General features: G+C 37.6%; 4 protein-coding genes across 11 annotated transcripts; 2 read left to right on the forward strand and 2 right to left on the reverse strand.

The window, feature by feature from the left end:
• Nucleotides 1–20663: 20663 nt before the first annotated feature.
• On the reverse strand, nt 20664–21846 carry LOC131737388 (protein ripply2-like). The gene is made up of 4 exons (XM_059025941.1): nt 21734–21846; nt 21539–21611; nt 21167–21246; nt 20664–20802 (listed from the first exon to the last, which is right to left on the reverse strand). Exons 1-4 carry the CDS (start codon nt 21808–21810, stop codon nt 20670–20672), a joined length of 363 nt encoding a protein of 120 aa, XP_058881924.1. The 5' UTR covers nt 21811–21846; the 3' UTR covers nt 20664–20669.
• Nucleotides 21847–71150: 49304 nt separating this feature from the next.
• Nucleotides 71151–84965, forward strand: LOC117411401 (melanocortin-2 receptor accessory protein 2). Of its 2 annotated transcripts, XM_034018867.3 has the most exons (5): nt 71151–71394; nt 71548–71646; nt 71890–72047; nt 78014–78113; nt 83135–84965. In XM_034018867.3, exons 3-5 carry the CDS (start codon nt 71921–71923, stop codon nt 83553–83555), a joined length of 648 nt encoding a protein of 215 aa, XP_033874758.2. In that variant the 5' UTR covers nt 71151–71394; nt 71548–71646; nt 71890–71920; the 3' UTR covers nt 83556–84965. The 2 variants fall into 2 exon arrangements, with proteins under 2 accessions (XP_033874758.2, XP_033874757.2); XM_034018866.3 differs by lacking the exon at nt 71548–71646 and having other exon boundaries at nt 71155–71394.
• Nucleotides 84966–85142: 177 nt separating this feature from the next.
• Nucleotides 85143–142478, reverse strand: cep162 (centrosomal protein 162). 6 transcript variants are annotated; one of them, XM_059025662.1, is made up of 29 exons: nt 142329–142474; nt 140989–141091; nt 140293–140446; nt 134596–134709; nt 133783–133926; nt 130895–131047; nt 127044–127227; nt 126572–126648; nt 123872–123984; nt 120380–120410; nt 116799–116867; nt 115266–115457; nt 112858–112930; nt 112330–112609; nt 111368–111638; nt 105756–105913; nt 104626–104895; nt 103062–103199; nt 100905–101017; nt 100625–100730; nt 98015–98141; nt 97076–97239; nt 95028–95132; nt 93414–93641; nt 88368–89044; nt 88076–88217; nt 87493–87591; nt 86499–86633; nt 85143–86115 (listed from the first exon to the last, which is right to left on the reverse strand). In XM_059025662.1, the coding sequence occupies exons 2-29, from the start codon at nt 141046–141048 to the stop codon at nt 85930–85932; spliced, it is 4563 nt and encodes a 1520-aa protein (XP_058881645.1). In that variant the 5' UTR covers nt 141049–141091; nt 142329–142474; the 3' UTR covers nt 85143–85929. The 6 variants fall into 6 exon arrangements, with proteins under 6 accessions (XP_058881645.1, XP_058881644.1, XP_058881646.1 ...); XM_059025661.1 differs by having other exon boundaries at nt 85143–86118; nt 142329–142472; XM_059025663.1 differs by lacking the exon at nt 103062–103199 and having other exon boundaries at nt 85143–86118; nt 142329–142478.
• An 8346-nt stretch (nt 142479–150824) lies between these two features.
• On the forward strand, nt 150825–239020 carry LOC117410402 (beta/gamma crystallin domain-containing protein 1-like). 2 transcript variants are annotated; one of them, XM_034016909.3, is made up of 22 exons: nt 150825–151425; nt 180419–180533; nt 194456–196194; nt 212764–217345; nt 218691–218735; nt 218827–218945; nt 219491–219665; nt 220200–220339; nt 223005–223131; nt 223692–223727; nt 224083–224237; nt 224515–224641; nt 225271–225416; nt 229700–229826; nt 230198–230230; nt 231344–231456; nt 231576–231708; nt 232106–232245; nt 233651–233774; nt 234530–234688; nt 237342–237504; nt 238554–239020. In XM_034016909.3, exons 1-22 carry the CDS (start codon nt 151166–151168, stop codon nt 238640–238642), a joined length of 8847 nt encoding a protein of 2948 aa, XP_033872800.3. In that variant the 5' UTR covers nt 150825–151165; the 3' UTR covers nt 238643–239020. The 2 variants fall into 2 exon arrangements, with proteins under 2 accessions (XP_033872800.3, XP_058881649.1); XM_059025666.1 differs by lacking the exons at nt 150825–151425; nt 180419–180533 and adding an exon at nt 191691–191805.
• The last annotated feature ends 13273 nt before the right edge of the window (nt 239021–252293 follow it).

Genomic DNA, 252293 nt, shown 5'->3' on the forward strand with positions numbered 1-252293 from the left:
GGTATTTTTGCAGTTTTCCCATGCTTTTCCCATGGTTATATTACACATTTACCATAGTTTATATTGGTTTGCCATGTGTATTATTATACAGTACCATACCTTGCTGTTCTTTACAATGTTTTACCATGCTTTAACTGTCTTTCACTTTGCTATACTTTTACTATGGTAAACTTTTATAAGGGATGGGTTTCAGAGCTTAGTGCACACTCCATGACCAATCCTATCCATTCCATGTGAAGTAGTCTCCAAGTCAATGAAAAAATAGGGTCTTAATATAGGTATGCCATTTTCTTTAACTTGTCGAGAGAGAGAGAGAGAGAGAGAGAGAGAGAGAGAGAGAGAGAGAGAGAGAGAGAGAGAGAGAGAGAGAGAGAGTATTTCATCACCAGTAAAGCACAACTAAACTGCCCTATCCATTTAGCTGTAAGCATGTTACAGTTGGAGGTTATCCCCTGCTTTAATATATTTTGCACTATTTGCAGAAATTGCCAAGTGTGGGAGGGTGAAAGCCCTGCTGGTGCATGGGTGCATGTGTGTGGGGGGGATTATTGGGTGGCAGGGGGAGGTTAAATTCCTCCCTGCAAAAACATGTGGGAATGTGGCTGGAGCCATACATTGAATAAATGATTATTAGGCTCCAGCCACAGGTTTATAAAAAGGGTGATCACGGGTGTTAGTTTAGAATGTTGATGGTGAAGGTACGGTGTGGTGCTGGATTGTTTGTTTTGTTCTTATCATTGTAAATAAATGCGCGTGAGCGCTTGAACTGCAGCATTCTGGTCTCTGAGTCTCCTTGCCGACGCTACCCGGTCACACCAAGCCATTAACATTTTTTTACTTGATAGTTCAAAACCTGTGAGTTGTAAAAACCAAACCAATTGTTTGTCACCTAACTTTACAAGGCCATGCCTTTTACAGCTTGTCAATAGGGGCTTTTATGATGAACTCAACACAAAACAATTATAAAACCATGTCTCCCCTTTCTGTCTCTAATATCTAACCTTCCATATTCCTTGTTCTGTCTTCATGCATTTCTCAATGGCATGTACTGTTGCTCCTGCATCAACCTGCATTCACCATCACAGCCAATATATAGTCATGAATATGTTCCAGGTTAATACACACAAAAAAAATAAAATAACATGGCGCACATTGGCGCACATTAGTCCCTTGCCTATGGAAGACATTGTAAGAAACTGAGGGGTTTTGCTTCTGTTAGTTTTGTCTGACAGGGCAGCTCTCAGGAGGTCTTCCCCTGACCTGCCCTCTGAAGACTGACACAGGACATTCCTCAAAGGCCCCCAATCTAACAAGACTGATGATAGCCTCCATGCTGATTACTACCCTGTGACACTGTCTGACTTCTAAAATATAACAGCACATTCTTTACTTTGTACTTCTCATGATCTATTAAGCGATACTATTTCAGGTTACCTCTATAAAGAATGCAAGTAATATTTAAAAAGCAGAGAATGGATGCTGATTGACTGGTGGTCTGCAGTTGAACAGTCAGAAAGCTGATCTTTTACTTCACTATTCTGTTTCTTTCTTGCAACCCTCCAATATTATTGTATTATTGTATCATGATTGTGATTATCCTTATTATTGCCCTTATTTAGGTTCAAGCTCTGGCCAGCATAATCTGCTCAGCGCATGGTGTTTAAAAAGAATGTATTGCAGGTTATTTAAAGATACAAATTATATTTAAAATACAGTAAATGTCTTTGTATTTTAACAGATCTTGTTGCTGTAAGGTAAAATATATAAATAAACTAAAAGTCATATGGAAAAACGTTTCAACTAGTTTCTTCCATCAGTGTATGGTTGCTTTAAGCCTGTGTGCAATTTGTTTTAGGTGTGTATCAGAAATGATTATGATATCACGTTATATGATTTTTAATATAATATATACACCTGGAACATTTGAATGTTATCAACAGATGTTAAACTATTAATATTTACCAAGGCTTTTAGTCAATGGATGTTACATAACATTAAATAACCACAAAATATTCAGATAGAAAAAAATAATAATTAAATGATTCAGTGTTTAAAATCCTGATAAATTAACTGCTTAATCACAATATCGGGAATTACCTTGGTAGCACAACATATCTCTAAATTTGCAGCAATCCATTTCAAAACCTCGCAGAGCAATGTAATATATAATATGTAACAGGCCTCTTCAAGTTGTGTATTTGTTTCTTAATACTCCCAGAATCGATAGGCCTACATGTTTGTGCTATTGATAAACAGAATCAGCTTTTATATACTGGTACCTGTAATATCAAGCCCTGACTTTCAACATCGAACATGGACAAACACAGACACTTACAACATTTAAGTATCTTACAAAATTTAAGTATCAGGAAAAGGATAATTAGTAGACATGCCCTCCATGTATGTATGAAAACATATCATTATTATTAAGGTAACATATCCCAATGAATCATCCGAGCGAATTTTATAAAATGTAATGGGATCCGTTACTTACCTAAAAAGCTTTGATATATGCTTGTTGCAAAAATCCAATTAGAACAATAACAATGTTTTCTGATGATTCCTTGTCTGTCTTGATTTAGCTGGTATAATTGATCTCACTATAATACTAATTGTCTTTTGTCATGAAAAGAAACAGGCATAATTCACAAACTCACAGACCTTGCCAAACCTTTTTAGAAACAGACAAGAAAGCTTTATTCACTCGACAATTCACTCTTGTATTTAAATAACATACAAGATGAGTTTAAATTGTGTGAACTGGATCCAGCCTTTTGAACAATAATCAAAGAGACACAAGATAACACAGGTTTTGCTAAAAACACATTATTGGTTTAAGCTCTAAAGTGCCCTCCATGAACAGAAATTCTTGTTTGTGTCAATACAGCGGTGTTATTTTGGATTACGGTTAACAAACAAACAATTAATGACAGAAATCTACAAGGACATCACCAAGGCACATGCACTGTTGATGGTCAAAAAAAAAGTTATTTATCTATTATTGTTGGGAGGCTATGATGGGATTAATGGGATCCAATTGGTATAGCATCGTCCTGTTAGTTCTGAGGGAGACACATTTCTATTTCATATTTTGTTTCAGTTGATGTTTGATTATAACTATAGCTAGAAATAATGTGTCATTCTCAAAGGGGAGGTACATTTCAGCTCATGTTTCTTCCATTGCATTTCCATGGGAACTGCTTCCATTATCAAAGTGGTCCCAAACTTGAACAACAATATCTTAAAGTTTGACCTTAATAGACTTCTGAATTTAAAATAAAAAAGTAACCTGAGTTACAATATTTTGAGCTTGCTATAGTAATCTAACCAGTCTAATCTCCAATTATTCAAAACAGTCATTGTTGTCATAGAGACGCTGTGAGTCACATTTGAATTCTATAGATAAACAGATAAGCAATGCCTACAAAATTTCATCATATTATTATTATTTGCTTATTTAACAGACGCCTTTACCAAGGCAACTTACAGAGACTAAGGTGTGTGAACTATGCATCAGCTGCAACAACATCTCACCCGAAAGATAGAGCACAAGGAGGTTAAGTGACTTGCTAGGGGTCACACATCCTCCTGAGACAATCACTTTATTTTATCTTGTAATACTAATTCACTGCATATACATACTATACAACATATAACCACCATGGTGATGATGAAGATGGATCCCCTATTAGACATTGAGGAAGATAGCGCCTGTGGGTGATGGAGACAATGTACACAAACTGGAATTCCAACCAGTTTGTGTACCAAAGAAAAGTGTGGTTTAAGCAGGTTTATTTTATTCCCGGTCTGTGACCGTTTAAACAAGGGGTATTTACAGGGGAGGGCCAAACAAAAGTTGTAAATAACAAAAAGTCAGCTTGTTCTTTATATCCTCCTAGGATCTTGCTAGCCGTGCTGTGCTAGTGAAGGAACCCAGGCACAGATAACCACGGATCGCAAATCTCCCCAAGCTCTCTCGGCAAGTTCCAGAACAGTCCCGTAGCTCCCTTTTCCCCAGCTATCTGTTGTACACTGTCGCTAAATCAAAGAGTTAGACTATTCACATATACAGTTCACTGTTCCTGTAGATGCCCGGCTCCTCTCCTCTAACCTGACCTCCCCAGCAAGACCAACTCCTTCCACCACACACTCCCCTCATATACAACAAACCCCCGACCCGATGAATCAGTCCTGCACCTATCCCAAGGGAACAGGTGTAGTTAATAAGACAATGACTCATTAACATGGTGTTTGAAGCACATGTGCAGTTTTACCTCTCCCAAGATGGCCACCCCAACCTGACTTAAGATCCACGCCATCTTGGAGAGGGTGGGAGTTAGCGCACACCGCGCTGCCCCTGGCCGAGAGGCCACACTTCACCCCTAAACAAGGGAGAATACTTTACCCTGCCACAGACATAAACTCAGATGTTGAGCATTCAAAACAGCATTTATCTGTATAGCACAGTGTGCAGGACCACTATGTTGGCTTGGCTAATCATGAGAACTGCACTACATAGTAGCGAAACCACAATCTCTTTTTCTCCTTTACAAATCATGAATATGCCAGCACCTAGCAAGTACAACAAATCAAAACAATCTGTTAGACATGGAGATGATTTGGATAAATGTATTGAAAAGTTGATCTATAAAACTGTAAACCGGTTTGCAGCTCAGCTAACAATATCCTTCTTTAAAAAAATGTAATATATTATAGTCCTTCATTATTGGCATGCCGGCTTAACCTTTAGTCAAAGGTATTTTTATTCCCCAAAGCACATACACAAATCTTCCTTTTTTCCTATCAGTGGAAAATGCTACTGAGAGGAATCAAGATATTGACTTTATTGATTTGACATGACAAATTAACACCAAAGCAACCATGGAAAATATGATCTCTTTGCACGTTTGAAATTCAAAGCAAGGGAATTTCCCTTCACAAGATTAATTCACTACTGTAGTAATACAAATACCAATACTACTACCACTACTACTACGACTACTGAGACTACTACGACTACTACTACTACTAATACTAATAATAATAATAATAATAATAATAATAATAATAATAATAATAATAATAATAATAATTTAAACTGCTACCTTATTTCATCCATAGCTATAAAACACTCAATAGAAATAATAGATAATTTCATAACAGGGTATGAGGTGATATAAACTGGAGGTGTCATGTCTGTAATGTTACCCATACAAACAGTTCCTTAGGTGATTTAATCAGAACATGTTTCCTGTTTAGAGATTATGCCTGATATACTGTACAAATCTTTGCTCCAGCACAAGCTTTGCAAAGTCTGTTATTTGTTTATTTATTTTTCAAAAATAAATATGAATGTGCCCTTATAAAGGTGTCATTTTGCAGTTTTCCTATGCTTTTCCCATGGTTATAACATGCAATTCCATAGTTATCCATGTTTTTAATATGCTTTACAATACTTTTCTGGGCTTTACCATGCTTTCACAAATGAATTAACATTTTATTACAAATAAAAGCACAACGCTTATTTAATGTGAGTATAATTAATATTGTAAACGCAGCCCGTTTCTGTTTTCTAACATCTGTTTTCAGTTTCAAGACTTCTTCCGATTGCAATAAATGCAATAAATATAGTCTTTAACTGAGTAATTAAAAGACTGCCTTTTTAAAGTCTGTTTTAATTAGTAAAATACAGTTTGATAATTGTGAAACAGTTATATTCTAGATTGTTATTCCAACAGCAGTTTAGTGCAGGTTCATAAAATACATCAAACAATATGTTCTTCATACAAATAGGACAATCATGTACAAGGCACTGCTTATTTGGTTTATGCAAGACTTCCATAAATATATATATATAGTCTACCAATAAACCATTTGCAATAATGTTAAAGTTAATCGCTGTATGGTTCTAGAAAAGGCAGTTTTTGCTAAGATCAGAAACTGAGGATTAAATGTTAAATGCATTCTTATTGCATAACATGGAACATATTCCATGGTTTTACAATGCTTGAGGAACTCCAGGGTTCTCCTCAGCCCTTTAAATATTTTGTTGGCAACTCTTTGTCAGTGTATTTTGTGTTCCTATAACAAGAAAGTCACGGGAGCACAGGTTCGCGTCATGGCAAGGCACAGTTTTACGGTATTCTCTAGGGATTCCACAAGGTCTGTCTCATTGGCGTTTTACACTCAGATGGGCTATGGGAATCGGCAGGGATTTTTTCACCTCATTGTGCTGTTTATGGACAGCTGTATAGCACTGCATGTTTAATTATGGTAATAGCCAGGGATATTCCATAACATTGACACTATCATAATACTTGATTTCTTGCCTGTTTAATAATATATTATTTGTGTTCTCTGGTTTGAAAAATGACCAACTGAAGTGTGCAGATGTAATTACGGTCCTCTGTGAAACTTTGATTTTGTGCAGAGATTTACCATTACTAATTCTTAGTTGCCACAGCTAGGGTGCATGAATAACAGTTGCACATACCTAGTGTGTCATTTCTCAAAAGGAGTCTTTTCAGAAGGAATCCCTGTGGTTGAAAAATGAAAGCACTCGGTAAGCCTGGTTAGAAATGACAAAGCAACAGTTCAAACAAAACACACAAAAGAATATTAAACATAAGAAATGTAACAGTGTTCTATCAATAGACTATTAAAAATAGTAATAATAAAATAGTCAAAAGGGAGAAAATACAGTTTTTTTTCTGCCAAGAATGGTTCATTTGACACAGGTTACATCAAAATTAAACGGCTGATATTTATACACACTAGACTCAAAATGTAAAGTAGAATTAGCATTTAAAAGAATATCTTTGTACCTTAAATACCACTTTAAATCAATGCGTGACTGATAAGCACTCACAAAGGATTTGACTAATGATTCTGAATCTGTTATTAACCACACACATTTCATTGTTTCTGCAACACTACAAAAAGCATCAAACAAATCAAACAATGTGCAAATGTGCTTGCAGTTTGCACACTATAAGAATATAATGACAGATAATCCTTTTGTCTAAGACACATCTTGCAAAGCTGGTCTTATATAGTAATACCGTGAAACAAGTTTAATGCAATACGTCATACATAGGTGGCAGTCTTTATTTAAATTAGATTGTTTGTGCTTGTGTGAAGGTGCAATAATAGCACTGTACATTTTTTGCACTTTGTCCATTTCCTTTTTGTAACAGTAACACTGTGAACTAGTGACCACTCACACCGCAAGTGTAAAAGAGCCAGGCTGGTTTGCATTCGTCCCTATAGAGGTTTTAACCTCAGCTCATCTCACCGACAGGGACAGTCTAGGTTCAGAACACCAAACTCCTTTCATTTCCACTTCACTGTGAAGACACATTTGTTCTCGGCAGCTTTTTTTTTTTTTTTTTTTTACAGTGATCTTGTGGACTTGTGGTAATTATTGTTTTTATGATCTTAGGAATTTTTTTATTTGCTCTGTTTTGAATGTATTTTTGAATTGACTGTTTATTGTTTGTTTTGTTTTATTATTATTGTTATTATTATGTTCCTGATTTGTTTTTTTATATCGTGCAGCACCCTGAGACATCCTGGTGTGAAGGGTGCTATATCAAATTCAAGTTCTTCTTCTTCTTCTTCTTCTTCTTCTTCTTCTTCTTATTATTATTATTATTATTATTATTATTATTTGTGACCTGAGCCGCTTCCAAATGTAACAGGAATGCACCTCAGATTATTTGTTTTCTTAATGTCACTAAGGCCTTTCATATATATGAGTATAAATGCCTGTTATTTTCATGAAGGCTTTATATTTGTTTATTTGTTTATAAGTACATTGACTGGTTTCACAGACCGGAATTAGTACTAATCTTTCACAATCTTACTTAAAGTTAAAAGTATACAATTTAAAAAAAAATGATTTCAATACAATTGTTTAAGATTAAGTTGATATAATTGCATCCAATGCCCTCACAGTGTAGAGGGAGATCTTCAAATTCCCAACACACACAGTGTGGAGAAGATAAATAAAACCCTTTTGTGATCTTTGTTCTAAATTACACCTGACAGACTAATAAACTTTTAAACATATGCTATTCCATTTTTTTCTTTTTTAACATTAATTACGTACAATAATTTAAATGCAGCCTATTTTTTAAATGCGTAAGATGTACACTTAAATCCTGGTATATGCGGACCCCTGCTGAACAGATGAAAGAGAATCCAGTTATTTTTGTTCATCCACTTGTTGATCAATACTGCCACCCTCTGGACATAAGCACTGTTTTCAGAAAGGCTGTATCCCTATCATTATGAAACCACACAAAACCAATAGAAAATACTATTGAAAAACAAACAGTACTCCAAAACTAAAAACAATGAAAACATATACATGTGTTAGAGGGTAGGTTTTGATTTATATAGGATGTTTTTTTGTCTTTCTTTTATAGATGCATAACAATTCTGCCTGTTTTGTTTCCATTATAAAGCCATGTACATAGTGATTTTGATAACAGTGAAGATACATTTTTTCTGGAAAACAATATGTGGTAACATTTTCTCAATTCCTTGTAATTCAAAAATTCAGTTAATTCAATATAAAATATTACATAGAGTAAACTAAACTGGACATAACATTTTGATAATTATATTCATGCTTTCTGGCACTGCCCCCAGGTTCGGTTCAGTTTTGGAGATTGGTTAATGAGAGCCTGGGTCTCCTCCTGGGCCTCAGCATCCTAATTGGAGACCTTTCAGTCCTAGGCACCTCTGTCGAATATACTAAACTTATACTTCTTTCACTAGTTATGAAAAAGATAATACTATTAAACTGGAAAGACAGGAATAAATTATCATTGACTCAGTGGCTTAATGCCATGACAGATCATGCTACATTATACTTACCGCTTCACTTCAAAATCATACTGAAATTTTTGATGAAATATGGAGCTCCTTTCTTATAGTGCACTTGAGGGATAGGTGAGCGGATGCCATTTCAATTCCCTTTGTCATTCTGGTTTGAATATCAATATCTCTCTAATTAAACATATTTCTTAGTTATTATAATCAAGCTTATATGACCTCATTATCAAACTCAATATATACCTAATATGATATCTCTGCAATGTTGAATGTTTGGACAATACATACTATCCTTATTGTGATTCATCTTGTTTTTGTTTGTTTTTTGTTACCTTTCCTTCCCTCTTCTTATAACAATGTACAGTAGTGTTTCTTGTTTAATTGTAAGTCTGTAAACTGTCTTTTTGTTTGTTAATATATATATATATATATATATATATATATATATATATATATATATATATATATATTAATAATAAATAAATAAATAAATAAATAAATCCATGTACACATTTTCATATAAAATCATACCACATTTACAAAAAGGAGTTTAGAACTTCACACATTTCCACAGAAACAAACACACACCCAAGCAAGGAAGCATATAAAAGCAACGATACAACTCACTAACTTATGTGTCAATATTATGGGCTACATGTTTTACACTAGTATATGTCAGGTTCACTGTTCACAGCACTAGCAATGTTATTGTTATGAGGTGAAAAAACAGACAATGAAAAGTACCAGATTTTAATTGTATTTGAACTGCCGAACATGATTAGGTTTGTTAGAACTTTTGCTAAATAAAATATAAAGAATAAAATACATGTTAAACATTGTGAAGCTGAGTCAATATTTCCTCAATGGATAATTTGGATAGAATGACTGCTGGTGCACTGCTGTATATTTTTGGTCAAGACCTTCAGTCAGCACACTGCTAATCTGGAAGAACCTACATCTGATCCACAGAGTATTATAAAAGGTAATCATGGTAAATTTGTAGTGTGATTTTTTCTTTACTGTGAATATATTGTGCTTTACCATGGCTAGCCATGTTAATAGAGAGCTTTACAATATCTACAGTATCTATGATTTTAGAATTGATTTTACTTTATAAAGGTATATAAATCTATTTCACACACTCAGTCTGTCTGTGCTGTCGAATTAACGTCCTCTTCCCCAACCACCACCACCTCACTGTTTGGATTTTAGCAGGCGGCACTAGGATGCTCCAAGGGCTGGGGCTGTGCTCCAACTATTTATTCTACTTATTTCTCTTCACCCATTGTTGGGTTCAATGTTTTTGGAAATCTATGAGATTTTGTATTATAATAAAGGTGGTTATTTAACACAAGATTGTCCTGACTGAAATATAATTATTTACCCTGCTTACAGCAGAAATGTCTTGCTCGTCCTTTTGTTCAGTATACTGATAATTTTATATTTGAAATTGCCCATGCTTCCGTCAGCCAGAGAGGCCTCGGGTACGGACAATCAGAATGCTGAAAATGTATATGTTTATACTTCGTTTGTTTTTGTGTTCTCATGTAAAGCAAATATTGCATTTCACAGCAAAATTTTCATTTTCTCTTAATAAACCTGGTCTCAGGACCAAGGAGGTTATCAAACTCTGGATCTGCTTCTAAAAACTGAATTTGTTAATTGTATAATAAAGTGTGTGTAGCAATAATTTCTGTCCCCTCTGAAATGTGAACATTTTTAAAATGTTCAGCTTTTAGGAGAGTAAAATTGGTAAGTCTGTTAAATAATCATATAAACAGAAACAGCAATAATAATTTAGAGTAAACATACATAATAGGATATTAAACATGTAAAAAATATTCAAAAAATCTAGATAGTACTGTATTATTTGAATATTGTTACACAGTACTTTACCATGCTTTGCTATGCTTCCAACATACCACAGTACATTTTTATAAGGCATCTGCTTATACAGGTGTTCATAACTGGAACTTTCCCCACTCCCCACAAACCTTTGGGCCAGTATTTCATCTTGGTGGCAGGTATGGATCAGAGTCAAATAACTGCTGCTTGGAGTGGAGGGTGTCCCAGGGACCCACAGGGATTGGACTCCTCCAGAGTTCATTAGTTTGGTATGTTGTTTAGGTTCGTTGAGTGAAAAGATGTTATCAGCTTGGCAGTTGGAATGGGGTTCTCCCATTCATAGGAAAGTGGGCTGTGGCATTGAGGTGGCATTTGAAATGGCCATTTCAAATGAAGTAGAACAATTGGGGTACAATTGATTAAAAGAATGTATGCATCGGTAATGGGTGAACCAAGTGAATTGTCCACACACTGTAGCATTTTTCATATGTATCATGCTGTAATGCTCATCTCATCTAGTTATTTTATTGGATTAATGCTAGAAAAAGCTGTGCTGTTTAAACTTGTGCTGTAAGAAAATCTATCTCAGTTTAATATAAACTCTCAAAACCTCATTAATCAAAACATTATGTGTTCTTTTCTCTTATTTTAGATAATACCTTTATTTTCCTAGAAAACTTTTTAAAACCTGTGTATGTTTTAACACCCTGTAATTGCAGTAGGCACCAGTAGAACAAATGTTTTAAAATAAATTGTTCATGCTCACCACCCTCACAGTGTCGGTTCATCACATATTGTAAAACACATGGGATGATCGTTTCATCACATATTGTAAAACACGTGCGATGATAACAGAGAGAAAACAGATTATGCTTGACTTATGCAGCTCTTGAAAACATGGATAACAATTAATAATATGTTTGAATTAAACATGTCAAAGCACCACAATAAATGAACTGACTGACAAATGGAAAGTATGCCAGCTGAATAATTATTGCACTAGTTTGTAAAAGTCTTCTAATTGTAATATATGGAAAACAGACATCACCTAATGGTTATAAATGAGTAGCTAGAGAAATATATAAATATATAGTGATAAAAAAATGTATCATATATTTTCTTTTTAAAAATGTTCCATGGAGTGGTAAGCAGTGTGCAGGAGCAGGTGATCAATAACCAGACAGACAATAATAATCCAGGTGCAATGGAGGTTTATTTTTATAGTTTCCAAGCGGTTTGGTGACACAAAGACAGTAGCAGTAAACAATAATGATGAAAAGCAATACAGGCGTGCATTGGTTTATTGTAATCCGCGGGTTGGCCCTGTAATTATATTTATTGTCCAGAAATAATACACAGTCCCCTTTCCTTTAAACCCCCACATGAAACACTAAACACAAACACAGACATCAGTCCTCAGTGAGTGCTCCAGTGCTCGTGGTGCAAAGACAGTTTATGGTGCAAACAGTGACGTGTTGTCCGGGTTTAGTGCTGGCCGTTCGGATCGTGTTAGCTGTCTCAGTAACACACAAGTACAATTTAAGACAAAACAAACAAATAAAACACTCACTTTTTCACCGTCCCTTTTTCCTTTTAGGTTGTTCCCTAACCATTTACAAAGGAACAGATCACATCACTACATTCCCTTTTTATTCTGTCACCCATGACCCCTTGGTCAACGAGCGCATCCGCGCCTCCAATCCACGGATGTCACGCCGTTTCCCATCCGGGTCATTGGTTTTGTGTACTATAGCTCCGCCCCCTTTCAAGATGGCTGACTTATGCCTAACCCTGGGATTGAACTGTCGTGCCATCCAGTCCAGGGTACAGGGTCCCTTTACACAGCGCCCTCACAGGTTGGGAGGGAGATCTAACACCAAGAATCATTCGATCTCTGTCACAGACTGGCATTAACATTCTACATATTTAATTATACAAAGCTGTCATCATACAATGCCAGACTGTTATTGTAGGGAGGGGGTAGTGAATATATATTTTAAGTTGACGAAGAACATAAAACTGCAGCATTTACAATGATTCCAACTGTAATTCACTCACATTTAAACTGTGCAGCAGTTTAGTGCCCATGATAAGCTTGACACAAGCGTGATAAATTGAAATGGCAAAGACCATCATTTTACAAAGTAACAATATCAATTCTAAGGTTTTAAAGCTAACTGGACACTCAGAAACTGTTGTTATTTATTTATTTGTTTTGCATTTTAAATGTAGCACCTTCGGTTCCACTAGATATATTGTTCAGAAATATGCTTGTTAACTCCCATTGGATAAAAGACAAACCAACAACAACAATATATGCAGCATATATTACTTTGCCCACAAATAACATTATTTTCTTGAGAATAGAATACTTTAAAATAGGATTATTCTATCCCAGCTTATGCCATGTACTCTTGATATAAATTTAAAACAAACACAGCATAATTCTCACTGTCAGTCAATACGCTTGTATAAGTTCAGACAACATCGTTTTCACAAATATATTCACACGATGCGAATACCCAGGAGGAATTGCTCAAATCAGCAAAACAGTGTTTTTGTTTCTAAGAAACAAGCTCACAAACATGAACTGCTTACAAGTTTCCTGTTTATGCAACTTTTTGCTCACAGGACAAATGTTTTTAGAAAAAAGAAGCAGACGGAACATGTATATCAGGATATTAAAAAGGTAAATCCTAATCAATCAGGTTAGTCTGTTCACACCTTATCATTTTGTATGGAGGGTTTCTTGTGTGTTGCACAGTATTGAAGTCAACCCACAAGGAGCCCTGCATTGGCCTTTGCACTCCTGTGGGTTGGGAAAGAAAAATCAGCTTCACATCCTACTGGTAAGATTTACTAGGATGGGCCTATTCCACCAGGGTTCATTAGCTAGAGCATTTCTAGAAATGCATGTATTAATGTATTAAATAATGTATTTAATTTTGTTTTATAACGGCTCTTGCAATTAAGAGCAGTTAAGTTTTGAATTTAAGTTTGGTAGGAAGTACTGCCCCTAATTCACATTATCTAATTTGAATCAATCACAAATCATAAATAAGTGAGTCCCTTTCCCCCTCTTGTATATCATTCATTCACATCCCTTCACCTCTTCCATCTCTGCCCTAACAGCTACCTTTTAGTCAGACCTACTATGGGGTCTACTGCCTTGTCCAGTGGGTTTCAGGCAAACATTGTCTGCTTTTATGTTACATAATCATCAATAAATAGTTATTCTAGTTAAATGTTGTGATTATTTGTCCTTTTGCCATGCTGTACAAAGTGAAGAAAATGATTAAATTGAGATGATGAAGCTGGTATTTTTGGCACTTTTATTGGGCTTGCTATAGGACTAACCATAATGCAAAGTGCAGCATGTAACTACCAAGGCACAGAATATCTGTAGATGATATTCTGAAAAACAATTCCAGCATGTTAGTTTAGCATGTCTTCTCCTTCCTGGACCCCTGCTGACTGTCTTCAATCTAGCTACATTTTTCCAGGTGTTCAATACCTTCAAATTGTTTCCAAGAATTTCCTCACAATTAATGTCAAACTGACCATTCTATACTTTTCCCATATGTCCCTGGGACTTTTTAAAGAAATGGCATCCTTCCTGAAATGAGCAAACTGTCTGGATGCAAAAAGGAAGTTATTCCATGTGGTGTTCTTGGGGTTACTTTGAGATTGTCAGTCAATCAATCAATCAATCAAACTCCTACACAGCCAGATATTTTTAGTTGTCTAAGTGTTTAAAAAGGTTTCCTTGCCTTGTCAATGCAGTGTATTTTAATAGTGAATTATGTATTACTGTCAATTTCTAGAACATCCCTGTTTGACCTACATTTTCTTTAGTGCATGTGAGTCTTCTGGAAATTTCCACTATACAGATTAATAAGGAGCACAGTCAATGGTGTTGATACCAAATGGCCAGCCAATACTAATGATATTGAAAGTCTGGATTCAGAGTGTAAGTGATTACTGGGCAGCAGGATCCATATAGGAATAGGAATGGCCAGTTCTCTCGCACACGCCTTTTATTGAAAAACATGTTTTTTTAGTTATTAGCTATAGTGCAAATAAAAAGAGATGAGTCTCAGAGATATTGCATATTTTACACTTTTTGGTTCATGAAAAAATATTGAAGTATTTTGTACTGGCATTTAAAAGAGTGCTGCACTTAGCTGGGGTGTGGCAGTAGAGGACACTATTCAAGCAATAGAGTGACTATAGACGGATAATAGCACAAACTATTGCTGGTCATGTAACCCAGTGTTTGCAATGTCCCTACCAAGCCCAGGGCAAGATTATTTAGTACAAAAAAAGGAAATGACCTCTATCTCTTTTTTATTTAAGAATTCTTTGATTTACTAAATATGTGTCATAATTTACTCTGTTTGTCATCTCCTTACATGAAAAAATCTAAATTACAATGTTCTTGATATTAAAACCAATATGATTTTTCACCACAAAAAAGTCAGGTATTTAATAAAAAGCATTTATTTCAAAATACTCATTGATCTTTCAATTAGTTTTCTTGCCAATTTGAACTTTCTAGTTGATCTAAATCATAGTAAGTAACAAACAGCTTCATATTTTCTTTCCTCCAATAAATGCTCATTCATCCAGCTTTTCTTGTAATCTTTTTTCTATATATTTAAATAAAGAGTAGTGCTGGGTGGGACTTTAGAATTCAGTAGTTTTATTCAACACTAGCCAGCTTTCCATGCCAATTGTTCAATCTAGTTGTACAATGAATGTAATTAATATTACAAAGGTATTTATGTTTGCTTAGTGTCTGGCTGATATCCAAACTCGAAGGTGAATGAAGTGTAGTGTAGGAATTCTCTTTAAAGAGTGCAACAGTGACACCTAGTGAAAAGATTCTCTACAAGTGGTCAAACCTGGATGACTAATGATTAGGACTGCTCCAGTGAAAAAGTGTGTAAAACATAACAAGAAACCACAACCACCTTTCAGGGTCAGATGCAATTACCTTTATTTGTGATTACAAATACTTCAGTACAGGTACAAGATCAAATATGTTTATACAAAAACAGTATCATTATGTGATACAGTAATACAGAAATATTCATACCAATCTAAATCTAGGTCATATAAGATGTTTTATCAGCTGACGTTTCTTCTACAAATAGTATTACTGTTTTTTGATGGTACATTTGTTTAATGTATCCATGTATGTTTCATCAAATCTTGGTTAACTGTTATTTTCTTCTCCTTTTATGTGGGAACAGTACAAATAAAAACTTTAGCATACCGGTATTACTTTATATCATCCCATTTTTTTAAGGTTATTTTAATAGTTTTTTAACTGCATACTTTTTTTAATAAATAAAAAGGTTATTTTTTTAATACAGGTAGGTCCACTGAGATGGAACCTTTTTTATATACATAGCAAACTAGTAGCGTTTATTTAATTAATATCACATGTATGTGAATCACTGTCACAAAGACGGCCGGAGTGGGTGGCGTCAGACCAGAAGCAGGAAATAAACAGACAGAGAGGTGTGGTTTGGTGAAGCTGAGCGAATGCTTTCGCTCAGCATTTAATAAACAGAACAGAAAATAAAAGGTTTGAACAGACAAAACACAGGGCACGGCACTTGAGGCCAAAATAAATAGACGAACAAAACGGACTAGACAGACAAACAAACACGGTGAGCAGATACTTTAACTATTCACTTTTATAATTCACAATTACCTCCGTCTCCAATCCCGTTCTCCACTCACCGAACACCCAACCTCGAGTGAATGCTACGTGTCTCTATATATACTGTTGTGCTGGGATTCAATTACTAATTAATTATTCACTTGAATCCCAGCACGTGAATTAATTCTGTGCAACCCCGTACTTACATATTACATTTAACCGGCACGTGAAGTGATTTGTGCCCTCCTCGTGCCTAAATACAAATCTACACTTTTTAAATCACACGTGAAACACAGACCCGTTTATATCCCGTGTACCAATCTATACACCAACATTAACACACGCACGCAACATACAACACATAATATGCACACAGGGGCGGGGCACATTGCCACAATCACCTAACAGCATGCTGTATGAATGAATACAGGTTTTTAGCCAGTTCTGTGACAGAGAGCAAATTAATCCTAGTCAACATTCTCCCGACCTGTGAGGGCACTGTATAACCGGAGCAGAGTGCCCCGTAATGGATGGTTTGGCAGTTCATTCCAGGGTCAGTCGGAAGCCAGCCATCCAGGAAGGGGGCAGTCACGGATTGGAGGAGAGGTGATTGGCCACACCACCAAAAGAGGGCGTGACAGACGGTATTTAGGGGAAGGCTTGAACTGCACATTCCCATCTCCTCCAATCCACGGCTGCCACATCATTTCCCTTCTGGGTCAATGAGTTAGTGCACGAAGCTCTGGCCCCTTTCTAAATGATCGACTTCCTTTCAACCCTGGGAATTAACTGTCAGGCCAAATAGTCCAGGGTACTCTGTTCCCGTTACTTAGCGTCCTCACAGGTCGGGAGGGAGATTTGATATGAACCAAAAAATAAAGTATAAGGTGACATTCTATGTGTGGTTACTTGGGATTTTGAAAACAGTTGTTAAAATGGATGCAAAACTTCAGTTTTTCTTACATTGTGACAAGGATGTGTCATTTGTTGTGAAGTATTGGCTCACGAAAGCCTTAAACACGGCATCCAGATTGCATTGGGAAACGACACAAGTTTTTCCAGAAGAAAGCTGATCAATTAGCTAAGAAGCAAGACATTCTTAAAAAATCAGTCAGTGTCTCAGAAGGAGAGGAATGTACCTGGTTACAATGCATATTGCAAAAAACAAAACACTGCACAACTGACTGTTGTCAGTATGTTTACAATGCTTGATGTTGAATTGAAAATTAAAACTGGCATTCAGTATGCTGCAATGCAATTTTAAATTTATATTGTAACGTGGAGGTAAAGGAAGCAATCCAGGCAAGTATTCTGGTGTCAAATGTAAGGTTTATTTTAAAAGAACGAGCAGTTCAATAAAATAAATGCAACAGTGGCGTGTCGTCAGCCAAAGCAAGTGGGGCATGGCCTCACCAATAATTACCAAAGGCTAAAAAAACTTTTAGCATATTATTTAATTTAGTATTATTTAATTTAGAAATATAAACACATTTAAGCATATTAAATAAATGTAAGTCCACAGAAGCGCTTGTGAAATTATTTAAAAGTCTCAACTCGCTTTATCTATGCCCATATACTTCCATGCTGGAAAACATTACAGAACGTAAATCTAAATCTCTTTCCTTTCCCCGATTCATCAATGCAAGTGGGTCTGTTGTCTCAAGGCTTTGGTTTTCTTCTCAACTCTCCACTTTGAGTAAGGCAAAGCCACACGAGTGAAGGCTGAAAGAGACAACAACACTCACTCTTCTAAATCAATACTGTACAGGCAGTCGACTCACATACCACAGATAGAAAGCGACAGCCTACAAGCAAGCGCGTGCAGGTTGCTGAGGAAAGATAGAAAGAAAAAAAGGCTGAATCAGAAGTCACTGATTCCGTGAAAGCAGCAAGCCAGCTTTCAGCCTGAAAGGCAAGGGAACTGCAGTAGACTCAAGCTCTTTTTTCAAAAAACGCTCAGATACCAACACAGAAGGTCTTACCTTACCGTCTTGAGAAGCAAAAAGAGAAATGGCTTCCGTGGAATGATGGTTTTAATCCCTCTGTAGGCGGGACCGAGGGCATCATCCCAGGAAGGGGCCTATCGGCAGCTCTGGTATAAAGAGCTCAGAAAATACCTACCAATAGGCAGGCATATCCCATACGTAATGTTTTGGTGGTCGTCTTCGAATTGAAAGGGAAGAAACGATTATATCCATTCACAAATATACAGCCAATGCACCATTTTCTTATTTGTTCACAACATATTTTATTGTGTTTTTAAAAATAAAGTTTTATACAGAAAGTAAATTCATTAGTTCATTATGTAATACACAAATCATTACTATTATGTATTTTTACCATTTGCATTTGTGTGTATATAACGTAGCTGCCTTCTTACAGTAGTGTAAGGTTGTATCTCATTGAACCCTTTGGCCATTACCTTATTCCTGTTCATATAAGTTAAAACAATATGTATCTACCCCTGGAAATAAATACTTTTGGATAGCTAAATCATAGCTAAATCATCCATCTATTGGGTGATCTTTGGTATTTATATACGGCATTGCCTTTTCAAAAATGACAGCATAGAGAAAGGCATAACAGTCACAATGCATCTTCTATAAATTTGTTGCAGGGCTGAGGTACCCCTTTAAGAAACAGGTATGTGTGTGCGTGATCAGAGTCTGATGACGTCACTAGGACTTGTCTTCATTAGTATTAGGACAATGGCTTTCTGCAGAGCTACTGAGAACAGAAACAGGACTGGGGGAACATAGTCCCATAGGACAGAAGATGGCTACAAGGACATGTTAAAATGTTTAAAATGTTTAAAATGGGGGATGAACAACACTCCTTTTGAAGTTTTTCTTATATTTAGATTTCCATTGGTTTATGTTTTCGAAGATGGTTTTGCACTTGTTTTTAGACTAGGCCTACATTTATTTGACTATAGGTATTATTTATTTATTTTTGTATTGCAACCATTTTATTTATTCGAATATCTAAAATGTAATGCTGCTACTTGGACCAACGTGCCCTTACCTGCCTATTTGTACATTGACATGCTTGCATATTGTATATTTGCGCAGCACTTGGTTGCTTTTCAACTTGTGGTTGGCTCAAGAGTATGAATTGCAGAGCTGTCAATGTCTGAGACAGGAGTTACCCATCACTGCAGACCAGTCAAGGTTATTTATTTATGCTCAATGATCACACTCAATACTTCTCTGAAAAAGGAGCAGGTAGGGTGATGTAGCGCTTTACTTCAGAGTATAGATTTTTCTTTTTGGCTTGCATTTTGTATATTACTTTCTAACCCGCACATTAAACTACATATGTATCATGGGCACATGAGAATCAACTTCTACAAATAACATCTCCTTTTTTTATCACACCATCATCTATGGCTTACAGTGTTCACGCAAGAAAAAAGCACCTTTTCAATATAATTAAACATAACTAATGGTAATCTATATTTTTAAAAAAATGCTACCATGGGCCCTATTTTCAAAGAGTTTATTCCAGTCTTTAACTAACTCATGTTTTTATAAAGGAAAAAAAACACCTATTAACTATACAAAACTTGTATTAAACATTTAAGTCATGTGATTGAGGTCTCTTAAGCACAACATGTTAATTAAAGACTGGAGTAAAAAATTCGAAAATATGGCAAGAATTTCTAAAGTCTAAAAATGAACACATATTTAGAAAAATCTGTTTGTCAGAATGTGAAAACGTACGTGGTGTGTAGGCCTATTATATTGGAATATGAGAAATCAGTTGAAGTAACCCCTTCTTGCACCAGCACTTGGTGAAGTGTTAAATATTTCTAAAGATGTAAGATCATCTTTTTTCCCCAATTAAAATAACATCATACTGTACCAAATAGTGCCCCACGTGTGTGTAGTTGTTTGGTCAATATTATATATTACAGATGTACATAAATAGTAGATTAGTAAATTGTTTTACATTATTTTTTAATATATATATACATTCTTTACAAAAATATATTTTCAAAAATATGACATGGCATACAAAATATGAATGTACCCATAACACATATTTCCCCTCCAAAATAAATACATCAAATGTACAAAAAAGTATTTTATTTTTAATATATCATTTCTTCAACATGTAAAATGTATATTTATAAAAATTGTAAAATGTATTATCTTATCCATAATATATGTAATTACATCTCTAAATAAATAAATAAATAAATACATAAATAAATGTTTATATGTACAGAGAAATCTTTAATATATATATTATTTTCCTCCAGATATTGTCAGTAATAGTACAGAATCTTGTAATTCAGCTCCTCTTACTCCTATGAATCGCTCTCCTCCTCACTGTCTGAATCCTCGCAAAACGAGATTGTTGCCTGAACTGGGTAGTTTCTCAGCAGCGCCTCCGCTTCCTGATACAGATAGTCATAGCACTTTGATTTGGGCCAAAATAACCTAAAACAGAAAGCATTCATGATATTAGCATTTTGTTACATAAATGGCTGGTTCCACAGACTTATCTAATGTAACATAGGTAGTCCAAAATTAGTGTTAAACAGTGTCTGTGAAACCAGCCGAAAAAGGACAAGAAATGTTAAATAGTCTACTTAAATGATGACCTAAATTATGCCAACAGCAGACAATAATGTTTCTCAAAAAAAAGTATACTTGTATTTCGTTTCATTGCTGACATCTTATGGGCAGTTAAAACTGGACATAGCAAGCGACATCGTATGTTATAAGACTTCTTAATAATTGGTACTTGTTAGCAACTTACTTTTTAAAAAATATTGTATATGAAAAGGTTGTCCACACTTACTTCACTGGATGTGTATATGTGACAGTCTTCATGTGTTTGACTGCAGATAGCTCTACACTTTCCTTTGGCTTGACATAAGGCTGAAAAATAATATATTCATTTATGGTAAAAAAAAAAAAATTGCAACATCTTTTAAAATATGACGTTAAAAGAATGTTTTAAAATAAATGATTATATATTACTACTGATTCAGGTACATAGATTTAAATTCCAAAAGCAATACCCAATAATAATTTCATATAGGCCATGTTTTGTGTTATATATGTTCACATGTTTAACAAATCCTGATTTTAAGGACAACAGCAACAATAACTTAACCTTAATAACTTTAGTACATTTTTCAACATCAAATACACATGGACCTTAACTTACCAAGCTATGCAATCTCCTGTGGTTCCTCTGTGAGTCTTTCTGGACAGCCCAGGGCCTCCACAGCCCATTCGACCTGATGAATAACAAAAATAATACAAATAAGATTAGTCTATGTATTTGTACAATGATCTCTTCAGACTGGTGCAATATCTTTAGACAAAAAAAGAAAAAGTAAAATGTAAGCCTCTGTCTTACCTGTCAGCTGACTGCTGGACTAAAGGGAATCCATTGTTTGTTAATCCAGTCTTGGTCTTGATATAGTTATGTTGCATCCTGTCTATTACAGAAACTCTTCGCTGAGCAGTGAATTCTTCAGGATCTATTTGGCTTATGGCTGGCCTTCAGACTTCTCCTGCATTCTTATATATGCCTTGAATGTTTCAGCGTCTGTTGTAAATCCCTGACACGTCCCCGTGTCAAAAACTGGTAAGGTGTCAAGATCACACTTTCCCAATCTGGCACAAGCTTATAAGAGCCATTCCTCTAAACTAATATTTATGAAGTGTGCTGATAATTAATTAAAGAAACGTTGTGCTTGTTTTAAATGTACATTTTAAATGCTCAGAATAATAGTATTTGTTCATGTGTGAATTTCAAATTAAATTGACAGATGCATCTGTTTTTATTTAATGTATTCTCTAGCTCTAGAAAATGGTGTAGCCTACCTGACTCTAAGACATAATGAAAAAAAGGGTTTGCCCCCCCATGTGCATTTCTACAAATATTGTATTCATTGGTTTATTTCATTCTTATATGCACACTGATGAATACAGCAAATATATAGTTAAACACCTTTGTTGAGAACCTATAGCTGACCCCTTCTAGTTCCAGCAATTCCCAGGGTGAAGTGTTATTTCCAAAGGTGTAACACAGAGTAGCAACGATGGTTTACTTTTGTGTCACATGTTTTTGTCTGTATGGGACTTTGATCATCTAAGGGGTCTAAAGGTGATAGCTATAGCACGGTCCTCTGAAAAATGTGCTTTTGCAGTCTGTACCATTGAGGACTTTTAATTCTGAAAACCGTTTCCATTGAGTTTCAGTTTCAAATACCTCATTAGACCCCCTATGAACAGGTAAAGGTTAACCCAATTTTTTTGGTATAGCCTTTGTATTGCACAACAAAATTTCAGTATCAAGTTTGTCAGTCGCCTATGGTTCAATTTTGTCCAAGTGATCCCATGAGTTATTTCTTGTTGAGATGGATTTAAGTTTTGTAACACCAATGCAACTGTTCTAGAAGGTTGTGATGGTGGACCTTATTGTTTAGGTCTAAGAAAAATATTATTGCATAGGGAGCACCTGAGATTTGTGAACAAAACCAATTAAACTTCGATTCCTTATCCCAACGCTTTGTATAATTACCCACTAATTACCTGCAAATTTGCAGTGCAATCTTTTCATATGATATTGACATGATGAATGGCAATAATGTAAGAGCCTTTAACCACTGGTGTTGGCACAACAGTCTGAACAGCAGTGCAAACCGGTTTTCACTTTTCAAGGTTATTGATTTAGTAAAAACCTGCAATTATATCACCGTTCAATTGCACAATGGACACGCTCCATATATTTCTATGAAAAAGAGCCTGTATATCCCTTCACAACCCGCACATTAACCTACATATGTAATAACCCACATGGTATCACCTCCTAGTAATGAGAGACTTCATACTCTACAGGCTCCAAAAAAACTGATGGGCACATACACATCTACACACTTCTTCAAATTAACACCTCCATTTTTTCTTAACAAATCATCTTCTGTTATTTACAGTGTTCACGCATGAAAGAATGTGACATCGACCAACTAAAAAGCACCCTTTCAATATAATTAAGTGATCACCGGAAAACACAAATAATGATAATCTAGATACAAGTCTACTATCAATTAAATGCTACTTTAAACTGTAAGACTGCTGTGTAGCTCTGTAAAGTCTGACTTAAACACAACATACTGTAGTTAGAAAAGAATCTGTCTGCAAGAATGTCAAAAAATAATGAGTCAGAATGTGTATGATATTGGAATATGATGAAATGAGAGGTACTTGTTGATCATCTATGTCTGTCACCTTTTTGCACCTGTAGTTCCCATGGTTAAGTGTCAAATATTTCTAAAGGTGTAATAAGATAATAATATGAATGTGACAGGGTGACCACACTTCTGCATATTAATTTATGTATGTATTTTATTTGTATTGTATTATTAGTCATAGTAGTCATAGTAGTATTGTATGTATTTGTGTGCGGGCAGACGAAACTGTCCGTCATTGTTGTTTAGGACCGGCGAAAAGGGCTGGGGGTGAATCCTCTTTATGCAAAATTATCTCTGGAGACTGGGGCAATGTCTTTTTAAACATGAAAAAGTTACAATTCAGCCTGTGCCTTACCTTTTGGCTGGCTGTTGGACTGAAAGTATCGAAGATCCATAGTTTGCTAATCCAATCATGGTCTTGATGTGCTTATTCTGCATTGTGTTTGTTGAAGAGCCTCTTAATAGAGCAGTGGATTTTTCAGGATCTAGTTGGCTTATGGCTGGCTGTCAGAATTCTCCTGGGTTCTTATATACGCCTTGTCCTTGAATGTTTCAGCGTTGTTGTGAATCCCTGACACGTCCCCGTGTCACAAACTGGTCAGGTGTCAAGATCACACTTTCCTAATAGTGTGTTAACACCAGCTACATATGGCACATGCCATTCTTCAAGACAAATATTTATGAAGTGTGCTGATGAATAAATAAAAAAAAAACTGCTGTACCTTGTGCTTAACTTAAATGTGCATTTTATAATGCACATTTAAGTTAATATAAGAATAATTTAATGTGTGCATGCGTGAATTAAAATGTAAAGCGACAGTTGCATTTTTTTCAGCACAGTGTCTGTTTTATTTTATATTTTTAATGTATTCTGCTGCTCTAGAAAATCATCTAGAGTGTAGCCTGTCTGACCCTGAGATGAACTGCAAAAAGAAGGATAAGCCCTTCTGTGCATTTCTGCAAATTGGTAAAAGCATTGTATTTGTTGGTTTATTTCATTGGTATATTTTGATATATTGTGGTCTTAGGTGTATTAATGACTCCAGAAAAAAAAGATCTTGTTAAATCCTTTGTTGAGCACCAATAGCTGACCTCTTCTTGCCCCAGCAATTCCCAGGGTGAAGTGTTAGTGTCAAGGTGTAACCATGAGTAGTAGAGATGGTTTACTTTTGTGTCTGTATGGGACTTCTGATAATCTAAGCAGTCTAAAGGTGATAGCAATAGCACACGTCTCTGAAAAATGCACTTTCACAGTCGGTAACATTGAGGGCTTTTAATTCTGAAACCTGCTGGTAATATTTATTCAGTTTTATTATACATCCTTCATATCGTATACCACAATTTCAGTATCTACTTTGATTTGATTCATTGTTATCCTGTGAGTTATTAGGTATGTTGTGTCACTGCAAACCCGTTTTCACGTTTCTGTGTTATTTATTTAATTAACAATAATATCAATTGCATAACGTTCACACATCATGCAAAGAGTAGGCCTGTAGCTGGTAGAGAGCTCTTAGCTTTTTCACTTGCAATTTGTATATTTTAACTAAAAACGTGAACCGATAAACCAGATAAACCTTTGAATTCACTGTCCTCATGCTGTCACCTCTAACTAATAAGACTGTTCATCTTTCACCGGCAACTAAGACAGATGGTCATGTGCGAATAAAAACCCTTCTAACCTCATATTGTTTGTTTTTTTTTTGTTTGTTTTTTTACAGTGTTCACGCAAGAAAGAATATACCAATTTATTAACTAGAAACACCTTTCATTAAAACACAAAAGTAGGTTAAAAAAGAAAAAAGCTATCAGCATGAAACATGAATAATGATAATTTATGTACTGTAATAGGCTACTATCATACCACTTTATCGGCCTGCAGCGTATCTACAGTGTCTCAAGTATACTACTAAAATGAACAAATACTTAGAAACATGGCCCTGAATATCAAAATGAAATCAACATTCTAAGTTAATATGAGTGTTATATCAGTATTATATTGGATAATGATGACTCGGTGGTAGTAACCTACATGGGTATTTTGGTGACCATCTCTGCCAGACTACTTCTTGCTCCACTACATGGCCAATTGTTAAACATTTCTAAAGTTGCAATAAAGATAAAAAGTAAGGTTGTTTTGTCTACCAATGGTTTCCTCTTGTAGATTATGATAATAAACAGAAAAGACAACAGTACATTTAAAATAAATTCGATTCAAACACTGAAGTAGACAATACAAGTCTGTTGTGATGAATTTAATAAAGTTTGGAATAGGCTATGCATTACACTTTTTTTTTCTAGATTCTTGGTGCTCCTTGACCTTTATTGTTTAGGTTCTATAAAGGGTATTACTGAATTTATTTGCAAAACTATTGCTTCATCCCTAACCAGGCTCTTTACATAATTACCCGCTAAAGGTGCGAAATTCAGCGAACACCTTTAGAGAACCTCTTGACCACTTATTGCACAGACTCTGAACAGAACACTTAAACCTGGGAAATGCTGGATCAAGAAAGAATATCGTTTCTCAACAAAAGTGTTTCTCGTGATTTGACGTATCGGATTATTTTCTACATTGTGTTTTGTTGCTGTGTGACAGAACAATAAAGTTACCTCCTACTTCTGAGGCTATCATGTTGAAACATTTGAAACTTATCACGTATGTGGGGAGGTAGTTAACCTGTGCGTTTTTTTTTTTTTTTTCTCCTGTGGAGTGTGAGTCAGCAATCAGAGACTTAAAAAATTGTTGGGGTGAAAATGGCAAGAAAGCACCTTAGTGCACAGTCTATTGCTAACCTCCTAATGGAGTCTGGCTCACAGAGTGATTTTGTGGCAGATGAATCTGGCACTGAATAGGAGCCAAGTGACACTTCCTCCAGTGAGGAGATCAACAGTGGTCAGTATGAAGAGCCTATGGAAACTGAGTCTGAACCCAGTACAGTAGGTGGGCCTGGACCGAGTTGTGATAGAATTCAGCCATTCAACCACTGGACCCCCCTAACATCATCCAGCCTTAATTACCCCCTTTTTCTGGTACACCTGGCAGCACTGTGAACCGAACTGGGTTTACCCCAATTATTTTTTTCCAGTTGTTTATCACTGATTTTTTTTAACATTTGGTAACCCAAACCAAATTGTATGCTCAGCAAAATCTGGCACAGCATGGGATGCCAGCATTGGTAGCCAACAAATAGAGGCGTGGCGGGACCAGCACTCAACGCTGTGAGGAACAGCTGGCAGTTAAATACACAGACAAAAAAGATGTGTATCTCCTCACCACCATCTACGATGAGGCTACTGAAGCAGTTCCTGTGCGAGGTCAGGACACACACACAAACAAGCCAAAGTGTCTCCTGGACTACAATAAATACATGGGAGGCATGGATAGGTCATACCAGATGCTGGAGCTATTCAATGCTGCAAGGAAGACCATGGCATGGTAGAAGAAGCTTGCGAGATTTCTTTGCACAATGCCTACGTAGTGTACATCACCAGAGAATCATCTCACATTTCTGGAATTTCAGACCTCTGTGATCTCCAGCCTTTTGTTCGGTAAACAAGGAGTATCAGAGACTAAAAGATCAGAAACTGTGGCAAGGCTTAATGTACAGCATTTTATTAGAACGCTGCCACAGTCCGGGAGAAAAGCTTATCCTCAAAAAAGGTGCGGTGTATGTTCCCGCAAGGATACAGAGGGATACTCAGCACTACTGTCCACGCTGTCCCTCTCAGTCAGGCCTCTGTTTGGAGGAGTGCTTTAAAAGGTACCACACAGTAAATGAGTACTGGAATAACTAAATAAATCCCAGAACAAACCACCATGACACATGCTGTACAGGTGGTAACGTAACAAAAGGTAGTAAAAACCACTTGTTTTTATGTCACATGACAACATTACCTGGTGCTCCAGAAGGATTATAGGTAACAAACCATTGAAGGGAGATGTTATGTCACCTATTCCTAAAAACCTTATTTTGTGCAGCTTCCAAAAATGTATACGAATGCCGGGGTATCTCATTCTTTGATGGCATACTGGGCGCATGAAATTGGGGTGGTTGCAATATAGACCATCGGCTTCATAATACGAAGTGGAAGTCAAAGTGCCCTGGTGTCAGTCATGGGGATGTTAACATCTGAAAAGTTATATAAAGGTGCACATAAATTATAAATTCTAGTTGTATACAGCAGTACTGTTGAAACACAAACACTGGAGAAAAGGGACGGGGCTGCTAAATACTAGCTTTGACAAGCGAAACAAAGATTTGTGTGCAGCAATTTAGCGTAGTGTTTTGACACCACATACACTTCAATCATCCAGATTCAATAACAGTTCAAAGTACTGTGGAGATGCTGTCATTATTTACCTGGATTGATTTGTGTATTTTGCCAGAAAATGCCCAGAAAATTCAGAAAGGTAAAAAAAAAAAACTTTAAATGCCTTGGCATCCCATTATAGGATGCTATTTTCTAAGTTACCACTTTTCCCACATGATGAAAAATAAAATCGAGGCTCATCCAGGTCATTCTGTGGCCATAGTACAGAATTCTAGATTCTAGATTCTATACATAGGTGGGATGTTTTGCAAAGAAAAAAAAATCATAAGAAATTATTACAGTAAGTATTAATATAACGAAAAATCCCTTGAGGGAGCTTATATGTTTTAGTATATCTTCTCCACCACTATAGTATTTTAACAGCTCATATCAGGTAAACCATTTGTTGTTGAAGCTGACACCCTGGGATCCTTCAAGAAGCTGCTTGATGAGATTCTGGGATCAATCAGATACTAAGCTTTACTTGCTCTTATCTGCTCCCTATTTTACTGCATTTAAGCCTGTACTTTAGAGTACTGTAATCTGTCACAAGTGTTATTTAATCTGTAGTATTTTGTATTTAATTATATCCTGATGTAACTATCACTGACACTGTTATCTGCTCTGTTATTGAATCGTATTTTGTCATATACTTGTACTTACTAGAACTGAAGTGAATGTATTTTATCTTGCTCTTAATTGTATTAATACTTGTACTGTGATTCTTGAAATGTATTTTTGTTTACGACTGTAAGTCGCCCTGGATAAGGGTGTCTGCTAAGAAATAAATAATAATAATAATAACAACCAAACGAGCAAGATGGACCGAATGGCCTCCTCTCGTTTGTAAACTTTCTTATGTTCTTATTTCAGATGGGGCAGCTTTGTAAGCCAAGTTACATAATGTGTGTTGGTGTCCAGTAAAAATGAATTGTTTCTCTACACATTGTTTTAACCTCTGGCTATATCAATGATGCAAATCTTTTTCATTTTAATGTAGTACAATACAACTTGCTATTATATAGAGCTCTTCATGCAAAGCATCCCAGGGCATTTTACAATAAAACCAAAAAATAAAAAGGAAGCTAACGGCCAAGCAGTCCAGCTCAAAAATAAGCAACTCAAACAGATATGTTTTTAAGTTTGATTTAAAAGTTCCTGATGTGATTTGGAATATACAGTAATTCCAAAGGCAGAGAGCAGAACTACTAAAGGCCCTCGCCCCCTCCTGATTTCAGCCGACTTCTCGGTACAACCAGGAGGCCAGCATTTGCTGATCTCAGGGTACAACTAAGGGTATCAACAGTTCCTGCAAATATGAAGGCCCTAGTATGAGTAGTGGATCACATTATAAAGTAATTATTCAATGAACAAAATCCCCCCAAAAAATCCAAAGTAGTAATATGCATTGCAGCGTGATCTTTTGTCAGATCAGTTTCCTTTATCAATAAATGAGATGTTCAAAAACAGCATAGGATTATGCATTATTGCCACATGAAGATTTCCTGCCTGTAATTTCCAGTCGTAACACCAGATGGCACAATGGCACTTTAGTTAGTACATTGGTTTAACAGTAATCTCACGTTTTGTATGTTTGAGTTATTATTATTATTATTATTATTATTATTATTATTATTATTATTATTGAATAGATTTAAGTAGTTCACAGTGTTTATAGTTCTCTATGTCACAAAACAATTCATGTTGTAGTCTATTTAATTGATCTTAACTGCACATATCTATATTCTCGCACTTGTGAAACACTCCAGGAGTACTATTATACACACCTTTGTCATTTAAAGTATGAAAAATGGCAGCAAGGACATTCTAATGGCTATTTCTTTTAAACAGTTTACAGTAAATGATGGATATATTTAGATCTGTTTAAATCAATTCAATAGACTTGATTGTGTCTATTCAATCAATACATTAGAATAAACTATAAAATAATATGATCTTTTCAAGGTCGTTACCTCGGTGCAATTGGCTCAATGTTTTTTTTTCTAAATTTTGATAAATGAAAAACAATGATAATGTAACAGAACCATTTGTAACAAGAAATGCGAGCTTTTTGAACCCTCAGACTAAACATAAACACCTTGACAAATCTAATAGGCTACACATTAAAATGAACTAAAAAATAATAATGCAGTACCAGTTAACTACATCTTTCTGTATATAAAATAATAATAACTTCTCAAGTTATTAATGTAAATGTAAATTGAACCTGAAGTTCCATGACCCACTGAGCAGCATTTATAGTACCTTGTCAGAGTTAAAAACTGTTACCCTGTCAATCAATATTTGAATCACAGCTTATCAAACACATGTTTTTAGTTCAGTGGATAATACAGAACAGACAATCACTGACCTATTGTTTGTCTATTTCAATAAGAGCAAATGGTGCAAACACATACTAACAAAAACCCAGAAGAATAAGCAGTGTATTTGTTTTATGTACCATGAACACCTATTATTTGCTGTCTTTAGAATAGCCTTATTTTTTTCTGTTATCAAAGGCTGCATCGATTGTGAAGCTTTCTTGCAAACTGTTGTTTGTGTAGCTAAATGATAGGGGTGTTCATAGTGTACTGTATGCTTTTAAACATAAGTAATGTATTACTTTACATGCATCGAGGTCTGTTTTAAAATGTAGACACTGCTAGTCAAAATTACAAAACAGTAAAGCTTGCATAAAATAGCTAGACATGCTTACAGGATCCTAAATGTGCATATGATAAACATGCTATGCTTTCCTTTTCATTTTGCTTGTAATGTAATCAAATGTATGTCACATATTAATTTTGGGTCTCTGCTATGTTTCCATCTGCACCATGAATCTAGTCATCTTGTTTCATCCCATTTTGGCTGCCATCAACTTCCTTGCAGTCTACAGTCTGCAACTGGACTTATCGCAAAGGTAAAAAAATCACTAAATATGGACTTTGGCCGCTTGATATTTGCTGTAGATTGCATATAGTACTTCAGTGTTCTATGTACCACAGCCTGTGAAAATATGCGCATATGATACTCTGTGTCGATAAAAAGAGTGTTAAGTACGATATGTCTATTAGGCAGGAAGGGTGAATTGTAAAAGGGAAAAAATATAACAAAATTATTGTTTTCAAGAAATAAAAGTAATCATGCATCTGTTTAATGCAACAACTCAGAACTAACTAAAAATGTCTCAAAATTTCCGGTCTGGTTCATAATGTGACCTCATACATGGAATATCACCCTGAGGGAGATGAGGGGCTCATGAAAGCAGCAGGAGCTGATGGCAGAGATCTCTTTGATCAGGTGGCAATAATGGTTATACCTTTGTGGTGCTACATGCAGCACATGACGTTTAGGGGCAATGTTCTTCATTTGAGTCATCTCTCACCAGAACTGGGCAAAAACATGATAAATGAAATTCAGTGTCAACAAATATAAAGTGTTAAATGTCACTCACAAAAATGGGGATAAAACTAGAACAGGCACACCATGAAAGACTTCATCGCTGTCAGCAATCAAAAAGGAAAACAAATGCTTGGGTATATAGTCAAAAGTGTTAAGTACAAATCGAAGGAGGTTATGATGAGGTTGTATAATGCGCTGGTGAGACCGCACTTGGAATACTGTGTCCAGTTCAGGTGACTACAGCACCAAAGGGACATAGATGCCAAAGAAGAGCAAGCAGACTAATCCCAAGACGTAAAGGACTGAGCTACAAAGAAAAGTTGAAAGAACTGAACGCATTTGGCCTGAAACAAAGGACAATCAGCGAGGATATGATGGAAGTCTTTAAAATTCTAAAAGGAGTTGACATAGTTAACACAAACCAATACTAAGCTCAGTACGGAAACTAGGACTAGAGGATACAGTTGGAAATTAAGTTGAGATAGACTTAGGACAGAGGGAACGACACTTCTTCACACAGAGTGTGGCGAGGGTATGGAATGGGTTACCCTAGTCATGTTATTCATGCAGAATAACTGTCAAGGGCAGCTCACGCTTTTTGTTAGAAAAAATGATGTCAATGTTATATAGCTTGAAACATTCACATTCCTTCCTGCAAAAGTACTGTAGTCACCATAGATGTCACATTTCATGATATTTTACTTTTGGCTGAGAAAAACTGTCCTCTTATGTTAACACACGCATGCCTGAGAGCATTTAAAATGTTTTTTATTTGTTACTGTATTCCTCTAGTATGCAAATACATGCACAATTCTTTCAAATATACACAATAATAATAGTCTAAAATCTGTTTAAGAATAAACACAGCTAGATTGGACAATTCTGCATGTTATGCAATACTAGTCAGTTTCATTGTGAAATCAGATTAGAAAACTCAGCATATTTTTTTGCAATATATTTGTAGTTGTAAATTATAACCACAAAATAATTTATTTTTCAATATAATAAGAAGTAGGTGTTGGAGGACTTGCCTCTATGAAAGTAATACAATAAAATGTACCTTAAAATGGCTTGAGCTGTCTCTCTCGGTAGATGGAATTGTATGAAAAAATATGTAAAGCCAAGTAGTTCCTGCTTTCCACTCTGATCAATGTAATATTATTTGTTTAGGCCTTTGAAATCCACAAGACAATTAAGTTACACAGTATGATCCTTTTGCAAGCCATAGAGAGAAAAAAAAATATTATCAGATTTTGGATCAGTGCATAAATTCTGCCATGCCTGCAATATGTGTTTGTGTACAATAGGATTCAGTTAACCAGTCAAAAGTGTCTATGTTCACTTTCATTATGGTGAGTAAATATAATTACATTTTGAACATTAGGGCCTTCAGGTGATGCCATTTTTATGTATGTATTTGGAGGGGGGGGGGGGCTTGAAAAATAGTTTGCTGTATTTGATGATCATTTTGGATGACCCCTAACCCTATGCCATGTGATATTTCTTACCGATGTGTTTCCACTAGGCAGTGTTGAGGGGTGTACCAAGTTTCTCTTTGAAAGTGTAGCTAAACATGCAGTCATTTGACTAGACTTTTTAATTTAGGCATTTCTTATTTCCCGTTCAAGACAACGTGAAAGGAGTGAATGCTACAATATTTGTTGTTCTTGTTGTTTTTGTCCTGAATTATATTTTATTTTCACGTATTCTTCCTTTTTTATTTTATATTTATGTTACTTCTTTTCAGAAACAATTATATGTACTATAATAATCCAAAGGTAATTGTTACTGTTCCCAAAAGCGATTGTCAACATTGTCTTTTTTCAACATTGTCAACATTTTTATACCATATGAAAGAGCATTGTGAAAATATTAAGCAAGCTGTGATTTCACGTTAGTATTTCAAGAAACTACTGTCGGAAATATTTCCTCAGGGCAAGGAAAGAAAAAACAAAACTTTTAATTGGTGCAAAAGATTGCTGTGTATATAATATTGATGTTATATAACTGACATTTACAGCTATTGCCTTCAGTACAGTGTGCAATAGATGAGTTAGCTGAAGTTAATGTTGGTCTTTTTTTTCCAGGTTAACTGTTGGATTATTATTATTATTATTATTATTATTATTATTATTATTATTATTATTTATTTATTTATTTATTTATTTATTTATTTATTTATTTATGTATTTATTAGCAAACGCCCTTATCCTGGGCAACTTACAATTGTTACAAGATATCACATTATTTTTACATACAATTACATTATTTTTTACACATTATTTTTACATACAATTACCCATTTATACAGTTGGGTTTTTACTGGAGCAATCTAGGTAAAGTACCTTGCTCAAGGGTACAGCAGCAGGGATTGAACCCACGACCCTCCGGTCAAGAGTCCAGAGCCCTAACCACTACTTATTTATGAATCCATGCTTAAAGAGAATTGCAGTGAAGCCTGTGTCTGTTGCTAAAAGTAAACTATTCCTATAGGTCATTTCATACTTAGCCCAGAAAATTAACAAATGATAAGCCTTTTTGATACAGTCTGTTTTCACGTTTGTTTGATTTTTTTTAATTAGAAGAAAAAAATAAGACAGAGATCTTTATGTATATTCAGTTTTTTATATTAAGCCTATTACTGTTTTTAACCCATTAACAGAGTGACATTAGCATTAGCCCTGCACCCATGTTACATAATCAGTGTATGAGAAATATTTAGTCTCAAGCCTCGGGCAGTGATTTATTTCTGCCACTGTTCAGATCAATTGAATAGGCTCATGTATCTTCAGTTTTGACCACCTTTACTTCATGCATTAAAAACTATTCTATCTGAGGTTCCATTTCCCATACACTATGCCACTGGTTTCACAAAAATGTGTCTTGTTTTTATTCTAATGGAGTTGTAAGTTTTCCCACGGGGGAGTATTTTTCATTAGAATTTGTATAAAATAAATGCATTAGTAGAGGTTTAGATAGAACACCAGAAGTCCTCCAATATAAGTACTGTGTTACTATGCATTACTGTAGCGTGTGTGTGCACATGCTGAATCAAATTAACCTTAAACTGTACACTTACAACTTGTAAACTTAAGGTTGAACATTCCTAGTATACATGTATATTTTTTACAACTGTAAACTGACAGCACCCCCTACTGGTCATCTGGACACAGTGTTATCAAGCACTTACTCTCCCACTGGAAACAACACTGTGGGTGATCTGGTTTGCACTAATTTAGAGCAAGCAGAACACTGCCAGCTGAGAAAGTTACATCTATAACCAATAATTACATTTGTGAAATGACAGAATGAAACACAGAACTATATGATGGGTGGTACATTTTTAGGTTTAATATTAAACAACTTGAGTTCTGCAAATTACTTACCTGACATGTATAATAAATAAGTAGTTTATCATTTAGGCACACATGGTTGAATTTTAATTCTGATCCAAATTCTGTTTTGATTCCTACCCCCTCCTAGGAATATATTTAAACTGTTAATTGTCATCACGGTAGACAAGCACATGGGGAAACCGTACGTGGATAAGAATAATTTTGGAAAGTTAGCGCTGTAAAACAGTGGATAATTTAATTTGTGAAATTTGTTGGCAAACTTAATGCAATTGAGATGTCTGTGACTGTGAAGTAGCAGTTTATCACTTAAATGACTGGATATAAATTCTGTTTGTGTACCCCTGCCAAGAATGTATTTATATGGTAATTGACTTAATGATAGACTTCCACTGTTGAGTGTGGCTAATAAAGTTTGTTGCAGTGTCAGAATACATGGTTGTGATTGTGTGATGTAATAAAGGAATGATCATTTATCTACCAGTACTGGGTAGATGGTTCAAAAGTTGCTATTTGGTGTTTTGGAAATTTCAGGTAGAGGAGCTGAGAGACTACAGTAACTAGGCCGATTAACCATAGACCAAATGTTGTCTGCCATATTGCGGTCATGTGACTTATTGGTTTACAGATTATAAAGTCAAAACGCTTTAAGATTTTGGCATCATATTCATTACACAGCTTTATTCTGTTGTGTTTTTGTTGTGATTTCAGTCAAGCACAAAGGGACCAAAGACCCCCTTTATTACTCAAAACTTTATAACTGTAAAAATATATATTTATATAATAATATTGCAGCAGGCTCTCGTATCAATTCTAGGAAAATGGAAAGTTTGTGTAATGCATCAGGATACCATCAATGCTACAGTAATACCAGGACAACTTGACATAGGATGTACCACTAATGCTTAATAGCTGATATTTGATTAAATCTTACAGTCATGGTCACAGCGCTATGCTCATCTGTGGTATAAGCGGTTTTTCTTTTCAATATTCCTCTTCTCTCTATGTCTTTTTTTAATGGAAGATTTTTTTTATGTAATTGTTTTTTGGGCTGGCAGGATTCTCTTTTGAAATCCATTAAATGGAGAGTGACTTGGGGACTGAAGTCTTGATAGAAATGACTATTTCCTCTTCTAATGACTTCATTCTTTATTGAGTTGATTATTTGTGCTGCATCTCTGACTTTGGTAACTGGCCAAGGAGGTTCCTGTGTCACGGATTATTAGGAATAATTTACTGTGAAGAATTCAACATTTTGATGTAACTCCTTACATGCTGGCAGTGGCTGTCATTACTTTCTGTAGTGCTGCACAGACAGTATTATTTACATATTAATCTGCTTAACCTCTTAACCTCTCTTAGAAGAATATGTAAATAGTGCCTTTTGCTATTAACAGCTACGACACAAAATCCACATATTTGTAAATGTTCATATTGGTTTTGAATGTATTCTTGTATTAATATCATTCATACCCAACTCCTAGCAAAAAGCATTATTTGCATATTCTTCTCTTCAGTATTAGGTGCGTTGTTCTGTTGGTGTCTACACAACGTTATGGATAGCTGCTGGTAAATAACAAATTGGATCTGGCTTGCCCCAATTGGTCAATGTTGCCCCAATTGTTTCTTCTAACTTGTATCAAAAACAAAAGGGGGAGAGGCAATCCACACACAGGCGGAGGGCGGGCGTGAACCCGGGGCTTCTCGCACTAAAGCATAGCCCAATACCGCTGTACAAAAGAGCCAGCTCCCTTGTGTGTGATTACGTCACCTACCAGCCCTACTGCTGCCTTCCCCCATGCACGCTATAGTATCATCACAATTAGCAAGTACTGTACTTTGGAATCGATATTGCAAAACACTTAATTTTCTGCTTACTCGCAAGAAATATATGATGGTCATACAGATAATCCCCCATGACAGCCCCCTCGCGGTAATATTAAAATTAAGTTCTCTCACTCAGCCCTTGATACACCTGTCACTGTCATACGTGAACAATTTCCACAGGTTCACAGATCCCATAGAGACAGTCAATTTGTGCAATTCCTCTTGAGTAAGTGTCACAAAATGTGGCTTCTCTATGCACAAGTGAAAGCTGCAGCAAATTCCACAGAAGTAAGATGTTGGTTTTTCCAAACCAGCCATTGTCTTTGTTGGCAGTGTGGAAAATCTCACATAGGAGAATGGATGTGTAACAAGGTGACGTTGGCTAAGGGCATCTGCTAAGCAAATAAATAAAGAAGAAGAAGAAGAAGAAGAAGAAGAAGAAGAAGAAGAAGAAGAAGAAGAAGAAGAAGAAGAAGAAGAATATATAATTGAAAAACCTTTAGGAGCTTTGGTTTGTTTCAATAGAATAATAATTACTCATTTACCACAATGAGCATTACACTGCCAGGAAAGCAAAGTTTTTTCAGAGATCAAGATCAGAATCTCAGAATGATGAGATGATTGGGAAAAAAAAATTACAAAAAGACTGAGATGAGATGATTGCTGGCTGACTTCATCTTTCAAAATACTGCTTGTCTCAACTAATCGTGTAGCACTGACAGTAACACAACATGCTTGCAAACTGAAGGTTATAGTTTCATCAATCCCACGTATGCTAGACCTTTTTTATATTTATATTATGTTCAATTTTAATGAAATGTTCTTTTAACACTGTAAGTATTCAGTGGCTACTTCTGTTGAGTTTATCGTGGAGGCGAGCAAAGAGTGCCGGAGAAAATGCATTCAACATGATTAGAGGAATTCACTGAACAATTATAAACAAATTGTGTATTGGGTTAGGGAGTTTTATTGTAATTTTAAATGCTTAATAAATATATAATGAAGTGTTACATACATGATATACATGTATAATAACTAACAACTATAAACACAAATAACACTTCAAATGTATTTAGCCATACTTGGCCCCCTACATTACTGAAGGTTATAGTTTCATCAATCCCACTTACTGCTATATTTATTATTATTATTTATTTCTTAGCTGATGCCCTTATCCAGGGTGACTTACAATTGTTACAAGATATCAAATTATTTACAATTACATAATTTTTACATATTATTTTTACATACAATTACCAAGTTATACAGTATCTTGCTCAAGGGTACAGCAGCAGTGTCCCCACCTGGGATTGAACCCACAACCCTCTGGTCAAGAGTCCAGAGCCCTAACCACTACTCCACACTGCTGCCCTAATTTATTGGTGGCCTACTATCGTACATACTAAAATACATACAAAAGTACATATCAACAAGAAAATACATTCCAACCAAGCCTACATAGATGGCTTACCCCCCGCCCCATCCAAAAAATAAATAAATGTCAGATTAAAAATACTATTTTTTTCCCCACTCTATGTGCCTGTTGGCCAGTGCGACGCAGAGGGACACACAGCCTGGGAATGGGAGGTATCTGTTTTTCCTGTACACTTCCAGCATGTGATTGCAGCTGAGAACTAACAATTTGCAGAATAGGAACCAAGCTAGCTATAAACTCCCCAAGACAAATGCCTATCTCTGCCACCAGCTGCACTAGAGCCTGGTGATTTTGAACTATACTCTGGTGGTCAGTTAGGCTTTGCACATCTACCAACTAATGCCCTTGTTGGTCATTCATGGCATCCATTATCTTGATGATGTAACCTTGCCCACTATTTACCTCCCTGTGGGCATTTAGCAACTGAAACAAAACATCTCTGACGTTGGTTGCGGTATTTGTTCGTCTGGCAGGGTAAGTAGACCAGCTTGCCGGTGAAATTGGAGTGGAGCTCTTGCCCTTATTCTAGGTGGTGTGCTGGGAGATGGCAAAGGTGCCATTTTGGAGTGCGCATGATTTTGGGTTTGAGCAGCAGCACAAATTAGGAACACAGCTCTGTACCTTGTATTGTAATATTTTATATATACAGGCAGCACTTTTACCCACTAGGCGAAGCAGAGCCGGCAGCGACCCCAGGCGAAGCAGAGCCGGCAGCGACCCCAGGCGAAGCAGAGCCGGCAGCGACCCCAGGCGGACCCTCGGGACTCGACGACGGCAGCGGACACTCGGTAGGCGATGGCGGGAGTGGACCCTCGGGAGGTGACAGAGCGAAGGCAGCCTCTGACCATTAAGGCGGCAGCAGGAGTTCCACTTCTCCCAGTGGTGGTGGTGGAGGCGGAGGTAGCTTCTGCTTCTCTCCTTGTGATGGTGTTGGAGGCAGAGGCAGAGGCAGCCAGAACACATTTAAATGAAAAACAATATCAAACTATCAGGAGGACACTTGTTTCTTTAATAATGCATACTTTGTGTTTTCCAAACACAGGCATAATTGACAATTTTTTTTATACAATATAGACTTTGTTTTTTTAAAGGGGATTGTTATTTGTCTCCATTTTAAAGCTTGGTTTGACTGTAATCCCTCCTCGCTCCAGTGCTGCTTTCTGCTGTGAAACACAATAAATAAACAGATTACTTCAGAAGTGGTTACGGTGGAAACTCAAGTCAAATCACAACAGCATAAAAAGAGGAATGAGAAAGATAAGACCATCTTTAGTAATAGAAAACATTTACAGCTGCACATTTCTTTCAGAAGCAATTGGATGTGTTGGCTCCTTTAGAGAGAGGCCTGAGATAGTAAATGTATAAGTCACATGCTTTAAAAAAATAAAACATTTTATATACTGTATATATATACCCTGCTTCACACTGTGTGTATATATATATATATATATATATATATATATATATATATATATATATATATATATATATATATATATATATAGACACACACAGTGTGAAGCAGGGTTTTTCAATCTTCAACTATACAACAACCTCAGACTCATCTTATTACTTTCCATACCACTGATGGTGTGACATTCATTAATCATACTGGGAGGGAGGCGTCGCATTACACATAGAAATCTAGCCCTACTATTCATTTCAAAGGGGAATTTATTTTAAACTAAATATTTTTCAAACATATGTTGTTGAACGAAATCTAAAAATCCCCAATGTGCCCTATAGCAGTTAGTAGCCTACTGTATACTGCTTGTTGATATGTGTGTGGAATGCATGGTTTGATACATTATGCAGACATTATATATATATATATATATATATATATATATATATATATATATATATATATATATATATATATATATATATATATATTATGTCTGCATAATGTGTCAAACCTGTTTTTTTTATTTTCAAGCTGTGGCCCAGGAACTCCCTAAGTAAGCTGCTAAACTTAATAGACAAATATAAATTGAACTCTGCAACTGTTTAAGAGCTGAAAACAATTAAAAATGTCTAATTAAGCAAATTATCAGTTCAATTAAGGGTCTAGTTAAGTAATTGAGAGCTCAGTTGGAATGAAAACCAGAAGACACAGTGTGTCCCCAGAACCAGGGTTGGGAACCGCTGATTTAGAAGACAGATCTCAAACCCCAGTGTACTAGATTGGGCATTTTGAAAACAGCTTTGAAACAGACTTTAAAGTTATAAGTGTAAAAAGTTGTCAGGATGCTAACAATGAAAAAAGAAATGACAGGTACATTATTTAAACAGTTGTAGCAACACGTGGGAACGTGTTAAGCTATATTTTTCAGAACCCCACTACTTACTATTTAAACTACCGGTAGGTAGTTAATTATGGCAAAAGGATGCATCAGCCAAGAGATAGGGCTGTGCAGTATATTGATAATGTATTTTATGACTTAACATGGCTTCTCAGGTCTTCAGCACATTGTTATTAAGAATTTAATTATGCTTTATCAGGGCTCTAAATTGACAACAAAAAGGGCAAGGCCAAAATTACCATCAGTTCAATACATATGTAGAGGGTGCCAAGGCCACTAAACTTAAGTCAAGGCCAAATTGTAGGATGTTGTGTCATTTTGCTTAGGGTTACAGTAAATAATTTGTATTGGCAAGGACAAGGACCTTGATGACTGAGTACATAATAATTTCCCCTATGCAGGTTCTTTTTATCCCCAGAAATAAAGAAGATATTAATAAAAAAGCTGCAGCATGGAGGTCTGTGGGTGTACAAATGGGATTACCGAGTGAATATTAAATATACATAATTACGTAAATGAAATAATATTATTTTTTGTGCTAAACTCCAAAATAATTATGCACCTGCTACTATAACGTAGACATTTTCTTTTGGATACATTAACTGCAGACAAACTTTTAAAAGATAAAGCAAAACGTTTTATTTGGTGTGCATATATTATATTTTAACAGTTTTTAACAACATTAATAAAAAAGGAGGGGGGGTGATTGTGGTGGCGTGGGGGTTACAATTAGGTTTAATAAAACAATATTTATAATGTTTGTCTTTTGTCAGTGTCTTCAGTTCTGTCAAAAGAGTTTTATTTTTCCGCTGGCATTTACTGTTCATTTCTCGGCAACCAAAAGCCACTGTACCTGCAGCTGTGACGTAACAACGGACCGCCCACTGACTTTACCCTGCCGCGTTTGGTGTGAACAGTACTGCAGCACATCGTGCAAGCAGACGGCATGCGCGTCGCGTCCAGTGTGAACGCCCCCTTTAGACTGCTCCCAATAGTGTTCTCTGTGCTGCTGTTCCTTTCCAATACTTCTGTCTTCTTCCAGATGCATTGTGTGCTTCTTCCAAAAACACTCCCCTCCTGGTCCCTGTTCCTCCCTTTTTATAGTCAGCCCATGACTATCATTGGCTGGACTGGCAGGTAAGGCGGGACTTCCTATCGACTGTGGGGAAAGTGCTTAACTCAAGCATCAGTCACAGTGCACAGGAGAATTAGCAGCAGTTTCAAAACAATATATTCACTAATAGAACACACAACAAAAATACAAGCAGTTAAAAACCGTCACTTGTGACACTAGTATTGTAAACATTTCTAAACTACTGACCTGAACTCTGGACTGTCGTTTGAGATGGCATTATTACACATGGTAGAAATGTGCTTGAAAGGGTGCTGTTTGTTTGTTTATTTTTTTTGTTGTTGTTTTTTTCCTCGCGAATGCGACTCAACCACACAAATTATTATTTATTTATTTCTTAGCAGACGCCCTTATCCAGGGCGACTTACAATCGTAAGCAAATACATTTCAAGTGTTACAATACAAGTAATACAATAAGAGCAAGAAATACAATAACTTTTGTTCAAGCAAAGTACAAGTGTGACAAACCACAATTCAATAATACAGCAGATAATAGTGACAGTTACATCAGGATATGATTAAATACAAAGTACTACAGGTTAAACACTTGGCAGATTACAGTATTCTGAAGTACAGGATTAAATGCAGTAAAATAGGGGGCAGATAAGAGCAAAATAAAGCACATTTAAATGAAGGGTGATAGTGTCCCAGGATACAAACAGAGGAGTTCTACAGGTGCTGTTTGAAGAGGTGAGTCTTAAGGAGGCGCCGGATTAGAAGGCCTTTTTTGCTGTTTTCCAAGTCAAAATCATATAATCATGTTATTGTTTGGATCTAATGCAGGCGTCTTTAGTTGCTGTAGCTGAAAGAGCACTGCGGCCATAATGGTCATGAATAGACATACATTTATGCCAGTACACTGTAGTGGGTTTTGTGCATTAGTAGAGATAGCTATGGTAACAGTGTTGAACCAGTAGAATTATCATCACACACATATATGTTCATTCCGAGCAGAGTTTTATGTTAAATGGGAATTCTAATTAAAAAGAAAATCCAGATGTCTAAAGTGTAATTTCGGCAGTGTCACCCTTTCTGTGTCTTTGAAAATAAGTATGTTCTCTGTGTTCATAATATTTTGAGATAATGTATTAGACTGATTCCGAAAGAGAACTGCAATGCCTCATCAGCAAGATTCATAAGAAAACATAAATGAGATGTAGTATCACCCTTATAAATATATAGAGCACGTTTTAGAAATCATCTTACAGTTGCATGTAAGTCATGGGCAATTTTTTGATACACACATACATAAACTTCTTGGCTGCGTCACAGCAGAAGGTCTCAAAAATATAACTACTGTATTTAAAAGTGCAGACTGCTATTGTCGTACACAAAAGACAAAAAGCAGACCTGTAAACAAACTTCAGATTTGACTTGAGGAAATGATAAATACAGCACATCACAGGCAGGAGACGGCAGCAGTTGTTCCAGAGATGAGTTTGAAACCTAAACCACAAGTAAACCACTTAACAAACACCATGTTTCAATGAACCATATAACCTGGGTATGTGCTCGAGTTGCCCCCCCAACACCTGCATTTCCATGTTTTTAAATTACTCGAGTTGGCTCCCAATTCGGACGGCAGCCAGAATTCTCTGGTCCAATTTCAATCCTCGGGCTGGCCTGAATTCTAAAGTCTGCATTCAGGCTGGGAGGAAATGACAACACTAAATGTCAATCAAAAATGTTGTAGGGGGCGGGAACATACCGTATAACGTGACATTTTGGCTGATATTAAAATCTGCGGTTTTCCTACCTTGGGGGACGTTAACGGTTTTTAAATTGCCGTTTTTCACTTCACAGTGTCACAAAGAAAAATACAACGTAGTTTTGAATTTATATTTGAATTCCAAAAATATTCAAATAAATGTTCACTGAATGAAATCTGTCTGCTAAAACAGTATCTCATTTACAGTAACCCGTTATATTAGCATCTACAGTGGCACTGCAGCAACTTGGAAAACAGCAAAAAAGGCCTTCTAATCAGTTAGACTAGCAAGCACTGGTAAAAGCAGCTCAGTTTTATACAGTGCAGAACTAATTTATTTTAATCTTTTGTTTGGCTTACAGACTTTGCGATACCTGCACGGTGGCTGTCTTTAGTAATATCTACAATGTATCGGCAATAACAATCAACCATTTTGTTATAGACTTTCTAACAAGTCTGGCATAAACAATTTTGGCTGTTACTTAATTAAACCCTTGTAAAAAAAAAAAACCACGAAAAATGCTTAACATAAATAAAGAACATTCCTAACAGTAGCAGGCATAGTTTACACTACCTCTGGGATTCAAATCAATTCTAGATTTTTTAATCCTTTGATGGAAATGTCTGATCTACTTTTAATGTTTTCAAGCAAATTGGCTCCATCACTGCCATTCTCATCTCCACCTTGACATCTGACACAATATTTCCCTTGTCCAGCGCTTCTTTCCATTCTGCATACCAGCCTGCCAGAGGTAGATGTACTGCGTGAAACAAATGCGAAAGAATATCTAGATGGATTTATCTTTTAAATCATTGTCAATTTTACTATAGTACCGTCTGCAGTGAATGCACGTCTGACCTTGATGAGATTCTGGGATCAATAAGCTACTAAAAACCAAACGAGCAAGATGGGCCCAATGGCCTCCTCTCGTTTGTAAACTTTCTTATGTTTAAGTATTTACTGCCCAACTCACGTGATAACTCAGGTAACTTGGAAAAGCATGGAAATGTCTCCTTTTTCACCAGCTTGAGTTGTCCATCAACTCGAGTTCTGGGAGAATTAAGACCAATTTGAGTATACTCGAATTGACTCGATTTGGCTGTTCATAGAAAAAGAGAAAAAAAGACTAATGCGTGAATGTTGTCTCTGGCATAGAGTTCTAGTCACATGACCTAGCACACCGAGCAAAAAAAAAACAAAAAAAAAAAACAGTGAAACAGAACCTAGCTACTACAGTTGTTAGAATGTCCAGGCAATGCAAGAAATACAGAAATAATGAAAAAGCTTTTAAAGAACAATACAGACATCTTAATAGAGTTAAAAGTTAAAGTTCTGTTCTGTTGTTTCCAATCTATTAGCATTCTAAAGCTTGGCACTGTAATATATTCCTGTTTTGCTGGCAACAGTATACAACATGTCAGGGTTATTATTTTTTTTTTTCACAAACTGGGATTTCATAAAAGCAAGGTTGTTTTTTTTTTTTTTTTTTTTTTTTTTTACCAATTTAAAGGGTTTCAGTGGGAAATGAAATGTGGTTTAGAATTTCAATTTGTTTTGCTATGTTGATAATAAGCCACTCCATTCAAAATCACGATGCTTACTTTCATTGGAAGTCACCAAAATACACAGATCTCCAAGCTTACTGAGCTAAAACAAGTGCTAAAGATAGGCTGCATGAATGTTAATATAAAAAAATGTAAAAGAAATGTAATAGACTAGACTTCATTATGAATAGGGCTTGCACTTTTCAGTTTTAACCTATAACCCCCCGATGACATGTTTAGAGAAAACGTTTTTTTTGTGCCTATAAAACACGGAGATTTATAATGAGGCATAACTGGACTGCATACATCATCATCATTTTACCTTAAATCTGAACTTGAGCTGGAGAGACTACGAACAGATAAGTATCAAGTTACTTATATCTGTAATTACACTAATAAATGCAATTTATTTTTGTGGTTTTCATTTGTCCCGCAGCGGCCTTGTGACAGTGGTGTGGTGAAATCAGTGACACAACATCCATGGGAGATGTGTGGAGGAGAATACAGTATATGAATGGGTTAAAAAGTGGTATTAAAGAGATTCCAATACTAAAAGGGGATAAAGAGTGTGTAGAAGATGAGGAGAAGACACAGGTGTTGGCTGAGGCTTTCGCTAAAGTTAATAGTAGAGAAAATTGGAGTGAGGAATTTAAGGAAAAGACGATAGAATTTATAAGGGAAAACAAGGATGGTCTGGAGAATGGAAAATGGAAAGGACTATGAATATGAAGTTTGGGATATTATTATTATTATTATTATTATTTTGTTTATTGAGCAGACACCTTTATCCAAGGAAACTTACAGAGACTAGGGTGTGTGAACTATGCATCAGCTGCAGAGTCACTTACAATTACGTCTCACCCGAAAGACGGAACACAAGGAGGTTAAGTGACTTGCTCAGGGTCACACAATGAGTCAGTGGCTAAGGTGGGATTTGAACCGGGGACCTCCTGGTTACAAGCCCTTTTCTTTAACCACTGGACCACACAGCCTCCTATACAGAAGAAATTAAAAGAGCTTTGAGAGGGAGGAAAAACACTGCGCCAGGGAAGGATAGAATTTGTTACATGATGTTAAAAAAATGATCAGATCGATGTTTGATGATTGTGCTACAGTTGTTTAATTTAGTTTGGAAGACAGGTAGGATGCCTAATAGTTGGAAACATGCAGTAGAGATACCTATTGGAAAGCCAGGTAAGGATGTATGTAAGCCAAATTCATATAGGCCAATTTCTTTGACATCTAATTTTGGAAAGATAATGGAAAGAATGATAAATTATAGATTGTTGTATTTCTTGGAAAACATCAGTTGTTGGCAAAAATTCAAGGGGGATTTAGAAGTATTACTGTAGATGTACAATAGACCAGATTTTATGTTTAGTGTCAAAAGGGGTTTGTTAACAAACAGTACATGGCAGCAGTGTTTTTGGATATTGAGAAGGCATATGATATGGTGTGGAGAGAGGGAGTATTGGTTAAAATGCTTGATATAGGGATAGTAGGTAGAATTTTTCAGATGGTTTAGAATTTTTTTTCAACGTTAAAAGCAGAGGGAGTTATTTTTTCTTGTAAAAAGAAAAGGGGAGATATTAGTATTGAGTTTGATGGACAACAGTTAAAGATAGTGCCAGTGTTTAAATGTTTGGGGTTTTGTTGGATGAGAAATTGAAATGGACACAGCAGATAGACAAAATAGTTTTTAGATGTAAAGGAAGGATCAATTTGTTGACGAGTATACCAGGGAATGTATGGGGAGCAAGTATGAAAACTTTGTTAATGATTTATAGAGCATTGATTAGACCTATATAGGATTATGGATGTATGATGTATGATGTATGTAAGGATTTGGGAAAATTGGATGTGGTACAAACTAGGGCTCTTAGAATATATAGTGGAGCACTATGTTCATCTCCAGTTGCAGCATACAAAGGAGTTACTGGGGAAATGCCACTTTATTTAAGAAGGAAAATGCTGAGAATTCGGTACTGAGTTAAGACAATGAATGGAGGAGATGGAAATAATGTGCAAAGTATTTTTGAGCCTTGTTGGGAATATGAGGTAATGAAGAGAAAAAGGAATAGGTGTGATAAAACTATTGGGGTGAGAATTCAAATATTGTATAGGAAGGGTGAGATTAAAAAGAGTATATTCTAATAGTCTTTTAGTCTGTGGTATCTTAGAACTCCTCTGATTGATTTATATTTGTTGAAAGAAAAAAGCAAAGATGAAGGACAGAGGTGAATTATGTAAATGGGCTTTGAGATGGGTAAATAATGCTTGTGAAAATTATTGTAAGATTTTTACAGATGGGTAAAAATAATACAGCTAACGGTGGGGTTGCAGCAGCTTATTATATACTGGAATTTGAGGTGGGAAAGCATTTTTGTATTACAGATGATGTGTCAGTTATGACATTAGAATTGATAGGGATTATATTGGCATTACAATGGATTGTAGATTTTTAGGTGAATAGAGCAGTCAATTCTTCAGATTCATTGTCGGGTTTACAGGCAATTAAAAATGGAGGGGAGGGTGATAGAAGAGATTTAGTGAAGGCAATAATGTATTTATTTATGGAATGCTGCTATTTAGGTCTATATGTAATTTTAGTTTGGATTCCAGCTCATATAGGAATAGATGGGAATGAGAGGGTGGATAAGTTAGCTAAAATAGCAGTGAAGAAAGAGAAAGTGGATATGGATGTGCAGTATGGTTTAAATGAATATTATAAAAAAAACTGAGAAACAGATTGATAACGAATGGCAGAATATATGGGATAAAGAAAAAACAGGTAGTATGTTTATAAGGCTCAAAGTTAGGTTAAAATTCGGGAAGGGTGGTATGGGTGGAATAGAAAGGAGGCGGTAGCATTGATAAGGCTTGTACCACCCCTATATGTAAAATCACCCCTAAATGTAAAACTCTCCCTAAATGTAAAACACCCCTAAATGTAAAATTATCTGCCCCTAAATGTAAAATCTTGCTTCCCCCTAAATGTAAAACTTCCACCCCTAAATGTAAAAACGATCTTCACCCCTAAATGTAAAATATCTCCCCCTAAATGTAAAACCATTCAAAACTATGAACAACTCTCAACTTAAACACTAACTGCTATACCAATAAAAAACAAATACCTTTTTACATATAGGAGGAGGTGTTTTACATATAGGGGTAACTTTTTACATATAGACATAGACGTTTTACACATTGTGAGTTATTTACATTTACATATGGGGGTGTTTTACATATGGTAACTTTTTACATATGGTGAGGTATTTACGTATAGGAGTAACTTTTTACATATAGGCATAGACGTTTTACATATAGGGGTAACTTTTTACATATAGGCATAGACGTTTTACACATTGTGAGTTATTTACATTTAGTGGGAGGTTATTACACATAGGGGTAGATGTTTTACACATAGCAGATTTTTTTTTGTTTTTTTGTACGACCTAAATATGTAAAATCACCCTAAATGTAAAAAACGTACTAAAATGCAGTCACACTTGATAAGCCCATTAAATCCTCCAAAACACGATCAGTGTAGTACCAACCGGGATTGAGATTAGGGTTCCTCCTCCACTGGAGCCACGCCCTGCACCACATTGGGTATTTTAACATTGCTTTTAAACTCAAAACAACCCCACTGTTCCTACCTGCTACCCTGAGTAATCTATTTGCTGGTACCAAGGGATCCACTATTCTGTTTTCTGTTATAATTAACAAATATATATATATAGGGGCTAAATATATATATATTAGGGCTGCTCCGATTAACAGGTCAATCGGACCAATTAATCGCAGATTCTTTTTTTTTTTTTTTTACAATTTAATCGTGCAGAATTTTATTTTTGTATATAAAATAAAATCAACCAATAGAAGATCTGCATTTTCTCCGCAGCGGTCCAATCATAAGTGCGCGGAGGCGGGACATAAACAGTTGGGGTAAGGGTGTAAGTATAGCTGAATTTCATGCGATATTGCTTATTATAGAGACCGTTATTGAGAATTATATTGAGAACTTCGAAGTAATATTTCAAATTGCTTTTTACAAATGAAAAAAAATTGACACAGGAAGGGAAGGGATATACTCGCCACTTCCAAAATTCTAATTAAGAAAGGTATCCGTGGCTTACCAGTAGCTGTCAATTAAAAATAGTATACTGCTAGAACGGCATTTTGTTCAGTACAGCAAAGGTGATATGGAACAGCACTGGCTACTGCAATCTAGTCTGTCTATCGAAGTGAGCACAAAAATATGAGCGTTCCCAAAGTCACTTGCGAGTCACTGTTACACTCAAAACTTTTGGGCAAACCAGGATTGATTTTCAACTGGATGAGCAGAAGCGTAGGGATACAATACATCACAATGAGCAAGTAAGAAAAGAACGTGAGATTCTTAAAAGCTTCATTGATTCTGTTGTTTACCTTGGCATGCAAGATCTGGTTGTTCATGTGTTTCCACACTCTGAACCCCCCAACTATGTGCAACATGCCTTTTTCATTCTGTGCTATTGATTATATTTGATTACAGTGCTTGTTCTACCGTATTTATAAAACATGACATGTCACTTACAGACGTGCTCAAATTTGTTGGTACCCCTCCACAAAAATCGAAGAATGCACAATTTTCTCTGAAATAACTTGAAACTGACAAAAGTAATTGGCATCCACCATTGTTTATTCCATATTTAATAGAAATCAGACTTTGCTTTTGATTTTTTATTCAACATAATATTGTAAATAAGAAAACAAATGAAAATGGCATGGACAAAAATGATGGGACCCCTAATATTTTGTTGCACAACCTTTAGAGGCAATCACTGCAATCAAACATTTTCTGTAGCTCTCAATGAGACTTCTGCACCTGTTAACAGGTAGTTTGGCCCACTCTTCCTGAGCAAACTGCTCCAGCTGTCTCAGGTTTGATGGGTGCCTTCTCCAGACTGCAAGTTTCAGCTCTTTCCATAGATGTTCGATAGGATTCAGATCAGGACTCATAGAAGGCCACTTCAGAATAGTCCAATGTTTTGTTCTTATCCATTCTTGGGTGCTTTTAGCTGTGTGTTTTGGGTCATTATCCTGTTGGAGGACCCATGACCTGCGACTGAGACAGAGCTTTCTGACACTGGGCAGTACGTTTCGCTCCAGAATGCCTTGATAGTCTTGAGATTTCATTGTGCCCTGCACAGATTCAAGGTACCCTGTGCCAGGCGCAGCAAAGCAGCCCCAAAACATAACCGAGCCTCCTCCATATTTCACTGTAGGTATGGTGTTCTTTTCTTTGAAAGCTTCATTTTTTCGTCTGTGAACATAGAGCTGATGTGACTTGCCAAAAAGCTCCAGTTTTGACTCATCTGTCCAAAGGACATTCCCCCAGAAGGATTGTGGCTTGTCAATATGCATTTTAGCAAATTCCAGTCTGGCTTTTTTATGTTTTTCTTTCAAAAGTCCTCCTGGGTCTTCTTCCATGGAGCCCACTTTTGCTCAAAAAGCGACGGATGGTGCAATCAGAAACTGACGTACCTTCACTTTGGAGTTCAGCTTGTATCTCTTTGGCAGTTATCCTTGGTTCTTTTTCTACCATTCGCACTATCCTTCTGTTCAATCTGGGGTCGATTTTCCTCTTGCGGCCGCGTCCAGGGAGGTTGGCTACAGTTCCATGGACCTTAAACTTCTTAATAATATTTGCAACTGTTGTCACAGGAACATCAAGCTGCTTGGAGATGGTCTTGTAGCCTTTACCTTTACCATGCTTGTCTATTATTTTCTTTCTGATCTCCTCAGACAACTCTCTCCTTTGCTTTCTCTGGTCCATGTTCAGTGTGGTGCACACAATGATACCAAACAGCACAGTGACTACTTTTCTCCATTTAAATAGGCTGAATGACTGATTACAAGATTGGAGACATGTATGATACTAATTAAAGAAACTAATTAGTTTGAAATATCACTATAATCCAATTATTTATTATATTTTCTAAGGGGTACCAACAAATGTGTCCAGGCCATTTTAGAATATCTTTGTAGAATCAGCAATAATTCATCTCTTTTCATAGCTTCTTTGCTTTATTCTATGACATACCAAAGGCATGCAAGTATACATGATAAAATAGCTTTTAATTTCATCACTTTTCAGGAGGAATGAAGCATTATTTCAATGAGCTGTAAGGGTACCAACAAATTTGAGCACGTCTGTATATACAAGGAAAGCAAGAAAAAATGCATTGATGCACACAGCAGTTTTTATCTCTCTAATTACCATTCTGAAACAGATGGGCCTTTCAGTTGACTTTTTATTTAAAAATCTATATAAGACACAGGTACTGTATACAATATAACTCATTTACAGTTTGGTTATGTTTATTTATTTTTAAAACGGTTTAGTTCTATTACAGCACAATCACTGGTTTTATTTATTTTTTATTGTAGAATGCTTGTCAGGAATGCCATCTTAATAACCTTTTTTTTGTCATTGAGGGACAGACTGTGTTGTGCATAAAGCAGAACTTTTGACATCCATTTGCAATTTCTAATGACATCTGAAGCCTTTGAAAGAATGTTATAACACCTATTTCCTTTACAAAGCTAAGAAGAGTTATTTCTATAGGAAAGGGTTATTATGAAAATAATTGCATCAATAAATGGAATTGAGGTGTTATTTCTGTAGGAAAGGGTTATTATGAAAATAATTGCATCAATAAATGGAATTGAGTTTTCAAGAGCCTGTAGGAAAAAGAGCGAGAATTTTTTTCAAATGTATTTTATATTATATTCTCCTTATAGTGGGAGCAGCTTTCTGCAATTGCAGGTTTATTCCTAAACTAGTTTTCATACTTCAAATTGCTTTTTGTCAACTGAAGTTTGTTACTGACAAATTTGCTTTAGACTTCAATGGAAAACCTGCGTCATTGAGGAGCATTACTAATCAATAATGTTGAATATGCTGAAACTTCCAAATTATTTCAACTTTTAATTGTTTTTAGTTCAGAGGCTTCGGAAAAAAGGGGGGGGGGGGTTGTACCAAATATGTTGAAAACCACTGTGTAAGATCATATCCTTACACTGATGGTCATCCACAGCAAAATAATTACTTTCTGGCTTTAGTCTTTTCTCAGTGAACATATAATAACATCTCTAGTCGATTTAGAAATGCATGCATTATTCAAATTAGTTAAGTAAAAAAAATGGTTTAACCTTACCGACAAATGAATATTACTGTATGAGCTACAAAGAGAGCTATATCCATTTGTTCGCATGGCATGGACAAGTTCATGCAATAGTAATAATATATAATCCTTTCTGCTGTAAAACATGAATGTAAGGGAGACTACGGAGTGTTGCAAGACTTGGCATCTTCAACATGGTGAATAATGCTGCTTTTCCAGTACTGAACATGGCATGCAGACTACACCTAACCTCTCTTATATTTGGTTGGTGAATGCATTTCACCCCATAAATTAAAAACTACATGCATGTGCTTTTACATGACTTCATAAAGTATAAATTAATCAAAACATGTCATATTCATTATAAATCATTTGAAGTATAAAATGCCCATGAGTGAGTTTGCATTGATTCATATTTTAATTTTTTTTTTCCTTTGGTTTGCTTCAAGTGCATTCTATTATAATGCCCAAGCTCAATTCATGAAAATGGAAACTGGAGCCCATTCTCTTCAAAAAAGTTTGAAAGGATAACTTTCAAACTGAAGTACTGTACTCTGCAACCATATGTACTGTATACTAGATTAGGGGTTAGGTCAGGTAATAAATATGAATTACCTGCTGTGGCGGGGTGACCTGTCCCTGTGTGTAGATTGTGTTTTATGTTGCTTGTAGTGTGTTATTGTTGGTGTATATATATATTGGTGCATGGGATATAATGGGGCTGTGGAGCACGAGTGATTTAAAATATATAGTTGTATTTAGGCACAGGGATTGCACAATCACTTCACGTGCAGATAAAATGTGTATTAATATGTGAGCACGGGGAGTGCACAGATTAGTTCAAGTGCTGGGATTCAAGTGAATAATTAATTAGTAATTGAATTTATTTTTATTTATTTCTTAGCAGACGCCCTTACCCAGGGCGACTTACAATTGTTACAACATATCACATTATACATTATTTCACATTATACAGATATCACTTTATTTATTTTTTTACATACAATTACCCATTTATACAGTTGGGTTTTTACTGGAGCAATCTAGGTAAAGTACCTTGCTCAAGGGTACAACAGCAGTGTCCACCACTGGGGATTGAACCCACAACCCTCCGGTCAAGAGTCCAGAGCCCTAACCACTACTCCACACTGCTTCCCGGCACAATTGTATATATAGATGCAAGAAGCACTCACTCGGGGTTGTGTGTTCGTGAAGGGAGAACGGGTGTGGAGAGGAGGTAATTTAATAAGAAAAAAGGATATAGCAATATGCAGAAGATATGCATAACTTTACAACATAAAGACCGATGTGCAATGCACTATCATGACATAACTGACCGACAGCCAGGTAAAAAAGCTCATAAATTAGAAGTGGCTTTATCACAACTATAAATCGGTATGGATTAAGAAAGTGTGTGTAAACATTTCATGGTGGCATTTGCTGTGGACCATAGGGTGAGCATTGGGATAATGGATGTTACATATAGTTCACGTCTTGACTATGTATTTTACTGTTGTTCATTATCACCCAGGAGAGGATCTGGAGCCATTTGATCAGTAGAGTACAAAAGTCCTATGATAATAATGTAATTCATTGAATCTCTGTTATTGTTATTGTCATCTCCTGCAGTTTGAAAGAGAGACCCTGTGAACTGAAGCTGAGTGGTTCTGCTGAAATGGTTTGGGTCTGTTGGTAAATAATGAAAGGTTAAATGCAGCACTTTTTTGTGTTTTTCTTTTCTATTTTAGTGAACACGCCAATCATGCTGATCAAGGCTTAAAATAATTATTTGTATTTTTGTATGTGTAAAAAAAAAAAAAAAGGGTTGTCTGACATTTGTTTTTCTTGATGCCCCCTAATACAGTTTCATAAGATCTGTCTTTGTAAGTGCATTTAACTCAACACGACATTTTGTATTCAGCAAATAATACTAATTCATATTCCCCAATGTATAATTAGTTTAAAAATAGCTTGCTAATTCATATTTTTTTAATGGCTATGCTGGTACTGGGATGTTGAAAGCATTTCAAAGGTTGTTTTCCTGCTGAAATTCATCATCTCTCTCATCTCATCTGGTAGTGTTGCATCTTTTGTATGTGTTAATGTGTTGCAGGCTTTGTGTAAAGAGGAAATTAGGAAAGGAAACAGTATATTCCATATTATTTTGAATAAACATATATTAGCTTTACATTCTGTTGAAAAACAAAATATCAAGATTGATAATCTCCAATGAATATGATCCCTTTAAAATTTTACAAAGCTTCCTCCACCGCACTGTCAAAGCCTATTGTCTTCGAGACCATTTGAGGTACTGACGGGGTTAAATTAATAATGCTTGCTAAATATGCGATTGACCTTGACATTGAGCCAATATGACTGCCAGTTTATTGTTACTTACTGGTTGTAGTCAGGGTTGAAATTCTCAACAAAAAAGTGCATATACTCATATAAGCATAAACTATAACCAATTCAATACCTAAGCTAAAGTACATTACTAACGTATTTAAGTTAAATAAAACACCAACTACTTTCACTTTCTGCCCAATTTTTTAGCTAAATCTAACAAAAGTACTGTATAACGATTTGAAATGCTGCTATATCATAAAATGATATGCAAAACTGTAATATTCAGGAATAATAGCTTGTTAAGGGTTTACTTTGCCCCACTATATTACCTATAAACAGTAGTTAGTTATAATTTTTTTCTTTATTTCAGGCAGAAACAGTATAAATGTAGACATCAGGTTTTTATTTATTATTATTATTATTATTATTATTATTATTATTATTATTATTATTATTATTATTATTTTAAATCCTGCCATTGTAGTTTCTGCAAGATAAACAATGTGGCAAAAAATGAATTTTCATAAAGATCGCATAACTGTGGTTTACTTATGCCTTTTTTAGATTTACACGCAAGTGAAAACTCAAATTGAACTTAAATAAACTATTAAAAAATAAATGTAGAAAAGGGGGCATTGTTTATTACTGTCCTTGTAACAGTAAACATTGACACTATATGTAACATTTGCCTTGCAATTTGGACCTGTGTTTGGAAAGCGTGAAGCATTTTCGAGTAATGTATCCCCTGATAGTGACTCGTTTGTCAAATCTGAAGCACTTTACTTTGTTGATCCCTTTACAATTTAAATCACGCACAATTTATTTATTTTTGATAAAATAAAATCAACCAATAGAAGATCTGCTTTTTCTCCGTGGCAGTCCAATCATAAGTGAGCGGAGGCGGGACATAAACAGTTGATGGTTCTGAGTAGTTTTAACCAACGGGAGAGTCAAAGATCTGCCCTGGTTTTCCAGCTGTCCAATCATTAGTGAGCAGAGGCGGGACATAAATATGGTATGATGCGTGGTGTAGGGCTGTAAAAATGAAATTTCACGCGATATTGCTGATATTATAGAGACCGTTATTCAGAATTATATTGAGAACTTCAAAGTAATATTTTAAAAAAATGTACAAGACCCAATGTATTGCACATGATAAATATTTGCTTACTATTTTCTTAATGGTGGAACAATATGATAAATTACATTAACAACGATGTAAAACACTGGAAAATATTATAAATTAAATTTAAAAAGGTGTAAAAGACCAAAAACAGCACAACATACCAGATTTGAATGGGCACTTTCTTAGCGGAAGTACCTAAAAATAGCGTACACCGTTAGCTGTCAATTAAAAAAATTATACTGCTGGAACTGCTGGAACTTTTGTTCAGTACAGAAAAGGTGATGTGGAAAAGCACTGGCTACAGCAATCTAGGATGTCTAACAAAGTCAGCATAAAAACATGAGCGTTCCCAAAGTCACTTGCGAGCCCCTGTTACACTCAAAACTTTTGGACAAACCCGGATTGATGTTCAAGTGGATGAGCAGAAGCGTAGGGATATAATATATCACAATGAGCAAGTAAGAAAAAAAACAAAAGTGAGATTCTTAAACGCTTGATTGATGCTGTTTACCTTGGCAAGCAAGAACTTGCATTCTCATGATGAAGGCACCAATTCCTCAAATAGAGGTAATGTGGAATTACTTTCGCTGATTTTTGACTATGACAGCATGTTAAGCAATCACTTATCAATAGTGCAGTATTCTCGGGTACCTCTAACAAGATTCAAAACACAGAAAAGCAGAAATACAGGAATCCAAGTACGTTGTAACGGTAGATTAAGACGACAGAAATGCAGTTCAGTCCCATTTTAGGAAGTAGCAGCAACTTTTATTTCTATAGCATTGAGTTTTATATAACTGCGTTTTCCAAATTGAAGTATTAAACAGAAGCAAACAAGTTTAATGTCTTAAACCAAAGAAAGGAGATCATAGTCATAAAATATTGGTAGCCTTTATTTTGCTTTATAATGGATTTCAAAGTAACTTTCAAAATCAATGTCAAGATAGTGCCGGCAGTTTAAAATGTTGGATGAAGTCTTTATTCCCCTAAACTCTATGATAGTATAAATATAGATTGGATATTTTGTAATGTTATACTTTGTACTGTGATATTTTGTAACAACTGTAAGTCGCCCTGGATAAGGGCGTCTGCTAAGAAATAAATAATAATAAATAATAATAATAATTTCCTCTAGATGATTTTCAAGGTTCGCTTTATTGTGCCACAGATTCAGTTGCGAGGTCGGGTTAGTATTTGCAGTAATCTGTTTTTTCTTTTCATTACATTACATTAACAATGAATCCTTAAGCACTTGCATGCTGTAAAGCAGTGTTCCAGATAAGCTGTGTACTGGGTGTTTTACACATTGAAAAAATATGAATTACACATGATATTTAAATTGAATGCATAAAGATACGCATAGCAATTTCACTGCACAGTTGCAGCGTTCCTGATGTAAGTTCCTTCCCAATAAACCTTACATTACTTATTTATGTATGCTACTGTAACTAACTAGTTAACTTTTTGTTTGTTTGTTTTAGAATGCCCTTTTTTTACAGTATTTTTTTTCTCCCCAATTAGTGTTCCTTCACTGCAGAAACTCCCCACAACGGTGCAATTTATATTTTTCCTCCACTGACAAGGTGACAATCTCTTTTATTGAGATCAGCAGGCGAATCTTGATTCCTGCAGGATTTCCTTGGTTTGCAGATGCTGCTTGGCTCTCACGGATACGTTTGAAAGTTGTATTGATTTATTTACCAAGCTACAATTTCTTAAATGCGGACAAACAGCTTCCGCATCCAGCACACAAAGAATATCGTGGACATTTGCCAAGCTTTTTGAGATGTTATAGTAATAAAATAATGACTTGGATCGCATTATTGAGGAGTTTTGGTGATAAAAACGAGTGATCAGGAGATGATTGTTTGTTTTTATTTTATTTTATTTTAAACAAAATGCTTTCATGCAGCTTGATCAGTCATTCAGCCTTCTTTGACTTGAAAAGAAAAATGCTTTGTTTAAAACTAAAATGTTCCCAGTAAAATTGCCTGTACTTGCATTGAAATCTGCCTCACGTTTGTCTGGATACATTTGTTAGTACAGTAATTTTCATGACCTTCATGACCTGTACGGCACTTATAAGAGCATTGGGTTGCAATGCACACATGTTGAGTGATTGCATACTTCTGGCTGAAATTGTGGTGTTTGTAACTTCTGTAAATATATATATATATATATATATATATATATATATATATATATATATATATATATATACACTGCTGTGCAAAAGTCTTGTTGCATTTTTCTACTCTGATGCATTATAAGCATCAACAATTTACTCAAAGCCTCCACTAGTGTTTACTACTATTATAACAACCTTGACTTGAAGGAAAAACATTGAGTGAAATAGCTCGCATCACTTGATTTTCAAGGTGTGGTATCCAAAGCATAATCAACAAGTACAGAGAAACATCATCTGTAATTGACAAACCCATGACTGGAAGATCCAAAAAGCTGTCTACAAGGATGAGAAATACTTGAAGATAATATCCTTAAGGAATAGAAAGAAGACAAGTATTGAATTGACAACAGAACTGGCAGAAGGCACAGATGAGGTCATATTTCAGCTTGGGGTCCTAACATTATATAATATATATATATATGTTACGGGAAATCCCCAAAAATGGGCAATCCGCGAATTGCCCGGGCAAAGTCCGAAGTGAATCACAAAGATGTTTCATTCCGGGTTTTGCTTCAGTTTAGGCATTTATTTGCAAGTGTGCAGTGTTTCTCTCTCAAGCTTAAAAGGTCATGATAAATCACTCTACAACACCAGCATGACTGTGTGAGCGAGAGAACACAAATATAGACTTGAAAACTCTCACAATAGAACACCTTAATGCAGTTCTACGACAATTGTATGCCTCTGTCAGAAATAGCTCCGGAGAGCCGTATGGCATAAGCAGTTAAATATGAGTTTCAGCACACCCCTCATCTCTACCAGTACATGACCCCGCATCACTGTGTATGACTCTAGACTGCTTGCAATTCTGTTCATGTGTCTCTGTTGTTTATCCGTGGTTTCATGGAGACATTCCTTAAAGACCTCTTGACCTCATATTGTGCATTCTGTCTGAACTGCCAAGCATGTTATAAACTCTTGGATAACCAGAAGAGAAAAATCTCCTATGCCTGTCCCTGCATCAATATGATGGTCACAATGATGTCTGCAAAACTGCTTACTGTAACTGCTGTCCTGCTAAGTCTAACCCTAAAGTAAAAATAATACAAGCCCATACATAATTTAACCATAGCAACGGGAAAGAAGATCATTGATTAGCTAGAAAGGATGACAAGATGCCAATCCCTCACTGGCAAAAGACAATGTGAGAGTGACATTTCCTTTTCAGTTCAGTTTATTTTTCAGTATTATTTTGCAATGAAATTACATATAAACAATAGAAACATTGTCGTCACATTAAAAGTTGCGGCAACTATAAAAAGTTGTGGTCTGTGCAAATTCACAGCCCGCGATTTTCTTATAGCCTTAATTATGACATATTTATATAGCAAAAGTATGGTGAGTAATTGCATTTTGAAAATCTAGGACCTTCGGATCTCAGCAATTTTATGAACGCTTTTAAGAAGAAGAGCACTCTGTGTACGCTTTCTGTATTTGATGATCATTTTGGACGACTTATAACATTTTTTGCCATTTATGCTATTTAGGCTCCATAATGCACTACCAACTTTCACCTCTTAATGGACCAGATATTACAGCGATGTGACGGCTTAGCAAAGGAAAAGAGGCTGTAGCACAAATATCTGGTATCTATCATTGGAAATATGTAATACAGTACAGCAAAAATGGACAAAATAGAGACCTGTCCACAACCAATTGCTAGAAAGCAAGTGCAAAAGTTTCTTCTTGCCCTGTTTAAATTCCTTTTCTCATTTTATTTGTGAAGTTGAGAACTGTAGACTGTTTGAGTTTGCTGCATATTAATTCTCATAGGAATGTTCAAGTACTAATAATTTAAAAATAATGGCCCCTATTATAAGTGGAAAAAACACTGATACGTTAGAATTCATAAGGCTTTCCAGACGTTATTTTAAATTATATACCGCAAAACTGTTGTAGTCCATTGACCAAATAGCAAATTCCATATCCAGTTACTGGAAGATAATGGAATTCCTTTGTAAATTACAGTTGCCTTTTGTATCTGGCGCAGTTACCACTTTACTATGTAATTTCAGGTATTTTTGATATATCACAACCAGGCTTGACATTCCACCTAAAGGTAGGTTTAGAATTCAAATTCTGCAGACACACAACCTCCCTCCTTGTCCTGATAATGAAAGCACAAGGGCTAAACTGATGGAAAATGAAGCATCCACAAGTACTTTACTAATTAGCAGTCTTGTTTGCATTATAGTGGATGTTACACAGATTGCTGTGGATATAGCCAGAATGTATAAAAAAGCTGAATTTAGTCACTTATACCATTATTTTTCTTAATATGCACACAGACAACCCAAGCGGCTTAATGTCATCTCATTGCTTACATATTGGTATGGTAATGTCAAGAGTCAAAAGAGTATTTCAGCCAAGGTATCTTCCTCATGCCTTCTGCAAATGCAATCAATGCAATGCAGCTGGAACTTCACCTGCCTTGATATTTAGAAATGAATGACAGTGAATCCAAATTGAATTTAAAACTCAATGGGATGAACTAGAAAGCATAGCAAACTCTCTCCAGTACGTGACCTAGTTGAATGATGTGGGGACATGTCTGTCTGCTCCTTAAGTGGAACTCAGCTCTGTTGGCACAGTAGACCGCTCAATAAACTGAGAACATGGAGACAGAGGTTGCTCCTCACTAGCTACTTCTTTGTTGTGTTTAGGATGCTGATGTACCTTTTCTGCGGTCCTTTCGGTGGTACCCAATGCAATGAAGAAGACCTGAACCATGTTGGTCATTGGTTGTAAATACATTTCTGTATGATCTTGCACTCTCTATTGTCTTTCCGCAAGGTTGGATACAGATTTGTTGTGCATGGCTTGCGTTTTGTCAAAGTGCGGGCAGTATGCACTTAACTCTACAGCAGCTGACTGAGTTGTCTGATATGGAGACAGCGCACAGGTCTAGGAACCTGGAGAATGGGGTTCAATCCTCAATCATTACCTCTATATTGTGTTAAAGACACATGATGGACCTTTTCAGAAGTTCATTACACAATGAAACCGCAAACTACAGCACTACACACTCTGAGACCTGAACGAAGATAAATAATGAAGAATGGACCCTGAGGCTACTTCAGATACCTTTCCAATAGCTTGTAGATAGTGGTCTGCCTGCACAGTTGATCTATATTTATTTTTAGCATCAGGCCCATTGTTTATTGTATTGACATCAATATTATATATAAGGAATGGTAGAGAAAACAATCATAATGAAAAAAGCCCCAGCCAGTAAAAATACCATAGTTTATAGAACTTGTGTTTCTGAAAGATAAGATAAACATTAATGCTCCGCAGGGAATTTCACAACATTCACTAAGCAGCAGGGGTGACTTTGTTCAAAATGGCACTTGGGAAATATAGAAAAGTGTATTAAGGCTAGAAATGAGTCATAAAGTAATAACCTTTTTGCTGGTCTCTTCAATCTCAGCATTACCCATTGTAAGCAAGTCTATAGTTAAGATACATCACATAGATACATCACCCAAGTGTCAACATCTGCAACCATGCAAATGCAGTTTTTGTCATTTAAACTTTTTTTTATTCTCGATAACTATATATATATATATATATATATATATATATATATATATATATATATATATATATATATGTACAGTACTGTGCAAAAGTTTTAGGCAGGTGTGAAAAAATGCTGTAAAGTAAGAATGCTTTAAAAAATAGACATGTTAATAGATTATATTTATCAATTAACTAAATGCAAAGTGAGTGAACAGAAGAAAAATCTAAATCAAATCCATATTTGGTGTGACCACCCTTTGCCTTCAAAACAGCATCAATTCTTCTAGGTACACTTGCACAAGGTCAGGGATTTTGTAGGCATATAGTCAGGTGTATGATTAAACAATTATACCAAACAGGTGCTAATGATCATCAATTCAATATGTAGGTTGAAACACAATCATTAACTGAAACAGAAACAGCTGTGTAGGAGGAATAAAACTGGGTGAGGAACAGCCAAACTCAGCTAACAAGGTGAGGTTGCTGAAGACAGTTTACTGTCAAAAGTCATACACCATGGCAAGACTGAGCACAGCAACAAGACACAAGGTAGTTATACTGCATCAGCAAGGTCTCTCCCAGGCAGAAATTTCAAGGCAGACAGGGGTTTCCAGATGTGCTGTCCAAGCTCTTTTGAAGAAGCACAAAGAAACGGGCAACGTTGAGGACCGTAGACGCAGTGGTCGGCCAAGGAAACTTACTGCAGCAGATGAAAGACACATCATGCTTACTCCCCTTCGCAATTGGAAGATGTCCAGCAGTGCCATCAGCTCAGAATTGGCAGAAAACAGTGGGACCCTGGTACACCCATCTACTGTCCGGAGAGGTCTGGTCAGAAGTGGCCTTCATGGAAGACTTGCGGACAAAAAGCCATACCTCCGACATGGAAACAAGGCCAAGCGACTCAACTATGCACGAAAACACAGGAACTGTGGTGCAGAAAAATGGCAGCAGGTGCTCTGGACTGATGAGTCAAAATTTGAAATATTTGGCTGTAGCAGAAGGCAGTTTGTTCGCCGAAGGGCTGGAGAGTGGTACACGAATAAGTGTCTGCAGGCAACAGTGAAGCATGGTGGAGGTTCCTTGCAAGTTTGGGGCTGCATTTCTGCAAATGGAGTTGGGGATTTGGTCAGAATGAATGGTCTCCTCAATGCTGAGAAGTACAGGCAGATACTTATCCATCATGCAATACCATCAGGGAGGCATCTGATTTGCCCCAAATTTGACAACATTTGCAGCATGACAACGACCCCAAACATACAGCGAAAGTCATTAACTATCTTCAACGTAAAGAAGAACAAGGAGTCCTAGAAGTGATGGTATGGCCCCCACAGAGCCCTGATCTCAACATCATCGAGTCTGTCTGGGATTACATGAAGAGAGCAAAGCAACTGAGGCTGCCTAAATCCACAGAAGAACTGTGGTTAGTTCTCCAAGATGTTTGGGCCAACCTACCTGCCGAGTTCCTTCAAAAACTGTGTGCAAGTGTACCTAGAAGAATTGATGCTGTTTTGAAGGCAAAGGGTGGTCACACCAAATATTGATTTGATGTAGATTTTTCTTCTGTTCACTCACTTTGCATTTTGTTAATTGATAAATATAAACTATTAACATGTCTATTTTTGAAAGCATTCTTACTTTACAGCATTTTTTCCGTGTTCTTTTGGTTTATTTGGTGCTCACAACATCAAATCATTGCAGAAGAAATGTAACATGTATTTTTTTTGTGTGTGATGTGCTGTTGTTTACGTGTGTGGTTTTTGACAAGCCCTGCGTTGCACATGTGTGACAATGGGAGACACTTTCCTTGGTGCTTGCTGAAGTAGTACCTCACTTCCACGGTTTGCTTTGCTGTTTGGAGTGGTTTGTTTCCAAGTGAACTGGAATATACGTTTTGTTTCACATTGCAAAAAGTTGAAATGGAGCTGTGGGAGGGTGCGGGTATTCACTGACACGGGAGACAGAAATGGTATTTGACAACACCACACAGGTGCTCGGTTTTATTATTTTCTTTTGTATTCTGGTGAGGTGCACTGATTTCTGCTACCAGATACAAATCTTGTATCCAAGATTGCTTCTGTTCCATGAATATTCATTAGTAAATTTGACTTTGGATTCAAAAGCGACATTCATACTTGTATTTTTACTCTGTCCAAAAGCATTTCACATGTACCGAAATAGCCCAAGTTAGCACTAAGGGTCCAACCATGAAAAGACATATACATAAGGGGCCAGCCCTGTATTGATGTAATACTGTAAAATTGACTAAGACGTGGTTTAGATGCAGTGTAGAAACTCCAGATTCTCTCCCCATTGATGAGACAATGTGACGTAACGCGCACATATCACGAACATTCCTCATGCTATAGGAAATGGGTGGCCAATACACTTAAAAGGGTGGGTAAATCACCTTCTCACAAAAAATGCACGCACATTGATGACAAATTTAGGTTTTTTTTGCATGGAAACATGTCCGGAAGGTTCATGAGACTTCACCAGTAAAGATCCTGTTTGTGATGTAACCTTGCGCAACTTTCTACTAAAGGCTGTACCAAGCAAGTCTGTATTAACAACTGAATTCTGCTGGAAGTAACCCTGGCAAGCTTCTTTGACCATATAGAAAAAAATAAGCTTACAGTAGGAGGGTGTTAGAGACGTCTACATTCAGTATTTATTTATTCAATGTTTCAAAATATTACCATTCCCAGATGACTCATAAAATGATTGTGCTTTATAGTTGTTGTTTTATAAGCAAGGTTATAAAAAAACAGTGAAGCTACTACAAAGTTAACAAAAATACAGCCCTTTGCAATACAGTAAATAAGTAAATAAATAAATAACAAAGCCCTTTCAAAGCACAAAAAGATATATTTTTCATCCTTTGCACTTTTGTTATCTTCGTGTATGGTCATCGGATAGCTGATTATTTAAACTCTAGACTACCAAGGACAAATAATTCATGTTTGTACCCCAAATGTATTCAATTAGCATAGCTGGGAATGTGTGCTAGTGGTCTCCTATCTTATTGTTGCGGGCTACTGTCCAGATTTGTTTCAGAGGAATGAAAATGTGAAAAAAAAGGTTGGTTCCACACATTTTTTTCAAAAAGACAATTATGGGACTTAACATCAGCTTGCTGAAAGACTTACAGAATGAGGTTCCAGAACGTTACAAAAATGCCTGAGTGGAGTATCATCTACTGAGGAATTTCTTGAACTTGTATGGAGTACCGGTATACTGGATCCCCAATAGCAAAGAATCTAACAACATACTACTGGCGAAAGCATTGCACTGTCCCTACGGAATTTGGATTCCTGTATTTATTATTATTATTATTATTATTATTATTATTATTATTATTATTATTATTATTATTATTATTAGTAGTAGTAGTAGTAGTATTATGTGGTGGTAAATGTGGGCGAGTAGGGTATCCTATTGTAGATTTACTACCTGTATTTTGAAAATGTATTCCACTAAACATTTGGACTGGATTCTAGCTCTGTTCATAGAGTACCATAAGGATCAAAGTTGCTGAAGCTACCATTCTGTAGGAAACCTTGCATATATTATATATGTACGTGTATAATATGTGTATGAATATGTAGTCAAACAATGTTTAGCAAATAATGCATTGGATAGCACAAAGCGCTCTTTTATAGAATGTTTGTTTGCTTTTTTATTTGTTTTTTGTATCTGTGTAACAGTATGTCTGGGTTTTCTTTTGTTTCCTTCACTTTTTATTTATTTATTATTTTATTTGGTGGCCAAATGAGGCAGGCTGCACTTGTGATTTTTCAACACAAGCTAAAAACTTAATGTAAACCCAGTTTAAGAAAGCTGTACGATATCAGTACAAAGGCCAAATTGGAAAGCAGAGAGAAGCATACCCTCCCTTATATAATATTAATTAGGTCATTTCTCACCCTAAAAGAAAACTACATATAAAACCAAATTACCCAAAAAGGTACTACCAAAATAGCATGACAAAAAGGTTAAGCAAGACACAGAAAATCAACAACTTAATCAAGGAGGGTTGCACAAGGTCCAGAATCCTCCAGGTACAGTACAGTATCATTAAATAATAACAGTACAGTCCTGGAAAGAGGTTATACTGTTTCAATTAAGTAATTTAGGGTACATGTGGAACCAAGAATAGGAGGATCCGGACCAGGAGGAGCAAAATAGTGCACCCTACATTGTAACTGAAAGATGTATTCTACTTGATTGAAAAAAAGAGGCAGCAGCATCATGGCCAGCCCTATTACTGCTTATAGAAAAGACAGGAGAGAGCTGGTAGCAGCAAATTAGGCTTATAAAAGGTCCACAAGAAATGCTGCTGAGCGCTAACACCACTAAATAGAACAGGAGAGAGACAAGGTGCCATAGCCTAACACTTGATATTTGCTTTATGAATGAGAAAATTAGCAACTTAATGGAATTCATTGTCACATCTGATGTCTGTGTGCTTATATACATTTCTTAATGTCTATGTATTTGTTTTTCTTGTCTATTTTATTAAATTACTTAGTTGGTTATGCCAGGGAATTCAGTTTCCAGGCAACACAAACATACAACATTTACATTTATTATATTTATTTCTAACTGTAAATTCATCTTATGGAGTAAAATGTAAGGATTGTTGTAAATCAAGGATTGTACAACAAAGTTACATTATTGTCAAGATAATTTAAACTGCATGTTCAAAAAACAACAAAACTAGTTTTATTTGTTTGGTTTTAATATTTTGAGAGAAAAGACCTTGGCAATTCTGACCCTTTGTGTTTACACAGTAATTGCTTTTAGCCAGAATCTTACAATGCATGCAGTGTCATGACAATTTGTCTACACTGAGGTGTCATTTTTAGCTGTGACATTAATGCTTAAATTACCCCTTCAAAATTAATTATTAACCCTGGAATGTTAATTAGTGTAGGTTTGGGAAATTTGGCTTTGGGATACCCCCCTGCAAGATGAATCCACAAACAATAGTCAACTACTTTACCAGCATGTTTATCCCTTATTCTGACTGGAGTGACTACCAGGAATCCCAGTTACCTCTACTACCGACAGTAAACGTGTCCTTTGTTTTATCCTCATAGGTTCTCAGTACCATACAATCATGGTGGTTAAAAGTTGTTTGAAAAGTTAGGAATGACCCATAGCCTCTGTGACTAAGCCTCAAACCTGGCAAAAATGCTAATCTTTGCATTTCTTCATCAAAAAGTAAAATCAGGACACAATAACCATTCACAATAACATTCACAGAAGAAATCATAATTGCATTCTAATAATATGATGTAGCCATTTACTGTACCCATGTAGAGATGCTGTTAGGGTTTACAATAACTAAACATTTAAGAGATGTTCTATAGCTCAAAAAGAAAACGTGATTGGTTAGAAATTATGTGAAGCGCTTCATACCAAAATGCTATATATCCATTTTCATTGTTTTTAGTAAATTGATATTTTTTTATTGCAGATACTTAGCAACAAACATGGTGGCTTTTTTTCACTATTACTGTCATGTGAGTAAGAACAATAAAGCAAACATATAAATATTTTAAATTATTATTATTATTTATTTCTTAGCAGACGCCCTTATCCAGGGCGACTTACAATTGTTACAAGATATCACATTATACATTATTTCACATTATACCTCAAAAAGTTTTTAAAAAAATAAATGAATGTATATTTTCATGAACTGAACTGTATTAAATATGTCTTATCAGAACTGTTTGTTCCAGGAAATGAAAGAACAGCACTGAAAAGGGTACTACAAAGCATGCAATTGTTAGTTTTGGATACCAGTTTACTCCTGCTCCAAGTCCCAGAAAACTGGAGATGCTGTATTCTTCACCATTCCAATTTCTTACTGTGCCATACAATTGTCTCAGAACAACATGTAATGTATCATTATCAACAGTTTTAAAATCCAGGCTTATTAGCATTTAACTGAACATAATTTAGATATTTCATTTAACATCACATAATCAAAGAAACTACAACATGATATCGCAAAAATCTACCGGAAGCCATAATAGTGGTACAGTATTTCATGTTAGATTTAGAAATGTCTCATTTTTTTAATTCCTGTCAGTTTTTCATTGAGTATAAGGAAAACTACAAAGCGGTATGTAATTCAAGATGTTAATGTAACATTATTCAGCAGGTTTCATTTGACACAAACATTGAAGATTTGAACCAGAGCTTCCTAAAGTGGAAGAAATTGTCAGTGATGAGGGCAAGAAAAATATACAATATGCGATCTACCAAACCAACAGTCCTCAAATCATTACAAAACTCTTTACATTATTTTAATTAATCAAAATAAGCTTTACAAAACAGTCCTTAACATAACCTAACTTAATGTTTTGTTATTTGAGCCAAGTGGTATTCATGAATTCATATAATATAATTATAATCCCTCTATTTATTTAAATTGATGCAGGGATTTCAAACCTGTGTGCTGCTACTGAAATGTGTATTATTAAGTTACAACTTCAAAGTACGGAGTACAATAAATCTCACCCTGCACTTAACATAGGAACATGAGTAGCAAAAAATGCATTAGTATAATTTTAACACTTTTTTTTGTCAACCACAAACTAAAAACCTAGCAACCCCAGTGACAGTTTGTCTGTATACCAAACCAGAGTGAGAGTGGGCCCATGTTTGTTGTTCCAGTATTGAGTTATTATCATTTTTTGCTATATCTATCTTTACCTGGGTTTGAACTTTCTCTGAGCTGGCTATGGACTATGTGTGTGTGGGTGGGGGGTGGGGGGGAAGGTATTACTATCAATGTGCAGACAAAATTTGAGAAAATGTCCACACAAGGATAGTAACTCTTGAAAAGTGTCACGTAGTGTCACGTGAGCTGTTCAGTGTGTTGATATGTAAATAAATCCTGTTCGCCTGCGGGGCGTATCAAATTCAACCTCCGTCTCGATCTCCTGCCTGTCACTCAGCAGTGAATGCACGCACCCACACGGCAGATGGCTACTCTGTCACAAGCATTAATACCCTGTATCTTTCCAAACAAGGGATTTAGGGGAGCTCCCTAATAAAAGCTGAATCTAAAAACAATAATTGTGTGAATATAGTAATTGTTATAGCTGTGTTATAATGGTATTTAAAAAAGGATTCATTTATCCGACTTTTTACATATCCACCCTTACTCTGGTCCCACCGCAGTCGGATACGCAACATACTACTGTATATGTAAATTAGATGGGGACTGAAGTTGAAAGGTCACATTGTCACGATTCTATTGGTATGAGGAAGTCTGTTTAGAACGTTGGTCATAAAATGTAAAAAAATATATATTGTAGCTTTGAGTGTGCTGTGGTTCTAGTGGGAGCTGACAGTGTGGACGGTGGCAATAACTGGAGACCAGGCTGATGGTGCGGTCCAGTTGGTATTTAAAAGTACTGTTTATTCTGGTAGAAGCACAGCCGCATGGTGTGCAGGGTGAGTCATACAGCACAGGTTTGTGTCCTGGCTGTGTGAAGTAGGCCTGTTGTCGCTGGGGACTCCAAAGGGAGCGTTGCATTGGCTCAGGCACTCCCTCATCGCTCTACAGTGAACCCTGTTGGCCAGGCACCCAGTGAGCTCAAAGTGGGCACCTGCAGGGCTGTGCTTTCTCCTCCAGAGGTCGGTAGCTCGCTGACATCCGCTCTCGAGTTCCTGGGTGAAAAAGGAAGCTGGCTTGGTTGTGGGATCGGAGGACGCCCACATCTTCGGATCTCCTGAGCCATGTGGGGAATTGCTGCAGTGAGGAGAAAAGCGATGGGGCATTCCAAATTGGGAGAAAATCGGAGGACAATTCTAAGTAGACACACTAAATTGTAAAAAAATAATAAATAAATAAAAAGTATTGTTTATTGAAAATGCTCTTTTAATAGTCAATGAAATCTCAGGAACGAACCACACTTTAATAGAGGCACTCCCGCTCCTATATACTGCCGCCTCTGGCCCTCATTGGACACTCTCACACACCGTCATTTGCATATTTTCCTAAACCAGCACACAGGCAGCACGCACGTCACCACTGGCTCACTGATTAAATTCTCTGACTCCTTTTCCCTTCCTCACCCACAGTCTGACAGTCCTTGTTTCGAGCTGCCGCTACACTACATTAAAACGACATGTGAACTACTTACTCTTTAAACACAAAACATTACCCCAGTTCAAAGTTTATAAAAACAAACTAGTAATGGTACAGGACCAGCAAGTATGTGTGCATATAAACTCTTAAATCAATGGTCGGCAACTGGCGGCCCGCTGACCTGTGCTGCCCGCCCGCAAAAGCTTCCTTGGCAGGGATATTAAAAAATAATAGTAATAAAAGAAAATCGAGCGGAATTTTTTTAAAATCGCAATTGTTTTGTTGCTTGCGTTTCATGTTTGCTACAATTGCGACCCCTACACTCAACATCGCAGAATGAAAAAAAAAAATCCATTGCGAAAAGGTTAACTGCGTCACGCAAATTCAATGAGCGAAATTACATTTTCCTTCGGCGGTCAGCTCTACAACATTCAGAACTTGATCCCACTTTAGAGAAATTGAGGAACTAAACGCAATTCGTTTTATTGGAAACCGTCAGACACGTTTAGGTCGGGTTTTTTTAAAGATAGGCAAAACCCTCGAGGATTTCGGCGAGGAAGACATAAGAATACGGCCCGACTATATCGGTTCAACCATGTTTGTTATAGACCGAGATCAGAATTGGATCAGAGCTTGATCGAAACGTTTTTAAAATGGACCATGCATCATCAAAATACACAACTGAAACCTTTTTTTTAAATTGCTAAAATAATATTTAAATAAGCACGATACTGAATTTGGATAATTGTAACGATAACTTAATAAACTTTAAAACCTGCTTGCAGGGATATCCAAAAATATTTCCTTCAGATTGAAACGGAGATCATTTAACGTTTACAAAACATTAAGCAACAATGCATTTAAAAGTATCTGTAACAGTACTGTATTAAGATAATATCAATTAGAAAAAAAAAACTTTGTACAATATTAGTTTGCGTTTATCTGACATTTCTGTTTTCGCCGTATAGCACCAGAAAAAAAGAGACCTGACTGCGTAATGAGGTTTCATAAATAATATTTCTACGTTTTCTGTGTTGACAAAGTCATACTGGCGTTCTCATGTTATCGATTACAATTAAATCATTGATTTAATTAGATGTAACGTATTTTTTAATGCATATCATCCCCCCCCCCCCCCCCCCCCATTCCTTTTTTTCTCAATAATTTAAACTTAGCTTTTGACAGCCTCAATCTACCCCTGTCCGCGACATTTTCTAATTGCAGCTGTCTGCAGTGTCAGCACTTGATAATAATGAACCGACGCTGCGGCTAGATGTTTGTGTGTATGTGAAATATCTGTGTGTCCGTCAGAAAATACACACGACCTTGATTACCCTAACATTTATTAAAACATATTTAGAAGTTAAAAAAACAACAACAAAAAAACAGATACCAGTATTAATATACTCGATCTGTTTTTATAGAATCGCTGAAGTTTTAAATTATACATGTACAGTAGTTACTTCTGATTTATGTCGTTTAAATTAAATGCATTTCACTTTCTGACATTCAGAATCTTCAGTCTCGGGGGGGTGGTGTTGGAGGAGTGTTATTGGGGAACGGCGATTGGCCCGCTCTGCGGCTGCCAAGGGATCAATTGGCCCGCTATTTAAATTAATTGCCGACCACTGTCTTAAATTATTATACTGGTGAAAAACGCACTTTTATAAAATGGCTTTCTTATCTTAGTGGGTTTTGATGTAACTTTAAAATAGCTTTTTTTGTATTATGTGTAGGCTATACTGTTAAAATATGTTATTTCATTGTCTGATTGTGGCAGTTGTATGTGTGACATGCTGTACAAATATATTTGTTATGTTTGTTATTTTTTTCTGCTATGTACTGTTCAGTGCTTTGCGATACGTTTGTATAAAAAGCGCTATATGCATGCAATAAATAAATAAATACATAAATAAATAACGGGTTATCTTAAAAAAAAAAAAAAAAAAAAACTAGTATAGCGCATTTTAATAGTGGTCTAAAACACTAGCCGATTTACTTGTATTACTTTCTCAACTGGTGTTTTTAACCCCCCACAGTGGAGACAACTTTAGACAACCACACCCTGCCTTAGTTACTATCGCGTAGCAGTCTGTCTGTTACCTATGATGAAATGTACCAGGGACGTAAACACTTCAGGCTGGAAATGAATACAGTGAGGCTGATAGACTACAGTATGCTTACTGTTGTGCAGGGTACAGAAGAGAAGCGGCCAGAAGAGCTAACATACAGTACTCTACCAAAAGATCTCTTGTCTGTTTTGTTTCTCATCTAGGCTCGAATGTATATTGTGGAGTAAATTATGAAATTTCCCTGAGGGATACATAAACTTGTAAGTGTTTAAAATATATATCACTGCGTTTATATATATATATATATATATATATATATATATATATATATATATATATATATATATATATATATATATATATATATATATATATATAATTCTATTTTATTAATTTGTTTATTTTATATACAGGTATATACTTACATGTGTATGACCATTAGCTGGGTTAAACGTCCATTGAGTTTGTCAGCTTGTGTTATACAGAAGAAGACTTTACTTGTAAAATAAGAGGTAAGAGCCAAAAAGTTCACAAGTAACAACATGTTTAGATGGTTTTGTTTTGTGGAATTTGAGTTATTTAGGCTAACATAGGATTGGCTTTAGTCTGTAGGTAAATATGTATGCGTGCGAAAATTTCAGGAATATCTAGCTGAGTCGCAGGTTATATGGGATGGCAAACGACTGGGCTTTTTTTTGTGTGTCTTTTAGTTACAATAGGCTATTAGTATTCTGCAGTAATTTCTATTTTTCTAGCTTTCCTGGGAGCTGCTAACAGAAACTGGAGATGTCTGAGAACAGCTCAATTTCCAATAAAATTTCTCGTCAAACAGCTTCACATCTGGATTACGTTTGGGAATATGAGTATTATGACTATGAACCTGTTTCTTTTGAAGGACTGAAAGCCCACAAATGTAAGTCAAGATTTTTTTAAATATGTTTGCATTACTGTGAAATTTAAAATGCCCATATCCGCAAATGGTATTTTTCTCTCATTGGTGCTTAAGCCCCGGAGCACTCACGGAATCGCTGCTTATTCACTTATTATCAGTGATTAAAGCCTTGTTTTCAAAATAACGAATTATCTCTCACCAGTACACTATTGGTATAAGAAAAACGTAATTTCAGCTTCCAGTCACTTAAAATATGCTGACGGTAATGTAAACAACATCAAGCTACAGACAGCAGTCCCAAACTTTAAACGTATTACTGTTGTTTATAGGTAAGAACTCTTTATTATTATTATTTTAAGCAACATATTACGATAATGTTCATTATGGTAATTGTTTATTTATTAGTTTTAAAATGTTTAGAAAACGTGACCTAATTTGATCTCGTTACAACCGGCCCCCATTGCTAATCACATCTTCAGTCTTTTTTTTTTGTGTGGTGGGGGTATAAATGTCTACATTTTTGTAAAATTACTTTACACTTACTTCAGATGCAACGTGTTTCAGTAAATTCACCCCGCTGAGAGAGAGAACACAAACGTAAACGTCATATTAAGTGGGGTTGCCATTGCAGGGGAGATGAAGTGGGGGGGGGGGGTTTGTAAGCATTATGAATGCTTATTCACTACTGCTACACCCCATTAGAAAATTGACATTTCCTGTAAGACTTTTTTGGCACCGCTCAAGTCTCTGCTCCAATTACTACTCTACCGCGCCCTACATGCACCCCCTCTTTTAAACTCCGCCCCCTGCCAGCGTCCACCAACCCCTGACATACATTAGACCAGAGACTCATTGGATGGGACGTTGGTGGAGAATCTGTTTTTGTACTCTAGCAGCAGATCCCACAGCTGGTCCCGCTGTTCCAGGCCAAGGCCTTCACAGCTGCAGTACCAGACAGCGGTCACAGCTGCATCCCCTCACTGGCTTGGCTGCTGACTGACTGACTGTAGTACTGGCTCAGGCTGGGCTGGTGGGGGTTCACTGGTAGGGGTGGGTACCTTTTTCATTCTTCAGCGCCGACCCCAGGAATGGGCTGCGTTTCCCCGGGACGGCTGTATGGGGGGCGGCAGGCCTTCATGCTGAATGCGCCGGTCCCAGGGGAGGGCCAAGTTCCCCTAGGACGGCCGTGCAGGCAGTAGCCTCTGTGTTGGGGGACACTGGTCCCGGGAGAGGGCTGATGGGTTCCCCCAGTTGGCGGCGGCAGTGACAGCAGTGCTAGCAGGCAGTTGTGGTGTAGTCCCCCCCCCCCTTCAGCTCAACGACTAGCTCCTCCAGCAACTCGTCCCCTCTCTGAAGCGGTGGAACTGCCATCTCTGTCTGCTCCTGCTTCACTTTCTGAGGCATACGCTCTATGAACCTGCCTCTACCACCAATGTAGCAACGTGGGAAAATAATAGCAGGCTCACACACAGGCAGTTTTCTTGCCTCGAAACCACGGTTTATTAACACAGGCCAGAATTGAGAACCACTGTCAGACATGGTCCACGCCAAAATAATAAAATAAACTAATTATGTAAGTCTACTGTTACCCTGTTACTCTAGTGACTCTCTCTAATGTATTTTTGGCTCAGCTCTCCTCTCTGCTCCAACTACAAGTGACTCTGCAGCTGATCAGGGTTAGACATTAACCATGGCCCGGCGGCCGGGGGCCTGTAGAGATCGCAGTTTGGCCGGTAGTTATGAAGCACCACAGGCCCGACTGGGCCGGTAACATTTTTTAACTATATAATGTATATAGTATAGTGCACATGGCTTCTGTTTTATGAATGCAGGAAAATGGGTCAGTGTGGCAAAAAGCTGAAAAAAAAGAATTTACAAACCCATTTTTAAAAACATCCCCCCCACCCACCGACCCCACACAAACACACACACACACACACACACACACACACACACACACCCTATAACAGCGTATTGAACTCGTCCGAACTTTCCTGCCGCTCGTCATATTTGTTGCACAGTCAGCATCTGAGACTACGTACTGTTGACTGATTAAGTGCTGTTGGTACTACTCGTTACCTCGACGTGGCAGTTCGACATGGCAATTCAACTGCACCAATAAGCCAAAAGTAACATGTTTAAATCAATAATGATAAAGATAGAAATTATGAAAAAAAAAATTGAGACGAAAATATAGAGTGGAGTGGAAGAAAGACTTAATCTGGCTTCATGATGACAGTGAAACAAATGTCAGTTACTCAGACTTGCAGATAAAACAGCAGCTTTTTTGTTGGGAATTCAACATTTAGTTGCCCTCATATCCAGTCTCACAGTAGGTCGCAAGATAGCAGGTGTTTGCTGCTGTGATTGCAGCGAAAAAAGATTCACCGAAGGATACCCAGATACGCCACATGGAAGCTGGACAACGGGATCGAATTGTCTAACGTTTTGATTTGGGGTACAATGTGTTCCGGTCAGAAATGCCATTCACAATCTTTACAGCGACAATGATCTGAGAACGATTATTTTTATTATGATTATTGTTTGAATAGTGTTTATTATTATGATTAGTATGAATCCGTTAAACTTTTAACGTTGTTGTTACCATGTAGCATTACTCGGCTATTAACTTGCCGAGCAGGGTGATACTTATTATTGGGCCAGTTAAAATTGTATCCGGGCCAGTAAAACCTACCTCAGTGGCCCAAGGGGCCAGTAGTAAAAAATCTAAATGTACAGACCTGCAGATGCATAGTTAACACACCCTAGTTTCTGTAAGTCGCCTTGGATAAAGGTGTCTGCTAAATAAACAAATAATTATAATTAATAAGAACGATGGGAGAAAACATTGCTGCTTCTTCCACAGCTGTGAACTATGTAGGAAGCAGACACATGCTGTATACAGGACTGGTCTGAGTTTATATACCTTCTACATTATGTTACAGTCTCTGATGAGTTCCTTTCCATGATGCCTTACATAGGGGTTACATTGTTTTTGTATAGTGTTATTCAAAGAAAAAAAGACTAGTGTATAATTTATTTAAAGGAGTTTTTGTGTTGGATTTCATTTTTTTGTGGATCTTGTCTTTGTCTCACTGCCATTTTGTGTCTGTGTTGAAACTAGCTGGCTATATTTTGTTTTACACAATAAGAAAGTCAGTGGGCCCTATTTAGCAAATAGGTGCACAGCCACTTTCGCTAGGTAAAAGGGTGATAGCGAACCGCAGGGATAGCACACGAAAACATGCAGATTAATTAATTTACAACAACATACTTCTTCTAATGACTTTTATTGGTATAATGTGGAAGTTTAGGCAATTAACAGCTCTACCCACTTTGTGCCCAATTAGGCCAGAGCAGTGCAGGTCTATGAGCGATGGGCTCAGCTTGACTGTTGGTGAACCCTTGAAAGACAAAAGTGCAAATATAGTAATGTGCATTTATTACTCGCTGGTGATATTGACTCATACAGTACCAAACCTATTAAGAAAAAAGACAACAGGGAAACATCTGCTTAAAGTAACTGCAGTACAGTTTAGTTGAATACTTTGCTTGATGTTGCTTAATTAAGTCACTCATATGTACACTAAGAACATACTGCTCCTCCAGATAATTTATTTAATGAAAAACATTTGCTAAAGTGGTTAACATGAATTCAATTATAAAATTAGTTTGTATCAAGAAAACAGGTCTGCTTAATAATAAATGTAAAATCCCACAATTAGAAACAGTCCAAGTGAGACGCTTCCAGAAAGCCAAATTAAACTATTTTATGCACAAAAATGAATGCAATTTAAATAAACTACTTGTGGGTTTAAATCCATATAATACATTTAACAATTAAATAGTAACTACATGAATAAATATGAGCAATATTCTACTTATCTGGCACCATTCAGAGAACCACTGCCAACTCATGTACACAAGCCCTTACATCAAACTTATCCAGCGCAAGAAAAAAAGAAACCAAACTAAAGTGTATTTATCATACACTTATCATATTAAAATGTAGAACCTAACCTTACCCTGGTTAAAGCCCCTCAATAGTCTAGTAAGATGGTACTTTGCCAGCTTGAACAGCAGCAGTTGGTAGAAGGGCTAGACATTAGTGGCAGCAATTTATCTGGCTGTCTAGTCTGCTTGTGCTACTTTTTAATAGTGCTTTGGAGAAGATCGGATGCTGGATTAACAGATACTCCAGGAAGGAGATGGTTTGATGTACCAAAATACATACTACGGCTAAATTCAAGAAAAACAAGCTGCAACTTCAGCTTTATGTGTCATCTCTAGACGAGGATGAAGGATGGATTTAATTATGGGTAAAGTTGGTAACTTTGAGAATACATAACATTAACATATGTTTTAGAAAATAGTATAGTAATAAGCATTATATTTTGCTGTGCTAATGCAAATGTACTTAGGCTACTGCAGTCACTATTTTTAATATTACCGTAATGAAATATTTTGTTACATACATAAACTAATTAGCTTAATTGATTCTGAATTCACAATTCTATTATATTGAAAAAAGTATCCAATAAAGTTTAATTAGATAAATATTTCAAAAAGGTAATTAATATGGGTCTTTGTTTTATAATGTTTTTTTTTATATATATATTTACAGAGAAGTTACAGTAGTAACGGTCAAAGTGAAATTCAAATAAATGGTACACAATTTAAAATATTTAAAAACTGATGTCTAATACCAGTAAATCCTCATTTTATAATTGCATCTGCTGTGTGAAGCTGTAGTCTGCTTTCTGCGCAGGCACCATCTCTGGTACTGGGTTCAGAAAACTGCATTTTTCTGATTTAATTACGGTCATCAATAAAAAAGAGGTTATGTTTCTCGTCAAGACACCCTGGGCAAGATTTTTAAATTTTTAAACATCGCTAAAACCAGCTCAAAGCAGCTCAATCCGACACCTCTCCATTGACTAAATAGAACGACTTCTATATTTTAGTCATACATACATTGTGGGTCATTTATAAACTGGGCAATACATTTCTCAACATTTCCCTGGGAGCCTTTGCCAGGAGTGTGGATCCAGATTATGCTCCCTCTGTATACAGATGAGGGTGGAAATAAAATGCATGGTATGCAAAAATATGGATGAGTTAAACGTTCATGTACTTTGGGACATAACCAAACCACTAAGAGGAAACCTGTTAAGATAACAGGGATAAAGGATACCAATGATAGATTTATCACAATGAGAGCATAACAACAGCTGTATTAGATCTAATTATAGGAGAACATGGTTTGGGCTAGTATAGCCAATCAATTTAGTACACATATATCGGTTTAGACGGTGAGGTTGGTTATACAGAGGTATAAAAATGCAAGATATCCGTCACACAAGTGATTCGGGGAATGCAACTCGGAAAAAGGACCTCCAACCCTGCCTTGAGAGAACACTCCCAGTGTAAAGGTAGATCTGATCAGTCTAACGCTGTTAACGTATAACTAGTCCCACTAATATTTTTTATATTATAGAAATGTTTGCAATAACTGTCTATTGTCTATAATCGTGCAATGATGGAACAAGTGTTATTAAACAAACTGTAATTCGATTGGATTTACCTAAAGAAATTGTCATTGTTATTATTATTATACATAAAGATATTTAATAATTCAGCTCACTTCCTACACCGGCAACCATTGTGGTTTTCTGTTCCCACAATGCATCACTCATTTCAATCAGAGCACCAGCATTATTGCAGGAGGGAGCCTGGATTGGATACACCACGATGTTTAGAAGAGACTTTCTCCTGCTGAACGTTATAGAGTAAAAGCTGAAAAAAAGTAATTACCTAGTTGATTTACCTATGATGTGTGAATAAAAATATAAAAAACAATTTTGAAAAAAATGATGATATGGACAACACAGGATACATCACTGCAGGGGGTTCTGTAACACTTTAATACAGCAGGTAGAATAATAAATAATAAATGACCAACAGGCATCATTGTTTGTATTTTTCAGATTCCATTGTGATTGGATTCTGGGTTGGCCTGGCAGTCTTTGTTATTTTTATGTTTTTCGTATTGACCTTGCTGACGAAGACAGGAGCTCCACATCAAGAGTAAGTCTTTATTCTGTGTCTTAAACTCTTCAGACAATGTTTTACTAATCTAAAAAAAAATAATACCTCCACTTATTTGTATTGGGTCAGGAAATTGTCTTTTGTTGATTGTTCAAAGAAATTGAGTTCTCTTAGTTCCTATAGAATTTTAGGGTTACAAAAATCAAGGATATTTTTGGTAAAAGAAATTGACACTGATTGTGTCCATCCATCAGTCTGTCTGTCACACTCTACATGGAGAACCCAGCTCCTGCATTGATTTTCTACCAATATTCATCCAAATGTGTATTTTGTAATACACTTCTAGCCTCATATAGACGGATTAGTTACGGATTGCATTTGACTATAATCTTTCACTTGCTATGCGCTCATTACAGGATTATGAGTACGCTCTGAAAGTGCCTGTTTTAAATGGAGATAACCACTCCATAAGTGGTCAGAGCGGCTACCCACAAGGGCTTACTGACTGTCCTGACCTTGAGTGGGTGAAAATCATCTGTGTATCTTACACAGCACCCTGTAATTATTGTTTATAATACATAGTTCAAGAGGAATAATTGAACAATAGAGCTCATTTTAATGTGACCCCATTTCCAACTGACATAAACTATCTGATATAAGCACAAGTTCACATAACTGGTACACAGGTACGCATGCAAACCAATAAAGAAAAATGTGACTTCCATTTTGTTCTTTAAGACGTAAAGGCGTACCGTCAGTACATTTTTAACAGGAAAGCATTTTTCATAAACCTAAGTATTTTGACCAGAGACTCGGTTCCAATTTAACTATAGTCCCTACCTGCTAGCGCTATCATTGGCTGCTTCAAGTTTTTATTAAAAAATGGGGAGTGCTAGGTGGAACCACTGCAGTTCATAAGATCAATAATTTTCTTTAAATGGGCACTTGAAACAACCAATGATAACAGGTACAGGGATCTGTATTAAGCTGTCCATTCAGAGAAGAGCGATGCAGTTATGGGGAGTGGCATTAAGGAAGCTCGCTGATGCTTCGCTTCCCAAACTGAGCGGGCGTGAGAGGATGTGTCAATGTTTGAAAGCTGTTACATTTAAATGTGAGTTAAAAATACATTTACTTAACCATTTTACTTAAAATAATATTTTTTTTTGCCCTCAGTTATATCCTTATATAAATACAGTTGTACCGTCAAGCCAACATGTTCAACAACACTAATAAAGGGACAAAGTGTTCAGGTTTTTGCTTTTGATTCCCCAGGGTGGCAGTATTCTGGTAGGGGATTGTAATAAACGTTGTAATAACCAGCAATCTGGACTACTACTTAAACATTCAGAAACTATTGTTGAGGTCTCTGACACTGCCATCCCAACTGTTTAAACTGTCGGAGGAGGAGGTGGAGCTAGACAGCGACTTGGTTGATGACCCCTAATTGTGGTACGCACCAAACCATTTCTGCTGGTACTCTCAAAAGATATGTGAACCCCCGGATATAAACCACCTGATTCAAGCTAAATGATACAAAAGAATTTCAGGTGGCTGTATCACATCAATATTAGGTCTGCTATATATTATATTAAAATGTAACACTTCAGATGTTTTGTTTGTGAAGAGTTGGATCAAATATTACCCAGATATTCCCTAACATGGCTTGTGAACGCTTGTACAGCAATCATCTGAGAACAAATTCTACTCAAAATGCTTTTGGAAGCCAGATACAAGTCATGCTTACACAAGAGAGGTAAATACCCCCTGGGATGTGAATGTAAATGTTATTGGCTGTTTCTTGATGTGACCTGCTCCTCTCGTTATCCTCCACACAGAATCCATCAGAGCAACAGACAGATCCCAAAGGTCACGGTTGTCTTGAAATTACCTGACCGTTGCCCGTCAATACAGTGGTGATCATGATTGCTGTAAAGAATAGAGGGAAACAGAGAGGCCAATTGAAGGGTGGGAGTTCATAGATAGAGGAAATAAAAAAAAAATCACCAATCACAGACCTCGACGCCCCTGTCTGTGGCACCAAGCTGTTAAAGCCACCAGCCACTTTGCTATTGATTATAGACAGATGGAGTGGCACTCCATTATTTAAAAGAAACAAACTAGGGGTTGGTAGTTTCATATTAATCGTTTTACAACATTTTAGAAAAATAAAATCCCAGAAGATATGAATTATTGTGCTAATTACACCGAGCTGACAAGCAATGCAGGAAGGATCAGAGATAGTTTTCATCAGAAGCCGTTCATCTGTCTAATTAACGACATAACGAGGTTACATGGAAAGATGTGTCAGAACTTGACAAAATGTTCTTTCTGTAATGAACAGCATAGAGCTATCAATAACTGCCTGATGCAATAAGATACTAAAGTAATGCTTTACTCCAGGGTGCAATTTGCACAGTTTTGGGAGAAAAAACAAACCATTAATGCAACAAACTAATAGCAATCCAGGGGACTTCAATATTGTTATACTAACCTTTATTTGTTGTCTTTGTCAGTCCCGTGTCTACCCAGTGATCTGTCACCCTTTTTACTTACATTTGGAATGCAAAGAAAAGACCAGCTGGCAGACAAGTACTTGTAAACCATAAAAGTTCGGAATGACAAAAGAGGCAAATCTTTGGGATTGATCAAGAATATGAACAAAAAGACTGCGTATATGTAATGGGCCCCTTTCGGTGAGACAACATTAAAAGCTCTGTAACCACACATGCAGAGAAACCTGTCTCTTGTACAGTAGTTAAGCTGTAGCTTGCAGTGTGCAAAGTCCTCGCGTTCTGCCTCCACCCCGTTAAAGGGGGAAGTGTTATATGATGCAGTGCATGGATTCTAACCTCTGTCACTGAGGTGAGGTTAAAAGCTCTATAACCATACCTGCAGTTCTGTGCTTCACATGCTGGCTAAATGAAGAAACTGACTACTGGCTGTGCTGTACAGTTGCAGCTGTGAGAAATGGCAATGGACCTTGTGGTTAGGATGTAAAGGTAAACCATGAAGTGGGTTCTGAGATAAGCAATGCCGGACAAAAAGGCTAGAATATTGATCCAGCTATTTTCAATGACTCTGTTACTGATTAAGTTAACAACAGTGGAAATGAGAAGTATGTTTGCTCCTAAAGGTGCAAGACTGCTCCGACCGTTTAGAAGCCTAGAGGGAGTCTCTTCTAGATGTAATCTTAAGAGATGAGACAGGTGTGTTAAATAAAACTGGGAACATCAGGAGTCTAGCCCTCATAATACCAAAGTAAAACACCATTAAAAAGGAGATTTTTGTTTTCAATGGGGGAAGGCTTTTTTTTTAGATTATGTAGAAGTGTACACCACTTCCAGTTGCTGCTGTAAAAAAATAAATTCAAATAATACAGTAAATGCCTGAGACAGCCATTGTCATTTAGTACCACATTGTCAAATGATTCCCTTTTATCTTTAGTTCCATCTTTCCTAAAATGCCTGGAGAAAACTATTTATTAAATGTAGTCATTATTGATCCTATCTTCCTGCCTGGTTTGTTGTAGGGAAGAAAACCCATTTGTTTTTATAAACCTGTTAATGCCTCGGGTATGTTCTATCTGCTGATCATTAAGCCTTCATACCATTTCGTATAAACAGTTTACTGTTTAAACTATACTATACCTTTTCAGTTAAAACTCTGAATGGCACAGTGTTTTGAAACAAAACAATATACATTAGCCTGTCTTGAGGGTGATCACCATAAATGATTTAACAACCATGTTGTGTGAGCCTCTGTTCTAATTGGATGAGGCATTGCATTAAATATATTAAATAAATATGTAAATCAAAGTGGAAACTCTCTGTAATGGATGTTAGCAATATATTAAACCACTGGAGGTGTGGGCACAGCCTGGGAAATCTCTGCTGGGACTTCTGGGGTCATCTGACCAGTAAGGATTAATGAAGAGCAATCGGGAACAAAGGCCAGCTGATTTCCTTCCCTAAACTACAGGACTGCCAAGGCCAATGCAGCACTTCCTGTAGGGCTGGCAACTCACCATACCTAGGATCCAAACCTGAAAGTAGTGCCTTTACTTGAGCCATTGGGTACCCTACAAGCAGCAGTGTTTTGGATATTTTTTTTATAATCAAGAAAGAATAATAGACTGTGATAACATTCCCGTAGCACTGCAGGGATGATAAGTTAAGGTGCCAATAAAGTATATTTTTTTATTTATTTTTTGGTGATCTTCAGTTAATCATGTCTAGCAGTGATTAAGAGAGAATATAGCTGATGAAACATACTGTATGACAGAGATTGGTGTTACAGGTTTCCAAAGAGCTTATCTAGGTACATAGTAAAGCTGGAAAATGTACTTGATAAGCAGTGCATGTTTTTTTCTCCCAAATAAACAGGAATCAGTTCATACAGGTGACAAAATTTCCTATTCAAGTTTTGTTAAGAAACAATTTAATGTGGTATTCATATGTGAAATAATGATAACATAGATATTCAAGATAACTCCAGGATGTGTCCATTTAATATAATCATATTGGATAGAGAGGTGATTTATATTTATTTATTTTTATCCATTGGGCTATTTACATTTACACTATGTTCTTGCTTGTGGCTGGAAATTATAGCCTTAAAATACAATGATACTAATAATGAGGGGATTGCAATATTAATACCCTATGGCCGAACATTTATGATGAAAAATGTATTGTGTATTTCTGTTAACAATATTTATTTATTACTAATAAAAAATATTTTAAACAAAAATGACCACAATAAAAAAGCGTTATTTCATAACTACTCAACATGACCACCATTTGTCTCCATCTTCTGGGTGGGTGGATATTTTGTCCATACCAGCAGCAGTGCAAAATGAGTTACTTCATAGTAACACTGTACATACATTTTAAAATATATTTTGATAGACTAAAGTAAACCGAGTAGCATTTCTATGAAAAAGTCAATCTATATGAATTTGAGTTCAGTTTATCCAATACTTTAGCTTATAGATAGTAAAATAGCATTTGCGTTTCTTGTTTAATTTTCTCTCACTTATTCTCTCTTTTTCAAAAAAGAAACCCTGAGCCTTCTGAAAAGCACAATCGTATCAACAGCTTTGCAGTCGATTTTCATCGCTCCCAGGAGTCAGACAAAGTCCTCTCTTGTGAGGTAGTGGAGGAGTCCCGCTCACTGTTCCACTGTTACATCAATGAGGTGGAGCATTTGGGCAGAGCCAAACTGAACAGCAAGGCTTCAGGCCCGAAACACAGTAACCTTCACGTCCGAGAAACACTGGGTGACGACGAACTCGATGAGGAAATGAACTCCCTTGCAAAGTTCAACATCCCTAACTTTGTCAGTTCAGAGCAGAGTTCCACACTGGGTGATGATGACTTACTGCTCTGTGAGCAGCCAATCATTTTGAATAATAATGGTGACGATTCATCCACACTAAATCCTCAGCTAAGAAGCCAGACCCCACATGGATTATTTTAAAGAAAATGATTTTACTGTGTAGGCCCTTGACCACAACCCATATGGACAGGTGTAGCGTTTTGTGTGGCTGCATAATGTGTTGCATGTACATATATTGCAATGTGTTCCATATAGCACTGCCCTTGCATACATGCATGAAATTGACACTTTAATATTAGAGTAAGGTCAAATCTATGACGCATATGCATATTACATACAATGTGTGCAACATATATTGGTTTCCACATGAGCAAACAATGAATTTGAGATGCTATGTAAGTTTTGTGTATGAGTAAGCTACAGTATATGCCGTTATTTCATTTTAACTTCTGTACAGTATGTGTAAAGGAATCTCATTGTTCAATTACCATAACCGTAAAACAATAATCCTTGTGTTACATGGCCCAATGTTTTGAAATAGTAATAAAATAGAAAACAGTGAAGTTGACATTTTAACATCAAAATTAACCATGAATATCTGAATACAAAATGATGTCTCTATAAAAGATGTTTTACAAACTTTCAGCAAAATACACAAATCATCCCTCGCTTACATAGCATTTATTCTGCTCCAATGTACATGCAAGCTGTAATTTTCTCAAGCATCCTCATTCTCCCCACTAACACTACCAGGTGTCAGTTCCGTGTTACTGGGGACTGTTGTGTTAATTAAAACTTCCCCATCCTCTCGCAACTTGGTTGGATGCCCCAATATTTTGGGTGGGGGTTGGCCCAAATGTTCTTGAGGACTCCCAGCCCAAGCTTATAGCTCTGGCATGTTATCAGATGGTTTTTTCCATGTGCAAGTCATGTTTTTTTTCATTTATGCAATTAATTCTCATCAGCCTCAGGCTTAAAAACCTGAATTTGGCCAAATTTCTCTTTCTAAACCTATTTAAAACTTTTTGAAGTATTGTGTGCAGTAATACACACTTTTAAAATAATTGTCTTTTATGTTGATATTGAAGCTGGAAAGAAAAACAACATCATCAATTAATGAATGTTACTGTGAAATCTGTTTTTGAAAGTGATATAAAACAGGGACCTGTGTTTTGTTTAATTATGCAATCTAGAACAGTTTCCAAGGCTTGTGTCGGCAGAAGCTGTGTAAAATTTATCCAACAAAAGGCACAATTGTTCATGTACGATATCCACAGTTAAACTGAATACTGTTGTGTAACAAATATGAAACCAATATCTCAAAGCATTTGGTCTGTATCATCTGTAAACTTAAAAAGACACATGTAGTCATAAAAGGTTATAGGTTAAAGTAAAAGATAGTAAAATAGGAGTTTCCTTAACATTAAGAATATGAAGTTAGAATCTAAAATGGTTTTGAAGATACAAGCTAATGAAGTAGTCTTACAAAAACATGTACTGTAAGCCCCCTTATGAGTATGCTTAATAAATCCCCTTGTGTCATTGTGTGTGTATTCCCGTGTGTTGTTAACCTTTTCAGTCAAGGTTTTAGAAGTTTGAGAAACATCCCCTTATTTTGGCTTAAAAAATACATTACAGATTTTCAGTAAAGTTTTGACACCTTATAGTGTCCACAGTCTACTCTAGATTATAATATTTTACCTTTTGAGGTCAAGGATACCCATTAAATTCCACAAGGGTATTTATTATACTTGTTAAATAAGCGTAACAAAAAACTTCCACAGATTGATATCAATTCATTTTACACAGATGACAGACATGGACAGAACACTATTGATTCCTAATAATCTTTCACAGGAGCTTAATTAAAGAGGACATCTATCAGGCTAGAAATTGCATAGGATGTCTGAATTGTACAGACTGAAAGGTAATCAAGCTTTTTGCCAAGGATTTTATTCAAAGTAAAAGCAGGTTTAGTGAAGAAAAATGTGTAACATCTTGGTTGTCTTCACAATTAACTTTTTTGATTAAGATTTTATCGTATTTTTAAATAATATTACTTTTTTTTTTTTTACAAGCCTACAAAAATAAATTAGTATGTTCACAAAAAACAACAACATTTAAACAGTAGAATTATTTACAAACTGATAATATAGAATAGTTATTCATATCCATGATTTTCCATATTTACAATTAAACATATATTGTTCCCTTAGAATTTTTAAAGAAAAATTTCACATTTTCAAAAAGACAGGACAAAGACAAGATAAATATGGAGATAACATAAACAAACAAAAATAACACAAAAACATTTGTTTTAAGGACTCTATATATCACTTCACACACAGTATGTAATAATTACTTACAAAGTAATGCTGACTTTTACATTGAACAAATACCATACTGGTAACAATGCTTGTATCAGTTTTCAATACACTTATTAATTACATTACACTGAATGACGATAATTTGTTAATTTTACTAAAGTATTTTGTTATGTTTTTCAAATACGTTTTTAGAAGTTGGTACCTACAGCGCTAGGAGCTGGAATGACAACTCCTTGTTTCTGCAGCTCACGCAGAACATTCAGTATTGAATCTAACTCAACTCTAAAAGTCTCCAATTCCCGAGTCCTTAACTGGGCCAGCCTCTTCCACTTCTCAGCTTCTTGGAGTTTCTCTTCATCAACAATGTAACGTGTCTGCTGAATGATTTGGTAAGATTTGGAGAAGAAAAAAAACGAAGCAGCAAATGTGGTTTAGAACAAGATACGTATTTTCAGTAGCTGTTTTTTTATTTCCAAATTTCTCATCTACTCTGTAGATAATGTAAGTCAATTTAAAGGGAGATGTTTATCAGTATAATTTGGAGGAAATTGAACACCTCATATTCTTCAATTTTAAACACTAAATACTGCTAAATTGAGAAACACTGAATACCTTTATTGACAAGCATTTCAACTCGAAGTCTTTCTCAATGTCTTCTTGTGATTTGAATTTGTTTAGTTTCTTTCTAAGCTCAATATTCTATGAATTTATTAAGTATGAGTGTGGAGAAATAACTAACAAGCTTGGCAGGTGTTACCTGTTGGAGTTCTTGCTCTCTTTGTGCTTGCCTCATCTCGATATTCTTTATTTTTCTATCCAGAGCTAGGAAGTGCTTTAGCTCAGGGGTGCGAGTCTCCTTAGCTTCTTTTAGTTCTTCCAACTGTCTTACCATCTAGAAAAATAGGCATTATAAAAATCATTTTATATCATGTAATATAATATTAAAGGGTTTAATATTACTTTATTGAATAGCATATGCTGTTATTACTCAAAGAATCAAAATTTGCTTAGAATTATTATACCAAAGCTCTTCCGGGCCCGCACAGAACCAGTCCATCAAATGGTTGGCCCTCCCACAACATTACTTCCGAAGTCGGGGTATTCTAGGAGGCCTTCAGGATCCTTTTGTCTTAACTGCCTCTACATGACACCTGGACTCTGCCTTCCCTTTGACTTTAGATGCAAAGCAGATGAAAAGCTGTTCTGTCAATCTCTAGGTCTTTGTATGATCCACATAGAATGCCAGAGCCCTTACACTTACAGTTATTATTATTATTATTATTATTTATTTCTTAGCAGACGCCCTTATCCAGGGGGACTTACAATTGTTACAAGCTCTGAGGGAGAAAGAGTAAGATGCAGGCGAAGCCGCTCCAATTTCCCCACGGGGTCAAAGACACACAAAATCAGACACTTTTCTCTCAGAAAAATAAAAACAAGTGCAACGCAACTTTTCGTGAACTAGAGATAAGGATTCTGAAGGCCAGTCCCAAAATGGTGGCGCTATATACCGGCGACTCCAGAAGTGATGTCGGGAGGAGGGATGACCATTTGATGGACTGGTTCTGGGCAGGCCCAGAAAAACTTTAGTATAATAATTCTGTGAAAGGGCATGGCTGTCTGAAGGAGAACTAGGACCTGACTGGATATCACAATAATTATGAAGCTAATTAAGAAGCTAAATTTATCAGAACATGAATAAATTGTAGCCTGCAGTATTTTTCTGATCAATACAAAGCTTTTAGAGGTACCTGAGTTTGCAGTGTTTCTTCACGAACTTGTACAACAGCAAGAGCTTCTTTAGTCCTCTGAAGCTCACCGACTTGATCACGGAGATACTTTATCATTATCTATATTAGAAGAACATTTGATAAATATCAGGTTACAAGATCAGTTATCATGTTGTATTTTAAGTATAATGCTTACTGAATTACAGTAACCATATTTGATCTGGAGCCTCCATGTGTATAAATATTTTTTTGCCAATTGCATTGTAAATGCCATTTGGGGAACAACATATACCACTGATTGATGACGCAGAGTATATTACTTTATTTCAAGTAATTCTAAGGACGTACAACCACTTTATTATTTAAAAAAAAAATCTGAAAGCAATTACATGAATCGAGATTTTATAAACACGGCACTCAGAATTCAAATAGTTTGGGAAATATAAATATTGCATACAACTATGTGATGGATTTTCTTTATTAGTCACACCAAACAACTGGCAATACCTTAAAACCTGAGATTTGATGTCTCAGTCTGCCTGAATTGTGCTTTAATAATGGTGTACAACAATACAACTATAAACAGTATGTAAATCATTGTTACCTCTTGTGTAGAGATTTTACTTGTGAGTTCTGCCACTTTTGATGAAGAGTGCTCCAAAGCCTGGTGGGTAAGTATTCTTTCCAGCTTTTTCTGGTGTTCTCCTTTTAAAGCTGAAATATGTTCAGCTGCTTCTTCACGTGCCCTCCAAATTAAGTGATAATAACAATGTTAAATGTAGTTTACTAATTCTCACAAAAATGGTAAGAGCTGCATATAATAATGCAGTCAAAATATCTCCATATTTAACGTGACACTAAACATAGGTCTTATTTTGGGTTATCCACTGCCTTACCTTCTAGCTTCACATTCTGTCTGTGCAGCTGATGCCTGCAGTTTTAATCTTTGCTGGTTCATTTCTAACTTCAGCTGTTCCATGTCTAACTTCAGCTTTTCATTTTCTTGTAGGACTTCAGATATATGAGAACCAGTAAAGGCAAGGGGCTGGTAACATTTTTCATCCAAAGAAGCAGGAAAGGGCTGAATGTCACCTACAACTTTTGTGTCAGGTATGGGAACATTGTCTTTTATGTTTCCTTTGGAAGGCTTCAGTCTGCTCTCACGTGCTTTCTCAGCTGCAGTTTGGCCAGAAAGCAGAGTCCTTCTTTCCTTTTGAAGTCTGTCAATTGTTTTTAACAGTTCTTGTATCTCTTTATTTTTGGCGGCCAATTCATGATTGAGTTTCTCTATCCTGACTTTGTATTGTGTCCCTTCCACAAACTTTTCAGTTTTTTGGGGACTTTTCCCATATTCTTCTGAAGTTTTCTTTTGCTCTTCTGCAAGTTGTTTTTGAAGGGTGTCAATTTCGCTCTTTAGAGTTCTTTCATTGGTTTTGTAAACCTCTTTTAGTAGGGTAATTTCCTCTTGTAATGCCTTAGCTTTGGTAGCATACTGGTGAGGCTTATCATGTTCATTCATAAGTTTGGAGGACAACAGCTGCTCCAACTCTGAAATCCTTTGCTCATATTTGATCTAATAAAACAAAACAAAAAACAGACCTATTAATGCACAAGAATATGAATGACTATGAAAACGAAATCAAATATTGTGTATCAGATAATACAGTAGGGTGGTGTCACCCTGTTGTACTAAATAATAGTTACATAGACAATGAATGCTCTAATGGTATTTCATTTGGTATCAGAAGAGCAGACAGGAACCATATATTCCAAGTGTTTGATGCTCTCAGTAACTTGCTATGGTGATTTAGTTCTGGACGATTTTGCCCCCTAACCCAGTGCTCACTGTGGCATCCACAGGAAAGATCAGCAACTTCGCACAGCAGAACACAAACCTGCCCCCCCTGACTGTGTGGTTTACCCTGCACACAGGCATTTGTGTCTTTACTAAGTCAATATTGTGCCAAAGAATGTTCTTAACATGTTTCTTATTTTATCATCTAGCACTTTGGCCAATGACTTTCTCCCAGTCAGTTAATTGCCTAATATGAGTATGAACAACTCTTGTTTTTTTCTGCTCAAGGTTTTCAATACAGAACAACCATTATCAAATCTTTGCAAACTAAACTTGCCCTCCCAAATATCCCTCAATCACTAAGTTCCCACTGTTGGCTGACTGGCTGAGCACCCGCTCATGCATGCCTTTTTTTTTCTTTTTACATTAAGCAGTAATGTTTCAGCTTAACAAACATATATATATATATATATATATATATATATATATATATATATATATATATATATATATATATATATATATATAAACAATTCTGTATGTTCAATATATAAACAAAATTACTGTGTAATGCACAGGTTGCAAGCTTATATATTGGTCTTGGTGTGTGCGCAACTGTCTCTGGAAACCAATATTCTTACTGCATTATCGGTCTGTAAAGGGGATCGGTTTCCATGACAGCAAATGGAAAGGGATGAAGACAAAAGAAAATACTCACAATGGATACATAAAAAAATGCTACTTACATTTTACAAATAATTAAAAAAGGTATACAAACCAGTATTCTGGAATAACTGAAATATATGTTTATCAAATATTTACATGGCCATTACAATATAAAGACATTAGATACAGTGCCGTGAAAAAGTATTTGCCCCCTGTCTGATTTTCTGCATTTTTGCATATTTTTGACACTGAATGTTATCAGATCTTCAACCAAAACTTAATATTAGATCAAAGGGACCCTGAGTGAACAAATAACAAAAAAAAATGATACATATTTCATTTATTTATTAAAGAAAGTTATGCAACACCCAATGCCCCTGTGTGAAAAAGTACTCGCCCCCTTAGACTCAATAACTGGTTACGCCACCTTTAGCAGCAATAACTGCAACCAAACGCTTCCTGTAGTTATTGATTAGTCTCTCACAGTGCTGTGGAGGAATTCTGGCCCACTCCTCCATGCAGAACTGCTTCAACTCAGTGACATTTGTGGGTTTTCGAGAATGAACTGCTCGTTTCAGGTCCTGCCACAACATCTCAATGTGGTTTAGGTCTGGACTTTAACTAGGTCATTCCAAAACTTTAAATTTCCTGTTCTTCAACCATTCTGATGTAGACTTGCATGTGTGTTTTGGATCATTGTCTTGCTGCATGACCCAGCTGCACTTCAGCTTCAGCTCACGGACGGATGGCCTGACATTCTCCTGTAGAATTCTCTGATACAGAGCAGAATTCATGGTTCCTTCAATGATGGCAAGGCATCCAGGTCCTGATGCAGCAAAGCATCCCCAAACTATGACACTACCACCACCATGCTTGACCGTTGGTATGAGGTTCTTACTGTGGAATGCAGTGTTTGGTTTTCGCCAGACATAACGGGGCCCATGTCGGCCAAAATGTTCCACTTTTGACTCATCTGTCCATAGAACATTGTTCCAGAACTCTTGAGGATCATCCAGGTGCTTTTTGGCAAACTTGAGATGAGCATGCATGTTCTTCTTAGTGAGCAATGGTTTCCGCCTTGCTACTCTGCCATGAATCCCATTTTTGCCCAGTGTCTTTCTGATGGTGGAGTCATGAACACTGACCTTAGCTGAGGCGAGAGAGGCCTGCAGATCCCTGGATGTTGTTCTTGGGTTCTTTGTGACTTCCTGGACGATTTTACGCCTTGCTCTTGGAGAGATTTTGGCAGGACGGCCACTCCTGGGAAGATTCACTACTGTCCCAAACTTTCTTCATTTGGACAATATGGCTCTGACTGTGGTTCGGTGGAGCCCCAGAGCCTTCAAAATGGCTTTGTAACCCTTTCCAGACTGATAGGCATCAACAACTTTTTTCCGGAGGTCTTCAGGAATTTCTTTTGTTCGTGGCATGACAACTTCACTCTGATGGCAAGGGCCAAAGTTAGTCAGATTTATATTGGGTAGGGCTGGCCCAAATCAGGCCTGGTTGTTAATCAAAGTACTCAAACAGCTGACCCTAATTATCCCTTTAATTGGGTTGAGTTAACTAGGGGGGTGTGGCGGAGTGTCCCGTCCCTATATGTATTTGTATTATTATTTGTATTTTTATTTGCGGCGCGGATAAAAGCGCCGCGTATTTGTTATTGTTTTTATATTTTAAAAATCTCGTGAGGATGCGTGGCTGATCAGCTACTGATTATTTAACTAGCTGACAGTCACGCATCCTTACTAAACTCGTGCAGACTGTGGCCGAGGGGTAATAAGATAATTAACAGCTAGTTAACCCCTCGGCCAGCATATAAGAACCTGCAGCTGTCCGTGCTCGGGGAGAGTACGGGGAGCGGAGAGAGCGAGGAGAATAAGAAAAACAACTGCTAAGTATCATGCTGGTGCTAACACCAGCACGCTTATTTGTTTGGCCAACGTGCCCTTTTGTTTTGTGTTGTTTGTTTAAATCTTTTGTTTTGTTTATTTATTTAATAAAATCAGCTGAACGCCGTAGCGTTCAGCTTCACCCGCCCATCCACCGTTTTGGTTTTGTTACTTCCTGGTCCGTGACGTCACCACACCTCACCACTGCAAGTCATCCTGTCACAGGGGGGCAATAACTTTTTCACACCTGAAGATTGCATGTTTGATTGCACACCAAACAAATAAAAGAAGCACCAAACTTTGGTGTCATTTTTTTTCTCTCAGACTCCCTCTATATACTACTACAACCCACAAAAAAATCTGACCAAATACAATGTGAAAAATGTTCAAAAATGCAGAAAATCAAGACAGGGGGCAAATACTTTTTCACGGCACTGTAAAGGGTATTTTTCATTTATAATGAAGATGATTACAAAATAAAAATAAACAAACAACTAAATAATTCACAAAAAAGTGATAGTTTTGTCTGATTTAACAAGACTCCAATAAGCACCTACCTTGGACTAAGGTGACATTAGGTTATTCCACAAAAGCAGATTAATACAATAACCCACAATAGATAATCATGTTAAGTGAATCCTAATTTATTCTGACAAATTTCTATTACATTATTTATATTATTAACCTTTCATTAGCGGCAAGTGGTGCAAATGCACCTCAGCGTATTTAAAATGAACATATCTCAAGCACCTCCTCGCACTATTCGGGAAACAGAAATAATTCAGCGTGCACATAGTAAATTTATCTACCTTCTGAGGGTTGCAAAAAATAGATATTTTTCACATACTACAACCACAGCTCCTGCTTACTGGCAAAATAGATTGTTGAGAGCTGTGGAAAGCTGGGGGTTACAAAAAAAAAAATGGATTTCATATTTGCTGTGTTCTTAACCAGTTTATTTTAAATATTTCGAAGATTTCCCAGTGCTAATGTAAATGCTGAATGTCAGAAACAACCTTCAGCTGCATTTGCAAGGTCTCTGCTGAGAAATCTTGAAAACATGATAACCAGTAACCTAAAAAGTATAGAGATGGCATCTGTAAATTATTATTATTTGTTTATTTAGCAGACATTTTTATTATTGTTATTTGTTTATTTAGCAGACACCTTTGTTCAAGGCGACTTACAGAGAATTGGGTGTGTGAACTATGCATCAGCTGCACAGTCACTTACAACAACATCTCACTGGAAGACGGAGCACAAGCAGGTTAAGTGCCTTGTTCAAGGTCACACAATTAGTCAGTGAGTGAGCCGGGATTTGAACCGGAGACATCCTGGTTACAAGCTATTTTCTTTAACCACTGGACAACACAGCCTCCCATGCTATAACCTAAATGCTAAGTAAAGACGGTATTAGACCGTTTTTCTTTTAGAGTTCAGTGCAAAACCAACCAGGTTAATTTTGAAATGTAATATCATGGTTATGACAACTGAAAGAAAAAGAAAGCAAGTAATAGAAAAAAAAGAAACTGCACAAATATTCATATCACCCAAAGCGTGACCAACCCCACCCCCAGCCCCATTATTACCTTTATTTTTTGATACTGTTGCTCCATAGCTCGAAGACTCTTCTTGGCCTCCTCATCTTTACCTTCAAGATCAGCTTCCAGCCTGGTAATCCTCTTCTCCAGGAAACTCACTGTATCACTTTTGGAAGAAGCATCTCCTTCACCGGATGTGGCTGAAGCAGCAGCAAAGATCAAGGCGGGCAGGGAGTTTGGATGCCTTCTCCGAATAATGTCCTCCATTTCCTTTACCTATTAGAAAGCATAATCAATTAGGTCAGTGATCATGACACTGGATTGTGAGTTCATTTGCTTTAAAAAGCTAAACACTTTAATTGGATTGAAAATAAAAATCCAACCACTTGCAAATGTAACAAGTCTGTATTTTATTTTAAAATAACAATACTAAAATATTGTACAGATAATCTTACATATAAGCATTTTATTTCTATCATTATAAACATATTTGTCAATCTTCATGTTTTAATAGTTTCACAAATCAATGGATTGTATAACTTTATATTTAAACAATAACTGCACTCAGACACTCGAACCAATGTTTCCGCGGCCAGGACTGAAGTACTGTGTACAGAAAGGCTCAAGACACAGAAGTGCCCATTAACACGCGTTAAAATAATTAATCTCCAAAAAAATTAATGTGTTCCTCACTATCTTGTAAAGTGCTTTGTGATGGTGGTCCACTATGAAAGGTGCTATATAAAATAAAGACTGATTAATTGATTGATTGATTGATTGATTGATTGATTGAAGTTAACTGTGATTACTTGACAGGCCTATAAATTAAACAAGACGACTGTTTCTAATCTGCTAGTGCCTTAGCAACTATGGTGAATTTGTTTTGTAACTTTACTAGATCGCTGCATTTAAAATGTCAGGTTCATGTATTCACCATTGCTGAACCAGCACATATACACACACACACCACCTTCCACGTTGTTATGCTATACAAATATTGAAATTTGTTATGAAACCCCCCAATGCACTGGAAACCTAGATGAGGGTTGAACATTAACATCATTTTGAAGTTAAGCAAGAAGAAAAAGGTGCATATCTTTATTTTCTAGCCACAAGGGACACATTGCTGTGCATGACTGATCAGGTTAAGAGCAAGAGCCATGGAAACTATTTAATGTTGAAGTCCTGCTCCACGCTGGTGCAGAATTCTGATTTCCCAAAGAATTGCATTATACTGTCAATTAGAATATGCATTGGTATATATATTGTACTGGATTAGCTGGAATTAAATTATTTAAAAAAGTGTAATTTGTTTGTAATTTTAGAGCAGTAAATTATCCATGGGCAGTGTTTGGAAATAGGGGATAGTGTGTTGTCCTTAACATCATGTATATTTTTCTTAAGTTTTTGCTTTTTATTGTTATTATTATTATTATTTTATCCAGGGCAACTTACAATTGTGATAAGATATCACATTATTTTTACATACAATTACCCATTTATACAGTTGGGTTTTTACAGGAGCAATCTAGGTAAAGTACCTTGCTCAAGGGTACAGCAGCAGTGTCCTCCACCTGGGATTGAACCCACAACCCTCCGGTCAAGAGTCCAAAGCCCTAACCACTACTCCACACTGCTGTTATTAATTACAAAGTAAAATACCTGTCTCTCAAGGTCCTGAATTCTTTTTGCATCACCCACTCTCTCCTTGAATTTTCTTTGTTGTTGCACATTTCGGTCTATAACTTCTGTCTTGAGTTTTTCGACCTGTGCAAAATGTTGGAATTATTAATATTATTATTTTTTTTTTTTTCTGTTTCCACATTTGTATCACTAAAGCAGAAGACACAACAACGTATTATAATAATAACAATTTGGAAACAGTAACCTTTATCAGATAACACTAGAAAATGTAGTTTATACAAGGGGGTCAAATCTGATGAACTGTGTGGGTGGTGGCTATACAATGCTGTCTTGGGGGTCTTTGGTTTGTTAATAATACATTCATTTCAAAACTATAAGTCGTCAACTACTGTACAATGCTGCACAGAACTACCAGCAAATTGTTCTCTCATTTTAGATATATACAACCAATAGTGCATTTTTACAATCACAGGTTTTTAAATCCCATGGCTAGATGTATTGTAAAGCCTGCCGCACACAGCCCGACTCAAGCCGTCCCGACTCATCTCATCTCAACTGGCAGTACAGAGTTTGGATGAATCGTATCAGTGTGCGTGCCCTTAAAACCAAAATTATGCAGATTTCAGTCGGGATGTCTTCAGATTTGAAGATTGAACATGTTGACTTTTTCAGACAGTTTCATTCAGATGTGATCAGTCTGTCTGTGTGCAGTGGTTGTCGACCAAGACTGACTTAGACCGATTAGTCATAAGGCTGTCAATCAGTGGTGAAGCAGGTTTAAGTGACGTTGCTTGTCATGTAACTTGTCATACAAGATGGCGGAATATTGACAGCTTTAGTTAGGTAAAAATACATTAGTCTTAAATTGCTCTGAGTGTCCCGAATTCATAAATACCAGATATGTGCACATTTGAATAGTTTTTTTTAGGTGTTTACTAATCAAAAGGTAAATTATCAATTTACCTTTTTATTATCAATCTACTGGCAGCCTATATTATCTTACTGCGCTAAAACAGAAGTAACCGGTGCGTCGATCTCCAATAGGTCACAAATCACAAACCCCTAGATCCACACGCCAAAGTCAAATAAAAATCAACAGGTTGGATTTTATTTACCACAGGCTAAAGTGTAGTAGACAAGCTATACAAAAAGTCAAACACTGCCTGAAACATTTGCACAGTGTAAATGGTCAATTAATTAATAGGTTACGTGCTTCTTTTGGTTGCCTCGCGGCGCTGTCTCAGTCGTCTTATCAGCATATGATGCCATGCATAATATGAGGGTCGCTATGTTGGGCTAAGTTAATACAAAAATGTGTACAGGGCAGTATTAATTAAATATGCATACATAGTAATCACCAATATCTAGTTGTGGTCAGTCTAATTCAGACTTAGCAGTGTGCGACACCCAGTCGGGGAAAAAACTCAATTGTGACGTCAAACCAAAACTGAGCACAACTGATCGCAGAATTTGTGCATACTCAGATGAGATGAGTCGGGACGGCTTGAGTCGGGATGTGTGCGGCGGGCTTAATTATTCTTGCTAATTATTCCAGGCAAAGACTCCTAGAAGCTGAATTACTGAAGTGGTGAATTTAAAAATGACCACTATGGTGTGCAGCTGGAACATATATTACAGAAAGTTTACTAAGTCAATGGTCTGATTTTTGTGTGGTGAATCACAACTGTGTTTAGAAAGAAATAGGAAAGCTTGCATGCCTAGAACTTTCTAGTGTTAATCTAGAACAGTTGAAGTATCAAACTTTTTTTTAATCCACCCTTATTGTTCTATTTTGTTTATGCTTTTATTTTGTATTACTGTTTATGACTGATTTAAGTGTTTTTGTCCAGATAGTATGATCTGTCCTCTTGCCGTCTACTCCTGCCTGGATCCTCTTGTAAATGAGATGTAAATCTTAAGGGTTCTATCCTGGTAAAATACTTACAATTGTAAAACTACTACTAAAAAAACAAAACAAAACAAAAAAAAACAACTCATGAATTGAATAGGGCCGAGAAAATGGTGAAAATGTTCTATAACTTTAGCAAGTTTATTTATTTTTTTACCTGATCTTTCAGTTTCTGTATCTCGGTGGAAGCTGCTATGAGTCTTTGTGTGTCCTTATCCAGAAGGTCCTGGTTTTCAGCATACCATTGCAATCTCTTTTTCAAACCACATATTTCTTGCTTATATTGGTCTTCCATGATCTTCATCTCAAAGGTTTTATCACCTGTCAATTGCATTCAAAACTTAAATACGAAAAAGTACAAAAAAAATATGTGACATGTAGCCAAGTAACATTTTTATTAAAGCAGCTTACATAATATACGTAATGTTCAATGGTTTGGAAGATGTGCCTTCCTTAGACACAAAACAGATTTAAGAAAAAAAAAAATTTTTTAAGAGAAAGGTTTAATGTAGAACACAAACAAGTATGTAATCTAAAAATCACCCTGCTTACGTAGGTCTGGATATAATATGTTCTCAGAACTTGCTCTACTGTTTTACCGTTAAATATTGGGTACCTGAGCTATGACTGCAAATGTATGTATTATTTTAGAAGAAATGCACTTGCAATATCTATCTATCTATCTATTATTACTTTTAACACGAACCTCTCGAAGGTTATCTCCCTCCATCCATGGAGAAAATGAGGAGAGATTACCCTTGACAGAAAGTGAATGATTTAATTAGATGTTGCAAAATTCAGAAGCCTATGTTATAGGATATAGCAATAAAACATTTACTCAAGGTATCCTTCATTTCTGTATGTCTCCCGGATTTGCCATAAAAGAATGGAAAACTTTTAAGTAATCTGTCAGAGCCAATTCTGCATCCATGATTCCAGTAAAGAGCCATTTCACCTGCAAAATGTTACCTCTCATAAGACCTATTTTTGTAAAATGTGTTTATAAAGCAAAATAGTATAAATACGGCAATATTTGATTTGTAGGTAATTACAAGAAGACTGGAAGGTGAAATGAAATAATACATTCTGATTCTACCTGATGTATGAATGACTTGGGCTTTAGCAAGATCTCTTTCCTTTTGCATATGAACAAGATCCACCTCGAGAGACTGTTTGTCTTGCTTAAGTCTTCTTACTTCTTCCATGAGCTTTGCCTCCTCTTTCTGTGTTAAAAAATAAAACAACTTTTAGATACAATACACTGTTTTCGTAAACAGACTGTGATAACAATTCAATGTTGTTAATGCACACAAAAATAAAGCACACTTAAGCTTCAAGGTTTTATTGTTGAACACTAAGCTCTGGCAATACCTTTTTGCAAAGATTTTTCAATCTAGAATGCAAAAGTATAATACACAGCCTTTCTATTGACTAAAATGTATCTTGCTTTAAAAAGCAAGTAGCCAGTGTGGATTTCTGCAGTTATCTTGACAGAAGTGTTTTCACACCTATTTGCAAGAACAAAACAAAACATCCCCAGTGGCATACTGTTATGTGAATACTGTGTCTGCATGCATGAGGAACATGTATGCAAAAATACATATGGCAGCTTTATTATGGAGGTCAGTGGCAAATTTTGGCCAATATATTTACATAACCATATCAAATATAACATCTGTTTCTTACATGGTGTGGCAGCACAGAAGGGTGAAACTGTAATGTGTTTCCCCCTCAAAGTCGGCCAGTGGGAAAGCAGTCACGTTAGAATTCACAATGCAACAGAAACCGAACTGACATTTAAGCTACTAAGTTATTAAAAGAAAGTAGGCATAATGTATATATGTGTATAGTCTTTATATATACAGTCGCAGAAGAAAGTGTTGGAACCCTTCATTTGAAACAATGTTATTCACTAATGTATTATTTATTTAGTTTAATAAATACTGTTTATTAAAATATACTTATTTAGCAATGATATATGTTTGAAGTTTGAAATATTGGCACCCCCTGTTTTAACTCAAATAATTTACCTGCAATCTTTACAGTACTTGCTAGCATGAATGACTGTTCAAGAAACTTCAAAAACATATCATTGCTAAATAAGTGTAGTTTAATACACAATATTTATAACTAAACATCAGAGAATAACATTGTTTCCAATGCTCACTTTGCTCATTTTATTCTGCCAGGGCACTGTATATATTATAATGAATATTTTATACATTATTATTTTTACATTACATAATTGGTCTTTCTGCATTGACACACTTTTTCTGCGTTTATGTGTCATTATAATACAATCATATGATAAACAGGGATTGATAGGGACTGCTTACAACTCACTGATGTCGGGATAATGCCACTGGTAATGAAACAGCTGACAAAAAAATAAATAAATAAAGCGGTCCTCCTCATTTGTCGCCTTTGAAAACATCTCTTCCTTGCACATAATGCAGCACGAAAACGTTGGTGTTGCTCAACAATATTTATTATCCGGCTTTCGTGCTGACATTCTGCCAGAAGGCAGATGCTGAATAAACAGAATGTACGTACATAGTACTAATATCGCAAGCCTTGCACGGGCAGAACCCTCCATTTTTAGTAATGAACATCCGTCTAGGCATTAACAGGAAGATATCATTTTGGTCACATGCACAAATCCAGACGATCAGATTCACTTAAAAAATTGCAGTGTGAAAACAAACGCATTCTGGCGCGATTACAGTCGAGAAGGCGAAATTGAACTCGCTTGGAGGAAAAATGCAGTTTGTTTGAGATCTTCTGCCGTTAAACCAATCGAAGCAAAAACAACATTTTTGTTTGTTTGCAAGTGAATTCTAAATTGGATCTTCATAAACAAACTAGGTATGAAAGGGCCCTTAAATTCCTGCCTGCAAAAACATGTGGGGGTGAGGCTGGAGCCGTGAATTGAATACACGAGCTGTATAAATAGGGGAATCACAGGTGTTAGTGGAAGTAGTGTTGTGATGGTGAAGGCAGTGTGGTTTGTTTTGTGAAAATAAAATGCGCATGAACGCTTAAACTACAGTGTTTCTGGCTCCGAGTATCCTTGCCGACGCACCCTGTCACACATGGCTACTGACATGGGAGGTGGTTCAGTTTTACTGTTTTATTTGCTTTTCTAAAAAAAAATATATCCAACTATACTCTGTGTACTATAGTGGCAGTTAGTTTTTTTTTTTGACCAATTCAATTTGAAATTGTTTAATTGCTGCCACTAGTATGCAAACTGCACAAGATTAATTTTTGATTGAAAGGGTTTTTAAAATTAAGCTGTATTTCATCTCAGTGACTTTCAAAACCTTTATGCATATAAGATTACATGCTGTATGGCTACAATGATGTGGGTTTTGGTGGCTCTACATGTAATTAAAAAAAAATATTGCAAATTTGTATATTTTGCTGCTGGTGCTTCTGCCTTTTAAACTTGAAAAATATCCAGCAATAAAAAACAAATAGACATTTTGCAAGTAATTAAAAAGTGATACTAGCATATCAATTACAATATTATCATGCAGGGGATAATTTTGAATATTTATGCAGTAATAAAACAAGATTAGTGGTTCCAGTTTTTGCTTTGACCCATTTTAGACAGATACAAAAAAATAAAAACATGTACAATCAGAACACTGCATCCACTGCCTTAGCATTTATATACAATACATTTTGTAAATGATCTACTTACCTGAGCAGCTCTCAGTTGTACAAGTAATTCTGTAAAAGTCTGGTTTCTGCTCATCTCACCATCATGACCTACAGTTTGTTGCAGGTTACTCTTGGTCATCTGTTCCCTTATCAAAAATATAAAAAATGTCAGTGCTTCCCAAGGTAATCTATGCACATTAGTGTGAAAACTGTCATTCAGTATGGTATTTATTCCAGACAACAGCTTATTAATACTATGAATACTCTGTTAGAACTGTACAGTAACATTTATAGATGTATGTTAATTTTACCCAACTTACTTCATGAAAGCCAGTTCAGTCATTAAACGGTGATTCTCCTTGAACATCAGTTCCTCATTTTGTTTATTTATAGCCTGGAGTGCCTTTGTCTGTCTGTATAGCTTTTCATTTTCCTTAAATGAAAATGTACAGTATTTACAGAAAACATGCTGCAATACATGGGGGTAGGGGTTTAATGTTTGACACAGATAGAAAATTCAAGAAAAGATAAGTGTCAACAGTGCCTAATTGAAAGCCTTTGAAACGAATGGTCAGCAAGTCAGTCAGCTATGGCGACCACTATAAAAAAAAATTAAATTCATTTTTAAAAATGTGTAAGCTCTGGCCACAAGCCATAATTTAAAGCCATAATTTCCCCAGATCTACAACAAATCATTTCAGTAAATTAAAATCCTTCCCCACCTCTGACTCCACCATCCCCTCCCGTATCTCTACCTGTCTGTCTGCTATTTCCTCCTGGATGCACTCACATCACCTCAAACTCAACCTCTCTAAATCTGACCTCCTTTTCTTTCCCTCCTCCTCCTCCCCCTCCTCTGATCTCTCTATCTCTGTTCCTCTGGAATCTACCACACTCTCTCCGCTAAGAACCTCGGAGTCACCCTGGACCCCTGCCTCTCTTATTCCCAGCACATCTCCACTCTGGCACACACTTGCCGATTCTTCCTGAGCAACATCCGAAGAATCCGACCCTTCCTCACCAACTACGCCACCCAGCTCCTGGTCCAGGCCTTGGTACTCTCCCGCCTAGACTACTGCAACTCCCTCCTGGCTGGCCTCCCTGCGTCCGCCACCCGTCCGCTCCAGCTCATCCAGAACTCTGCTGCCCGCCTGGTGTTCTCTCTGCCTCGCTTCTCCCACGCAACTCCACTACTCCGCTCACTCCACTGGCTCCCAAACACCGCTCGCATCCAGTTTAAGACTCTTGTACTAGTCTACAGATGCCTTGACCAGACTGCATCCAGCTACCTCCAGACCCTCATCTCTCCCTACACCCCCACTCTACCTCTCCGCTCCGCCTGCACTAGAAGACTGGCTCTGCCTCCTCTACGCTCCCCTGCCTCCAGAGCCCGTTCCTTCTCCACCCTCGCTCCGCAGTGGTGGAATGACCTTCCTACAGATGTCAGGACTGCCCAGTCCCTGACCACATTCCGGTGCCTCCTTAAGACTCACCTCTTCAGACAGCACCTGTAGAACTCCTCTGTTTTTCCCCTGGGACACTTATCACCCTTCCTTAAATGCGCTTTACTTGCTCTTATCTGCCCCCTATTTTACTGCATTTAATCCTGTACTTCAGAGTACTGTAATCTGCCAAGTGTTTAATCTGTAGTATTTTGTATTTAATCATATCCTGATGTAACTATCACTGACACTGTTATCTGCTGTATTATTGAATTGTATTTTGTCACACTTGTACTTGCTTGAACCAAAGTCATTGTATTTATCTTGCTCTTAATTGTATTATTACTTGTACTGTGATACTTGAAATGTATTTGCTTACGATTGTAAATTGCCCTGGATAAGGGTGTCTGCTAAGAAATAAATAATAATAATAATAATAATAATAATAATAATAATAATAATAATAATAACAATAATAATAATAAAATGTATCTTTTAAAGTAACTGCCATGCGTTTCCATTACAAATCATACATGTGTTAGTCTATGGTCTTTGAATGAGTTAAAGTCCTTTGTTTCTATAATATTTCTGCCAATAAAATATTTTAGTACAGTGAAACCTGTACAATCCAGCATGGCTTTGGACTGGAACATTGGGCCAGATTAGACAGTGTGGTGGATTACAGTGTTCCTGTAAAAAATTTAATCCTGTACCTAAAAAAGGTAAAATGACAAAACTTTCCAGCGATGGTTTGTTGTGCGGACATTTAGACATTTATTTGCTATTCAACAATGTCTTGCTTTTGTTTGCTTTTTTATACTGTTTTAAACTTAGTAAAGAAAAATCACATGACCCTGGGACAGATTACAGTCAGATTCACATTGATTTTATGCAGAAGAAATTTAAAAACCATGCCACATTCAACAATAGGCAGGTTCCGCATTGTAGAGGGTATCACAACATTAATTTAAATATGGATTTGATCATCACTAATTATACAGAATGATGGTTTGTAGAGGGGCTGTATTACCATACCTGATGGTAGCCTTGAATGAGTATCTCTTGTTCCTTAACCTCCTTTTCTATAAGCTTCAACTTCTGCTCTGTTATTGGGTCAGCTGGGTCACCAAAAACCCATTTATTTTTCTTACTGGCTTCTTCTATGCTGTGGAGCTGTGGGTGAAATCCACTGATTTGTTATTAATCTTGTATTAGGCAGGTTTATTTTTCTCTTTCACAGCTGATTACGAAACCTTTGGTTTTTATTTAGTTTCCAATTATCAATGAGAGTGTTCATATAATAAAATACATAGAAGTCCAATAAACGGTTCATCCTGTTTTATATTACAAAACCAATGTCCTGTAATTTTAAAATACATGAGTGGCAAGTAATATCACATAATGACAGAGAACTGCCATTGTTATATCTTTGGATTAGTGTGCAACTATAATTAAAGGAACAGAGCCCACTGTTCCATAACAGTGCCCTTTAAAATACATTTTATCCAGTTTTCTGTTGACATACATTTCACACCATAATTCAGTTCAACCAAAATTTAACAAAATGTTTTCTGCAAATGATTTTGACATGTAACTTCAAAAGCATCTTACAAAGCTAAAAACACATTACTTGGATCCTGAAGGTTGAAATCATCAATCCCGTTTAGATCCCAGTCCCTAAGTGTATGATTTTTAACATTCTGGCACCCAAGGGCATACTTGTCTGCTTGATAAAAAGATTGATTTGGGCTGCTGTGGATACAGTTCTGGAAGCCCTCTAGCATAACACTTCAACCGTAAAGCTAATTTTGACAGAAGCAAGAAGATGAAACTAGATTATTGTGAAGCGCACAGATGTGGCTAAAGTGAAAATATTACATGCCTATCTTTTCATGTCCATCTGTTCTATCTCATCAACAAAGAGAGGCACCATTAATAAAATGTGCCTGATCAACCTGCAAAATGGTAAAGACAATTAAAGGTTTCTACAATAAGACTTCCAGAATGGAGACCTAATGAAAAGCCTTAATGAACAGCCTTAATGAACAGCTGACATGGAGCCGAGTGCCAGAATTGTTCAATGTCATTACTTTTACATTATATTTGTAAAAGGATTCCTTGTCTCCTGTCCTGGAGATATTCACCATTGAAGTAAAGTTTTTAATTGAATCTAGTTTTCCTGCTGCTGATAAAGTACATTTCTTGAGTGCACAAGAAAAAAAAACTGGAAAAACAGGATTAATTATCACTTTACAATATCCTAAACCTGGTATGTAACTGGAACACACATTTCTTTATAACACAGATGTTTATTAAAACAGGATATCAGATTTTCATAACATTTAACAAGTTTTTACCATTAGAAGCTGTAAATGTGAAACCTGATTTCTGTTTTTTTGTCTGTATTTGCTAACATGACAAGGGAGAGGGAGAGCTAGAAAGAGAGGTCACAACTAGAACCTAAATTCCATTACTGTAATTATAAAATAAGGGACTAACTTAAGCCAAAAAAAAAACCTTGACTGTTAAAAACAAACCTCAGGGGAGTGGCCCTTAAGATTTCTTATCGGTTAGCTCACATGAAACACTCCCTCTTTACCTTGGTCTGTATAATGTAATTCTCCTGCTTCAGCTCAAACACTTCTTTCTCATGTTTGAGCCTCAGCTCTTCATCTCTGTGCTGAAGCTCCCTCTCCTTTTGCTGTAACTCTGCTTTGAGTTTCTCCACCAGGTTGTGTTCAGTGCTCAATCTTTCATGAGCTTCCTCTGCCCTTTGTAATAGGCTGATCTCTCTTTGGATGTTTCCTGCATGGTTTGGTGAATTATTATGCTTTGGAAGCTCTTCTATTGCATTTCCAGAAGATTCAATCTACAGAAAGACAATACCCACAGCACAATTATCATAATCATAAAGGGCCATGTAAATTGACAGCTAAAACAAAATATGGTCAGTGTCCCAAGTCACCCCCTCCCTCCGCAATAAATTTAAAATCAGGGAATAAGCCCAAATAACTCACAAACCCATCCCTTAACCACTGGGTTTCTCCTTTTTGTTTTACAAATTGGCAAAGTTTTTCAATAACATCTTACTCACCTACTGTTACGTTTGCAAGTACCAGAATTGGGGATTGAGTAGGCTTATTTGTCGGCATCCATAGTACACCCACAAATAAGAGGCATGCCAACAGAAAATTGTGTGGAGTGGGAATACCAGCAGTAATTTGTTCACAGCCATGGTTAGCAGAGTCTGTAGTACTGGTAGTGGCATTCTATCACTATTGGTGGATTTGCCAAAAACAGCTCTAAATGGCAGATTTTCAGGTTTTTGGACAGTATGGCCAGTTACAGAAGCTAAAGGAATGGTCCCTTATTTGAATAAGTCTGTTTTTGTAGATACCATAATATTTAATATGCATTTGTTCTAGTCTGTTGAATATAAAACTGCATTGTATTTAAATAAAAATAAACATACTATAAATAGGACAAGGACACAATGTCACAAACAGGAAAACACAAAGAAGGTAAGAAAAGCTTTTTACAAAACCCCCACATGTAACCATGGGGAATTACCCGTCATATTAACGTCAGTATAAAATGTGTGATTTAAACCTCTTCCCAATACTAACAATCCAACAGTGGCAGATCAATAGCATTTAATCAATTTTACTCTACGTTTCCTTTGTGTCATGAAACCTTAACAAGACACTGCACACTGTTAAGTCTACTTACCATATGATCTTGTATTTGCCCGGCGCCTTTTATACTCCTATCAATTTGCTGCTGCAGATAACCAGCAAACGAATGCACTGAAGCAAAAAGTCCACTATCCATCTTTAGCCCACATTTTGTCATTGTGGAATTAAATGTCTGCGTCTGCGACATTCCTCCTTTACATGAGAAAAGAAAACAAAACCGAAGAAAACGATAAGCACACAAACATTAATACCCACATTATAAATTTACAAACCTTATCCAAAATGTGTCAGTATTTTAGTATATGCTAAACTATTTTTGTTTTGCTTTTACAAAACTCCTATAAGGTCAAGATAAAATTAGTCATTAATCACAAATAAAACTCAAATCGGCTCCTAGAACAAAAACTTGTTTTCTTGTAGTGTAAATATGGCCAGGTAACCTGTCATGGTGCTGGATATTTTTATAGGGCTTTATAGGACACTGAGGGGTAGATGTACTAAAGTTGCACCTGTCGCAATAGTCACAAATGAGTCAGAAGTCTTGGGTGAAATGTACTAAACAAGCGCAATGCTCTTAGCAACTTTTTAGGTAATGCGGTTTTCTTTGCGGTTCAAAGATGTAATTATGTGCATTCCTGCATAAATTCACAAAAATGGGGTGGAGATAATGCTCTCAAATATTATGCTCTCAAATATTATGAGATGTACTAAAGCTGCCGGCAATTGCGACACTTACAATTGCATCAATTTGTTAAGAACTTTTGAAAGTTCTTTTTCCCAGTCCACTTTTTCTCATGCATTGCCAGTTGTGCTCAATGCAGGCAAACACCCAAGTACCTAATTTTTGGTAAAGTCACAGAGATGCCAACTTCTGAAAGGAGAAAATAGTAGCTAAGCGAGGCAGACTTTTTTTTTTTTTTAAGGCCAGACACGGGAGACAGAGGTTTTATTTACAACACCGCACTGGTACCCAGTTTTATTATTTTCTTTTAGCTTTATTTTTCTCTTTAGCCCGCAGAGGGCGCTGTTGTCTGTGGCCTGAATACCGACAACGGTAGTCAGGTCCACAGTAATACCAATACAGGTACAGACCAATGTTTTCGCACTCACAGGTGCTCAAAAGAATCATGAAAACAAAAGGCGAAAGAAAAAGGGTAAATAAAACACAGCAATAAAACTACAAAATAAAGGTGCTGCACTCGGCAGCGTTACCCCGACCGTCGCTATCCGCACGGCCCGGATCTCCATCCTATGCTCACCCGTCCCCTCAACCTGATTGTATTGTTTGGGGTTCTGTCGAAGTTTTTCCCCGCTACTAAAAAATTTCCTTTTCTTTTCTTTTTAATTTCTTGTGGTGCTCGGTCCGGCAGCAAAGCTTGAGGGAATACCAGAGAGTTATCTTATAGGGTGAGCAATCCCCCAAGGCCTGCCTCTCAGCCACTCAGAGAGAGGGAAAGCCAAAACACCCTCTTCCCCACCTCTCCGTGTCACTGCCATTACTGACAGGCGGATCTACGAGGCTGCTGCCCCCTTCCTGCAGTACCCCGCATGCGCCAGACAGGCAGCACAGACCTCCCGTTACACCTACCCAAAAAACATTATAGTGTTATTTCAGCGCAATGACTTACATTTAAAATGCATTGAGCACTATAACTGTATGTGCGTGAGATTTTATTGTATTGTTTTTAAACCTGACACCTCCTTATGTTGGACAAACATATCTGGTTTAGCGAGGGGCTACTGTATGATTATGAAAAACTTTTTGGGGATGAAGGTGGGGGCCCCACCATACGATCTGATGGGATTAAACTGCCTTTCATATATGTATAATATATATATATATATATATAAATATAAATATAAATATATATATATATATATATATATATATATATATTGTAAGACAGCAGGGAGTGGGGTTAAAATCATCCCTGTTTAGCATATGTGCGCAGGCACCTTTTTGTTAGTTTGCTTTTGTTTAATTTAATTGTTTTATTGTTTGTTAATTGTTTTATTAATAATGATCCCCTGCACCTGGCTATTATTGTAAATTAGAGCCAGGTGCAGGGTATTTAAAGAGAGCAGACAGTGGACTCGAGTCTGCTGAGAAGGAGGCAGAAAGGAGTGCTCTGCTTCCAAGCAGTCGAGTAAGTGTATTGAGAGAGAGGTTGTGTTTATTGCAGGTAAACGGCTTAGCTGTCCTGCGTATCAGTTTAGGTTCCTGCGTGGTTAGTCAGTGCTCATTTAGAGCTAGGTGTTTATTTTGTGTTTTTGTTTTGTTTGTGTGTTTATTAAAAAAATCACCGCAACCACGCTTGAAAAATCAATTTCTGTGTGTTGGGTCTATTTTTAAAGGGGCAACAAACCCGAGTGGGTCCAATCCGTTTCACAATATATATATATATATATATATATATATATATATATATATATTTAAATAGGTAAAATGAAGACAGAACAAAATGTATTGTACGGATGACGTTTACATTTAACAAAAACAATGTTATTTTGATTTTTGCACCCTTGCATGCATAGACGTTATCCTTTGTGTACCCTCTGCTGCAGCAAACCACAACTCAACTCCCGCTATTTATTTGAACAATGTCATACGATCCTCGCAATGCTTGAGATCGCTAAGAAGGCGCAATAAATATTATAAATAGTATTTTGCAGCTCTTTTCATTAACATATTTTCTTTTAGTACATACGGCAAAATGTATACTTTGCAAATTGTTGCAACGAAAATGCAAATTGCAGTACGTCTGTGACTGGCCCATCTTAGTCTTGATCTCAGAGGTTGGTTAAATGTTTGTTAAATGTGTCCATTAAGATTCCCTCATAGCACAAAATATATTTGTAATGTACTGTCCTAACAGGAGCACCCCCAGAAATATTTCACACGGTACGCAAAACTGAACCACACCAACATCTCATGCCGACAATCCTGCATCACCATGGCTGAAACACTTTACAGCAATCAAACAGCTGCCCTTTTGTTTTTTTCCTAGAGTTTCACAGCACCTACACTATCACATTAGAAAACCACACTCAAATTGCATCATTGTTTCCCTTTCTAAAAATGAATAAACACTGAGCACTGCCATTGAGACAGAACTACACGACAGCCAAATAGTCCAATACAACAATAAAAGCTACAAATAAACCTATTTGAAGTACAGACTTAAACTAGGGGGAAAACTACACTACAATCTACAATCACTACAACTAATCATTACTCATTCCCTAAGCATTGGGTATAAACATAAACTTTTTTTTTTTTTTTTTTAATGATACATGTTGTGACAAAATAGGAAGTTAAAACTTGTGGCAAGATAAATGATGAGAACGTAGGTCGACTATCCATGTCACCAGAAGCCCGGGATACAATTACAGGCTTTTTATTGCACAACTTTGGTGTACTTTATTTGTTAGAATTAGTTACAATAGCCATTTACAATAGCTTGCAAAAGTAGCAGATATGACCATTTCCATTCCCTTGTTTTTTTAAATGCTTTTGTTTGGCCACTAAACTTTTGTTTTTGTGAAATATGTTTCGTTACCGTAGTAAACTGAACTTTTATATTTGTGTTGCGATAAATACCTTTGCTTCCCAGTATACCATAATGTTCTTGAGTTGCTGTACTGGTATTTCATGAATTTTCCTGTTTTTTCCACTTTCTTCCAGGTACGGTTTTAGTAAATATATCTGACTCACTCTCTTTTTTCTTGTGGGAACATTTTCCTGATTTTCAATGAACATGTTACTGTTTTCTTCAGTAATATTTTGAAACCTGGATGTCATTTGTATTAAACTGCCAGTTTGTGTGCTGTGGTGAAGTCATTTAAGATTCCCACGCGACTGGTACATAATAAACCTTATAATCTTACAGTTCTACATAAGACTGTAAACTCTGGGAGTTCAAATATAATCAACAGGGCTGTAAACAGCTACTACTGATTATAATAATAATAATAATAATAATAATAATAATAATAATAATAATAATAATAATAATGTATGAAAGTCCTGTTATACAGCTAATAAAAATGTAGAATACATAACAGCTTTTCAGAATGCTTATTTCAGTAAAGGTAAATGAATCATACACACCAGCTACATCCAGTTACCTGGAAATGGACTGCCAGATGTTCTCCTTCATTGCCTTGTCTTTATAATCTGTCCTTCATTGTACAGCTCCGGTCATTTTGATACTGCAAAAATTATCTTTTCTTCTGCCATTGTTTACTGAAGGCACGCAAGGGAAGCTGTTCCTCATTGGTCAGTTCCCTAGGTGCTGTGCGACAAAATCGCACCAATCCTATTTTTTTTGCAACGCTTCAGTGTTGCCCATCGCATCACAGGCAGTGTGAACGGCGCGTATCAAAAATAGATGTTTTATTTTTTTTGTCGTGGTGCAGTGTGTCGTACTACGCATTCGCCCGGTGTGTGGAGGCCTTTACTAAGCAATGCGGCCATAGTGTCACTGTAATATAAACTTAATTCAATGTAAAACAATGTGTGTCTGGTAAAAGATGTACGATTCTTAACTCCAAATCAATTAATTTTCAAAGAAAGTCCATAACTACTGTAATTAGTGCCAGTTATTTTGTATTAAAATACTTTCCAACCGTGAGATGCGATTCTATGATCTTAAAGACGCCAAGCAAAGGGTTTATTTTTTAAACAGCATGGAGAGTGGCTTGATGCTAAGACTTCAATGGTTTTATCAGTGACAATCTGAAGGTTTGTATCTCGACTAGGCTGTTGTGAAATTTCTGAGAATGTACTTTTAACAATCTTGGAAGCACTGACGTAGCTCTATGCCCTTTCTCTGGTAGACATTTTTTTTTTTTTTTTTAAAGTTCCATTGTCCCTTGCATTTTATATTCTGAAGTTATGCGATAAGCATTTATTAACACAAGATTTGCAACACGATTACAAGAGATAAGCGAGTGTATAAGGGAGTTCAAACTCTAGAGAAGTATAGTACCATGATGGTATGATGACCATTCTGGTAACTAGAAGTCATTGTAGACCTAATCATTTTGATAATTAATTTGTAAGAGCAATTGTGGGATGATACAATACTTTATATTATTTTGTTCACCACTATGTATACCCTCTCAAACAACCAAAGTGCATTAATAATCCCCATTGTGTTCTTCTGCACCTTGGCTATGCCTGCGAACATCTGTCCATCTGTATGTCACTTGCATTTTTGCACGCAGCTGGAGACCCACTTACCCAATTGTCATGAAACTTGGTATTAATATTACTGAATTATTGAGAGTATTAGATTCTGGGGCTCTATGGGAGGGGTCTGGCTGTCTGTTCATCCATCTGTCTGTATGTCACACTAACATTTTGGAATATATCTGGAGAATAGCTTAGTCATGGTCATCAACTATTTCATCATAATGATAGGTCTAATTTTGAATTTACAGCTGTGGCGGGGGAATGATGTTTCTGACAGGCTAATTGACTGTGGTACTACTGAAATTTCCAGTTTGTTACTATGGGAATTTGGTGTCAACTATTTAAAAAAAAAATACAAATTTGCAAAATAGTATTCACTATTTTCTATTCAAAATACATTTGGGGCAACCTATATTTTTGCAGTTATTTTGATTATATTGATGTTTCACCTTTTAGCTTGCTTGTTGCTTTCTCTGCTGGTAATTGACCTTTTGGACCCATCTTTTGAGGATGTTTGTTCACTGTCTTCTTATCACCCACAGGTAAAAGTTGCTTTGTTGAGAGACCACCTTTGCCATACCCAGAACTCTTGACAGCTACAGAGGTGTCACCAAAGGTTTTTTTCATTTTAGATTGTGGGCTTTTGGTTGTCTTGGATGGAGTTTTTCGACCAGTATCCACAGTTTCACCTCCACCTAACATAGAAGATAGTTCTGAATCCTAAACAAAGAATACGCTTTATTAGAGCATTATTATTATTTTAAATCTATTTTACACAAACATGTTTCTCAAAAGGCATATAAAAGCTATTTTGTTTGTTTTGAGTTAACCAGATTAACCTATATACATATTTCCCAGGGCAAGAATAAACAATGAATTATATATTTATTTCTTTTATATATATATATAGGGAAGCATGGCAAATAATGATCTAAGCTGAAAAACACAAAACTAGCCATGGAAGATTTAATGAACAAAACAAAGCATCCCCTGGGGCATAATCTAAGTGAATATCAGATAAGATCAAAGAGTTTGTGAAAAAAATCTGTATCATTCATTTGTCCAGTTAAATGTTTCACTGAAACGGTTAATGTTCAGTGGCCACCATCTATGGAGCTATGTCAAAGTCAATGTCATGGTGACAAATTTTGCATGCAGCATTTACATAACCCTAAAAATATGAAGTTATTTTATGCTAATAGTTTATAAGATATGGGACTCTGTAAAATACTGCATGGCCCAAAAGGGTAATTTTTTCTTGTATAATATCGGTGATCAAACTTAGTTCTTCTGGGACCATAGAACATAAGCATAATCTTTTCATCCACCTTAAATTCCACATTAACCTACAGTCTCATTTGGATACAACAAAAGGAGAGGAAGAAATAACAAATGTAAATCAGACACTTGCCTTGTGTATTTTTCCATCAGTATCCACCAGTGAAGAATGTCTTGGAACAATCTTGGCCTTTGAGACATATTGCATTAGGTTATCCACTTCATTAGCAATTCTTTTGTCTCCATCATCAACAGCTTCTCCACAAGCTCTTGGGAAACCATGCCTCTTTTTACAATTCTGACCTTCTGAAAAATAATTTAAAGCACGCTCTTCTTCAGAAAACTTGCGCTGTTCTTCCAAGGAATTCTTACTGGATAATTCATCCAGTCTGCCAAATCGCTGCCCAATGTCACTGTAGAGAGTGGCATCAAGTTGTAAAAAAATTAAAATAAAAATAGGAAAAGCAATAATAATATGTACCCCCAACAAAATCCCTTTCATCCCACACATCCGCATACATATGCAAGAATGCCATCATTGTGCAGAACAGCAAATGCTAATGTTGCTGCTTGCAGTAGTCTTTACTGTGTTTCTCAATTAATTACTGATCAACAAGCTTTGCTGAAGTCTTTTACAAAGCATTGCTTCCTGGAAACATACCTTACTGGTTGCAATTCAAATCCACGGGTTTCTCTTCCAATTGGCTTCATCAGTTCTTCTACTGTAGGCATATCTAAGATATTGAAGTATTATTATATATTATATTTCAATGGAAAGATTCCCTGCATTTGGATTGGCTGATCTAGAGGGATATAATCCCTTAGAATGTTTGTAACTACATCACATGCATTAAAGTCAATTTCATCATTTTTAATAACATGCTAATTCCTGGCAAATTATTTAAGCACTTTGGAGATGTCTGTAAAAAAAGGAATACTGGCGGACACACTAAAAAACCTACTACTACAAGCAGGGTGGTCAAATGTATTTTTAGATCCATATCAAAATATGATCATTAAATGTATGAGTGATCCAAACTACCATCAAGTCACTAGAGAAATACATCATGAAATATCAGAAGAATCCGCCAGCCTTCCATCTTTATCCACAAACTGGACTAGAACCAACCAATGTGAGCGGAAAATATATGGTATACTTGCAGGCCATTGTTAAAAAAATAAAATCAATAACATAATGATAAGAATTAGTTTTAAAAACTAATTGTACAGAGAAGCTCATAGGCAATGTGGTTATAATGGAGGACTACATTTTGCATTTTAGAGTGCTTATGGGAAAAAACAAAAAACAAAATAAAGTTATAAAATAAATAAAAATTATAATTAATTGTGCTGTAACATTGAAGTATAAAAGCAATAAGACCTTGTACAATGGTCCATAACACCTGGTAATGCCCTCTCTGACAGGTCTTATGGCTTATATCATCATTACAAGTGCTTTGAATTACCAAGATCCTAATTTGTAAGGGTTATATATGAGCAGTTTCCAGAATGTAATGAATTCCTAATCACGGATTGTAAAACATGTACATTAATGTTAAACACCTATGAATAATATTACTATATACAACACACACATGAGATTTAAGAAACTAAGTTAAAGTGATTGTAGCTAACAAAATAATTCCATAAATCTTCAAGATCGTACACATTCATTCACTTTAAAGGTCTTGCATGTGTAGTTATGAAACAAATCAATATTTTAGCAAACAGGTATTTTAATTTTAAAACATAAGAACATAAGAAGAAGAACATAAGAAAGTTTACAATCGAGAGGAGGCCATTCGGCCCATCTTGCTCGTTTGTTTGTTAGTTTATTGATCCCATAATCTCATCAAGCAGCTTCTTGAATGATCCCAGGGTGTCAGCTTCAACAACATTACTGGGGAGTTGGTTCCAGACCCTCACAATTCTCTGTGTAAAAAAGTGCCTCCTATTTTCTGTTCTGAATGCCCCTTTATCTAATCTCCATTTGTGACCCCTGGTCCTTTTTTCTTTTTTCAGGTTGAAAAAGTCCCTTGGGTCGACACTATCAATACCTTTTAGAATTCTGAATGCTTGAATCAGATCATCGCGTATTCTTCTTTGTTCACAACTGAATAGATTCAATTCTTTTAGCCTGTCAGCATACGACATGCCTTTTGAACCCGGGATAATTCTGGTCGCTCTTCTTTGCACTCTTTCTAGAGCAGCAATATCCTTTTTGTAATGAGGTGAACAGAACTGAACACAATATTCTAGATGAGGTCTTACTAATGCATTGTAACGTTTTAACATTACTTCCCTTGATTTAAATTCAACACAATACATCCGAGCATCTTGTTGGCCTTTTTTTATAGCTTCCCTACACTGTCTAGATGAGTCAACATAAACTCCTAGGTCTTTTTCAGGTCTTTAGGTCTTAAACCTTCTTCAATTTCAGTATCTCCCATGTGATATTTATAATGCACATTTGTATTTTTATTGCCTGCGGGAAGGCATTGCTTTCTGATAATCTTGCCATTGGAAATTGTTCCCACCCTTTCAAGGCTGCCTTTCCTTTTAGTAACCAACCAGCTGCTTCCCGAATGACTGACATGCTTTGAAGCCAGGAAGATGCTTAACCCTGAAGACACTGCTGAGGTAAAATTAACCAGGAAGTACAAGTGTAACAGATTTCCTGGAAGGGAATGCAATCAAGCTGAGATCCTTAGTTTACCCAGTGTAGTACCAGATATCATGTTTTAAAATGCAAATATATGTTTGCAATGTTTTATTTCAAAACTGAACAGTTTAGACCTATATAGTCAATAGGTGACAGGTTTGTTTGCTACAACCAATTTAACTTGGGGAATGAAGTCACCCTATACTTTCACCTGTATAGTTCATCCATACAGATCCAGGGTAATTCAATTAAAACTTCTACATCAGACTACTGGCAAGCATAAGATTATTGTGAAGGGTCTACCATAATACACAGGGTTTGGAAAATTAACAGGGGGAAGGGGGTGCCTTTAGACTACGCCAACAATCAATATTGATAAAATTTAAAAAGCTGGTTTATTGCTTTACCTGATTCGGTAGTAACATTTTGTGTTGTATCCCTGGTATTTTCAAGAGTGTGCAGAAATGAACTTTTGTTCTTTCCGCTTTCACTCATTAGCGGTTTCTGCTCAACATCAGTGTCTCCCAAAGAATGATTAATCTTGCGATAGGCCTCTTGTAGTGCTTCAATCTCACTGGCACTTTGCCCATATGAAACCACTAAGGGGCAAAAAATAAATACAATGTTATCCAACTCAAAATGCAAGCCAACATTATTATTATTTTTTCAAATTACGGACAGAAAAGATATATATTAAAGGAGCTAGATGAGAAAACCACTGAGGGCAAGATGGTGTGGGGGTGTTAACAACAGGAACAGCCTAGCTTAGAGTCTGCCAGAAAGCAGCTTGTGCCTTAGTATATCTAATTATACTAGCCTGTGTTCCAGCTTTATTTGAAGATATATGTAAACAAAGATAACATTCAATAATGATTTGTTCCTGCAGAGCCTAATTTATTTTCCCATTTAAATCCAGAAAGTATCTACAAAGACTGAAAGGTCACTTATGGTGAAACTCAAAACACTGTTATATTAAAAACACTGTTATATTAACTCTGAAGGTCTACTCACAAAAAAAATTACTACTTTCCATATTTATCTTTTACAGAGTCATAAAGCCGTATCCACACTGGCCGAGAGCGACGTGAGTGAATAATTTAGAAGTCACTGCAGTGAAATGGGAGTATCCACACTAGCAGCGAGCAACGTCACTTTGAGAAAATTTTGCATCTCTAAAATATAACCTGTTTCTATTTTTTTTGCGTCGCGTGACTGGAATGAAACTGACCAGTCAGAAGCAAGGTTAACACCCTTGATAACACGTCAAACACACGCCTCAAAACAGAAAAGTTAGTCTATGAGGTGCAGCAGTATCCATGATTACAAATTGAATGACTAAAAGACATCCAGAAGAAAGACAATGCCTGGGTGGCTCGAAGGTGGTGCATTTAGCAGCACCGAGACATTTTCTTTCCGATTATGCAAGTTGCATAAAAATAGCTTTATTAATAAGCAAAAATAAACCAGACCATACAAGCAGTCTACATATCCAGTATTTAAATGAAAATGTGTACTTTTGCTGGCTTTTAAAAATGACATAAAAAAGGTCCTGCATTCACACAACTTGAACATGTGACCTAATTTTAAGCAATGGCTTTTTTTTTTATTTGTTTTTATTATTAATAACATTTTGTTCACTAAATTGTTCTGTGGCACAAATCCGTGACAAGAAGAAGGTCTTTACATTTGCATAAAGTGAACTTCGCTCGCGTCACTCTGTCCAGTGTGGATCCAGCTTAAAGCTCAACTACAGATAGTTACTGATGTTATCAAATCAAAATGTAAAAGTAGTCAATGGGGGGGAAAAAAATTAAAAATTCTATATGATACAATATAATGATGGGGGCGAGCACCTCAAAATCATGTTTATAGACAAACACATTTACTCTTACAGGCACCTGTAATTTCAGAATCTGTTGGCTGTAGATGTTTCTCATTACCTTTCATTATTCCATCATCCTTTTCACTCCCTGTACTGTGTTTTGACTCTTGCGAATCAAGCAGTGACACTGTGAACCAAAAAAATAATATGAATAGAAGGAACCATTTTTCACACAGTATTTGAAAACAAATACCATTCTGTTATAATTACACCACTTGAACATTTTCACAAAACCCAAACTGAATGGTTTCACAAATAAAGTTTTATTTAATTAAAGCGCCAGTATCAAGTTCATATAAGTTATAACAATACATGCAAGATGAACTGGACCTTGATGTGCTGCTTCCTATCTTCCTAGATCACTTGAAATAACTTTCAGTACTTTCTCTGCATTATGAGCTGCTTCAGGCAACTCCAATCTATCCTGGAGCTTGGTGGATTGTTAAAATATTTGGCTGCATTCTTTCTGTTCAGGTAGCTGCCCGGTGCACTCTGATAAAAGTCAGTAGATGCACCTATCATTCTCACTCAAGGAAGTAGCTGATCAAGGTGCTATGATATGGTCTACCTGGCATCACGTGCAGCAATACTATCTGGGATGAATGAACTCAAAGGCCTATCGGTTTAGACATATTTTTAGATACCATTAAAATGTCATTTTCTTATTTTCATAAAATGAAATACCAAGACTGCTCTTGTGAGTCGAGGTCAGAACCACAGTGTTTGGTTGTCATCCAGTACAGTTTCTGTCATTCCAGAATTTTTCCCAAGGCTATTTATTCATTGTTCATGTTAAGTCCTCAAACCTCTAATAAGACCAGCATACTGTAAACTATCAACCATTTTAAAAACCACCCTCTGAAAACTTGGATGCAACATGATGCAGGGTTATTAAAATAAGACCGCGACCGGCACGATCCATCATCCAAAACGATATTTGAACCGTCTACTTATTAAAAAATACTAAGATTATTTTCAGGTATTATTGTAAGGCGATATATAGTACATAACAGCTATAAATATGTACCAAAAATAAATAAAAACGTATTCCTTTTGTTATGAGATATGGGTGAGTTATTTCACATAGAGGCTCTCTCCTTTAAGAAGAAAGACATGCTGGGATATCAGCTTCGTCCTTGTCAGCTGACGGCAGAAGACGTATGGGAGAGGGAAATCTGAGGAGGTGCCAAACTTTAAAAATAAATCTGGGTCAGACAGACTCTAATACTTGGTACCAATAAGCACTGTAACATTTGTTCAAGCTTATCTTTATTATGAAAAGTTATTTTATTGAGGCTATTTTTTTTTTAATATTTGTTACGCTATACACACAAACATAAATGCATTATTTTTACTTTAAGTATATTTAAAAATCTTAACAAAAACAGTGCACGGCAGTTTTTTGGGGTTTTTTTTTTGTAATAAGGCTTGATGCAGAAATCTGTTTAACAGCATATTCCACACTGTTGTCCAACATTACGTCGGTAGGTTTGTTATGCCGGGTCCACATTAAAAAAAAAAAAAAAAATTGCTTTTGATTTGTTATTACGAAAGACAAGATACCTTTGACACTAATCGGTACAAGACTCGAGATAGGGTTCTCAATTTTTATTTGATGCAAATCAAACATTTACATTATTATACTACAGTGTTTTTTCTTTTACTATTTTCTTATTTTTTTACTGTTAACAGTACAGTATATATTTCTTTTGTTCAGAACCAGCTTCAGCTATTTGCTGTCTTTAGACAGTATACATCTTGTTTTGTTTTTTGCATTCCGTTCATAATAGCCTAAACCTGTGTGTTGTATAAATTCAACATTACAAATATTATTGTCTGTGTATTTAAATATCTTGAGTTATGCACCTCGATGACATGGGTGCCCCTACTACCTTGCAAGTGCCACATTATTATTATTATTTGTTTATTTAGCAGACGCCTTTATCCAAGGCGACTTTTTTAAGAAACTAGGGTGTGTGAACTATGCATCAGCTGCAGAGTCACTTACAATCACGTCTCACCCGAAAGACGGAGCACAAGGAGATTAAGTGACTTGCTCAGGGTCACACAATGAGTCAGTGGCTGAGGTGGGATTTGAACCGGGGATCTCCTGGTTACAAGCCCTTTTCTTTAACCACTGAACCACACAGCCTCCTTGAAGCCACATACTTCAAAACTAATTGAAACCCTGCTGATGTAGCTCATATATATGATTTAGAGACTAAGCTAAACTTAAAAAGTGACAAAAACAGTAAATTAGAATAGTTTGCATGAAAGAAAATGAAAATAATACCAAGAAAATAATTTAATTCCATTAAGTGTTGATTGGTTAAATACAGTAAAAATGACTAAACTATTAACTTTTTAAGCAAGCAAAATAGATAGTTTTAAAGTGTAACAAAACACTGAAAAGTTTACAATATAGGAATTACTTTATGTTGTCAGTATCTGAAGAGTTACATATTTTTTTTTTTTTAATTTAAAGAGTCTGCAATTTGTTTATCACAGATCAGGGTCATAAATCAATTGGGCAATACATTTCTAAACATTTAAATCGGGAGCATTCGGCAAAAAAAAAAAATCTTACCTAAGGATCGCAGTATATCTAGATCACGCCCTCCAGCAATAATTCTGGTTTTCTGTTTCTACAATACACCACTAATTTCAATCAGAGCACCAGCACTGTTGCAGGAGGGAGTATATACCTGAGCAAAAGTTGAAAAAAGTAATTCCCTAGTTCATTTACCTACGATGTGTGAATATAAATATGAAAATAATAAGGAAAATGTGAGAAGAAAAATGCAATACAGTACAATATCGCATATCCGACCCCCTTTGGACTGGGGTATAGGCGGATATGTGAAGAAGTTGGATTTGCGAACATCTATAGAAAAAGCCTTTACACATCCATAAATAGATTAGTGAACAATAACAGCACACACACTGCTTGAAACATCTGTAAATTCTTTGCTTTAAAAGTAAGTAAACGTAAACAAGATTAATTAGGCTACAAATACACAGTGTTGCTATGCTAAAAGCCATCTCCATGCAAAGCTTTTAAAAAATTAAATAAATACAAAACAAACGGTAAATGTACAGTAACCTGCAACTGATGGCGTCTTTCTAAAGTCTAGAAGTCCCTGCCTCCCTGGTTCTGCTTTCTTAATATCTCTGTCACGGTACTTTGCACTCTTTCTTGATATTGCCAACAGCCGATAAGAAGCTTGATTTGAATATTGCTTCGGCCTATTTTAAACAAACGGCCGGTAAGCATTGCATTTATGAAGCTTGCTTTGTTTAATTCAAATGCATTTAAAAGCTACAACAACACGCTGCCAATATCTGCAAGCGAGCGCTCCATCACATAAACACAATGCACAAAAAAAAAGCTTTCTCAACTGGTGTATTGAAACATCACTGCTACACGCAGCTGACTGTCAAACGCACACAGCCCGACTCTCAAAGGGGAAAGCTCCAAAAGGCTGATTGCTAGAACGCTTTCTTTCTGTTTCCACTGCGGAAGCTGCATTTGCTGCCAATGCCATTACTCTCGTAGCCTACTTTTAATATTTATTTATTTAGCGAGGCGGTTAATTGATTTAATTTTTTTCTTTAGTAATAGTCCTTTAAAAGTCTTACCTTTAGCTAGCATTCCAATTTTCTTTGATCCCTAAAATATAATTAAAAACAAATTAAACTTTTTTTTTTATTTTTTTTATTGTGAACAAAAACAAAGCAACCCCGGGGGGCATCATGTATAGGGAATGGTATCTGTAATCAAATGAAGGACGTGATCTGTATTATTAATATGGTCAAAAGTAAAACAGTTTATTTTTACTGGTCTGTTCCTCATGAGACATCAGTAATCATCTGTCCTCCATTAAATGTCGCCAGATCTGCTCTCTTGCCCATTGAAACTGAAATATACTTTAAAACATGAAGATGCAGCTTTTATATTTTACAGAAAGTATGTTTCCCATACCAAATTTACACAAAACTGTTGAGTCTCTTAAACCCAGTAGCTTGCACTATAACTATGGTTGAAACCGTTTTTAAATCAATTCAGGTAACTGACACTTTGTTAAAACAGCTTGTGTGTTCTAGTGTCATGAAAACACATTTTGGGTATATTGGTCCTGAGCTTTGTAGCATAGACTGTTAGCAACGTATTGTTCATAGAGCACACAAGAAAAGATTTTTGTTAAACAAACAAAACGTTAGGTTATAACCCTGGTTCCCTGAAATAGAAATGTAGCCATTACCATATGGGTATTTACCTCCTAAACACCCAAAACCTGAATAAGATATATAAAAGCTTCTCGATGAGCCTGTGACGCAGTCATGGCCCGTCCCCGAGGACATAAAAACACTGCAGTCACAGACCTCGAAGTCATTTTTCCTTCAAGCCTGCTGCAATCATGGACGCAGTGACTCTGAAGCTTAATGGTTACAATTATATGTCAATGACCCTATTAGAAAGCTCCAGACAGCTCAAAAGCAGCCTTTCAGGGCCAGATGCCATAAGGTAACCCGTGGCTGACTGAACAGGTCGCGGCGCTTGGGCAGTCTCTACGGCCGGTCGCTCAGGAGCTGCATCGCGGTTGAAAACCAGTTACTAGGAGCACCTTGGCCCGGTCCTGCCTGATTTTTGTACAGGCACAGCGGAAGCAGCACGAGCGGTGTGAAGGCATCTATTATGGAAAACCAGAGGGGACAGTGGGTTGATTCCTGGGAGACAAAGAGATCTATCTCTGCTCTCCCAAACCTCTCCCAAATGAGGCTCACCACCTCGGACAAGCACATGTCTCCCTCGAACCTCCTGCAAAAAATTCTGCAAGGCCAGGTAAACTGCCTGCAGTTCTAAAACATTGATGTGGAGGCCCTGCCAAGGGGGGTTCCACACATCTTGTGCACCTCTGCCATGGTGACGACCTCCCTTCTGGTGACACTGCCCAGCGCTTTGCCAAGGCATAGCTGGGCAGGCTTTTTCCACCAAGAAAGCACCTTTAGACAGTGACGTAACTGCAGGCATAGGAGACAATGCAAGGGTCTGGAAAGCTGCTGCCATCAAGCCCAGAAGTCTCTGGAATGTCACTACCACGAGCGCTCTGTTCAGCTGAAAGAGCTCTAAACGGCGGCTATTCTCTGCACTCTGTTGTCCGACAGAGTGGACAACATGGACCTAGAGTTCAAGCACACTCCTAGATAGGCTGTCTGAGAAGGCGTGAGCTGGCTCTTCGCATGACTCACAGTAAGGCCCAACCATTGAAGTATGCTGGTGACAAGTTCTGTGTGGGCCTCTGCCTTTGCTGGAGACTGGGTGCAAATAAGCCAGTCGTCCAGATAATTGAGCACTCTGATGCCTTTGAGTGTCAAAGGAGCCAGGATAGCTTCCAAGCACTTCGAGAAGGCCCGGGGAGCTAGGAAGAGGCCAATTGGCAAGACATGGAACTCGTACACTGTTCCCTGACAAGCAAACCGCAGGTGCTTCCTGTGCGCTGTTTTTTTGGTGATGTGGAAATAAGCGTCTTTGAGGTCCACCGTAGTGAACCAGTTGCCTGGCCTGACTGACTGCAACAGCTGTTAAATAGCCAACATTTTGAACCTCCTTTGACTCAGACACAGGTTGACCTGTCTGAGGTCGAGGATCAGTCTGAGGCTACCATCCCACCTGGAGTAGAACCCTGCCTCCAACTGGAGGGTGTCTATCATGCGAATAGCCTGTTTTTGCAGAAGAGCTGTTACCTCCTGAGACACCACCACAGCATCCTTTGGGTCAGTGACTGATGTTACATTCACGCCCCGAAAGGGAGGGGGACCGTGCTTGAACTGCAGTGAGTAGCTGGTCTGAACGGTAGTAAGAACCCAGATGTCTGTGGTGATCACCAGTAGAAGCTCTGCCGACAGGGACAGCTTAACCGCAGGGGATGTGCTGTCTGACTCCACGCCAGCTCCTGTTCGCCCCCCTCCTCAGAGGCGGCGATAGACAGCATGTCCTCCTGTTGCTAATCTGCACTTGTAGCCCCCTGGGGCCCCAAGGGGACAGATGGGGCAGGTGGCGCCAAACATTCACGCAGTAATTCTGCGAGCACCGTTCCTTGTTGGGAAACAGCTGCCCAGAGCTTTTCCATCAGCTCTGAGTCCACCAATCAACGGAACGGCGACTCTTCTTCCTCGGGGGGAAGAGAAAGAGAAGCAGAGGAAGATGAGGACGACAGTTTCCTGTGTGGGCTACTTACGTTGTCCGGTCTCCCTTGGAACAGAGCCATGGGGTGAGGATGCAGCCACTGCTCTAACACAGGGTGATGGTGAAGAGCGCTGTGCAGGAGTAAGGGACACACAGCGTTCTGTAGAGCTGCAGGAGAGACGTTTCTCAAGCATGCACTTAGACAAATGTGCACAAAACTTGCAGAAACTGCGGTTCACCAGTGCCTCCATGGCGAGCTCTGGCCCCAGGCAGAAAGAATATCTGCCGTGCATGTCCTCAACAGGCAGACTAAGTCAGCCAACTTACATTGCTTGATCCCTAGGAAAGAGCGACTCAACCCACTGGCTTCACACGGGGCACAAGGCCGCAGTGGAACGTAACAAACAACAGACTTTAGTGCACAAATATGGGTAATTAGTAAAACTAATACAGCAGTTATTTTTAACATCACATATAAATTGTGTAAAACACAATAAATGTGAAATATATAGCAGAAAAAGTAATAAGTACTTATCTGAAACAGCTCTCCTGTCAGGTCAGGAAAAAATGACACTGTGGTCTGTGACAGCAGTTTTTTCTATGCCTTTGGGGGAGGCCAATGACTGCATCACAGGCTCGTCGAGCAGCTTTGACATATCTTATTCAGGTTTCGAGTCTTTAGGAGGTAAATACCCATACGGTAATGGTTACATTTCGTACTTGAAAGGGAACCATAATGTTTTTATGTGGGTTGTCAAAAGGAAAAATACAAGTTATTCAGGTAGGATGACCATGAATGCAAGTCAGACCCCTTTCTCCTGCCTATTACCTTGGGTTCTTTGGACTAGTTGATCTTGTGCATGTACACAAAACCTTACCAACCATATTTCAGTGTCTGTCTACATATACTGTAGGTGTCTGTGCACAACTTTATAAAGTACTACCTGGTCATGCTTCTCTTTCTCACAATGATCACTACTGGCAGGACGAAGTACTATTTCTTGGTCTTCCCTGCCACCCGCATCCTCCTCGAAATCTTCACTGTAATCAGCAGACACTAAGGAAGAGAAAACAACATCACTGAAAAGAAGAAGTTTCATTATCTATTTTCCACATTCCAAAATATTTTTTGGTCTTCAATATCTTTTATTCTGGCTTAATCTGGCATTTAACCCCTACGCGCCGGACCGCTCTAATTTTAGTGCCAAAACACTTCTGACGCCATCTTTCTTCCGGGATGTCTTTGTCATTGACAGGCTAGGCATTAGGAACATAAAATGCCAGTTTTGATGATACACTTCAAAAAAACACACACAGGAAACGGAAGAGGACAAGATGGAGAGGAGGCTTGTACTTGACAGTACTTACACCACGCTAGTGATGTGCTTTTGGTACATTTTCATGACTGTTTAAATGCAATGTAGCTGTCAGCGTTTAAACCATACCTACAAACACACATGCACTCTTTATATTACATTATGGTGTATACTGACAGCCCTGGTTAGTATTTTCTAAGCAAAGAACCTGAATAAGCAAATAACGTTTTAACATTGTAAAGACTTAACTACAAAGTAAAAAAAAAAAAAACAACGTACACACCAAAGTATATATTGAAATTAGGGCTGTCACTCGATTCAAATTTTTGATTGGTTAATTTATGGTCATTAGTTCTATTATTTATTTCTTAGCAGTATTAGTTCTATTATTTATTTCTTAGTTAATTAACTGGTAGATTAACCGGCAGATTAATCCGTGCACATTTTTAATAAAATAATGATCTTATAGCGGCTGTCCTGCATGTAATACTAAAACATCTATAGAATCTAAAAAAATAAATAAATAAGCCCAATGGGAATTTGGTCTTTTTAAAAGCATTTGTATTATTATTTTTATCTTAGTAAATGTCTCTCGGGGCTCCCGAGTGGCGCATCCAGTAAAGGCGCTCCGCGTGGAGTGCAGGAAGCACCCTATAGCCTGGAGATCGCAGGTTAGAATCTAGGCTATGTCACTACTGACCGTGACCGGGGGTTCCTAGGATAGGGAGGGCTTATATCGGCAAGGGAATCCACAGTCCACTGCACACCAGTGACCCCTGTGGCCAATAGGGCGCCTGCGGTTCTGCAGTGGAGCCATCAGATCTGTGTTGTCCTCCAGCACAATAGGTCTGGTGACCTCGCTGTTGATCCGCGGTGCGATAGATGACGGATTGGCAGGAGCACGTTTCAGAGGACGCGCGTTCCAGTTTCCGTTTTCCGAGTCGCCAGGGGGTTGCAGCGGTAAACCGGGATACAAATAACAATTGGGCATTCCAAATTGGGGAGAAAACCGGGATAAAAAACCATTGGCGACGACTGAATAAAAAAAAAAGTAAATGTCTCTTTGTATTTCTACTGCACTATTGAGATGTACAGTACCTGTGCTGGACCTGTCGCTACAAAGTGAATAAAAGAAACTAAACTAAATATTTATTTATTTTGTGTATATAAAGAACAGAACAAAACAAAACCAACCAATAATAATAATAATAATAATAATAATAATAATAATAATAAACACAGCTTACATGTGTTACAGAATCAATAAAATGAACAGATTTTTTTATTTATTTTTTTTTTTTTTTAAATTACACAGATAAAGGACATTTAGTTATTTTTATTTTTTATTTTTTTAAACAAACGATTTGCATAAAAGTTTACTGGTAAATTAAAGCCTATACATAATTTATTTACACCTATGCGTTCTCTGAATTAATATTGAAAAAAGAAAATGTCCTATACAAATTGTGTTATACGTATTCACAGGGATGTAAGAGCTAAATAAATGTTGCCATCTGAAGCGTTCTGTTTATTATGGATGTTTCCTTTTTACTGTCATCAGTAACTCCATCCACAGTAATTCTGAATGTTTTCATTTCAAATGGTGAAGGATTGAACATGTTTTTGTGGTACGGCATTTTTGTTTTGCATAATTATGTACATTATTATTTATTTCTTAGCAGACGCCCTTATCCAGGGCGACTTACAATTGTTACAAGATATCACATTATTTTTACATACAATTACCCATTTATACAGTTGGGTTTTTACTGGAGCAATCTAGGTAAAGTACCTTGCTCAAGGGTACAGCAGCAGTGTCCCCCAGAGATGCCATTTTATTAAAAATATATAACAAACTTCAGAAAAAAAGCTTGTTATTAACTTTATTACCCCATGGACTTGATGCCATGCCACGCCTACTACAGCATGAAAAACAGAGCACCAATGAACTGCCAGATCGACTGAGAATTAAACCCGCCCCAGGGTCAATCTTTCTGTTGCACTAATCAGAAAAGCAATTTGGAGGCAATGGCCAAGATTCCGTTTTATAATATCTGCCCTTACTCTGGCTCCACAGCAGTCAAATACGTGACAGACTGACTGTATATGATAATAAATTACTAAAATTAATGCATTAAAAAAATATGCGTTTGGTGAAAAAACAATACAAAGTATTTATTGTATAGGTAAGACATTCAATCTCCAATATTTACTACTATTTACATGGCATATTCCATGCAAAAAATACAATTGCCAAACCAGGAAACCATATTTTATTTAGGTTTTGTTTAAAAATGTTGGTAACAGTATGCAGTGAGTATCTCTTACTATGTGTACTTTTAGGCAGAGAGTCCTCTTTTTCCTCTTTGTTCTCCTCGTTTTCCAATGCTGGCTTTTCATTGTTTCTAGAAAATAACAAAGGCTTTATTTCACATTACTTCTTTACACAAGCAGACTATATTTCTTTCAACCTAATAATATCTAAGCTTGCAGTTTTATCTTCTAAAGAAATAGGTTATGTATTTATTATTTCAGCCATGAACATGTTGTACCATTTTCATTGTTAGATTTTGTTACCTCTTACCTATTGAATGTTCTAATGTAAGTCTCTATCATTCTCTATTGTTTCTGCTTCAATCATTATTTGTTTAGCTTTTTACGCAAGCACACATAAAAAAGGAAAGCACCCATAACAATAATAAAATAATTGAGGAGGAACATAAATTGAACTAAGGCTGATGAAAACATTTGTAATTAAGTTATGTATTTTCCTTACAATAGAGAGAAACAGTGACAGTACCTCAAAGTTGCAATGACAGTGGAGCCTGTCGAGTCCAGCTCTTTGTTTAATTTTGAATAATCAATAGTGGACGACGCTCCTCTTTCAAGGTTAGCAAAAAAACGTTCCTTTTCTTCCTCTTCATCTAAAGTGTCCATTCCGAACCCCACAGCACTCGGCCCAGGTCCTGAAGCCATCACAGAGTCTAAATGATAAAGGCATTATTAATGTTATGTGTTATAGAGCTGACGCATATTGGAACATCATTCTGTCAATTCAAGGCATGGTTATGGCTGCATTATTTTTAGAAGATTTCAGTGACCACCTGAGGATTTGTTATATATATATATATATATATATATATATATATATATATATATATATATATATATATATATATATATATACATACAGTACTGTGCAAAAGTTTTAGGCAGGTGTGAAAAAATGCTGTAAAGTAAGAATGCTTTCAAAAATAGACATGTTAATAGATTATATTTATCAATTAACTAAATGCAAAGTGAGTGAACAGAAGAAAAATCTAAATCAAATCCATATTTGGTGTGACCACCCTTTGCCTTCAAAACAGCATCAATTCTTCTAGGTACACTTGCACAAAGTCAGGGATTTTGTAGGCATATAGTCAGGTGTATGATTAAACAATTATACCAAACAGGTGCTAATGATCATCAATTCAATACGTAGGTTGAAACACAATCATTAACTGAAACAGAAACAGCTGTGAAGGAGGAATAAAACTGGGTTTAGGAACAGCCAAACTCAGCTAACAAGGTGAGGTTGCTGAAGACAGTTTACTGTCAAAAGTCATACACCATGGCAAGACTGAGCACAGCAACAAGACACAAGGTAGTTATACTGCATCAGCAAGGTCTCTCCCAGGCAGAAATTTCAAGGCAGACAGGGGTTTCCAGATGTGCTGTCCAAGCTCTTTTGAAGAAGCACAAAGAAACGGGCAACGTTGAGGACCGTAGACGCAGTGGTCGGCCAAGGAAACTTACTGCAGCAGATGAAAGACACATCATGCTTACTTCCCTTCGCAATCGGAAGATGTCCAGCAGTGCCATCAGCTCAGAATTGGCAGAAAACAGTGGGACCCTGGTATACCCATCTACTGTCCGGAGAAGTCTGGTCAGAAGTGGCCTTCATGGAAGACTTGCGGCCAAAAAGCCATACCTCCGACGTGGAAACAAGGCCAAGCGACTCAACTATGCACGAAAACACAGGAACTGGGGTGCAGAAAAATGGCAGCAGGTGCTCTGGACTGATAAGTCAAAATTTGAAATATTTGGCTGTAGCAGAAGGCAGTTTGTTCGCCGAAGGGCTGGAGAGCGGTACACGAATGAGTGTCTGCAGGCAACAGTGATGCATGGTGGAGGTTCCTTGCAAGTTTGGGGCTGCATTTCTGCAAATGGAGTTGGGGATTTGGTCAGAATTAATGGTCTCCTCAATGCTGAGAAGTACAGGCAGATACTTATCCATCATGCAATACCATCAGGGAGGCATCTGATTGGCCCCAAATTTATTCTGCAGCATGACAACGACCCCAAACATACAGCGAAAGTCATTAAGAACTATCTTCAGCGTAAAGAAGAACAAAGAGTCCTGGAAGTGATGGTATGGCCCCCCACAGAGCCCTGATCTCAACATCATCGAGTCTGTCTGGGATTACATGAAGAGAGAGAAGCAACTGAGGCTGCCTAAATCCACAGAAGAACTGTGGTTAGTTCTCCAAGATGTTTGGGCCAACCTACCTGCCGAGTTCCTTCAAAAACTGTGTGCAAGTGTACCTAGAAGAATTGATGCTGTTTTGAAGGCAAAGGGTGGTCACACCAAATATTGATTTGATGTAGATTTTTCTTCTGTTCACTCACTTTGCATTTTGTTAATTGATAAATATAAACTATTAACATGTCTATTTTTGAAAGCATTCTTACTTTACAGCATTTTTTCACACCTGCCTAAAACTTTTGCACAGTACTGTATATATATATATATATATATATATATATATATATGATATAGATATAGCCCCGTCGGTCAATAATTTTCCACTACTACCCTCCTCCATTTTTTTTGGCGTACTGCTCTCCGTGTCGCTTGCTGACTGCTGCATAATAAGTTTATATCCCGACCGTCATATCTGTCGAGATGAATTTGTTTGAATTCCTGAAAGTCACAGAACAGTGACGTTTTTGGAGTATCTTTCTTTTGCATTATGTTCTGTAGTTAATTTTCTGTTATGTCACAGAATCGCTATTCAGCAGTTTTTTCAAGAGAAAATGGCGTTCCTTTGAAAAGGGGCGGATATGAGTTCTGGTCAAAGGTTTTGTTGAATGATGAAACAAAAATCGAGCTATTTGGTCACGCCGATGGTCGTTACGTTTGGAGAAAGCCTGGAGAGGTGTACAAAGAAAAGCACACCGTACCTAAATAATTGTAGACATCTATTTCTTGTAACTTTTTCCTCATCCACAAAAGCAAAACTTTTGCTACAAAAGATTTTTCCTATAATTATTTGTTTGAGAAATGTCTAGGAATTATATATTTCCATTGGGGTATGTAAACTTTTGACTACAACTGTGTTGTTTAATTTATGGGCATTAGTTAATAAATCGGTAGATTAATCTGTAGATTAATTGTAAAAAAAGAAAAAAATCTGCTATCAACTCTTTAGTTGATTAATCGGTCCGATTAATCTATTAATCAGGGAGCCCAAATATTTTTTTTTGCACATCACCCAGTCAACACCATCCCAACTGTCAAGTATGGTGGTGGCAGCATCATGTTATGGGGATGCTTCTCTTCAGCAGGGACTGAGAAGCTTGTCAGGATAGAGGGGGGAATGTATGGTGCAAAGTACAGGCGAATTTTTGAGGAAAACCTGTTTGAGTCGACTAAGACTCTGAAACTGGGGAGGAAATTCACATTTCAGCAGGACAATGACTCGATGCACAAAGCCAAAAGCCACGCTAGAGTAGTTGAACAAGAAGAGAATTAATGTTCTTGAGTGGCCCAGTCAAAGTCCTGACTTGAATCCAATCGAAAATTTATGGCGAGACTTGAAGATTGCAGTCCATCGACGATCCCCAACAAACTTATCAGAACTGGAGCAATTGTCCCGTGAAGAATGGGCAAATATTTCACTATCCTACTGTGCAAAGCTAGTAGAGACCTATCCAAAACGACTCATAGCAGTAATTGCTGCAAAAGGTGCTTCTACCAAGTACTGACTTAAGGGGCTAAATACTTATGCAACCAGTAAATTTCATTTTGTACATTTTCTTTGCAAGTTTTGCTGACATTTAACCTCCTCCTCATATAACAATGTTCAGTTTAACCACTACAGCTTTGAATAAAAAAAGGTTGTTTGAAAAACTGTGCATACATTATTTGTAATTCAACAAAATGTGACATTATTAGGAGGGGATGAATACTTCCGCAAACCACTGTATATATACTTAGCAAATTAACTTTTGCCTCTTGTTGAAGAGAAACTTAATAAATACTCGGTTCTATTACAAGATTTTAGATTGCTGGGATAATGGAAAGTGTAGAATAGTTTCAATGACGAAAAATTAACATACGTATATAAGCTTCATTAATGGCTTTCAGAACAAATTTCTGAAATAAAAAGCTATGCTCAAAAAATATTCTCTCAGTCTCTGTCGCTATTTTCTCTTGCTTTACTTTTAGTGAAGTATGTGAACTCTGTGTTTTCTTACATTTTCCACCATTCAGATGATGTGTGATGAACTATACAACAAACCTACATTTTTTGGTACTTTGTGATAGGTTAATTCGTGCAGGAATGGCTCATTTGAAACCAGTGGCCCTGTTTAAAGACGTCTTACCTTCAGGTTCCAAGCTGTCTCTGCTGATAGACACAGCTACATTGTCACTTGGCTGACCCGGTGACGTCTCTCTCTGCTCCTCTTCATCTACTTCTTCAATAGTCTGCGAGCTCCTTTGGGATTTGAGAAAGCTCCTGCCTGTTGCCAGTATTCCTATACAATAAAAATTGCTTTATTTAAACACACACCATGTGTAATTACTTTAAAGGCTACCTTATTATCTATTATTTGTAATTAATATGTACCAGGTATGTACCACTTGTATTCTGCTGGTTTCAACTGGTAGGACACAGAATGTTTTTTGAGGTAACAGGGTATTGACAATTCTGCTCTTCCTTCTCTCATATTCATTCATGCTGAAGTCACAACTAAATATGGATACTAAACTATAAAATATATATTATACAAGTAAATACAGCATATGCAAAACACATGACAAACGTTAAATAAACAGGTCATGATCCTCAGTTACATTTCTCGATGGGCCACCTTTTGGAATTTCAAAACAAGACATGGGGTGGACGTATTGCCATATGCAGTCAGGTATAACCATTTTTAATGATAACTTTCACTGATTTAAGCTTAATAACCTACTGATTTACAATTAGAGAAGTAATCAATACACATTTCTATGCAAGCCATTTGGTAATTAACAGCCGGTTGAAACATATCCCAATATTAATTTCAACAATTTTAGTAGCTGTGGGCCACTACCTTTTGCCTTTTCGCTTCAGTATAATCCTTTTTCTTGGCCATTTCTAATTATAATATACTTTGAATTATGCAATGGACATTAATTAGCATAGATTGTCCATTAGCATCTGTTTAGAGATGTCCTTTTTGTCTGTTTCCATCCATAATGCATGGCAGACTCATATAAAGCTGCAAATGTATTGCAACTGAATTCTGGCAAGACAAATTCAGGATAATTGGTTCTCATAGTCCATTGAAGCACAACAATCCTGTAAGGAACTCAGAAATGTATTGCTCATTCAATCTTTCTGTTCACAGCACTGGGACCAAACATACGGAGAACCAATAATCAAAACTGGACAATTATAGTGATCATGTTCTGCAGAACTGTTTTTACAGTATCTGACTCCTGTTTGGAACTAAATCATATAATTATTACTACTGTGGAAAGAATATGCTTTACAAATTAAAATAGCGTGGCATTGTGGTGCATTGAATAAACTATGAAAATGTGCATGTCCATAATTTTTAAACTGGAATCAAATTACTTATGCATCATCTTACTCATGTTCCTAATGTTCTATTTGAATTATTCAGCAAGACCTTTTAATAATGTCCAGGGAGAATCAATTATTTTCATTTTTTGAAAATAAGGGTTTCTTCAGTTAGGTAGGTCTAGGAGATATTTTCAAATGTAAATAAACCCTGCAGTAGGCTCTCGGGCAGGTAATCCCTATCCTAAGGAATTAACAGTACCCTATGAATCCCTTTTTTAGCATGTTTGTCTCTGACGCATAGTTTTGTAGCGCATCAAGACTTCCTATTTTCTTTCCACATATGCTCTATGAACAAATCTGGACACTAAAGTCTCATCATACCATACACAATGATTTTTTGTTTTGTTTTATTGTTTTACCTTTCTGTTAAAAAATGATCATTATCAAACTCAGGATTTAAAGGTAAAGCTGAGGGAAAATGAGCCAAGTAGACAAACATTTTAAACTCAGGATTGGTGCCGTCAATCAGGTATTAGGAAAGTTTATTCAGAATAAGAGAACACTTAGTATGCATACAGATACCTCATGGGAAACATTCTGAGCATATTGTAGTTATTCCATGAAAAAAAGTAAGTAAGTTGTTTACAGCCACCCTCATCAGTGAAAAACACAGCACTGGTAATTTTATGCAGTATTATGATCACAAGACGAATTTATAGAAAATACATTATTTAAAAGCCTGATTTAATCAGCTGAATTGAGGGAACTTCTGTCCAGCTTTGCATCTGCTTAGCAACGCAACTTTCTTGTGATTTGCACAAAAAAAATAATACGCTCCAAAACGAGACCTAAAAATGACAAACATTTTTTGGTCACTGTACCATGGTGTAGCAGGGCGGTAGTAAGCCCTGCTGATTAAATGTGTGTTTATTTTAGAACAGGGTTTCCCCCTCCGCCGGGTTATTTTGTATTTATTTGTTTGTTTAGTTATTGTATTTATATGACGGTGAAGCGGCGCGTATTTTGTTATTGTTTTGTTAGTGACGGCGTAGCCGAATGTTTTGTTTTTGTTTAGTAGCGTGGATGGGAAGACCCATCCACACAGTATTTAATAAACTCGTGCAGATTGTGGCCGAGGGGTAATAGACTAATTACTAGCCAGTTAAACCCCTCAGCCACGCTATAAAAGCCTGCAGCTCTCTGCATTTGGGGTGGGTGTATGAGGAGCGAGAGTGGAGAGAGAGAGAAAGCAAGCGAAACGAAAAAGACATAGGAACAGTGAAGGCAATCTGCCCAGCCTGACCTGTGTTGTTTTATTTATTTTGTGTTCGTGACTTGTTTTATTTAAACCTTTTATTTTTGCTCTGTTTCCCTTCCTGCTTCTGGCCTGACGTCAGACCACTCAGCCACCCTGTCACACATGGGTTTAGGAAACTTTGTTAAAACTTAAGGGAGTAATGATGACACATAAAATATATTAGGGTCTATTCTATTAATCTAAAACGGCAGTGGATCTATTGTGACAGTTATGTCATTAAAATAGGGAACTTTGTATACCAAGGTTCTTACAGTGCATCTGATTGACTTCAATAAAATTCTGTCTGCAAGAAATATGCAAAAATGCCATCGGTCCTATTTTAATGATTCAAACAATGACAGTATTTAGATCTGCTGCCGTTTAGATCCATTGAATGTTACCATCAGCACTGCCTTGGGAATCACTGTCACTGCTTTCCCCTTCTGCATTCAAGTGCACTTCTTTCTTAGCCTGATGGAACTGCTCCAGCTTCTTCAATTTATCCAGTGCCTTGCTGCAAGGTTTAGGGTTAGGATTTAAAGGGACTACATGGAAAGCACACATTCGGAATGAAACAGTACAGTGGATGAGAACAATAAGAAAAGCAAAATTAAAAATCCGAAGCCCCTTTTAACAGACCCAGACAGAAAAATTGAAGTTTAAATGCCACTTTCATGCTGTTTTTAGTATTACAGAAATAAAGAAAATGCAAACGAAAACCTAACTCCCACATGGAGTATTAACTAAACTTTGAGAGAATTCTTCTTAACTATCACACTGGACAGCTAAGCTGTTTACCAGTCACAAAACACTTTATATTCACAAACAAAACAGGTTTACACACAAGAAGAAGAAGAAGAAGAAGAAGAAGAAGAAGAAGACCCCACAGTTCTCTTCACCGGTTTAAACCTTGTAAAACCATGTTTTTTTTTTTTTATTATTTTGTATGGTAAGCCATTTGAGAGACCATGCTTGGTACAGATGGTGGCACTGAATACAAAAAATGATCTTTGGAAGTATTAATTATTTCATAATACAGTTTACTAAAATAAATTATAAACATGACTCAGACAGCATTATCGGCTGTATACCTTCCCCTCACTGCAGATCAAATCAGTTAACCCAGTTTTCTCTTCAGAACCCACTCCAAGATAGAAGGATGAGTAAACTTGAAGACTCTAAAATATACTGATGTACAGTAAAATATCAAATACCGCGAGGCGAGTGCTCAGAACAGTTCTCCTTGTGTTCTCCAGCCGAGGTAACAGCTTCACTTTGAGGAACATCCCGCCCTTTTTTCAGTTTTGTAAATCTTCTTTTTTGTGGTTCTTTATATATATATATATATATATATATATATATATATATATATATATTATATATATATATATATATAAAAAACAGAGAAACAGAAAAAGAAAGTATAAAACACCAACATTAAAGCCAAGAAGAACAAGATTAAATCATTGGCAAACACAGCACATACTAGGATTAACCAACAAGAAGTGATAAAGCACATAATTTATCAAATAGTCTTATATTAGATGTTGATTACAGTAGATAGTGTAGCGTCGGCCATTTTTAATCACTTGGCAGGGCTTGAATTTCATTTTTGTGTGCTGGGGGGATTTCCACCCTATGCTGCAGCCAATGGGGGGGATTCCAAAATTTTAGGGGGGAATGGCAAAAGAAAAGGCACTTTTGCATATAAAAAACTATATATATTTTACTGCATCATCATTCACACTGGTGTTACTTTAAAATAAGCTGCTTTCAGGAGACCTAACAGCTGTTCATCACTGTGAGACAGAGCACTCTCCATTGCTTTTGCCATTGCCTGACGTAAAGTTTTTGCATGCAGCAGAAGAAAAAGGTGCTCCTCTTTTTAACCAGTGCTCCATTTCTTTTGTTAACTCTTTACACTCATCCCTATTTCCATCTGATTTCATTTATGTATGTTTAACTACTGGATAGTTTGTACTGCATGCATGTAACATATCAAATGAAAAGCCACGAAATTTCCTTTCAAATTATGTAAGTTGCAACAGGATCAGACATACTATGTGGTAGAGATGAGAATATAGGAAAAAAAATACTTTTTTCCAAAATAATCATGTTTGGTCACTGCTATATATACCATTGAACCTCAATATGAAATGAACATGGAGGTAAGATGAGTTTCTAAGCTTTCCAACGATACCACCCCTTTCAGTCTAGCTGCTACAATGACGAAGCAATAAGCTCAAAATGAAACCTAAGCTGTGAACTCTGTCACAAGATGAGAGGCTTAACCTCAGGCGACCGTAGTTACGGCTAGGTGTACCGCATACACACACTGAATACGTCTTTGGAAAGCCTCGAGTCTATACTTTTAAACAAGTCAGGTAGGTAGATGGCTTTTACGGTGCCTGAGTAATATGTGCGTAACCTTCAGTGTGCTGGCGACCGAAAATGAATGAGGTTGAGTTTTAAGAGTTAAAGCGAAATTTACCGCTTGCAGAACAACACCTAGATAGACATAATATCGTCTTTTTTTCAAAACTGTTTACTTACTGCAGTGTACGGCGTTTCTATAATGCTTAAAGATAGCGGCCAAGAATCACGTATGAGAGAATAAAGTCTCGCGGCACTTAAAATATCCAGCACTGCACTACTTTTATTTATTTATTTACTTTAACCAGAATTGGGCATTCTAAATTGGGTGAAAAATACAGTAGCTTGGTGTCTTAAAATATCTCTGTGGGATTTTCCCGCACTGAAAGTTGCAGATATGCGGGAGCAACTTGGAAAATTCCCGATTCCCACGCTGAAATTCAAAGCCCTGACTTGGTATGACAAATTACATGCTAGATTCCAATAACATAATTTAAAATAAAACATAGAGTTTTACCTACTGCTACATGACTTTTTCTAGACGGATAATATTTCCTTCCAAAAGGTTGCATAGTCTTTGTTGTCTAGGTTGAATATATGTATATTCACCACGAAAACAAGAAGACACTAGAGGGCAGAGTTATACTTTCAACCACTGGAAAAGTGTACCTGTACACATCACCCATTCCATTTTTCCAATAGCCTGACACCTTTGTTCATACCAAATGAAAGTCTGTTATTTATCAAATTCCAGTTTGCATCATGGTAGTTTCAGCATCAGGTAAGCAAGTTTCCTTTTCCTGAGGCCTTTTTGTCATTTTCTCATTGTATTTTAAAGTCATGCAGGTAGCAACAGTTACTCATCTGCAAGATCTGCTGTAGCTCAGGGAAGCAAAAGAAAAATAGTCTACAGTGTTGATATTTTCTACATGAAAGATCCTACCATGTAACCTCCTTTATGTAAACAAATATTTTTTCATCACAATACAATTGTAACTATATTCTGTTTTTCTCATCATTGGTCAATGTGGGATTTAATATATCTACCTTAAGTAACTGCTCGAGACATGCGTCTCACTAAATTTACAAAGCGTGCCTCCCTACCAGTTGCATCACCAGTTTCTAAAATGCCTATTTTCAGAATATATGCATCTTAGACAAAGTGCATTCAGAAAGCACAAACAGTGAACGAAAGTGGATGGAATAACAACAACTGCAAGATTTAAGAATAATTGAATGTCAATAAGAAGGATGCTGCTGACAAAAAACATGAATTAATCACCAAGCCTTTTTCAGACGACTGCTGCTAGCTCAGCATGCAATATAACACTTAACACTGTGCTCATTTATATTATCCAGTGAACAATGAATCTGGGCTGTAATACTGCAGTGGCATTAACTGTATGGAGATCAACTAGGAATTTGGTTTTAAATAGTTTACACAGTACACTTCCTGAGTTTTTTTTTTATATATATATATATATAAAAGAAGTCTACAAACCATTTAAAAAGTACTTTGGAAAAAGTGAGATTACATTAAGTTACAAATCACTGTACAGCCACATTCCCTGTAAAGGCCTATAAAATAAGACAGTACACCAGGGGTGCATTCAATAGGCAGAGCGTTACGTGCTGCTTTATATTGAACAACCTGCACACCGAGAGAGCTTCGTAAAGTTAGCTAACATTCTGAGGAGCTACTCGGTGGACGTTTCAAAATGGCGGAGGTATAATACCAGTGCGGCGACTGTGGTGTAATTTCCCCACGTATTGGACTTTTTTGACAAACATATCTGTATGCATTCTTTTTCGTAAAAAAAAAAAAAATATGATAGTTTATTTAAATTAACAGCATAATTATTTGACTATTTTTCCTTTTAAACAAAGTGAATCTGAAGCATTCGAAATGCTCTGCTTGTTATTGTTTGTTCGGTCGGCCTTACATTAAGGAATATTTTCTTAACAGCATTTAAAAAGAAAAATAATGGACGAATAGCAAAGTGTTAAATGTGAGCTATACGTAATGCTTTTTTTAAATTTATATATATATAAAAACTTTAAACACTTTTTTTTTTTTTATCGTGGCAGAAAGAGGACGTTAGAATAAGAGAAATTTACTAAAAATTAGGTACTTTTGCAGTGTTACATTTCTATCTAACCAAGAGCACATTATAAACAAAATTATATATATACTATAAGACTTAAAGCATATTGGAGAGAAAAAACAAACAAACTTCAATTGTAAGACTGCAGAGGAACAGAAAAGGCAGATGCAGGAGCTCATGGAAATGCAGAAGGTTGCAAAACAAAGAAACTAACTGCTAAAGTAATTCACAGATGTATTCAAAGAATCGTTGAAGAAATAATTTCTTTGGAAATGTTTAATTTTTTATTTTATTTGCTGTATAAAAATGTTACTGGGTTGAATAATTGTTGAAAAAATAAATTTTATTTTTGAAAAGTTTTTTTTTTTTTTTTTTTTATTATTTTGCTGTACAACACTTACATATAATAGAAACATTAAATTGCAAGAGTAAACTGCACTGTAGCCACCTGTAAATAAAGCATGTAATATGCAACAATCACAGTACTGAGGAACAATGCTCGCAACGTAGTGTCAACATCGCCGGTGCGATGAATTTTGTTTAGAATTAAAAAAAAACATTGACTCATATTTTAAATTACGTATTTAACATTTAATCATAATGTGATTTCATTCTTTTTCTTTTCATTAAGAATCAAAAAAGTGTGACTAAGGTCGTCTCAACTGCCTCTCATTTAATTCGGAAAGCTGCTTATTTGGCATATTTATCCTTCTCGAAAAAGTGGCACCGACTGTATTGAAAATTATACTGTTTTTGGATGGTACAATAGTATTGAAACAGCACAGCTTGTGCATTGAAATACTTTATTGGTTTTGGGTTAATTTCCTGTTTATCAAATTAGAATGTGCAGCGATTTGATTTAGAAGATGGTCTGAATATATTTAAAATGTGATCTAACTTTTTTTATTATTATTATTCCTATGGCCCACTATATAGACTGTCTTCCATTGTAAAACGATTTTCAGCGTGTTACAACTGCTGGTGAACAAATGTATTTGTTATAATTGAATTATATTGAAATTTCAAAACACATAATGGCTGGTTAACAAATGGCATGTCACACCAGCTTCAATTTTGCTGCCAATTCTGCCAGAAGATTTTGAATCACTGTGGATCCCATTGTAAGTTATGCTTAAAAACAGATGCACAGTTTGTACAAGATGCACTATATAAAGGCATATGTGGAATCATAGCAGTGCAGATACTATTAGTTATACATGCATGTTGTTGGTACAGTATGCTTGAAAAAAGAAGCCTACCTCTTTAAACTTATTGTAATGTCCTAAAACTTTTGAAATGCAGCTTCACAAACTTTCATGAATGTGGAATGACATCTATTATTTTAGCTACTAATTACTTTCAGTTCATTAATTACAGTAACAGAAGTGTTATTAAAACTCAATTAACTTCACTGTTAATAAATGCAACTTGTAGGAATTGTTGTTCTTGGATCTTGTGTGACTCCCTGTGGTCAAAAGGTACAACTACAAACTGAGCACCTGAAAACTGATATTTATGAAAAATCTTTCTTTATCTTAAGCCAATACTTCTGTATGCATGCTTAATAAATGTACCACACAAACTGGTCCACCACCACCTCTATTGCAGGATTTACAATTGTAATCTGACTGCATATTACCAATTCTAATCCAAGTTATTCATGGCATGCCAATGCCAGCCAATTGGATTACTTTTGTTTAGTTATTCTATTGCTAAAGTTTTCCATTCTGATATCTTCAGGGATAACACAGGTGAGGTTTGTTAACCCCTAGCATCTTTTTTGAAGACAATTTAGTAGTCCACAATAAATAGTCAGCACTTTAGAACTGATTTACCAAGTGGGTCTTGTCTGAAATTATCATATAATGAAATATTGGTCAACACTGATCATCATAGAACATGTGTTATATTAAGATTAAATATTCCTATGCTCATATTTATTTTGTGAAACAGCATGAACCAGTTTTAAAATCAAAGGCACAAGCACGGATTTGTCAAAATTCAAGTACATATTATCCTGTGTACAAGTGTCATCTCCAAAGCGATTTACAGACTAGGGGGTTAACTATGCATCAACAACAACTGCTGCAGAGTTACTTACAACAGGACCTTGGTTTTACATCTCATCCGAAGGATAGCATAATTCAAATAGTTGCAGATTTCAAGTTAGTTATAACATTTTATATGTAACTTGACTTCTGCAGCTTTTTAGGAGCTGAGAACAATTAAAAGGTCTAATTAAGCAAATTAGTAGTTCATTTAAGGGCTTAGTTAAGTAATTGAGAGCTCAGTTGGAATGAAAACCAGAAGACACATGGGGTCCCCAGGACCAGGGTTGGGAAGCCCTGCATTAAGGCATGTTGGCATTTAACATGGATTCTGATTCTGCACGTCCATTCTGTTTTCATGGTGACTCAACTGACATTAACTTACCTTTTCCAGAGGAATCATCATCGTCATGATCATCATTGTTCCACCATGGTTTGGAGTCTTTCTTCTTGATTTGTTTCTTTTCGGCGTCTCCCAGTGTATCCAAGATGCTTGACCTTGTTGCATTTCCAAAGTCGATGGAATCATCAGAGACAGACTGAAACATTTAAAATAAAAAATAAAAAAGTTGTTGTTGCTGTTTTTAAACAAAAACCAACAAATGGTGTGATTAAATCAACTGAACTTTAGGGAGCCATTACTTCAGAGTAATAAGATTACTACTGCATAGCAGTTTCACCCACACCAGGTTTTACTACGAGCTTGATTAACCACAGTGTATAGGTAACAAGCTCAGGTGTGTCTTATTACACTCATAGTAAAATCAGGAATGGATCAAACTGCTATGCAATGGGAGTCTTACAGTATTTCCACCCGTTATATATTAGCTAAGTTATGTTTCCCTACACAAAATAATAATGTATACATTATATTATACATCGGAAAAAGGTTGTAAACTACCACACTCATTAAAGTTGTGTCCTAAAATGTACTCCTATTAGCCTGAACATTTCTTGAGCCAACTATGACTTTTTTACTCAATGTCATTTATTGTAATTAAAAATTCAGTTACTAGTACAAACAGCTGCATAATGATGCCCTGAAGCAGGAGCTCCAATCAAACATTACAGTTTAGCCTACCTCCTTTAGGAATTGCTCAAATTGTTCATCTAACTCTTCTCTTGTTAGCCGACGAGACATATTTCCAGGAAGGTTCCAGCCTTAAGAATCTTGCGCATAAAGTCTTAAATCACATGGGAATGGACAAAATTGAATTACACATTTTTTGAACATTTAAAAAAAAAAAAAAACTACTGTAACGTAAACTTGCCATGTCATCGTACAGTATATTATACTGTATAACTACCAGCTTCTTTATAAAAAGCTTACCAATGTATACCTATTATTTTGCATCAAAACTAAATGTAATTTATTATACAACACTTTGTCTTATAGGTTTAACGGTCCAACAAAATATGCACCTAAAATTGATTTAAACAGACTGCCCTAAACATCGGTAAACGTAAGGTGTATAATTTAAAATAAAATGTGTACTTAAAGCTTGGGACTTATGAACCACAGGAAGCAAGGTAAAAATCACAATGTGCACGTGTAAAAGTTAATGTTACACAATGAGTACAAGGACTCACTGTGTTGTAAGCCTAAGTGCTTGAATGGCAAATCGCGAGCTTTATTTTCCTTTTATTTAAAGTGGTGAAAAATGGATTTTTGTGTAAAGACCTTGATAAATGTTGCCTTTTCTTTTAAATTTACAAGTATTAATTACAATCACTATCTGTGCACCCAAACTGACACAGACTAGCACAGTACATTATAATGTTAAATTGCCGTTAGTTTGTTGACCACTACTATTATATTATAAACTTTAACGTGCAATGTTAATATATTGATAATGTTGACATTTTTAAAAAAAATCCTCTGTATGTAGTGGACGCCTGTAATCAATGTACCTCAGCTGTCTGCGGTGTGAATTAGTTTGTAAAATGAAAACAGTACACATTTTGCAGTACTCAGAGTAGTACTTTGGATATGCACTGTACACGACACTTTTTGGCCGTTTATTGGGGTGCACAGGATTCCAGTTTAACAAACCGTAACATCCTAACTAACTGCCATTGCCTATCGGTCTGTATCTCTCCCCCTCCCAAAGACGTATTGCAAACTTTGACTTTGAGAAAGGCAACTACAGTTACATCCCCAATTAACCCAGAATCTTATCCAAATCCCTAATAAGATAAACACACCACAACAAAAAACGCTTAACACAAGAGTTACAAAAAATTCACTCCCTAGTCTCACTCACTACTACCAGTGAAGCTGCCAATGCGGTTCTCGCCCAGAGCCTTCCGTTCCTGTTGTGTTAGTTAATATTATTATCCCCTAAAATAATTTCATCGTTAACCCGCTACAAATAAAACACACATTTGTAAATACAGTACTAAGACCACAGGCAGTTCTACCTCTCTGTAAACATACTCCCTTCCCGCGGTGTAAAGCGGCAATTTGCTATAGGCCAAACAGCCGACTGTCTCTGTATACAAAAATAATCAATTGACAGAAAGACAAAACAACCAACCACGGTTCTAATCACCAAACAGAAAAACTCTTCTTGACCTATCAGGTCCACACATGGGCGGAACATTATAAACAACAGTCTTCCCCAAGTATCGTGAGATTTCACACGATGGTACAGTACTACGATAAAACGTTTTAAATCTGAATAAGCATTTTATAGTTTCATTCCAGATATGTCAAGTCTTACGCATTGGGCGTGAGACTCGCGCATTACCATGCTATCTCACGCTCACATGCATTCCTAATATTATTTCACGCATTTTGAGTAAATGTTTGTGTGTCAATTAATTGCAGTTAAATCAGTGATTAACAACAACGTTGAATAAGACGTTAATGTTTGTAACTTGGGTCAATGTCAAATCCGGTTTGTCTGTATAAGGTACCCGTAGCCCATTTTGAGTAAATATATGAAGATTTAAAATTATTTATCTCAGGGGCTGCAAGAGACAACAGTATATCCGGGGCCTCAGGCACGGGACTTCCCGCATGGAAAGCCGCTTTCAAAGCTTGTGTACTGTTGTAACCATGGAGACTACCAGTGTTCTGTACTTGATTGCAAGTTAGCGGGTAATATGAGCAATAATATACAAACCAAATAATATTTGTACTGTAAAGTGTTTTTTAAAAAAAAAACGATGATCACTATGACAAGGTGATATGCAAAATAAACATATTGTTATATGGATAAAACAGTTTTCTTTTTTGTTAGGTTTATATAGGTTATTAACTCTGGTCCTCAGGGAATCTCTAATCATCCAGGTTTTTGTTACAATAATTGTTTTTATTCATATCCATTGGCTTGTATTGCAGAATTCTCACTTGCCCTAGATGTATGAATTAGGACATATAAGTGTTTCATATGCAATATTAAGCAGTGTACATTTTAAAACAAACTATTAAGTGCTGGTTGGAAAACCTGAACTATTGGATGTCGCCAAGGACCAAAGATGAGAGTCCCTGTCTTAAGCAATGACCTAACACCACACCTGGAAAGTCAATCTTTGACCTTGAATCTCTCTCTTTGGGGCTGTAAATCTCACTCTAAGGTTAGCCAACCCTTGACATCTCTATCATTCATATCTTCCATACTGCTTCATTCACTTTTGAGTTTGAAGTAAATTGCAGATAAAGCCACACATTCAGTAAGTACAGTTCTGTTTACTGCCACAGGGCTCGGTCTCTATAGCAACAACTGAACATTTGTTGAGATCTGCACTTTTGGTTGGTTAGCAGTGTAGTGCTATGGGTGGACAGGGACTCAGCATGGACCCCTCACTTTTTGAGCAGGGAGAGCACCTCTTGTGTACTTCACGTATACAATGTATAACTGTTTTGCTCCTATTTATATATGGAGATAGATATACCTGTGTATAACCCTTACAAATAAGCAAAGAACACAATAGTCGTAAGAAACCCTTGAGAGATAAATAATGTCAATGTTTGAATATAGTGTGCCTGGTCTGGAACAACAAGGCCCAGATATTCAAAGCGATGCACAATCCCCTCGCAAAAATTAGTGCTTTTGCACAAAAATTTGTGCTTTTGCACAAAAACTGACATTTTCCAACATGGCGCAAAACAGTTGAGCAAAGTTGGAAAATAGCAGTTTTTTGCTCATTTCACAAAAGTGTTGTGCCTCGCAAAACCACCTGCGCATTCAATACCAATATTGCAGAAATGCGCGTGAATGTGCAGAATTGGAATACTACACGACAATGTAATGTAATAGAAACATTCTGTGCATTGCAACCCTGTCACGCTTATCATTCAATTTTCATTCAGATTTGGCCTTCGGAGCAATTCAAATATTTTTGTGCTTAAGCATATGAAATTTGCGCACATGCACACATTTGAATCTAATGTTTATCATTATCATTGGCATTAACATGGCTAATAAGCTAAATATTTAAAGGGCCATCACAGATTCTGCTGAATTCAAATAGATGTATCTATGCTATGCTGTTTGCTGGGAAGTTAGTTTATGATTTCTCTACTTCTGGCTCCAAAATTTTGACAGGTGTCACACAAATATGAGTACATGTTACCTATTCTAATTCATTTACATTTTTTGACTTTCTTGTTTTCTGTTACTGTACCGTCCGTTGTTTTTTTTTTTTCTTTCTAAATATTAGCCGTAATCCAGTTTATCAAACCGCTATTGCTCCGTGTCTGGACTCATCTGATGTGTTTTTTGTAAGAATTCTAAGTCGCCCTGGATAAGGGCGTCTGTTATAAGAAAATACATACATACATTAACAACAACAACAACAAACAACAACAATTAATACAATTAATATTAAAACATAAGCCCGATATACGCTTTTGTACAGAGGTATCGGAGCTATGCTTTAGTGCAGGTCTCGGGTTCGCGCCCGCCCTCTGCCAGGGTGTGGATTGCCTCGTCCTGTGTGATGCGCCTGCCTGCGTTAACCATGGTTGCTACAATATTATTATCCAACTGGAATCATCTGTTTTTTATTGCCTGACAAACCTGGGAGGCAATTAATTCAATTTAAATAAAACGGACTAAACGGGCAGTGGAATAAGAAAGGAACACCTTTCGTGCATTTTACATTCAAAACGGCGACAAAATTTACCAATACAGTAATCAGTAGCCTAGCCTACTACTATATAAGCAGTGTCTTTGACAAATCTATGTGAATGCAAGGTAAGGAGGTGCAAACTGTTGCTTGATCGATCTAGGGCTGATATACTGCTGTATATGTCTATTAAAGTAAAGCTTTCCTGCATTATACAGGTAGTTGTTTATTATCTGCCGGTTCTGTATATGTTACATACTGACGGTATGCACTATGATACCCTGCTGTACTCTTGATTCTGTGTTGGGAGTTCCCATTCAATTCGAAGATGACTGCCAAAACAATAATTTTGGGATATGCCTGCTTGTCAGGTATTTACTGATCATTTTATACCAAAGCTGCCGATAGGCCCCTGAAGGCTTGCGGCCTCAGACCCACCCATTTGTACAACACCAGCTGCAATACTGGTGCAACTGCACCTCAGACTCCTGGGTGCTCACCACCGTACACACCGGTTACGCACTGCAATTCCACTCGGGACCTCCTCCCTTTTGAGGGATCACGGTCACATCTGTGAACGACCCTTTCCAGGTCTTGGCTCTCAAACAAGAAGTAGAAACACTACTTCTAAAGCAAGCCATCTGTCTTGTAGAACACACCTCTCAAAGAAAGGGGTTCTACAACATTTTCTACCTGTGCTCCGCAACAAACTGCTGCGAGGTCAGCCCTGGGAGATCCCGCTGACCGTGGATCTCCTCAGTCAGACGAAAGGCAACCTCTGGGTCTGGCCCCTGAACTGGACCATCTGTCCGCTTTAGGGCTCTCAGACATAGTAGTCAGTACACTGCACAATGCTAGGGCTTCTTCCACAAGAGCGTTGTACGCCTACAAGTGGACATATTTTCAAAATTGGTGCATGGCCAGAAGCCATGATCCCATTTATTGCCCTATAGCAATTATTTAACAGTTTCTGCAAGATCTGCTAGAGGCAGGTAGATCCCCCTCTACATTGAAAGGGTACCTAGCAGCCATATCTGCATGCCACGTCCCCATTGACTCAGTATCCCTGGGCGCTCATATACTGGCTCCTAGAAAGGACGTCCTCCCTGAATGGAGTCTAGACGTGGTACTGGAGGCTGTCACTAAGGCCCCGTTTGAGCCCATACATTTCATAGAGCTGAAGTATCTCTCTATGAAGACAGCCGTTCTATTAGCTATCACCTCCACTAAGTGGGTCAGTGAGCTACAGGCACTGTCAGTGCACAGTTCCTGTATGCGTATTTGGGACAATGGAAACAGGGTATCGTTGAACATGAACCCTGCTTTCCTCATTAAGGTGATTACAGATTTTCACTTGAATCAGTCAGTGGAACTAGAGGCTTTCCATCCCCCTCCCTTTGCGCAGGAGACGGATAGGAGATTAAATTCTCTCTGCCCAGGTCTGGCATTGAGATGCTATGTGGATAGAATGACAGCGCTGCGTCAGTCTGACCAGCTCTTCGTCTGTCATGGTGAACGGACCCGAGGTCAAGCCCTCTCGAAGCAGTGATGCTCCCACTGGATTGTGGACACAGTTTCGACTGCTTTTACTAATGCCGGCCTGCCCCCACCTGGGAGGGTGGCCACGCACACTACCAAAGGTGTGGCTATGTCATGGGCCCTCTTTGGAGGTGCCTCGTTGACCGATATTTGTACCCTGGCTAGCTGGGCTACTCCGCATACATTTACCTGGTTCTACTGACTTAATGTCGTAGATCCCTCTATGCCTTCAATAGCCACCAGGGTCCTTGGGGTTGCAAGCTCACACCACCAACACTAGATGGCGATAGTGAGATTTCCCTTATATGCTGTCCGCTCATTCTCCCTCGCGTCAGCTTTGGTATACTTTGGTATTGTTTTGGCGGTCATCTTGAATTGAAAGGGAACGATAGGTTACGGATGTAACCCCGGTTCCCTGAAAGAGAAGATGGCCGCCAACCTTGCGAGGTCACATTTGCGGGTTCAATGCAAAAGAGACTGAAGTCTCCGTGCAGTGACTATTTATTACCTCAGGAGGCGGGACCGAGGATGTCACTTCACGGAAGGGCCTATCGACAGCTTTGATATAAAATGCTCAGTAAATACCTGACAAGCAGGCATATCCCAAAAGTATTGTTTTGGTGGTCATCTTCTCTTTCATTTTCGCTAAACTAAACTAAAATGTATGCGTACAGCACAGTGAAACTTGTCAAATTTCCCTTTTTTGCATCCTGTTCCCTTAGTCCCGCCTCTTCTCACTCTCTGTTGGCTTCCATCCTCCCCAGTTCTTCTAAAGCTGAAAAGAAAAAGACTACAAAAAAAAGAAAAAGAAACTGCAATAAGTATACTGTCAAATTGTCTATGTAAATTTTAAAATTATTATTTTTGTAAAGTGCATGTTCTGTTTTCTGTTAATGGGATCATGAATTGGCAGCTTCTGAAAAAAAAATAGCAGCTGCAACACAGAAATCTATTACACCTTCGTAAAATGTGTTTATGGCTCTTGGTGGCAGTACAGACAAACTGATGTACTGCTTGGTTGTGAAACCATGTTTTGGTATTTTGAAGGGTTCTCTACATTTATACTCACCATTGCAGAAGATACAAGGGATTCTGATTTTATTAACCTGCTGAGCAATTTCTTAAAGAATTCTGTGAGAGCTGGAATTACTTTTTGGATAATGCTCTGTTCTTGCTGAAAGAATGTGTTCAGTTGCAGGGGCAAGGTACAGTTTCTTAATATATTATCTTATGATCACTAACTGTAGCAGAGAGCATTCCTTCTCTCTTCTAAAAAGAGTCAAAAATGCCCTCCTATTTCAGGCTATCAAACCACAATAATTAAAAATCAACCCCCTCTCTACTGACTAGATGAGCTTATATACACCCTCTAAGCTCATCCAAGTGAGTAGGGAGTACTTATTTCAAAATATTTGAAAGTATGTTAAATATTTTATTTTACATACTTTACCTATAAACAAAATAAGTACATTATAATGGCAGTTAGATTTTCATTTCTGGTTACTAATATTATTTATAATATAGGTATTTTCACATATAACAAAAATGAACCCGGCAAATGTTAGGAGTCATGGTTTTTAGTGAGGGTTGGTATTACCAACTCTCTCACAGTCATCTACGAAAATGACAGGAAAATGACAGTATTGCAAAGACTGAGAGAGAAATTACAAAAGAAGAGAAAATCAAATGCATTTGTTTTTTTTTGTTGTTTTTTTTTTTACTGGTTCTTACTGCAATTACTCAAATAATGAGTTATCTTTATTTTGTGTTAAGCTGCTTTCACCTCAGTTCAGGAGTTGCTCATCGGTTCTAATGGCCTGCCATGGATATATGTAACAAAGGCTGGATAAACCAAAGTAATTACAAAAAAACATGGTCTCAAGTGGGCTCAATCTCTGATAATTGTCACAACACACATTACGGAATGTCCCTGAACCCAAATAGCTTGTAATTAGGCCTTGTGGCAAGGAGAGAATGAATCTGAACTGTAAATCTCCTTCCCAACCACAGGAGGCGCTGCGTAAGGGGAACAATACTCTCTTTACAGGATGTGCTGAACTTCAACCCCGGAGCGAACTGGAACTGGAAATCTTGGTGAATCCCATCTTTGCAATCAGCACTGTTGTATCCGCTGATTGGGTACGTGGCGACATGCTGATTGTGTGGGTGGGATTTAGTAGTATATTAGGGGTGCAGCGATGGTAATTCTGCCCTTTTATGTTGGAACCTGTTTGGTGCAAAACAACGCCATGTTTTCGTTTGTTTCAGGATACTAGCACTGCAAGACAAAGCGAGGACTGGAATGGAGACTTCCACTCAGCACTTTCACCAGCACCTTTGCCACCACACTACGAACCTGCACAGCACATCACAGTGGAACATGGAGCACTACCGCTTGAATTGCACTTTCATCACTTTCAACTGTTATTGAACGCTTTTATCACTGTATTAAACCACTGTTGGTTAAAATGGAAAATACCTCTATGTGATGTTACTTCCCCACTATTCACCAACCGTGACAGGTCTATACAATGTTCATATTTAATACAAGTTGATCTATTGTGAACCCTTTATGTTTAAAAAAAAAATGGAAAAAAAAAAGTTTTTGAGTAAGTGAGACAGATAGAAATGGACTAGGTTAAGACAACGATTAGGCAACTTGTACTGTACCTCAAACAAGATGAGCAGGAATACCTTGTTAATTCAGCAGCCTGGGGGGTTCTGTTCTATGATCGTGTGGGTTGCCAAACTCAGAGGCATTGTTTTGCAAGACAAGGAGTATATAAATAGGGATTAAATGTATAAACAAATGTAAAGTACACAATTAGCAGGCTTTCTTGGTAGCAGGTTGCATTAAGCCCATCTGAGACACATGACTTGAACTGAACTTGCCAACAGGAAGCAAGTTTTTATGATCAAAGTACAAGGGGTGCTTATGTCTACAGGGGATTATTGTAGATATTCGAGTAATGTATTCTTGGTTAAAGGCCCTTATTAGTGCTAAATAAAGAAAGCCTTGTGCTCGAAATAATCTCCTTGTGTTACACAATACATGTAACTCAGAGAAGGATGGTGTTCCAGTTTGTTTTTTATTTATCTTTACTAGGAACAAATCATTTTAAATAATGTTTAAAATACATCAGCTGATTTTTAACTGTGACAAATGTTTCAAATGGCAAACTAGCATATCATCGAAAAAAAATGTTCTTAAAATACAAACTAGCCTATACAAGCAAAGGTACAATATTTTAGAAACGTTTAGTTTTCACTATTACACTTTTTAAAACTGCTACAGAAGTTGAATGGGGATAATTACATTGTAGCTGGTATTGGCAGCACTAATATTTGGCAGTGATGTATTAATTCTATCATGAGAAACATTTTATAATAGGATGCAGATAACTTGTTTGTTGGGGTGCTGTAAGAGTTTGATTGTGTAGGAATGGGTGGAAAGCTGCAGAATTTACCCTCAGAGCACAACCTCTGCACCAGCAATAAAAGCCTGCTGTAGAAAGTCCTCGGGTTGCGAGGATATATGTATTCTAAGACCACCAATAGGCATGGAGAAAATACATTAAACAAAGGGAAAAAACATCATTATCTTTTACCAGCCCCTATAATTGTGCAAAATATTATGAACATATTCAATCTCTTAACTTTAACTCAATCATAGTATCTAGCAGTAATAAGACTTATTTTTTTAACAAAAAATAAGTATTTTTTTTGTTAAATTAAAATGTTCTAGTATTTTTTATATTTTGTAAGGAGGGCAAAAAATAACATTTACGAGAATTATATAATATAAATGGACAACTTCTTAACTGCCTATTTGTCTCATAAATAATAATAATATTGTGTCCATACCCAAAACAGCATATATTTTCCACTCTACAAAGTTGTAAGTCCTTTGCTCTTTGTTTATATCTCTTCCCTTTACTATTAAAATTAATTAAATGAAAGTAATTTAAAATGCATGATGGGGTTACAGTGTTCACACCCAATGTGCATTCCCAGTCTCCATATGCAAGATACATTTCAAGCAAGCCAAATTATCTTCTTGCTACACTATTGGTAAAGCTCACCTTATAAAAAATGTTTTGTTTGTTCTTAAGATTGTTTTCCATGTGATATTAGATTAATTAGGTATGTATCTGTACATACCATCATACCCACAAAAGGTATGTTATATAATTATTTCAATTTGAACCTGCTGTAAGGGTCAGTGGTACTTAACCTGAAGTCAGCTGTCTGCTCTTTGTGATGAGTAGCGTGCCTATAGTGAGAGTCGAATTACAGCTGCGCCAGTGCAATGTAGACGTCGGTTGGCACTGCAAGCAAACTGTCAAATGGACCCGGAAGACTTAGGTGTATATATTTTAAAATAAATAATCATTGTTTTAGAATGCTTACTCTTTCCTATGCTTTTCTTTTTTTACACGGCTAAGAGGGCTGTACAAGTGCCGTACCTACACATCTTCTCAACTTAAGTAGCTTAAGTTACAGTCCTACCTGCTTTTCTAGTTTGAAGATGATTTGACCAGTAGGATATTGCTGCAAACTTTAGTTGACGTGGTCTACTTTTGTATTATTATCGTTGTTTGTTTTGTTGTGGTTGATTCTTCCTTCTTTGGACTGTGATTACGATGAATAAGAAAGGAGGCTCCAAGTTTAAGAAAATTTTCTACAAGAGCAAATCATCAGAAAGCCAACCGGACAGTGGGGGTAAACTTTTAAAAAAACGTCCAAGTCGTCCTGGGGATGCAGAACCCAAGAGTCCAAATGGTGCGAAAAAGAAAACATTTGGTTCGTGGCGCAAGAAGAAAAATCCAAACGAACCATCTTCACCTGTGGGTACAGGACCGGATTTTACAGATGAGACGGAGGACCTCGACAGTAGAAACATGTAATTATTACTTTCTTTGTGTTACCTTTGCGTATCGTTTGTATCGGATTGCCATTGATACGCTCGTTTGTTCACCGCTTAGGTGTAGATGTTTTAGGTTTTTCAGGAATTTTGGTAGTTATTATTAGCACTTGGTAAAATAATAATAATGATAATAATCATCATAATAAACTTCTAATAAGCAAGTAAACCCACTTGAATTATTTAAAACGCAGTGAAGGTTAATGTTACTAAATAGATGGACATTTTAAGTGTGTTTTATATAAACTCGGACAGTAGCGTACGTACTGTGGTAGCCTACAGTGTTTTTTATTTGAATAGGAAACTTAAGTTGAAGTAGCCTATCATCTCTACTTAATGTGGTGAAGTTACTTAAGAATATTGCTTTCTACATATTGACTGTTATATAAGCAAAAAACAAACACACTTTAATGAACATTTACCTTTTATGAAAGGAACTGTCATGTAATTTTGGTCTTATTTCTACATTAGTTTATTTTATTGATTTATGTTTTTTATACATGTATTACAATAGTAATACACAGTCCTACAGTAGCTGGAAATAAAGCCTTTTTGTCCTATTGACTATCCTGATTGATGTGATCTAATATAATTCTTGGCCAGGCTTGTTATTTAAATTCTGAACACTATGACAGCTGTTTAAGAGATTATATATATATATATATATATATATATATATATATATATATATATTGTGAGCGAGCTTGCCACTCACTCGTGTTCGTGCCCCTTTAAGAACTGCGACCCAGGACAGAGAAATGGAGGTTTAAAGCGCGGCTGCGCTATTTTTATTAAACAGAAACAAAATAAACACAAAACAAAAACCTAACTTTTGGAGCGCTTACTAAACAGGTACTTTCCCTGGCTAACTTGCAGGACGGCTAAGCCGTTTACCTGGCACCACAGAACACACACGCTAACACAGCACTTACTTTTTTGACTGCTCAGAAGCAGAGCACCTCATCTGCCTCCTTCTACTCAGCAGCCTTCAGCAGACTGACTGCTCCTCTTAAATACCCTGCACCTGGCTCTAATTTACAATAGCTACCAGGTGCAGGGGATAATTAATAATAAAACAATTAACAAAACTAATTAACTAAATACAAAAAGGTGCCATTTTTCCTTCAGGGAGGTTTTAACCCCCTCCCTGCTGTCTCACACAACACACTGCCTTACAATATATATATATATATATATAGTTGAGAATTTGAAATGTGAAGATACCAGAATCATTCCTTTTTAATGACAATAGGGTCTATTCAATTGGTCTAAACATTGGATCCAGATCTTGCCACTGTTTAAATTATTAACATAGGGCTCTTTGTATATTACTGCAAATCAAACAACAGTGCATGTAACTGGTTGTAAAAAAAAATCATAGATTGCCAGGAAGCGTCCTACTTTAATTACTTAAACGTTGGAATTTAGACCATTACTGCTTAGATCAATTGAGTAGACTCCAGTATGTTTAGTTTAAAAATACATGTTGGTTGTAGCATTATGATTGGTCACCCATCCATAAGTTGTTCAACTCCATGATATTGAAAGTTCTATAGAAATAGACAACAAATAATGAACACTATCAAATGCAGCCAGCTACATCGGCTTCGTTACATAATGACAAACTAGACTCATTGCAAGTTGTATTGTTCCCCACAGGGAATGAATATCCAAATCAATATGGATTTAGTTGCGGTGCCCTTCAGTTTTTAGCTAGAGCAACTGTAGAGTCCTGTCCATGCAATAGTGATGAAACTTGGCATGGTATGGTGTGAATTCTGAACTTTCAGCTGCTCATTGACCAGCCAATCTGATTGCAACCCATTAAATAGAGCATAATCAATAAATACACTATGTAACACAATTTTTGTTCCTGGGTAGTAAGTGTTATTTCCTAATTGCTTATGCCTCAAAAGTATAGAAAATGGCTATTATTCCCCACAAACTTTGCTTTTGTGACCAGACAGTGATATTTTGAAATGTACCTATTTCCAGTGAGAAAACGGGCGAATTTGTGTCTTTTCGTTCACATAAAGTCAGAAAAAAACAACATATGAATCCAAATTAACATGTATTTATACTAAAGTAATACAAAAATGACTACAAAAGATTTAGAAGTGAGTAGTTTTTCGAGATTTACGATTATACTGTAAATCACTTTCACGAATCAGCCCCCAAATGTAGTCTCCCATCATGTTCTCGTTATACTGTCCTTGGTAGCGGCATTCAAAGTCCAGTATATCCTGGTGGAAGCGCTCGCCTTGCTCCTCCGAGTACGCTCCCATGTTCTCCTTGAATTTATCAAGATGAGCATCAAGGATATGGACTTTGAGGGACATCCTACAGCCCATTGTGCCGTAGTTCTTCACCAGAGTCTCAACCAGCTCCACATAGTTTTCGGCCTTGTGATTGCCCAGGAAGCCCCGAACCACTGCGACAAAGCTGTTCCAAGCCGCTTTCTCCTTACTAGTGAGCTTCTTGGGGAATTCATTGCACTCCAGGATCTCCTTTATCTGTGGTCCGACGAAGACACCGGCTTTGACCTTTGCCTCAGACAGCTTAGGGAAGAAGTCTTGAAGGTACTTGAAGGCTGCCGACTCCTTATCTAGAGCTCTGACAAATTGTTTCATACGGCCCAATTTGATGTGCAGTGGTGGCATCAGCACCTTCCGGGGGTCCACCAGTGGCTCCCACTTGACGTTGTTCCTCCCCACAGAGAACTCGGTCCGCTGTGGCCAGTCCTGCCTGTGGTAGTGCGCCTTGATGTCCCTGCTGTCCCAAAGGCAAAGATAGCAGGGAAACTTGGTAAAAACCACCTTGGAGACCCATCAGGAATGCCACCATTTTGAAGTGCACGGTGCTCGGTACACAAGGCTACAGCACTAGTGGTGAGCGCACTGCGTTCTCACTTTTAATCAGTGGGTGAGCGCAGTGCAAACGGTGTTCAGTGCACAGCCCATGCACAACACCAGACCCATGTCAGGCAAGTCAGGGTTCCACCCCTGCACGGTCTGCAATGCGAATATCCCACAAGAGAATAAACATACCCTCTGTGCACGGTGCTTGGGCGTCCAACATGCCACCTTCTCCCTCGGGAGGGACGTGGCCTGCAGCATCTGTGCGGCTTTTCAGCCCCGGGTGAAGGAAGCTAGGTTGGAGAGGGCCACGAAGGCGAACTCCGCATCCTCTATGGCCGTACTGTCGGCGGCTCTTGGAGCCCCAGAGCCCCTCCTCCATGACCTGTCCCAGGACCCCCTGCTGGACATCCCCGATGTGCAGGCCTCTTTTAGTCGCTCCCCATCTCTGCAGACGAGAAGGGTGAAATGTTCCAGGCAAGCGAGGGACATTATGGACCTCAAAGCCCAGGTGGCCCAGGTCCTGGAGCTCTTGGCCAAACAGGCACCTGCAGCCCAGGCCGCAGTCCAGGCTCCATTGCAAACCCAATTGCCATAACCCCCTCCCCCAGTTTAGTTCAGGATGGATGGGAAGAGGTGTCCCAGCTGGCGCAAGAGGACATGCTTTCTATAGCGGCCTCTGGGGAGGGGGCCTCCTTCTCCTTTGACATGCAGGTAGGCGAACCCCATGATGGTCAACATGACTGGTGGCGTATGTTGGTAGGTCAACTTCCACTTTGAAGGTGTATTTAGCCGCTATCTCTGCTTGCCATGCCCCTGTGGCAAGCAGAGATTTTAGGGTCTCCAGGTGCGCATTTCTTGGCTACCCGTTTTCTTAAAGGCGCTCGGCGCTCGCAAATTGACTGTTCTCCCAAAAAAGGAGGATTTGTTCTCCCTGAATTGAGCCTTAATATTGTACTGGAGGCTCTCACAAAGGCCCCGTTTGAGCCCATGCATAGAGTTGAAGTACCTGTCTATGAAGACAGCCTTCCTCGAGGCTATCACCTCCGCTAAGCGGGTCAGTGAGCTGCAGGCGCTGTCTGTGCGCAGCTTCTGCATGCGTATTGGGAAGATGGCAGCAGGGTGTCTCTGCGCACCAACTCTGCTTTCCTCCCCAAGGTGAGCACAGCCTTCCACATTAATCAGTCTGTGGAACTGGAGTCCTTCTATCCACCTCTGTTTGCTTCAACGGAGGATGAGAGATTGAATTTCCTCTGCCCAGTGAGGGCATCGAGATGCTACTTGCATAGAGCAAAAGCTCTGCGTCAATCTGACCAGATCTTCGTCTGTCATGGGACATGGATCCTAGAACAGCCCCTCTCTAAGCAGTGTCTGTCACATTGGATTGTGTCTCGACTGCGTATAATGGTGCTGGCTTGCCCCCACCTGGTAGGGTAGCCACACACGCCATTAGAGGGTTGGCTACATCTTGGGCCATCTTCAGAGGGGCCGTGATGTCTGATATTTGTACTGCGGCTAGCTGGGCTACGCCACATACCTTCTCCAGGTTCTACTGCCTTAATGTGGTAAACCCTGCCCTGCCTTCTTTAGGCACGAGGGTCCTTGAGGATGTAATTTCAAACCGCTAACTCCTGGGTTAGGCAGTGCTAGTGCGACCCTCATATGCTGCCATTCCTTCTCCCTCGCGACGGCTCTGGTATACATTATCCCACACGTAATGTCATTAGTGGTCATCTTCGAATTGAACGGGAACGTTAGGTTACTTACCGTAACCCTGGTACCCTGAAAGAGAAGACGATTACCAACCGCGAGGTCGCATCGGTCGCCCTCACGGGTTCGATGGAAAAAGAGAAATGGCTTCCTTAGGATGACAGTTTTATTCCCTTGGTGGGCGGGACCGAGTGCATCATCCCAGGAAGGTGCCTATCGGCAGCTCTGGGCTCAGCGATATTTACCCAATGGGCAGACATATCCCATACGTAATGTTGGTGGTCGTCTTCTCTTTCAGGGAAACAGGGTTACGGTAAGTAACCTAACGTTTTGAGATTTGTTTTTATTTTTTGTTTGTTCCTGTGTTACTGGGTCAATAAATCTTCCTTGGGGGAGATTCTTTTTTCTAGCAGTGCAGAATAACTTGGAGCAAGGTCGTTTTTCCTAGTAATGTCTTTGAAAAACTGACAATTATTTAGGGTCACTGTTGATTTTTGAGGAAATATAAATATCAAAACATAAAACAATGACTGGACAAGGCATTTTTGGTACAGACTCCAAGTAAAATCACTGGTCTGAATACGGTCTGATCCCAACTGGTTTGAATTTGCAGGTTTAAATCGTTTAAATGTAAGATGATCAGATGATTCAAAAATATTGTTTCACTCCTCCCTGCTGGATTCTTTGATTATTCTCATAAGATGGACAGCCACATTTTTTATCAAAAATCTTAGATAGCATTGCTGTAAAAAACAAAGTGATAGTATTAACTAAACAGGATTTGTTTTTTGAAATACAGGATATAGGGGAGGCGAGAAAGCGAAAGTGTGGCTTGTGTTACACAGGTTTTCAGGTTAGACCAGGCCTCTGCCTTTAGGGTGTTATCATCGGACTCATTTTCGTAGTCTTTTAAAAGTAGCATATAGTGTGTTTACACTTACAACGTTCTCCCCCCAGAACTTTATTTACCATATACTAACAACGCGTCACGGTTCTATCAATAATACAATAAAAAAAATTATTTCATAAATGGAAAGATTTCCTTCTTGGTGCGAATATAGTCCTTTGTTTAAAAGTAAAGTGCTTTTGGACATAGAGCTAGTGCTTGTACATTTATACACATCTAGGATTACCAGATTTTCAGAGTGAAAAACTGAGACGTTTTTTTTCTTCAATTCGCTGACACCGCAGCAACTCCGAAGCCATTAAAATAACAGTATATAATTATAATTTAAAAATAAACATTTGGGTGTCTTTATTGCAGATCATAACAACTCATTCTTTTTTTATTCTAATTGAATCAAAACATATTAAATGTACAAAAACATTAGAAAAAAAATGATCACGTGTAAAACACATAATCAGAATTACTAAACGCATAATGCATAAGATTGTTTATTTTATTCTGAATGGCACAAACACAATCTAATAAATTACTCTGTTGTTAACTTGCTGAGCACACTGATACTGTTTTATAATTTTTAAAAAATATTAATACAAAAAACCCTGACGATTTAACAATTTTACTGTTTCTGACCTGGACAGAAAATGAAGGCTGAAAACTGGGGCAATCCCCTGTTTTTGTAGGATGTGATAACCCTTTTCATATCACGGCACTTATGATGATACACGTAGCTGAAAAATATAGCTTACACATTTAAAATGGTTAAACTTACACAAGCCTGTATTCGTCCATGAGGGAAACCTTTCATTTTCTTAGTGACTTTACTGTAATGATTTGTTTAATTCTAGAGAGAGCTTCCCACAAAACCGAACATTTCCTAATATTGATAGGTTACGTACAATCACAGGTTACATTTCAAGATATGTGTAAAAAATAATATTTCTGACAGTAAAATTCCGTGACAACTAGACTTGTTTCACATTCATCCCACATGAATTATTAAAAGTCTTTTAACATTATAGCACAAATATAAAAGCCGCTGTTTGTATTTTGGAATCCACTGCCCCTGTCAAAGATATTTTTTTGGTTCTGTTGGAGTAACAATCCAAACAACCTGTTGATGTTGTCTGTGCCTGTTTGATGCTGAAAATAGAGGCATTGCCTACAAGTGTATGTAGCAAACATGAGCCATCTCAGGGACCGCTGCATTCACAATAGACCAAAAAATAGACCAAAGCTATTGCAGAGCCCCCCTCTGGAGCAGACCACCTTTTGGCTGGACCTGGGCTGAACATGGGACTTTTATGCCTCAGAGTCGCCTTAAAAGTGACTAGTGTAAACGAGGTACGAGTGTATCATGTAATAAGTTTCACAATTGTAATTTGGGAGCCTGTGACAGAAAGACAGTGATTCTTGATGGTAAATCTCCCTCCCGACCTGTGAGGACGCTAAGCAGCGAGAACAGAGTTATTTGGACGGGCTGGTCTGACAGTTCTTTCCCAGGGTTGGGAAGTCAGTCAGTCTGGATGAAGGCGAAACAATGTTGCAAGAAAGCATTGACCCAGAAGGTAAATGATGTGGCAGTCGCAGATTGGAGAGGCGGTTGCACTCGTTTACCAAGGGGTCATGTGTGACAGCATAAAAAGGGGATGGAGAATCGTAATCTGTTCCTTCGTTTTGGTGACTGTATTGAGACCGGAAGGACCAGTGTTATTGTATCGTGAGTGTTTTGTTTTGTTTGTCTAACTGTTTGTTTGTTAGATGGGTAAACACGTTCTGGAGCTGTCTCCAGAGGCCAGCACCCACCCGGAACAACACTGCACGAAAAAGCACACTGTATTGTATATTCACTACGAGCACTACTGCACTCACTATAGGACTGGTGACGTGTATGTTTTGTTTGTGTGTGTCTATTTTTGGGTGTTGTTATTTGGGATTGCCCTGTGCATTATTTATACAGAGCAGTACCAAGCATTGGATACTGCCTGTATTTCATTATAGTTTCTGTTGGTCAGTTTCGACCGTTGGATTAAAAATAAAAACCATCATATCACCAGAACTGTGTTTGTCATTGTTTGAAGCCCTGCATCACGTCTACACCTGCACACTATAAACTATAGGAGGCTGTGTGGTCCAGTGGTTAAAGTAAAGGGCTTGTAACCAGGAGGTCCCCGGTTCAAATCCCACCTCAGCCACTGACTCACTGTGTGACCCTGAGCAAGTCACTTAACCTCCTTGTGCTCCGTCTTTCGGGTGAGATGTAATTGTAAGTGACTCTGCAGCTGATGCATAGTTCACACACTCTAGTCTCTGTAAGTCGCCTTGGATAAAGGCGTCTGCTAAATAAACAAATAATAATAATAATAATAACTTTGCCACAGAGCCCCTTGAACAAAAAGTATTGGGACACCCTCTGGGCAGTTCATAGAGTAGACTGTATGCAGACCCTTATTGTCTAGTTTTTTTTTAAGTATTTGTTTCTTGACTTTTAGAACTAGAATTGGCCCCATAATGGTGTTTGCGATGTGCACCACACTTGTCACCAAGTACACTTCTGACATTCCGATCAACAGCATCACATGAACCAGTCGTTGGGACTGACAGTGTGCCCTACTCTGTAGGCATGTACCACAGATCTGTGTCTGCCAGTGCTCTCCTGAGTGACAGAGCCTTGACACAGGTCAGCATGAAAGCAGACAGAACAAAGAAACATCTAAAATAATAACAGGTTGCTAAAAGATTTGTATGTGTGTCGTATCTGCGCTGTCTGTCACTAACTCCTCAGCCATCTCCATGGTAGCAGAAGATATTTCACCTTGTCCATTTTTACCAGCCAGCTAGTCTTCGAAACTTCTATTGTAACATTAGGTTGCAGCTGCCCTTCCTCTGTCAGTACCTGTTGACGCTCAACTGCTAGTGCCCGAGGCTGCTGCTTGAAAGCAAACAATCAGAGGAGTACATTTGATATTTTCCATTTGAGTTTCACATTGTGGTTGCAGATTTACGACCCGATGTCTATGTATTTAAAAATAAAATGTGTTGATTAAATGAGTCTTGAGGTTGCAGTTCTTCATTTCATTGATATTACAGAACAACAAGAACATGTGCTGTTACTAAAGGACCTCAGTTATTGTTAGTAATATTGTAGTTACTATACACCTCTTTAAAAGTTATAAAAGGTTTACACTTCAGTCCTCAGTTAAGCAAATATACAGTTTAATTGATTAACGAAACTATCTGAAAAATTTGGGGGCCATTTTGTATACGCTGAGACAACTCTTTAGCCTTTTATATATAGAAGGCCATTTTGGTTAAAAACTCCATGGAATGGAATGGCCTATTTTTAACAGAGGTTCGCCTTTCACTGCAAATGGTCACCTGTTGCAGAACCAAACCATTCATGTGTCAACATGTTTGGGCCCCCAGCTCTAAAATCTAATTTATTTCACAGGTAGTTATTTTCAAAAGGCTCAGTGAAGTTATTTCAGCTCATTTTTTGAGGCATATGTAGACATGATGAATCAAGTGCCCTGAGGAAAAACGTCTTATATGCTATTATTTGTAGACATTTGAAATATTCTGGGGTTTTGCCCTTTCCTAGCATGACAGCCATTGCAGTCTCCTTGGACTCGAGAGTGCAAAGCAGTTTAAACTTGCCATTGTTCGCTATAACCTCTTGACTATTTCAAGTTATTTACCTTTTAGATGACAAATGTATGGACGAATTCCTGGACAGATTGACCAATTCATGAATTGACAAACAAATTGACAAATTAATGGCTGGATAGTTTTATTATTATTATTATTATTATTTATTTATTAGCAGACACCCTTATCCAGGGCGTCAACTTAAGTCTCCGATTAATTTCATGAATCTTCCTCTCCTTTCTCAAATGCCCAAACCGCTGCATTGAAATAATCCATTCCCAACATAGGTGGCTTGTTGCTAGGGAGCCGGCGTCACTGCACTGTGACTTTTGCTAGTGCATTGCTTAAAAAAACTCTTCAACACGTAGATATTTAATTTGCTTTGTGTTATTGTGCAATGCGTGTGTATATGATAACAGTACGATATTAATGCTTTGTTTTTAATGGTCCTGTATATTTTAGTTTGATGTGCAGTATAAAATAAAACAAACAGTAATTCTAAGTGAAATTGTTTATGTATAGGGCAGTGTGGCAAAGTGGTGAGTGAATACAGGTGTGTGCAGCGCAGAGCGGATACAAAACAGACAGGATTTCCAGGTGCAAGGATATTTATTGATTTATTAACAATGTCCAGAGCCTTATGGCAAACACCTGTAAATAATAATCATGGAGTGATATAGCGGCGTGTATCACTCGGTAATTGTAATCCCCGGGTTTGACTCGTAACCAAAAGTCCAGTTTCATACACCAACACAAAACACAAGCACAGTTTTTAGTGACAGTGAATAGGTGCTAGTGGTGTAATACAGTTCTCTGTGAATGCAGTGGTGGAAGTGATGTCCGGGTTGAGGCTGGCTTTCGCTACAGCTCTGGATCGTGTTATGGGTAGTCTAGTTTAAAACAAACAGACAGGTATAACAAATACTAATACACACAAGACTCACGGTTTTCAAGACTGTAATACGGACCATGTAGGTTGCATCTAACCATTTACCAAGGAACAGATCACTTGCACTACGACCCCTATATATACCCTCCCTCATGACCCCTAGGTTAACGAGCTCATCCGCTCCTCCAATCCACGGATGCCACGCCATTTCCCTTCCAGGTCATTGTTTGGGTACCGTAGTTCGACCCCATTTCTAGATGACCGACTTTCACCTAACCCAAGGAATAAATTGTCATGGTATTTAGTTTAGGGTACTCTGTTCCTTGTACACAGGACTGAGAAGAACCGAGCATGGTTTTATTTTTCTTAAATACATGTTCGGCCATGGAGTTTGCACAAAGAAAGGGGTGACAAATACAGATTCAGCCACTGTACGGTATTTTCTATCATGCCTGTGCATGGTCACCATTCATTTTCCAGTTTCATACACTGGGGTGGTCCGTCAGCCAGTTGAGACTTGTGTTTGTGGGTTGCTTTGAGCTCCCTATGAGATATTCGGATATAAACAAGCCCAGTTTAAAGCTAGTTTTATATGAATCATATGCAAAGTTTGAAATAAGTGAGTACACCGTACACGACATCGTAGGAACCTGTTAATTGCAAGATGATATTTCCAAACTTTTACTTTATTTTCAATTTACGCATTTCTTCATTACCAAACAATAATGAGGAAGTTTCTTCGCATTGAATTAGGTAACTTATCTGCACACTCTCTAGTTTGCAGTTTTTTTAAAATGTCTCAAACAAATGGCAGCCTCGCGGGGGCCCCAGTTCTGCTGAGGGCCCTACGCTGTAGCGTAATTTGTGTATAATCTGGCCCTGACTGATCTCCCTGAAGTAATGTTTTTGTTTTCTGTTTTTTTTTTTTTTACTGCATGGTTTTAATGAGAAGCCTTTAAACACATTCTGAACCATCTGCTGCAGTCCATGACAAGTCCCTTCTTTTCTTGGCAGTTACAAAATTCCTCGGATTTTGACAGGCTTTAGTTCCGTGGAAGGTTATGGACAGAATTACTGATTGCCCAAATCCATTTGAATGTACGTGATGGAATAAAAGGCTGTCAGCTGAACCTCAATATTTCACCTTTCCTGACTTTGACATGAGCAGGATTTTGGAGGTAGGCAGCAGTTGAGACAATGTGCAGTAACCAGTACCTCTCGTGACCTTTGTAGGTCTCACATGGGCAACTTTGAAACAACCACTTGTTAAAATAAACACATATTTTCATTCTCTCAGTAGGTTTCACATGGTCAGTTTTGTAAAGGAACATGTTCCTGTACATACTCATTTAATGCTATTTTTTTCTGCTTTAATAAATATGATGTTTAATCGTGAAATAAGCCATTGTTTTTCTTACTTTAGGTTTTAACAGATAAATCACAGATAAGGTACACCCAAACTCAAAAAGAAATTAAAGTGTTTGTCTAAAAAACACTAAAAGATGCCTCAACCCATCAGGATGCCTCAATATATCAAAACTATATATTCTTTACCTTACCTCTCTGGGCTTTACAGTGCTTACCTGTGCTTAACCATGTATTTACTATGCTTTATCACACTTTGCCCTAAACTTAATATACATGGTGATTAGAAATTAAGTAAGGAGTGGTTGCTTGTGCATAAAACATTCATCAATAGGGTTAAATTGATCTGATACTACCATTCTGCTTTTAAAAATGTTAAGTTACGTAATGATAATTGAACATAGATCAACAAACAAAATAGAAACACAACCATTGTCGTCTGTCTGTGATGACTACAGAACCTAATGTATACAAACTCCAGTTTGTAATTTTATTTCAAAGCAATAGGAAGCTACAGCATTATAAACAGAAATTCTGCAAGACATTTACAATTGTGTATGTGTGTGTATATATATAAGAACATATAGAACATGCATAAGAACATAAGAAAGTTTACAAACGAGAGGAGGCCGTTCGGCCCATCTTGCTCGCTTGGTTGTTAGTAGCTGATTGATCCCAGAATCTCCTCAAGCAGCTTCTTGAAGGATCCCAGGGTGTCAGCTTCAACAACATTACTGGAGAGTTGGTTCCAGACCCTCACAATTTTTATATACAGTATATGTTAGTCTGATTATGATTCCAAGAAGTGAATGATAAGGGCACTACCACAGGATATATGGTGTAACCTGTTTTCATTAGATCAGCTGGTAGGCAGAAAGTTAAAGTCTGTTTTGATTAATTAAATACAGTTTGACATACATTTCTACTTATGAGCAGATCGTTTTGCTGCTTCCTGGGAATGTGCTCAGTTGTCTTTCTTCCAAGGCATGATGAACTGGAGTAAAGTGACGTAATCTCTTGATAGTATCTTTCATTGATTGCATCCTGGTATCAAAACCCACCAACTTGAATACAGTGCTGGTGATATGGTGTTTACAGTCAGTGTGATCTTATCTGCTAGCAGCTGTATGCAAATTACTTTTAACTACTTCCAAATAGTCACAACATTTCAGGTTCTGTAATTTTTAAAATACTGATGTATAATTTACTTTAGACATTCCTCTGTATTTTGCTCATAGGTTTAAACAAACATCTGGTGGTTTACTGGTTTCTAGCTGGTTCAGGAGACAGTTCGGATTTAGTAGCTTGTTGGGCGGGACCAACAAAAAACAGGTTAATTAAAAATCCCTTTACTTCAAAGTTCTTTCTTGTATGTACTTATAAATTAATCTTTTACCATAGCTTTAAATACTGTCTGGCGTTTCATATACAAGTAGGTGTGTGGCAAGCAGCCAGTTCATATCTGGTTTTGGCTACAACCAATAACCCAGAATTTACCTGGAATCCTCAGTGTTGCTTCGCTGTAGTTCTGGTTTCGTTGAACCTACTTGCATACCTGCCAAATGGAATTAGGGCCAACATCATATGCAATCATTATTTATTAATATAGAATTACTAATTCATGCTGTTGATGATAAGCAATTCTTTTTTTTTTTTTTTTTACTCTAAATCACATCAGTTATATTTATTGTAAAACTAATAGAAACAACTTTAGATTGCTTACAAGCACCTAAATCCAAGTTTATTTCTGGTTTGGTCATTTTATTGGGTTTTGTATTGGTTTTGTTAAAAAAAAAAAAAAACGGGTTAATTAAGATTGTGAACTGCTAATTGATCCCTAACCCTCAGCTGCCGAAACTAAACATGTCTGTGTGAGTTGCAAAATACCTGTTCAAAAGCAGATCTGTTTCGCAGCATTTTACGAGTTTAATGGGATATGGGCTATAGTAAAGCATGGGTCAGTTTTCAGGTAAGGTATTTTGTAATACATCCTGATTAATCAAGATACTTCTACAGAAACTTCCTGGAGGTTTTGTAGAAGATAATTATCTCCCAGCAGCAAGGACAAAGGAACCTGTACATACACATTGATTTGCTATATGTTCCTATGAAACTTGTTACAGAGATTACTTAAGCACAGTTTCTTGAGGGTCTTATGATCTAGGTCACGTTGAAGGCTTTTGCAATGAAGTTCTTGCCTCTGAATGGTGTGTGTCAGTTATAGGAATCTACTTTGTTATACAAATTGGCCGGTTAAGCCTCAAGAATTATTTTTCAGGCAGAACCTGTTTTTTGATGGGCAGTTATGCCAGAACACTTGGGTGAATTACGAGGCTCTGCATTAACAGGCACTGTGGAATAATTTAGTAACTGAGCAAGTAGCTTCACATGTCATTTTAATTTGATTTGCTTTATATTTCTATTATCTTTTTATAATGAATGCAATCATTCTAAGTTGATCTGTGTTTTGTTGCTCCAATATTGAGTATCCATAATGTCTCTCTATTTTTGTCTCTACCTGACTTTGAACTTGCTTTGAGTTTGTCTGGACAATCCTACCTGGAACTGCCTGGCACTAAACAGTTCATTACATTCAAGTCATGTGACAATGGAACCTTTCAACTCTTCTGGCCTGGAGAGTTGAGTGGATCCAATGTCACTTGACTTAGTGAGTTGAGGAGGGCTGCTCAGTGCCAACAGCACACTCGCAGCAAGGAAAGACAGCTATAGAGAAAGATGATGACTACTCAATATTGTAGAACTCAGAACCAACAATAATGTTTACATTCATGACAAAGAAGTAATAGAAAAGTTAAGAAATTAAATGGCACCTCAAACTACTTACTCTAAGTTAACACATTACAGGTGATCTTGTTTGTACTCGATTAGACTGGTTTCTTTACTTCCAGATCAACTAGTGAAATCTCAACAACAAGCTAAACTCTCAGTGTATTTATCAATAGAGCCTTAACTTACAGTCCTTAAGATCATAGCTTTGAATCACCTGTTGAAAAGTATTTTAACACAAAGATACTTCTCTTATTCTAATTATAGTAGTTATAACATCTTGTGACAAGATAGCGTCAATGCCCAAGCTGTTATGGGCAGGAACAAGAAGACTCTGAAACAGAAACTGCAGTTTAAGCACTGTCGTGCATGTTTAATAAACAAAACACAAAATAAACACAGGAACAAACCAACAGGGCATGAGGGCCAAAGTAAACAGTTTAAACCAAATATAGGCTGGGCATTCCCCTGCACTATAAAGTGGACACCCACCAATCATCCACTCACCTAAACTCCCTCTACCAATCATCCACTCCCCTAAACTCCCTCCACCAATCATCCACTCCCCTAAACTCCCTCCACCAATCATCCACTCACCTAAACTCCCTCCACCAATCATCCACTCCCCTAAACTCCCTCCACCAATCATCCACTCCCCTAAACTCCCTCCACCAATCATCCACTCCCCTAAACTCCCTCTACCAATCATCCACTCCCCTAAACTCCCTCCACCAATCATCCACTCCCCTAAACTCCCTCCACCAATCATCCACTCACCTAAACTCCCTCCACCAATCATCCACTCCCCTAAACTCCCTCCACCAATCATCCACTCCCCTAAACTCCCTCCACCAATCATCCACTCCCCTAAACTCCCTCCACCAATCATCCACTCCCCTAAACTCCCTCCACCAATCATCCACTCACCTAAACTCCCTCCACCAATCATCCACTCCCCTAAACTCCCACCACCAATCATCCACTCCCCTAAACTCCCTCCACCAATCATCCACTCCCCTAAACTCCCTCCACCAATCATCCACTCCCCTAAACTCCCTCCACCAATCATCCACTCCCCTAAACTCCCTCCACCAATCATCCACTCACCTAAACTCCCTCCACCAATCATCCACTCCCCTAAACTCCCTCCACCAATCATCCACTCACCTAAACTCCCTCCACCAATCATCCACTCCCCTAAACTCCCTCCACCAATCATCCACTCCCCTAAACTCCCTCCACCAATCATCCACTCACCTAAACTCCCTCCACCAATCATCCACTCCCCTAAACTCCCTCCACCAATCATCCACTCACCTAAACTCCCTCCACCAATCATCCTAAACTCCCTCCACCAATCATCCTAAACTCCCTCCACCAAACAAAGACTTTCTCCCCTTTTTATACATGTGGCCATTCCCCAATTAGCACCCAGTTACCAAATTGGGGAATGGCCACACCTGTGATTGTTGGCAGGGACAGAGTTAACCCCATCCCTGCCAACCTTACATTCTCCCACACACTATTTACATCTGCAGGGCTTTCACCCTGCCACACCTCTCTTTGGAAATTGAATTGATGTGGAGTTAAGAATCATATAACTTTTAACAGACATGATAACTTGAAATTCATATTACAGTGAAGCTATTAATACTGATGATCACATTGCTGAGTGAGGTAACCACATAAAATACAGTAAAAAATATAGAATGTAGTTAAAAAAACACACTTCAGTGGAATTAATAACGATAGCCTATTGGCACAACTTTTGCACAGCACATTAACAAATCTATTTTGTACAATGAGGGAATCCTAAGGGTTTACAAATAATTACATTTAACCTTCCGCGGAGATAGAAAAAAAGCAAGGATGACAGGCATAATGATCACATACATAAGAACATAAGAACTTAAGCAAGTTTACAAACAAGAGGAGGCCATTCGGCTCATCTTGCTCGTTTGGTTGTTAGTAGTTTATTGATCCCAGAAATCTCGTCAAGCAGCTTCTTGAAGGATCCCAGGGTGTCGGCTTCAACAACATTACTGGGGAGTTGGTTCCAGACCCTCACAATTCTCTGTGTAAAAAAGTGCCTCCTATTTTCTGTTCTGAATGCCCCTTTATCTAATCTCCATTTGTGACCCCTGGTCCTTGTTTCTTTTTTCAGGTCGAAAAAGTCCCCTGGGCCGACATTGTCAATACCTTTTAGAATTTTGAATGCTTGAATCAGATCACTGTGTAATCTTCTTTGTTCAAGACTGAATAGATTAAATTATTTTAGCCTGTCTTCACACAATATGCCTTTTAAACCTGGGATAATTCTGGTCGCTCTTCTTTGCACTCTTTCTAGAGCAGCAATATCCTTTTTGTAACGAGGTGACCAGAACTGAACACAATATTCTAGATGAGGTCTTACTAATGCATTGTAAAGTTTTAACATTACTTCCCATAATTTAAATGTGACACTTTTCACAATATATCCGAGCATCTTGTTGGCATTTTTATAGCTTCCCCACATTGTCTAGATGAAGACATTTCTGAGTCAACATAAACTCCTAGGTCTTTTTCATAGATTCCTTCTTGAATTTCAGTATCTCCCATATAATATTTATAATGCACATTTTTATTGCCTGTATGCAGTACCTTACACTTTTCTTTATTAAATGTCATTTGCCATGTGTCTGCCCACTGGGTGGCAACAATTACAAAGCCGTAGTAAGCACCCTTTTTAATGCAATGCAAAACACCCTTCTTTAATTACAATAAAATGACACTCAGTGTTGGACCACTTAGAAATATGTTGTAAACTTGTGTCATAATAAAAAAAAAGGACAGGGTCAAGGGATTTTTTCAGAAATAGGAGCGCTAGATCAATGGTTTTACAATAGTACAGGAGTAGCCAATACACACTGTTGGCAATTTATTTCAGCACTATCGCACCATATCAGGGCCACTGTTCAATATGATGATTGTGTCACGCTCCTGCTTTGAAATGACGCTTTGCATAATGTCGATTACATAATTTGCTGGTGCCTGTATGAGTTTTGGAATTGTGATTGTGCAATAAGCAGTAAGTGCCACAGATATACAGGAGGATTCATTTAACTGAAGCACCCATTTAATTAATATTAATTTAACTGCCATTACAATATTAGTGGACGCTTACATAAACAGTGTTTCCATAGTATATTCCTAGCAGTTAAGTATTAAATGTTTACATAGAACAGTACACGGACATTGAGCAGCCTGCTGCAGGAGGGCAGATCAATTATGTAAATAGACTTGCACCTTTGGTGCACAGGTGTCATGCAAAATTTTTGTAAATGAAGACAGGGGGATGACAAACAACCACTGTGACGTCCTTAATATGCAATATATGTTTGTAGAGGAACACAAAATAGCATGTAGTTCTGTGACATTCCTCATAGTGCTTGGGCACAAAATCTTCTGATGATCAAAAGTATACTAAAAAAGCAAACAGTACAGTACTGTGCTTATGTCCTACTTATGGATGGTTCAGCCTCGTTTTGTTAGTTTGCTTTCTCTACTTCAGTCTAGAAATTGAACCTGCCATTTCTAATTTCTTTTTTGATCGTTTATGCAAACTAGCCTGGTGTCGTGACTTCAGGGTTGAAAACAAACACCGACTCACATGTTGAGATCTCACTATAGACTGTTTACTTACCTGGGTGTGCTGGAAGTATTTGGCAAAGCATTATTTTTGATGGCTTTCTCCAATTCTAGTGCAGTTGGTTTACACTAAGATATTATTTACTACCATTTACATTTTGAACTCTTTCTTTTTCTTTTCCTGACAGGTTGAAAACACATTTTTGTCTGTTGATTGCTTAAAACCAGGCTTAGCAAGCTGTAGCAGTGTGAACTCTAAGCTTAGTTGACATGTAATGGTGGCACTGGATAATGCGCACTGAACATTTCAGCACTATGGCACCATATCACCAGCATTGCTATTTGTTCTTTGGGTAAATAAAGTACAATGATATTACTGCATTGGTGTTAAAGCTGCAAGAGGTGTTAAATATGAGGGAACAAAATGTGAGTACTGTCATAATTATTTTTATTGTGCAGCCACTTCCAGTGAAGGCAAATCACATGTTACTAGAGGAATGAAACAAGTACAAGAAATTACTTAATTGAAGGAAGTAACAATTATATTATTGTTTCAAGTAGCTTCTTTACTATAGTATTTAAATTACTTGCTTCAAAAGCAGAAACAAACAACTCAGGCTGTTAACCTGAAACAAGCTAAACAAGCCACGTTGTATCGGTATGAGTCGCGCCGGACACAGGGAATTTACCACACGCGATCCATAAGAACTTCCTGAACTTAAGCCTGTTATGCTATGAGGGCTGTTTTGGTTTAATTTAAACCTCTGCCTCAGGTCTATATCAGGCAGGCTGAATAAATAAATGAGGGCACACATAATGCATGGTTGAAGCTGGCACTGGTGAACTCTCTCTATTGCAACTGGTTTTCTGAAGAGGCATGTGGCAGCAGCACAGGCAAGAAGAATTGTAAGTTGTTAAATCAATTATTTTGTGTTCATGCATGCCTAACAGGGCAGAGGCAGGGCCCAAACCAGTGACCATGCACAATGCAAGTGAGCAGCCTAACCACTGCACAAAAGGCTTTTTTGCATAAGCAGGTATCAGTCATCTTTCTGGCAGGGATACAAATTCAACAGCAGAGCAGCACATAACACTGACAGTTACACATGGTAAACTCTTATATTATTACTGAATAATTGAACTTGAATCCCCATGAAAAACAGTTTTTTTGAGCAGGCAAATGATTAATCACTTCAAAAACTGTAGGGATTTTTAATGAGTTAAAGTTTTGTGAGTATGGCCCAGTATTTCAGTAGGGTGCATTCTGGGTCAGAATTGATGTAAATCTTTCAAAGAAACAGATTACATGGAGAGAATGCAACTCTCAAAAATCAATACTTTCCCTTATCTGCGGAATTGAAAAGGTGTTTATTTATGGTGTGTATTTAAAGGTTTAATTTAGAAGTATCAGTTTAGGTCTGCTGGCACTTTTCAGGAAAGGCTTTGAAAGGCTTCATCCTTCAAAATAACCTGAAGGAAATGGAGAGGATGTCCAGTAAGAAGAGCCTTGCAGAATGTTGTTCATTTAACCTTTACTACAACTTCACCTCATCCTTGGCAGCAAAGTATAAGATAAAGCCTGAACCACACAGTCGTCATTTCTCACTTAATAACAGTATGGGACAGCTTATTGGATCAGAAATTACAGTCTTACAACATGACCTGTTCATGATAATGATATATGTCTTTGTTAACAGAACAATACTGTGTAGATGCACATCTTTTAAAGGTAACAGCTATAACTTATTAGGATAATCATACCCTTTTTAAGTAGTTGCAGCTTCTGGAAAGTGGTGTGGTGTTTTGATTTACAAATCTGTTGGAAAAAAATATTGTCTTTAGCTGGGCTCTAATACAGTAGCAATTATTGTTTTGATGTCATGTTTTAACTGTGTGATGTTGTGACCAACTCCCTCTAATGACTAATAAAATATGTATTTCTTTGTTAAGCAATTGGTAGCAGTAATATACTGTCATTAATGCACAAGTAGCCTTGGGAGGCAAATTTTTTGTCTTGTGGAATCTTTTTAGTTTGTATGTTTTCGTAAGTACAATGGGCTTATTTTTTGAGGTTATCGATGTTTTGGTAAGGCTTATTATTGCCATGAATATCTGATATATTTCATGAAGCAAGCCCTGGTATCCTAAACACATGTCTATGCATGTGAAAATGCTGAACTAATACGACAACACTGCACAGTGAAATTAATAAGATGTATCTCTTTATCAAAAAAAGTGGCTTAGATATGGTATGAGTGCTAAAGGGATTACTCAATGTTACATTGCTGTAACAGCTATGCATGCCTAATAAACAGTACTTATACATTATTTTACATTTTTGAGCGTATTTGTGTGACAAGTAGCCATCAACGTTTTTATTGTCATTCTTGAGATATATATATATATATATATATATATATATATATATATATATAAACAAATATATGAATGCAAACGTACGTGTGTGTGTGTGTGTGTGTGTGTGTGTGTGTGTGTGTGTGTGTGTGTGTGTGTGTGTGTGTGTGTGTATATACACACACACACACACCTTTGCATTCCTATATTTGTGGGGATTTTGACTCTCACTATATTTTTATTTACACTTTCTAACTCTAGTCAGACAAAACTCCACGCAGGGTGAAAGTTTTGGCACTTTTATTATTATTTTTTTTAAGGCATATTTAGTTCTTAAAAATGTGTTTTACAAAGTGGGGACATCCTCACAACCTCATTTTTTCAGGAGTTACTATCTTTGTGGAGACATTTTCTCAGATTTTAGCAGTAACAAATAATCTTTATCAAAAAACAAACAAACTTATTTTATTTAAAATATTCATTCATGACAAAAGTATTGGCACCCCTGCTTTAGTATTTTGTGTTATTTTATAATGGCTTTCAGATGTTTATTATAATTCTTAACCATTATATGTTACATCTTGTTAGTGAAATCTGGGCCAATTCTGTCTTGCATAATAACTTCAACTCAAAGAGATTGGATCGGTTGGATTATATAAGGGACATGTGCATGACAGGGTTAAAGAGAAAGTTTACATATATCTGTAGATTACGTAAGCCTGTACCTTGTGAATTTGCATAGTGATGAAATGTGATGTGTGTTGTTGTATACAAGGGCCTGAAGCACTATGACGTGTTACTTTCTCCATCTAGTGGCAGTTACGTGTATAAACTGAGCAAAGTGTTCTTTTATAGTGTACAATTGTACTACAGTAAATAACTATTGTGGGAGAAAAGTTAATATGATCTGATTAAAGACTCACAGACCTCTGCTTTCCAATTATATTGTTGTGAAGCTGAAAGTCCGGAAGTCCAGTTATTTTTTGTTCGAAGAGTTAGATTATTATACTAGTCCTTAGATAAAAGGCCTCCAATCATGTTACTCTTCACACTAAATATGCAGTACTGTGCAAAAGTTTTAGGCAGGTGTGAAAAAATGCTGTAAAGTAAGAATGCTTTCAAAAATAGACATGTTAATAGTTTATATTTATCAATTAACAAAATGCAGAGTGAACAGAAGAAAAATCTACATCAAATCAATATTTGGTGTGACCACCCTTTGCCTTCAAAACAGCATCAATTCTTCTAGGTACACTTGCACACAGTTTTTGAAGGAACTCGGCAGGTAGGTTGGCCCAAACATCTTGGAGAACTAACCACAGTTCTTCTGTGGATTTAGGCAGCCTCAGTTGCTTTGCTCTCTTCATGTAATCCCAGACAGACTCGATGATGTTGAGATCAGGGCTCTGTGGGGGCCATACCATCACTTCCAGGACTCCTTGTTCTTCTTTACGCTGAAGATAGTTCTTAATGACTTTCGCTGTATGTTTGGGGTCGTTGTCATGATGCAGAATAAATTTGGGGCCAATCAGATGCCTCCCTGATGGTATTGCATGATGGATAAGTATCTGCCTGTACTTCTCAGCATTGAGGAGACCATTAATTCTGACCAAATCCCCAACTCCATTTGCAGAAATGCAGCCCCAAACTTGCAAGGAACCTCCACCATGCATCACTGTTGCCTGCAGACACTCATTTGTGTACCGCTCTCCAGCCCTTCGGCGAACAAACTGCCTTCTGCTACAGCCAAATATTTCAAATTTTGACTCATCAGTCCAGAGCACCTGCTGCCATTTTTCTGCACCCCAGTTCCTGCGTTTTCATGCATAGTTGAGTCGCTTGGCCTTGTTTCCACATCGGAGGTATGGCTTTTTGGCCGCAAGTCTTCCATGAAGGCCACTTCTGACCAGACTTCTCCGGACAGTAGATGGGTGTACCAGGGTCCCACTGTTTTCTGCCAATTCTGAGCTGATGGCACTGCTGGACATCTTCCGATTGCGAAGGGAACTAAGCATGATGTGTCTTTCACAACTACCTTGTGTCTTGTTGCTGTGCTCAGTCTTGCCATGGTGTATGACTTTTGACAGTAAACTGTCTTCAGCAACCTCACCTTGTTAGCTGAGTTTGGCTGTTCCTCACCCAGTTTTATTCCTCCTACACAGCTGTTTCTGTTTCAGTTAATGATTGTGTTTCAACCTACATATTGAATTGATGATCATTAGCACCTGTTTGGTATAATTGTTTAATCATACACCTGACTATATGCCTACAAAATCCCTGACTTTGTGCAAGTGTACCTAGAAGAATTGATGCTGTTTTGAAGGCAAAGGGTGGTCACACCAAATATGGATTTGATTTAGATTTTTCTTCTGTTCACTCACTTTGCATTTAGTTAATTGATAAATATAATCTATTAACATGTCTATTTTTGAAAGCATTCTTACTTTACAGCATTTTTTAACACCTGCCTAAAACTTTTGCACAGTACTGTACGTATATACATTATGTGTAGGGTATATCTTATTGTATATCATGTACTGGAATTTTAACACATCTTTATCAGTAATTCTTATACAATATAATGTAATTACAGTAGCTGTTCACCAAGTACAAGACCTTGTGGATAATCCAGTCTTTATCTTTAATAGTTGTAATTTCAGTTGTAGAACAAGCTCCATCCCTTCTATGAATGCTGTTTGCTACAATATTATTGTCAGTGATTTAATAGGCATACTTATGTGTGTTACTACCACGTTCAGAAAGGTTTGTTATGAATCACATGCTCAAGTTCAAGAACCAAATCCAAATGTATGTTTTTCCCCTAAAATATTCTTTTAGGTGTGTGTCTAGCCTATGGGTCATGCAGCTGTGCATGCCATGAGTCTGAACACACTGCTCACATCCCCTCAGGTGCAATAATACACCCCTTGTTGTGCTTAGCCTCTTGGTTAGAATTGCTAGTTGAGAATAAACCACAGAGATATCCTTTTAGAATAACAGGTTGTCAGGAACCAAATAGAAACCAAATAGGTATCAATTGTTTTTATTTGTTTTAAGGGTTATCTGGACAACAGAAGCCAACAGAAGTAGTTTTTGCAGTGTGCAAAACACCAAAGAAAAATCAAAACAGCTGTGATATGAGCAACTTGATGAAAATGGAGGTTTTCTCTCAGGTTTATTGACCTAATGAATACAATATCAATGTCATAAAAAGTAAAACCACTTAGCATGTCATTGCTTTAAATGTTGGTAGGTTCTGGGGACCGTGTTTGATAGACGAAGAAATGGCTGGCTCCAATAATATCTGAGAAGGAGTTAAAAAGCAATAGAAAACTGTATCCAAAGTGGCACATCACTAGATGGCGCTGGCTCTTACTTCTGTAAAGACAGTTGGGCTGATCTAGCTCTCTTACAGCTTCTGAACGCAGGTAAAAGCACCAGAACACAGACTTCTCATAACAACTCTAATAAAAATATTGATCAGTGGTCTTTGAAAACGCTTTGTAAAAGAACAATATAGAACAGTGGCATGTGGCAATTCGGATCCATTCCAGTCCCACTTTGTTCCATCCATGTCCTTAATTATTGAACTGAGCAGTCCAGTGCCTGGTTACAAATAGGCCTAGGTGTTCATTAAAGTAATCAAGGAACTGGTTCAGAATGAACTGAACGAGCCACAAGTGAGTACAACTGGTATAGTATGTACTCCTGGTGTGTCAGTATTTGTGAAAAATGCAGTGGAGTTTGTGACAGGACGGTCATGCTATGAATAAGAAAAAAACATAAATAAAGAATTATTACGTATGTTTACATTGGAATAGATTATCTAAACAATTGTGTCATGGTAGCAAATTATAACTGGTCATGCTTGTGATTTGAGTGTCCTGTTTTAGGGCATTAAAGTACCACCCAGACCAAAAGGTCATTGGCTTGACAGCGGGAACAGAGGTTGTCTATTGTCATTAAATATATATTAAAAAAAAACACTGTTCAAAAATTAGTTATAAAAAAAAAGTAATTTACTCCAAACTTAGTAAAAAAATAATAAACTAGTAATGGTAACAGTAACCAACTGTTTCTAATTAGCTGCAAACAATAATTCATCTCAGTAATACCCTTAATTGTGGTTTGGTCAGGTTTAGGGTATCAGTAGTACAATTGATAACACTTAAAAAAGTGTGGGTTGATTATTTCAGACCATTCCAAACCAGGACCTTGTTCAGCCAGTATTTGATTCCCCCATTTAATACAGGGGTTCAATTAAACAATTAATATCTAGCTGGAACAAGGCTTTGGTCTTCAGTTCAGTACTTAAGGCCGTGTTTATTAACAAGGTCTTGGACTGAAATGAATTAAGAGAGCCAAAAGACAGTACCAGCAGTACTTTATAAGCCAACCTGATTTCCTTAAATGTGTTATTTGGAAAACTGTATTTTAGAAGGTTAAAAAAATGGTACAAAATTGATTGAAAAAAAGAGCATGGCCGTAGTCACTGTGTTAGCTACCTTGTGCATATCCACCCCTTGACTTTAGGGCAACGTGCTTGGACTTGTACTTGATTATTTCCCAATAAATACAGTACCTACAGTCTGCGCTGTTTGGCCTTTAGCCACCCCTTGTGGAAATTGCTGGGTCAGCAATACCACTGAATGGTTAATGCATGTCACCGCCTGGTACTAGCCTGAGGGAGGGGAAGTCAAGGGTTGAAACATGGCTGTTCTCCAGCAGACGGAGCCGTTGAAATTCAAAACATTAAATTTCTGTTTACAATGGAACAGGTTCATAACAGAACACTGGTCCATTCAGTTGAGGCAACAACTGTATGTAGGAAATAAAATGTGTTAGATAAAAAAAGAATCTTTCTGTTCATTCATTTTATTTGCTATTGATATCTTGAAAAGAACAATGGAGCTATTTTAGTGATGATGAAAGTTTTATAGAAAAAGACAACTAGAAAAGATCAGCATGATGAAGCTGAAATTCAGAGTCTAATAATTGGTTCACATCTGCACACCAGTGGTAGGCTTATTTAATTTATCACAATTATCTTTTCAGAGTCTCCCACATGCCTTTTTGCAAATTCCAAGCAGGATTTTACATGGGCTTTTTTCAGAAATGGCTTCTTTCTTGCCACTTTTCCATACAGGCCAGATTTGTGGAGTACCTGAGCTATTGTTGACACATGGACAGTTTCTTCCATCTCAGTCATGGAACGCTGTAGGTCTTTCAGAGTTGTCATTGGCCTCTTGCTGGCTTTTCTGACCAATGCCCTTCTTACCCAGCTGCTCAGTTTGAGAGCACAGCCTGCTCTAGCAGATTCTGGATGGTGCCGTATACCTTCCACTTCTTAGTGATCGACTTGACTGTGCTCCAAGGGATATTAAATGCCTTTGAAATCTTTTTATACCCCTCCCCTGATCTGTGCCTTTCCACAACTTTATCCCGGAGTTGTTTTGAAAGCTCCTTGGTCTTCATGGTAGTATATTTGCTTTGAATGCACTACCCAACTGTGGGACCTTACAGAGACAGGTGTATTTAATCTGAAATCATGTGAACCACTTTTATTGCACACAGATGGACTCCATTTAACTTATTGTGTGAATTCTGAAGGCAATTGGTTGCACCTGAGCTTATTTAGGAGTGCCATAGCAAAGGGGGTGAATACTTATCTAATAAAGACTCTTCAGGTTTTTATTTTTAATTGATTTGTCCCCCCCCCATTTTTTCACACATTGAAAGTGTTGAGTACGTTGTGTAAATCAAAGGGAAAAAAATCTAATTTAAATGCATCAAGATTTCAGATTGTAACGCAACAAAATGTGAAAACGTCCAAGGGGGGTGAATACTTACTATAGGCACTGTATGTGCTGCTAATTATGAATCATCTTATGTATTATGTTTTCTATAGACATTTCATTGGATCACTAGGCCTACATATTATAATTAAAAATATTTATCCATTACCCTTGAGGAATCTACTTAATTAGGCTGTACCCCAAGATTAGTTTACTGGTGTTCAGAGGATTTATTTATCTTTGGCTGCCATAGACACAGTTTTTTGAGAGTTTTTTTTTTTACTAGACTGCAGTGTTGACAGATTACGTACTGTTGACCTGGAAAGTCTACTCATAACTGTGGCTGTATAGCGCTGTGACAGGCAGGAAGGAGGCACAGAGGCTGGAAAGCTGCAGTTTAAGCACTGGCTAGGCGTGTTTATTAACGAAACACAAATAAAACACAGGGCATCAGGGCCAAAATAAAAGAGTTTAAACACAAAACACAACAATAAGGACTATAGATACAAAATGTAGACAGGCCAGGCTTGGCAACGTCGTCACTAGCTTTTCTCATTACACCACCACCCCACAAAGTGACTATTCCCCAGTCAGTACTCAATTACCTAATTGGTGAATGGCCACATTTCACTTGTGATTGTTGGCAGGAATGGATTTAACCCCATCCCTGCCAAACTTACATTCACACATACCTTAGTCCACCGTGAAAAACGAGATCGCGGATCGCGGTGCGATTTCGCAGAATGCACTCTCGGTTGCAAAATTATTGATTTTCCACAGCAATAAGCCTAACTAGCATTCATAAGAACAAATTCAAGTTTTTTAAACATTCCACAAGGTGGTGCAGTTCTCTGCTTTGTTTATCTTGCTCAACCAGCTCTTAGGAAAAGCAAACCACTTGTTTTAGACACTGATGTGCTGTGGCTATTAAAATCCTCAGCTAACATGGATACATTTGTTAAGAGCAAACATGTGCCTGGAGGCAAAAGCCACTTAATAAAACAGCCGCTGGTCATACTGGGAAATATCTGAGACTCTTGTATGAGGAAGGGGGTTAACTGTTTTGCAGACCATGCATGTCGTTTCTGAAGAAATTATGAGCCCTGTTTCCTCGAATTCAATGGGAAAGCAGGACTTTAAATACCTGACCACAGTCCCGAGAAAATGGAGAACATTTTTATTTATTTATTTATTTATTTATTTATTATTTCATGTCAGTTTTATAGTTTCTAGTTGCAGTTGCTCACTTTCAAAGTATTTTTTTCCTCATAGCAGTAAAGGTTTAAAACTGGAAAACGCCAGTATTTATTTGATAATTTATTTGATAATTTATTTTACTTTTCTACCTCCTGACAGTGGCCTCACAATTTTTATTTTTAATTGATTTGTCCCCCCCCCATTTTTTCACACATTGAAAGTGTTGAGTACGTTGTGTAAATCAAAGGGAAAAAAATCTAATTTAAATGCATCAAGATTTCAGATTGTAACGCAACAAAATGTGAAAACGTCCAAGGGGGGTGAATACTTACTATAGGCACTGTATGTGCTGCTAATTATGAATCATCTTATGTATTATGTTTTCTATAGACATTTCATTGGATCACTAGGCCTACATATTATAATTAAAAATATTTATCCATTACCCTTGAGGAATCTACTTAATTAGGCTGTACCCCAAGATTAGTTTACTGGTGTTCAGAGGATTTATTTATCTTTGGCTGCCATAGACACAGTTTTTTGAGAGTTTTTTTTTTTACTAGACTGCAGTGTTGACAGATTACGTACTGTTGACCTGGAAAGTCTACTCATAACTGTGGCTGTATAGCGCTGTGACAGGCAGGAAGGAGGCACAGAGGCTGGAAAGCTGCAGTTTAAGCACTGGCTAGGCGTGTTTATTAACGAAACACAAATAAAACACAGGGCATCAGGGCCAAAATAAAAGAGTTTAAACACAAAACACAACAATAAGGACTATAGATACAAAATGTAGACAGGCCAGGCTTGGCAACGTCGTCACACAATTTAGTTTTTGGAATTAATAAAAGTTATTAAAGTTTCAATAAATGTTTTTGTGTATTCATTTGCTATTTATTTTAGAATGTACTGAAATAAACTTTGAAAACAGCCCTATAAAAAAAAAAGAAATTAACAAAGAACCAGGTTGGTTTTAACTTTTAAAAGGCTAGCGCAGAATTCAAGAATTTCTGTTGCAGAAATCATGGACCCTTACCGCAGAATATGGAAAAATTTGCCGCACTTTTCACGGGGGACTAATACCTATTTAAACTGGCAGGGCTTCCACCCTGCCACAATAACCTATCCTTTTGCACATCTCTCTGACCTCATCAGTCTTACTGCGAGTTGTTGGTCTTTTTTAAGTTACCTAGCAACAACTTGGGACAGAGCTTTCTTTGTGTCAAATTAAGGCCTCCACCAATTTAGTAATGACTAATGACCCTCGTTCTTGTCAAAAGCACCTCTTGGGTATGGCCTTCTCAGTTTCATCAGTGGGGAGTGGAACCTGTAACTCTACTCATACAGTAGGTTGTCTCAATGCATGTTTTAGGACACATATTCAGATACAGTAAACATCCTATGTCCCTGTGCGCGCCCAATACATCATTTGTTGCAGGGTAGTGCACATGGACTTTGACTGCTTATTATTATCAGTACTATTATATGACTCTTCTACAGTAAGGGGAGTGGTACAGCATTTAAGCTTTTGTCTTGTCGCTTCTGTGCGAGTGCTCAGAATAGAACTTGTAAGATATTTTCAAGGGAGTAGGCTGAGCTTTCTAGGTGATCAGAATACCTATTTACACAGTTTGTGCTTGAAAGCCTCAATTGAATCAAACAGATGATATTAACAATACAATTCAATGGCAAAATATACAGTACTGCATAGGTAGGAAACCGGTAAATTTACAGACAATAACTCTTGGATAACCTGACTTGGATGTTGAAAAATTAATTCGAAAAAATAAAATAAAAATAATAATACATATTTTAAAAAGTTTCTTTATTTTTTCCTCTACAGATCATTTGACGCAGTAAGTACAAGAACAGAGAACAATTTAACATTACCCAAAAGTCCATCAGACTGGGAAATGGATTCTTACACAACTACAACCTCTGCAACTAAAGCTAGGAAGGTAGGACGTGTGCTGTAATCTGTAATAGATTATAATGTTATTGACCAGATTCAGGGTTTTATATGCAGGTTTTGCATGGTTACAATTGCCAGCCTTGATCGTGGCATGTAAATTGTATGTTAGAGAGCCTTTATATAGGAAAAGGTTAAAACATTTTAGGGAATATGTTGAAAATTCAATAAAGATATACTGTAGGCACTGGCTTATGTTACTGCATGTTGAGACAATGTGACAATTATGTGGAGCTCTGGCTGGCAAGTAAGACATTTTTTGTTAACCTTCATTTTATAAAATATAAAAACAGATAATGACAGTCTTTAAACTATCAACACAATTCATATCATGTCAAGAATTCAGTGCAATTCAAATCAAGTGTTAATCCTATCATTCCAATCACCGAACTACACTCCAGTTAAATGCTTTAAAATCCAAAAGCATTAGTTCTGTAATTTTGTTATGGTAAAAGTGTTTTATCTATAGCATTAATGTTATAGTTAACATTTTACTGATATAGTTAACACAGTTAACATTTATCAGGTACTGTAAAACAATTTAGTCACACTTTACATGTTAAAAGGTCAACATTTTCCAAATAGTTGCATTAGATCTAAAAACACAATTTTAAATTTGCATGGTTGATTTGATAAACCTATACTTTGTGGTGGATAAGGTGAGGTTTCTAGTCTGCATTAATCACACAGGTCAAGCCTATTTTTTTTTGCACAGTTGGAAAACAGACATTCAGGTGAGGAGGAAGGAATGTCATACCTTTGAGTTTTTGTAAGTGCACAGCACTGCATTTTCTTCAAAATGGGCACCAATTCTAAACTGGTCATGTTCAGTCACTATTTGAAACTAAGGTTGGCTAGGCGGAAACAGTAAGTGCTGTAAGTGTGGGAACTCATACAATGCAATGTAAAATCCCATATGGAAAAAAACATATATTTTTAATATATGGTTGAAAAGTATGATCCTTATATTTTTCATATATAGAAATTGGCCCCCTTTTTAATATATTTTAAATATATGGGATATATTTAAAATATGTTTTAGTCTGTAATCCATATATTTATTTTATATGTTGAAAAGATATGGTGCACCATATATTTATATTAGTCTGTAATTCATATAAAATAAATATATGAATTACAGACTAAAATATATTTTAAATATATCCCATATATTTTAAATATATAAAACATAAAGATCATACTTTTCTACAATATCTTAAAAAATATATGTTTGTTCCATAAGGGCTAACATTCAGACAATTTCCACTTGACAACAGTTGAACACAAATTGTTGCTGGTTTTGTAAATCTGGCCATTTTGTGTATGCCTAAAAACAACCATGGCATAGCTGTTAATCCTTATCCACTTTATCAATGTTCAAAGGGAAAGTGAGATAAAAGTGTGAACATGCTATTCTTTAGCAATACTGAAACGTGGCAGACACATTAGCCAGGTCCACAAAGAGACAAGTTATATTTAATGGCCTATCTCTGTGTAGCAACACTTCATGCTAAAAGGCTTTAAGTTCACAACAAATCTGATGTAATGTTTCATTTAGTCCTTGCAAAATAAGTTAAAACATTGCAGAGATGACAAAAGATGACATCTTGTGCAGCGATAACAACTGTGCAAAATGTGTACTATACATGGGCTGCCATGTGTCCACAGGATAAGATGTACTGGAATCAGGGTTAATAAAATGCAACATTGCAAATTTTAATTGCTATAGAAATAGAAATAGCCTTGCTTTCGAAACTCCCCCGATAACTGATCACCTGGGCTGGTTCCAGAACTGCACAATTATTATTTTATTGTTTGGGTCCCTTTAGATGTTTATTTATTAAGCAGACGCCTTTATCCAAGGCGAGTTACAGAGACTAGGGTGTGTGAACTATGCATCACCTGCAGAGTCGCTTACAATTACGTCTCACCCGAAAGACGGAGCACAAGGAGGTTAAGTGACTTGCTCAGGGTCACACAATGAGTCAGTGGCTGAGGTCGGATTTGAACCGGGGACCTCCCCTTTGTAACAGCCTGGTTCTGTCTGGAAATATTTTCAGATATGCTATAAAGCAGAAGTTTCACAGTCTAGTTCCTATATAGCCCAGCAAAAACTACAGTGGAAACATTATGCAAAATAGCTTGTGTCAGTGAAAATGGGTATTAGAAGTGTTTGTACTGTATGTGCCATGCTTTTGGTGCTGCTTGTTATAAATTAAACATAGATTTACAGCCCTAATTATAATTATAATGTTAATGGTATGATCTACATTGCAATAACATATTCAATACTGTAATACAAAAAAAAAATCAGCCGCAACAAAGCTGGAATTGCATTGCTTCGGTTAGTTGATGGAGATAGATCGGTATGTAAAATATTTGTTAGGGTTTCAATTAAATGTCTATTAAAACTGTATTGGCTTCTCAATTCAGTCTTCATTCTCATCTGAATGACTTATTTATTTTATTTACTTATTTTATTTATATAGCACCTTTCATACCATGGTATCTCAAAGCGCTTCTAAAATGTATTGGAAGCCATTTAGTGCTTTATATGTTAATAGTAAGATTTTAAAATCAATTCTAAAATGTATTGGAAGCCAGTGCAATGAGGCCAACACAGGAGTTATGTGAGCCTGTTTTTTCGTTCTAGTCAGAACCCTCGCTGCTGCATTTTGAACAAGCTGTAAACGTGATAAGACATGATGTGGAAGTCCAGCAAATAAAGCATTGCAATAATCAAGTCTTACTGAAACGAAAGCATGAATTAGTTTCTCAGCATCAGCCAAAGAAAGAAAAGACCTAATTTTAGCAATGTTACGTAGTTGATAAAAGGCCACTTTTTCAAATATGTGCCTCAAAACTCAAACCAGAATCAAATATAACCCCCAAGTTTCTTACATCAGATTTTATATTAGAGGCCAGATTGCCCAAATCATTTTTAGGGAGTTTGCAAGCTCTAGTTGTTGCTGAGAACCTAACAGCAGGACTTCCGTCTTATCTGAGTTTAACTGTAAAAAGTTTTGAGACATCCAACTTTTGATGTCAGCAAGACACTGAATATAAGACTGAAATAGCAGTGGAGTCACCGAGTTTTACAGAAATATAAAGTTGTGTATCATCGGCATAGCAGTGAAAGTTAATACTATGCTTATGAATGATTTCCCCCACTGGCAGAATATACAAAGAAAATAATATTGGACCAAGAATAGTGCCCTGGGGGACACCACAAGTAATATTGGATAACCCTGATACAGACTCCCCTAAAGAAACAAAGTACTGTCTGTTAGTTAGATATGACTTAAACCGGTTGAGAACAGTTCCTGTCAGGCCAACCCAGCTTTTCAGACGTTCAGTCAAAATAGCATGATCCACAGTATCAAATGTAGCACTGAGGTCTAAAATAACTAGAATGGATATGGAGTTAGAGTCAGCACTCATCAGTAAGTCATTCACCACTCTGACAAGGGCAGTCTCTGTACTATGAGCAGATCGAAACCCTGACTGAAATCTTTCAAGGACAATGCTGTTGTCCAGATATATGTCAAGTTGTTTGACTACTACTTTTTTAAGAACTTTAGCTAAGAAAGGCAAATTAGAAATGGGTCTAAATTCTTTCAAGTTAGTAGAATCTAAGTTAGATTTTTTGAGTTAAGGCGTAACCAAAGCAGTTTTGAAGGCAGCAGGAACTATTTCTGTTGACAAAGATCTATTTATTTTAATAAGAATATCATTACACCAAAAACTAAGTACATCTTTAAGGAATCGAGTAGAAATTAGAATAGAACAGAATACAAATATCATAGTAAATATGCAACTTAGTAGCCCTCCATCTACGTTCAGATTTGCGACATTCCCTTTTCATTTTGTATAATGCACTATTGACCCAAGGTGCAGTTTTTTTAGAAGGAACAGTTTGAGTTTTAACCAGGGCCACAACATTAAATGGACTTGTTAAAAGGTAGTTAAAGTTGTCAACTAACTCATCAGTAGGAAGAGAGTGGGTAGTGGTGAGTAGTGATAGTCTCACTGTTTCGGAAAACCTTGTTAGTGGTGAAGAATTTATTCTGCTAGTTTTAATAGTACGTGCCACCCAATTATTGGATAAAGGCAGTATAGCATCAAAAAGAATGCAAAAGTGATCAGAGACAGTAAGATCTACAGTTAACAAATTTTGAATATCAAGGCCCGAGAAATGACCAAGTCTAAGGTATGTCCATGATTGTGTGTAGGTCCTGTAACATGCTGAATATAATCAAGAGAATCTAAAAGCCTTAAAAATTCCTTAGGATCAGATTCAATGTCAACATGAATATTAAAATCTCCTAGCAAAATAATTTGTTCATGTTTTGCAGATAATGTAGACAGGAAAATCAGCAAATTCTAATAAAAAATTGTGGTTGTATTTTGGTGGGCAGTAAATAATTACAATAAGAACAGGTAAATGATGAATTCCCTTTTCTGAAACTCTAAAGATAACTCACTCAGATCTTCCAGTGCATCATACATGATACCTAAGTTTATTACAAATGCCTCTGATGAAAGCCTCTCTGCAAGTCCAGAATACATCGCTTTTTCTGTGTTATCCCTTTCCACATGCTCTGAACTCTGCTTAAAGTGTGTATATATAATGCTGGATAGGATTCCCAGACAGCCTTCACAGCTTCTCAACTTGAGGCCACCCATCTAGTGTCAATGCATGATAAAGTGTGTATGTCCATGAATATTTTAAAGTAGTTTACACCAGCTATTTCTTTGATTTTGTCATTAACACAGAGCTCCAAGCGATGTGTTGCACAATGCCAAATGACAACCCCTGGAAAAACATCAAGTAATAACTGAGCAACACCTGATTTCCGTCCTAACATGACTGCAGCCCCATCACAGCACAAAGCTATAAGACACTCACTGAGAATTTCCTTAGATATTCCAAATTTGTTAAGGCTGTTTATTAGAGGTGTGAAAACACCTTTCGCTGAAGTATCAGAAAGTTCAATCAAACAGAGGAATACATTAGTTGGACCACACATGTCACTGAGCTGCAATCTCAAATAAACAATTAGTGTTGCTTTCTTGCTTAAGGATGTGGACTCGTCAAGAATAAGTGCTTGTTTTGGTTTGGATAGAACTATTGCAGACACCAGCTGTTTGTGCATATGGTCCAGAATATTTGCAGAAGAAATTCTGGAGTGCAGAGAACCCCCCAAGTCAGAACCATTCTGTATTTGTCGTTGAATGTCTGTTTCAAAATCAGTAAATGGCCTGTTGAGTTTAGCAATTTTGTAAGCTGTATGAAACACTCGAGCTGTACTTGCAAATTGCTCTCTTGTTACTCTAGCCATCATGTGTTCAAGACTGGGTTTTCTTTTAGCATTTTCTATTATTCTCAAAGCAGCCTTGTGTGCTTCAGAATTTTTATGTTCTCCAGTCTTCTTCCTAAGTGACATGTGTTGTTTTTCTTTAGTTTCTCCATAATGTTTTATACTGGAATTTGCCCACTCAAGTGATATTTTCATCCCTTATGTTTTCGAGGCACCTAGACTTCCAACCTCCCTGCATGTTTTACAACCCAATTTTTTATTCTGCACTATCAACCAAGGGTTCTTTTCCAGGAAGTGTACCTTCTGAGTCGCTGTCCAGCACTCTGGAAGGCTGTCATCTTTGGTTTCATCAATACCTGTTGATTCAGGCTCAATCTCTTGTTCTGTTTGTATGCTGTCACACTCACAATCAGCTAACATGACACTGCTTCTGGTACGCTTTACAGTGTCACTTTCACCATCCTCATCACTAGCAGCTCGCTTTTTAAAAAAACGAGTGAGATGCCATTATTCTTCTATTCTGCTTGTTTTTCTTGTTTTCCTTGATTAACCTCCCTTATTTTTACAATATAAAAAATGCCACTTTTTTCTATCGATTTTTCATTGTTAGCCCCGGCCTAAGTAAACATTTTTGTTTATTTTTTTAACACTGAATACATTTTTGTTGTTGACATATGCCTAGCCTATATCTGCTTCAGGTACTGTATTTAACTTTAAAAATAAAATGTAAAATATACATAAAGTAGGATGTATTTCATTGGTTTTGTGGATTGAGTGCTATATTTTAACATGGCACTGTAATAGTGTTCATAACAATATGATTCTGAAAATGCTACTTACCAAAACGATGTCTACACGCAAACTGTAAGCCTACATAAAAATATCCTTTATTCTGATTCCAAACATGGTGCTTTCTAAATGCAAGATGTAGACAGATACAGTGCTGTATAAAATCCCATGTACTGTATAATAAATGAATTAATCCATAATGACGTTGTACTGCCGAAACGGCCAAGAGACAGTTGTGCTCTTTTAACATACTGAATTATTTCTGCCTTGAAAACTTTAACATTTTGTCATGAAAAAGACAACAGAGCGCTGCATGCTATTGAGACGGGATCAGCAAATTGTGACCAATCTGTGCAGGCTGCACATTTAAAATCGCGGGAGTTGCTGCAGGAGGGTTAATTACCATTAACTATTCCAGAAAAAAATATATTTTATGAAAAGGCTTCTCAAAGCTGAAGTGTAATGGAACTATGTCTGTTACACATACTGTAAAATACATAATGGATCCTGTATGGATTTTTCACCTGATTCAACTGATACAGTACCTGACTCCTGATTTTTTATTCCCTCTCAACCACTTTGAGTTTTTTTAATGCTATTTTTGAATGTTCCTAATTGTCGGCAAAGCTTTCAACGACTTTGTTTTTAAATTCATGGAGCTGTACTAAAACAATTCTATAAGCCTATTTTTTTCTCTATGTGGCCATTGATACTCTTTACTTATGGATTTTATTTCACATTTTATTACACATATGTCAGATTAATTTAGGCTACTCATTCCATCATATTGTTTCAGTGGTTTAAAATATGATTGAATCAGCTGTTAGGTCAAGGAGGACAAGCACAGAGGGAGCACCAGCATCAGCATTGAGCAGGAGATCATTCACAATCCGGAGCAGAGCAGTTTCAGTACTATGAGATGTTTCATCAGCTGACTGGCTACAGCCCTTTCAAGAGTTTTTGAGAGAAAATTGGAGATAGGACTGAAATAAGTCAGAGGGTTTTTTGAGTACCGGCGTAACTCGGGCAAGCTTAAGGGCAGCAGGAACCGAGCCAGTCCAGGGACAGGTTGAGAGTGTGCATAATGGAGGGAGCAAGATCAGAAGAACAGAGACGGAAAGGTTAGTCGGTCAGGGGTCCAAGGGGCACGTGGCAGTAGTTGATTTCAACAGTAAGTCGGAAACATCAACAATGGAGAGAGGAGAGGGCAGGAGGGGCAACCAGAGGAGTGTCAAGGTGGTCAAGTAGTAAACTGAGTTTGTGGTGGGAGAGCGTAGAATAGATGTTGTCAATTTTGTTCTGAAAGAAAGAGGAGAAATTATGACAGGTGAGAGAGGAGGATGGACGGGAGTTGGATCTGTCGGTGGCTGGATTTAGGATTTGGTCAATGGTCTTAAAGAGAACATTGGGTTTACCGTGTCCCATAGTTATGATTTCAGAGAAGTATTTCACTCTGGCCGCGGCAAGCACATGCCTGTAGCTTGCAAGATGGTCGGTCCAGATCTCTCTGTGAACCGTTAGTCCAGATGACCTCCACTTGCGCTCGAGCTTAAAAAATAAGTTTTTGTACTCAGTACCGGTAAGTACAGGCACAATTTCACCCCTGGTAATGTACCATTATTTTAATTTTTTGGAGAGGTTAGCTGCATATAGTAACAGAAGTTAATGTGAAACAAAAACAGGCTATATTTGTAACTTGACTTGTGAACTCTACTGTAGTGTGATAATCGATTTCAGCTCCATGTTATTATATGGGTTTATTCAGCCAGGTTTAAAATCTCACAAGACTATATGCCAAAAGGAAATTTGGTCTTTCCATGCCAACTCAACCAGTGCCGTTGCCCGTCCGTCTCAGATTTTCAGAGAAAAATTCACCTGGGATTTTCAGATACGCTGAGTTCAGAAATTCCCCCTTTGACCTGTGACCTTGCAAAGGTCAACCTAAAGTGAGTAAGGGACCTTGACCAGAAAAATCACCCTGGGTGCAATTTAGATGCCATCATGTGTAGCACCTCGTTCTACTCATATTGAATAGGGCTTTTCAGAAAAAAATTTGCTAGGAGCACCCTACTCATTTCTGGCAAATTGCCAGTCGAGGGGTAACTGACGATTTTTATTCGAACTTCAGCCTATACCCTGTAGGACCTTAAATGTAAGTATTGCTGTAAGAACCTTAGGAACCAGTCTTCAAAATTCTATGAAAAACTTTTGGTTTCAAGTTCCACCACTGGTCATTAAACCCCCTTGAAATTAGAATTTCTGCTATTTGTACCAATTTTAGGCCGTAATAACTTGCATGGGGGGGACTTCAAAAAATCACCCAAAAATATGTTTGGATGTGTACTGTCTGTTCTCGATGCTGCCATATGGAACCAAAATGCTATAAATCCAATCGACTGTGTGCCACCAATCCCATTTAATTTACACATCACAGCCCACCAGAAGTGGTAAGTAACATCCTGCACACTCTCCAATCATTTTTTAATTTTTCAAATTTCTTCCCACCCAGCTCGTCTTTGTATTCCAGTGTTTTTTATATGTACATCGAGCGAAGTTGGCGATCAGCGAGTGCAATAAATTGTATTAGAAATGGATAAATTAATTTGCTACACAAGGTAACGGTATTTACATTTGCTGGATCCGAGGATGACCCAAGCCCCAGTGCATTGTTTGTCTAGAGGTTTTGTCAAACAAAAGTCTTAAACCTGCAAAATTGAGATGCCATTTATCTACAAAGAATTCAGAATGTGAAAAAAATAAACAATTTTAAACAAAAGAAACAGTAACTTGTGCAAAATGACAATACTCCTTGCTGACCTGGTAGCGAACATTCAAGCCCAGGAATCTCATTAAGCTAGGTATGTTATAAAAATACTTGACTTCTACATGTACTTATACATATACACATATAAATTAGTTTTAAAATGCTGTTGTGAAAAAATGTGTGGCAAGTGGTCTGTGGGAAAAATCCAAACACCAAGGTGGTCCCTACATTGAAAAAGGTTGGGAACCACTGGTCTAGCACAGTAACACAGTAGACTCTTGATGGCGTGTATATAAAAAAATAAGACTGCCAGGGTGTTGACATCTCAATCTCAAAGCAGTTGGTGAGCCTTAGGCTGGTGACATATAACGACACGAGGCAGGCCTTGCCAAACAATAAAGCCCTCTTCTTCAGGTTCTGTTGCTTAATTCTGTGTAATGTTGTCAAGCTTCCAGAGGGGTGACTATAGGCACTAACCTATTCTCTTATCTTTGGCAAGGTAAAGGCTGCCAGAAAGTACAGCATGCATGAGAAGGCTTGAATGAATTGCCACTGGGTAAATGCGTGGATGGCGATGGTGTTGACAGTAATTAGTGGAGAATTATAGACCCAATCCTCTAGTCTTGATTTTAATTAGTTTTCAGAGAAACAATAAAATTACAATTGCTTTAAGTTTAAAATGTACAATGTATTAAGGTACTGTATGTGTTTTTATCTAAATCTTCCTTTAATACTTTGTATTTACTACCCACCCATGAGAGGAAATATGGACAGTATATTTAATTCAAATTTAGCCTATATCATTTAAAGTGTGATACGTTGAGCAACATGTACAGCAAACCTGACCCCCCCAATGTATTATTTAACGACATGTGAGAAAAAAAATGTCGGCCACTGTAAACTCCAGTCCCAACCAATGTAAGCTAGCCTCTGACCCGTGAGCTGATTGCTTTGCGCCCGCAGCAGGTTACAGTATTTGCACTGTTCAGATTATTTTATTAATGTTATTAGTATAGAATTAATACAGCAAAAAAAAAAAAAGGAAAAGTTTCACTGAGCTCTGTATTCTAATGCTGTATTTAAAAGCAACAAACGTGTCAAAGAAACAATGAAACAATGAATACTGTAAAACCTTAAATATTTGCAACCTAAATATTTGGCGAATCACACCATAAAAACGGTTTTGCTTCAAAAATGTCGGCGACCTGTTGCACTATATCAATACGCTTGCAATACGAAATATGTATTGTTAGTGGAATTTGATATTCGTGTCAAAATGTTTGCTTTCTTTTCATATGTGAAAAACGCATAATAAAATGATCACAAATATGTTTGGCTTTACAGTATTGCTAAGGGACAAGATAGGAGTGCAAATTACTCTCCCTAAAATTTACCGCGTAAATCGCAGAAGTTAACTACGATTAATTGACAGCCCTAATTATTATCCATCTGCAAAAATCACCATCCTCCCTCTGAAACGAAATCCAGGCGAATCAGCACTAGCACCAGCACCCGCCACCCCGCCCAGGGACCAAATCCTTGCTACGCCACTGTTAATAACCATCATCAAAAATTACAAAAAAAATCTCTATCCACCCCCCAAAACAAAATCCTGGCTACGCCTCTGCTCCTGGGACAAATTTTCTCCCTTGTTTTTCCTTTCAAAAGCAATTATAAAGAGCAGTGTATCACAGTCTATCATTTTGCCAAATAATGAGGTGGAATAGTTGTTTGCCTTTGTGTTATGTAGGTCTCCACTTCAAATTCAGGCCACTAAGATTTCAGTTTACAAAATCTCCCTTATTTTGAAAACTCAGTGTTGACAGGTATGCTAAAGTATTTAAGGGTCTTAAACACAGAAACAATGCCTGGCCACTATTGTAATTATTACTGCGAAAAGTCAATGACCTTTTTTGATTTTTTGAAGTGAAATGATACATTGTCTTGTCTTACCCCTTAAGTACATTGGGCAGATTACCTTTGCAGCAGAGTGCTCAACGACTGCTTTTCGTATCTTTCATTCTATCTTGCCTGTAGCATTTTGGGGGCTGTGTCACTCCCACTACACACCTTTAACTTCTATAGACCGCTAAAATAGATTTCCTTTATTTGACTGTAGTTATCTTTGTCCTCCTCACAAAAAATGATTTGCCTCAAAAAGATTACTTGCAAAACCCGTACCTGTAGAGTGTGCAATGATGTAATTGGAACAGACAGCGCTTGGTGTTGTGCAGTAAGGGTTTGCTGTGTCTTAAGAAAGGGGAGGAGTTGGTTCGTTGACAAAACTTCCTATACCAGACGCTGCTGCACCTTTTCAGTTTGACTGAGGTTTTTTTAGGGTTTTTTTTTTTGTGCATGAAAGGTGAAATTGTAGTTACTTCAAAATGGTAAGCCACATTATTTTTTGTAATTTGGGTAAACTTTACATGATACTGTTTCTGTTATATTTTGTATTGGACATCAATTTTTAAAAAGTCACGCCAGAACCTGTAAAATTAATGCATGATAATGACGGATCAAAAAAAGACAAGCTATGGGGAGTGAAAAGTGTGACAGTAATGGTTTTCTAGTTTGACAATTATCATTTTTTTTATGTCGAATTGACACTGGCAGCCGTTTGTTTTTTTGTTTTTGTTTAAGTTGGTATGCCTTAGCATACTGTAGTAGACAGGTCTACAATTTAAGGATAGTTTAGCAGTTGCAAATTACTATGCAAAATGTAGATTACATTTTTCACAACGCGTTTTCTGACTTGTTTTTTTCCTTATGCTTTTCAATTATGTTTGATTTTCCTCCCAGTATTCCATTTAACATCCTGATAAAATATTTTACCGGCCGTTTGGCTATAGGGCATTCATCGGATCAGATAGCTAGGCCAATTTGGTGATATATATTTTTTCGATATCTCTCTCTCTCTCTCTCTCTCTCTCTCTCTCTCTCTCTCTCTCTCTCTCTCTCTCTCTCTATATGGATATATAGATATATATAGATAGATATAGATATAGATATAGATATGCCTTTGTGGCACTGAGTCACCCCAGTCAAGGTGTGCGGTCAAATGTAAGTTTTAAATATTAATTGTATTATTTATTTTGTTCCCCCCTCTTGGTCGCTATAGTACTGTTTGAACTGACCGGTATTTTCTTTCAATAATTAATTAATTAATATTTATTTCAGCATTACGCGTTTTAATCAAACAGTAAGCTATTCGTTTATTTTACTGTTGTTTTTATCTTATAAGGTATTCTTTCTAATTATTTCATATACTGCAGTGGTATTATTATCTCCTAAAGATGTCGTGGTATAAACATCTATACTGTTGAGAGGGTTTTCATTTTCGTCGTTCATTTCAACCACTAAGTTAGCAATTCACGCTGCATCTAAAGTTTGCAATTCTTTAAGTGTAATTTGACCTCAGTTGACGGTCGGGTTTCTTTTCCATTCTCCACTCGAAACAATGCTGCATGCTATGTTCTTGTAGTACCAGCCCAACCTGCAGGAGTTTCTCTCCAGACTGCAACACCACGTTTCAAGTAAACCTGTTTTTATAACATTCGGGGCAGAGTTTCACAGTTAATGTTTTATTATTATTATTATTATTATTATTATTATTATTATTATTATTATTATTATTATTATTATTATTTTAAAACTTTATTCTGATGTGTGAATTCCAGACATTCTCAAATACCACAGGTAACCTTACCGCGTTTCTGCAGGTTTTATACGTTTTCAAACGTACAGTGAAAATGTTTGATAATTATACTATGCTTACAATTAATACTTTGTGATTTGGAGGGACTTGCATTGGATTATATTGGGATTAAAGACCTGCCAAGTAGAAGACCGTACTAGAAGTAGCCAGATGCAGGTCGCTATTGGAAAATGTTACAGGCTCAATGAGATTGTTTTAGTTGATTGCTTTTTAATGTAACATTGACAGTAAGTACTGGAACCTTTGTTTTCTGATATGAGGAGTAAAATGGCAACAAAGTATTCCAAACGCACAATTGCTTTAATTCCACAAATGGCTTATTTGCAAACGTGTTACTGAACGATGTGTAATACGTAATCTATACGGAGTAGGCAGCCATAGTTGACCATTGCATTGAAGTGCCACTATTCTCTGTAAATTAGCATTTACCTTGGCTATTTATATAAATTACAATCCACGCGCGCACGCCAGGGATACAGTGCAGTTTTTGCTATGATTTCCAGCGGTTCTGTGAAAACGTGGTGTTGTTCTGTTGATTTTACCAAGGAAGCAATTATGATTATTATATTTATTTTAGCAGTTGATTTTATATATGCAGTTTATGCTTAGTAAATCAGTAATATCTATCGATCTATCTCTATCTATCTATCTATCTATCTATCTATCTATCTATCTATCTATCTATCCCTATTTCTGACTTTTTAACATAGATATTTCAGGGGGAAAAATATTAATTGCAAAACAATTGTGTGCATTATGTCTCTGTGTGTCAGTGAAAAACAGTTTTACTTTAAGTAATGCGTTATAGTAAAATAAAGAATGAATACCTCATATTCACTGTGCAGAGAGAATGAAGAAGGGATGTATTGTATTGGTAATGTAGGCTATATTTACATTTGACTGGTTTGACAGCATTCAGTTAGATTTGACAGCATTCAGTTAGATTAACCTGCACAGTAAATTAAAATAGTTTGCTTTGTTCACTCTTTACCAGCTCACCACGGTTCTACAGCTTTTTCTTGTATCACATTTAAATGATTTGGCTGACTTTTTAAACATAAAAATAAGCTTTTCAATTTGCTTGTATACCATTTATACAGGCGTTCGGGGCTGGGAGGGGCTACAACTGCCATTAGCACTATCAACGGCTTCTGAAATAGAAAATGTGACTGTTTATTGTTTATATTCATTCATACTCATAATCATATATGCTGATGTAAACCTACTATAGTCATGTAGGCTCTGAAAACCATACGGTTATATGTTGTAATAACAGCACAGCATTGTTGAATGTAACACTTTTACATTTTGTTTTGTTTCAGAATCGCTCTCCAACAGATGAAAAAAACAGAGTTTTTGAACGACTTGGGACATTCTTCAATTCTGGCAGGAGAAGAAAAAGTAAAGGGTCATCTGAAGTTTCAGAGGCTACAACTGAAGAACCTGCTTCATTTGCAGAATACACAGCCTCCCCCAGGCAGGATGAGAGAGAGGGGATCAAGAGAACAGATGATTTGCCTGGGTCTCGGGCTTATGAAGTGACAGCTTCTGGGGACCAACAGGAAAACAAAAACAAATCTGCACATACTGTAGAAATAGTGTCTGTAAAACAGGCCATTAAACACCTAGATATCACCACACACAGTAGTAAACTACAGAGTTTTGAGAAGGTCATTGACTTTTCGCAGCATTCAACTAAATCAGTTAGCCAGGGTTCATCCCTGAGAAGCTCAAAGAGCCTTGTGATTAACGTGGGTAGTTCAACAAAGCTTCAGACAGGAGGAGAACAGAGGGTCGAAAGGAATGTGAAACATTTTAAAACCTTGCCTTCCAGGAAGGGGTCTGCTTCAGATTCTGATTTGGAAAAAACAGAAGGCCCAGCCAAGGAACTTCAGGTGTATTTGGAAGAGATAAGCGTGAGTAGCGGCACCAAAGGTTTACCAGGCAAATCTGTAGGAAACAAATTCACAAGGAAGTCTGATATTGTTTCAAAAGTTGGCTCAAGATACCAAGAAATTACACAGACAAAAGAGTTCGGATTTCAAGAGCCTTCCAGCACTAAGACATCCAAGGATAACAAGGACTTGCCTCCACCTGAGCTCACTAGGGAGAGTCTGCTGGCACCCAAAGAAGTATCCACTGCATATCATGCAGTAAGTCGACGCAGTTTATCTAATGCTGAAACACCTTTAGCAGGTAATGAACCAGAATCACAAAGACTTAGAGATTGTTCAGAAGTCAAATCGCAGAAAGAAACAAAGGCTCTCACTGTTGAAGTATTCTTGCAGCCTGATGGAGACTGTAGCCCTGGCCTCTCAGCTGGAGAATGTCCCATTGCGGAAGCTGAAGTAATGAGAAGAAAGAGTAGACACAGTGGGGGTGAAAGGTCACTGAAATCACCTGACAGCCAGCAGCCTGTTGATGAGAAACCAGTATGCAGCACAGATAATACCTTCTGTGAAGTCACAGAAACGAAGATCAACGCTGTCATGGGAAATAGCGTTGAGGATTCTCAGCAAGCACTTGAAGCAAGTTGCACAGTCTTGCTTAATCAAGAGGGAAGGGTGGAAACTAATTTAATCAAATCACCAGAAATGATTAAGCAGCAACTCCCAAGCCTTGAGCTTCCCAGAAAAAGTACAATGGCTCAACACTCACCTCTGCCAGTGTTTGCTTTACCTGCTTCAATGAATACTCGGAGCAAAGAGTGTGCATCAACAGGCATCACAGTGCAAGCTGGACTTCAAAGCAACATGCCAGCTGTATTTACAACAAAAAACACACAGGTGGGAAATGCAAATGAGGCTGTACACCAGGAAGACAGTCGGGTTGCAGTCAGTGTTATGAATGCTGAAATTAAACCCTCGGAGGGAGAAGCAACAACACTTTCCCTGGAATCCACCAGAACACCTTCTAAAGCACTTCATGGACAGAAGGCTTTATCCAAAAAAGCGAGTTTGCAATTTGAAGTCACTCAGGGTAAAGCTGAATACAATAGAAAGGGTGTGAAAGAGGTGATAACCAAGGCCACTACAACCTCCGTGAAATCTGAAATCAAAATGTAAGTATGCTTTGAAAGTTTTTTGACTAGAAAAAAATGGTTGACCTGATATCTGTGTATAGAATAACAAGAAGTAGGCTTTTTGTAAATCATTTTTTTGACAGAAAATATATATAAAACATCAATTGAATGTCATTTAGCATGTGTAATGAGGTGTTTCTTTCTAGTTTTGAAGAACGGGCCCTATTCTCAGAGCTTAATGTTTTTGTCTGTTTGATAAATTGCAATTTATTGCTGTATGTGAAAATCAATGCAATTTTTTTAGTGCTGGGATGAACCATTTTTATTTAACAAATATTATAATATTCCTTCATTTTAAAGCCTGTATCTGGGATATTTTTTATTTATTGCACTAGGATACCATTTAAACTTTTTTAAGAAACGAAAACACACCAGTAATATTTCAAAACTAAGTGGACTTCGGTGTCCTCGCCTAGTTTCACAACATTGCTAGTTTTATAATAAAACTGATGCATGTTGCCCACTGAAGTAAAAACAGTGCTTTACTTAACTGGATTGCTTTACATAGCAACAGTTCTGGAAGGGTGTCCCTTGTTGGTGTTACAAATAATATATTGATTTAAATTGAATGAGAATCCCTACGTACTTTGTATAAATGGGTAGACTGAGAAAATGTACCTTCAGATCTTTATTATTAATTATGGTATAACTTTGGGATTTGTCTTAAATAACTCATGTTTTTGCTTACGTTTTACTAGTTGTTGACATCACTTTTTGATCTTCATATGTCATATAATTTGTTGGTAGACTGTTTTATCAAGTTGTAAAACAGTCATCTCAGTATAATATTCTATTTGTTTAAGCAACTCTAGACTCCCGCAAATAAAATATTTGGGACATACTGCCTGACAATTACATAATTATGTAATACAAGTATGTAATACAATAAAACATGATCATATCGGTATACACTTACTAGAGCAATTGCAGTGACTTGTATAGTTGTCAATATTAACTTTTCTTCTATACTTGAATTGAATACATTTGGGCTTTTTGAAATATTACATAGAACCAAACTAATTTGATATTAAATTCAAACCTGTGAAATACATACAGTATTTGGGCTCTTGTTAGCACGATCAACTGTATCCATTGCAATTCTGTGTTAAAAAAAAACTTGCTGCTTTGACTGTTTTTTGTATGCTTAAAGTCATGATGTTCATGTAAAACTATTGAGTTCCTGTTACTTCCTAGCATATAATCAGTTTGTAAGTAGTAGGTCAGTTCCACTCCAATGGTCTAGCTAAAATCAGACCATTTGACCTAGAAGAAATGTGGCACCAAAAAGTATCCCTGAAAAATCTGTTTAAACAAAGACAGCTTTTTAGAACAAGAAATGGGAAGCAGTGATAAACTGTTTGTGTCAATATAGTTTGCAGAGTTTAGGCAGATGGATTATCATCCACAAATCCGCAAACCCCACTGAGGAATGCATCTTAGTTGTCTCGTGCTGGTGTGGATTTCAAACCACAAAAGACACTCGCAGACTGCTGACATGCTGCAGCAACCCTTATTCTGCTCAGCGGACGTGAGTCATCTTCCTGCTCCTGCTGCAGAAACTTGTTCAATAGCATGTTTTGGCACCTTGACTTCTAAACCAGTTTAATCATAGAGTTCTGCATATTTAATTCTGTCATGAAATAGAATAAAACCAACTAACATGTCTTTAGGTATCAATGTAAAATTTTAGATCTGTAAATCTATAGCCATATAACATGCACATAATTTTCATGTGGCCCCAATGGGACCACCACAGAAAGCAAGTTCTTGATAAATTTCAGTGCTGCCTGTAGCTGAACGCATTGTGCTTTTTGACACACATACATCAGAGTCTGGACAAGGTAGCAGAAAAGATTAATGACATAAATACAGGTTTTTTTAACTGGATTCTTGAGTCTCTTTGGTTATTGTTAGGTAGCTTCATAATGCTACAGGTATAATACAGGATTGATTTTCATGATATAGTAAACAAATGACTAATTATTTAATACATGTCAAAGCTGGCAATTGGTGAAAGTCAATTACTGCTGTCTCTTTTTTCAAATGGACGTTCATGTACATATACACAGGCAATGTGAGAAGATCGGACAAGAGCACTGACTGGCTATTTGTAAAATACAGAGTGGGCATTGAAGTTCTACAAGCTCTTGATTGGTTGTGCTTCTACTTGTATCCCTTGCCCACTGACCCTGTATGCCCAAGGCAGGTTGTTTAAAGGAAAGTTGAGACAGTGTGCACTCCCGCGGTGAGCTGGAATTCCCTCCCAAAGTCAATCGTAGACATAAAGTCTGATGGAATTTGGAAAAACTAGATTGAAAACATTCTTGTTTATTTCCTGGTATTTAATTAGTCTACTAATCCTAGTCCCTGTTTAGTTTTCTGTACTGTTTTAAAGAACATAAGAACATAAGAAATTCTAGAACAAAAAAAGGCCATTCAGCCCACCTATGCTCGCTCGCTTTGATGCAAGCATGGTCTGTTGCACTCAGGAGAGGATAAACAAAAAATCCCTAACCAAGTTAGTAGGGGAAATGAAACCTCTGAAAATCCATGGCTAAGAGGACCACCCTTCTTCCAGGTGGCTAGCTAAAGGTCTTATTATGGTCACAGAGAAGGTTATACAGTATTATTCATGACAACATCAAGTCTATTCTTGAAGGATCCGATAGTCTGTGCTTCAACAACTCTGTTCAGCAGCCTGTTCCAATATTTCACCACCCTTTCCATGAAAAAGCTCCCTCTCCCCTCGGTTCTGAATATGCCCTTCAGCTTCCACCAGTGGCCCTTGGTTCTGTTCTCTGTGACCTGTGAAAAATTATTCTCAGCAGTTACTTTGTTAAACCCCTTGACAATTGTAAATACTTCTATTAAGTCACCTCTGGCTCTCCTTCCTTCTGTACAGATTCAGCTTTCAGTCTTCACATGACATACCCTTCTGTCCTGGAATTAATCATGTTGCTCTCCTCTGTACTCTCTCCAATGTCTCAATGTCTTTTTTTATGATATGGGGACCAGAACTGTACACAGTATTCTAGGTGTGGTCGTTATCAGTGCTTTGTATAATTAATTAACTTCTCTAGATTTGAATTAAACTGTCTTGGCTATATAATAACCTAGCATTCTATTTGCCTTTTTTATAGCTTCTCCACACTGTTTAGTTGGCTTAAGAGATTCATCCACTACAATCCCCAAGTCCTTTTCATACATAGCCTCCTCTATTTTGTTACTATTCATGCTGTACTTGCCACTAAATTTTTTTTGCGCCCTATGTGCAAGACTTTGCATTTATTCACATTAAATTTCATCTGCCATGTGTCAGCTCAAGCTTGAATCTTGTCTAAATTTCTTTGTATTATTAAAGTTGCTGGTTGGGAATTGGCTACCCCTCCCAGTTTTGAGTCATCTGCAGATTTGCTTAGTTTACTGATGTCTTGGTCCAAGTCATTTTGTGTAGATTAAGAATAGCAATGGTCCCAATACTGATCCCTGTGGTACCCCACTTGTTACATTACTCCAGTTTGATGCCTGGCCTCTAATTATAACTCTCTGCTTTCTGTCTTGTAACCAGTTATGAATCTGTGCTGTTACTTTACCATTTACTCCTACTGATTTAATCTTTAGATATAGTCTTTCGTGCAGTACTTTGTCAAATGCTTTTTGAAAATCTAAGTAGATGATGTCATAAGCACTATCCTTGTCTACTCTAGTAGTCACCTCTTGGGGGAAAAAAAACTAGTAAATTAGTTAAACAAGATCAACAAGAGCCATGTTGGCTGTCTCCTAGAATGTTTTTTCTATATAAATATTCCTCCATTTTGGTCCTTACTGTAGTTTCTATGATTTTACATATGATTGATGTTCAATTTATAGGTCTGTAGTTTCCAGGGTCAAATTTATCTCCCTCTTTTTAAATATAGGAACATCATTGCAAATTTTCCAGTCTGTGGGATGGCTCCTTTATTTATAGATTTGTTGAATATATAACATATTGGTTTAAAAACTCCTGGACAGATTACATAAGGCCCTGGGGAATTGTAATTCAGTATATAAAATATTTGACAATTGTTTGAAACCTTTTTTTGTGGGGTGCAGAGTAGGGGCATTGTTTCCCCCTATCAGATGGAATTAGGGACATAAATAGAAAATAATCTGTGTAATCAGGACAAACAGAACTGGATCGGTAACCTTCTTTGGAAGGAGTTTATTATTAATTACTGTGGTATCAGCTGTGCTACAATGGTTTGTGAGAAATGTGGAGCACCTATATCTCCGTCTGGAGCCTCCACTAAATACGCAAAAGGTTTGTTGACATCTTCCCCCACAACTTCCTTAAGATCGAAGTCAGGGGTGAAACACTCCCCTACGAGACATTATGTGCAATCGGGGAAACGCATGGCAAACAGTGACCTAACACAGGTCATAAGGATGACATTTTTAAAAATCCTACAGTTGAACCAGGACTTTTGTCTGACACCCTGAAAAACAAGCATTCAGACAGGGCTTCCAGTAAGACCCAGAATTATTTGAGAAAAACATTTTCTGCAGCCGCTGTTGACATGTGTATTGCAAACTACCAGGCTCACATGGCAAGCTGCCAACATGGCCTGTGGCTGCACATGTCCAGTCTATTGTCTGACCCCACATCTGTAAATTTGGAGGTAGCCAAACAATTAGCTGCTGAGGGCACTGTCACGGCTAAAACTGAGTTGCAAGCAGCCTGTGATTGTTTGGCTACATCAGCGTGTGGAATGGCTCATAGTGTGGTGGTGCATAGGACTGATACTCTACAGTCTGCTTCTCTACCTGCTGAGATACAGGGACAGCTAGTAGAACTCCCATTTAATCACTTCTGTGCTAAGACCCTGGTAATTTTCTGTGCTAGAGGCATTTTGTGGATTTGTGACTCCTGTTTTACATCACTCTCTTTTCCTTTTCAGATACCCCTGATAAACCATATATTGTTGTTTTTTTTGTCAGACTCTGAAGTTTCTATTGGTGCCATTTTTTTGTGGTTTATTTGGTCACATGACCACAAACTACATCTAGTATTGTAAAAAAAAAAAATTAACTTTTTCATAAAATGTATTATACCTGCATCACATTTAGTCACTACAATGCAAATAGAAACTTTTAAGCTGCTGGATGTGCCGAGGTAATGACACTGTATATAGCAAAAATCACTTGTTTTCCTTATATTTGGACCTGTGAATCTGACAGCTTTTGTTCACTGTTAAAATGACAGTGGTTCTAAATTGCCCTGAGTGTCCTGAATTCAAAAATACCTTTATGCTAACGATTTCTCTTCAACCAGACACAACAAGTCTGAGATGCAAGGTATCACACAAAGTAACTATATACAAAAAACACAAAGCACGCTATAGAGCTATAGAGCCAGTTCCCATAGACCAGCAGGGTCCAGGGTTTTATTCTCATTACTTTGTGGTTCCAAAAAGAAAAAAGGGGAAAAGGGAAAGAACGAGGGAAACTCTGACCGATCTTAGACCTCAACAAATATATAGCATCTCCAACCTTCAAGATGCTTACTCTCCACCAGGTACAGTCACTAGCTCCATCATGTTGGCAGGCACTAGTGGACCTGAAGGATACATACTTCCATGTGCCAATCTGGGACCCACACCAACAGTACCTTCGATTCACCATATTCCCATTTGGAATTTCAACAGCTCCCAGGGTCTTAATAAAGCGGATGTCGGTAGCTGCTGCTTCTCTGAGTGGTCAGGAGATCCATGTGTACCTCTATATAGACTGGTTGCTAGCAGCTTGGTCACAACAGCGAGCCAGCCGGGATCTTGCTACTTGCTGGATCGTTTTCAACAGCTAGGTCTGATGGTGAACGAAGAAAAATCCATACTCAGTGGTTCCCCTACCATTCTACAGGCCCGCCAGGTCAAAAAAGGCAGCCACCGGGACTACAAAATTTGGAAGAAAAGTAATGATTGCGCGTGTGAAGTTAGTTTTCAGGTTTGTTTTAGCGGAGCAGGCTCTACAAGGCTCCTGCGCCACCTCGCCTCCCCACCCCCTACGTAACGTGACGTATTTGTTGTTTACATCATGTGAATAACCCTGTGGTTGTAGTGAAATATGATTTGCTGTGAAATTGCACTCAATGCAAGAAGTGGCCAATTATCACATCAAAATATGATTGGGTGAGAAATGATACACAACGCAAGAAGCGGATTATCATTTACAGGCACTCGTAAGTTTCAGAACGATTTTTTCTCTCGCCAACACAGTTACATTTTAAAACAATATATACATAGCTAGCGCAAGTAGCCTAAATGAGTTTGATTCCAGATCAAGCAATTACATTACAAAATATAATTTGTTGCTTATTAATATTTTAACGTTTGCATCATCTACAGTGTAACTTTAATGATGACATAAATATTGTGAGCGAATTAGTATAAAATGTTGGTTGGATCATGTTATTACCATCATCACCAATAGGTAACTAGCTAGCTAAGTTATTAATATTTGGGGAAATGTTGTAGCTACATCACATACACTGATAAATGATTCAATTTTATCAAAATTATTACATACTGACATTTAATCAGAATTAGGCCAGATGGTCTGAAAGTAATTAATGCTCGTCTTCGCATTCAGGGCTGGTTACATTTAACTAGTATAATATATATATAGTGCACATGGCTTCCGTTTCACGAATCCAGGAAAATGGGCCAGTGTGCCAAAAAGCCGAAAATTAATTTACAAACCATTTTTTAAAAACTTAACTACGAACTAATCCTAACTTTCCCGTCGCACATCATATCTGTTGTACAGTCAGACTCTGAGACTACATATCGAAGTGCTGTGTTGGTACTCGTTCCTGTGACATGGCAAATCTTTTACAAATTGGGTTTTCTACAACTAAGCAACCAATAAGCCAAAAGGAAAGCGCTGAAATCAATAAATCATAAAGAAAGTAATTATGGAAAAAAAATGAAGACAAACATTTAGTGGACGCTTCATCTGGCTTCATTATGACAGTGAAAAAAAAGTAATGTTCTGCCTTGTTTGGCGTCAGTTTCCCAGACTTGCAGATAAAACAGCAGCTTTATTTGTTGTGAATTCAACATTTCGTTTACATCATATCCAGTTTCACAGTAAGATGTCCCGATGGATACCCAGATATGCGATCGAATTGTCTAACTTTTTTGATTTGGGATTCGATGTGTTCAGATCAAAAATGCCATTCACAATCTTTCCAGGCCTCGTTGGTATCACTCAGCAAGATGGGCGCTGACTTGAGAGAGGCTACACAAGCGACAATACTCTGAGAAGGATTGTTATTATTTTGTTGAGTGGGGGACGGAGGGGGGTGATGCTGGGACGCCAGAATCACCGTCGAGCCCTCTTGAGGTGTCGTGGGCTAGTCAACGAAACACTGAGGATGGAAGGTGCCCACTTGAAAACCCCAGAGATGTACCCTACTTAGCTCAATCCAGACGGTTGTCATGCTGATGCGCTGGGGAGGCCGCACTTTGGTTGATCCCCGGAGCCAGCATCGCAGCCGTTGTGTGTGCTGATGCGCCAGGGAGGCAAAATAAGCTGATCCCTGGAGCCAGCATTACACTTCAGCCATTAACACCTGACAGAAGGATATCTACATCATCATATGGAAGGAAACGTAAATGGAGGGAGACACATATGGATCACATTAGTTTACTGTAAAGCTACGTCTTAGTTGGTGCTTATCTTGGCGAGAGCCGAGTTCAAATCAGCATGAAGTTTTAACATCTACTCTCGTGTAATGGAAATCATGAAGATCTGGATACGTCCAGTGACTGCTGTGAATAGTGCAGCTGGCAACAAGGGAAAGACCTTGTGACAGCCTGGAGAGACAGCTGACAGGAGGAAAGAGACCCCATTGGGGCTGGTAAGGGTTAGCTACCCTTGTCGGCAGTATCCAGCTCTGTGTTTACAGGATGCTGGAGACACCCGCCCAAGGCTTCTAAGAAATTAAAGAGAAAAATACCCCTAGAGTCTGCGAGAGCGGGGGCGGAAGATGACTCAACGTTGGACAACACGGTTAACGACTTAGGAACGGAAACGGATATGAGTATGGAGAGTACTTCACAAAAGACTAGTTCAAGATCTGCGGCTGGAGCAAGGCGACAACGGTCAGGGGTTTGAAGATTCATCAAGGGAGAATGAAATGCTTGAGGGAGAAGGGACAAGGGCCTCGCATTGATCAGTACTTCTTACGAAGTCAGTCAAGTCAGTCGAATGAAATCCAGCGACAGGAAGCAAACCACAGTTCGCAGGATATCAGCACCCCTGTCATAGATGTGAGGAGGACTTGCATGGACACAGTTAGTGATGAACCTAATGATCCTTGTGAACCCGGTCAGACAAACCAGCATAAGAGAGAAAAGAACCTCAACGGGCACAAGCCTGGAGTTAAATGGCCAAGAGCTTGTGAGAAAACTGCATGGGACACAGTAAACACAGATCTCTGCGTTGCATTGGAAAGATTAAGTGGAACAGTTGAAAAGAAGCTGGATAAATTTGGGGACATCATCTACGCATATGGAAGTGAGAGGTTTGGAGTTGAAAAAAGGAAGGAAAAAGTACAAACTATTCCTGGAAAGTCTAGACGGCAGCAAGAGATTGAACGCTTAGTTAGAGAAAGGAGACAGCTGAGGAACCAATGGAGAAGAGCAGAACAAAGTCAGAAGGAGGGACTCAATCTCTTACAAAGGGTCATAAAAGATAAGCTTGCAACATTGCGCAGAGCTGAGCGCCTACGGAAACGCTACAAAAAGAAGGAGCGTGCGAGAGCTAACTTTTATAAAGACCCATTCAAATTTGTAAAGAAGTTATTCACCAGTGAGAAGAATGGCACACTAAAAAGCATCTAAGGTTGAGCTGGAGAGATATTTGGAGGAAACACATACAGATTAAAAAAGGCAGGAGCCTATGTCAATTCCGTCAGACATCCCACCTATCAATCCACCAGAATACCAAATGGAGGACTGTGCACCTAAGTGGAAAGAAATAGAGCAAGCTGTGAAAAAAGCTCCAGAATCATCACCAGGGCCTAATGGAGTTCCGTACAGAGTGTACAAGAGTGCTTCAGGAGTTCTACGAATTCTGTGGAAATTGATGAAAGTGGCATGGGAAAAACAGGTTGTACCAAGAGCATGGTGCCGAGCAGGTGGAGTCTTTATACCTAAAGAAAAAGATTCTACAAGCATCAGTCAGTTTTGTCCCATTTCCCTATTAAAGGTAGAAGGCAAGATTTTCTTCAGCATTATTGCTCAGAGATTGTCAGCTTACCTATTAAAGAACTGCTTCATTGACACTTCAATACAAAAAGCGGGCATTCCAGGTTTCCCAGGTTGCTTAGAACACATCAATGTGATCTGGCAACAAATTCAATCAGCTAAAAAGGAGAGGAAGGAGCTCCATGTGACATTCCTGGATTTGGCTAATGCATATGGTTCAGTGCCACATGAACTACTTTGGGCAGCATTTGATTTTTTCAGTGTACCGATGACAATAACAAATTTAGTGAAAGCCTATTTTGGAGATTTGCAATTCAGTTTTTCAACTTCAGAATTCAGCACTACATGGCAATGCCTAGAGGTTGGAATAATGGCAGGATGCACCATTTCTCCACTGGCTTTTACCATGGCAATGGAAGTAATCATTAGGGCATCAAAATGGGTAGTAGGAGGAGAGCGCTTGGCTTCTGGAATGCGACTACCACCAATTCGAGCATACATGGATGACATGACAACCATGACTACAACAGTAGCCTGCACTAATCGATTATTGGGCAAATTAACCAATAACATTGAATGGGCACGAATGCAATTCAAGCCCACTAAATCAAGGAGCATCTCTATAATTAAAGGCAAAGTAGTAGATAAAACATTCTTCATTAATGGTGAGGCAATACCAACAGTGTCTGAGAAGCCAGTGAAGAGTCTTGGGAGATGGTACGACGGGGATCTAAAGGACACAGTTCGTGTGGGAGAAGTTAGACAACAAGCAGTGGAAGGGTTGAAGAGCATAGACAGCTGCGCTCTACCAGGTAAACTAAAACTCTGGTGCTTTCAGTTTGGTCTACTGCCGAGGTTGCTGTGGCCACTGACTGTGTACGAGGTTTCTTTGACAACAGTAGAGAAGCTGGAAGCTTTAATCAGTTCATACATCAGGAAATGGTTGGGAGTTCCACGCTGCCTCAGCAGAGTGGGACTTTATGGTAAAGGAATACTGCAGCTACCAGTCTCTGCTCTAACCGAGGAGTTTAAGTGCGCCAAGGTCAGACTGGAAATGACTTTAGTAGAGTCACGCGATAAATGCGTAAGGGAGGCAGCACCTGTGTTGAAAACTGGAAGAAAGTGGGCGGCAAAGAAAGCTGTGGAAGATGCAAAGGCTGCCCTTCGAATTGGTGATATCATGGGGCAAGTTCAGCATGGAAAAGGGGGTCTTGGTTTCAGTTCAACTCCTCCTACATGGCACAAGGCGGCCCCAGCTCAAAGGAGGAAGCTGGTAGTCAACGAGGTGCAAAAGCAGGAGGAGAGGATGAGGTGTATAAAGGCCATTTCCCAGGCCAAGCAGGGAGAATGGATGAGATGGGAGAGTGTGGAACAACGCAAGATTGGCTGGAAAGACCTATGGTCAATGGAACAGAGCAGGATCAGTTTCCTCATCAGGTCAACATATGATGTTCTCCCATCACCACAGAACCTAAACCTCTGGGTAGGAGAGGATCCCTCATGTCCTTTGTGTTCATCACCTGCAACATTAAGGCACATTTTGACAGGATGTAAGGTGGCTCTTAGCCAAGGACGGTTTACTTGGCGCCATGACCAGGTGCTGCGATGTTTGGCCTTAGCATTGGAAGACAAGCGTAACATGACCAATAAGTTGTCACCTGTTCCATCAAAACATTACACACAAAAGACAACATTCCTCCGCCCAGGAGAGCAACCACCAAGAAAAGGTGTTAAAACCAATTCTCGCCCAGGACAACTGGAAGCTGCTAGAGACTGGAAAATGCTGGCAGATGTTGGTCAACGGCTTATTTTTCCACCTGAGATTGCCACCACTAACCTTCGACCAGATATTGTCTTGTGGTCTGGATCAGCACGCCTTGTTCACCTGGTAGAGTTAACAGTGCCATGGGAGGATGCTGTAGATGAGGCGTATGAGAGGAAGAAACTGCGGTATGCTCAACTAGCCACTGAAGCGGAACAGCGAGGATGGAGAGTTCGGGTTTACCCAGTGGAAGTGGGTTGTCGAGGATTTGTGGCACACTCTACAACCCGGTTTCTCAGAGACGTCGGATTCAGTGGCCAAGAGTTGCGTCGCACAGTGAAGAACTTATCTGAAGCAGCAGAGAGGAGCAGCAACTGGCTGTGGTTGAGACGGAAAGATTCTGGCTGGGGACAGGTAAGTAAGCTGGGCTGAGTTGAGTGGGGGACGGAGGGGGGTGATGCTGGGACGCCAGAATCACCGTCGAGCCCTCTTGAGGTGTCGTGGGCTAGTCAACGAAACACTGAGGATGGAAGGTGCCCACTTGAAAACCCCAGAGATGTACCCTACTTAGCTCAATCCAGACGGTTGTCATGCTGATGCGCTGGGGAGGCCGCACTTTGGTTGATCCCCGGAGCCAGCATCGCAGCCGTTGTGTGTGCTGATGCGCCAGGGAGGCAAAATAAGCTGATCCCTGGAGCCAGCATTACACTTCAGCCATTAACACCAGACAGAAGGATATCTACATCATCATATGGAAGGAAACGTAAATGGAGGGAGACACATATGGATCACATTAGTTTACTGTAAAGCTACGTCTTAGTTGGTGCTTATCTTGGCGAGAGCCGAGTTCAAATCAGCATGAAGTTTTAACATCTACTCTCGTGTAATGGAAATCATAAAAGTGTTTATTATTTGCATTAGGGATGGGAATTTTGAATAATTTCCTATTTGAATACACAGGGTGCAACATATTTGTGTATTCGATTACCCAAACTCTGGTCCCTTATGCTACCAAGAATAAAAGGCAAATGCGTGTGTACAAGCAGTCAGCATAACAGTGTAAGCCGGTAAAGTTTAGCCGGGTTCACAAAGTGTACAAACAATATCCAATACGAGATTTCTTTGTACAATACCCTATTTCCTTAGGCACAAGTTTTTCCTTTTGTTTACTGAATTAAAATACAGAACTTAAAGCAACAGTAGCATAATATTGCGCAAACCACCAAATAATAATATTTGCTGTATTGTATTCAGAATAAAATAACACCTATCATATAGCAACCTAAATATTCTACATCTGTTTAATTCTTGCAAATAATATTTATAAAATAATCTTAATAGTGTAAATATTGTAACCAGGCCAAAACAATAGAAAATACATTCCAACATTACAGTAGTTTAACATTACTAATTACAACTAGCCATCAAGTACTCACATCAGATGAATCCAAGTCAAGTTACTTTGTTTATTCAATAACCTGTAAATAATTCAAAACAAGGATACCTGGTTGTACTTTTAATGGTCAGTGCAAATGCTGACGTTACTCCATCCATTCACAGAAAGTCAACAGTAGATGTTTTACACAACTGCAGCCAGAGTAAAAAAATAACTCCTTTCCAACTCCAAGTATCTTGCCTTTTCTTATTAGTCACTGCATTGTTCTGCTTAACATTTAATATGTCTTTATATTCATCATAACGTTAAATTACCTTTCTAATTTCGATGTTACCCAAGTTTTGATTACTTCTTTTAGCACTTGCTATATACATTATTTTATTTCAGTTCACACATTCAAAGTTTGCCAGTGCCATGCTTCCAGAAGCTGTTTCACGACTGGCTAGCAACAGCTGCAGAAGCTGCTGTGTACAGTCATTACAGCGGCACTCATGCAGGGATCTGTTAACATTAGCTAAAAATAAGGCAATACAATTGGCAACATTTTCAAACAGAATACGATTACTGTAGAATGTTGCTATTACAAGCATTGCATAATTAATTAGGGCCTTAAGAATGCAAATAACAACGGGTTTAAGACTGACATAACACGTGTTAAGCGTCAGCATTAAAAAAAAAAAAAAGATACGAAAGATGCATTTGCTTCTAGTAGTAGCTAATGTATAAGGGTTTTTCTGTGTACTCGAATATGTAATATGCTATTCGAATGTTTTTTTTTGTTTGTTTGTTTTTTTTCCGTGTAATCGTGTATTTGACTACACTGACCCTATATAATAATCGCTAATTAGGATTATTATAATTCAGTTTTAGCATTGCTGTGACCATATGGTAACAGCTTGGTTGCGGGTTTAATTGTGAAAAAATGATTATCATTTGTACACATACATTTTCAAATCTTGAATACAGTATTTTCAAATGTGTGCATGTTAAATGGCTGAAGTAACATATATTGAAGGCTTTGTTTAGCCACTTTCTTTTGAGACATGGACTCTCTTTGGTTATCATACACAGTTAGAAACATACTGAAAATAAATACCATCATGAAAAAATCTATAAATATATTGGGCCAGATAAAATTGCATCCGTGCCAGTAAAAACACTAACTCAGTGGCCCAAGGGGCAAGTAGTTAAAAATCTAAACGTAGAGCCCTGGAATGGGTAAATGGCCCCAGGTACAGCCCCTGGCTGTACAACACTGACCATGGTATGTTTACTACCTTTAAACAATAAATAATAGGTTGATTGATTTGTAACTCTAAAGGAAATGCTTTGTGTAACTAACGATTATACAATGTGAATAGTGTAAATTAGGAGGCTGTGTGGTCCAGTGGTTAAAGAAAAGGGCTTGTAACCAGGAGGTCCCCGGTTCAGATCCCCTCAGCCACTGACTCATTTGTGACCCTGAGCAAGTCACTTAACCTCCTTGTGCTCTGTCTTTCGGGTGAGACGTAATTGTAAGTGACTCTGCAGCTGATGCATAGTTCACACACCCTAGTCTCTGTAAGTCGCCTTGGATAAAGGCGTCTGCTAAATAAAAAAATAATAATAAATTACCAATGAAGTAGTATAATGCTGTTAATAATCCATATTGGAGAGTATTTTCACTTATTTTGACACTTCCTCCAATGATCAATTTTCAGTTTGCTTGCATGAATTAAGATTTGTGTGTTGAAGTGTCAATGTAAGGCAAATCAAACTTGTTAAATATCAAAGACATGATTGTTTGTTTGAAACACAGCCTGGAGGTTTACTGGCGTCCAGTTTCTGAATATGATATTCAGATGGCCATGGCTGTTTTTTTTTTTTTCTCCAAACGAAAAATAAGCTGCACAGATGACACTTGCACTTTGTTCAAAAAATGACAGCTAACAGTCCAGGTGGTGGCGTGCGATTACTGTCTGTAAACCACCTGTTTCTTTGTGTTGCAAACTTCAGAGCCTCTTTCCTTTACCCGCAGAGAAAACTCCAGCCCAGTGCTCAACACAAGCATATTGAAATAGTATTCAGTGACAGGAATTACAAATACACACCCATTTGCATTATGCACAACAGCATTTTGTTTTCAAAACAATTAACAACCTAAAATACTCCTCCCTCCAAGAAAAAATATTTCAGCTGTCATTGCTATTTGACTAAATCTATACCCAGGGGGGGATTACTTTTTTTGCATTTTAGACTAATTTACTAAACTTCTGTGTAATGTTTTCCTCAGAGAAGTGAAAAAATGTTTCTGGACTAAAAAGAGTTAATTTGCTTGTCATGGACAGTCTACTTGTAGCTAGTATGAATAAGAAGAGAGGACTTGTCATTTGATTAAAGTTCTATATTGTCTCGCGTTACTTGAATGGATTTTTTTTTGTGCTTTTGTGTAGTTTATCTAGGTGGCTGTGGCAAAGTGGCTAGTGAAGGGGAACAGGTGTAGCGGTGATGCGATGCAGGAGTGACAGGCAGACAACGGTATACAGTGGAAAAGGTGCTTTATTTATAATCCAGGTCTGGTGACCGTCAAATAATAAACTCCCGGCTATACACACCAATGTGTAAAGCACGGGGATAACAAAACAGGGCACAGTCCCGAACAAAAATGAACACACGGTCACCAGTCCTGGGTGAGTGCAGTCATGCTGGTGCTTAGTGCAAACACAAGTATTTTTTGTGACGGTAGTGCAGTGGTGTTCCGGATTGTGCTGACCCTCGGCGACAGCTCCGGTGATGTGCTCTAACTGTCTGGTGATGTAAAAAACACAAACAATTACAACAGACAAACACAACACAAAAACACGTAACACGTCTCTATTTATTATTGAGAGCTCCTCTCTCAGTCCTTCTCTCTCTCGAGCTTTACTCAAAACGAAGGAAAAGAACAGCGTTACCCTGGCCTCTATATGTAATCCCGCAGCTGCCCCTCGTTTACCTGTCAAATCAATACGGTCTTACAACAGTCTCGCTTCTTTCCAGGCTGACCCACTTCCCGGTCCCGGAAACGAACTGTCAGGCCAGCCCTTCCAGATACTTCTCCTCCCGTTCTTTAGCGCCCTCACAGGTCGGGAGGAAGATTTATCACCAGAACTCATTGTATTTCTGTCACAGTGGCATTATGCTTTTTCACTTCTATTCACACGTGCCAAGTATGCTATGTAATTAGCAAGAGTGAAGCCTTAAGTGTTTTTTTAATTACTTTAGTGTAGACACCTGCTACAGAGTGTGAGTTAACTTTTTTAAGGCTGGGACGATGTATAATTTTTTTACCTTCAATCCATAATATTCCAGAACAGCCGATGCATCGATGCAAAAAACAACGATTCACATGCTTGACTATCAATGGTGATTAAATGATACAATAGATTGATGCATCACCCCAGCCTTAATGTGTTGAATAATTTTTTACTGACCCAGTAGTTTGTGGTACCAGCAGATTAGCCCCACTTACATTAACAATATAATTGTATAATCCTGAATAAGCAACATTGAATTGATCTTGAGAGTTGACAGTACGGATATCAAGGTAATCAGGGTTATGATCAGAGCTTTCTTATTATACTGTGTTCGGTTTCCAGTTACATTTTTCTTTTTTGGTAATGTACTTTGGTTTGGTATCCAAAGCTTGCACAGTTGTTAAAGGTGAGACAAATAATCAAATTAGTCTCACTCTCTTAACTTTTAGTCTCATGTTGATGATGCAAACATCAACATGTGAGGAACAAACTAGAAGCATCTTATAATTGCCTTTTAGTAGAGAAAATATTGCTGTGAACTATAATGAGCTCAAACTTTCTAAAAATGAGTTTCAAGGATGTAGTGAAAAATGGAAACAAAACAAGAATTGGAAACCAAATAAAATGAATGATACAAAGGTTTAAGAATTATTAGATTTTGTACACCCTATTTATTTTACCTTGTGCATGTGCATACACTGCATATACCTCATGGTGATCTACTTTTTCATGTTACTGGTGAAATTTGAATTTACAGCCGTGCCAGTGGATGAATTTAACTGTCGTTCATGTTATTAGTGGAATTGCTATGGGTTGGAGCAAAGCATATTAATTAAACCTGCCTGTTTTTTTTCTTTCTCACAGACCACCTATTCTCAAAAAAGTCAATGTAGAAGTTAAATTAGCAGAGAAGCCAGGCAAGCTTAAAGACCGGATCAGCGTGTTTGAAAATAAAACAAGCTTTAAGGAAAAAGAATTTTTTGTCACAAAAAACATTGCACACTCTCCAAAATTCTCTAAAAAGTTTACTGGAAGAACAAACCTGAAAATTAATCGGCCATCTGAAAGCAAGATAATGGAAGGGGAAAAAAAGATTGATGGTCTGAATAAAAGTGATGAAGTGGGGGTATGGGGAAATAATCAAGGGGATCTGCAGACAGCAGCTGAGCAGCCAGACCACACTGAGAACACTGTCCAGTCTAATACTTTTAATCAGAATCAGATATCCACTGAGAAGACTTCTGTTGACTCTACGTCCCTGGGAACTTCAACGAATATCAAGACAACTACTGTGACGTCAAAGAGTTCTTCAGAAACTCCACAGCTAGAAAACAACAACTGTGACATTCCAAAACAAAAAATAGAGCTGATTGAAAAGGCAAAAACAGAGGTTATAGAAACTAAAGCACCCATTGTCATAAAAGAAGAACTTCCTTCTACAGTTAAACCGGAAGCCATTGTCTTCTTGATTTCAAACAGATCAGCACCTGGGACTTCATCCAAACGTCAAACATCAGAAGTAGTGCCAGTGACTAGTGGGGCATTGACCTCTGTTGATGAAGGTAAAACAAAGGCACCAGCTAAAGAAGAAAATATGTTAGCTGGAGATAGCTTAGCTATGCAGCAAACCACAGTAATTACCCAAATTCAAGAGCAGGTTACACAGGTAAAAAATAAAGCTGCAACTGAAAATACTTTCAATGTGCAGGAAAGTACTGAACAACCCCTACCTGATGCCAAACAGCAAAGATTTACAGGAATTGATACCTGTAGACAGCAACTTGGCAGAAGTACAGCACAAAACTCGCCCAGTTCTGCACATGCAACTGCAAACCAACAATTAGATTTGAATAATGTACCAAAAGAACACGACCCGTCTGCAATTTCACAGCAAAATAAAATAATTCAAGAAAAAACTGATACAAAAAACAAACTTCTTGTATCTGTACTTGATTTAAACACCGAAAAGCAACAGGCTAATGATCTTGTTGATGCGAAAATTGAATTTTCTGCCTCTGAAAAGCACATCACAACTAAACAAAAAACTTCAGGTACTGTTGTGAAGACATTGCCTACATCCGGACAGAAGAGTCCAATTAAGGAACAATCTGATATTAGTTTGCAGACTGGAAGCAAACTGCCAAGACCTGTTCAAAAAAGTACCTGTAAGCAGCTATCCATCAATGATACTGAGCAGCACCCTGAGAGTAACTTTTTAAAAGTGGAAAAAGATCCCCATACTTCCTTAAAGCAAAACACCACCAATCCACAACCAGACAATATAGTTTTAAAGACAGTAAGTGAACTGTCTACGTCAGAACAGAAGAGTCCCATTAAGGACAAGTCTGGTAATGTTTTACAAACTGGAAGCAAACTGCCTAGACCTGTTGAGAAAGGCATCTCCAAGCAGTTGTCTAATTATGATTCTGTTAATGCAACAAGTGAATCAGTGAAATTGGTTCAGCAACATAGCACTGAGCAACAGTCCAACAGTAACATTTTACAAACAGTGAAGAAACTGAGTACCATAACACAATCTGATAATGTTATAAAGGCAGAAAGTGAATTGGCTATGCCTGGGGAGAAAAGTACATCTGTGAAAAAATCTGAAAGTAGTATTGTGCAAATGGAAAAGGAGTTTAGTACACCTGTACAGCAATCTGCAGAAAGCACTGTTGTAAAAACAGCAGGTGAATTGCCTACAACTGGAGAGAAGAGCTTTACTAAGAAACAGTCTGAAGTTAGCATTGTACAGGCAGAAGAATACATTCCAAAATCTGAGCTGAAGAGGTCTGAGAATTTTGCAGAAACAGCAAGTGAATTGACCATATCTGGACAGAAAAGTTGTGTTGCACAACATGAAAAAGAGTTGAATATATCTGTACAGCAAGCTGCAATCAAAGTACAATCTGAGACTACTACAAAGACACTGTCTAAAAGTAGTATTGTACAAGAAGAAAAAGTATCTAAATTAGTACAGGACAGCAATACAAAGGTACAATCTGACACCAGCGTTGTAAAAGTAACAGATGAATTTACTACAAAAGGACAGGAGAGTCCTGCAAAGAAACAGTCTGAAATTAACACTGTACAAGCAGAAAAAGACTTGCCTAAATTTGTGCTGAATAACACTACCAAAGTACAGTCTGAGAATGTTGTGGAAGCAACTAGTGAATTGACTACATCTGGACAAAAAAGTTCTGTTAAGATACAATCTGAGACTAGCATTGCACAAAAGGAATTAACCAGGACTGGACTGGAAAGTTCTGCTAAGAAACAATCGGAAAGAAATATTGTACAATTGGGAAAAGACTTGCCTATGTCTGTCCAGAATGTTGATGAAGCAACAAGTGAATTGACTATACCTGGACAAAAAAGTAAGAAGCCATCTGAGTGTGGTGTTCAACAAATGGAAGAAGAGTTGAGTACATCTGGACAGCAAACTAAAATCATCAAAGTACAATCTGATGGTGAGGTTGTAAAAACAATTGGTGAATTGTCTGGGACTGGACAGGAGAGTTCTAAGAAACCATCTGAAAGTATTGTGCAAGCACAAAAAGACTTGCCTAGATCTGAGCAGAATGTTGTAGAAGCAACAAACAAATTGACTTCATCTGTACAAGAACGTACTGTTCAGAAACAATCAGAGGCTGTTATTACACAGACTGAAAGCAAATTGCCTATACCTGACCATGAAATCTGTACGACTCAACAGCAATCCAAAAGTAACGTTTCCCACAAAGAGCCTATCTTGGTACAACAAAATGCTGTCAAAGAGCAGTCTGAGAGCAGTGTTGTGAAAACAGTAAGTGAGCTTCCTACAACTGTAAAGGAAAGTAAAGTGAAGAAACAGTCTGATTGTAATACTGTGCACACTGGCAGTGGTTTGCCAGCATTAGTAGAACAATGCACAGAAGAAAAGAAAGATTTGTCTTTGAATGCCGCAGCTTCAGTAGAATATCCAAACAAATCCAAGTCTAATAAAACCGAGAATGAGTCAGCAGAAAATGCATCTTTAGAACAGGTACAAGACAGTTCCCATAAACAAGAGAACAAGCTCCCAATATCAAACATCACAGGAGGTCCTTTACAAAATGTCCAGATGGAAAGCCTATCACAACCCACTTCTGTTACAGCTATACAAAGCAATACAACCAATTCACCACTAAGTGAAAAAGAAGCCACAACATCATTAACAGATATTACTAAGTCAGAGTTTAAGAATAAAAAACCTTTACAGTACAGTGACTTGAATACAGGTCCAGAAGTTTCGCAGAATGCAGCAGCAGTAGCAGCAAAACAGTGTATTGTGGGGGCAAAGTCTCGCTTGTCATCTGAGATTGTACTGAAAAGTCCAGCTCAGTTCAATAAAAGAGACACACCTTCTAATTGGTTAGATGTTGAACAGAGTTGTGGACAAAAAGAGCAAAATCTAAAAAATAAGCTAAATACCACAGAAAATGATGATAGTGTCTTGGACACATCAGGTGATTTAGAGAGCTTTGTAGAAAACATCAGGAACTTGGGTAACCCATTTTCTTTGCCACAGAAGAGGCTAAAGCCTCTTAAATCACCAGCACCACCCTTTGCCATGCCACCCATCAAGGAAGACCGGTTTGAGAAAACCCTTGATCCAGATGTCTTCAAGTTTGGGTTAGGGAAAAAAGAAAAATCAAGAGACACACCCTCATCAACACTGTTCAAGCTGCAAAGCATGGAAGCAAAAAGCAAGCTCACCCCCAGGCGATCAAGTGCAGAACAGAGTATGCTGTTCAAATCACACCAGTCGCTAAGCATAAACAGTGTGGAAACTCAGAGTCCAGGCAACTCCGAGAATGAGTCTGTAGATGGTGTTGTCAGAAGGTCGCGTCTTGAGAAAAGCTCTATTGTTTCAAGTCTGCTTAGTCCATCAACAACGCCACGGATGAATCTGTCCGCAACAACCAGTACAGCTCTTAGTACTGTGCTTTCACCTACTGAATCTGAAACAGCGTTATCTCAAGAAACTAAGAGCACAACTTCTCTGTTCTTGCCCTCCACTTCATCACAACTTGGTTTGCTTACAGGCACATCCCAGACTTCCTTGTTGCGTAATGGAGTAGATGGGAGTATAAAAGAACATGCTAAACCGTCATTTTTGACAAATGACTTGCTTGGTCCACTTTCCGTTGAGTCCCCAACCCCACAGTTTTTGGATATTAAATTGCCAAGTATTTTGGACAAATACCTGAAACCAGATGACACAAAAACAGCACCAGTTCCAGAAAATAGCTTCCAAATGCCAGAATTCAAACTTCCTGAATTTCCTCAGTCAGGGCTGGAGTCCAGTAGTGACTATAATGTCAACAGGTTTGCCAACGGGAGCCAGAATTTCTCCGGATTATATAACCCCAGTCTACTTGGAACTCAGGCCCTTATCCCTGGAATGCCATCTCAAAACATTGAGGTACAGTTATAATCCTACAGCATGTATATAATTGTGAAGGTTATATTAGTAACATTTCCTAAGTAAGGTCATTTATGAAACAAATGATACCATTTCCTTCATGTTTTTAATCATGTTAAGAATATTAAGAATATCTATGCAAGATTTCTGTACAAGTCTAACAAGATTTTAGTTTGCTTGGAAAAGATGATTTTCCCCATTTGTTTGTGTTTCCTGATTCAAGAAAAATAATCTTCTGCTGTAATTTGTCAACCTTATTCTGTACTGCACCATAGATCAGATAGGACCAAATGGAATTGACTAAAGATTTCTTTAGAACCAGTTAAAACCACAATACCTTCCAGCATGCTGTAGTGAAAAAGTTATACTACTGAAGGAATATAACTTGGAACCATTCCTAACAACAGAATGGTCTCATTTTTTATTCTTTGCAATTATGCTGTGGTTCTGTCAATAATAACCCATCAAAATGTAATTTGAACTATATGCCCTTTACAACAAGAGGGACTGCATTTTTAAAAAGTTTTGGTTATATAATATTATTTATGTTTTCAGGTGTAATCTGTGTAATCCACAGACACTGCTGTGTGTATTGTAGCTAAATTATTTTAATATCTTGGAAATGGGTTACCTCGAAATAATTGTCTGCAACATTTAAGCCTATATAACTTTTGTTTTGGTAATACACAATTTGAACTAGTACTGTATTATATAAACAATGAAAAAGCAAGCATGAAAAACCACATGCAAGGATGGTAAATGAGAGAGGAATATGGAAGTGCTGTAAAAAAAAAAAACACATGGTTAACCTTGATAAAGCATTGCAAATGCAGAGTTTAAGCATGGGGAAAACCATTTATATCTTTTAAAATGGCCATGCAAATTTCCCATTGTAAGGGGGAATGTGCAATGTTTGAAACTAATTATATGAGGATATGTAAATAATTGGATGTGCATTTTGATTTTGATGACAAAGTCATACAATAGGATGGAGAAAAGATTGTGTTTCTTTTTGAAGTATGCTGATAATAGATTATATTCATATAATAAACAAAGAATCAACCCACACTCCTGTCATTCAGTTTATTTGCAAATCACTTAATAAGTGAACCTGTCAGCCTTTTCAAGGCTGCACAGACTCTGGGCTTTGTGGTCATGGCCAACAAACTTGGTGATCCTCCAATTGGTTTGCATTCTGGTTAATTCTTATAGACATCATTAATTTGGCCAATGTGTCAAACAATACCATGTTATTAGACTGTTTGCTGTTTTGCCATAAGTAGTTGATTTCTTTCACTTTCAAATGTATTAATTCAGATTTATTTTGTTGCATCTTGACTTATAGATTCCTGTTTCAGACCAGAGAAGGACCCACAAGAGACCAGGGAAGGTAAAAGGCAGCATTTTAAATTTTGAATGTGTGACATGAAAGAGATAGGAGATGATTCTGACCTGCCTCTTTTTGTTTGTTTGTTTGACAGCTGGTAATTTATAATCAACCACAGTTCTCAGGGGAAGCTAATGAAATCTTCAGAGACGTGGAAGATGCCACTTCATTTAAATTATCGTCTGTCATTTCTGTAAGGGTGGTAAGAGGATGGTAAGCCGAAATCCCTTCTAAAATAGAACACTTCTATGTGTACAGTATCTTTAGGTGTTGCATGCATTATTGATAGAAATCAAGTATAAACAAATATATTGTTTATATATATTTACATGTTATTTAGTTTTGAGTAATGATGCATTACTAGCAAATACATTTAATGCATTTTGATCAATCAATACCGTGCTGGGATAAGCCACAGCTGGAATGTTTTGTTTTAGCATAATGTGTTCTGTATGTCTGCTAAACTGTACCATTACATTTAAAATATATCCTGGTGTTGTTTTTAGGGCATATAAGCATTGCGGTATATTCAGTTGATTGAAAGGTACACTGAGGTGAATACATTTGTTGTTTAAATTAAAATAGGACCTTTTTACTGACACAAATAATTTTCAACTTGGGCCCACGAAGAGCCCTATTTTAATTACCTAAACCGTTGGTGTCTAGATCAATCAAATAAAGCCCAATGTGATTTGGAAAGCTTGAAAGCAGCCTCGTCTAGTATGTTGTATTCTTGACACTTTGCAAAATGATTTCAGCTGGATTCTCTATGAAAAGCCGCACTTTCAAGGCCGGTCAATAGCTTTGGAAGAGGGGCAGACAGAGCTGGTAAATGTCTGGAATGAAGTGGCCTGTGAAGAGAATGCTGCAGGTGACAGCAAGCCTGACACTCCAGCTCACATGGTGATCGGCTCCATTAAGCTAGCAGTAAAGGTATGTAGCGAGCCCCAGAGCTATAATTACCTTGTGTACAGTTGTTCTGTCTGCTTTGTTTTATGGAAAACCTCTGTGAAATACAGTGCATGTCAGAATTTTCAGAATTAATAGCACTTGCTAAGTATTTGTCTGTTAAAGAAGTGATGTGCGGCAGTTTGGATGAAATGCCCTCATCAGACTATTAATTGATATGCATCTCTAATTTATTATTATTATTTTTTTATTTAGCAGACGCCTTTATCCAAGGCGACTTACAGAGACTAGGGTGTGTGAACTATGCATCAGCTGCAGAGTCACTTACAATTACGTCTCACCCGAAAGACAGAGCACAAGGAGGTTAAGTGACTTGCTCAGGGTCACACAATGAGTCAGTGGCTGAGGTGGGATTTGAACCAGGGACCTCCTGGTTTCAAGCCCTTTTTTTAACCACTGGACCACACAGCCTCCTAATGTTAGATGCAAGGCCTTTACCACGTCACCACCTGGTTTTCTATAAAATCCTTGTTTACTTTTTTTTGTTGGTTTGTTCAGGATTACAGAGTACCTGAGATTGACCTTTTCACTGATCCAGAAGGCATGGGAAGAAAGATGACCTTCTTTGATGATTCATTGGAGACATGCACATATGGAATACTAATAAACACATCATCTATCAAAGTCCATTCCGGAGTGTAAGTCTAGCACAATCAACATCTAACATCTTTACTATTATACAGTCAATTCTCGTTAAAGCAAACTCCGGTTAGACACATTTCTTGATACTATGAATTTTCCACGTGATCCTGGCCAAATTTACCAATTACTTATTGTAAATTACTTCTTATAATACAAATTAATTTAACACAAATTTCCTGTTAGTGTGATGATGTACCACATGTGTGGTCCAGTGGTTAAAGAAAAGGGCTGGTGACCAGGAGGTCCCTGGTTCAAATCCCACCTCAGCCACTGACTCATTGTGTGACCCTGAGCAAGTCACTTAACCTCCTTGTGCTCTGTCTTTCGGGTGAGATGTAATTGTAAGTGACTCTGCAGCTGATGCATAGTTCACACACCCTAGTCTCTGTAAGTCACCTTGGATAAAGGTGTCTGCTAAATAAACAAACAAAAGTGGAGGTGTTGAAAGCAGTGGATAATGCACCACTATACAAGAATAGAAAGATGGTGCAGATTTCAACATTCCTGCAAACACTTTGTCAACTGGAGTATAATAATACAGGCCTATGAACGGCAAACTGTGGATGCAAGTCTTCTGCATTTCCAATTTGCTCAATACCTGATGTTGACGACGTCTTGCTTTTGTGGTTTAAAAAAGATGATCAGAATGGGACAAGTGCAGTTCATTTGAAATGTATTATTTTTAAAAGTTCACTTACCACTGTATTTTCAATAAAATGCACAGTACTTTAAAAAATGCTTTTCATTGTTCTGCAATTGAAATTTGATTCCTGATAATAGTATTTTTGTTTTTGTTGCTGGTCCCTTGAAATACGCATTAACGAGAACTGACTATTGCTTTTCAAAGAAATACTATGACACTAACAGTTTTTTACTTTTTGTAAATGCAAAACTGTGTTCCGATCAACAGAAAACTCTCTCTCTCTCTCTCTCTCTCTCTCTCTCTCTCTCTCTCTCTCTCTCTCTCTCTCTCTCTCTCTCTCTCTCTCTCTCTCTCTCTCTCGCTCTGTCGCACACACTATCTTTTTTAAATGAGATGGCCCCATAATTGAAGGTTGTAACTTTTCATCTTTTCAAGTGATTTTGACTGAAAATATAAAAATTTCACAACTACATAATTAACTATTATTTAGTCAGATGTCCTGGCCATTTAGAAGAAGTATCATTTATTTTATGAATGCTTTAATCTCTTGCTAAATCTTATAATTGCTTTGCTTGTTTGTGCATGCTTTTCTAAAGGAATTACTATGCACCAAAAGTGAAAAAGAAAATGTTTCAGTTTGGCTTAAAATTAAAGAGATTGGAATTGTATAGAAGCCTGTGGATGGAGGAGGGTTGGGAATTCCTAAATTAATAATAATAATTCTACAACTATGCATTTGTTTTAAGCCATGTAGCACAGTGGTCCACTCCCCCTGAGAGGACACTCTTTGGTTTAGTATAGCGAGTTTGCCTCTAGCTCCCCTTCCTTGTATGTTACTAGTAAATTATCTTCATTGGGCCAGAGCCATCCAATTTTGGTTAAAACCCTTCTTTAATTGATTCAGCAGGGATCTAGATGAATCCTAACCTATTAATTGCTTAATTCCCTGTTTTTATGGAAAGACTGGCACCACAAGGGCATTCATATTTTAAGAGATCTATATGAAAATAATATAATAAAATAATTTGGAAAATTAAAACTACAATTTAATTATCACAATCCCACTTCTGGAGGTATCTGCAACTCGGACATCTGCTGTGTAAAGCATTTGGCTGAAGTACTAACCCACCACAGTGTGCAGGTACCCCTTCCAGGATTTTGGAGATTTTTTCAAGGGGCATGGAGCTTCTGCTAATATGCTATGCTTCTGCAAAGCTGATGCATCTATTTCAGCATATGCAGCCTATGAGTGGCTTTCTTTCAGGCTGGTCAACAAAATGGAAAAATTCAAGCTGCAATGGTCCAGATATTTGTATGCTTTAATGAGTGACTTGCATTATAGAAATATTACACATTTGGAATCTCTGGGAGGTTTAAGACACTGGATTTTTTTTTTGCATGATGTTCATGGTTACAGTGTGTATGCATGTTCAACACAGTGAGTCAGTGGCTGAGCTGGGATATGAACTAGGAACCTTCTGGTATCAAGTCCTTTTCTTTCAGCACTGGATCACCAAACCTCCTATGGGATTATGAATTAGTATTTGTTATTATTGTTTTAATTTTTTTCTACTTTCAACTGGTTATGTACAAAAATAATTCAGTTGGAATATGCTTCATTCATAACTGCTTGCTCTTTAGTTGTTTAAAAAGAAGAAAATCAATAAAACTATTTAATAAAAACAATTTAAGAGATTGGCAGAGCTATTAAATAGATAGCTATCTGTTACATATTCAAGTTTAAAACCCTCGCAGACAGTTTCGCTGTCTGTGTTAATTTTTTCTACAGATAATGATCCCTATTCACAGAGCTTCAACTTGTGAGCTATGTAAAGGTATTTTCAAAACAAAGGTTACTATTAATGTAACAGTCTAGAATAGTTTTCTTTTTTTAATCCATCAAAAAAGAGAATTAAACAGTCTTCTTTTTATGAAAGCTTTTTGAATATTTTGTGTAGTGCATGGCATTTCAGAATCGCTGTAAATAAACAATATGCGCTGTTCTTTTTTCTTATTAGTTGGCTTGTCTTTGAAGAGTCTGGTTTCTGTGGATGTTCCTGCATCTTGGAGCCAGGAGAATACCCCTACCCAGAGTCCTGGGGCTTTCAGCATCCTATAGTTGGATCACTTAGGCCACTGAAAATGGTAATTTAGTGATGCATTTAAAAAAAAAAATCAAATATAATACTCAACTTTTTTATGAGTTTCTCTCTTGTTAAAAGGTACCTTCTTTCTCGCTTGTTAAAAGGTACCTGAAAGACACTTGTTTGAGCAATACTGCATTTTTCCCTTTCCTTTAGAGCAGGTTACTGTTTACAGATGCAGCATATCTGCTGTGCATCGGCTTACCTTCATTAAGTAAGCACTTAAGGTGCTACCCTAATCATCATTGAGCTGCACATTTAGTTAGAACATGTTCTCTTGACTTTGGTCTACAAAGTATTGCAGCCCCCAGGATTTATTTCTGCTGTGCATCTTGACCAGGGCTGCTCTGTGGTGTTGTGCTTTCAGAAACACCAAAGCTATGTGTAGATTTGCAGTGTTATGTTCTTGACTTACGATTGCAATTTTATATAAAGATAAATTTGTTTGACTCTTAATAAAATTGATTTCAAGTTGCTGCAGGGCTTTGCTATTTGCAGCCAGAACACTTAAAGATACACCTAATAATTGTTTTTTAAATTCAAATCTTTGTATTCTTCCAGGGTGGACTGAAGGTAGAGCATCCTAATGAGCCCAAGGTAAGATTTATTAAATGAAGGCACACACAGAAGGTTGCTAGAATTGTGTCCTGAATTTAATACAAGTTTATTTAGATTTAATCCAACCCTGATGTTTGACATCACAAATGGTTTTCAAATTAACAGTCAAGCCATCAGGCATCAAAAAACAAACTCAATCATATAGCAGTATTGGGTTGCTTTTGAAAATAATGCAGGAGGTGATTTGTCATGCTTTTTTTACCCTAGTGTTTATTAGGTAGGCCACCTATAATAGTTGGTGGCCTTCACAATTTTGTGTTTGTTTTTTTGTTTTGTTTTTGAGGTTCATCTTGTCTTCTGAATGAATAATGGCCCTTCAACTTTCCTGTTTCAGGCTATTGTTTATGAGAAGCCATTTTTTGAAGGGAAGCATTTGGAGATTGAAAGTGATGCTTTTAGCTTCAATGAGGGTGATGACAATGAAGATCATGCCACCTGTTGGGTAAAGAAATTGGGATCTGTTGGCTCAATTAAAATCCTACGAGGCATGTGAGTATTTAAATATTTACCGTGGCATATATTTAATATCCTAATCATTAAGGTACGAGAATAGCTTTACTTTATAATAAATAGTGGGTTTCTTAGTGAGTTGAATTTTTCCAACAGAAAAATAATTAGCAAAATTACAGGTATTTGTGTGTTAGACACGTTGTAACCCCCCCCACCCCACCCCACACCCCCCCCCAAAAAAAACAGTTTACTAAATACCTAATAATACCTATTTATTGGTCAATACAAACAAAAAATATATACATTTTTTTTGCAGCTGGGTGGGATATGAGAAGCCAGGTTTCGAAGGGCATCAGTATTTGATGGAGGAAGGACAGTTTGAAAATTGGAAAGACTGGGGTGGTTACTGTGAGCAGCTCCAATCTTTACGACCCATAATCGCAGTAAGTAAAACTACCAAAAGAAAAATCTGTTCATCATTTTACATCCTGTCATATCCGATTTCAGGGGTCCATCGGATATGTAAAAATATCCTATCTCCGAGGGAGTCGTCATGCATATGTGGTTGCTTTAGGTTGGGGCATTATATATTAACAATGTCAGGTGTGTCTAAAACATCAAAGTACGGTACTGCGCCTGAACAAAGTAAATCAGTGCAATTATTGCAAAAGCACTGTAATACAGTGTTTGGCAATTTACAGCATTCCACAAACAGTCCTTGCTGTGCTTTCTGTCTACGCCAAAGTGACCCCACCGTTTGTTTTTTTTGTTTGTTTTTTTTTTAACCCGAGACAGACACAAGAAAGCATGTACACACACACAAACTGGCTTGGGAGGTCGGCGAAAAAAATCTTGTTTCAGTTTTTTAACAGTACAGTTTGTTGTTTGTTCGTTTTGTTGTGTGCACCATTCAGTTGGTAACATGTGTAAATGATACATGCCATCGGTTAATAGAGGGTATCCTATCTTGCAGAATCGGACATGGCAGGTTCTGCCATTTTTTTCCTTGTTCTTTTATTAGATGAATTTGCTAACTGAAGTTTAATTTAGATTTTTGTTTGTCTTTTTCCAGGACTTTTTGGCTCCACACATGAAGCTGTGCAGTGAGAAGGATTTTGGTAAAAATGGTCACACCATGGACTTGCTGGGGCTGGTTCCGAACATGGAAGACACAGGCTTTGGTGAAATTACACAGTCTGCTGAAGTAATTAGTGGCGTGTAAGTAGTTCATTTTTTTCAGCAAGTTTAGTAAATTAACCAAGGAACTGAACATTATAAATCACTTTAAATATGGGGACTTACATGCTGGTAAGAGCAGGTAACTGAATCTTCGGACTGGTCAGTCAGCTTTAAAACTGATCTAGAATGGCTTTCTGAGCTAATAATAAATAAACGCAATATTTCCAGTATGTTTAATTATTGTGTGCTATACAATATACAAAAGGGTTGATGCGCACTGTATAATACTTAAGATGACGTCTCTGTTGTACACACACCACCACTCACTTACGGCATCACACTCCACGGCACCAGGCGACATGTAACCCAGCAACAACAGCAGCACTGAATATTGCTTAGCATGTCGAAAATGTAAACGTTTCTCTTGGAATTCCTCAGGAAGCTTGGTTTGTTTTTTCTCAGCAGTGTCACGTTGCTGCTTGTGTATTCCGGCAGACGCCTTTGTTCATCTTTTCTCGGCAGTCAGTCACGTTGCTGTTTGTGTACTTGGGTAGTCACGTCTTTTGTTCGTGATGTTAATACATGCATCACTATACTGTACTCGAATTTAAGACGCAGGCTATTTTTGAGAAGCAAGGAATCCGGTACATTCCATGGCAATGAGTTTCAGGTGAATTTGTTTTTTGGTGTGCTTGTAACCAAGCAACAGTTTGGAATGTAAAGTCACATGCTGTTTTTGTAAGTTTTCTTGTTTGCGTGTTTTGTATGTTTAAACGTTTCCGTTTTTTCTATGCTAGATTGTGAGATTAATCAGAAAACGTACAAGTTCTTAATTGTGGGGGAACAAAACACAGTTCCCACAAAACACCCCAAAAACTCTCATGTGTGTTATTAATAGAGCTATGAGAATAAGCATTTGAAAGTGCACATTACCTTGTTAAGATGTTTATAATACACCATGCACTCAATATATCGTGGATGTCGGGGTCCAATACAAATCCACTATATATCGAGGGCCACGTTATAGCTAGAGATCCATAGAAAAACAGATAGGCTAACAAATACTGTACAACCACTCCCTCGTTTTGTCGGAGGCATCAGGGTCCAATATAAATCCTCTACACAACCCGCTTTTTCTCATTTTTCGTAGAAAAAACAGCACTCCATTTTAATTTGTACTGCGGAGGGTAATTGCTTCTCATCAACTTAAGTCTCCAATTAATTTCATGAGTCTTACTCTCCTTTCTCAAATGCACAAACCCGCTGCATTGAAAGAATCCATTCCCAACATAGGAAGCTTGTTGCTAGGGAGCTGACGTCACTGCCCTGTGACTTTTGCTAGTGCATTGCTGCCACACGTGAACACCTCGCTGGCTAAAATAAAAAACGCTTCAGCAAGTAAATATTTAATTTGCTTTGTGTTATTGTGCAATACGTGTGTATATGATAACAGTACGGTATTAATGCTTTGTTTTTAATTGTTTTGTATATTGTTGTTTGTGATGTGCAGTACGAAATAAAACGAACAGTAATTCTAAGTGCCTATGTATATTGCAGCTAAGGCATACGCAGTTAGGCAGTAAAAACGGGGAGCCAGCTCCAGGACCGCGATATATCCGAATTTGCAGTATAGCGAGGGGCGATATAATGATGGGTGGGTGTATTGGCTCTTTTCAATAGAACTACTGTTTCTGTCAGACCAGGTTTTAAATAAAAATTCCTTACTCCTATATTTAACCCTTTCTATGCACATATGCACAATCATGTAATTCCAAATGACTTGTTACGCTTGATGTATATATCAATACCCCTGAAACAGTATTGACTGAATTTCTATGTTCTGTGCTTTTTAAAGTACATCTTGCTAGTTGAAATATATATTTTTGAAGTAAAGTAGTATGTATTTAAAACATTCTAATGTGCATTTAGGTCATCTGAGCTAGTTAAGATGAGCCGAAGCCCAGAAAGGGTTCAATGGGAGTTCATAAATATACCTTTTTGATAAGTCCATTTGCCAACTTTAGTTTTACAAAATGAAACAAGGAAACATTTTAGTTTAAATTTGTGAGGCATTTTTTCAATGAATGGGAAATAATTTGAATGTAAAACATATGTTACTAAAGCAACCAGTTAAAGGAGAGTAGTAACACAGATCCTTCCTCACAACCAAGTTCAGGATAATTGCATCTGTACTGCGACTGCTATCACAGAAGGCCACTGCTATTCTATACAATTTTTCAAATTTAATGGAATGTAGTGCACCAGCCTAGCAGCAGGTTGGAGCAGTTTGAATTTCACGATGGCCATGTTTTAGTGTTCATGCCTCATTTCCTCCCTGTCAATGAATCCCCTGCAGGCTTGTCTGCGCAACAATAGGCCACGTTACATGAGTGTTTTGACTTTTCTGGAAATATCTGTTTCTCGTGAAATACATGTGGACATGGTGCCTTTTTGTCTTTACATGTAAAGTCTCTCATTTCCCTTTGGAATGCCTACTTTTCCTATGCAAATGAAGGAGAGGGGGAGGAGGGTCAGATTTAAATTAGCCATGCTGACAGCCCACTTAGATTCTCATGCTGTTAACCGTGAAAGTCCCCAAAATACTGTTTACATGAGCTTGTTAAAGCCTGCTGTATCCTGCGCAATCTGTGCCAGGACTGTAAGGAAGTGTTCAGGCAAGCAGAGTAACAGCTACCTCAGCCTCCTGCAAGAATTGCACAACAGCGATATGAAGAGGGTCCTGCTATTAGAGATGCACGGCTATCTTTATTTTTGTAACACGACAGTGTACTTTTTCATTAGCTTATTTTGTATCTGTTTATACCAAATATAGCATCCTCATTTGCGCTGTACTTTTATGACTGCTTCTGCTTAATAAAGAATTGGAATATTGAGTAGTATTGTTGATTCCCAAGAATTAAGTCGCAGAAATTCGACACCACATTTTATTTTCAGAGTGGGTTAAACGATGTCCGTGTTGTGCATTGTATCAAGCTGCCTCATCATATCCTCTTCCCTTGTAGATATTAACACAGACTCTTTATTGCTCCAATGGACGTAAGTGGAGGATGGATACAGGTTTTGCTCAGACATAAATAACTAGGTGAAATTGCATTGGAGTATAGTTATACACATTTAAACAGTACTTTAGTAGTACTTTACAATAAAGACTTTTTGACAGTTGTTTGGAAAGCTTTACAATAGCTGTAACCACCTGAATTCTCAAGCCCACAATGCAGTTCATCAAACATTTTTAGTAATAGTTTTTAACAGAAACTTGGTAAATACAATCTGTATGATACTTTACAAACACATTTAGATCCGTGTATGATTAGCATTGTGCAAAGTCCTAGGGAAGATGGAGAAAAAAGTGGGGTTATCGCAACATCAATCTGATAAAGGAAATACTGCAAACAAAACATTAATTTCCCTGCTGCCACCTTTGGACCATGGTAACTTATGTATTCCCATGTGACTTTTATAGCGGCTTTAGGAAAGGACTTGAACGAGCTAATTAACATTTTCATGAGAAACTCGTGTTTACATGTGTAAGTGGGCATTGATTTCACAAGCTTTTCCTGGAATCTCACAAGAAATGGAGACTTTCCCGGTAAAATACTGAGACTGTTTTTTGGGACATTTTCATGAGCTTTCCCTGCCAAGTTTCACGCGCATTGTCCATTCAAGTGAAACAAACCAACATGTAAATGGCCTAATGTTAACAGGTTACTTGCAGGTAGGTACCCAACAAACAGGAGGGCAGGAGTGGATGAATAGATGCAAATTGGTTTAAGAAATATGTTTTAGTGAAGGAAAAGAAAGTGCTGTATGAATCAGCTGAGTAGACTTTTGACACCAGGTTTTTTGTCCCACCAAATCAATAAAATCATCACATCTGAGAAGTTCTATGCCCTAGTTAGAAGTTTAGTGTCCTGTATTTTATCAAATTTACAAATATTACTGTTAGACGTGCTAGAATTTTTGCAGATAAAATATATTGAATATATTCTTAAACACAACAGCTTTTCATTTGAGTCAACATGCACCATCTGACATTAATGTAGGGATTTTAAAACTACTTACAAACAGTATGTTGTATTATATACGAACATAATTATGAAGTGACCCTGGTTTATGACAGCTCTGAAAAGCTGTACCTCAGTCTTTATTACTGTTACAATGGACTTCATTTTAAAGTGGTCTACTTTTTAATAGTACTTGTAGATCGAGTTTTGTATCTACAGGGGAATGTATGCTAACAACATACTTCTTTGAGAATTACAGCCTGACACATAAACTATCTGCCTATCTTGTTTTAATAGATGGGTTGCTTTTGAGGATCCTGGTTTTTCTGGGCAACACTATATCCTGGAAAAAGGAATGTACAGTAGCTATGAGGACTGGGGAGCCCAAACCTTCAAGCTCTCATCTGTTCAGCCCATATTTCTGGTAAGTGTGCAGTATTCACTGAACATACATCTATTGTGTGCTTTATGAAGTCCTCTCAAACATTTGAGGGATATTTGCCTGGGGCCAGGGAGCAACAGGTCCTGTGTTAAAATACCCACTGATCTCTGTTTAAGCCCTGCAAACCCATAGCACCGGATGCAAAAAAAAAAATACCATGTAGCATACCTCGTGTAATCCCATTTTAATGTAAAAGTCAGTGCAGGGAGAAAGCTTTTGTTATGTGCAAAATGCTAATTCCAATTGCAGTGAGAGAGGTGTTGTAAGGTACAGTCTCTTGTGGTTCTGTGGGTCAACAGAGATTGTTTTGTTGTGATCTCTGCTCTAATTTTTTTTTATTTCAATTTGTTTAGGAGAACATATATGGATCGAAGGTGAAATTTAAGGTAAAGGCACATGTTTTTACTGTAATAAACAGCACTTTTACATACCATTGGAAACATTCAGGTAGCAACTTGGAGACATTAAATAGAAGTAACATTTTCATTAATTCAGAGATGGAAATAAGACTCCCATTGCATACCAGTTAGATCCATTCCTGGTTTTACTTTGAGTTTTATGAGACACACCTGAGCTTGTTACCTATACACTGTGGTTAATCAAGTTTGTAGTAAAACATGGAATAGGTGAAACTGCTATGCAATACAAGTCTTTTCATACCTGTAAATTGTATAATTGTATATTTCGGGTACATCTGTTGCTTTCTAATTAAGCGGTCGTGCCCGTCAATGAATTCGCTACCATGTATTACTAGTTGACCTCGACAGCGAGGGTGCCTACTAAAGTCAAGGTCAACTTCCACCTGGAGAGCCTTCACCAAGAGGGCACTATCACTATTAGAAAACACATTTTCTCATTATTTTCTTTAAACCATCCCTTTAAGAACCTAGATTTACCTTGAACTTGTAATGATTCATTGGGTACTGTTCTGCTGAGAAGTTTTAGGAAAATAGTCCAGATAATTTCCATAAAGGATTACAGAATTACAGAACATAAACAAGCAACTTTATAAACAAATTACGCTTTGCTTGTCAGAGTTGCTTGTAGTTTATCTGGACAGTGCCATATATCTGAATGGAGCAATATTACTGAACTGTCCGTGTCCCGGTTTGTTGTTGAAAGATGCTGAGCTCCAGTCGAGCTGGCAGGCTGTGATTGGCTGATGCAGCAGTGGCGGGTACAGGACTGTTTTTGGTTGATAATAAAATTAATTTTGACCAATTGTGTCTTTGTTTAGTATTTGCTGCCCAATATATGTGAACTGAGCCTCCATTATGGCAAATCAAAATGAAAAAGACTACTTTTGCAGATTGATTTTAAATTTGATTCCCGGTTGATGCCATGACGTAGCAGCGGGCATCTACCATCTGAAAGAAATAGAGCTGGAAACTGATTAGTACTGAATCGTTTTCTGATGAATATAAATGGTCTTTAAAGGGTAAATAGTATAGTGTGAATACAGTGAAATGCTTTAATATTTAACATTCTTGTTGCTAAAGGTTCAATTGTTCTCGGAGCCTGGTTTCCAAGGTAGCAGTCAGACACTGGAAGAAAGTGCGTCAGTGCTTCCTGAAGGAATCTCTGTGAAGTCATGCAAGGTTTTGACTGGCAGGTAAGTGTCACAAATGATAGTGTTCACTGAAATGAAGCATGCATGCTCAGCACATAAAAATAAGACTTGTAATTTAAAAGATTCGCTTTTAATAGTGTTGTGCTTATTGTTTTCACCAGCTGGGTGGTATACGAAGAAGAGATGTTCGGGGGGAAGCAATATTTGGTGGAAGAAGGAAACTACCCAGACCTGATTGCTATTGGCTGTCCGAGTTTGAACACATGCATCAAATCTGTACAGATTATAGATTTTGTAAGTAAATATAAAATCTTTGCATATTCCAATTGTTATAGCATCTATTCACTGAGTGCTAAACTTTTTTTTTTTTTTTTACACACTAATAAACATACAGTAGATCTTAATTGCCAGCAAGTCATACTACTGTTGTAGATCTGAACTACTGCTCAAGACATAAAAGAATGGAGGTTTGAGCTCAGGGGTCGGGCTTTCAAAACAATACTGAAAACTACGACTTGCGTTGTGTATTACAGGTTTATGAAAACAGTACAGTACAACATTCCACCAATTTCAGGTGTTAGAAATAATTAAGCAATTAAAGTAAATAAACCCTTCACAAACAAAATGATTTGTGAACTCCAAAACAGCTGTTATATATGTGTAATCTGTGTTTCTTTCTTTTGTTTGGCAGGAATTTTCTGAGCCATACATTATGCTTTTTGCAAAAGAAAACTTCAGAGGGAAGAAAATTGTTCTGAAGGATACGGCTGCCAACCTACAGTTACTAGGGTTCGATGCCCACATCTTCTCTGTGCAAGTGGGTGGAGGAATGTAAGTGCAATTCTGTATTCAGGCTTTACCAGTAATTTCAATTTCAAAGCGTTTATGAGCCGCACCCAATCTAAATGCAAATTGTAATGACTCGGTATGTCTTTTTTTACCACACTGAAAGATTTAAAAAATATCTATCATGGGTCCTGTTTTGAAGTGCAAATAAAAACAATTCATAGAGGAATATACAAAAAATGTGTGAAACTATGTAGAATAATAATTGGACTGCTCAATTCAGCAACAAAATGGTATTCATGGCATCTTCCTAGTACAATGTTAAAATTACTTTATCTCATTTTTTTCACTTTAGGGCCTCATCTGTTCATTGTTTCAAAATAGATGTGTGTTTTGCAGATACCAGTGTGAACTGGTACACAGATGATAGTGTATTGGAGTGTTTATGAGACTTAAGGCTGCCACAGGCCAAACGCGATGCGATTTCTCATTGGGCGACATGACCATACACACCTGAAGCAACACAGAGGTGATGCGACAGGTTTGAAAACTGCCAGATCTATACAACTATTCAAAATTGCTATTGACAAAAATATGATCAAGACTGGTACATATTTGTCAACATGATGTGGAAATTGAGTGTCTTCTCTGACGATATTTCAACATACTGTATGGTAATAAATCATACATACCAGACTTATCCAGTATATCCAGTTCCTTCGAAATTGACTCCCATATATTGTCTTTCAAATCTGTATCTTTTGTAATTGCCATGACCTTTGTCATAAAGCTCTGGGTATTATTGTTTATGCCGTCATTTTGGATGCTGCTTTACCCTGCTGGGCCACGTGCATTAAAGCTATTCTCTGATTGGCCCATTGCCTAGTTGTCTCACTACAAATGGCAATAAATAGGAGTCAATCCTATTTATTTCTCATCGCTCCACTGCCGCCTTGGTGCTGCTCCCACTTCACCCGTCATGTGGTCTGTGGTGTGAAAGATAATTGTCAAAAGTATAGGTTCTATTCATTTTGTCACATCGCTGCACAGTTTGTCTTGTCGCATTGCGTCTGGTGGGTAGCAGACTTTACTCATTCACGGTCTGCTACAAAAGAAGAAACTGTGCATCTTTTTAGTGCCTTCTAGGTTTAACAGTTTGAGTGTTTAGTCATATATCTATCTAAGGCCAGTCCTCTGAATCATCATCTAGCTGGGAGTGGCAAGTCATTTTACATTAGAGACACATGGGTAAATAATTGTAAAATGTTTACTTTCCAGCTCCTTCTTTCAGCCTAAATAAGATTTGATTGAAGGTTGAAGTATTTTTTGATTAATGAGCCACCTTGCATTCCAGTTTTAAATGCTGTAAGAGACAGAGATCCTAGAAGGATTATTCTGAACTTGGTTATTGCCTCACATAAGTCTTGAGTAATAAGTAATGTTTCAACAGATGGGTTGTTTATGAACAGAGTAACTATAGAGGAGAGCAGATGTTACTGGCACCAAGTGAAATATCATCCTGGCACAGATACAGTGGGTGGCACAAGATCGGCTCCTTACGGCCTGTGTATCAGGTAAGGACGGCTGCTGCTGGTGGTTGTTTTTTTTTTAGTATTTCTCTAATCATTGCTTTTTAAATAATTTGTTTACCATTACTGTTATAATACAGAAACTACAACTATGAGTGTATAGTTTCAGTTCAAAGTTTCAGAACACAATAATTTATTGCATTGTATTGATCTGCATAATGCTCTGTCTAACAGCCCTCAAGGTACCATAGCTTCTACTGTTTTACATCTGCAAATACAACGAGGAGTTACATATTTTCAGACTGACATAATGGGTAATAAGGAACTTATATTAACACAAAAAGAACCAGATTTAGCTAAGGAGAGCTGAAAACAAACGAATAGCATAATAACATTCTCAAAAACAACATGTACAGTAGGAGACTCAAAATAAACATTCTTTATTTTGAAATATTGTGCCCAATAAAGTTTTTACACACACATTATCATTCATGCTGAATATACGCATCTCACACTTATAACATAAACAGTAACCTCTTATCCAATTGTGATAAAACATTCTTTGGACCTGGGGGATATATAACAAGGTTCCTGGCTTTCTGGTTAATAGCATCTTGCTTGAAACATACAATTACATTAGAAACTTACACAGGTACAGTAATAATTTGTTTCTTAACAAAAAATAAACAAAAGATGATTCTTATCTTTGTATTTAGAATTCTGTACAACACTGGTAAATGATATGAGGAGCTACATCTATATCAAAATCGGTCTAAAACATTTTTCAATTCGATCCACAGAAACGAGTATTCTTTAGACTTCGGAACAGGGCAACAGGCACCCTAATGTCAGTGACAGGCAGTCTGGAGGATATTAAACTGTCAAGAATCCAGGCTGTGGAAGATACTGGAGCTGAGCACCACATCTGGTTTTTCCAAGAAGGACTCCTCAGATGCAGGGTATTTATTACTTTTTGTATTTATTTTTTTGAAATCTTTCACATTTGCCTTTCGTTCTGCATTGGGTCTTTAACTGTGAAGAAACCAGTTTGGGTGAATGTTAATCCTTTTACTATTTTTTACTAGCAAAAATACTTAAATGAAACATTTAAATGGTACTGTCACTTCGAGAAGACGAATAATAGGGATGCTTGTTGTCTGTCTTTCGACAATCCTCTGACAGTTCCAGTGTGTGTGTGTGTGTGTGTGTGTGTGTGTATATATATACAGTATATATAGAACCTCGCCTGAGTCATCCCACTAATGTCAGTCAACCTTTAATTACCTGTTAGTCACCCTATTTAAACCGTAGCCAGCTTCCTCATTCTCGTCTTGCTTTTCAGTTTGCGGTTACCATGCAGACTTGCAGACCCAATCTTAAAACAAAACCTTCGTTTTCAATCGGTATAAAATGACTACTCACCCAAGGCAGCTTTCATTTTCATCTGACTCCGATGAAGAAATGCTCTGTCCTTCTGGCTGTCTTCCTTCAACAAATAATCCACCAAAAAAACTGTCAAAGAAATCTGCCCGTCCTGCTTCTCCTCCATATGACAATGCTGCTGCTTCAATCCCTGCTTATCCAGCTGTGCCCACTGCCATTTCTCTTCGCCGCGATAAACGCATTAAACCTGAGGATGATTCTCCAGCGCAACTTTGTTTTAGAAGGATTGGCCCATCAACAAACTTGTGAAAGCCTTTTCAAAAAAGGATTGCCCATTGAAGCAGGGTGCGATCGGGCTGCTTTATTTGTTTCATATTGCAATTCCATATCAGATGAGTCTATCTGTCCACCTCAAGACTCAGCAGAGATCACCGCCCCCACTACTTTGCCAGCTTCACTCACTTTCGATTGAGTATCTACAAACCCTCAGCTTTCAATTTCATCTGATCCTTCCTCCCATTTGCATTATCAGATTTTTAACGATATGAGTCAACTCATTCATCCTCCATCCACCTCCATTCCTACAGGTAGCCGTTACATCCTCATCAGTAGAGCACCAGCTGCAGTGCTCGCTTCCCCCGCTGCTTTAGCTGCGCCTACGCCTGTTCTCGAGCAGCCAAACTTGACTTGATCGACCGCCCCTACTTCTGGATCCTTTGCTGTTTCAGTAGTTAATTGCAGTCACTCTCTCCTCAACAGAGCTGCAGTATTATTGAAGGCAATTTGGTCTTGATTCTTATTGCATTCTGCAGAAGTTAGAGATAAAGTAATACAAATGCATAGATTAGGGAAAGGGTACAAAATAATATCCAAGTGTTTGGATATCCCAGTGAGCACAGATCAATAATCAGGAAGTGGAAGCTGCATCACACCACCCAAGCACTGCCAAGAAAAGGCTGTCCCTCAAAATTCAGCGCTCAAACAAGAAGGAGACTTGTGAGAGAAGCCACAGAGAGGCCAACAATCACTTTGAAGGAGCTTCAGAGTTCAGTGGCTGGGAGTGGAGTAATGGTGCACCAGTCAACCATATCAAGAGCTCTGCATAACACTGGCCTGTATGGGAGGGTGGCAAGAAAGAAGCCGTTACTCAAAAGGTACCATCTGAAAGCATGTCTGGAGTTTGCCAGAAAGCATGAGAGTGACCCAGCTGCGATGTGGGAAAAGGTTTTGTGGTCAGATGAGACCAAGATAGAGCTTTTTGGCCCAAACTCAAAGCGCTATGTGTGGCGCAAACCTAATACTTCCCATGCCTCAAGACACACCATCCCTACAATGAAGTATGGTGGTGGCAGCATCATGCTGTGGGGATGCTTCTCATCAGCAGGGACTGGACATCTTGTTAAAATTGAAGGAAGAATGGATGGAGCAAAATACAGGGAAATACTGCAAGAAAACCTGCTTCAGTCTGCTAAAAAACTGAAGCTTGGGAGGAAATTCACCTTTCAGCAGGACAATGATCCCAAGCACAAGGCCAAAGCAACATTGGATTGGCTCAAGAACAAAAAGGTGAATGTCCTACAGTGGCCCAGTCAAAGTCCCGATCTCAATCCCATTGAGAATCTGTGGCACTATTTGAAAATTGCGGTCCACAAGCGTCGTCCAACCAACCTGAACAACCTGGAGCAAATCTGCTAAGAAGAATGGGCCAAAATCACTGTGTGCAAAGCTGGTACATACTTACCCCAAAAGACTTAAAGCTGTTATTGCAGCGAAAGGTGGCTCTACCAAATATTAATGTGTGGGGGTTGAATACTTATGCAAGCAAGACATCTCAGTTTTTTATTTTTCTTAAAAATATTTCCCAACATAAAACCAATGTCACCTTACAATAATTGATTTTGAGTTTCAGTGTTTTAAAATAAAATATCAAACAGAACAAAATTTCAATGTACCATTTGTAATTCAGTAATATGAGAGAATTGGTCGGGGGTCTGAATACTTTTGCAAGGCAATTCAGATCACAATGAATAAAGTGAAATGTAGAGTACATACAGTATAAGACAAAACTAATTACTACTAATTATACTAATTATATAAAAAAATAAACAGTAATTCTGCAAAATTATTGAAGAAATAAATCTATTTGGATTAACAGAATATTTATTCTAAAAACTGTTCCTAAGGCTGTTAGTTATAGTGTTAGTGATCTCTGTTTTGTTTTTTCCACAGGCGGTAGAGGACTGTTGTTTAGAAACTACAGGAACCATTGTAATAGCTGGTAACCGACTAGGCCTGTCACCAGAGCCGGGAAAAGAGAATCATTTCTGGAGCATCAGTCCTGATGGTTTAATAAGATTTAGGTTGAAACCGGAATGTGTTTTGGAAGTAAAAGGTGAGCTGCATATATTTTGTGTGATATTTTCTACCTTCCACATTACTCTGTCGCTTGGAATGTTAGAATGTTTTGTTTGCTAGTCCAGGCAAAGAAGTCCTCTGTTTGTTTTTATATATATATATATATATATATATATATATATATATATATATATATATATATATATATATATATATATATATATATTAATATGCATGCACTTACTGTGGCTTTAACATGATGATGATCACTGTGTCTTGTATTAGACGTGATCCCTGCTTTGATCCATGCAAACTGTCCACATTCACGGTGTTAGGCAAAATCACTCAGAATCACTCTGCCCTGAACCAAAACTTAGTAACCATTTGTCAATGTATCTCTTATAGTTAAGAAATGCACAGTGAATAGGTAAAAAAAAACAGGGTTAGTCTTTCAAATTACAAACAAAAAGGTCATCAGCACCACACCCCAGAGTCTCTGTGAACACCTGAGGCAAAACCAATGCCGGAAGGTGGACCAGATGATGGTTAGAGTACCTCGCCACTTTCCAAGAGACTAACTGTGTGTAGAATACCCAAGTAGTACCTGATTAATTGTATACTGAGTAAAGAAATCGCTGGAGTGGATAAATTAGGTTTAGTAGCAACACGTTGTGAACAGCACCATCTTGTGGTTTATTGCAGTAATACAGTATTTAAAAACACCTGGCCACAAACAAAGACTCTAATCTGGTGTATCTGTTGACCTGACACATCTTTGTATTTGGCTTATATGTTTTATGTAAAATGTGAGTATGTGTGTGCACAGGTCTGGGAATATTGAATAGTTACAGAATATTTTACAGTATCATGTATTTTAATGGAGCAGCCACATTTCTAACCGCCACTAGGGGGCATCCAAGCTGCTCTTTCTCAAAGCTTTTTGAGCTTTAAAATCACATTTCTGAATAAAATGCCTGGACATTTCTGGTGATTGTATCATGTAGCTATCTGATTCAGTGACCGCTATACAAAATAAATGCAACTGTAATGTAATCTGTTATTAATATTACATTTTTATTTTTACAGGAGGTGAACAATATGACAAAAACCAAGTGATCCTAAATACGTTTGAAGAAAACAAACAGAATCAGAGATGGGATATGGAAATCTTGTAAACTGCTTTCACACACAAACAGAAAAGGCCATGGTGTGCCTTCTAGTGCAACACTCTGCATGCATACCAGCTTCTGATGGTGGGCTTAAGTAATACAGCGGAGATCAGGTTCTTTGTACACTGCCTGACACCTTTTAATATTTTAAAAAATGTTTTATTAGACACTATTTTTACTTATGTTATGCATTCTTTAGCTCCATATGTAACCAACTAAAAGAAACAAATGTAAAAGCTCTCCTCCCAAGAAAGACAGCAGCACTGCACAATGGTTGCTGGTCCTGGATGTACAGCATTACATTATGTACATATCCGTCTTTGACTGCAAGTTGGTTTTTTGGGTTTTTTTTTGTTTGGAAATTTAATAAACATATAAAGGGGTTGTGGCTTTCAATTTCTCCTTTTTTTCAAAAAACGTTCTAATTATTTGTATTCAGCCGCCTTTTAAAGGCTTTTCTAGTTCATTTTAGGAAAGGGCTGGGCATAATAAGCAGTTTTCCGTATTTCTGAAACCGTAGCGCTATTAAAGTGCATTATCACGCCTGTCATTTAAACGTGCCTGATTTACTTTTTTGGAATTCCCACGAGAGCTGTAAAACACTCATAGCTGCACAGGGGTGTGGCCTCAATAAGAAAACATTTCACACCTTATGTTACTCAAAGGCTTCTGGAAGATACTTATGTCCCCTGTTACACATTTGTTTTATAATAAAGCTTGGCACAAACAACTCAAACAAATTAAATGTGAGATTAATGGTTTGCTTGCTTATTGTAAAACAAATGTATCTCCCTATTTAACTGCATTGTCATGACACAAGATAAAAATTGGCATTGCATATTTTAATTTTATATAAGTAGTACCCTGTAGATATTTAGAATAAAGACTATACAAAAATAAATCTAAAACCAGTGGCATTCACCCTAATAAATTTCTTTGTTTTTGTACTGTGCTTGAGTTGTATGACTCTAGTCTATTTTTGTGGCTGCGTGGGTTAGCAATTTATTCCATTAAAAGCTGCACTTTTTCAAAGCTGTACATGAATTTTTAACATGAATAACCAACAAAGTGAAAGTTGAAACTGATATACTAAAGCACAATGTATACAGTATTACAATAAAACGCATGGGTCTATTTAAACAACTTTATGATCACAGGTCTCGTGATTTGTCGATCTGCAGGACTTCACTCACAGGTTGAGGAAAGTGATAGATAACTGAGGTCACTTTTTATTAGTTTAATGGATTGATGGGTCTGACACTGGAGATGTTAAGAGATGAGAAGAACTTTGGGTCAGTCCATACAAACTGACAAACATAGGCATGACTCGACTGGCAGTAAAAATACACAAGATCTCTCTTTGATTGCATAGTGTCTTCTTTATTGCAACGTTTGGTAACCACATATCAACTATGTAATTTAGCTTACTGTGCACTTGAGTTCAGAGGTCTCAGGTACATCTATTCTATATTGTCTGTTTGTTTTAAAATCTGTGTTTTATCATTTGTAGAAATCTTACTGCAAACCCGATTTACTGTTTGTGTGGGTTTGTTTGTTTTTTTTTAAATACATTTCAAATGTAATACTTCTTCTAAAGCCTGTGCCAGCCTTCTAGAGGGGGAATGAAAACTCTCCACTGACCTCCCTTCTAATCACTGCTACTGCTCCTAGGTCTCTGCTGCTAGTTGGTTGGATGGATGGGCTTCAACCACCGTCTCCTTTCTGTAGTGCATTATACCAACAGTAATATTGCCTCCACCTAGGCGTTTATGAGCTAACTGCAGCGGCTATTATCACCCCTAGGAATCTATTTCATTGTTTGAAACTGCAAGTCCTTAACTGGCCCACCCAAATAACCAAACCAGACACAAGCTGTTATGGCAGAACAAAAATGATGTGATAATACCTTTAATCAATTTACTGAACCAATTCAATTCAACAGTATATAAATCACAGGGATTCACACATATGAAATGTAATTAATCATGGAAAATAGTACATAAAAATAACAATAATAATGATAATCTGTGAATACACTTAAAAAATACAGATTTACAAATATGACTTTGGATAACAAGTGGCTTATATATGTACACACAGAGATCTCACTAAGCTCATGAGCGGTTAGCTATACTGGAGAGGTATTTTGTGAGCCCAGATAGTGTAGTGAATATATAATTAGAGTTCAGTTGCAGGCCTGTAAAAAGCTTGTGTGGGTAGAGGTAGCAAATATCAGGTGGAGATCCACACAGTACTCACTGCAATGCACTGTCCCTGTGTGCTCCACAGAGTCTGAATCACTATCATTCGAGTCCTCAAACCTCGAGTCAGTCCGAGTCACTATCATTCGAGTCCTAAAACCTCGAGTCAGTCCGAGTCACTATCATTCGAGTCTGAGTCCCGAGTCACTATCATTCGAGTCCTCAAACCTCGAGTCTGAGTCCCGAGTCACTATCATTTGAGTCCTCAAACCTCAAGTCCGAGTCCTGAGTCACTATCATTCGAGTCCTCAAACCTCGAGTCCGAGTCCCGAGTCTGAGTCACTATCATTCGAGTCCTCAAACCTCGAGTCCGAGTCCCGAGTCACTATCATTCGAGTCCGAGTCCCGAGTCACTATCATTCGAGTCCTCAAACCTCGAGTCCGAGTCCCGAGTCTCCTAGAACTACGGCAAGCCTTGTTAAAAATGAGTGACCCTGAATGTTTTTCTCCTTTTGTCTGATCAACATACATAGTATGTTCAATAACTTATTTTAACTAAAGTCCATGCAAAGTTTAATCATAAACACCCATTTTAATCACATCTCAATTAGGGGTTCTGCTGATAAAATGTGTAACATTTTTATTTATTTTTTAAATAAAAAATTACATAGAGATGAACACACCATGACAAATGCAAGTTTCCTATGATATTGCCATATTCAACGCATCCAATCACAAGACAGAACTCTGAACTGAGATTATGAACTTCTGTGATAATGAATTTTCTAGACAGCCCTAAAATGCAAGTTTTAAGTATGTACTCCTCTACTTTATCAGAGAATAACACAGTTAGCCTTTACCGGGTACATGAGGTCAGTCTCAAATCTGCACTCCCAATCAGCCTGTTCCACCAACACAACCAGCAATAAATGCATTACCATCAACAACAACAAAAAAATGATGAGGCCAGAAAATTCTTATGGCTGAACCTTTTATCTCTGCCACTAATCAAAATGTTGTTAGATTAACAATGAATAGGTCAAGCCTAACATGGGGGTGTGAGTCATTCAGTTTTCACTATAATCAACTGACTGAGACAGAAATTCTTCCTGTTTGCACACACGAGGGGATGAGTACCCAGCCCCTCATTAAACACCACATAATGGTCAGAGATTAGCTGAATAAAAGAACTGCAGCAGGCTTACAGCTGCACCATTTAACCGTGTCAATAAATGATGACTGATTCTGGGTAAACGGATTACCAGGTTTGTCTGCGATTGAAACAAAAAGGCTATGCTCAACACCAATGATAAGAAAGGGTACAAAATCACGAATTCTATTGCTGGTGTTCTAAATAAGACTGCACATTTAAAGCTGTATACACACATCACTAGTCTTTGAGTTGCTTTTACATTAATAAAAAAATTAATTAATTTTAAAAAAAACTTTGCCTCTGCAAAAAAAAAATGGTATAAGACCAAAGAAATAAATGTTGTTTCTGACCTAATTATTCTGAACCTTTATGGAAAGCATGTTTACCTCACCAATAAATGTTTTTGGACTAAACATTTTTTCTTGTTAATGTACAACTAGACAGGAAAAGGTATAATGGAAATTACATCTCATAGAATGGTTTGTAAAATATCAAGTAAAATAGATATAAGGAAAAATGAGCTATGGTTTTAAAGTGGCCGAATATATATGAAGTATGCATCGTAAATGGTTTAAAAATATAATGGTTAATCTTTATTGGATGATACCAGTAATCAGATGTGAACAGTGATTCATAGAACACAACGAAGTACAACATTTGATGACAATACTGGTAAGAAAAACAAGATTAAACAAACATAGGAATGTTAATGAGTTACTTGGTATGGGTGTGAAATAGCAGATTTATTTAGTAATGTGTTCTTGTTTAGAATATTTTTTTATATCATTTTCTGTTCCAGTCATCACATCCTGGTTACTTTTTAGAACTCAGAAGTTAAAAGCACCCCATCTACAGAGCTCCCAAACATGTAATTCTGCACCTGATGGGTATAAGAAATACTACAGAACGAGGGGACAGGGTAACTTTTACACTGTGGTATACTTGGAGAAAAGCTAAACTGAGGCCACATGAGTGCTTTAAACTTCACCAGAAAATGTTATGAATCATTGTATCCTTAGTAAGTGTTTTGAAAAGAAAATGAGTATTCAAATCACAGGAATTATATGTATTATATAGTCAGCGGATGTTCGTACAGATTAGTTTTTCTTTGGCAGATCTGTGTGGATCAAATCCCTGTGGGCCAGTAAAAGAAAATACATTTATACACCTATCCTATGAAACAGACTGTGCTTATTTATCACTTTTACACACCTGGCCCATGCATTGGATATGCCTTAATGCTTTGAAATGAAAACACTGTGTTTTCTCCTATGTTTTTTGTTATTATTTATATGAAGGTAAGAAAGGAAAGCTATATCTTAGCAAGCCCAGCTCATTCCTCCGATTGAAAGGCTTGGGTCACTGGCTTTCTGTCAGTGAATGCCTGATGAGTATTTCTTGTTTCAGACAACATGCTGCAATAGAAATGTTGAAGGGCAGCGAGCAGTGGTTTGACTGTATGAGGAGTGGTGCCCTTGAGGCAATGTTGGTACTCCAGCTAAAAGAGGTGAGGAATCACAGACGAACAAGGATGAGTCATTGCATCGAGTTCAGCCTATTGCATGTTTTTACAAACATGGCCCATCATACTGGCCCCATCCACACCACTGTGTGAAACGGCACTTGCAATCTTCAGCTTTGTTTTACAAATACATGCTAACCTGCAGTGCAGTGCAATACACACACACATATATATATATATATATGTAAAGAGAGAAAAGAAAGTAGCACTAAAGATGTGTTTTTCCTGACAAAGTATTTGTGTAGTAAATTAAGTGACAAGGGAAGAAACCAAAGTGATTTTAGACTGTTAAGTAGATACCAGTATGTGTGACAGTCTTATACTGATGGACGAGTTCACTGTGTTACCAGTAATAGAGATTTAACTAATCAGTTTTGGAAACGTTAGCTGCTAATGAATGTCAGAATTTTTTTTAAGCTGTAGTCCTACTCTGAGACTCCAGGGGGCACTGTCCCACTCTGACACCAAATGTGACAGGATAGCGTCAGAGACCAGAAAGCTGCAGTTTAAAGCACTAGTGTGTAGATTTACTAACAAACAAAAAACACATAAACAAATAACAGGCACAAGGGCCAAAAAAAAGGTTAAACAAAAACAATTTGTCTGTCAGGCTGGGCATTCGCCTTCACTGACCATTTATAAACACAAAGCTCCTAAACACTCCCCAGCACTCCTCTCAAACACCACCTCCTGAACAAAGGCTTTTCACTTCCTTATATCCCATGTGGCTGGAGCCTAATTAACCATCAATCATTCATTTATGCTCCAGCCACATTCTCACATGTTTTATGGTAGGGAGGATTTTAACCCCCTCCCTGCCAACCCTATAGTCCCAACAAACACATACTCACACACACTATTTACATGTAAGGCTTTCGCCCTGCCACAATAAACTTTGAACCAAAGCACTGCAAGTATTGGCTTTTTCTTTTCATGGAAAAATTTAAGGTGAGCAACCCCCACTGTCTTAATTACTGTATTGTATGTTATTGGTCAATAGTAAAACTCTGGTCTCTGGCCATCAATCTAAATCTAATACTCTCTCTCTATTAGGGAACACAGGTGTAGTTTAAAAGAACACCAAAGACAAGCAATAGAATGGATTAATTTTATAAGATCCGTCCTCCAAGTGTGTGATAAAGGTCTGTGTCACCATGTGAAGCATCACCAGGGAGAAGATCAACATATCTTTCCTGTATCAACAAGCTTGCTCACTTCATCCAGTGCTGGGACACTTGGAGCAAATATTGTCCAGTGATAATGCACTCCTTTACAAAGATGCTGTAAACCAAACAGAAGACCCAATAAGCAGCAATATCAAGGTATAGTCTATGTTTAAAGTACTCTACTTGACAAGAACAAATTAGATGTTGGGAACAAGGATGTGATGTTGGGAACTGTTCTTTCGATCAAGGCTCGCCCACCAAAACCATTTGAGAATGGGCAGCATCTTAATTGTTTTGTTATGATCCCAGTGTTTCAACTGTCATAATTTCAGCTTTTGAATTATTCCATTTATTTACAGTATTAAGCTCTGCTGAACTTACTTTGATTACATTTGTGCCCTCTACTCTCAAGTCTGAAATAGTAACTTGGGTTAATCTTGTGTCTGACAGCAAGGCTTTATAACACTTTAATTACCCCACACTACCCTTACTTGTCTGTTTTATAGACTACAAACCTGTCCTCTTGTACAGTAGATTATAGTATTCAGTTTGTGGGCTACCTTGTCACTTTACCTTTTGAAATGTGTTTTTCTTTGTTTTTTTTATGTAGTGCGGTGACCAGAACTGTACTAACCCTAAAGCCCAACCATCTCTGAAACTCAAATGGGTTTTCATTTTAAATCTAGTGTATAAATATTGCTATTCTGCACAGAGGTCCCAATTATTATTAGTGTGTTACTACTAGATTGGTACCCACAGGCTGAAACCTGCATCTTTATCCTAAGGAAAGCTTAAGAGTGCTGATAGACCGGAGATGGTTATATATGACTATAGATGCCATGCAAAACTTGACACTGTCCAGATAAGCTATGTGCCTACCATTTTTACACTTTAAAAAATCCGAAATCCTCACTAAATGTAAATTTAATGCGTAAAAATATGCATTGCAATTTTGCTGCACAGTTTGTCTGCCTCCCCTCCCGCCTCCCCTAAAACTTTCATTAACAACTACATCTTAGGGCTTAGATTGGCCAGGGTGTCCTTGGTTCACCGCGCACCAGCGACCCCTGTAGACTGGCCGGGCGCCTGTGGGCTTGAATGTAAGCTGCCTAGAGCTGCGTTGGCCTCCAACGCTGTAGCTTTGGGCTGGCTGCATGGCGGGCCTGCAGAGTGAAAAGAAGCGGTCGGCTGACGGCACACGCTTCGGAGGACAGCGTATGTTCGTCTTTGCCGCTCCCGAGTCAGCGCAGGGGTGGTATGGTGAGCTGAACCTAAAATAAAATTGGGTATCTCAAATTGGGAGAAAAATTGGGTAAAATCAACTAAATTAAAGAAAGAAAATATATATATATATATATATATATATATATATATATATATATATATAAGTAACCTAATTAATTCAGAGTGATACCTCGAAAAAATGTGCTGAAACAATAAACAATCTTGTAGAACACATGCATGGTTGTACAGTAGTTATTATTATTTATTTCTTAGCAGACACCCTTATCCAGGGCAATTTACAATTGTTACAAGATATCACAATATTTTTACATACAATTACATTATTTATTTAGTTTTTAGCAATCTAGGTAAAGTACAGCGGCAGTGTCCCCCACCTGGGATTGAACCCACAACCCGCCGGTCAAGAGTCCAGAGCCCTAACCACTACTCCACACTGCTGCCCTTGTTCAAAGTAACATTGCAGTTAAAATGGAAGGCTCTTTTTTAATGCCTACTCCATCACCAATAAAGATTGTATAGTATTTATTGAGATTACTCATGACTTCAAGGTAATGTTGCATTGTACCCCCTGAAAATACATTTTACTCTCTCAGTGTTAAAATCCAAAACCCCAAACCTAATCTGGAGCACTGCTGCTCCCTGGTCATTCTTTGACAGTGAGCTCACAGGTGAATCCAGCGAGTGACTAATCAGACAGGAATTTGAGCTTTATCCTCACTCACAGGGAAACAAAGGCCTAGTCTTGTTGGGGGGAGAAGCACACACAGAGGCCTTTTTGTCAGGGGCAGACAGAAATTCAGCAGGCTGAGCAATTCTGTGCCGTGTTTATTGTGCAGAACTACAAGCAGAACTGTTACAGTGTCATAACACAGATTCATTTTAAACCCTTTTATTATCTGCAAATGTCTGAAATGTTTTCCCATGGTGACTGTAAAAGGTGTTTGAGAGTTGTTTTTACCTGTACACTACAACCTCCACAACCTCCACAAATGAGAAATCAGAAGAATACACATTTTTATAAAGTACTCTTGTCTTAAAATAGATAAATACATAGAAAACATACCTCGGAAAAAATCTATTCTTAACATACACATGACTATGCTCTTTCTAATTCACTTCAAATAACTAAATGAATGAAAATAGAGGAAGATGTTTTAGAAGGATAATTAAATAAAAATTTTAACGGTTTGTTGTCAAAATTCAATAACTTTATTTGGGACTGTGACAGGGAAGAACCTGTCACTGGATCTTGTGCAGATGTGTGTTGCTGGGACACATAACAGGAGACGCATTGCTAGGTAATCAATTGAACAGGTAGACTCGCCCAGCTCTGAGCTGATAGGGATGGGCTGGGAGGCATGTCTGGGGAGCTTGCGCACAGATCAATCTGCGCCACAGCTTGAGGCGACTGCACTGCCATGCTACACAGACAGGTGTTTTGTTTACATCGAGGAGGAGGGTGTCCGCTCCACAGGACAAATACTACGGAACCCTTCAACTGTAAGACGGTGCCTGTGAAGGATCTGCCCAGCCATGACTGTCAGACTGTCTAACTCATTATTATTCAGTGATGACCCACGCATTTAACATTTCCCCCTGTTACATATGGTAGTAGCAGTGGGCGTCACTGGTCCTGCTGATTCAAGGCAGGGTAGGCACAAAGCAGTTGGATTCCAGGATGAACAGGCGGAACCAGGTGATGATCAGCAGCCACAGGAGGCGCTGCTGAGGGAGCCAACAGAGACGTGGGTGAAAAGTTACAATCCTCAAATGCTAAAGTAGGAGGAGTTACCATCCTCAAAGGCCAGAGCAGGAGCTATGCTCGAAGAAGGAGTAGCTGCCGTCCTGAGGGCCAAAGAAGGAGAAGCAACTGTCCTGACAGCCTGAAGAGTAGGAGCTGCCATCAGCCTGAGGAGGAGGAGAAACTGCTGTCCCCCGGCCATAGTAGGAGTAGCTGCCGTCCGAGAGCCAGTTGAGGAACTGTGTCCAAAGTAGGCGGAGTTGCCTGCCCAAGGGCTAAAAGAGAAGCTACTGTCCCGACAGTCCGGCGCCAGTGGGTCAGAACCCTTAACCCGTTCTCCCAGACACCTGACCTTGGTGTCTGGACCTCCCATCGCTGGGCCTGAGTCTCAGGTCGCAGTATCACCAGGCACGGTTGTTTGCCCACACTCCTGTTACACACTCCCTGGTGAAACAGACGTTGCTGCACTGTCGCAGAGGCTCTTACCGGTCACCAGCCTGTGCTCCGGACACCTGGTCCAAACCAGCCAGGTCCCCTGTCACCATTTTTCTGCCCCTTTGAGGTGGCGCCGGAGATGACAGCGACCCACCTGCTGCCCCCCTTCCCCAATCAGAAGAGGAACCAGCTGAAGAGTATCAAATGTACCGGTGGTGCCATTCTGAGGGGGAGGGTATGTGGTAGGGAGGATCCTGTCGCTGGTTCTTCCGTGGCTGTGTAACAAGAGACGTGTTGCTAGGCAACCAATTGAGCAGGTAGGCTAACCCGGGTCCGGATTGGCTGGGGGGCGTGCCCCGAGAGCCTGCGCACAGCTCGAGACAACTGCACTGCCGTGCTACACAGACGGGCTTTGTTTACATAGATGAGAAAAGCGCCCACTGCAGACGGAGCATTCATTCACTAGGTGGCATCAGTGTCATAACATGTATCCAGTGAAGACACTCCCAATCAATGTACGAAGCATTTTCATTTCATTCATTTACCAGGGTTTCTTTTGTGTCCTACTCTTGTTTGAGCAACATGTTCGTCCAGTGGTATTCTAATGAATAATACAGGTTTGAGCTAGAATACGCAAGCTAACAGATTTTTTTTTTACCAGAAACATGAAACATGAAAACTACATTTATTATAGCTGTGATCATCAAACCTGTGCCTGTGGGCAAGTAGTGCCCACTATGCCAACAGGCAATCGATAACACTACAATATTCATGTAGTCGTAACGAAAGTTATTACAAAATATGCTGTCAATCTCTGTTTATAAAATGTTAAATGCCAAAAAGAGAAATATTATCATGATATCAACTTTATGGAAATACATGTACATGTGGAAAAAGCAAACTTTGAGGGGGCCAAAGTATAATAGTATTACATGATCATCCTGTTTGTTACATAGCCAGAAAGCATGTTGCTTGTTTGTGGCTTGAGGTGAAGGGTGGTTGGTCCCCCAAAATGGGGTTGACCCCACACAGCAAAAGACACAGCAAAAGATCATCAAAACTGTGTAGATATTTTCATCTAGGCTGATAACATCCTATGGAACACTGCAAGTGAACATCAGAATAATGTTGGCAGTTTATTTGATAGGGTTTTCATGACAGTTTTAATAAGATAAATAGTTAGTCCCCTTTCAATATGAAGATGACCACCAACCAATAATTTTTGGGATATGCCTGCCACAGGTCAGGTATTTACTGAGCATTCTATGTCAAAGCTGCCGATAGGCTCCTCCAGGGAGTGACATCCTCGGTCCTGCCTCCCAAGGGAACAAACAGTCACTTTTGCTTCTCACAATCAGGTAGGTAAGATACTAACCTCTCCAGTTGCTGTGATTGAGTCTGTGTGAAAGAGCTCTCACTCACGTTTTTCTCGAGTTCCCCTGCAATATTATATTGCTGGAAGTCGGCTTGCCACTTCCCCAGTGTCAGAAACTCGGCATTTGTAGACTCAGCTATAAATATTTCTCTCTTTTCAACAGCCTGCATTGCTTTGCAATTGTAGTCTGCTTTCTAACTCCACAGCATCTGCTGGTGTGTGTGTTTTTCTCCTGCTATTGCAGCTAAAAAAAACAAAAAAAACGAGACGCATGATTTCCATCAGTGGGACCGAGTCGACTCTGCCGGATTGTCTCGGCCTGCCCGCTCAGTGCGCTTGGCTAAAATAAATAAATAAATAAGAATAAAAATAACATTTTTCACAGTTCTCCCGCCTGGCATGGTGACTGTTCATCCCACAGCTTCCTGTTGTGTGTGTTTTTCTTTATTGCTCTTGCAGTTTAAAAAAAATGAAAAAAGCCACAAGCAGTACATTCTCTCTCTTCTCTACCACAGCCCTCTACCGCAACCATCCAGCACTTCCTTTGCTAGCCCACTTCTCTCTTGAAAGTTAAAAGGACAGAACTTTAGAAAGAACAGGATCCTAACCTTGAGCTTTGTTCCAGTCCTCATTGGTATATCCAGGGAGCAGCTCTCTTCCAATCTCTGGCCAAGGGTCCACTTTAACTACTTCTGCCATCTGTACTGGTTGACAGCCAACCCCACTACAGCACACTATCTCTCTGCAAACCAATAGGGGGGCCTCCACATCGTCACAATCCTCCTCCTTGCCAGGTAACTCAACTGGGACCTGGGACAAGGCGTCCACATTCCCATTATTCCTCCCGGGTCGATATGTTATCTCGAAAGTATAACTAACTAGCCTGGCAGCCCACTTTTGTTCCATGTTCCCAAGATTGGCAGTCTGTAGATGAGACAAGGGGTTATTATTGGTAAAAACTGTGAATTGAGCACCCATCAAATACTGTGTCATCGCCCATTTTAGAGCCAGGAACTCAAGGCTGAAACAGCTGTAGTTGTGGTCATTCTTTTCAGAAGAGTGCAAGCTTCGACTTGCGTAGGCAGTGACCCTCTTCTTGCCGTCCTGCATCTGAGACAGAAAGTTCTTACTTGAGTAGACAAAAATAATGTTCACACTCGCAAGTCCAGGTTCCCAGAACCGGGCTAGGTCTTCAGGAGTCTTTAGGACTGCCCACCAAGAGGCTAATTAAACAGAAACAAAACACTTTACCAAAACAAAACGGCACATTGGCCAAAACAAACAGACAACACAGACACAAAACAAAAACAAGTATTGTGCTGGTGTAAACTAGCACGGGTAGCAATTGCTTTCTCCTATTGACGCTCTTGTCTTACATCTCGTTTTGCCTCTGAACACCCACCACGTTTAGCCAAAGCTGCTTGTTTTTATATTGTGGCCAAGGGATTAACTGGCTATCAATTACCTAGTTTATCCCTTGACCACATTCGGCACAGGGTTTCTCATATGCGTGGTCAACAGCCAGTTTGTCAATGATCACTCGCTGCTGACCACGCATTCTCAAGATTTTATCTTGATGGGGCATTTTAACCCCATCCAGGCTGTCAAACAACAATAATAATAAAACATTGTGTTTTTAAATAAACACAACACAGAACATTTAAATAATAATAATAAAACAAATACAAAATAACACAAAACATGAAATACGCACAGGGGCGGAGAGTACCACATCACATATCTCCCCCCCTTTGTGCACAGCACACATGGCCTCAAAGGCCACCTCCACCCTTAAAAGCCCAAAAGTCTTGGTCAGGGTCCTGGGCTCACGGGCGACAATGTTGCCAGTGGTAATGCTGTCAGCGGACATGCTGACAGTGCACAGGCTGTCTCCTCCAGCCATGGCACTCCTGGCAGCGTAAAGGCTGTCTCCTCCAGCATAGGCGGTTCTGGCAGTGGACCTGCTGCCAGTGGCAACGCTAACAGCTGCAATGCTGACAACGGCAATGCTGTCAGCAGAAATGTTAACAGCAAGGCGAGGTCCTCCTCCTACGGCAATGCTGTCAGTGGAAATGCTGACAGCTGGGCGAGGTCCTCCCGTGGCACCGCTGGCAGCAGAAAGGCTGACAGTGGTGTGGCATACTCCGCCAGCGGCCACAGCAAATTCACATGGGTCAGCAGCAAACGTCCCCCAGGCAGTGACGAACAGGCGTCCCTGGGTGATGGCGAACAGGTATCCCCGGGTAATGGCAGTGGCGCTGGCAGCGGTAAGGCTGCCCCCCAGTGCAGGACACTCCGGCAGTAGCAGAGGAGCTGGGCAACTATTGCAGGTGGAGGTGGTTGCCTCACCTCTTCCTCTTCTCTGTGACTGTTGGCTCCCTTCTCTTGAGCTCCGGCCCCAGAATTTCCAGCAGTGCAACTGCTGCGGGAGGAGGTGGTCTTCTCACCTCCCCGGGTGATGGCAAACTGGCTTCCCCAGACGATGGTGAGCAGTCCTCCCCAGTCAATGGCAAGCAGGCATCCCAGGGGGTGCGGAACAGCCATCCCAGGCGTTGCAGGCTTGGTCTCCCCAGGCATTGCTGTCTTATCACATCCGCTCCATTGTGTCTTATCACGTCCACTCCACTGTGTCTTATCACGTCCACTCCATTGTGTCTTATCACGTCCTTTGCACAGCAGAAGTGGCATCAAACAAGGCACAGTTTGACGGGATAGAATACTGTATAGATGTCCTTTAATTTAACCAAACAGAAATTTGAATAGACTTTTATGTACTCTGTTTGCCGGTAAGTTTTGTATCAGTCCTGTGTTGCTCTTGG

Source organism: Acipenser ruthenus, chromosome 6, assembly GCF_902713425.1.
Source record: "Acipenser ruthenus chromosome 6, fAciRut3.2 maternal haplotype, whole genome shotgun sequence".
NCBI classification, from domain to species: domain Eukaryota; kingdom Metazoa; phylum Chordata; class Actinopteri; order Acipenseriformes; family Acipenseridae; genus Acipenser; species Acipenser ruthenus.

What these genes read in the sequence shown, in the direction of transcription:
- LOC117410402 (XM_034016909.3), top strand. Translation starts at nt 151,166, where the DNA reads ATGAATAAGAAAGGAGGCTCCAAGTTTAAGAAAATTTTCTACAAGAGC. An exon ending in GTAAGGGTGGTAAGAGGATG is followed by an intron (nt 218,946 to 219,490) that starts GTAAGCCGAAAT and finishes AAATGATTTCAG; the next exon opens with CTGGATTCTCTATGAAAAGC. An exon ending in AAGGACTCCTCAGATGCAGG is followed by an intron (nt 234,689 to 237,341) that starts GTATTTATTACT and finishes TTTTTTCCACAG; the next exon opens with GCGGTAGAGGACTGTTGTTT.
- LOC131737388 (XM_059025941.1), bottom strand. Translation starts at nt 21,810, where the DNA reads ATGCAACATAACTATATCAAGACCAAGACTGGATTAACAAACAATGGA. An exon ending in GTCCAGCAGTCAGCTGACAG is followed by an intron (nt 21,612 to 21,733) that starts GTAAGACAGAGG and finishes GTTATTCATCAG; the next exon opens with GTCGAATGGGCTGTGGAGGC. An exon ending in ACAGGAGATTGCATAGCTTG is followed by an intron (nt 21,247 to 21,538) that starts GTAAGTTAAGGT and finishes ATTATTTTTCAG; the next exon opens with CCTTATGTCAAGCCAAAGGA.
- cep162 (XM_059025661.1), bottom strand. Translation starts at nt 141,048, where the DNA reads ATGTCTCGTCGGCTAACAAGAGAAGAGTTAGATGAACAATTTGAGCAA. An exon ending in CCAAGTCATTCATACATCAG is followed by an intron (nt 97,240 to 98,014) that starts GTAGAATCAGAA and finishes TGCAATTGACAG; the next exon opens with GTGATAAAACCTTTGAGATG. An exon ending in TACAGAAACTGAAAGATCAG is followed by an intron (nt 95,133 to 97,075) that starts GTAAAAAAATAA and finishes CATTTTGCACAG; the next exon opens with GTCGAAAAACTCAAGACAGA.
- LOC117411401 (XM_034018867.3), top strand. Translation starts at nt 71,921, where the DNA reads ATGTCTGAGAACAGCTCAATTTCCAATAAAATTTCTCGTCAAACAGCT. An exon ending in AGGACTGAAAGCCCACAAAT is followed by an intron (nt 72,048 to 78,013) that starts GTAAGTCAAGAT and finishes TGTATTTTTCAG; the next exon opens with ATTCCATTGTGATTGGATTC. An exon ending in ACAGGAGCTCCACATCAAGA is followed by an intron (nt 78,114 to 83,134) that starts GTAAGTCTTTAT and finishes TTTTCAAAAAAG; the next exon opens with AAACCCTGAGCCTTCTGAAA.